The sequence below is a fragment of the Colletotrichum destructivum genome, chromosome 6 (genome assembly GCF_034447905.1).
Source record: "Colletotrichum destructivum chromosome 6, complete sequence".
NCBI classification, from domain to species: Eukaryota; Fungi; Ascomycota; class Sordariomycetes; order Glomerellales; family Glomerellaceae; genus Colletotrichum; species Colletotrichum destructivum.
The window spans coordinates 3,140,572-3,360,184 of NC_085901.1; the positions used below are offsets into that span (position 1 = coordinate 3,140,572).

General features: G+C 50.7%; 62 protein-coding genes across 62 annotated transcripts; 29 read left to right on the plus strand and 33 right to left on the minus strand.

Moving 5' to 3' along the window:
- Positions 1-22,114: 22,114 nt before the first annotated feature.
- On the plus strand, positions 22,115-23,349 carry CDEST_10140 (Putative complex 1 LYR protein). Its single transcript, XM_062926298.1, has 5 exons — positions 22,115-22,296; positions 22,366-22,498; positions 22,581-22,659; positions 22,728-22,769; positions 22,823-23,349. The coding sequence occupies exons 1-5, from the start codon at positions 22,274-22,276 to the stop codon at positions 22,843-22,845; spliced, it is 300 nt and encodes a 99-aa protein (XP_062782349.1). The 5' UTR covers positions 22,115-22,273; the 3' UTR covers positions 22,846-23,349.
- A 1-nt stretch (position 23,350) lies between these two features.
- On the minus strand, positions 23,351-24,229 carry CDEST_10141 (Putative histone H2A, histone-fold). The gene is made up of 3 exons (XM_062926299.1): positions 24,041-24,229; positions 23,631-23,923; positions 23,351-23,577 (listed from the first exon to the last, which is right to left on the minus strand). The coding sequence occupies exons 1-3, from the start codon at positions 24,094-24,096 to the stop codon at positions 23,525-23,527; spliced, it is 402 nt and encodes a 133-aa protein (XP_062782350.1). The 5' UTR covers positions 24,097-24,229; the 3' UTR covers positions 23,351-23,524.
- A 2,052-nt stretch (positions 24,230-26,281) lies between these two features.
- On the plus strand, positions 26,282-27,308 carry CDEST_10142 (Putative histone H2B, histone H2A/H2B/H3, histone-fold). Its single transcript, XM_062926300.1, has 4 exons — positions 26,282-26,583; positions 26,713-26,784; positions 26,838-26,925; positions 26,977-27,308. The coding sequence occupies exons 1-4, from the start codon at positions 26,421-26,423 to the stop codon at positions 27,065-27,067; spliced, it is 414 nt and encodes a 137-aa protein (XP_062782351.1). The 5' UTR covers positions 26,282-26,420; the 3' UTR covers positions 27,068-27,308.
- Position 27,309: 1 nt separating this feature from the next.
- CDEST_10143 (Putative G-patch domain, R3H domain, R3H domain superfamily protein) lies at positions 27,310-29,750 on the minus strand. The gene is made up of 3 exons (XM_062926301.1): positions 29,471-29,750; positions 27,957-29,400; positions 27,310-27,899 (listed from the first exon to the last, which is right to left on the minus strand). Exons 1-3 carry the CDS (start codon positions 29,586-29,588, stop codon positions 27,446-27,448), a joined length of 2,016 nt encoding a protein of 671 aa, XP_062782352.1. The 5' UTR covers positions 29,589-29,750; the 3' UTR covers positions 27,310-27,445.
- Positions 29,751-30,004: 254 nt separating this feature from the next.
- CDEST_10144 (Putative peptidase C54, papain-like cysteine peptidase superfamily, peptidase C54, catalytic) lies at positions 30,005-35,292 on the plus strand. The gene is made up of 6 exons (XM_062926302.1): positions 30,005-31,312; positions 31,375-31,567; positions 31,595-31,822; positions 31,873-32,708; positions 32,768-34,465; positions 34,548-35,292. The coding sequence occupies exons 1-4, from the start codon at positions 30,733-30,735 to the stop codon at positions 32,258-32,260; spliced, it is 1,389 nt and encodes a 462-aa protein (XP_062782353.1). The 5' UTR covers positions 30,005-30,732; the 3' UTR covers positions 32,261-32,708; positions 32,768-34,465; positions 34,548-35,292.
- On the minus strand, positions 32,470-35,257 carry CDEST_10145 (Putative DnaJ domain, Zinc finger C2H2-type, Zinc finger C2H2 superfamily). Its single transcript, XM_062926303.1, has 4 exons — positions 34,545-35,257; positions 34,239-34,462; positions 32,768-34,169; positions 32,470-32,708 (listed from the first exon to the last, which is right to left on the minus strand). Exons 2-4 carry the CDS (start codon positions 34,346-34,348, stop codon positions 32,583-32,585), a joined length of 1,638 nt encoding a protein of 545 aa, XP_062782354.1. The 5' UTR covers positions 34,349-34,462; positions 34,545-35,257; the 3' UTR covers positions 32,470-32,582.
- A 697-nt stretch (positions 35,293-35,989) lies between the features above and the next one.
- CDEST_10146 (Putative Zinc finger, RING-type, SPX domain, Zinc finger, RING/FYVE/PHD-type) lies at positions 35,990-38,216 on the plus strand. The gene is made up of 5 exons (XM_062926304.1): positions 35,990-36,212; positions 36,428-36,595; positions 36,672-37,412; positions 37,483-37,782; positions 37,861-38,216. Exons 1-5 carry the CDS (start codon positions 36,170-36,172, stop codon positions 38,001-38,003), a joined length of 1,395 nt encoding a protein of 464 aa, XP_062782355.1. The 5' UTR covers positions 35,990-36,169; the 3' UTR covers positions 38,004-38,216.
- Positions 38,217-38,235: 19 nt separating this feature from the next.
- CDEST_10147 (Putative cys/Met metabolism, pyridoxal phosphate-dependent enzyme) lies at positions 38,236-40,532 on the minus strand. The gene is made up of 5 exons (XM_062926305.1): positions 40,392-40,532; positions 40,290-40,316; positions 40,143-40,236; positions 39,975-40,069; positions 38,236-39,893 (listed from the first exon to the last, which is right to left on the minus strand). Exons 3-5 carry the CDS (start codon positions 40,188-40,190, stop codon positions 38,237-38,239), a joined length of 1,800 nt encoding a protein of 599 aa, XP_062782356.1. The 5' UTR covers positions 40,191-40,236; positions 40,290-40,316; positions 40,392-40,532; the 3' UTR covers position 38,236.
- A 454-nt stretch (positions 40,533-40,986) lies between these two features.
- Positions 40,987-44,069, minus strand: CDEST_10148 (Putative glyoxalase/Bleomycin resistance protein/Dihydroxybiphenyl dioxygenase). The gene has a single exon (XM_062926306.1). The coding sequence runs from the start codon at positions 43,241-43,243 to the stop codon at positions 41,408-41,410; it is 1,836 nt and encodes a 611-aa protein (XP_062782357.1). The 5' UTR covers positions 43,244-44,069; the 3' UTR covers positions 40,987-41,407.
- Positions 44,070-45,430: 1,361 nt separating this feature from the next.
- On the minus strand, positions 45,431-47,781 carry CDEST_10149 (Putative ribosomal biogenesis, methyltransferase, EMG1/NEP1, tRNA (guanine-N1-)-methyltransferase). The gene is made up of 3 exons (XM_062926307.1): positions 47,431-47,781; positions 46,846-47,114; positions 45,431-46,728 (listed from the first exon to the last, which is right to left on the minus strand). The coding sequence occupies exons 1-3, from the start codon at positions 47,468-47,470 to the stop codon at positions 46,252-46,254; spliced, it is 786 nt and encodes a 261-aa protein (XP_062782358.1). The 5' UTR covers positions 47,471-47,781; the 3' UTR covers positions 45,431-46,251.
- A 1,811-nt stretch (positions 47,782-49,592) lies between these two features.
- Positions 49,593-51,181, plus strand: CDEST_10150 (Putative small ribosomal subunit protein uS17). The gene is made up of 2 exons (XM_062926308.1): positions 49,593-50,391; positions 50,475-51,181. Exons 1-2 carry the CDS (start codon positions 50,257-50,259, stop codon positions 50,757-50,759), a joined length of 420 nt encoding a protein of 139 aa, XP_062782359.1. The 5' UTR covers positions 49,593-50,256; the 3' UTR covers positions 50,760-51,181.
- A 1-nt stretch (position 51,182) lies between these two features.
- Positions 51,183-54,093, minus strand: CDEST_10151 (Putative AAA+ ATPase domain, ATPase, AAA-type, core, spastin/Vps4, AAA ATPase, AAA+ lid; the record flags this gene model as incomplete). Its single annotated transcript, XM_062926309.1, has 4 exons — positions 51,183-51,407; positions 51,482-53,609; positions 53,678-54,005; positions 54,047-54,093. The coding sequence occupies 4 exons, from the start codon at positions 54,091-54,093 to the stop codon at positions 51,187-51,189; spliced, it is 2,724 nt and encodes a 907-aa protein (XP_062782360.1). The 3' UTR covers positions 51,183-51,186.
- Positions 54,094-54,267: 174 nt separating this feature from the next.
- Positions 54,268-56,701, minus strand: CDEST_10152 (Putative oligomeric Golgi complex subunit 6 protein). Its single transcript, XM_062926310.1, has 2 exons — positions 56,281-56,701; positions 54,268-56,219 (listed from the first exon to the last, which is right to left on the minus strand). Exons 1-2 carry the CDS (start codon positions 56,590-56,592, stop codon positions 54,405-54,407), a joined length of 2,127 nt encoding a protein of 708 aa, XP_062782361.1. The 5' UTR covers positions 56,593-56,701; the 3' UTR covers positions 54,268-54,404.
- Positions 56,702-57,051: 350 nt separating this feature from the next.
- CDEST_10153 (uncharacterized protein) lies at positions 57,052-61,231 on the plus strand. The gene is made up of 4 exons (XM_062926311.1): positions 57,052-57,341; positions 57,524-58,368; positions 58,429-59,149; positions 59,211-61,231. Exons 2-4 carry the CDS (start codon positions 57,677-57,679, stop codon positions 60,537-60,539), a joined length of 2,742 nt encoding a protein of 913 aa, XP_062782362.1. The 5' UTR covers positions 57,052-57,341; positions 57,524-57,676; the 3' UTR covers positions 60,540-61,231.
- Positions 61,232-62,801: 1,570 nt separating this feature from the next.
- Positions 62,802-65,060, plus strand: CDEST_10154 (Putative mitochondrial carrier protein). The gene is made up of 7 exons (XM_062926312.1): positions 62,802-63,244; positions 63,360-63,429; positions 63,525-63,560; positions 63,640-63,772; positions 63,844-63,993; positions 64,068-64,539; positions 64,607-65,060. Exons 1-7 carry the CDS (start codon positions 63,207-63,209, stop codon positions 64,644-64,646), a joined length of 939 nt encoding a protein of 312 aa, XP_062782363.1. The 5' UTR covers positions 62,802-63,206; the 3' UTR covers positions 64,647-65,060.
- Positions 65,061-65,836: 776 nt separating this feature from the next.
- CDEST_10155 (Putative DnaJ domain, tetratricopeptide-like helical domain superfamily) lies at positions 65,837-67,456 on the minus strand (the record flags this gene model as incomplete). Its single annotated transcript, XM_062926313.1, has 2 exons — positions 65,837-66,412; positions 66,473-67,456. The coding sequence occupies 2 exons, from the start codon at positions 67,454-67,456 to the stop codon at positions 65,837-65,839; spliced, it is 1,560 nt and encodes a 519-aa protein (XP_062782364.1).
- Positions 67,457-68,064: 608 nt separating this feature from the next.
- On the minus strand, positions 68,065-73,024 carry CDEST_10156 (Putative vacuole morphology and inheritance protein). Its single transcript, XM_062926314.1, has 9 exons — positions 72,558-73,024; positions 72,277-72,439; positions 72,006-72,173; positions 71,287-71,941; positions 70,308-71,203; positions 70,135-70,253; positions 69,999-70,078; positions 69,785-69,944; positions 68,065-69,677 (listed from the first exon to the last, which is right to left on the minus strand). Exons 1-9 carry the CDS (start codon positions 72,623-72,625, stop codon positions 69,314-69,316), a joined length of 2,673 nt encoding a protein of 890 aa, XP_062782365.1. The 5' UTR covers positions 72,626-73,024; the 3' UTR covers positions 68,065-69,313.
- On the plus strand, positions 68,260-69,195 carry CDEST_10157 (Putative HAUS augmin-like complex subunit 1). The gene has a single exon (XM_062926315.1). The coding sequence runs from the start codon at positions 68,274-68,276 to the stop codon at positions 69,192-69,194; it is 921 nt and encodes a 306-aa protein (XP_062782366.1). The 5' UTR covers positions 68,260-68,273; the 3' UTR covers position 69,195.
- A 3,493-nt stretch (positions 73,025-76,517) lies between the features above and the next one.
- CDEST_10158 (Putative cytochrome b5-like heme/steroid binding domain, fatty acid desaturase) lies at positions 76,518-79,122 on the minus strand. The gene is made up of 2 exons (XM_062926316.1): positions 78,505-79,122; positions 76,518-78,421 (listed from the first exon to the last, which is right to left on the minus strand). Exons 1-2 carry the CDS (start codon positions 78,747-78,749, stop codon positions 76,897-76,899), a joined length of 1,770 nt encoding a protein of 589 aa, XP_062782367.1. The 5' UTR covers positions 78,750-79,122; the 3' UTR covers positions 76,518-76,896.
- Positions 79,123-80,238: 1,116 nt separating this feature from the next.
- CDEST_10159 (Putative glycoside hydrolase superfamily) lies at positions 80,239-82,510 on the minus strand. Its single transcript, XM_062926317.1, has 3 exons — positions 82,343-82,510; positions 81,582-81,798; positions 80,239-81,515 (listed from the first exon to the last, which is right to left on the minus strand). Exons 2-3 carry the CDS (start codon positions 81,649-81,651, stop codon positions 80,356-80,358), a joined length of 1,230 nt encoding a protein of 409 aa, XP_062782368.1. The 5' UTR covers positions 81,652-81,798; positions 82,343-82,510; the 3' UTR covers positions 80,239-80,355.
- Positions 82,511-83,141: 631 nt separating this feature from the next.
- CDEST_10160 (Putative aminotransferase, class I/classII, pyridoxal phosphate-dependent transferase, major) lies at positions 83,142-85,972 on the minus strand. The gene is made up of 5 exons (XM_062926318.1): positions 85,453-85,972; positions 85,281-85,381; positions 84,711-85,221; positions 84,146-84,637; positions 83,142-84,089 (listed from the first exon to the last, which is right to left on the minus strand). Exons 1-5 carry the CDS (start codon positions 85,681-85,683, stop codon positions 83,877-83,879), a joined length of 1,548 nt encoding a protein of 515 aa, XP_062782369.1. The 5' UTR covers positions 85,684-85,972; the 3' UTR covers positions 83,142-83,876.
- A 398-nt stretch (positions 85,973-86,370) lies between these two features.
- On the minus strand, positions 86,371-93,515 carry CDEST_10161 (Putative glycosyl transferase, family 48, 1,3-beta-glucan synthase component FKS1-like, domain-1). Its single transcript, XM_062926319.1, has 4 exons — positions 92,786-93,515; positions 92,444-92,662; positions 87,090-92,369; positions 86,371-87,022 (listed from the first exon to the last, which is right to left on the minus strand). Exons 2-4 carry the CDS (start codon positions 92,644-92,646, stop codon positions 86,683-86,685), a joined length of 5,823 nt encoding a protein of 1,940 aa, XP_062782370.1. The 5' UTR covers positions 92,647-92,662; positions 92,786-93,515; the 3' UTR covers positions 86,371-86,682.
- Positions 93,516-94,444: 929 nt separating this feature from the next.
- Positions 94,445-94,896, plus strand: CDEST_10162 (uncharacterized protein; the record flags this gene model as incomplete). The annotated part of the gene is made up of 2 exons (XM_062926320.1): positions 94,445-94,642; positions 94,752-94,896. The coding sequence occupies exons 1-2, from the start codon at positions 94,530-94,532 to the stop codon at positions 94,894-94,896; spliced, it is 258 nt and encodes an 85-aa protein (XP_062782371.1). The 5' UTR covers positions 94,445-94,529.
- Positions 94,897-98,938: 4,042 nt separating this feature from the next.
- Positions 98,939-100,996, plus strand: CDEST_10163 (Putative sprT-like, zinc ribbon domain, High mobility group box domain superfamily). The gene is made up of 2 exons (XM_062926321.1): positions 98,939-99,810; positions 99,864-100,996. The coding sequence occupies exons 1-2, from the start codon at positions 98,996-98,998 to the stop codon at positions 100,969-100,971; spliced, it is 1,923 nt and encodes a 640-aa protein (XP_062782372.1). The 5' UTR covers positions 98,939-98,995; the 3' UTR covers positions 100,972-100,996.
- Position 100,997: 1 nt separating this feature from the next.
- CDEST_10164 (Putative ran-interacting Mog1 protein) lies at positions 100,998-102,358 on the minus strand. Its single transcript, XM_062926322.1, has 3 exons — positions 102,039-102,358; positions 101,731-101,946; positions 100,998-101,605 (listed from the first exon to the last, which is right to left on the minus strand). The coding sequence occupies exons 1-3, from the start codon at positions 102,113-102,115 to the stop codon at positions 101,302-101,304; spliced, it is 597 nt and encodes a 198-aa protein (XP_062782373.1). The 5' UTR covers positions 102,116-102,358; the 3' UTR covers positions 100,998-101,301.
- Positions 102,359-102,901: 543 nt separating this feature from the next.
- Positions 102,902-103,821, plus strand: CDEST_10165 (Putative histidine triad (HIT) protein). Its single transcript, XM_062926323.1, has 6 exons — positions 102,902-103,067; positions 103,140-103,222; positions 103,306-103,374; positions 103,433-103,525; positions 103,577-103,591; positions 103,642-103,821. The coding sequence occupies exons 1-6, from the start codon at positions 103,022-103,024 to the stop codon at positions 103,747-103,749; spliced, it is 414 nt and encodes a 137-aa protein (XP_062782374.1). The 5' UTR covers positions 102,902-103,021; the 3' UTR covers positions 103,750-103,821.
- A 1-nt stretch (position 103,822) lies between these two features.
- CDEST_10166 (Putative CRAL-TRIO lipid binding domain, CRAL/TRIO domain, CRAL/TRIO domain superfamily) lies at positions 103,823-106,614 on the minus strand. Its single transcript, XM_062926324.1, has 5 exons — positions 106,014-106,614; positions 104,719-105,939; positions 104,627-104,668; positions 104,448-104,547; positions 103,823-104,396 (listed from the first exon to the last, which is right to left on the minus strand). Exons 2-5 carry the CDS (start codon positions 105,880-105,882, stop codon positions 103,894-103,896), a joined length of 1,809 nt encoding a protein of 602 aa, XP_062782375.1. The 5' UTR covers positions 105,883-105,939; positions 106,014-106,614; the 3' UTR covers positions 103,823-103,893.
- Positions 106,615-107,173: 559 nt separating this feature from the next.
- Positions 107,174-109,289, plus strand: CDEST_10167 (Putative DASH complex subunit Dam1 protein). The gene is made up of 5 exons (XM_062926325.1): positions 107,174-107,734; positions 107,794-107,860; positions 107,924-107,981; positions 108,045-108,854; positions 108,924-109,289. The coding sequence occupies exons 1-4, from the start codon at positions 107,384-107,386 to the stop codon at positions 108,253-108,255; spliced, it is 687 nt and encodes a 228-aa protein (XP_062782376.1). The 5' UTR covers positions 107,174-107,383; the 3' UTR covers positions 108,256-108,854; positions 108,924-109,289.
- Positions 108,475-108,981, minus strand: CDEST_10168 (Putative Zinc finger C2H2-type; the record flags this gene model as incomplete). Its single annotated transcript, XM_062926326.1, has 3 exons — positions 108,475-108,610; positions 108,685-108,864; positions 108,932-108,981. The coding sequence occupies 3 exons, from the start codon at positions 108,979-108,981 to the stop codon at positions 108,475-108,477; spliced, it is 366 nt and encodes a 121-aa protein (XP_062782377.1).
- Positions 109,290-110,624: 1,335 nt separating the features above from the next.
- CDEST_10169 (uncharacterized protein) lies at positions 110,625-111,318 on the plus strand. The gene has a single exon (XM_062926327.1). The coding sequence runs from the start codon at positions 110,641-110,643 to the stop codon at positions 110,992-110,994; it is 354 nt and encodes a 117-aa protein (XP_062782378.1). The 5' UTR covers positions 110,625-110,640; the 3' UTR covers positions 110,995-111,318.
- Positions 111,319-112,150: 832 nt separating this feature from the next.
- CDEST_10170 (Putative aconitase A/isopropylmalate dehydratase small subunit, swivel domain, Aconitase, domain 2) lies at positions 112,151-115,112 on the plus strand. The gene is made up of 3 exons (XM_062926328.1): positions 112,151-112,451; positions 112,589-113,231; positions 113,288-115,112. The coding sequence occupies exons 1-3, from the start codon at positions 112,338-112,340 to the stop codon at positions 114,895-114,897; spliced, it is 2,367 nt and encodes a 788-aa protein (XP_062782379.1). The 5' UTR covers positions 112,151-112,337; the 3' UTR covers positions 114,898-115,112.
- A 268-nt stretch (positions 115,113-115,380) lies between these two features.
- Positions 115,381-117,152, plus strand: CDEST_10171 (Putative peptidase S54, rhomboid domain, Rhomboid-like superfamily). Its single transcript, XM_062926329.1, has 5 exons — positions 115,381-115,780; positions 115,842-115,979; positions 116,032-116,113; positions 116,174-116,361; positions 116,415-117,152. The coding sequence occupies exons 1-5, from the start codon at positions 115,600-115,602 to the stop codon at positions 116,624-116,626; spliced, it is 801 nt and encodes a 266-aa protein (XP_062782380.1). The 5' UTR covers positions 115,381-115,599; the 3' UTR covers positions 116,627-117,152.
- A 35-nt stretch (positions 117,153-117,187) lies between these two features.
- Positions 117,188-119,621, plus strand: CDEST_10172 (Putative GPI transamidase component Gaa1; the record flags this gene model as incomplete). Its single annotated transcript, XM_062926330.1, has 4 exons — positions 117,188-117,332; positions 117,395-117,644; positions 117,698-118,814; positions 118,869-119,621. The coding sequence occupies 4 exons, from the start codon at positions 117,188-117,190 to the stop codon at positions 119,349-119,351; spliced, it is 1,995 nt and encodes a 664-aa protein (XP_062782381.1). The 3' UTR covers positions 119,352-119,621.
- Position 119,622: 1 nt separating this feature from the next.
- Positions 119,623-121,175, minus strand: CDEST_10173 (Putative proteasome component (PCI) domain, 26S Proteasome non-ATPase regulatory subunit 13). Its single transcript, XM_062926331.1, has 3 exons — positions 120,629-121,175; positions 120,331-120,566; positions 119,623-120,265 (listed from the first exon to the last, which is right to left on the minus strand). Exons 1-3 carry the CDS (start codon positions 120,894-120,896, stop codon positions 119,624-119,626), a joined length of 1,146 nt encoding a protein of 381 aa, XP_062782382.1. The 5' UTR covers positions 120,897-121,175; the 3' UTR covers position 119,623.
- Positions 121,176-121,344: 169 nt separating this feature from the next.
- On the plus strand, positions 121,345-123,137 carry CDEST_10174 (Putative NmrA-like domain, NAD(P)-binding domain superfamily). The gene is made up of 9 exons (XM_062926332.1): positions 121,345-121,582; positions 121,643-121,656; positions 121,713-121,775; positions 121,829-121,923; positions 121,986-122,077; positions 122,136-122,277; positions 122,334-122,492; positions 122,544-122,879; positions 122,937-123,137. Exons 1-9 carry the CDS (start codon positions 121,455-121,457, stop codon positions 123,033-123,035), a joined length of 1,128 nt encoding a protein of 375 aa, XP_062782383.1. The 5' UTR covers positions 121,345-121,454; the 3' UTR covers positions 123,036-123,137.
- Positions 123,138-123,191: 54 nt separating this feature from the next.
- Positions 123,192-124,669, plus strand: CDEST_10175 (Putative DNA methylase, N-6 adenine-specific, methyltransferase EEF1AKMT1/ZCCHC4). Its single transcript, XM_062926333.1, has 7 exons — positions 123,192-123,386; positions 123,439-123,480; positions 123,570-123,738; positions 123,829-123,945; positions 124,012-124,129; positions 124,247-124,318; positions 124,385-124,669. The coding sequence occupies exons 2-7, from the start codon at positions 123,449-123,451 to the stop codon at positions 124,615-124,617; spliced, it is 741 nt and encodes a 246-aa protein (XP_062782384.1). The 5' UTR covers positions 123,192-123,386; positions 123,439-123,448; the 3' UTR covers positions 124,618-124,669.
- A 1-nt stretch (position 124,670) lies between these two features.
- On the minus strand, positions 124,671-127,627 carry CDEST_10176 (Putative Zinc finger, UBP-type, Zinc finger, RING/FYVE/PHD-type, ubiquitin specific protease). Its single transcript, XM_062926334.1, has 6 exons — positions 126,850-127,627; positions 126,537-126,773; positions 126,377-126,487; positions 125,484-126,271; positions 125,227-125,425; positions 124,671-125,173 (listed from the first exon to the last, which is right to left on the minus strand). The coding sequence occupies exons 1-6, from the start codon at positions 126,932-126,934 to the stop codon at positions 125,037-125,039; spliced, it is 1,557 nt and encodes a 518-aa protein (XP_062782385.1). The 5' UTR covers positions 126,935-127,627; the 3' UTR covers positions 124,671-125,036.
- A 288-nt stretch (positions 127,628-127,915) lies between these two features.
- Positions 127,916-129,398, plus strand: CDEST_10177 (Putative metallo-beta-lactamase, winged helix-like DNA-binding domain superfamily). Its single transcript, XM_062926335.1, has one exon. The coding sequence runs from the start codon at positions 128,218-128,220 to the stop codon at positions 129,070-129,072; it is 855 nt and encodes a 284-aa protein (XP_062782386.1). The 5' UTR covers positions 127,916-128,217; the 3' UTR covers positions 129,073-129,398.
- Positions 129,399-132,050: 2,652 nt separating this feature from the next.
- On the plus strand, positions 132,051-134,977 carry CDEST_10178 (Putative protein YTP1). The gene is made up of 6 exons (XM_062926336.1): positions 132,051-132,413; positions 132,467-133,146; positions 133,201-133,314; positions 133,404-133,595; positions 133,655-134,047; positions 134,104-134,977. Exons 1-6 carry the CDS (start codon positions 132,158-132,160, stop codon positions 134,272-134,274), a joined length of 1,806 nt encoding a protein of 601 aa, XP_062782387.1. The 5' UTR covers positions 132,051-132,157; the 3' UTR covers positions 134,275-134,977.
- A 1-nt stretch (position 134,978) lies between these two features.
- Positions 134,979-135,566, minus strand: CDEST_10179 (Putative ribosome-assembly protein). The gene has a single exon (XM_062926337.1). It carries the CDS (start codon positions 135,415-135,417, stop codon positions 135,055-135,057), a length of 363 nt encoding a protein of 120 aa, XP_062782388.1. The 5' UTR covers positions 135,418-135,566; the 3' UTR covers positions 134,979-135,054.
- A 951-nt stretch (positions 135,567-136,517) lies between these two features.
- CDEST_10180 (Putative CBS domain-containing protein) lies at positions 136,518-139,489 on the minus strand. The gene is made up of 3 exons (XM_062926338.1): positions 138,358-139,489; positions 137,835-138,301; positions 136,518-137,778 (listed from the first exon to the last, which is right to left on the minus strand). The coding sequence occupies exons 1-3, from the start codon at positions 138,715-138,717 to the stop codon at positions 137,133-137,135; spliced, it is 1,473 nt and encodes a 490-aa protein (XP_062782389.1). The 5' UTR covers positions 138,718-139,489; the 3' UTR covers positions 136,518-137,132.
- A 1,601-nt stretch (positions 139,490-141,090) lies between these two features.
- On the plus strand, positions 141,091-145,601 carry CDEST_10181 (Putative importin-beta domain, armadillo-like helical, TOG domain, importin beta family). Its single transcript, XM_062926339.1, has 6 exons — positions 141,091-141,752; positions 141,835-142,054; positions 142,128-142,303; positions 142,360-142,791; positions 142,847-144,918; positions 144,976-145,601. The coding sequence occupies exons 1-6, from the start codon at positions 141,570-141,572 to the stop codon at positions 145,181-145,183; spliced, it is 3,291 nt and encodes a 1,096-aa protein (XP_062782390.1). The 5' UTR covers positions 141,091-141,569; the 3' UTR covers positions 145,184-145,601.
- A 3,669-nt stretch (positions 145,602-149,270) lies between these two features.
- CDEST_10182 (Putative PAS domain, Zinc finger, GATA-type, Zinc finger, NHR/GATA-type, PAS domain superfamily) lies at positions 149,271-153,784 on the plus strand. The gene is made up of 2 exons (XM_062926340.1): positions 149,271-153,293; positions 153,357-153,784. Exons 1-2 carry the CDS (start codon positions 150,408-150,410, stop codon positions 153,633-153,635), a joined length of 3,165 nt encoding a protein of 1,054 aa, XP_062782391.1. The 5' UTR covers positions 149,271-150,407; the 3' UTR covers positions 153,636-153,784.
- Positions 153,785-153,916: 132 nt separating this feature from the next.
- Positions 153,917-154,408, plus strand: CDEST_10183 (uncharacterized protein; the record flags this gene model as incomplete). Its single annotated transcript, XM_062926341.1, has 2 exons — positions 153,917-154,192; positions 154,241-154,408. The coding sequence occupies 2 exons, from the start codon at positions 153,917-153,919 to the stop codon at positions 154,406-154,408; spliced, it is 444 nt and encodes a 147-aa protein (XP_062782392.1).
- Positions 154,409-154,968: 560 nt separating this feature from the next.
- On the minus strand, positions 154,969-157,333 carry CDEST_10184 (uncharacterized protein). The gene has a single exon (XM_062926342.1). It carries the CDS (start codon positions 156,613-156,615, stop codon positions 155,323-155,325), a length of 1,293 nt encoding a protein of 430 aa, XP_062782393.1. The 5' UTR covers positions 156,616-157,333; the 3' UTR covers positions 154,969-155,322.
- Positions 157,334-157,665: 332 nt separating this feature from the next.
- On the minus strand, positions 157,666-162,551 carry CDEST_10185 (Putative BAH domain, bromodomain, Bromodomain-like superfamily protein). The gene is made up of 5 exons (XM_062926343.1): positions 161,942-162,551; positions 161,780-161,882; positions 160,869-161,721; positions 160,236-160,795; positions 157,666-159,681 (listed from the first exon to the last, which is right to left on the minus strand). The coding sequence occupies exons 1-5, from the start codon at positions 162,325-162,327 to the stop codon at positions 158,317-158,319; spliced, it is 3,267 nt and encodes a 1,088-aa protein (XP_062782394.1). The 5' UTR covers positions 162,328-162,551; the 3' UTR covers positions 157,666-158,316.
- Positions 162,552-163,245: 694 nt separating this feature from the next.
- On the plus strand, positions 163,246-165,192 carry CDEST_10186 (Putative OTU domain, papain-like cysteine peptidase superfamily). The gene is made up of 2 exons (XM_062926344.1): positions 163,246-164,212; positions 164,265-165,192. Exons 1-2 carry the CDS (start codon positions 163,834-163,836, stop codon positions 165,047-165,049), a joined length of 1,164 nt encoding a protein of 387 aa, XP_062782395.1. The 5' UTR covers positions 163,246-163,833; the 3' UTR covers positions 165,050-165,192.
- A 1-nt stretch (position 165,193) lies between these two features.
- CDEST_10187 (Putative acetamidase/Formamidase) lies at positions 165,194-167,399 on the minus strand. The gene is made up of 8 exons (XM_062926345.1): positions 167,260-167,399; positions 167,182-167,200; positions 167,063-167,120; positions 166,770-167,000; positions 166,353-166,655; positions 166,190-166,278; positions 165,882-166,124; positions 165,194-165,689 (listed from the first exon to the last, which is right to left on the minus strand). Exons 1-8 carry the CDS (start codon positions 167,332-167,334, stop codon positions 165,388-165,390), a joined length of 1,320 nt encoding a protein of 439 aa, XP_062782396.1. The 5' UTR covers positions 167,335-167,399; the 3' UTR covers positions 165,194-165,387.
- A 266-nt stretch (positions 167,400-167,665) lies between these two features.
- CDEST_10188 (uncharacterized protein) lies at positions 167,666-169,780 on the minus strand. Its single transcript, XM_062926346.1, has 4 exons — positions 169,469-169,780; positions 169,291-169,397; positions 169,039-169,211; positions 167,666-168,985 (listed from the first exon to the last, which is right to left on the minus strand). Exons 1-4 carry the CDS (start codon positions 169,632-169,634, stop codon positions 168,244-168,246), a joined length of 1,188 nt encoding a protein of 395 aa, XP_062782397.1. The 5' UTR covers positions 169,635-169,780; the 3' UTR covers positions 167,666-168,243.
- A 1,568-nt stretch (positions 169,781-171,348) lies between these two features.
- CDEST_10189 (Putative inheritance of peroxisomes protein) lies at positions 171,349-175,288 on the plus strand. Its single transcript, XM_062926347.1, has 2 exons — positions 171,349-172,513; positions 172,570-175,288. The coding sequence occupies exons 1-2, from the start codon at positions 172,267-172,269 to the stop codon at positions 174,906-174,908; spliced, it is 2,586 nt and encodes an 861-aa protein (XP_062782398.1). The 5' UTR covers positions 171,349-172,266; the 3' UTR covers positions 174,909-175,288.
- Positions 175,289-176,165: 877 nt separating this feature from the next.
- On the plus strand, positions 176,166-177,406 carry CDEST_10190 (Putative RTA-like protein; the record flags this gene model as incomplete). Its single annotated transcript, XM_062926348.1, has 4 exons — positions 176,166-176,184; positions 176,236-176,335; positions 176,414-176,560; positions 176,638-177,406. 4 exons carry the CDS (start codon positions 176,166-176,168, stop codon positions 177,404-177,406), a joined length of 1,035 nt encoding a protein of 344 aa, XP_062782399.1.
- Positions 177,407-182,151: 4,745 nt separating this feature from the next.
- Positions 182,152-182,898, plus strand: CDEST_10191 (uncharacterized protein; the record flags this gene model as incomplete). Its single annotated transcript, XM_062926349.1, has 1 exon — positions 182,152-182,898. The coding sequence occupies one exon, from the start codon at positions 182,152-182,154 to the stop codon at positions 182,896-182,898; it is 747 nt and encodes a 248-aa protein (XP_062782400.1).
- A 1,753-nt stretch (positions 182,899-184,651) lies between these two features.
- On the minus strand, positions 184,652-185,701 carry CDEST_10192 (Putative FAD/NAD(P)-binding domain, FAD/NAD(P)-binding domain superfamily; the record flags this gene model as incomplete). The annotated part of the gene is made up of 1 exon (XM_062926350.1): positions 184,652-185,701. The coding sequence occupies one exon, from the start codon at positions 185,699-185,701 to the stop codon at positions 184,652-184,654; it is 1,050 nt and encodes a 349-aa protein (XP_062782401.1).
- Positions 185,702-186,490: 789 nt separating this feature from the next.
- CDEST_10193 (Putative Methyltransferase domain-containing protein) lies at positions 186,491-187,414 on the minus strand (the record flags this gene model as incomplete). The annotated part of the gene is made up of 3 exons (XM_062926351.1): positions 186,491-187,036; positions 187,119-187,284; positions 187,356-187,414. 3 exons carry the CDS (start codon positions 187,412-187,414, stop codon positions 186,491-186,493), a joined length of 771 nt encoding a protein of 256 aa, XP_062782402.1.
- Positions 187,415-187,693: 279 nt separating this feature from the next.
- Positions 187,694-188,760, minus strand: CDEST_10194 (Putative mitochondrial carrier domain superfamily). Its single transcript, XM_062926352.1, has one exon. It carries the CDS (start codon positions 188,694-188,696, stop codon positions 187,722-187,724), a length of 975 nt encoding a protein of 324 aa, XP_062782403.1. The 5' UTR covers positions 188,697-188,760; the 3' UTR covers positions 187,694-187,721.
- Position 188,761: 1 nt separating this feature from the next.
- On the minus strand, positions 188,762-189,290 carry CDEST_10195 (uncharacterized protein). Its single transcript, XM_062926353.1, has one exon. The coding sequence runs from the start codon at positions 189,085-189,087 to the stop codon at positions 188,779-188,781; it is 309 nt and encodes a 102-aa protein (XP_062782404.1). The 5' UTR covers positions 189,088-189,290; the 3' UTR covers positions 188,762-188,778.
- A 383-nt stretch (positions 189,291-189,673) lies between these two features.
- CDEST_10196 (Putative heterokaryon incompatibility) lies at positions 189,674-191,310 on the minus strand (the record flags this gene model as incomplete). The annotated part of the gene is made up of 2 exons (XM_062926354.1): positions 189,674-190,348; positions 190,417-191,310. 2 exons carry the CDS (start codon positions 191,308-191,310, stop codon positions 189,674-189,676), a joined length of 1,569 nt encoding a protein of 522 aa, XP_062782405.1.
- Positions 191,311-192,139: 829 nt separating this feature from the next.
- On the plus strand, positions 192,140-194,997 carry CDEST_10197 (Putative helicase, P-loop containing nucleoside triphosphate hydrolase, SNF2-like domain superfamily). Its single transcript, XM_062926355.1, has 2 exons — positions 192,140-192,182; positions 192,234-194,997. Exons 1-2 carry the CDS (start codon positions 192,169-192,171, stop codon positions 194,638-194,640), a joined length of 2,421 nt encoding a protein of 806 aa, XP_062782406.1. The 5' UTR covers positions 192,140-192,168; the 3' UTR covers positions 194,641-194,997.
- A 1-nt stretch (position 194,998) lies between these two features.
- On the minus strand, positions 194,999-199,971 carry CDEST_10198 (Putative UDP-glucose:Glycoprotein Glucosyltransferase). The gene is made up of 3 exons (XM_062926356.1): positions 199,473-199,971; positions 198,226-199,399; positions 194,999-198,173 (listed from the first exon to the last, which is right to left on the minus strand). Exons 1-3 carry the CDS (start codon positions 199,604-199,606, stop codon positions 195,009-195,011), a joined length of 4,473 nt encoding a protein of 1,490 aa, XP_062782407.1. The 5' UTR covers positions 199,607-199,971; the 3' UTR covers positions 194,999-195,008.
- A 329-nt stretch (positions 199,972-200,300) lies between these two features.
- CDEST_10199 (Putative quinoprotein amine dehydrogenase, beta chain) lies at positions 200,301-204,722 on the plus strand. The gene is made up of 6 exons (XM_062926357.1): positions 200,301-200,576; positions 200,651-200,700; positions 200,778-201,097; positions 201,160-203,058; positions 203,126-204,228; positions 204,284-204,722. Exons 1-6 carry the CDS (start codon positions 200,547-200,549, stop codon positions 204,524-204,526), a joined length of 3,645 nt encoding a protein of 1,214 aa, XP_062782408.1. The 5' UTR covers positions 200,301-200,546; the 3' UTR covers positions 204,527-204,722.
- Positions 204,723-206,136, minus strand: CDEST_10200 (Putative proteasome component (PCI) domain, 26S proteasome non-ATPase regulatory subunit Rpn12). The gene is made up of 2 exons (XM_062926358.1): positions 205,349-206,136; positions 204,723-205,285 (listed from the first exon to the last, which is right to left on the minus strand). The coding sequence occupies exons 1-2, from the start codon at positions 205,910-205,912 to the stop codon at positions 205,004-205,006; spliced, it is 846 nt and encodes a 281-aa protein (XP_062782409.1). The 5' UTR covers positions 205,913-206,136; the 3' UTR covers positions 204,723-205,003.
- Positions 206,137-206,786: 650 nt separating this feature from the next.
- On the minus strand, positions 206,787-208,399 carry CDEST_10201 (Putative glutathionylspermidine synthase, pre-ATP-grasp-like domain-containing protein; the record flags this gene model as incomplete). Its single annotated transcript, XM_062926359.1, has 1 exon — positions 206,787-208,399. Exon 1 carries the CDS (start codon positions 208,203-208,205, stop codon positions 206,787-206,789), a length of 1,419 nt encoding a protein of 472 aa, XP_062782410.1. The 5' UTR covers positions 208,206-208,399.
- Between the last annotated feature and the right edge of the window lie 11,214 nt (positions 208,400-219,613).

Below are 219,613 nucleotides of genomic sequence, written 5' to 3' on the forward strand. Positions count from 1 at the left end.
ACTAAATTAAATAAGCTATAGCCTATAAGCAATTTAAAACGTTAGCTATAGTCTATAAAGCCTAAAGGAAAGTATAAAATAGACCTATAAATTGCTATTAGAAAAATAGTAATATAAAGGCTAATTCTTATTTCTATTAGGAGATAGTAGTAAAGTTAATACTATTTATAGGATTAATTTTAAAGTAATCTTATAAAGGTAAGGTTAGTTAGTATCTTTTACTATTATTATAAAGTAGTTTTTAAGGCTTAATTAAGGATTCTTAGGCCTAAAAGTTTATTGTAGTAATATAAAGAAGAAGAAGTTAAGAATAATTACCTTATAGAAATAAGCACCCTTTTTATGCTTATATTTAGTAAAGCAATTATTTACCTTCTAGTAAAGCAACTGCTTTACTTAGCCTTTAGATAAAAGGATTTTATAATTTATTAATAGTAATAATAAATAAAGGAAAGGACTATAGGGCTAGCAACTAACTTTCTACTTAGTTATATAAAAACTACTACTTCTACTTTAGTTAACTTAAATAAATACTTCTACCTATTAATAATAACTTAAATACTTAATATACTTTTACTTTTGCTACTAGCTTTCTTTTTATAAATAAAACTACTCTTATAACTCTTTTTTCCTCTACATTCTTTAAAAAAAAGACCCTCTTTGCATACAGCATTTACTATAAACAGATATCTTAAGTTATATAACTTCTTAGCAATATACTTAATAACTTTACTACCTTTTTATTACTTTTTTTCTTCTTTTATACTTAATTAAATCTAAAAACCCTCTTCTTTATACTCTTACTTTATTCTTTCTGCTTTAATAATAGATACTAACAACCTAAACTACTAAGATAACCTCTACTGCTAGGCTATTACTTTTAATAGAGTTTAGGATAAAGAATTCTCTATTCTAAATTCTAACCTTATTAATAGCGCCTAGTAGCAATAGGCTTTATAAGCTTACTCTGCTTTTACTTTTATTAAGGAAGCTAAGCGCTATACTAACTTAAAATAATAGCCTTTTTATTATAGATACTATCCTTAATAAATTGCTTATAATTCTAACTATAGCAATATTAACTAAAAAGTCCCTTATAAAGCAATCCTTATATATAATATACTTAAGAGATTTAATTAGCTAGAATATAAGTAGCTTACACCTAATAAACTTAAGACTAATAACCTTCTTAAATTCCTAGGCTAGAGGCTTAATAGCTTAGTCTAATAGCCTAACCTTACTAATAAGGAATATAAACGCACTACCTTAATTAGGATTTTAAACCTTTAAGCTTTATTAGTAGCTAAATGCTTTTTAATGCCTCTTAACTGCTTCTTAGCTCTATAGTTGCTTACTTAAGACTATATACCCTTTCCTTATATTTACTACACCTTTAATAATAACTTTACCTTATTGTAAGAAAGTTCTATAAACGCTTAGAAGTCTAGATAGGTTTTATACATTAGAGGCTTCTAGCAGAAGCAGCAGACTATTTGCGTAAATCTAATAATTAATTAAACTACTACCTACTTTTACTACTTTTACTTATACTAGAATAATAAGCATATAGAAGACTATATTAACGCTATAGTTAAGTAAGCCTATAAGGTATATAAATTAAAAGGTGCTAAATAGTATATAAGAAGTTGTATTTATACTATTAGTAGTTACTAAGTCTTTACTATAGATAGATAGTCTACTTTTCTTACTCTTTTTAAATAAGTTAAGAACGTTTTATATATAGGCTGCATTAGTAAGCTTTAATTGCATAATTTTAAGTAAGTTAGATAGCAGTAGATTATAGGTATTACTTATAAGTTTGTAGATATACTACTTCTTAAGAAAAGGTAACTTCTGCTTCTTTAAAGGATTATACCTATTAACTTCTATAAGCACTTTAAAGAGGGATGCTATAAGAAGAGAATAATAGCTTCTACTCCTTAACCTCTTTAGGCTTTTTAACCTTTACTGCTGCTACTAGTACCTGCTTCTTAGATTTAAGATGTTATAAACTCCTTAAATTTCTAAAACAAAAGATATAAAGATACTATTATTATAGACCTTTAGGCTAAAGGTATCTAGAAGGCCTAAAACCTAACTACAGACGTTATACCTTTAACTTCTATAGCTCCCTTACCTTTTCTAATCTAAATATTACTTAGAACTTTAGTAGTCCTATATCTTAGTATTACTTCTAGCCTTAACTTATACTACCTTTTAAATAACTTAAAACTTTAGGAGGCTAATAATGCTAAACTTCTCTAATAGATACCTTTTAACTTTAAGACCTTTACCTATTTATGTTTGCATTATAAAAGAGGCTTTACTTTTAATAACTTTATTAATAACTTCTATTAGAATGTAGTACCTCTTACTACTATAGGGGTAATACTTACTAACTTATATAATACTAAAGGCTTTATAGCCTAGAAAGAGTAGCTTAGCTTAAAAGAGATTTAAAGTATAGAGGTCCTATTATTATAAGACTTTCTATAGATAATATACTTCCCTATTATAGGTTACCTTTAGGATTATTATTTCTTTATTATTATTAGTAAAGTTAATAAAGACTTTATTAATATTAAGAAGATTTAAACCTATAAGATCTTTATCCTCCTTATTAATCTAAATAGCAAACACTAGATAAGTCTAATAATTAACTAACTATATAGTGCTATCTACTACTTTAATTCTAGCTTTAGGGATAATAGTAATGCTTATTTTATTACTTATATAACTAACCTTATTAACCTCTATAAAAACTATAGTACTTTAAATAATCTTTTTAATATTCTTAGGTCTAATTTATAGATTATATACGCTTAGCAGCAGGAAGATACTTAGTCTTACAGCCTTTATATAGATAAGTTTATAAGGGCCTACATCTATAAGGGACTTATTACCTTAATATTCTTATTGCTAACCTTAGCTAATAAATTTTACACCTAGAAGGAGAAGGTTACTTACCTTAAGGCACTATAAAGTTGCTAGGTAAGTTAGATTACTAGCAAATTCTATAACCTTTAATCTGCATATAAGAATCCTCTCCTCTATAATATTAATATGCCTTTTAACAATTTTTTTAGCTAGGTTTATATAAGTAAGATCCCTACTATTAGACTTCTACTTAAGCCTACAAACCTTAAGATAACTATACTACTTATATGCCTAGCTTTAATAATTAATACTAATACCTCCCCTCTTATAACCTTAGACTTAAATAGCCTACTTAGTAACCTTCTATATATACTAACCTAGCCTTTAGAAAATAGTAGCACTAAGAGCAGTAAAGACCTTAGTACTTCTTTAATCCTTTCTGCTAGTACCTTTTGCAATAGATAGATCTTTAGCTACCCTAACTACCTAGACTGCATACCTATCCTAAATATATAGACTTACATAAATAAAGGAGGAGTATATTAATTAATAAGTTAACCTTTAAGCCTAAATAAAAAGTAATACATAAAGGAATAGTACCTTTTATCTATTCTTAAAGCCTGCTAACTAAGAAGGCTAAAGTTGCTTTAACTATAATCTTAAGTAAAAAGCTTATTATAAGTAAGCGCTAGTATCTTATGCTTTAAACAAGAGATACAGCCTCTACTAAGCTTTACAGTAGTAGTAAGTTGCGCTTTATACATCTAAAGTGCTTAACTTTTCCTTATTATCTTTTAGGTGTATGCTTCTATTAAGGATAACTTTAGAAGGCATGTAGAGGATAATTAGAATAGAGTAGTATAGCTTATAAGGGCTATAAGGAGGAAAAGATTATAGGATCTACTTAGCTCTTAGATTTTTAGATTTAATTATATATAATAAATAGGATTAGCCTAGCTAGATAGTAGGACTTATTACTACTATTGCAGATATTAGTATTAATTTTACACCTTTACCTACACTTTCTAGAGGACTTTACTTAATTAATTGTAATCTATTTTGCTTACTTTAAGTAAATTAGATTTAAGAATTAAAGCCTCTATCTATTACCTTACAAATTTTAATAATTTAGGTGCATAAGAGTAGGACTTACTTTTGCTTCTAGCCCTACTAATAGCCTAGTAGCGCTGCACGCTGCTAGACTGTTTTAGTAGGGTAGGTTGTTTTAGTAGGTGCTGCTTTTGCGCATGTAGCTTATTTTAATATATTCTAGCTTATTGTAGTTATAGCACTTAAAGTCTTATATTTTATTATCTTTTTAGGCTATACTAAGGTCTATAGGGCTACTATAGTATCTATAGGTAGTACTATTATAATTCTAGTTGTTTTACTAATAGTTTTCTTTAAGATGCTTTATTTGTTTATTACGCTAAGAGTAGTTCTATTAAAACTATTATTAAGGTTGCTATTAGTACTTTTTAGCTAAGTTAGCTAGTGCTTACTTCTTACCTCTTTTTTTGCATTATTTATAAAGATAGTTATTCATCTTAATAGTAAGTTTAGTATACTAAAGAAAGTCTTTAGGATAATTAAGCTTAATAATTTTATCCTTAACTTTATTCTTTAAGTTGCTATAAAACATAAAGATCTGAGTATCTTTAGTAAGCTTAAGCTAAGCATAAAGTCTTTTAAATTCTATAGTATAGGTAGTAGTAGACTTAATCTAGCGTAAGTAAGCTAAGTCTTTTTCTACTTATTATAACTTATTAAAATCCTAAAATAGAGATTTTAAGGCGTCTTTAAATCCTTAAAAGTTAGTAAATATATCTCTAACTTTACTAGAATAATAGTTGAAAGTCTTATTATTAAGGTATTCTTTAAAAAAGGGTTTAAACTATAAAAAAGCTTATCTTTATAAGAAGGTTGCAGCATAAATAACTCTTTTAGTTTTACTACAAAAGTTTCTTAAGTAAAGATTTTAATAGTTTTTAACTTAAATAAAAAATCCTTTAAGTATTCCTAAAGTTCTATTATAAGTAATAAATAAGTTAAGCTTAAGTTTTTTACATCTATCTACTAAGGTCTAAATAATGTTAGCTATAGCTTAAAAAGTCTAAACCTTCTGCTAAAGGGTTGTAGCTTAGTCTACTTTATTTTATAGAATCTTAGTTTATTTTATAAGTTTGTTAATAAGCTTCTAAGTAGTAGCTAGGTTATTATTATTTTATTCTAGCTTAGTGCAAATCTAGTTTTAGACTTTGCTAGTAAAAAAGACTTCTTTATTAGTGTTTAGTTAAAGTTTAGGTAGATAGAAGTCCTCTATAGTTTAGTTTTTAGCTAACTTTTAGGTAAGGTTTCTTACCTATTGCTAGCCTTAAAAGCTAAAGCTTAAAGAGGTAGAAGTATAATAAGTAGCTATCTTATTAATACTATTTATTAGCTTTATAAGGTTAACTTACTAAATAGAAGTAATTAAAGTATTATAGTTAGCTTTCTATAGTAGTATCTATTAGTAGAAGCTAAAGCAATAATTCTATTAAATAGTGCTATAAGTTATACTAAAAGGATTAAGTCTTTAGAAAATATAGTAATTAGTTATATACTTAATAAGGGGTTTATAACATTAGTTACTAGTAAAGGGTGCTAAAAGTATTTAAGGGGATAATTATAAAGTTAATTGCTAAAGAGCTATAAAAAGTAATCTATTTATATAGAATAAATGTCTTTATATCCTTAAGTATTGTTGCTAAGACTAACATCTTAAAGTTAGTCTTTATCTTAAGACTAATAATTTAAATGTTAGTCTCTAGCGTAAACTGCTTATTGTCTGTTAGTCCTTCTTATCTGCATGTAACCTTCCCTAGTTCTTCTGTTCTAAGGAGTCACCTGTATAATCCTATTTCTTATCTATACAAATGCTGTGCTGCCTGCACCCTGCCTAGCCTAGTAGGGCTGCGTTACCTATAACTTATTAGGTTGTAATATTATACTAATTATTTATAAAGCCTTTAAAGGAAAATTATATTACTTATAGTAGTAATCTTAATAAAAACTTATTTAGTAGGTATAGTAGAAGTAGGTTTTCTTTTTATACTTACTTATTTTCTAATAAGTTTACTTCTTTCTTAATAAACACTTAAATTACTTAAACTTTAGCTTAAGGATAGCTATATTATAGTCTTATTAGTATACTATTAGTATTAAACTTCTTTAGGTTTTATAACTAGAAGCACTTAGCTTTAGTATAGCTTATCTTTTTACAATGTAAGTACTTTATAAAGTTAATTAATTTTAATGCTTAGTAAAAAGAAAAAGTAAATTCCTAGTAAAGCTGTAGTAACATTTAAAAACTTTTATAGCTAACATACCTACATAGTAAATTAGCTAATATAGTAACTTAGCTACCTTCCTCTACCTTTTACCCTTTTATATAAGTTAATTTAACTATAACATATAAAATTAATTAAAACTACTTATTATCCTCTTCCTTATTACTATCCTAAACTACCTTATAGGTTTATATATTATATCTAGACTTTTTATAATTGCTATAGGATTGCGTGTATAGTTTAGCACCTTCTATACAACCCTCCTTCTAAAGGTTATTCTCTTTTCTAGCATTAACTACATCCTTTTCTTTCTATAGTACTTCTACTTTAGCAGTATTAAGTAACCCTTTAAGATGTAGTTAGGTCTTTTTTACTTTCTAATGCTTACTTAATACCTTATTTACTATATAAAGCCTATAGTTTTTAGCTTTAATAAAAGCTAGTTAGTAGGCTAACTTACTAATACCTTTTGCTTATAAGTTAACTACCTTATATAAAGGTATTAATAAGCTACCTTAATATACCTAGATCTTCCTTTTAAGGGAGAAAGCACTTTATATACCCTTTAGTGCTATAGTTAGTGTTTTTGCATCCTAGAAGCCTTAGCTGCTTAGCTATAAGTTTAATAGTATTAGCGTCTTTAGCTTAAAATCTAAGTAAGGAAAAACTACTTTAGAGTTAAAAAGTATAAGGCTTACCTATTTAAAATTAGCTTATATATTATCTTTACTTATTAAGGTAAAGAATGCTGCTTTAAAGGTAAAAAGAAAAGTTATTTTTAGTAACATATAAGATTTATATTTATAGTATCTTTTTAATTTTTTTACTATATAAATACTTTAATAAGCTAAAGCACTTAATATTAAGAGGCTAAAGCTTATATAATAAATAGGGAGGTATATAGAAAGTAGTAATACTTTATTTTTTATAGTATTTATTAAAGTTAGTTATTTTATAGCTATTATAACTATTATAAATCAAAAGGTAGTAAAAGCTTTTTATATAAGTCTTTATATACTAATTAAAGTGCTATAGCTAATTTAAGCTAATATAATTTATTATTTATTTATTTTTACTTAAATAGATGCATTATATAGCTAGAAATTAGCTATTAGTATACTAAAAGAGGAAGTAATATTTACTTTTTATAATAATATATAGAGGTATTACTTAGCTATCTATATATATACCTTAAATAATAGAAAACTATTTCTAATTGCTAAGCTGCTTTATATAAAGCCTTCCCTTATAGTTAGATATTATAATAACTTTTGCATATAACAGTATTCCTATTAGAAACCTAGTCTTATTAAAATTATAAATATTATTATTAAGTATTTTATACTTTATAATTATATTTTATATAAGTATAAACTAGCCTTATATAATTAAAGGATCTTTAGCTAAAGCCCTCTAATAGTTAATTTAATATTAAAATTGCATTTTTAATTAAGGGATATATTATATAAAGTTCTCTACCTATTAGGGTTGTATATGCATCCTATTGCATGCATTTAGAAGTTAGTTAGCTATTTCTTATACATCTTCTTATTGCAAAAAGAATCTTTAATTAATTAAGTTAATAACTTATTTAAGAATTACTTCCTCTTTAGTTATAGTTATCTTTATTAAATTTAGTTATCTTTTAGGTTGTATAATGCATCTAGTGCATTAGTCTTAGAGTATTATTTAAGGGACCTTAAAGGTTTTAGCTGCTTTTTATATAAACATTTTTAGGTCTTTTTTAATAGCCTAAAGAGTAAGGATAATGCAACTTTTAATTAAGGTAGTTTGCATAGTTGTATATAGAGGAAAGTTAGTATAAAGGTTAAAGAGGTAGAAAGTAGGAAAAGTAGCTAACTTACTATGTTAGCTAACTTACTATGTAGGTATGTTATTATATAATAAAACCTTTAGAATAAAAGGAGCTTTAAAGCTAGTTTTATTATAGTTACTTCTTTTTTTTAGCTATCCTTTTGTAATACTTTAAGGCTTCTTTTATTGTAAACTAATTATAGGCATTATACTTCTTAAGCTATATATTTAACCTTTTTAACTAAAACCTTCTCATATATTATTTTATCCTAAAGGTAGCTAGAAAGTCTAAAAAAGATGTTATAAGCTTTAAACTTTAATTTATATAGGTTTTTAATACTTAGGTTTTAGTAGATTGCTAACTATTTAAAGATGAACTAGCTAGGCATTTATTTATCTTATTAATGCTTATGTTGCAGCTCTCTTTAATAGTCTTTTTCTTAAGTATCTTATTTAAGGTATTATTATTAAATAAATATTAAAAATAACTTTTATATAAAAGACTTCTTAAAGCTTCTTTTATAATGTCTTTACTGCATTTATAGTAATAAGGATAATTTAATAAAAGCTTATTTTATATACTACTTTACTATACTACCTATATAAAGGTAATTTCCTACCTTAATAGTAATAATCTAGTTTTGTAAGACTAATATAAAGGAGGTAAAAAGAGGTAAATAGGTTAAAAGGTGGCTTTATTGTTGTTATATAGTAATAGTGATAAGGATGATAATTCTAAGTCCCTTAGGTAGGGAAAAAAGGTCTCTATATATAATAAAAGTCCTTCTAAGTCGCAATAATGCCCTATTTAGGATTATTATTATACTTTAACTAGAAACTGCCCTTAAACCGGCATTTATTAGATCCGCAGTATATTTAACGTTATACTTTACGGATTTCTAGTAATCCAGCCTTTTAAGGGTTATAATTAAGGTTAGCGTTAAAGGGATTCCTTAGATCCGGTTTTATCTTATTTAAAGTTAAGGGATTCCTTAGATCCGGTTTTATCTTATTTAAAGTTAAGGGATTCCTTAGATCCGGTTTTATCTTAACCTTAATAGACTAAGGAGGTTATTTTAACGTTAACGCTTAGACTAAAGGCTTATTTTAGCCTATTAACCTTAGTTACTAGTATTTTAACCTTATTAACCTATTGCTATTATTACCTTATTAGGTAATAGTAGCAAATGTCTACTAAGTTAATTAGATTTTAGTATTAGGTACCTTATAGAAATAAGTACCCTATAATACTATTTATAAGTACCCTATAGTACTTATAATAAAATAAGTACCCTAGAGTAGTTTTGTTCTTTTTTAGGGCTTATAGACCCTAATAGGTAGAGAACTTTATATAATGTTAACTACAACTAAAGATGCATTTTTAATGTAGAATTAACTATTAGAGGGTATTAGCTAAAGATCCTACAATTATGCAAGCTTAGTTTGCCTTTATATAAAATATAATCAAAAAGTATAAAATCTATAAGAATAATATCTACAATTTTATTAAAATAGGCTTCTTAATAAGAATACTGTTGCATGCAAAAGTTATTATAACCTCTAATTGCTATAAAAGGCCTTATATAAAGCAGCCTAGTAATTGCAAATAGGTTTCTATTATTTAAAGTATATATATAGATAGCTAAGTGCTACTTCTATATGTTATTATTAAAGGTAAATATTACCTCCTCTTATAGTATACTAATAGCTAATTCCTACCCTAATAGCATATCTACCTTAGTAAAAATAGATAGACTATAAATAAGATTAGCTTAGATTAACTACAGCATTTTAAAAAATGCATAAAGTCTTATATAAAGGGTGTTAAGCAGCTCTTAATTCTTAATAGCTATAATAGCTATAAGTCTACTAAGTTTAATAATTACTATAAGAAACATAGTATTATTGCTTTTTATATACCTCCCTATTTATTATATAAGCTTTAGCCTCTTAATATTAGCTATTTTAGTCTACTAAAGGCGTTATATAGTAAGGAAATTAAGAAAATAATATAGATGCAGATTATGCATATTACTAAAGATAACTTCTTTTCTACCTTTAAAGCAGCCTTTTTTACTTTAATAAGTAAAGAAATAATATAAGCTAGTTCTAAATAAACTAACTTTATTCTATTTAACTTAAAAGTAGTTATTTTCTACTTAGATTTTAAGCTAAAGATGCTAATACTATTTAACTTATACTTAAGCAGCTACCCTTTAGGGTACTATTATGTAAAAATTAATGTATATTTAACGACTGTAGCAATAATAACTTGTTAATTACTGCAATAGGTACTAAAATTAAGTTTTATGCAAAACATTGCTAATTACCTCCCTTACAGCTAAAAACCACCCTTTACACTTATTATAATCCTTTAGTAACATCTCTAAGGCCTCTTTTTCTAGCGTTCTATACTTCCCCTTTAAGATCCTACTTAACCTTCTTATTAACTTATTAATAATACCTCTTAGCTTATTATTCCTTTTGCTATATTGTAAGCGCAGCGTTTTAGCGCTAATAATTGTAATAGCAAACTACTATAACTTTATTTATATTATAGTTTTCTTTAGGTCTATGTTTTTAGCGCTATATTATTTAATTTTATTCTTTTATAGCTAAAGATCTAGCATTATGATTCTAGTTAGATTATATGCTTTATTATAGTTAGCAATAATACCTTATAGATTAAAAGCCTTTAATTTAGTGCATCTAAGCATATTAACTTAGTTTGTGTAGGTAGGATATAGGAGCGCTGCTAGCAGAAATTATATTTAAGTAGCAGCGTAGTTTAGTTTTAAGCTTAATAATAGTATAATAAGACAATAGGTGTATTCTTAGTTTAAGCTTTAAGCATTGCAAAGGATTTAATAAGAAGGAAAGAAGCTGCTAGTATAGCCCTATATTTAACGTTAATAACAAAGTTATCTCTATTAAGGTTGTAAAGCTAACTAACTACCTTTGCAACCTTTTTAAAGCTATCTCTACAACCCTTACAAGCCCTTTGCAAAAGTAACTTACAGGCATACCTAATAGGTACCTTACTGCTAAAAAAGGCTTATAGGTAGTTATAGCTATTATTAACTGTAGTTGTTAGGAAGTTAAAAAGTTAATATCTGCTATAGCTGTATTAATAGCGTATTTTAAAATAGAGATAATAGTTTATAAAATTAAGTATAGGATATACGCTTTTACTATATGTTTATGCTGTATGCCTTTTTAGGCGTTATACTTTATCCTTACTACCTACTTAGAAGGATAAGGAGCTTACTCTATCTAAATATACTTAAGCAGCTAAAGCTCTTAAGACCTAAAGATACTAACTATAGTATATAATACTATATAAAGCTTTATACTACTTAAGAAAAAGATTATTAGTTACTACTATAGCTTATTAACTTATTTATATAAAGTAGTTAACTTATAAGCTAAAAGTATTAGTAAGTTAGTATATAAACTAGCTTTTATTAAAGCTAAATACTATAAGCTTTATATAGCAAATAAGATACTAAGTAAGCATTTAAAGGCTAAAAAAACCTAATTACATCTTAAAGAGTTTCTTAATATAGCTAAAGTAGAAGTAATCTAGGTAGAAAAGGAAGTTATTAATACTAGAGGCAAAAATATATATTAGGAGGAGGCTTATATAAAATAAAGTAATATGCACAGGTAATAATGTAGTAATTATAGAAAGACTAAATACAATGTGTAAATATGTTAGGTAGTTTAAAAGACTTCTAAAGAAGAGGATAATATGTAGTTTTAATTAATTTTATATAATGCTGCTTAATTAACTTATATAAATAGCTAGAGGGTAGAAGAATATACGTTGCTTACTATAATGTATTGCTTACTATATATATATGCTAGTCTTTTTTAAAGAAGAGTATACTTTATTTATTAAGGGTATAACTTTTACTACTTTTAGCTATACTTAAAACTCTTACTACTTAAGTCTAGTAGAGCTTATCTTTAGCCTATAGTCTGCAAACTATACTCTTTAAAGCGCTAAGTAGTTAGTTACTAAATGCTATTTTACTAGTTATAAGTTGCTTTATTACTAGGTGTAAGATGTATTACTTTAAAATAATAACTCCAGCTTTATCTAACTTTTTAGCATCCTTAGACTGCTATTAATAAGCATCTATCATAGTTTCTCTTACTTTCTAGCCTTAAGTTATAATAGCTGCAATTATTATATATTTATTAACACACCCTATAGTATACTAACAATATAAAAGTAAAAAACCTCTATCTACTAACTTAGTCTTTTTACTACTATTAAGGATTTAAAGAGATATTAATATAGTATTAATATATATATATATATGCATATATATATAACTTTATTACTACTCTCTATCTATGCAATCTATTATTATAACTTATATAGAAGCTTATTAATAAGATTTTACTTTTAAGCTAAGGTTAAAAGAATATCTACATAACGTATATCCCTCTTTATATAGTCTAGCCTTCTAAATAGACTATCTGCTAGGTTAGTTTTTCTTAATTAGTGCTATAAGTTAAAGTTAAATGCTAAAAGCTTATATACTTATTAGGTAAGTTTTTCTTAGAGATCTCTTACTAGGGTGCTACTAACCTCTTTTAGCACCTAGTAATCTATAAGAATAAGAAACTTATTTAATAGTATTTATAAGTAATATACCTAATGCTTAAGTCCTTTAATAATACTAAGTAATTCCTTTTACTTTATATACTGTTACTATTCTATATTTAATAGCTTATATAACTAGTAGATAATAAGCTGCTATTACCTTTTTATTAACTATAATAAGATAGTGCTAACTACCTTTGTTAATATATCTATTTTAATCTCTATTAGTTAAAAGCTGTTTTAATATATTAATATAGTTATAAAGTAGAAAGCTTACTTTAAGTAGTTAAAAGCCTTTTTTGCTAACTTAGCTTAAGTAAAGGTAGACTTTTAATTAGTACTTTTTAATTGTTTTATTATTAAAGCTATAATTACTAAGTACTTAGTAATAAATCTCTAATAGAAGTTATAAAACCTAAAGAAGACTTAAAGGTCTTTAATAGATGTAGGTATTAACTATTTAGTAATAGCCTAAATATAATACTGCTTTATCTTTACCTTATCTTAAGTAATTATATATCTTAGGAATTTAATCTCTTTTTTATAAAGTTTATACTTTAAAAGCTTAGTATATAGCTTAAATTAATTAAACCTTCTAAAGACTTTATAAAAGTCCTTTATGTACTACTTATATATCTATAAATAAATTATAATATTATTTAAGTAGGTAATATAGTATAAACTAAGTATCTTAGTAAGTGCTTAATAAATATATATTTAAAATGTAGCTAGCATATTAGTAAGCTTAAATAGCATTATTATATACTTAAAGTAGCTATATCTTATTTTAAAAGCTGGTTTCTACCTATCTTCCTTCTTAATTTAAATTTAGTACTATATCTCCTTTAAGTTAATTTTAATATAAACTTAGCTTTATAAAGTTTATTTAATAGTTTGCTAATTTGTAAGAGAAGGTAATAGTTTTTAATAGTTACTTTATTAAGGCTATAGTAACTTATATAGAGCTATAGTAACCTATCCTTTTTTAGTATAAATAGTACTAAAGCCCCTACTTTACTTACTAATAGTTAAATTTACTTTTATAATTTTATTTCTTTAAAGTATATATAAAGCTCTTTTAGCTGCTTTTCCTCTAGTAGGTATAAAAAGCTAAAAGAGGGCTTTATTTCTAGTAATAAGTTAATAGCTTATTTAGCACTATTAAGCTTATTCAGAGTCTTTACTACCTCTTTATTAAATACATTAGCTATATCTAATATTTCTAATTGTAGTACTACCTTATTAACCTTAGGTAATAGTATAGTATTAACTATTACCCTTCTATCCACTAAGATGTAAAGTATATAGGCCTTTTAAATATTTTAATTACCTTTTATGTAAATGCTGTAGGTTTAGTAATAAAGAAGCATTTATAACTTTATATATTAGATGCTATATTAATAGTAATACCCTCTTAGCTTATGAAGTATTACGCTAGTAATATATCTACTGCCTTCTTTAGCCTTAAAGCTTTAGCAAATAGTTGCTAAATGTAAGACTAATAAAGAGAGGGTAAAAAGAGGGTAAAGGAGGTAATAGGTTAAAAGGTGGCTTTATTGTTGTGTGTAGTAAAAGTAATAATCTTCTTTCTAATAGAGGGAAGATTGAAGGTTATATATACTTTTAGATACCTAATAGTACGTATGAAGGTATTTCTACTTTTTTAAGCCCTTTTTAGCTTAGTTAGATAACGCTTAGATAATAATATCTAAGCTTTGCAGCAGTTAACTAACGCTTTGTTAACGCTTAGTTAACGCTTAGATATTGCTAGGATAATTATATCTAAGCTTTGCAGTAGTTAACTAACCTTATTAACCTTTTTATTAATAATAGTATTATTACTACTTTTAGTAATAAAGTTAATTAGATTCTAGTATTAAGTACTCTAGAATACTAAAAATAAGTACTCTAGAGTATTTTAAGGCTTATAGTTTATAGCGCTTAAGAGGTAAAAATTAAAAGTCTCTTAAATGTCTAATGTAAGCACTATACTATAATATATATGCAGAAAGTTATTTTAAAGACCCCCTTAGAGGACTAAGAAATAAGACTATACTATTAAATCTTTTAAATCTATTTAACTTTTTAGCTTTATTTAAAGGCTATTTCTAGCTGCTTATTATGAAAGATAAATACTTTGGAAGATTATTTAGCTTCCTACTAAAGAATAAGTTAATAGAGAAAGTCTTTAAGGTTATTTGTACCTTTAAGATTTAGGTATAATGTTAATAAGGCTTAGTAATCTATAAGATGTAAGTAAATAGTTAAAAAGTAGTTATTAGCATTAAGAGTAAAACTGCCTTTATATAGTAGGTAATAAATACTAGTATTAACCTTAAGCTTCTATTAGTATATACTAAAAAGCTTATAAAAAGTAAAAAGCATATAAGACTTAAGATTATACTATATAGCATTAAGATAAGAAATATAGTAAAACTACTAAAAGGCCTATAAGATAATATACTTATATAGTAAGTAGGCTAATATAGTAAGTAAGCTACCTTCCTTTACCCTTCTACCTTTTATATAAGTTAATTAAACTACAATATATAAAATTAATTAAAACTACTCCTTATCCTCTTCCTTATTACTATCTTAAACTACTTTATAGGTTTATGCGTTATATCTAGGCTTTCTATAATTACTATATTATTGCATGCATAGTTTAGCACCTTTTATATAACCCTCCTTCTAAAGGTTATTCTATTCTCTAGCATTAATACTACCCTTTTCTACTTATAGTACCTCTACTTTAGTAGTATTAAGTAACCCTCTAAAATATAGTTTAGTCTTTTTTACCTTTTAGCGCTTACTTAGTACTTTTATCCTTATATAAAGCTTATAGTTTTTAGCCTTAATAATAGTAAGCTTATAAGCTAATTTACTAATGCCTCTAGCCTAAAAGTTAATTACGTTATATATTAGTATTAGTAAGCTACCTTAATGTATTTAAATCTTCTTTTTAAAGAAGGAAGCACTTTATATACCCTTTAGTGCTATAGTTAATATCTTTATATCCTAAAAGCTTTAGCTGCTTAGCTATAAGGTTAAGGGTATTAGCATCTTTAGCTTAAAATCTAAGTAAAAAAGAACTACTTTAGGGTTAAAAGGTATAAAGCCTACCTATTTAAAACTAGCTTATATATTATTTTTACCTATTAAGGTAAAAAATGCTGCTTTAAAGGTAAAAAAGAAGTTATCTTTAGTAATATATAAAATTTATATTTATATTATTTTCTTAATTTCTTTACTATATAAGTTCTTTAATAGGCTAAAGCACCTAATATTAAGAGGCTAAAGCTTATATAATAAATAGAGAGGTATATATAAAGTAATAATATTTAATTTCTTATAGTATTTATTAAAGTTAGTTAATTATAGCTATTATAACTATTAAGGATTAAAAGGTAATAATAACCTTTTATATAAGTCTTTATATACTAATTAAAGTGCTTTAGCTAATTTAGGCTAATATTATTTATTATTTATTTATTTTTGCTTAAATAAATATGCTATATAGCTAGGAATTAGCTATTAGTATACTAAAAAAGGAGGTAATATTTACTTTTTTTAATAATATATAAAGGTATTACCTAGCTATTTATATATATACCTTAAATAATAGAAACTTATTTTTAATTACTAAGCTGCTTTATATAAAGCTTTTTCTTATAGTTAGATATTATAATAACCTTTATATATAATAGCATTCCTATTAGAAACTTAGTCTTATTAAAATTATAGATATTATTATTAAGTATTTTATACTTTATAATTATATTTTATATAAGTATAAACTAGCCTTATATAATTATAAGATTTTTAGCTAAAGCCTTTTAATAGTTAATTTAATGTTAAAATCGCATTTTTAATTTAAGGATGCATTATATAAAGTTCTCTACCTACTAAAGTCCTATATGCATCTTATTGCATACATTTAGAAGTTAGTTTGCTATTTCTTATATATCTTTTTGTTATAAAAGGAACCTTTAATTAATTAAGTTAATAACCTATTTAAAAATTACCTTCTCTTTTATTATAGTTATCTTTATTAAATTTAGTTATCTTTTAGGTTTTATAATGCATCTAGTGTATTAGTTTTAGATTAACGTTTAAGGGACCTTAAAGGTTTAAGCTACTTTTTATATAAACATCTTTAGGTCTTATTTAATAGCCTAGATAGTAAGGATAATACAACTTTTAATTAAGGAGGATAGTATGTTTGTATGTAGAGGAAAGTTAGTATAAAGGTTAAAGAGGTAGAAAGTTAGAAAAGTAGCCTACTTACTATGTTAGCTTACTTGCTATGTAAGTATGTTAAGTATATACTTATAAGTATCTTTTAGCTTAGTTATCTTTACTAATTTTATAAGCTCTAAAAAGAATAAAACTACTTTAGGGTACTTATCTTATTATAAGTACTATAGGGTACTTAATACTAAAATCTAATTAACTTAGTAGAAATTCGCTACTATTACCTTATTAGGTAATAATAGCAGTAGGTTAATAAGATTAAAGGACTATTAACTAAAGTTAATAGGCTAAAATAAGCCTTTAAGTCTAAGCATTAACATTAAAATAACATCCTTAGTCTATTAAGGTTAAGATATTAAAAATGCGTGTTTAGTTGTAGTTAGTATTATATAAAGTTCTCTACTTATTAAATTTTAATATGCATTATATTATATTTATTAAAAGGCAATTAACGTATATGCATAGTAAGCAAGCCAACATAGTAAGCAGGCCACATTTCCTACCCTCTAACAATTTTTATAAGTCAATTAAGCAGCATTATACAAAATCAATTAAAACTACTTATTATCCTCTTCTTTAGAGGTCTCCTAAACTACCTAACATGTTTGTATGTTATGTCTAGTCTTTCTGCAATTGCTACATTGTTGCCTGCGCATTCTACCCCCCTCTATACAAGCCCCCTCCTAATGCATATTTTTGCTTCTAGCATTAATAACCCCCTTCTCTACCTTTATTACCTTAGCTTTAGCTGCATTAAGTAACCCTCTAAAATGTAGTTAGGTTTTTTTAGCCCTCTAGCGCTTGCTTAGTATCTTATTTGCTATATAAAGCCTACAGCACTTAGCTTTAATAAGAGCTAGTTTGTATGCTAATTTACTAATACCTTTAGCCTATAAGTTAACTACTTTATATAAGTATATTAGTAAACTATATTAATAACTATAAATCCTTTTCTTAAGTAATATAAAGCTTTATATAGCATTATATGCTGTAGTTAGTATTTTTAGGTCCTAAGAGCCCTAGCTGCTTAAGCGTAAGTTAGATAGTATTAGCATCTTTAGCTTAAAATCTAAGCAGGAAATAACTACTTTTAGGTTAAAAAGTATAAGGCTAACCTATCTAAAACCAGCTTATACGTTTTCTTTACCTCTTAAAGTAAAAAAGGCTGCCTTAAAAGTAAAAAAGAAGTTATCCTTAGTAATATACATAATCTGCATCTATATTATTTTCTTAATTTCCTTACTATATAACGCCTTTAGCAGACTAAAATAGCTAATATTAAGAGGCTAAAGCTTATGTAATAAATAAGAAGGCATATAAAGAGCAATAATACTGTATTTCTTATAGTAATTATTAAACTTAGTAGACTTATAGCTATTGTAGCTATTAAGGATTAAAAGCTGCTTAACACCCTTTATATAAGACTTTATGCACTTTTTAAAATGCTGTAGCTAATCTAAGCTAATCTTATTTATAGTCTATCTATTTTTACTAGGGTAGATGCGCTATTAAAGTAAAAATTAGCTATTAGTATACTAAAAGAGGAGGTAATATTTACCCTTTATAATAATATATAAAAGTAACGCCTAGCTATCTATATATACACCCTAAATAATAGAAACCTATTTACAATTACTAGGCTGCTTTATATAAAGCCTTTTATAGCAATTAGAGGTTGTAATAACCTTTATCTGCAACAGCATTTCTATTAAGAAGCCTATCTTATTAAAATTATAGATATTATTATTATAGATTTTATACTTTATAATTATGTTTTATATAAAAGCAAACTAAGCCTATATAATTGTAAGATCCTTAGCTAATGCCCTCTAATAGTTAACTCTACATTAAAAATGCATCTTTAGTTGTAGTTAGCGTTATATAAAGTTCTCTACCTATTAAGGTCTAATATGCATTACATTACGTTTATTAAGAAGGTAATTAGCTATATCTTATACGTTATTAAGTTGCAGTAGAAATCCTTAATTAATTAGGTTAATAACTTATTTAAGAATTACTGTTTCTTCTAGCTTAGTTATCTTTATTAATTTTAATTGCGTTTCTTATTGTAGTAGTTATCTAACGCATTAGTATTAAAGTATTGTTTGTAGGATATTGTAGATTAAGGCTGCTTTTTATACAGAAAGCTTTAGGTCTTTTTTTATAGCTTAAAGTGCAAGAATTATGCAGTTTTCATTTAAAGAAGAACTTATTGTTGTATGTAAAGGAAAGTTAGTGTAAAGGTAAAGAGGGTAGAAAAGAGGAAATGTAGCCTGCTTACTATGTTAGCCTGCTTACTATGTATGTACGTTAGCTATGTTAGCCTGCTTACTATGTATGTACATTAGCTATGTCTTATATATAATTAGTTGTAGTAAAAATCCTTAGTTAATTAAGTTAAGAACTTATTTAAGAATTACTCTTTCTTTTAGCTAAGTTATCTTTAATAATTTTGTTTATATTTCTTATTATTATAGTTATTTAGCATATTAGCAGTAATATACCTATATAGTAAGCAAGCTAATATAGCAAGCATGCTACTTTTTCTATCTTCCTACCTTTTATATAAGTTAATTAAACTACAATATATAAAATTAATTGAAACTACTTATTATTCTCTTCCTTATTACTATCTTAAACTACTTTATAGGTTTATATATTATATTTAGCTCTTCTATAAATACTATATTATTATATATATATAGTTTAATACCTTTCATATAACTTTTCTCTTAAGGCTTACTTTCTCTTTTAGCATTAATACTACTTTTTTCTACTTATAGTACTTCTACTTTAGTAGTATTAAGTAATCCTTTAAGTTATAAGTAGGTTTTTTTTACTCTTTAGTATTTACTTAATATTTTTTTTTTATATAAAGCTTATAGTTTTTAACCTTAATAATAGTAAATCTATAAGCTAACTTACTAATAATTTTAGCTTTAAAGTTAATTACTTTATATATTAGTATTAGTAAGCTACCTTAATATACTTAAGTTTTATTTAAAAAAAAGCACTTTATATACTTTTTAGTACTATAGTTAGTATTTTTATATTTTAAAAGCTTTAGCTGCTTAGCTATAAAGTTAAAAGTCTTAATATCTTTAGCCTAGAATCTAAGTAAAAAAGAATTACTTTAGAGTTAAAAAGTATAAAGCCTACTTATTAAAAACTAGCTTATATATTGTTTTTACTTATTAAAGTAAAAAATACTACTTTAAAGGTAGAAAAAAAGTTATTCTTAGTAATATATAAAATCTACATTTATATTTTCTTCTTAATTTCTTTACTATATAAGTACTTTAATAAGCTAAAGTCTTTAATATTAAGAGGCTAAAGCTAATATAATAGATAGGGAAGTATATATAAAGTAATAATACTTAATAAATACTATAAGAAATAAAAGTTAGTTAATTTATAGCTATTATAACTATTAAGAATTAAGAGGTAATACAAACTTTTTATATAAGTCTTTATATACTAATTTAGGTACTTTAGCTAATTTAAGCTAATATTATTTATTATTTACTTATTTTTACTTAAATTAATATACTCTATAGCTTAAAATTAACTATTAGTATACTAAAAAAAAAGGTAACATTTATTCTTTATAATAATATATAAAGGTATTATTTAACTATTTATATATACCTTAAATAATAAAAACCTATTCTTAATTACTAAGCTGCTTTATGTAAAGCTTTCTTTTCTAGTTAGAAGTTATAATAACCTTTATATATAATAGCATTTTTATTAAAAACTTAATCTTATTAAAATTATAAATATTATTATTAAGTATTTTATACTTTATAATTATATTTTATATAAGTATAAACTAGCCTTATATAATTATAAGATCTTTAGCTAAAGCCTTCTAATAATTAATTTACTATTAAAATTGCATTTTTAATTAAGAGATATATTATATAAAGTTCTTTACCTAGTAAAGTTTTATATGCATTTTATTATATATATTTAAAAGTAAATTTACTATTTTTTTATATATCTTCTTATTATAAAAAGAACTTTTAACTAGTTTGGTTAATAACTTATTTTAGAATTACTTTCTTTTAGTTATAGTTATCTTTATTTAATTTAGTTATCTTTTAGGTTATATAATATACTTAATATATTAATATTAAATTATTATTTAAGAGACTTTATAGGTTAAAGCAGTCTTTTATATAGATATTTTTAGATCTTTTTTAATAGCTTAAAAGGTAAAAGTAATATAACGTACACGCATAGCAAGTCGGCCAACATAGCAAGCCGGCTACTCCTTATCGCTAGAGAAAGCCACTTTTCTAACTATTTATTAAAAAGTAGATTCTTAACTAAAAAAGACCTAGCTTTAAGTTTTAGATACTAATAAGAGTAAGACTCTAAGAAATAATAGTGTAGAAAATATTATCTCCTACTAACCTATCTATACTAAGCTTATCTCTTATTAATAAGAGGATAACTAAGAACCTAAGGTTAGGAAGAGGTTATATTTTTAATAATATTCTTTCCTAAAATCTAACTCTTATTGGTATCTAAAACTTAAGACTAGGTCTTTTTTAGTTAAGAATCTACTTAGTTTGATTAGTGGCTTTTTCTAGCGATAAGGAGTAGCTAGCTTGCTATGTTAGCTAACTTGCTATGCGTGTACGTTAGTATTTAATTAAGAAGGATTATATACTTATATATAATATATATATATATAGTAAGCAATATAATAGTACTCTAAAGGGTATAAAAAGATATATTAAGAATTATAATAACTATATAACACTTAAGCTAGCTTTAAGTAGTAGTTTATACTATTTAGTAGGTATAGTATAATTAATATTATAATAGTTTAAAGCTTAAAAATAAAGATATTATTAAAGGAATTAGTTAGAAACTTAATATAATTAATTATTATATTTATTATACTATACTACATATTAGAGAAATAAAAATACGTTTATATAATATGTAGCTTAAAAGGGTAGTAAGTTCTTAATAAGGAGAACTTTTAGTAGATATAAATTAGAACTATATAGATTAAAATTTAATAGCTTAATTACTTCTTTACAAACATTTAATAAGTTTACTATCACTAACTACTCTATGTAGCTAGGCTCTATAATAAGCTATCTATCTTCTAATATTTGTGCAGCGTAGCTGCAATCCTGATGCCCCAGGCATCAAGCGCTGCTTACCTCAATCTGTATCCATCACTTCCTTCTCTCTAGTCGCGTTTCTTAACCTCAAACTTGGGGCCAAGATATCGCAAGCTGTCGACGCGCATTTTAGCAGCAGCCATTTTCCAGCAACCAGCTTGTATGCCCTGAGGACATACTTATTTTACTAGATTCTGAATCATAACTCAACGCGACCTCGTCGATACTACGTTCTCACCATGTCGACCCGTCAAGCGGCACTGTGAGCACCCACAGTCAACAACGACGACTGATTCCGAGAGAGCTATCGAGCTGACCATTGCCCTGACAGTTCGCTGTATCGCCGGTCGCTGAAGCTGGCCCTCGATTGGGCTGTCCACCGCCATCTCTGGAGAGGCCAGGCGTTATACATCCGGTCACTGTTCGAGGCGAACCGCAATGTGACGGATTCCCGACAAAAGAGGGTAAGGAATGCTCTCGACTGGCAGCACAGGCTGTGTCAGGTGATGTGGCCGGCATGAGAGTTGCTGACATTGCACTACACAGGAGCTTTTGGCCCAGACAGAGAAGTTACTGGCAAAGTGGAAGCACCCCGAACCCTACGTGCACCCGACTGCACCCGGTGGTCCGTAATACCCAAATCGAATGCTATCCAAACAGAACAACGCCGAAGAGCTGACGAATTACTCATAGGATCCAAGTACGAGCGCAACCTACGTGCACCTATTCTCGACCGTGAGTTCTGCTGCCCAACGTCTCGGTGACAACCGCGCTAACGCGATAGTCAGCGCCACCCCCATTGAAGTTCTGAGTGAAGACGGGCGGATTGACTGGCCGAGACTGCGCACAAGGCTGGTTGTGTGCATAGACAAGAGTATACCGCGACAAACCCACATCCGTTCTACCGGGCAGGGTTGCACGATCTGTAGCACCGCATGGGACAGTAAGATGGAATGGAAGCACGTTATCAGCGTCCAGCTTACATGAGTCGACATTCATGCTCATCCTTGTCCAATCTCGCCTTTTCAAGCCGGGCGGCAGCTCCTACTCTGCAAAATGGCCCATGATGCGACTTCGCTAGGAGAACCCGCAAGATCACGTTGAAAACCGTCAAATGCCATGCACGCCTGAGCCGCTCACAAACGCGATCACCGAGATATTGTATTGATTTCAAGGCTAGCCTTTAGCTGTTAGAAAAATGTTCCCAAACTCAGATTACTATAGAAAGATAGGACACGTTTCGTGCTCTATGAGCAGAAAACACGAGCATAGCCTCGACGGAAGCCAAAATTGGAACATAGATATTGAACTTGTAACGCAGAAAGATGATCTTCAAAGGTATTCTCATTCGTAACCACAGCTTCCTGCCATGGTATTATTGTACAACCCAAACGTGAAAATCAACCGTGAACCCTGAACCGTGACCCCGATGTCATGACAACCCAAAGCAGCCGACCAGCACGAAAAAAACCCAAACCCGAGACAACCGTTTACAGCTCTTGGCTCAGGTTCTTGCCCTTACCGGTCTTCTTGGGCAACAGGTCTGTAATCATGTTAGAAAAGATATTTCTGATTCATACTTCAGAGACGACTTACTCTGGTGAATGTTGGGCAGAACACCACCCTGGGCAATGGTAACATGACCCAAGAGCTTGTTCAACTCCTCATCGTTCCGGATGGCGAGCTGGAGATGACGGGGGATGATACGGGTCTTCTTGTTGTCGCGGGCGGCGTTGCCAGCCAACTCGAGAATCTCGGCAGCGAGGTACTCGAGAACGGCAGCGAGGTAGACGGGAGCACCGGCACCAACACGCTGAGCGTAGTTACCCTTGCGGAGGAGACGGTGGACACGGCCGACGGGGAAAGCGAGACCGGCCTTAGAGGAACGACTTTTAAATGGACGAGTTAGCAAACACCACTAGACCGGGAAATTGAGGGGATCGACGCGTCAAGGCGAAGCCAAAGCTTTGTAGTTGACTTGTCGGTCAAGTAGGCGGGACACTTACGATTGCGCGTTCTTAGAACCGCTGGCCTTGCCGCCGGACTTGCCGCCTCCAGTCATTGTGAATGTGGGTTTTGGGTTGGGAGAAATGGGGAGAATTGGGTATTGAGTGAGACGCGAAATTGTCGAGTGTGCTGAATGCTGGCTGTCGGTTGTGGATGGAAAAGTAAGATGAAGATGGGAGAGAGCGAAGATGGTGGGGAGTCGAGAAGTTAAGTAGTTTTCGCGTTGGAGGAGCTCAATCACGGATCACCAGCGCGCCATTGTACGCTAAGCCCAAACCAGAAAATCTATGTTTGTGAGTGCATCATTTTCCTGGGCCCACGGTGAGATACGTACCCCTCCCTTATCGTTCCCGCGTGGAGGAAGGAGCAAGCACGGGCACTACTCCCAGGCACAGGTCCAGGGAGATAAAAACCCTGGGAGGCCCGCCATGGTTCCTTACCCGGCATCCAGAGCGTCGCTGCCTCTTTTTCCTCCTTCTCTCATTTTCTAATTAATCTGACTGGCTAGGAAAAGCAGGCGCCCACCCCGCTGATGGTTCTGATCGACCAACTTTCCCCCCATTTTCTCCTTTTCCCACCATCTCTATCCTTCTCCATTCCTGACGCACTAAGGCTTTTCGCGCGATTCACTTCCATTTCCTCACTGAATCGCACGTGAACGGCACAGACGTGCGAAAACCAACGAGACTTGGTTAGTCTTGATATTCGTTGTGCAACGACCTCCGATTGGAAGTCAATCTATGGCGTTCAAGTATGGCACTTGGTATTTATGTGTCGGAACACCACTCCCTATCTCAGTTTGGCACGCTTTCGTCCTTGCTGGTAATGAAACCATATTTGGTTCGTGCTGAAGCAAACCCGCCTGTCTTTTAATAATCCAAGACGGCACACCGCTGGACATGTCTTCTGTGGGCTTTGGTAGCATCCGGCATGTGTCATCCACACAAGCATTTATGCCGTTTTGTGTGGCGCACATGGGGATTGTCTGGTTCATCCGAAATCCACTGCAAATGTACCATGCAGTGCTATTCAACCCAACCCAGACACAGATACATGAAAATGCAAGTTCGTTCATGGCGCATTTACAGGCCCGGCTGTTTAGGTCTTGTGGCCCATCATTCTGCTCCATCCCGTGCTGGGTTCGGAGAAATCAGACACGATTTGGTCCCAAATCGGATAGAGCCTCAATCAGTGACCCCTGTACATCATTCGTGATGTGTCAGATGGAATCAGATTCAGCCTTGCAGCGGTAATTGAGGGGCTGAACGTCAGAGGAATCCACCGAATTGCCTTCTCCCGAGGAAGACGCGTCGCGATCTAGATTTGCACTCTTATCCGTTGCTGGGTAGTCTATCCATCGATGCTCCACGTTTGATGCCGTGGCTTGCCTTGGCCTCCATTTGTTACTAGGGATCGTTCGCAGAGACCTAGCCACCCCAGGACATCTGAAGTCGCAAAGCAAGTCCAAGTGCCCAAGGAGGAAACAGGCGAGGCGAGCGGCCGGCCAGCTGTGTGGGCCCAAGACGACCAATTCCGGACAGCCAGCAATTGTCGCGTTCCTAGCACAAGGACGCGTCGAGAAGAGCCAGGCAACGTTGTCAACATCATATCGCTGACCATCGTAACGCACGGGTTTGAAGACCCGTCCAACCGTTTACCGTAATGTCATGCATGACCAGAATGGAAAATCAATTATTTTATACAAGCCTAACCGTACTCAAAGCACCATGAGCGTGCGTGAAGAGTCAAATGATTCTGGGAAGTGAATGAGGTGACGCGCTGTACTTATCGCGTTATCAACGTGCAGGAACCTTGTACGTCCACAATCCAGTTAGAAATGTGAAGGTAAGCTGTAGACAGGAAGCTATCATTGGCTCTAGGACACTTGCATCGATTGTCCGACACGTGCAAAACAATGAGCAAGGACGGATTAAAAAATAAAAGGATGGCCAAACATGGTCTGCACGTATTTCCTTAGCGCAGACGCGTCTCACTGCACCCCGGTTGACGGGCGGCAGCTGCTCTCGTGGTCCTAGAGGACATCCACTCCACGAGCTCCAGCCAACCAAGATTGCTCTTTCCCAAACCGTACCCCCGTCTGCAGGGCAAGGCCACCACTAGCGCACCCCCCCCGGACCACTGCCTCACTGACCCTCCACCCCTCCTCAAAATCACTCTGTCCTTGCATCAAATCAGTAACGCCGCTAGAGCCCGTCGCGTCCAGCTACAAAAGCCCAACCCACCCCCCCAAACTTCTTCCTCCAACAACAACTCTTCACTTCCCATCATCCCGCCTTACCAACGATCGCCAGTCGTATTCCACTCCAACCCAAACCACCAATCCTTCACCTTCACCACCTCCTCATCCAATTCGCAAAAATGCCCCCCAAGGCCGCCGACAAGAAGCCCGCCTCCAAGGCCCCCGCCACCGCCTCCAAGGCTCCCGAGAAGAAGGATGCTGGCAAGAAGACCGCTGCCTCTGGCGACAAGAAGAAGCGCACCAAGTCCCGCAAGGAGACCTACTCTTCCTACATCTACAAGGGTGAGTCATTTTTCGTGGCTATCCAGATGGTTTCGTTGGCTCGTCTCGTCGCGTCGCGTAACAGCGCCCCCCGAGTACCACCCGGCCAATGCCACGCGACAAGCAACATTTGCTGACTTGATCACACAGTCCTGAAGCAGGTCCACCCCGACACTGGTATCTCCAACCGCGCCATGTCCATTCTCAACTCTTTCGTCAATGGTAAGCTGCATTCAAACCTAGTTGTGTAGGCTTGTCAATCTAACACAGCACAGACATCTTCGAGCGTGTCGCTTCCGAGGCCTCCAAGCTTGCTGCCTACAACAAGAAGTCCACCATCTCCTCTCGCGAGATCCAGACATCGTATGTCCGCCGATTCTCATGAAAGCACATTGTACTGACATACCATGACAGTGTCCGCCTCATCCTGCCCGGTGAGCTGGCCAAGCACGCTGTTTCGGAAGGCACCAAGGCCGTCACCAAGTACTCTTCTTCCACGAAATAAGGGATGCTTGTGCTGCTTTTCTTTTCGGGCATTGGATTTTACTTGGCATTTGGGTGTCATGATGAGACCTGCCAAGGTTACCAATATCCTTGGAGTCTCTTAATGCGTTACGGATGGTTTGCTTTTTTGGGGGCAATGTCTTCACGGTCAAACGGGGTTCGCGGGCTGTACAATACACCTTGAGAATAGGGTTTTTTCGGACGAATGAATTCGTACACATGAACACAACTACCTGATCTCTTGTCTCCACGCCCACCGATCATTTGATCTGCAGCAACCGAGTGATTGGGCGACTAGATACACGCAGCTTGCTAATGCGGCGCATCCATTATTCGGACGGGCGGCTACCTAAACTCCAATGCGGATAACACAGCCCCGTTATCCAAGTCCGGCCTTGCTACGTTTAACGACATGGGCGACGGGCTGCAGAATGCCTTTGTTGTTGAGCGCACCGAGCGCAGTTCCACTGCTCCAACCCATTTTTTCGAGCATCGCGCGGCCTTTGTTCTCTTGGCCCAATTCCGGCGCAGATCCGCCGACAACCTCTCCGTCTCGGTAAAGGACACCTGCATGCCCACCGCCCCCACGACGAGCTGACTGCCGCTGAACGGCAGCCCGCACCGCGATGTCATTGCGAGGGAAGTACTTACGCCCAACCCTAGTGATGGCCATGTCAAACGTCTCGTCGGCGAACTTGGCGGTTCTGAAAGTGCGATGAAGCATAGGTCGACGTTGATCACCCGATCCAGTTGATTTAGATTTGATATTGAACTTGCTGGCGAGCTCATGTATGACTTTGCGGGCATGGTTGTCCATAGGTGGCAGCGTCAGACTGAAAAAAATGCATCAGCTTGCGTGCTAGAGTAGTTTAGACGCGGGAAAGACTTACCTAGGCTGTGTGCCCAAGAGGAACGTCCTCAGCTCGTCGGCAATCTGATCCAGTCCCATGCCGTGTGGGTATTTGGTCCGCAAGTCTTCCGGGTTTGCGTGTTTACCCAAGAGACCTTGAGCGCGCAAAGCTTGGCGTTCTTTCTTTCTCTCTGCTTTCTTCAAGCGGTCGTTCTTCCACGCCGCCTGCATCTTACCCTCAAGCTCCGAATCGGAAATATCGAATACGGGAACCTTGCCTTTAGCCCCTTTGCCTTTCTTTCGCTTCAACGCTGGACGATTCCAATCCATGAAGTCAAAGTCGTCAACCTCATTCGCGAATCTGTCTGCCGCTGAAGCAAACAAGCCATCCCCAATGTCCTGGTCGCTTGGCTCCGATTGCGGGGATAAGAGCCCATCATCAACTTGTGTTGAGCTGCACATATCGGTATGCTTCCGGGTCTTCTGAGTAATCTCCGCGTCGCTCGGCTGGGTCGTGGTATCTACTTCCGCTACCGTGTTATCAGGTTCGCTGACGTCACTTGATACCATATTAGCCTGGTCGAGACCGGTGATGGTCTGAAACGACTCTTCGATGCTTTCAGACTCGCTGAGGGAACCTCCGATGTCCCGGCGGGAATAGGCCTGTGCAGGTATTAACCCATCAACATCGCCATGTTCACGCATATTGGCGATGTAGTCGGCAATCAAGTCGTCCTCTTGGTTTCTGGAGGCCCTCACGCCTTGATGCAACTGCCGCGTCGAGTTCAGCTTGTCTTCCTCCGAACCTCTGACATTGTCATTTTCCTTGGACCTAACCGTGTTTTCCACTGCTTGGATTTCTGTCCGAATCCCACCCAGGTTGAAAGGTCTCTGCTTGAGCTTCTGCTTCTGTTTTCGCTGTTTCTGTCTCCTTTTGTCTCTTGGGGCCTTGTTACGACCTCTGAAAAGGATGATCTCCTCACTCGAGTCAGACGGAACAGGTGACGGCGAACGTTCGGCGGTTTGAGTCGGAACTTTCTCGAGCAATCGCTTGTCTCCTGTGGTATCGAGAAAGAATGGCAGTGGCGTCGGCACCTCTGCCTCGACACTATTGGTGTTGTCTTCTTCATTGATACTCTTGAAATTGGCGTTCAAACACCAATCTTGACCAGGCAATATCGCCAAGTCACCGGCAACGTCGACTAGCGTCTCATCGGGTATGCAGATTTCATCAGACGCAGAAGCGAGCTTGTCGAGCTTGTCGAGGAATGTGTCATGGCTCTCCGAAAGAATGGGGGCAACATCGGACGTCCCTCCAGATTGGACAGCAGCATCCTCCTTCTGCAAAATGTCCTCTAATTGCTTAAGCGGTTCTGAACTCCCAGTGTTTACAAAGGTAATGGGCCGATGTCGCAGTCTCGAATCACTGCTCCACGGTGAGGAGCGATGGGCGGTGCTGCGAGCCTCATCTTGCAGGGTGAACCCTACGCAAATGTATGTCAGCATGATCAGGCAGGATGTTGATTAAGTTGCTTTGCTTTATTGTTCCCTTACCAGCAGAACCTATTCCAGGTACGGAATCTGGGGCAGATCGGTCGTTGCCACGACTTCGAGGGGCATTGCGTGGTGGCGCTCGCGCGCCACCACCGCCTCGCTTCCCACCGCGCGGCATGCCCTGTCCGCGCAATGAAAAAAGGACAATGGTGTTGCGCTTTAATACAGTATCCGGTATGTAAGTTGTACTGAGTCAAATCGAAGATTGTATACCTGACGGCCTTTTGGTGAGGCAAAGTAAGTAGGTAGGTTGTCGGTTCTGTGATGCAAAAGACCAAGCGAAAAATTCCCCTCTGGACCGGGAAGGATTCCCATATGACATGACCTCTGAACTGCCCACAGACCCATACTAAGGTGTCTAGCTTGCGTGCGGGTCCCTTTATCGATAAGACTAGCTAAGATGAGCATGTGGGTTGGTTGAATACGAGCCAACCTGGAAGTATCCGGCTAAGTACGGATACCTCGCCGATCAAAAGAGGATCCCAGACTCAAGTATTCCTTATCAGAGATGCTGGCTATCTGCAGCCTCCAACGTTAAGAGAAACCTTCTCCAACCACTTCGTGTCTCGGACCTCGTTATGGTTCTCCCTTTCTCATGGAAGGGAACGTCAGGTTCACAGTTTACTGCTTAGTGCCTAGAGCGACAACCCCCACCACTCTTGACCGGTGCGTCACAAGGACGGACTGTTCGCAGGCTGGGCTTTATCGGCTACCTAGGAGTGAGCGTAGGCCGTCCTCCATCTCTCACTCAACCTTCCGCCCTCCCAAGTTGTTTTACTGCACTTATCCTTAAGGACTAATCCTTCTCGTCCATTAGCTTACAGAGCTGCCTAACGTACCTAGTTAGGGCGGTGCCTGCCCCATTCGTCGCTATCTACCCCGGGTCTTCCCCGCCAAGCACTTACCTACCTACCTTAATCCACCGCGGTTGTCGCCCACGTTGCCCTTGCAGCTGATCACCTTCCACGCAACCACCTATCTGCCAGCCTGACCGTCTGCATCCTCCGCGCGTCTTACGATTCGACCAGTTCCAGCATCATATCTCCTCTCCCACCGGCTTGCCTATTCCCTGGTTGTGCTGCCCGCGGCCGACTCTCCAATCTACTTCTGAACAGTAGGAGAGTCCATACATCCCAGCTTCAACTGAATCAGGCCGGCTCCGTCTTACCATCGCTTCGCTCCCGGGATTGAGTGTTCTCGATAGATAGACCTGCCGCTCTTGCAGGACGTCACAACTCGTTCAAGGTTGAAGGGAATCTACTATGGCTACGGTAGACCTTGGTCGATACCGTCGCATCGTTCAGATGTTCTGGGATCCCGAACCCACTAACGAGAACGACATTCCAGTCTGGTGCTTGGGACGCTCCTATGTCCTAAACACCAAGACGGCGAAAGACACTCGCAGTGACCAAGGCCAGACTCCACCTCGGATCGATAACACTGAAAGAACAGCAGAACAAGACCTTGCCCAAGCCACAGCCTCGGCCTCGGTGCCGGCACCAACTTACCCCAAAGGTCCTGATACCCCTCCAGAATCTGTTTCTAGCAGCTTTTCGTCGTCACTCGCCTACGATGAGGACTACTTTGCTCAGGATGGAGGATGGCCACCTGCCTTTCTGGACGATTTCGAATCCAAATTCTGGATGACATATCGTTCCGAATTCCAGGCTATCGCAAAATCCTCTGACCCCCGAGCTTCCTCGACTCTGTCCTTCTCGATGCGCATTAAGAGCCAGCTGGTCGACCAAAATGGGTTCACGTCCGACAGCGGCTGGGGATGCATGATACGATCGGGTCAAAGCCTCTTAGCGAATGCGATGGCAGCTATTAATCTAGGACGCGGTATGTCGCATCCCCGTGTGGGTGTGTTGGGATTTCAAGGCTTCTGGCTAAAACTGCAGCAGACTGGCGAAGGGGTCAAAACCCAGAGGACGAGCGCAAGCTTCTTTCTTGGTTTGCGGACGACCCGAGGGCGCCGTACTCCATCCATCAATTCGTCCAACATGGTGCGGTTGCATGCGGGAAATATCCCGGAGAGTGGTTCGGCCCGTCTGCTACTGCTCGATGCATTCAGGAAGTTGAATTGCTCCTAGGCCTGTAGACGTTGCTAATACGGCATTCCAGGGCTTTGGCCAACGCGCAAGAACAACAACCTCTACGAGTATATTCTACTGGGGACGGTCCTGACGTTTACGAAGACAAGTTTATGGAAATTGCCAAGCCCGACGGCTCACGGTTCCATCCGACCCTCGTTTTAGTTGGTACCAGACTAGGCATCGACAAAATCACCCCGGTCTACTGGGAGGCTCTGATAGCTGCCCTTCAAATGCCACAGTCTGTGGGTATCGCAGGGTAAGTACCTCATCGCTCGGCGATAGGCTTCATACTTACTTTCTGTGTAGTGGCCGACCTGCGTCTTCCCATTATTTCATCGGCGCGCAAGGCTCCTACTTGTTTTATCTCGATCCACATCATACCAGACCCGCGCTTCCTTTTCACACAGACCCTTCTCACTACAGCGAAGCGGATGTTGACACAGTGCATACTCGACGCCTGCGGCGACTTCATGTGCGGGAACTTGACCCTAGCATGCTTGTTGGCTTTCTAATTCGGGATGAGGACGACTGGGCTGAGTGGAGGCGGAATGTGAAGCATGTTCAGGGCAAAGCCGTGATCCATGTTGCCGACCGTGATCCCGTGCCGAGAGGAGGCGAGGGCGAAAGAGATGGCGCTATTGACGAAGTGGAGATACTCAGCGATGATGACGGCGATACCGTCTTGAATGCCTAAGGCGGATAGCTGTGTAAGAGCAAACTACCGACAAGTGTTCTGGATGGTTTTATTTTAGGCGTTGGCAACTGCATTGAGGTATATCAGTCGATATATGATTCCATCCCCTGTTGTCGTAGTTTGGCGAGGCATGGGCACATCCTAGGACTGGAAAGTACACCATCACAGGCGAACAGGAGGTCCAAGCCACTGAATAAGGTTGGGCAACAACGGATTGGGTGCATTTAGTATTTCTGATTCTGAATCTTAACCTGTCCCTCCCGTTCTTGGACAGTCATCATGGGTGTTGACGGCAGATGTTTACAAGTAGATGGCAGCTAACCTAGCGCTTCTTTCTCTTGTCGTCTGCTGTGGGTTTTGCAACAGGTGCGGCGTGATCGAGATCCCGGATGTGCGCAAAGAGTTTTGTCTTGGAGGTGAAGGAATCCTCGCAAACACCACATGTATGCTAATAGACTGGCGTTAACTACGAAGTTATATCCCATAGCAGTTGTTCTAAAAACTCACTGTGCCAGCCTGGGTCGCTTCGGCCATCTGACGGGCCGCTCGTTTTTCACGTTTCGCCTTGGCTTTGCCAACCTTTTTGGGTGGTATCCGGCTATCATCCCGCTGTTCGCCGTCATCGTCGCCTAGCGACAGGCTTTCTAGGCTGGCTGATACCTCTGCGGGGTTGGATTTTGATGCGTTGTATCGTTCTGTCCCAGTTAGGGGGTTTTGGTCGGCAAATAGTCTCTTCTCGACGTCAGCTCGCGAGGCATACTCGTCGCCTCCCAGAGGTTCGGATGTGGTGTCAGAGAATTCGACTTCTTCGGTGCACAGTTCTGACTCAACCGGGTCTTCATCGTTGCCCTTTACAGGCTTGATATTTGGTTGCTCGCCAGCGCCTTCCTGTGCGTCCTCCACTGAAATGCCCCTGTCAGTTGCAGCAGGCGTCTCATGGAGGCTCAAGTCTAAATCCTCCTCCCTCATCTGGCGCCTCAACTGCTGCACAGCCTTGACATGTTTCTTACTTCTTTCATGCGCCTCAAACGACTTCTCACTTTTGAACGTTTTGCTACACACGACACACTCGATTTCTTCCACTTCTGAATCTTCCTCCTCGCTTTCGGGGAAATGGGCACTAGCGTCCGCTTCGTCCCGTGTCTGAGCCCAGTCGGGAACGAATGCTGCGGAAAGCCTCTCCTTGTTTGCGGCACGGGATCGGGCAGCTTGAGCAGCGGCGGCATTGCGCAAAGACTCCTGACGCTCCGCGGCTGTTTGTGTGTTTGGGAGGTAGCGGGGGTCACGCTTACGTACAAATGTGACAAGGAACCTGACGGCATCATTGAAGTCCCGGATGGCCTCATCGCGAATCTTTTTGTTTTCTTTTTCCATCAGGCGCCGGACACGACGATCTGGAGCATCCGAAAGTCGATATTTGTCCTTCCACGCAAAAGGTTTGTGGGTAGAAAAGCTCGCCCAGGCGCCGTAGAAGGGCTTAGCGACAGCCTCATAGCTATCGGTGGAAACCCCAAATGAAGGATAGTCTGGAGCATCTCCAGGCGTGTACTCGCCGGCTGCAACTTCTTCGTCGGCCAAGTGATCGAAGGTCGCCTTGACTATACCAAAGAAGCCAGCGGGCTCATCTGTGAAGGGCACAGTGGAATTGAAGCGGCGGATGAGGGAGAAAATGTCGTCGGTGGACGTGAGCTTGACGTCGTTGTACTCAGGATTGCGGTCGTCCGAGTCGGGGTCGGCACCACGCAGAATGGCTTCGCGATGGGAGTCATACCACGACCTTTCCTGCGGGTCTGACAAGACTTCGTATGCGGCCTGGATCTCGGCAAAGCGACGGGTTGCATTCTGGACATCGTTGAGGTTCCGATCGGGGTGAAGCTCCAGTGCGCGTCTTCTGTAGGATTTCTTGATTCTACACACATGGAAAATGGTCAGAAACAATGCATGGGTCAGCGCTAGCTAGCAAAAGGAGAGAATGTACTCATCGTCGGTGGCATCGCGCTGGACGCCGAGAAGCTCGTAGTAGCATGTTTTGACGGGTTGGGAGGGGTCCTCGCCCTGGCCCCGTCCAGAGGATTGCTGGGCGCCCATGGATGGCAAGTCGGCGGTAATGCGGAGCTCGTATACAAAGTGAAGCGTTTGCTATCAGTTTTTGCAGGACGAAGAGGGTTGGATAGTGGTAACAGTTGAAAGACCTCGTCAATGCTGGTGTGAAAAAGCCATAGATAGGTACGTGAGTAGAAGGACCCTGTGGAAAACAAGGTATCGTGTCAGGCTGGTGACTCACAAGGCTTGGTCGAATGCGGTCGGCTGATCTCTTTACAGAAAAGACAATCAATCACTGTTCAAGTCGATGTTCCTGGTGTCACAATGCCCTCGTCCCTTGCCGTTTTCAATTTTTTCCCTCATCTACAATCCCCCAGAACGAAAACACAATGCCCCTCTATTTCCCAGAGTGCGACAACACTGAGCTCGACCCCGCGACCCCTCATCTTGCCCTCCAACTCCAAACTGATAAGATAAGAGGTGACGGACGAATCTCTAGGTTACAAGCTCCAGGCTCAGCACTCCTTGGATACTCGAAGTGTGTGCTCTGTATGGATACGTTTGTCCATTCGTATGAATCAGCTACGTGCGTTCGCAGCCTTAGGTAATCGCAAGCGGCGCTCGGCCTGACCGACTCGACATACAAAATTGATGCAACATGCAGCAAAATCGGCAGCTTGCAGCGACGGCGCAGCCACAGGACCGACGCCATTGGGCAAACATTGCGTGCGTGATGGCTGAGCCGAGAAGAGTTTGGGTCCGCCTGACGGATAGTCTTATCCACCAGGCGGGTGACAAAAAAAGCTGGACTCTTTAAAAAGAATTTATATGATCAAGTCAGGTGTTTTGAGGCCAAAGATGATAAGCGGTACTTTACCCTCTCCAACTATCTGACTTAACAAAGGTATTTTTTATCACATCCCATTGATAGGAGTCCGGCTTTTTTTTTTGTCACCCGCTTGCCTAACCAGGGATTGGTTGGGATTGGTTTGCCACTGGGTTATGCAACGAGACGCGTCACTGTCTGTGTATACCTTTTGTCCTTACCCGATTAACCATGTATGTTCGTTCAGACCCGATATTATTGTATTTTCTACCTTGTCCTTGACTCTTGTCAATGCATTTGGCAGCCCAAGTAGGCACCGGCGGAATGATTCTACGTCGTTGGACAGAAACTCCGAGACCGGAGTTCAAACGCGCGCGCGTGTAGGCCGGTAGCCGCCGCTCTAACCGTTCCCTTCCGCCTCTCCACCACTACGCCAGGTGCCTGTCTCGGTACTTATGTTCCATCTACCTAGGTAGATGCCAGCTGCAAAGATGCGGCCCCGATGTTGGCACTATCACCTTCTTTCAAGACAGTTGAACATGTGTGGAAGAAGCCAAAAGGTACAGGCTTCAACCTCCACCCAGTGGCCACTGGCCCCTGGTTTGGTCTCTGTTGCGGTTGCATCCACAATCAATGATTTGCCTACAGGTAGGCAAGGGAGCTCCCCCTTCCTTGTCCCTTGTCGTCGACACTACAAGTCCAGCCTGGTCCAAAGCCCAGGCCGGCCGGGCCAGTGAAAGGAACCAAAAAAACAACGGTTACGTACTTTTACGGTAAAGTGGTCGCCGAAGCTGCACTTGGTAAGTACCGTACGAACCTGTAGCCAAGTTGAAATTTTTATATAGTGCATCCGGCCACTTACCCTCCCTTGCCTGTGCCACTTCGCTGTTCTCCTTCAACAAGCACCAAATCCCCTTTCCGGACCATCAACTGTGCCGTTGCGCCTTGCCCATCCCAGTAAACAGACCATGTCATGATTGTGATATACGTCGCCAAGACACTGTCATCCGGATATCGTTACATCACCGATCGGATGAGCCATGAAGTTCGCCCATGACTTTAAAGAGACGCTCAGGCGTGAAGGTGAGCGAGCATTTTTCCTCCCCTGTCATTCCCTAACCCCCACCTCCTGCTATCTTTGTTCTGTCCTTTCTCGCACCCGTCCGATCGGCGCTTCCCTCAACTCATCTCATACCTGACTGTCGTTCCGGCTCATTCAAAGTGTCGTGAGGTACATCGCCAACACTTATGAGGGACATGCCATTTTAGTCTACTATCTGTTGACACTGGCTTCTCAGACTTTCCATCTCACTGGATCGACCTCGCCATTCCATACGGCCAGTTGAAGAAGGTTCTCAAACGCGTCGCCCGCGAACTCAATGATCTGGGGCTTGATCCTGAGACTTTGCGCCAACTGCTCGACCCGGCCGATGATTCGCCACTGGCCGCGAAATACCGCCTCAATGGTAAACCTTCCTTCATCCCTCCAACGAGGTTCCTGAATAACGGTCAACTGACACCAACGTCTTTGTCGCAATCTAGCCGCCGGTAACTCCAAATTACTGAGGCCCAAGCTGACCGTTTTGGTCCACATGCGCGATGGAAACGCCGTTGATGCCTCGTTGGCGCCGGCGTCTCGTAATCTTATCGAACGCATCGCCGCTTTGCAGTCCCATGACCCTGACGAAGGTTTCTTGGCGCCATTGAAAGAGCCCGGTTCGACCTCGGTGCTCATCTCATCCGCCGAGTCTCTTGCCAATGCTGAGATCGAGCTATCAGACACCCAGAGCGGTGATGAGGATCACGGCCACGCGGCCCCTGTAGAGCATTTTGAGCGCATCGAGGTTCCGCTCGTATTTGATAGCGAGTTCTTTGGTATCCTGCAAAGCGACGTCAATAACCTTGATGCCCTTCAAGCTAAGGAGGAAAAGGCCATGGTGACTGAAATCGTCGCCCTGCGCCAGGAAGTTTCCCATCTGACGAAACCCAGCCGCCTCTCCAAGAGCGATCTTGCAAGGTGGAGGGCTATTTTCGAACTCTATCTCGATGCACAGGTCTTCTTTTCTACCAACGAGCAAGATCACGGATCGCGTAGCAGCCAGACGGCCGCTAAACAGCTGCAATGGTTCCAGGAAGAAATAACCAAACGCAACCTGGTCAAATCCTTCAAGATCGCCGAGAGCCGCGAGGCCCTGGTTCGTTTTCTTCGCCTGAACGCTGTTCTTCTCAAAAATTTGCAATTCCAGGAGATCAACCAGGTCGCCATATACAAAATTCTAAAGAGTGAGCCCCGCTTGTCTCCTCATTGCCTTTCACAAGATAGCTGTGTATTGGATAGAACTGACAATCCCAGAATTCGATAAGCGCACATGCTTGGGGGTCTCGAAGTCCTTCCCGGTGCAGGTGCACTCGGACAAGTTGCTGGCCGGCTCCGTGGCAAAGGACATCTGCGCTCAAATGTCCACTGACCTAGTTTCCGTCGTGCCTCAGATCAGCGATTACCTGTGCCCCATTTGTTTTGCCATCGCGTATCGGCCCGTCCGCTTGGCCTGCCGGCATGTATTCTGCATCCGATGCATCGTCAAGATTCAACGCCGAAATGAGAAGCACTGCCCCTTGTGCAGGGCTGATACCGTCATGAAAGCCTCTGCAGGTGAGAAAAACGATCCTTTCCATCAGGAGCATATCTGGATCGCACACACGTGATGGGTTTCCTAACATTTGGTTTCAGACAATTTGGATATCCAACTCGAAAGATACATGCGAAAGTACTTCCCTAAGGAGGCCAAGGAGAAGCAGCGGGCCAACGAAATCGAACGAGGTATCGAGGATTACGGCCCCGAGTACGTGCATTCTGAGTGCTCAGTGATGTAGTTGGGAGTATGATGGAGGATGGAGCGCTATTTGTTTTGGTTTGGTCTTGTCTATAGACTTCTCAGAGATACCCTTGGCAGCTGCAACACGGACTTAAGGCGGTAGCTCAGAGAGACTCCACCTAGTCTCTGCCATCATCACTGGCAAGCGTGACTTTTCTGCTTCCCGACACTTCTGTCCACCTAGTTTGCATGCTTGTGTTCCCACCCCCCCAGCCGGACATTCTGCATCTGTCAAACACTCGTCTGCTTCTCCGCCGCCTCCAGGGCCTGTGTGAAGATTTCCCGTAACTCGTCCGTCTCCTCGAGACCAACACTCACACGGATCAGGTCCGGGTCAACGCCTAGGCTGGCAGCCCAGTCAAGCTCTTGGTAGTGAGCCAAGAGAACGTAGGGCGAAGTCAGAGTAAAGTTGGTGCCAAGGCTCGGGCCCTTGGCCGTCTCGATGGCATCGAAAAAGGCGATGGCCTGGGCCTTTTTATGGAATGTAACGGAGAGAAGGCCGCCGTACCCACCGCCGGGCAGCTTGCAGAGTTCGTAGTTGGGCCGCGTAGGGTTAACCTTGGGGTAGAAGACACGCTTGACCAACGGGTGTGCCGAGAGAATGTCACAGATGTTCTCGGAATTCGTGTTGATGCGCTCGATACGCGACGCAAAGTCCCGACTGTTGCGCTCCATGAAGACGATATCCTCAGGCCAGTACGTGTCTTCGAGGTCCTCGGCCCACGCGCTCTTGAGTGACTGATAATATCTGCCGCTGGGATTGAGGATGGCACTGCCGCCCATGACATTGCAGTCTCCCGAGAATATTTTGGTCAGACTGCTGACGACAATGTCGGCGTACTGCAGCACGTCGATGTTGATGAAGCTGCCGATCGTCTCGTCGATGACGACGCCAAACCCGTATTTGTCCGCCAGGCTGCGGATGCGCGCCAGGTTCGGGCAAGTCAGGAGAGGGTTGCCGGGAAACTCGCAGAGGAGCGCCAAGAAGCGCTCACCAGCCTCCAAACGCTTTTCGAGGTCGTCTAGATCCGCCTCCGACGCGTGGCCATAAAACATACAGCCGGGCCCGAACTTCTGCAGAATCTTGAGCGTGTCGACATAGGGGAAGCCAAAGCTGACCGACTTCATGTCACCCCTAGCGCGCAACATGGCTCTATGCGCGTTGTAGATGGCATTCATACCACAGGGAAATAGGTAGACATCGCTCTCCTGCAAGTCCTTCTGATTTCTTGAGTTGTCGCCCATGGGGGGCAGTGAGCTGATGCTCGATTCCATGTCGACGGCCATCGCACCTGCGATCCTTCGCTTGATGGCTGACCTAGCACGCTCGACAAGAGAGAGATCCAAGTTTCTGCCGAAGCGTTCCTCGAGGAAGCGTAGACTCTCCTGGGTCTCGGATGCACTCTGGGAGGTTGCCTTGGTCGCAAGGTGGTGGCTGGCCGCCTTGGTGTCATCGATAGAAGATGGACGATGATATCGCTTGGGACCCCTGCACGCCTTTCCCACAGGAGACTGGGGCGGCTCGGCAGGGACGAGTAGGCCCTCCTTTAACAACCCGTGACAGAACTCAGCGCGTCGACTCGACACTCCGTCTCCGGTGTGCTGCCAGTACTGCTTGGCAACAGGGAACACCTCTGGGGCATACACGATGGCGGAAACAGTCGGTGCCAGCGAGCGCAGCAGCAGCGAGACATCTTTGGACGTGTCAAGCCCAAAGTCAAGCACACATACGTCAGCGGTAATCGAGGCTTCTGCGTGCTTCTTCACGAATGCCAAACATCGTCTCGCGGAGCGAGGAGTGGGGAAGAGCATGGCTTGCTGGCCAGGACGAGCGTATTGGGACACTAAGTCATCGGCCAGGGCAACGATACTCCTATGGATAAAGAACCTGGGCTGAGTGTGAGATTGAGTAGTGACAACGGCAACTGAGCATGTTCTTCCCGCCCTCAAATCCGGAGGGACGACTCACCTGGGATAACCAGTCGTCATCTTATTGACAACCCATGGCTCGCCTTCTTCGTAGCCAACGTTGGCTCTCCATGTTGGAAGATGAACGCTCACTGCCTATTGTGGTCATCAGTCACGACTCCACACGAGTTGGACAGCGCTGGTTCATGGGAGAAAGCTGGGTTCATACATGGGCGGTGTCTGGGGGAATCGACTGTCCTAATTCCAGAGCGGGCATTTTTGCAACGTCCTGTCCTGTCCTCCTAGATAGATAGACCGGTGTGCTAGGGACGCGGTCAGTAATCCGGTACGGGTTTTGGGCTGAACAGCAACTCACCGAGATGAGCGGATGATTTTAACCTTACTGGTTCGAATTATTAGCCACAGCCAATGGTTAGCAATGTGACGCTGTGAGATGAGTCAAATGTTGGGGTGAAACGGGTCAAGTCAGAAAACGATGACAATGATGGGAGAGCCGCAACTGATACAGTTAACGGGGAAAAAGGGTCTTGGTCAAATCGAGGACGGGGCACGGTGGGGCAGAGATCAGTGCTACGAAGCGTGAACGGTGGTGCGTTACCAACACTAAGGAAAAGTTCTGTCAATTGCGAATCTCGTCCGCCCACCAGTTGGAGTCACCAGTTGGATCGGCACTTGACTCAAGATGGGCGAGTAATAGGCCGCGAAAGAGCGGCTTTGGTGGAGCGCTGGCAACCGTTGCGTGCTTGATTTGGTGACAGTACCTGTATTAGGTACTTAGTCCGCGACTTGCGGGGCGCCGAGGATCGGAGGCGTTGAACCTCCGAGCCCCCAGGCACTTCGTCGACGGCCTCACACGCTCCCCTCACCCTGCCAATTCCTGTATTGACCGAGTTTCTCGCTCACGATGTTGACTCATTCAAATATGCGGAGTTGCCGTGACTCAACTCCCGCCTGCTATTACATAGCGGCTGGAGCGATGAATCAAATGAAGCAATCAAAACGATACACCTCTGCCTCTTCTTATGCGTGTCCTCTGCTACCTTTCTAGTTAAGGAAATATCCTGGTGCGGGGACTCGAACGGAAGCACCCGGGCAATGTGCGGTGTTGCATAGGGAGATTGTATCATTGAGAAGTATTGCTAATGTCTAGCTCAGGCGAGTAACGCAAAAAAAGACCATATATCTCTTCCTCTCTACATACCCCTGGCTCATCCTCTCCGCTAAGGATAAGCGTGCCGCATAATGCATCAAACACCATCTCCAGAGCTTCCGTGGCCCCCTAGACACGAACTTGAAGGTACGGAGTGAAGTAAAGAGAGAACTCGTCCTGTGCGACCGAGTCGTTCGTTGATTGGCTGCATCATTATGTGCGCGCTTGTGCAAGCGCCTATTGGTCGTGCAAAAGAAAGCGCCCTGTCGTGCCGGCGCTCCGAAGTCATGCTGTTGAGAGCCTCGCCACACATTTCAGGCCGCTCAATGATACTGACGTCTGCTGGTCTTGCTGCCGATGCAGCTTATGCTGTCGCTCGGTGCCACGCTCACGGCGTCGTCTTCCCAAGTAGCGTGGCTGTTGCCAGATCCACTTCTCGGCGGAGGGAGATTACGCGCGGACACATATGTCGGGGCTCGCGTGGCAGGCGGGTATGCGAACACAGGTTGCGAGGGTCGAACTGCCGTCGGGGCTCTGCTCGGAGCCCTGGCGGGAGCCTTGCTGGGCGCTTCACTGGGGACGACGGTAGGTCCTTGCGTGGGAGCTCTGCTTGGGGCTTGACTGGGAGCCACTATTGTGGGAGCCTTGCTCCGGACAACAGTCGGAGGTCGGCTGGGCGCCTTCGTTGGCGTACGGCTCGGAGCCATGCTCGGTGCTTGGGTTGGCGCACGGCTTGGTGCTCTGCTCCCACCGCCAAGTATCGTCTCGACAGTGGGAGGAGGCGGGCGAACGGTCGATTGCGACGTCCCGCTCCTGGATGAGACGTAAGTCCTAGCATCGTCGACAGTGGAGCGATGGGCAACAGATCTACTGGCCACACTATGTCTTGAGCCTGTACTGCTCCGGTGCTCATAGTCAGTGAGCATGAGAGGAGCGGTCCTTGGGACGGCGGCTTGGCTACTGGAACGAACGCTGCTACCCCTTTCGAGCTGGTAGCGTGAAGAATGATGGCTGCGGGTGTCTTCGTACATATCGTCGACCGCACGGCTGCGTGCGCCGACTTGGCTGTATTTGGCCATGTATTGAGGTGGTGCACGATCGTCAGGGAGCGTCGGGTAGGCTTCTGGGTACCGGATCTTCTCGACGGTCCTCTCGACCTCGACATAGCGTCCTGGCCCGGCCTGCGGTTCCGCATACTGATCGGGGAAGGTGGCCCGGCGCTGGAACGGCGGAGTGGAGCCGTCAAACTCCTGGAGCGGGGCTCGTGCACGTTCCTTTCGCATCATCCCGTACGTGATGGCGGCGCCGGCGGCAGCACCGACAGCTGCACCCAGAAGACTTCCAACGACAGTGCTTGTCGGAACACCGTTCGAGGCCGGTGCCGAGGCATGGGCTGGGGCGTGATCCTCTCTTCTGACTGGCGACTCGATGACCGATGTGGTGACGCTGCGACGGAGAAGTGTGTACGGCTCGTCACCGGGAAACTGACCAGAACGGGCAGTCATGGCGAGGATAGAAGTCGAGGGTCCGGCGGCGGCGGCGGCGGAACCTGACATGGAGGGCGAAGGTACAGAGGCAACAACGTCGTAGTTCCAGTTGAGAATGCGACCGACCTCCTCAGTGGTTGACTGTGTCTTTCGAACGGTCGACCCAGCGTAAAAGGGAGGGTAGTTGGGAGGGGGTTGATATACAACCTCCATCGTGTTACCGTCCAGGTCTGTCACAGTAGCCCGGTGGATATCGCCACTCTGTGTGATTGTGGCGGGTCGAGAACGCGAAAGCTGGCCGAAGGGCACGACGGACAGTAGCTTCGGATTGGCCCGTACAGCACAGGAGTGGAAGTCGGTGACCGCGGTGGGGGACGGAGCAGAGAAGACAACGTGAGAAAGCTTCAGGGGCTCGCTGGAATTGCGGGCCTCCCGGATCTGAAGGACGGGGGTATGCGGGGACGAGGTACCGTAGGTGACGTTAGTAAGGGGTCTGCTAGGGTCAGAAAGGGTGACGGTGGTTCCGGACTCGGTGTCGACGGCCTTGGTGTTGACGTCGGGGGAAGCGGTCTGCGCGTCCGCGGATATATAGTGGATGCAGAGGGGTTGGAGGATGGCCGAGTAAAAGGAGGCTGACGAGGGCAGGTGAGAGACGTCGATATAGGGAACCATCCTGGGGGATTGGCGAATGGACGAATGCCGAGCAAGGCAGTTTGAGACAGGGCAAGACGATAAGTTAAGAGAATCAGCGATAAGGCAGGCTAACAGCAAGCTGGGTTGTGTGACACAGTCGCCGTTTGGGTGAGAAGTGAAGCGAGGGCTAGGTGGGCAGGCAGGCAGGCAGATAGACAAGGCGGTGGGTGGGATGGGTGTTCAAAAGGCGTTGTAAAACTAAGCCTTGACCCAAGGCCGGGCGGGATATGATATCTGAGGATGGCCTGGGGAACTGAGGCAGGCAAAAAGGGGCGCAGACAGACAGACGCGTACGATGGGAGCATGTGGTGTGGAAGAGGTTAGGGATTCTTTTCGAGGACGAAAGGGCAACTTAAGGTGGGCAGCAATGCGGGCTCTCTCAGCACCTTGCGTTGTGCCCAAATAATGTGCGATTATGGAAACGTAGTTTCAGGCTGCGTTGAGCTGAGGTCAGTCAGGTTCACGCTGGACGCGTTCTGCCAACGACTCGAGCGGTCTTTCTCCAGGGAGGGTGTAGACGATGGCTGGTACCGCAGTGACGGAGGTAGGATTGTTGGTGATGGTTAGTCGGGAATGAATGGTGCTATGCTGGCAGCGGGGTGGTGTCGATAAGGCAAGATGTAGCGTGGCACCGGCGGTAAAAGGCTCATAAGTACCTACCTACCCGCCTACCTAGCCAGGCAGGACGCAACAAGGCTTTAGGTAAGGCATGAAAAGGATGCCAGGCGTCCCGACTGCTTGCTGTTCCTGGGCACGTTAAGAAGAGATGCGCGAGACGCATAATACCAACCAAGTTACATGTGTGCTGGTATGTCTCGAGTGCCTTGCATCGTTCAACCACTTGCAGGCCGTGGACGCTGACGGGTCGACTCCGCAGGAAACAGCTTCGGGCAGTAGCTGAGTCCTGCAGGTTGCGGGTGATCCAAGGCAAACAACACGGAAAACTCTGGATAAACTGGGCCGTCGGCCAGGCTCGATTCACTTGAATCGACAAATGGCTGCGCTCCATTGCCCCCGCGCTGTATGCTTCTCGTGTCAGAGGGCAAGGGTTAGTAGCAACCACTTACCGCATCTTACAGTCCGCATCGCGCACAGGTTCCATCGCGTCGTGTCACATTGTGTCTGGCTGTCACCCGGCTCCTCTGGTCCCGCCAGGCCCCCGCCGCCGTCTCGTGAGAGCTGTTGTCTTCCGGGTGCTATGTTGCAGACTCCTTTTCCATGCGTTAGGTTGCCCAAAGACAAGGAGCACCGAGAAATGCCGCACCACAGAATCAAGGCCAGTTGCCCTAGAGCAGCTGTCACAAATCACAACGACTGAATCATCAGTGATGGCGGCCATCACTGAATCTGAATGTGTGTGTGAGCAAATGCCCGGCAGGACGGATACCCGCCTACCTAGCTTGGTGCGTCTGCCTGCTGTCGTGAACTTCGAGTGCCTACCTCCCGTTGCCGCCGTCCCCATTGGCTGCCGAGTCAACGGACATCAATTAGGTAGTAAACCTACGCCAGCGACGGGCCCGGGCTCATCTTTGCTTTCCCGTCTTTGACCTGCGCCGTAAGCGACGGTAAGGTGTTTTACAATTCACCGCGACAACCGATCTCCGAACCACCTCGCAGGGTTCCACTCCCGAATAATCTCCTCTCTTTGGCTCTCTCTGTATTTGCTCCGTAATAATTCCAGCCTCGCGGACTCTAGCACTAATGCAACCGCACGTCCACGTCGTCGGGCACCCAACCTCCAAATAAACTCGTCCCCAGAACTGAACCATGGCAATCAAGCGTACCTTGCCTCTCCCATCCAGTCGGGACTGATAGTCCTTGTCGCCTAGGCCCACCGTCCATATCGACACTCGACCGACTCCATTGTCTTGTTATGTTGTGCGAACGGTCCCAAAAGGCAGTATGCAGGCCAATCAAATGCCCCTTTATCTGCACCATACGCCGACCGCCTGCGGTGGGGGAGGCTTTTCAAGGATACAGGTCAGGCGAACGAGCCGTGCCGCTGTTCATTGCGTCGGAATCGTTCCAGAAGAGTGAGGCGGCCAGACATCACCCGCTGTCCTTGCCTCATCTTTAGCTATTGGTATTGGTATTTCCTCCGCTTGGGCATCAATGGCATGATTCACAGCCAACACCGTCACATCATAGGCACAGCGCAATGCTCTACATTCCGCAACCAGCCACCTGTCGATTGATTCATCAACCAAGCAACGCCATAGTCGACCGCAACTTACCCCCTTCTCAGACTTTTCCCCTTGGCCCGAGGCTCACCCGTCACGTAAGTCTGCTCCCAGACACATGTAGGAAATGTCACATTGCGTGAAGCGTTCATTCTCGTTCGCAGATGTTTGATTTCACAAGTCTGGTTAGCACTTACTACAGGCCGTGATAGTAACTAACAATATAGTAAAACACGATAGCATGGCAAAATCCCGCCATTCACCGCCACTGTTTCCGACCTTGGACGTTTCCCCTTCCAACCTACGCAAGCCCGTATTATCTGCACGTTTAATCGTTTTATGCAGAAAGTTATCGCATGAGGCTTCCCTGCTACGCACGACACTCGCCGAATGCAACAAGGCACACCGAGACTGCTACCAGTACTTATGGCCAACAGTAGCCAGAATCCAAATGTGGCGGGGGTAAACAAGAGAACAATGGACCAGGTTCAAATCGTTGCCGCCTAGACGACAAAAGCGTCTTGGACCCTTGGTTGGACGCTCCAGTTTTGGTTGCAAAAACAGCGACAACGCAAAGTACAGGTGACCCAGGTTTACAAGGATGCGTGCGAGTGGGCGCTACAATGCTGCATCGTAATGCCCACAAGCTACCTAGCCTCCCCAGGCTTTCGGTTTGATCGTGGATGGACGCAAGGTAGCTCCATGCTCCTCGAGACCACCACTTGCGTGCTATTTGACGTCTTTTCCTCTGCCGCTTACCCTCGTTGCCCGGGTAGATCAACGGTAACAAAAACGTACTTGACACGGCTACTGAATGTCCCAGGAGTCCTCGGCAGCATGACAGAATTTACTACAAGCAACGCTGGCGGATAAGCTGTAGTTGCTAATCGAAATCTTCTCGTCCACCAAGCCGTCGGCAAAGGTGTCGGCGCCTTTAGCCATGGCACCCACAAAGACGCAGACGCTTTCCTTGGGGCCGAGTGTGTCGATGTAATCCCTGACATGGACCAGAGGCGCCTCGAAACTGAGGGTGACCTTGCGACAGTTGGGCGGCAAGTGGTCAGTGATGGGGTTTTGTATAACGCGCAGAAGCTTCTCCTGCGAGTTGGTCGAGCGAATAGACAGGCGGTGCAACAGCTGGACCATAAGACCGGCAAAACGCTTGAAGGTACGCGGGATACGGACCGAGGGCGAGACCTCAATCAAGACACCCTTGGCGGTGTGGATGTAGATCTGGAGCTTGCCGGCCTTGTTGATGGGTGAGTCGAGTAGGGTAAGGAGGCACTAGTCAGTATGGTCAGCATGTTGGATGCAGACACGAGGGGGAATAGGGCGCGTTGAGGCGCATCATTGAAGGGCAAAGCAAGGTGAAATAGAGGCAGTTCGCTGGTAGTATCCAACCTGGTGAGTAATATCCGGGCGCGCGTCACTTATGTCGCGGTTCATCTTGCGCATGACTCCAATGTGCTCGTCACTGTTGAGCAGCGAGTACTTCTCCTCGCGCTGGACGCCATTGCGACCAGTGCCGCCGTGGGAGGCCTTGTAAGTCTCCAGGCTGGCGTTTGACAGGACGACGATGAGGCGCTGAGAGTCCTTGTCGGTCGGAGGGATGGGCGTGTGCTGCTCAGCTACCAGCTGAGGGAGGGCCGGGGGCGGAAGCGACTGGGTGCCTGTCATCAATTCGTCCGAATTAGCAACCAAAAAACGGTAATAGAAAACTGCATAGGCTTGCCCTTGCTCGAGCTGCCGGCCATGTCTGTCATGATTCGTCGTGCTTGCGATGCGGGGGGAAGGCGCCTTGCTTGTAGATTGGGCAGTGCCTTGGGAGAGAGCGTCACGGGGTGGCTTGGGTTATAAGACTGTTTCGCGGCTGGGCGACTGGCAGGCGATGGCGAGCGAAATACAAAGCCGGAGGCAGCTGACAAGGGACAAGGACGAGACGCAAGGGCAATGTGAGTCGCGGAGAGAGACACATTGGGAACTTACGGGGTCGCTTGACACCAGCACGGGCCTCTGGGGAAGACATTTCGGGAAGGATCGATGGGTTGGAGCGAGTAAAAAATTCGGTGCAAGTTTTCCCCTCTCTTCGCGTGTAGGTAGGAAGGTAGGTTGGTGGTGGCAAGTTACACAAAATGCGGGCGGGCGCGTCGTCGCACAAGTGAAGAAACGAAGAAAGTCTGTGAGGTAAGATGACTGGTTGTGATAGAGGCGGGAGGGAAGTGAGGGCTGTTAAGAGTGTTTGAAAATTTCCTTTGAAGAGTGGGAAGGTTTGGGGAGGGTGAACCAGGTCGGGTTCAGCAGGAGGTGGAATAATAGGCGAGAGGGATAGAAATTTGGAAGGGATGGAGTCGTGAGGTGAAGGACAGAGGCGCGCGCCCCCCCCACTCGAGGGCGGACGAACCAAGTTCAGCCACCGATCCCACCAATGCAGGGCGCCTACTCATCTCTGGCACCCACTCCTCAAGGCACTGCCCAGACGTGACTCCCTCTCCCTTCACACAGCAGTCGTGTAATCGCGCTCCTGTTTTTTGACTTTGCTGCTGCAACGAATGTTATGCCGTCCAGTGCAATGCATTGCAACGTCTTGCTGCAACATACCACCCTCGCTGCGCTAGAGAATCCGCGAGACTTTCTCTTCTTAGACAAGTCATTGCTGCATGGAAGAAGACAATGAAAGAGGCTCTCGCCCGGCAGATGGGTTGCAAACGTCTTCTCTCCCTCTTGTGCTCCGGATCCGTGGCCGTCATTTCGCCGCATCGATGGCGTTTTCCAACGTCTCCACATCCGGTTTGTTGCCCTGCGCCATTGTCGTCGTGGCTCCGTGCGCCGTCTGATCTGCAAGGCTGTTACAAGAGTCAGTTGTTACATACCTGTACTCTGTCGGTTATTTTTGCTTCGCCGACAGGGCACTCCATTTTCAAAGGGACATAGGGTTTCTATAAACTGTGTTACGTTGTTTGACTTCCTCGCCACCATCACCATCCTTGCCCGCCAATCTCTGCACCCACTAGTCACCCACCCTCCCTTTCCCTATCCCTACCTCTGCCCCATACCCATCAGTGATTCCCCCTATATTGCGTACTTGTGCGACCTCAAGAAGGAACACCTTGGTCACATACCTTAAGTCGACAAGGCATGTGGTATCGTCGCTTGAGATACATGCCGACGCAAACGTCCCCCGCCGGAAACTGCCTTTTCCTGCCAATTTGCAATCTTAGCATCGAGTGTCCTCTTACCTGCATGACTGCGAGCTTCCGCAAGTCGGCCGGACGCCCTCGATGTTTGGACTCCTCTGGTTCGATGTATACCTGTTTTTCATTAACGTGCTTCGCCGTAGCACGTTTGTTTAAGCTCCCACCGCCGAACTTAACAAGGACACTTTCGCTGTACATGGAATAAATACGCTCACACTGCGGCCAAACCGGCGGTCTCGTCCAATTGTCCGAGTGTTCTTGTTTATTTGTTTGTTTCTAAGTTCAACCTCTCTTGGTTGGTCGGCTTTTCCCGCCACCCGTGATAAGCCAACGGGCAGTAATAGTGCTGACCCCGAATGCGATTTGTGGAAGCTTGTAAGGAGTGTCACATTTCAGTACTGCTCTGTGTTGTTGTTTATATTCGGTCGAGGCTTAGCACTTGTGGAGTCGGCAGGGTCACAGTGCCCAGGTCGAGCCGACTTTGATACAGAAAAATTACTTTAGTACATGGCAAAGTTAATTCTCCTCGTAGCTTCACAGCCGAGAGACCGCCACTGCTCGGAATCGGTTCGTTGGGTGGTGCTGTTCCGAGTCATGCCCCAATCCGTTGCGGCCGAAGTGCTGTCTCCGGGTCAGAGCCCCTTCCATTACTTTTATCTTTGCAACTATTGACTCCCAGTGATGAATGATTCGGCAACCCACGCAGTACAACGAGGAGCCGGACTGCAACGGAACTGCCAGTTTGGGTGGCCTCTCACCCAGAGAGTGGCGATTCCAACACTGCACATTGTCTGCAGTCCAAGTCGTTGTCGAGGGGTTCATTCTTAAATTTCTGCTCGTTCATTTTCAACCCCCCCGGAAAAGGAAAAAAAAAAAGAGCGCAGCAAGTCGACGTTTCAAGACTTTGATATTCAAGACCACATTTATGGCTTCATTCCTATAATAGCCAGCCAGTCTCATACGCTCGGCCGTCAAACCACGCTTGTTCATCCGCTGACGTAAATGTTGGTCAAGCAGATGAACCAGAACCAGGAAAGCCTCAAGAATCGCCTGTCTAAAAACTTATATACTTTGTCTCCCCAAATTTCGCTTGAGCCATAACACAGACGGACGGCAAAATCGAGGGAAATTTTGGCAGCCAGCAAGAGAGAATGTGAAAGTATGGGTGATAGACAGGTTGTCAAAACGGATGGTTGGCGGGAGCATGGCAGGTTTGCTTTCCCACTCAGTTCGTGACTAATGGGAGGGGTGCAATCTAAGGTTATCTTAGCGTTTAAGCCCTCCCGTGCTTTCGAATTCGGTGTGGTAGGGGTTTGAATAGAGATCTAAGCCGGATAACGTATCCATAGTTTATCCGACTGACCAATTGTCGCTGGCAAAAACAGCTCCGACTTTTTATTTTCTAAGCAACGGCACAGATAGATAGTGAACGAGGCACAAGGTAGCAGGTTGACAATCAATGCGCAACCAGTCCAACGACGGCTAGCAAAACCACTCCGCCAGTACTTCAGACCTCCAGCCGAGAAATCACCATCGACTTCGAAGCATCAAAACAGGCGGAAGCCTTCCGAGCATAACCCCACCGTACACCAACCAGCTCCATCTGTCGTCGCCCATCATGTCAAACCAGGTCATAGCAGCAGCGCGCCAAGTTGTCCGTGAGCTACACGGCGTCGTGGTGAGCGCCGGCCTCATGCAAAAGACTGTCAAAGTGCGCGTGGGCGGTCAGCAATGGAAGCAGGCGGTTCAAAAGGTACGTGTCGATCCAAATATCGTTTTCAAAGCAGCTTCCACAAATAAAAGGCAAGAGGCTGACTGACGCATTGCTCTCTCTAGATGTTCACAAAGCCCAAGGACTACCTTGTCCATGACCCAAACTCCTCCCTCCGCACAGGCGACGTCGTTTCAATTGTTCCCGGATGGAGGACATCTCCCTTGAAGCGCCACGTCGTCAAGAGCATCATTGCACCCCATGGCATACCCATCTCAGAGCGGCCACCGATCCCGTCAGAGGAAGAGAGAATCTCAGCCAAGATACAGAAGAGAGAGGCAAAGGTTGCCAGACGAACTACAAGGAAAAAGGAGGGCTCCTCCCTAACAGAGGTCCCCGTTCAAGCTTGAACTCGGCTGCCGAGAGACTGGCCAAATGGGCGCCGGAAACAAATTAAACACCATGCGTACATCAAAAGGGAATGCCACGCTGTATAACAGGAGGAAAAACAGTGTTCTTTGGCTTGTGAGCAGTGTCTTCTCAAAGAATAGTGCCTGCATCCAAACATTTAGCTTCAGACGCAAGTGCTGAAATTTTCAAGGTTGCCAATGTTTTGTTCATTGTATTAATATCATACCAGCTTGACAATATCATGCTTCTGATCAAAGCAAAATAGACTTTCCCTTTCCTCTACTAGACAGCGGGAGAACCTTGAAAAGCCCCTTTCTCGTTCCAATGTCAATTATGCGCTTCTGGAGGGTATCAAGCTAACCTACGCTCTCTATGCGGACCCCTTGCTGTGGTACACGAGCCATCCGAAACCTCCCCAGCTTTACATCATCCTCCCCGCTCACCAAACTCTTTTGCCCAGTCTTCGTACTCCTTAAGCCCTGCTTTACTGACGCTGGGTCGGATGGTACCCAGACTTGCTTCAAAGTCTGCCAACGAGATTGGTCGGATCTCATCCATGGTCATGTGCAATAGAGCCTCACCCAGAGAGCGAAGAGGGCCCATGGCAGCATCCTTGGCTAATGCTGTAATGTCCGAACCAGAAAACCCTATTGTCTGGTCAGCATCGGATGTGGAGTTCAGTCGTTGGGCTCTGGCCAACCACACCACACAGGAAACCCACCGTCAGTAAGTAGAACAAGCTGGTCAATGTCTGAATCAGACAAACTGTGCTTTTGTTGACCCAAGAGCGTCCGAAGTTGTGTTGCGCGAGTCTTGGGCTCGGGGAGCGGTATGTACTGACGCCTCACGAACCTTCGGCGAGCAGCTTCATCGATTGCCCATGGGAGATTGGTTGCCGCCAAAACGAGCACTCGGTTCGGATCTCCCTTGTTTCTGTCCTTTTCATCAGTTGCCCTGCCGGCCGCAGCTCGTTGTAGGTCACTCCATTGTATGAGGAACTCGGTCTTGATCCTTCTTGTCGCTTCGTGCTCTCCGGATCCAGATCTTTGCGAGAGTAACGAATCAATTTCGTCCACAAAGATGATACTCGGAGCAAGGGTCTTTGCTAGGGCAAACAGCGCTCTGACAAGTTTCTCTGATTCGCCGAGATACTTGCTCGTCAAACTGCTTGCTGATATCGAGAAAAAGGTTGAATGTGACTCCGTGGCTACGGCACGAGCTAGCATAGTCTTGCCGGTACCTGGTGGACCGAAGAGCAGCATACCCCTCGCGGGCTCGCGAAGTCCCATGAACAGGTCGGGACGCAGAAAGGGGTAAACGACGTTTTCTCGTAGTGCGTTCTTTGCGATCTCCAGGCCAGCAACATCACTCCAACGAACTTCGTCACCTTGAACAACGATTTCGTTGAGGATTTGCTTCGCGGCAGTCTCATCCACGCCGGATGGCAAGTTCTTCATAATCTTTTTCTTCTTTGCTTTCCAGGCCATCTTCACCTTGGCCGAAGAACCCTCGTCGTCACACTCGGCAGATTCTTCGGAAGAGGTTGCATCAGCATCCGCCACTACAGCGTCTTCCTTCTGCTTGCCCTTGCTTCCCTTATTCGATGCTTTGAGGGTCGCTTTTGTACGGTCCGAGCAGCTAGACGACGAAGGTCTCCTAGGCCGCTGGGCGCCACGTCGTGATTGAGCCACTTTCTCCGGTTCTGAGCCGCTCGTCAAGTTGCCATTGAGTCGAACAGAAGCATCCGCGACAGGCCTCCTCCGGATTTTGGTTCCATCAGGCGTGCTTTTGCGTCGTGTTCCAAAGTCATCAATATCAGAAGAAGGAGTGCGCTCATGTGGCGATATCCTGGCTCGTGAGAGTGACGGTGGTTGATCCCGTGGGCGCCATAGTCGTTCATGCTTCAGCGTGCCGTGCTCGATAGGAGATATATCTTGAACAGACACAGCATTTAAAGCGCTTGATGCGGCACTCACGGACAAAGCTGATGGCCGGTTGTGTGCAAACTCGTCGGATGTTCTTGAGCTACCTACAACGTCAGAAAGGGGCGAGGCAATGTTTCGAGGTGTGACAAGCCTCCTGGTGTGAGCGTCCCACTGCGTGCCAGAGGAAGGGGCCGATTTGCGGAACTGCTCAGAAGGTGTAGCAGAAGTAGACAATGAAGGTTCAGGCATCATGGGAGATGCCCGAGCTAGCCGTTCTCTGGAACCTAGAGCACTCCAAGCTAGTGTGGCGGCCTTGCTCGCCCCGGGGCCGTCGGTCTTTGACAGCTTGCGTGTGGTCTTTGCCGCCTTCTCTCCGGATTTCCCACTCCGCAGCGTTGTCCGCATGGTGTACTTTTCAGGACTAGGAGATCTCATAGTTGAATCCTTATTTGTGGCTATGCGGGGCGAGCCTGATGAGCTGACAAAGGGAGAGACATTCGCAGGGCTCTGATCGCGGCCGACAACTGCCTGCTCGGACGATGTTCTGTAGGGCAGCGACGGGCGTTTGGGTAGAGCAGGTCGAGACAGTTCGGGGTATCGTATGGCTGGAATCGTGCCCTGGCCAATCCAGCCTCGCTCTGGAGTGGTCATGTTGGATAGATCAGGTTCAGTGCAGGTGGAGGAGGGGATCGGTGCAGGCAAATTCGAGTCTTGAAGAGTCAAGGCGTCCTGGCGGGATATCCGTAACGCTTCAAGCAGGTCAATGCGCTCCTTGCATTGCAGTTCCAGCTTGCGCAGGGAGTCTATCAGAGCCTCCTCGGTTTCGGTGCCGGCTACGTAGTTGGGCAAAACTTTGGTGATGCGTTGGTCGTTGAGCTGATCGAGAGCATTTTTCCAGCATCGCATCGCCTCGCTTTCGTCACCCTAGAAGATTGGCACGAACGAGTCAGCGCACAATGGAGCTAGAAACGAGGCAAAGGTACGGTGAGTACCTGGCTTTCGTAGTATACAGCAGTGGAGCATTTCAAGTAGCTGTCGTCATACGTCTTTTGGAGGATGGCGAGGCCCCGGGAGCGTGACATGGTACTGGTAGCCAGACCATAGTACCGTGGTGCAAGTGCCGACGCAGAGGTACTTTTCACGATGTGGTAGACAGCGGAAGTGCTTATGGCATAGGCCGTCGATGTGTGCAGCAACCAGGGTGGAAGGAGGAGTAGGTGAGACGGATGGGTTCCGTAGTTGAGGCAAGAAACGGACAGGGGCAGGATAGGATAGGATGCCTTTGTTTTCTTGAAGTGGGAAATGCGGGCGAACGACTGGCTGATTGCATGGCGGGGGCGAGAGAGACACCAGTGCAAGACAGGAGGGCCACAGTGACGTCGCTGCAGTGGCTGAGTGGGGGAGGCATGTAGCAAAGGGGCCACTCTTTCACCTGCCGCACCGACCTGCTAGATGTCCCGCCCAATGCTGGTGTAAGCAGCCTGACGCCTCGCAAGCAAGAGACATTCAGCAGCTGACATGGGACCTCTAAATGACCCGTATATGCTCTGCCAGCGGTACCTTAAACAGACACCAGACCAGTGTCGGGTGTTTATTTTGATTCTTCTACTCTGTTTTACCAACTCTCCAGCAGCTTGTTTGTGACAAACACACATTTTAATGACAAAGCAGGTCATAGCATTCAGAGATTGTTTTACGCGTACCACGCTACAGCTGTTCTCAGGCTAAGAGAACCCGAATCTCTCCTGTCGTCCTAGGAAACAAGGCACGGAGCGATTGGGGTTCATCAACAACGGCGTCCGTGTCTCCATCACCGGAAGCCAATTCGTCCGCCAGCAGTAACATTTCCTCGATGTGCCCAAACTCGTCACAGAATTTCCCAGCGGCCTTTTCCGTGAGTTGCCGTGCCAAAGTTGAGTCTTGTAGGTGCTTGACATTCTCCATGGCGTCCATGAGCGCCGAGGGTAGGAAATCGTCGAGCGTTTGGCTCGCTCGACTCAGCGCTTCGGGCTGCAGCTCTGCGAGCAATGCTACCTTCTCCACGTCACTTTGCTCTGTTGTGAGCTTGCCCAGCGATTCAAGCATCTGTCCGAGTCCAGAACCCTGACGGAAGAACCGGTATTGCTCTTCTGCGAGCTTTTCGCACTCTTCTGCCACCCTATCCTGCAACGCCTGTCTTCGCCTTTTCGTAAAATCAAAGGGCTCGAGCGTATGTTTCGCCGCTAGTAAACAGTTTGTCATGAAAATGGCGTCTGCCGGACTTCTCACGCCTTTTGCCATGTTCTCGCAACCCGCCAAAAAGGGCTCGAACGCCTCGGCAAGGATAGGCTGGAAGTCACTCTCGCGATCCGAAGATGTTGCCAGCGAGATTTCGTACGTCTTCATGACCGCAGTCAACTGCTTGAGCGCTTCGAGCAAAAAGTCTGGAGGGACAAGGTCCGAGGGCGTTTGCTGGAACTCGCCCTGCAGCGTAGCGATGTGGTCTCTCATAAGCGACCGGAACTGCCTCAACGCATTTGTGTCCAGCCCCGACATGAGATCCAAGAGCCCGCACTCGCTGCCCAACAGCTTAGCAAATGTGAACCGATAGAAACTGAGGATGTTTGCAAGCTTGTAGGCGAGAATGGTCTCCTCATTTGACTGAATAACCTGCTCGACTCTTTGCCGTAAAATTCTCGTGGCTCCAGACACGTCTCTGTCCACCAGGTCGTTGAGCGCCTTGAGGGCATCGAAGACCGGCGCCGTCTCGCCGTCCCCTTCATCGAGAAGCTGCCAGAGTTCGTTAGCTCGGCCCGACTGGAGGCCTTTGGCAATCTCGTTCCCTTCTGATACGAAGAGGGCTTCGAGAGCCTCCCTCTCGCTCACGGTCGCCGAGTGTATCCAGGCAAGCATGTCACCCACATACCGGAGTGGGTCGTGAGCCGCCATTTCGATGGGCTTGACAGATTGGTCTTCCACGCCCGATGTCGTGGTGCCAGTCAATGCGAGGTGGAAGGCATCGGATAGAATACGTTCTCTGGCCTCAGCAAAGAAGTCGAGGCAATTTTGGAAGAGGGAAGGCCGCTCGGCTAGGACTCTGATGGCACGACGAATGGACGAGCTCATCTGAGGATTTTCGAGGTTCAGCGTCTTGAACTCGCGCTGCACCCATTTGTACAGCTTTTGAAAAGCTAGGTTAAGATTTTTGGATGTTTGCTCCATAATCTCGAGCCCCAGGGTCTGCTTCTCAAACCCGAGTAAGATCTCGCAATCCTTGCTCACTCGCTTTGCCTTGTACAACGCAGCAAAAAAGCCGTCGTCGACAGGCTCGGCAGTTGAGGTCAGCGAGGAAACTTCGTCGTCGGAGAGAATGAAGTGGTTGCGCAGCGTCTTGAGAAGGTGCTGTTTGGTTTCAACCTCGGCTCGTTGCTTCATCAGCGACGACGCCTCTTCTAGAATTGGTCCCGTCTCTTGATGTGCCGCAGTGATGCGGCTCCTTACATCTTGATAGTTGTTGTTCAGTTTGTCCAGGGTTGACCCTATGCGACGCAGTTGCTGAGATAGATAGTCAGCACAAAAGTCCAAGCTGTTGCGGATTCATGACAACAGGACTTACATCGGCCACTCGGCCAAACTGAAAGACGATTTCCCCGTTGCTATCAATGACTTCTTTCTGCAAGTCCAGTCGTAATTGGCGGCGTGTTTCGGCCGTGTTCTTGAGACCTCGGCAATCGAGAAGCTGCAATGCATCTCTGAACTCGGAATCGGCATACGATGTTGACAGGACGGTTGTGACTTTGGAAGACAACGGATTTAGGATTCTAGTTGAAGTTGGTGTGGAGGGCGATGGCGGTGCGCCATTGCTCGAACTGGACACATCTCTACTCGGCAAAGTCCTCAGGGAGGACGGAAGTTGAGTTGAGACCATGATGAGGAGAAACGATAGAGCAGGTTAAGCTCGCCAATACTCTCCTAGTATCGACAAGACAATGGGGATCGAGAGCTCAGTTGCAGCTGCGTACGAGGGATACAGCGCGATGGTCCAGGATGGTATTGAACATGGAGATCCTCAAAAGGCGTCAGCCCCCTTGCTCCAACAAGCGGGCAAGATACCCGCCTACCTGCCAACGTTTGCATGTACCTACTGGGTACTAAGTCGCTCACCTGTCAAGTACCAGAAACCTACTCAAGTAGCCTGTATTCGTAAGTGTTGACTTATCTGATAAGTGGAGATGACTACCCAAGATAAGGGGTCTCGAAAAGGCCAGGACTAGCCAACCGGGCGCCTACCGCCTGCCACTGTGGAGGCCCACGTCATAGGTACAGTGAGGGACAGGTATCCAAGCGTAATTCCCCAGTGCTTTGATGGAAGCTAAATCGTTTATCACTGCTTGACGGATGCTGTCTTCCCCAGCTACCGTACTGCCTCCCTAGCTTCATTCATACTGCAAAAGGTACGTCAAGAGGGACAGATTGAATTGCGTCTCTTGCCTGCCGTTGGAGCAGACACCCCAGGCCTCTCACGCCGAACTGAACGAGCGGATATCGCCAAGCCTTCTTCGCCCCCAACACTGGCTATCCACAGATGTTGTGATTGCTGTCACTCATTCATTGTTTCATTCTGCGAAGAGTTACCCCCCTCAAACCACCTGGGCACCAGCGACTCCGCATGAGCTTGTGAGTCTCACTCTCCCCCAATACTGAACAACTTTGTCACCTGCGACCACTGGAGCTGGCCACATGACCCCCAGTCCATGAATCAAGTGACGGCCAACCCGCTCAGTTTCAACCACCGTCATCTACTGCCATTATCCTTTTTCTCAGGCTGACCTATTGTGTCCCGGGCATGCGATAGCTAGCCGATTACTTCTTCGAGAAACGAGACCTTCACCTTGCGCGAGCCGCATCTATTCTCCCCTCAAACATGCGCCGAACGCCATGAACGACGAAGACGCACCTTGACGCACCTTGACGACCGGCCCTCGCACTATACTGATCGCCTTGCTCTGACCATGGCTTCCAATATCTTCTCCCGGCTTGCTCCGCAGTCCCGAGGCTCGAGGTCGTTCTACGAAGAATTGAGGGGCGAACGGGACGGAGATATGGACATTGAAGAGCAGGCTGGCCTCGATATTGACGAAGAGAACCTGAAAGAGGGATTTCAAGACTATGACGTCGACCACGTACAAGATCTTGCAATCGAAGACAGTAGAGCGACTCTGGAGAGCAATGTCAACCTCAGAAACCCACCTGGCACAACTGGCAGCGGAACACAGGACAGGGCAAACAGACGTGCGCCTAACTCTAAGTGGCTCAGCCAGGAAGATGACGGTGATAATGACGTTCCGGCATCATTGCTATTCGAGCCACACGAGGCCGAGGTCGAGGCAAACGGAGCCGCGCGAAAGACGGCATCCATGCCAGGGCGGCAGAATGCAATCCCTGGGCCTTCTAACCGACGAACACATGCCCAATGGGAGACGACGCAAGCACAACAGAGGCTTCATCCTTCAAATAGTATCAAACCGACCAGGTCTCAACCTAAGCGACTTGCAAGGGGCCTTGCATCTGGAAGCGAGAAGGAGAAGGCCCTCTGGAGATGGGTGAATGTTTCCAATCTTGACTTCTTCGTGCAGGACGTCTACTACTACTACCGAGGCAGCGGCTTTTGGTGTATTGTGTGTGCTCGCGCTCTTCACCTAGTGTAGGTTGTCCTTTTTCGAGCCGTGACCGGCGAAAAGAGATGGCACTGACGTGACTCCAGGGAATCTGCTTTCTTCGCTGTCTTCCTCACCTTTCTAACTCAGTGCGTCGAATACACCAAGATACCCAACAGCAGGTCGCTAAAGGATGTGACGATTCCCCAGTGCACCAGGAAAATGTCGTTCATGTGGAACGTTGGTCTTTGGTTGTACGTCTTTTATTTCGTATGGAAGACAGTTCAGTTCACCATGGACCTCCGGCGTCTTAGCAACATGCGCAACTTCTACATCCACCTACTTGAGATACCGGAGGAAGACATGCAGACCGTTTCCTGGCAAGATATTGTTGCCCGTGTCATGGCGCTGCGGGATGCCAACCCCAAGACAGCCATCAATGTCACTCCGTCGGCGCGACAGTGGATGCGCAATCAATCCAAGGAGAGGCTAGACGCCGCAGACATCGCCAACCGCCTCATGCGACGGGAAAACTACCTGATAGCCATGATGAACAAGGACATCCTTGACCTTACACTCCCGATACCCTTTGTAAGGAAACATCAGTTCTTCTCGAGGAGTCTGGAATGGAACCTACATTTTGCCATTTTGACCTACGTCTTCGACGGGAACAATCAGGTACATCAGGAGTTTCTCAAAGCCGATCGCCGCGGCTTGCTGAGCGCGAAGCTGAAATCGCGGCTCGTGTTCGCTGGCATCATCAACTTGCTGATCGGCCCTTTCGTGGTTGCATATCTCATCGTAGTCCACGCCTTCACATATTACAACGTACGCTCGACCCCGTAGCTTTGATTCCAATTGGTCACAGACGCTGACATATCGCTTGCAGGAGTATCAGAAAGACCCGTCCACCTTTAGTCATAGGCGATACACACCTCTTGCTGAATGGAAGTTCCGAGAGTTCAACGAGGTCCCGCACCTCTTTCAGGAGCGCATCAATATGTCATACCCGTTCGCCAGCCGTTACATCGACCAGTTCCCGAAGAAAATGACGGAGCAGTTCGCCAGGACTGTCACCTTTGTCGCGGGAGCCATCACCTCGGTCCTTGCTGTTGCGTCGTTTCTAGACCCTCAGCTTTTTCTCGGATTTGAGATCACTACCGAACGATCAGCTCTATTTTACATTGGCTTGTTTGCTGCGATCTGGGCGGCTGCCAGAGGTATGATTTCAGAGGAAACGACAGTGTTCGACCCAGACTATGCTCTCCGCAATGTCATCGAATACACTCGTTACATGCCAGACAACTGGAAAGACCGTCTCCACACAGCCGATGTCAAGCGGGAATTTTCAGAACTATACAAGCTGAAGATGCTGATTCTCGTTGAGGAGATCCTCGGCATTCTCACCGCTTCCTTAGTGTTGATTTATTCAGCACCCAAGTGCAGCGACCAAATCATCGATTTTTTCCGCGAATTCACCATTCATGTGGATGGCGTTGGATATATATGCTCGTTTGCTGAGTTCGATTTCAAGAAAGGTGCGGGCAAGACCAAACAGGCAACAGGCGCAGGCGATGTTCGCGAAGATTACTATTCCACGAAACACAACAAGATGGCAGCGTCTTACTACGGCTTCTTAGACAACTATGTAATTAACCCGAAAACTGGTATACCAGGCCACCTACCTCCAGGAAGTCGACAGCCCTTCCATCCTCCGCCGGCGTTCCCGGGACTGAGCTCTCCAACACTGGCGGCCGAAATGCAGGGCTCCAGAATGGGCCGACAAGACCTTGCGAGAAGCCGAGCACCTGGTGGAGGACCTGGACCGCAAACCCGAACGCCGAGGTTCGGACCATCAATGACGGCCCCATCGCCGATGGCATCAATGCTTCTCGACCCACACCACCACCCTGCTGGGACAGGGTTCGGCGCCCGAAGTACGCATCGGAGCCGAGCGGCGCGGGGCGGATATCAGGGTGAAGGCATCATTGAAGAATCAGTGGAAGACGGGCGAGGCTTGGACAGCCGCTTGCAATCGCACGGAGCACACGACGACGATGCGTTTGGCGGCTCAGGTCCATTAGAAGAGTCGGTCTGGGAAACGTCGCCTCCAAAGGGTCTCAGCCGTGAGAACAGTATGGCGGGCACGAGCGAACCAGACGCCGGGGTGCTAGGGCTGATATATCAGTTCCAGCAGGCCCACCGCAACAACCCGTAAGGCGGAGGATCACATTGATGATCGAGATGACGCAGGTAGGCAATCCATCGGGACCTCAAGATTGTTTGCGAGGAAAGAAGGATGTTATGGCGTTTTCTTCTTCTTTTTTTCATGCTTGGGAGGTTGGGACAGGGGTATCATATCATGGGCGGTCTTTCTGGGGCCAGGCTGAAGTAGTGTATACCCGACCGATGTGACGCAGGTAGGGTTTGATTCAACAGAGACGCCAACAACAAGTCAGCAATTTTAGGTACAATTGTCTCATGGTATAAGCATTGCAAGAGAAAGCGACGCAGAAAGTCAAAGTCATGTTGCCTACGGCCGCCGAGATAGATGTCGTATTTCCGAGGAGGACCGATATTTGGAGTTGCGCGTCTCCGGATGTGTCGATCTGCAGAGGACAACGCAGGAAAGCAACATGTAGGTTATTGGGGAAAAAAGGGGAGGGAAGATGGATCTTTGTCCGAGGAATGAGCCAAGATAAAGCGCGCTCGATGAAGGAAACTGCAGCCACGTGGCAGTTGCTGAATGACTACCGTGAACAGTAATCACTTGCACAAGGTGCATCCGGAGATGCGAAGCATTGCAAGTACAGATAAGTGCTTGACTATTCGTATTGGCTGTCCGGTGAGCCGGATGGCGACTGATTGATTAGATGAGATAAAAATGGCGGTTGAGGGTTCCAAGCCGTAAGGGGGTCGTGTCATCGTTCACAGCCGAAATTGCAGTATTGGCCACCTGCAAGCCCGGTTTTTTTTTTCTTCTTTCTTTCTTCTGCCTGACTTTGTTAGGCGATAGGACAAATGCCTGTTATGCATTCTAAACATACTACCAAATCCTAGAACTGGGGTATGAGTTGTTGGAGCGAGGGCAAGAAATTCTCGGTCTCGAGGCCGGAAAACAAGCGAGGTCTAGACATGCTGAAGAGAAAGGCGGTAATCAATGTTAAAGATCAATCGGCAGAGTTCAGGGGCCAATTGCTTCCAGAAGAGCAACAGAGTCTGGTTTTGCGACACATAATCTTCTACATGTCCACATCCGTACATAGTATGGCGTATCGCTTGCGGAGGATAGAGGAGAAATGGAAATGCACGAGGTAGTCAACGATGCCACATGCACAAGAAATGCAGGTGAGCTCCCGCTGCCGGCTGCAACTCCAGCGGTCAGTGGTCACTGGTTCACTGGTCACTGAGGGCATGTTTGTCTGTCGCTTTGAAGACTTGAGTGGACTCTGGGAAGTGAGTGGCCGGAGTTGGGTCTCGGTATACATGGAGAGCATGGTTGCACCCACAAACCAATTTGAGATTTCAGATTCAAGGTGGGGACATTGAGAGTCGCGGGTTTCTGACGGCCAGTTTGTTACTCCGAGGGTTTTTCCCTTCGCTGAAGCGCGTTTGCTCCTGGGAGGGGGACCGGAAAGTCCACCGAACCACCAGAAGGTCGTGGGGCCTTCGTCCGCCAGCTAGACCAAAAAGAAAAAGAAAAAAAAAAGGGGGGGGGGGGGTCATGGCAGCTTCAGCTTCAGCTTCTTGTAGAAAGCAGCGCAGTTGCGGGTGCCTCGGAAGTTGGGCTTGGTTCTCCAATGTTGGAGACGAGCAAGCAGGGGCGAAGGAGAGTGTGGTGTGATGGATGTGTGAGAAGTCTTTCTGTGACAACTTGATGAGGATCTGGGGGTGTAAGACCCAACCAAAGTCAAGAGACATAAGATAAGATGATTAAACATGATTGATAAAGACTATTCGACCTGTAGAGATTATGTAAATAACCCCTACCAGACGGGTAAAACACAGCACTCTACGAATCCTTGCCGACGACGAGAACTGTCTTCTTGGGTTGGCCGTCTCCGAGGCCGCAACTGACCTCCGAGGCTCACTGGGTTGGTCGGGTCTGGGCTAGGTATCGATTTGGATAGAAACACCAGACGAAGCAGAATGCGTCTAGACTCTCTTGCCCTTTTCGCCCTTTCTTTCAACAAGATGGATACTTGATTCGAATGCTTCCTCTAGCAGTGCGCAACCCGCTTCATCTATTTTAATGGCAGTATCTAGGGACTCATCAAACACTATCTATTATCTTGTTCAGTAGCAGCACACTCAGGTAGCTCGAGACAACACGACCTTCCCCGCTTGTACCTCTCCAAGACTGCCGTGCTAGCATCACACCCAGCTAGGAGCACCCACTCTGGACCTCCACTGCCTGTACTTTGCCTGACTCTACTAGCTCCAACTGTGCTTTTTTTTTTTTTCCGCTCTCGCACTTGGTCCGGCTCTCTCACTGCGCTGCTCTCTAATCTCCCAGCCTTCTGCATCGTCAATTCCCCAGCCTACAGCGCTGTGAACGCAGGTCGCTTGCTTCAACATAGCTCCATTAGCTGCCAATCGTGTCAGCCTTTCAGCGATCGACTGATCCCTTCTTTTCCGGTTTACCCAATCTTCTCAGGTTCATTCGTTATTTCGAGCGCATACTCTAGGAAGACGAGGAAAGAAAAGAAGGAAACAAGAAGCCACCGAGGCAAACGAGCGACGCGACCTATCCGCGCTCAGTTGGACGAGAGCTCCTGCCGCCACACCCGTGGACGACATCGCCGACCCTCTCGAACCTTTCCCAGCTGTCAATCTGGCGGCTCTTCAGCCCAAGCCCTACGGCGAAGCATCCGCTGCGGCCGCAATGGCCCAGCCCAATGCAGAGCCCGTCGAGGAATATGAGTGCGCAATGCCCCTATCTACATTTCGATACATCGAGAAAACCCTTGCCAGGTTGATCTTGGTCTCGGTCTCGCTCGACTTTTTAATAGAACACTTGCTGACAGCATTATTGTAGCTATGAATCGCTACCTCCCAACTTCTCCCTCGTGCAGAACATGGCTGCCGGGGCGTTCGCGGGTATAGCGGTATGCAAATTCTATCTACTTTCAATTTCAGACTGCATAAGGGTCTCTCTAGTTTAACCTGTTGAGCATTTGAAAGCTGATGACCGCCTGCGCAGGAGCATACTGTTATGTATCCTATTGACGCCATCAAGGTACGTTAAGGGCTCCTACCACAGTCCCGGTCCCCGACCTGCACTCTTGTATCACCATATGCTAACTCCGAGCTTCTAGACCCGAATGCAGGTCCTCAACCCTAGTCCCTCGGCTGTATATGACGGCGTCATCCAAGGCACCTACCGCATAGCCAGTCGCGAAGGTTTCCTAAGCTTGTGGAGAGGCATGTCTAGTGTTGTTGCTGGCGCCGGTAAGTCGCCCCGGATCGTTCAAGCACGCAGTGTGCTCTCTAGGGAAGTTTTGCTTTGCTGACAAGGCCAGGTCCTGCTCACGCTGTTTACTTTGCTACCTATGAGGCTGTCAAGCACGTCATGGGTGGCAACCAGGCCGGTGTTCACCATCCCCTGGCTGCCGCGACCAGTGGTGCTTGCGCTACGATTGCCAGCGATGCGTTGATGAACCCCTTTGATGGTACGTGGCTCGACAATCACTCTCGCCCAGCCCAGTCCAGCCTCGCCCACTTGCTGACAACCGCTCGATTTTAGTGATCAAGCAGCGCATGCAGATCCAAGGCTCGGCCAAGATGTACCGCTCCATGACCGATTGCGCCAAGTACGTCTACAAGACGGAAGGACTGGCGGCATTTTATGTGTCCTATCCGACCACCCTCTCCATGACGGTGCCCTTCACGGCCCTCCAATTCCTCGCGTACGAATCCATATCGACGGTCATGAACCCGGACAAGGGATACGACCCCACAACACATTGCTTAGCCGGTGGTGTTGCCGGTGGTTTTGCCGCCGCCCTGACTACGCCCATGGACGTTATCAAAACCATGCTTCAGACTCGAGGAACGGCCACTGATCCGGCACTGAGAAACGTGAACGGGTTCATGGCCGGTTGTCGGTTATTGTATGAGCGTGAAGGGTTTCGTGGCTTTTTCAAGGGTGTACGCCCTCGTGTCGTCACCACCATGCCTAGCACGGCCATTTGCTGGTCCGCATACGAGGCTTGCAAGTCAGTCGCCCCCCTCCCCCCTTCCCTCTCCTGCACGAGAAGCAACACTAACAAACTGGTTTCGCAGGGCCTACTTCATCGCAAGAAACGACAACACGAGCCCTTGAAGCAGCTCATCGCTGCGCATATAGAAAGGAACTTTGACGATTTTGATCACCGATTAGAGCGGTCGTGTAAAATTTAGAAGGCAGAACAGAGTCCGCGGGGTAGCTGACCCCTTCGGCACCGCGCTTTTCAATAACGGGTGGCAGAAGAGGACGAAACAATTCCTCGCGAGGGTTCCCACGCTTACTCTGCTGGATTGCAATGCGAGGACTGATCCCGGAGGTCTCGCGAGCTGGCTGTATTTGGTACCGGAGAACCGGTGGTTTGGCACAGTGCACTGTTTGAAAGGATATTCAACATGTTGGAGTCGGAAAATGACAGACTTGTCTGGAGTCGGTATGCCCATGGATGGATTTACAGATGCGATAATCTGGAATGCCGTCTCATTATCCATCCAATTTCCGATTTTTCTATTTGATTTACTTGAGTGCCCATTCATGCAACATGATTCAAGGTAAATGGATCAGCGGACAAAGCTGTTGGCGAGTAAACTTAGCAACGGTCAATACAGGGTGAGGTTCGAGTCAGGAACAGCCTCGGCAACTAGGTTTGCAATCAATAGCAGCCGGTTATTGAGAGTGCAACAAGGTGAGATGCTACTGCAATGTGGTTATACTGGGTTGTCCTCAACCCCGACATCAGATGCACCGGAGCCAGCTCGGGGCACGGGCACGCGGGTGCCAGAAAGAAAAGAAACTGGTTCGGCCGGGCGCTGGTGTGCCGGGACGGGACCCGCATGGCGCCGCATTGGTACGGCCTTGCCCTGCATCTTTCCGGCGACAAAGCCACCTGAACAGGGCCCCCCGTTCCATGGTACAGGCAGAGGCCTCACCGTCTGGTAAGCGGAGACGAATACAACAACACCTTATTCCTGTACCCAAGGGACAAAGCACATCGCAAATCACCCAGCACATGGTTCGTTGGTCCTGTGTCAGTTGTGGTGGTTCTTGTATGTTGAAATGGCAAACCTAAGTCAACCAACTGCGAAACTGAAAGCACCACCGACTGCCTCGGTGTCTCTGACCCAGGGCCGTTTCTCCAGTCCGAATCATGAATGACGATTAAAAAGATATCGGCCGTTGGGTGTGGGCCGCCGCAAACTCCAGGCTTTGACTTATAAAACTTATAGAACTCCATAATCCACACTGTGCTTTCCTTCCAACAAACAACATTCTTTGGGCATCGCCTTCCCTTAGAAAGGAAAGCCGCCGCCTCCTCCACCGAACTTGAAGTGGAACTGTTGACTCCCCCCCTGTTGGTACATGAAAGGGTGACCGCCGCCAAAGGGGTTGTTGCCTTGAAAGGGGTTGCCCTGCTCCTGGTTGTTCGGATCGTCGCCTCTGTCAAACCGTTCGCGAAGCTCGGGGTTGCTAAGTACCTCGTACGCCTCGTTAATAGCCGCCATCTTCTTCTCGGCCTCCTCCTTGCTCAGACCCTGCTTGGCGGCCTTGTCAGGATGGTGGATCTTGGAGAGCTTGCGGTAGGCCTGCTTGATCTGTCGCTCGTCGGCGTCATGTGCTACGCCGAGCACCTTGTAGTAGTCTTTGGTCTTGCTTCTCTTAAGGGCAATCTGGGCCTTCTGCATGAGGGGCTGGACCACATCGTTCTTGTCTGGCCGGACTCCGCTGGCCTCCTCGAGTGATTTAATAGCCGCGTCGAACTCTTCCTTTTCCATCAAGGCCCTGGCCCTGTGAAGAAGACCGTAAAATGACTGAGGGTTCAGGACGAGAGCGTCCTCGCAATACTGCTTTGCTTTCTTGCCGTTCATCTACAATAGCTGTGAGCATCGGCTGATCAAACATATACTTCACGAGGCGGGTTGACTTACTTCGTAGTAGCCCTGGCACGCCATTTCTGCCACCTGTATGTACAGGGCTGACTGGGCAGTAGCGGGAATGTCACCGTCGGCCTTGAGGTCCTCAACCTGTTTTTTGATATCGGTGATCAAACCAGTTTCGTCGGCGGAGTCAATCAGTAGCTTGACACCAGTCATCGGCTGGTTCTTGTTGAAAGCCTTGCTAACCCTGGACAGAGTCTTCTCTAAGGCCTTTTGTTGCTTCAGGAGCTTCCTACAGGGCTTGGAGTCGGGGTCGGAGTGCAGGCATTTTCTCGTCTGGGCCATGCCATTTTGGAGATCACCGAGCCCGTAAAAAGTGATGGCGGCGATCTTGATATGCGGCGACGTGTCGCCGGGTCTCATCTGCAGTACGTGGTGCAGGTCGCTCATGCCCTCCTCGACCTCGCCGCGCTGAAAACGACAGCGAGATCTCATCTCGCGCAGGGAAATGGCTCGGTTGGCGGTCATGATGGCCTCGCCCGCATGCCCCACGCAAGCCTCCCAATCGCCGCTCTTCTCTGCCATCTCAGCAAGACGAGCAGCACCCTGGGCCTCATCGAGGGCGACGAGCTCGGGCGAAGTGGTATCCTTCTTGGCGAGTATGAACTGCTCTCTCGCACCGTCCCAGTCCGCAGCCTTAGACTTGATCTTGGCCAGCTGCACATGAGCCCCCTCGAAGCCAGGCTTGAGCGAGAGAACCTTGTGAAAGTCGTCGGTTGCCAGGTTGGTGCGGCCGAGGGAAAGGTAGGTCGTCGCGCGCTTGAACAGCGTTAGATAGTTGGAGGGGTCGCGGGCAACGGCAGCATCGTAGTATACGAGAGCATCCGAGGTCTGGCCCTTGGACAGGTGGGCTTGCGCGGTGGTCAGGAGAGACGACACAGGGGTGTCAGAGGGGATATCGTCGGCGGTGATGGCGAGAACTGGCGACGAGAGCAGGCTGGCTGCGAAAGCCAGAGCGCAGAGGCGGACGTACATAGTGGCTAGCGCCAGTTGAGGAAACAAGGCGTATAGGGTCAAACAAAAATGTTCTATGGGTTGAAAGATTGTATAGGAAGTAGAAGTCGAGTCGAGGTAGAAAAGAGAAAAGAACCAAGGCAATGGAAGAGAAATTGGTGGGATAAAGGGAGCAATTGGAAAAGCTGTCCTTAGAGTAAGCCAAGTAGTGATGCGATGGAAGATACAACTGGACAGGTTGACCGTGTGTGTGTGGAGCAAGTAGTCTTTAACAGCCTTTCAGTGGCACAGCCCGTCTTTATTGCACTCGGCCTCGGGATGCCAGTCGCACAGGCAGTCACTCCATTAACCTGATGTGACCTCTGTTTCCAGTACGTACCAGAGCCGGAAATGGCTAACAAAGCTTCACTTTCCATTTAGTTAGCTGCCTCCAGGTTGGGGAGGGGGAAAGGGTCTGCGTCTCATTCCATTAATGAATGCGACGGGCGCTGAAGTGTCCAGAACAAACCCAGGATAATGCACCCAAATAAAGATCAGACCCACTTCGCATCTCTGCAGGGGGGTTGCATCTCCTGCTGAATGTCAACTCAACTGTAAGGGTAAAAGGTACGAACCCCAGGTCCCGCCTTGCCCAACCCAACATCCAAGAGCCAAAGCACCTATTGTGTGCGCCGCGCTTCCTTGATAACATCAATAGTAGTAGCAGCAGCAACTGGAAACTCGCCTTCTCTTTAGGTGGCTTGCAGTCAATAACAAACACCAGAACCCAAAAACACCGAAGCCCGTGGGCTTTAATCACCTCATTTTTCTGCTTGGAAGACGCGCCTCCCTACCCACCATGGCTCACCTCCCACCCCCAACCGCTATCTTCTCGCCATCAATAGCTCGCATCGCCGCCTCCACCGCCAAAGACTGGAGTTATGTCGACAGCTGGCTTGTCTTGAAATACCAGGGTCGCCCGGTTCCTGCATTTGAGCGCAACCCCGAGACGCTAAAAGCCCTCCTCGCTCTTGCCAACTCAAACGAGACAGCCGACGAGGAGCGCGAGCTAGTCGCCCGAGCCGAAGCTACCGTCGTTCAGGAAGTTTCTGCGGTGCAACGTCAGTCCGATTCCTACTCAGAATTACCGACTCCTACCGACGTCCGGGAGAGGATACTCGGCGCCCTCCAGGATCACCTTACCCGAGAAGGACGCACCGCCCTCAACTCCATGGCTACGTTGTCATGTCAGCTCTCCGTCGCCTATCCAGATGCCGAGACCCTCGGCCGCTCCATGATCGCCCTGCACGCCGAAACATCGGAACTGGAACAGATGAGGGGTCGCGTGCACGTCCTTGAAGCGTACATTGAACAGGAGTCAGCCTCGGCCAACGACTTGCTACAAATCTTACGAAGTGACGACTACAAGCCTGCCAACGACTTAGCCCGCCAGAATCTGGACATGCAAAGAAGGATCAAATCCATGGCCGCACGCATCCCTGAGCACAAGGATCGCGTATATAGCCTTAATAAGTGCCACAATGCTTCTTATAACACGATAGAGAAAATCGTTCAGGACGAGGCCGACTATCTCAACCTCCTTGCCCAAAAGAAAGGTTTGGACGCAGAAGTCGATCAATTCTCCGGCCTCCCCGACGATTTGAAAACGGCCAGGGCCGAGCTTGAGCATCTTCGAGCAGAGGTACGCGCCATCACACAGCACCGCGACGCCATCTTCGAGGGGCTTGTTGAGCGTGAAAGTCCTCGCAAGGGCCGTTGATGGCAATGCTCCTTTGGTTACTGTCTACAATACAGACACAAGCCGGGTTCCACCTACTTGTGTCGAGGGGTATTAGAACAACTATGCGCTAAAGACAATGAGCCTTCTGCGGCAGAACATCAACCGGGCCGCTTCCCTCTGACTGCGCCTCCCAGGTTCCTAATCTGTCTCATACCGAGACCCGACCTCTTGGCTGCCGGTGGCGCAGCAGGAGGAGGGTCCTTGACAGGGACGGGAGGACCGCTTGGGTTACGTGCCTCCTTAAGGCCTTTTGTGTCAAGACCTTCCCCCAGGCGCATATCCGCAAGTCCAAGACTACTGCGGCCGTCGTCGACGTCACCCGAGTGTCTCTGAGCTCGCCGAGCTCTTTCTTGAACCGTGCGGAACTTTTCCAGCAATTCGTTCCATCGAATGATGCTGTCTTCCCGACTCTTCAGTCTGTTCGGTCTGTCGTAAGTCGAGCTTGCGGCGGATGGGGGGCTACTGCGAATATAGCGTCAGTTGATGTCACAGATTATACAGACTCGAAGGCACATCGAGGCCACAACCTGCGCTCGGGGTCAAGGAGGGGTATAATGAACCGCACTTACACTTTGGGGGCAATGTGAAGGTAGCCAATGGAGCTGACAGCGTTCAGACGGTTCTTGAGGGCAGCGAATGCTGAGGATTGCGGAAGGAGCATCAACAGGCCGTACAAACATTTGTACAAATGAGGAAACTTCTCGGGCTCCAGCAACTGCAGTCGGAGGTCTTTGTTGCATTAGCTAATGTATCAAAATTTGACAGAGACGTTGATGAACCCACATGTGAACACAGGAGATTCTATCAACTGAACCAACTTGTCAATTTGGATGAGGATATTCACCGTCATCTCCAGCTCAGCACTGTTGACATCTGATTAGCCCGACACAAAATGAATGGAGGCGGCCCAAGGACTCACAAGATCTGCAAGAGGTTGTAGGCCTGCTCGTAAGCCTGCGCTAGCAGGCAAAGGGAGAATGTGGCGACAGCATTGTGGCACCACGAGCGGAATAGGGCAACGAAGAACGTTTGGCCATCCTAGACAAAGTTTGTGAGCAACTAGCCTGCCGGCGAAGAAAGCACACCGTTTACCTTTGACTCCAGGTTACGAAGCCTCTTGCGCAGTTCAGACAGCTCTGGGGCTGTAATAAGGTTGTTGTTCAGATTCTGCACCATAATGCTGGCAAACTCAACATCTTCCTCCTTTTCTATGCAATCTGCGAGCGTGCGATAGATTCGCTCTGCACTTAGACTCACGCAAAGTTGGCGGATGATGAGGTTCCCTCGCGTCTCGAGTAGTTTTCTGTCAGTAGCAAACAGCTGCAACAAATTCACCATGAAGTTGGAGAAGTAGTCGTCTTCGCTGTTGCGGGAGATTTGCGAGAGAAGTTGCAGATCTTTGGTAACAACAGCCTCAGCTGGATCAGACAGCGTCTTGAGCAGGGCAGGGAAAGTCCCATCATTGAAAGCGAGCACTTTTCTGGGGGCCTTTCTGTGAAGCATAATCAGCCATGTCAAAGCAGCAACCCGAGTCGCCTCATGATCGTTGAGAAACAGGAGGGTCAAGGCGTTTACTGCTGCAGCATAGTCCAGATCCACCTGGGGATGGTTGCTTGTGTAGGGCGGATTGGGGGTTGAGAGGGAACGGCTGTGGCCCTGAGCTGGGGTTGGGCTCCTCAGCTCGAGGTCTCGAGAACTAGACAGAGAAGCCCGCGCACTAGAGGGGCCATCTTGTCTTTCGCCAGAAACTGGAATGCGTGACGCGGATTGAGACGGTCCGCCGATTTCGGGTTCATCCGAGAGGGAGACCACATAGTCCATCAAGCCGGCGTTGACACGAGCAGCAGCTTGTCGGATAGATTCGACGCCGCTGGCCATAGCGGGCAGCATATGAGCCAGAACCTTTGGAGTGAACGGCAGTACTTCCTCCGGGCAGATATCTAAGAACTCCACAATCCATCGTAGAGACTCCAAGAGAGAATCCTCTTCTATAATGTTAGTCAGCTGCGTCCATTCACGAACAGGATTAAGCTCTCGAGATAGACAAAATTTGGGGGGGGGGGATTCTTACCAAGAGGAGAGTCAAGAGTGGCGGTCAATATCTCAAGTATCTTTCGGTAGTTAATCTGAACATCCTGGCCGGGTATCCAATCTTCCTCGCCGCTGCTCTCGCTGTCATCGGTTTGGGAGTGCACCTCATCACCTTCTTCAGGACCAATCTGGACACTACCCGAATCGACTGACTCTTCACGCTTCCGCTTGCCCCCCTCGCGCGACTTTTTGCTCTCGGCGATGCCTTTCTTGATCCTAGATATTCTCTTGATCTCATTGAGGAACTTGTCGAGGCAGGCTCTCGTTGCAACGTGTACGTCTCTATTTGGGTCACTCAAAAATCTGAGCAAGCCTCCCAGAAAGTCGGGAAGAAAAGTGACAAGTTCGAGATCGGGAATAGAGTCCAGCAGGGTAATCCAGCCCACCAAGAATTGGCGAGTAAAGGGATTGATGACCCAAATACGTTCCTGGAGCAAAGGGATGAAGCGGCGCAAGGAGAATGCAGTGGGAGGAGGAGAACGGTCTTGAAGCTCGTCCTTGTCGGTGATTTCCTGGCCCAGCTCCCCCTCAAGGACCGAGACGTATGAAGCAGCTGATTCAGAGACAATGTCCTTAATGAGGCGATCGAGTAGCTCAGCACCGTTTTTAACGGATAGCTCGGAATCTGCTCCCAGCTGAGATATCGAGATCAGCCACGGGTACAAAGGGATCACTGGTGCGTGAGTGAGAGCGGCCTACCTTGCAGAGAGCGTCAAATATATCGTTAAAGTATATCAAGATCTCCCCCTTGGCAACCTTGGCAATATTGTACATGGCTTCGCATGCGTAATATCTGACTCTGGCATCTTGGTCGGTGAAGCATGCGAGCACTGGTGGCACGATCTTCTCGAGGTAGCGGGGTAACTCCTGGGAGACGCATCAGCCAAATGAATGCACGCGAACAATAGAAAGACGAGGTAGGATGCGCCGTTCGAGCCGCTTAAGATAGTGGAAAGGAGGGCAGACATACATGACCAAGGGCGATGGCAGCTGCAGCCAAACCTATTAAACCTCCATTTCTGGCATGGGGTTGGTGGACGGCGTAAGCAAACTCATTGCAGAGCTGTTCGAGGATGGCCTGGACTCTGGGGTAATCTCTAGCTACAACAAGTTCACGGATAACGCGTTCAAGCCTATGGGGGTTGGAGAAGTCAGCATAGAGCCAAGCCGGGCAAGGGTTTGATGACGGTTGTATGAGTTGTAATGGTGGTAGTAAGAGGAGGATGCGAGGAGTGGTAGTGAAACACGTACTCGAGTGCGCCGACCTTGCGTTTGTCGTACAGCTTGTCGTTCAGAGCTCTCTGTATGCTGACGTCCATGATTTATGCCTGGGTCGAGACAGCAACAAAGAGACCATCTCCCGTGATGTCGTGGCACGGAACTGAAGTTTGATCGGCTACCCAGCCTGAGTTGGGCCGAAAGGGTGGAGGATGAGCCCAGTTCCACAGTTGAGCGGTGATGAGCTGGGTTCACTCCGGGGACCCAGTAGCGAACGGTACACGATCTCTATGTGCACGTGTGGGTGTAGTGGAAAACGGGGAAACTTCAGGCGAGGGGACGGATGGAGAAAGGATTGGTAGGAGGAACAAGGACCTCCAAGGTTCCAGAGTTGAGGTCGGAGGAGGAGTTGATGATGGGCTGCGCGTCAGCGCGTGATGAGGCTGCAGGCGGGCACGGATAGCGAAGAGCAGGCACAGAGGCGCCGACAGAGCATAACCGACAGCAAAAGCAGGTTGGAAAAGAGGCGGGTGCACACCAGTTACAGAACAGAGTGTGTGGCGTCACAGCTGGATGTCCCCTAGGAACTAGGGAGCTGATAGGACAGAGAGCACAGAGCACGCAGGAGGATAGTGGAGACGAATTGTGACACCTTGAGGTACCTGCCCACCTATCAAGTAGGTACTATGTAGGTAGGTGTAGGTCGGTCAGTGCCGATAGGCACATCTACGGATACACTCATACATGATGTGCAGAATGCACAGATAATACGATACTACACATACAATCCGACCCATTCCCGAGGAGCAGCTACCATCTACGCCAGCAGCACTAATCATCATCCGCTCCACACAATAAGGACTTCTCAACGACGACGACTACACGCCTAGCCCCTCGTCGCAGCTTTCGAGTCTACCACATGGCGGCTATGATGCATCTGGCCAACATGATCAAATCGGGTATCTGCCGTTGTTCTAAGTACATTGGCTGGTCCTCTCCTCTTTACCATCATCTGCCCCATCAACTCAACCACGGCTTTGGAGCTGGACCGCATTCCGTCCCTGTCGTCGCTGACAGCAAACATCTGCCTGTGTTGTCTGTCTCATTGCGCTGCGCAACATGCGCTCGTCACTGAGGGCTTGAATGGTACGCTGCATGGCTGAGCCTTGTCTCCGAGGTCCAACATCACCCCTACCAACAACCAACATCGATCTGTTCCTGCCGTCCCTGTCGCTTCAGGCGATGCAATCATCCCCCGGCATCGTCTTGACTTGGAACTACTAGTTGGAGAGTTAAGGAGGAGCCTTCTTGATTGGCTGACCAACAACTTTAACACGACTAGTTAATAAGGTAGGTAATTATATTTCTTCCTCTTCCTCCAACCAGAACAACAGCCGCCCCTTCTTTATTCTCTGGCGACTTCACATCGCCATGATAAGAAGGAAGGAAACTATTGTAGCTGGCCTCTGATTCCCTTCTATGAGAAGAGATGGATGGCAGTTGGGCCGAGATTACTACAGTGCTGACCCTAGCCACCCATGTTGAACTGTGACCAGCCCCATCCTCAATATTCCGGTGGTCTGGGTCAGACGGGGTCTGGGCAGCTTTCTTCCATTTCTGGTCTTGATACAGTGTGTTTCTGTTACTTTGATTTGTCGCGTTTCTGCTCCTCGTCCAAACCCCTTTTCACCACCCAGAGTGACCAGGCAAAGCAGTTCGCACATGAGCCCATAGTCTTCAGCCCTCTCGTGAATTGGTAAAATGTCGGATCAGTTTGACGGCTAGACCCATTTGACATCAGATATACCAGTTTCTCTGCACTGCTTCCTCCTTCCCCTTCCCGTACTCGTCTGCCATTAAACACACATAGTTGAGGAGGGATGGTCTTTATTTTCTTGAACCCCCTCATTCTTCCTTGACTCTCGTGATTCCATTTCTGCAGTCCACATCTTCTGAAAAGTCCGGGGCGCGCAATCGAGCTATCTCTATCGTGATACTTCAATCTGTATCCATGTTTCTACGCTCTGGAACTCTCCGTCTTCTGTATCGGAGACCATGCAACCCTTATTTCTGCCCCCCACCCTCATGTTTGCTTCCACCACTTAGCTGGCCCCCTTTTTGCTCCCTCCCTGACGATTCCTTGTGTCTGTTCGCATGGGCGGCCATGGCGGCCCGTTTGGCGAACTCGTCCTGGTCATACCTTGGTTATCATTCTCTCGTGAACTCAAGATTGGCATACTGGTCGTCCTAAGCACTTACTTTATCGCCTCGGGCCTTGCGGATCCGAGCCGCTGCAGCCTCGTCCATCTTACTCTTGCCCATGGCCAATAGCCCTGAAATCGAAAGCCTTATGTTATGTCTGAAGAAGAGGAAAAGGGTGAAGATGGCGCCCGCGAGTAGGTTGCTCCCGTTGTCGACTCACAGAACCGGACAAGATTATCGGCAAGTTTTCTTCACAGCACCGAGTTCCACTCGATGGAATACTTCTCTAGCTCGAGTCGAAAAGGGGGGACAGTCCAGGCACTACTGGACTCGTATTTCAAATGGTTCGTGCGATGTTGAGCTTCAAAACGAAAGCTTGATCGAACAACAAATGTGGAAGAGCAATGGTTTAAACAATTTCAGAACATGACCCTTGTGTTCTATGAATGCATGAAATCACCGCAGCACTACTCCCAAGAGCTCCGACCAGTACGTATACCCGCCACCATCCCTCCTTGCTCAGAAGCAAGCCTCCGGCACCGACGGCAAGTGCCATGCTCTTGCCCGGGCTCTAGCTTGATTGGGGGTGTGATACAGACAGGGAAAGGTATCTCTTAATTCAGTACCGTCTAGCTTTGAACATCAAAAAAAGGCTGACAGGCGTCGGTGTTTACGCGGGGGTTGAGCCGATGCTAGAAAGACCCCAAACCGTGAAACCCGGGCCACGATAGCCAAAGCGCAACCCCTAAATACCGGTTAAGGGCAACGGGGCACGTGGTCGCTGAAAGACCGATCTGAGACACCGTCTCGCTCCCGCGATCTGTTGACGGTCTCTCCGGTGAGCCGGGCAGCTGTCCGTTGACATCACGACTGACCATTCTTCCATGTCCCTCACAAGGCTTGCCTACACATCGTTACCTGTGTAACTGGCAAGGCAACCCTCTTGCTCTTGACAGAGGCATTCCCTCGATATTCCTGCAAAGGCTCCTGAAAACTGGACATGGGGATGCTGCTATGCATCTGTTGTTCTCCTTTCAACGATTTCCATCCCGTTGCCACGGGCTCTTGGCTACGGAGGCTGACTGAAATGGAGGAGCAGGGGAACCGAGTTTGACTGGGAATATCGCGAATTCGAAGCTCTTGTATCAAGGAGTCATCTCCTTAAAGGTATCAGATGCCGCGGTGCTGGATATCTGCACGAAAAGAGGACGCCTCCCGCGAATTTATTTGTGGTGTTTGCCCGGCGTTCACTCTTCCTCGCGATGTTTCCTCCTTCTTTACTACAGGCCCCCTCTCCTTGGACCCCTGCCAATGCGGCATGATTAGTAGTTGTGTCTCGTGCGGATACGGCTCCGGTCAGCAGCCTCATCATACAAATGTACGGCAGGTAGGATGAGCCCGCCATCTCGCATCGGATCGTGTGTACAGATCGAGGGGGCCGTAGAGTCGCGTCAAGATGCGTATCGTGTCAAGGATCCATGGACAGAAGGTGGACAGGAGGGGAATCGGGAAGGGGGGGGGGGGGGGGGGGGCGGTTAATGCACACGCCACATCTGTACACAGGATATTTGATCCCGCAGGCCTGTGAAATGAAAAGCCCAGACTTCAGATTCCCAGATTCCTATGGTGATGAGAAGGCGGAATGCTACCAATTGCTGCGCCGTCTACATACATAATTACGAGCCCACCTTATTGGCCCATTACGAAGTCGGAGAGGCTTGTGCGGCTCATCATCATACCGGTTGAGGTTCGCATGTAGGCTCCCTCTTCTCGTGACTATCAAGAAAAGGTACTGAGATGAGCGCGGGGGGGTGTCCGGTTGAAGATTTTACGATTGTGACTTTGGAGGACATTACATATAGACGAGTTGCTCAGATCGGACAATTCGATTCGTTTCAACCTGTATACTCGCCACACACATGCACACGCATATTCCAGCATATCATCTTAGACTGATATATTCCTGGCCATTACAGTCCGTCTTCACTCGAGCACCACAGGCTTCCGGTATAATGTGTATATGCATACATCTTGTGTGCCTCTTTCTTTTCCTACGCCGGTCGTGACAGAGCGCCCTTCTACATCACCCGAGTTGTTCACGGCCAAAAGATAAAGGGAAGCGAGATGAGTGGTAAGGAGAAAATAACCTGGCAAGCTGAATTGTATGCGTTCAGTGACGGTGGCCGCCCTGGATATGATGGGCGGCAACCTTTTGGCATTTCGCTAAGATGGCCGCCTGTCGAGACACCTCCGCAAGCCGACCAATGACATCCTTGTTGCCGTCGACGAAGCCATACAGGGCGTAAGGAATGCCCACATCATTGCAGAAGTCCTGCACAAGCCTCTGCGTCTTGCGCAGGTTGTGGCGCGGAATGCGAGGGTACATGTGGTGGACGACCTGGAATTGCAACCCTCCGTGGAAGAAATCGAGCCACGTCGGGCAGTCGACGTCCATGGTCGTGCGCAGCATCTTTTGCGGGAACGACTCTTGAGGGCCCAGGTCGGCCGTGCTCATGGCGAAGTGAGATAGCGTGATTTGGACATGTAGCGGAGCTTGGAACATGTGGCTGATGATCACGAAAACAAAGCGGTCCCAATTATTAGGAATAGACCTGTACACAATGCCGTAGCCGAACCAGACCCAAAAGAAGACCTGGCCGGCTACCTCGAGCCAGCGATGCCACCAGGCAATGCCTTTCTTGGGACCACGGCCCATAATGAGGTGGTCCCACGAGAGCCTATAGAGGTTGAAGCGGCCAAATAGCATGATGGGATAGTATAAGTATGACTGCAGCGACAAGAAGAACCTGGCTGCAAGGTCATATTCCATCACGCGCTCGTAGTAGGACGACGTCAGATTGCCGAGGAAGCGGTGGGACACAGCGAAGAAGGGCAAATGCTCGATGTCAGGATCGTGCTCGGGGGAATTGGTGACGATATGGTGTACGTTGTGGTTCCGCTTCCACCAGCCAATAGACAGCCCGCCCATGAAGTCGGCGATAAAGATGCCAATGCACGTATCGACGTGGAAGTTGTGGGTGATGCCCATGTGCCCGGCATCATGAGCGGAGAAGACCAGCTGGTGCCAAAAGCAGCCGAGGCAGGCGGCACTGAGAAAATACCACCCCCAGCGCAGGAAGGTCAGCATAGCGGCGAAGAGAATTGTATACCGCATCACCTCAATGGCGTAGGCACGGTAGTCGCAATTGTACAACCCCTCAGCCTTGATGCGCTCGTTGAGAAGCCTGTACTTGCGCACAATGTCCGACTGCGTCCCGTCGTCCAAGGCAGGGTATTTATGAAGGTCGAGGCGGATCTGCTTGCGCGTCTCCGAGTCAAGAAAGGCGGTTCCATCCATGTCCTTGTCGTCATGGCCGTCGTCAGTGGTGGAAGTCGCTGAAGAGACGGAGGCCGGGCTCGAGCTCTGCGCGGCGCCGTGTCTGCGGCGGACGTGAATGTCTGCCGTGTCGAAGACGGGGGAGGCTTCGCGAGAACCGACATCGCTAGGGGAGGGGGCACCAAAGAAACGCATGGTATCGTCGTCGTTGTCATCTATGTCCTCGAACCCGGAGCCGCCCTCTTCGAGTGCCCTGAACTTGCCTCCCTGGATAGGCGGCACGAAGTTTCTCCAGTGACCCTCGACTCTTCCGATTCGATACCTCGTCATCTGCGATCTGGCCTCAGGAGAGTGCAGTCTATAAAATCGCGAACAGGTTAGCCATTGATGTTTTGAAGGGGAATACAGAGGTTGCGAATCGCCATCATCACGTATACGTACACCGAAACTTCATCAGTAGCATCCCGCCCGACCATGTGCAGGATGGCCTTGTCGCCGCCCGGGTGGTATGCTAGCCACCCATCCAGCTTGACGACGAACTGATCAATTATGATGACAACTCTGCCCTGAGCAATCAAGCCCTCGACCTGGCGGCGTGACATGAGCGGGTATACCCTCGTCTTTGTCGGCTTTCCACGTGGTGCCGATGCCGCGGCGGAGATGGGGGCGTTGGTGGGGGTTGCCATTGTGGTCCGAGTTGTGACTGGAGTGGCAGAGGTGGTCTGGAAGGAGGGGATGGAGGACAGCGGGCCGCTCGAGCGGATTGCCGGAACCCAATTGAACGAGCGTGGGTTGCTGGAGAGGCAGCTGCCGGCGGTGAACAGGCAGTGAGAAATGATGTTGGTGAAGAGAAAGGAAATGTAAAAAAAGAAAAAGGATGCTATGCTGGTGCCGTGTTGTAGCTCACCGCATGTTGTTGATCCGGATGTCTAAGGTAAGCAGGTAGGCAGGGTCCCCCCTCCACCCAAGCACTCACTGTACCCTCAACTCCAAGCTGCATGTGCGATTGCTTGCCTTGATATCCGTACACACATCAAGGTATCGCTGCCCGAGTCTGGATGTGGGCCATAGGTAAGTACAGTTTTGGTGTGTGTAAGTGCACAGGGTACCAGGGCTCTGCGGCCAAAACCCACCTACAAATCCCCCATTCACATCCTCGGTCTCTAGCTCAGGTGCAGGTGCTTGGTAACTACCTACGGAAGCCCGAGACCTCCGGTGGCATGTTCCAGGTCGCCCACCATTGTTGCTCTGCCTATACGAACACGTAATCATTCGATAAACAGTGCCGGCCTGGCCCATCACGGCGTGGTTTTCTGTCTCTTGTCCCATCTACACGCACCTACATGCAATGATATCCACGAATTGAGTTGGTTGGCTACGTAGCAACATACACAAGAACAATATAAAGAGTTTGCAGGGATGCGACTGACGCCAAGAGTCGGGACGGTCCAAGGATCATAATGTGGTAGTTTCGATAGTAACCTTTGCTACGGTAATGTCCCTTGCAGATTCCGACCATTATCCGCACGGTTACTTGCCACGGACTTCGTTATCACGTGATGAAATACGTGTAACATTTCAACCTCTTCCTCCCCGACTACCTGAGCAACTCCCTTACTCTCGTTTCCGCGCATGAGTAATCTTCACATCAGAATTGAAACCGCTCATGTCTGCGTTATGTCGTGTACTACTCAGGATTAGACGGCGAGTGCCATTTTCTGTCGGAGACATAAAGTCTCGATGAAAGCAGACTGTAATTTGAAAACGTTGGAACGCTGGAGGAGCTGATGTATCCGGGGAATATTCAATGCGAAGCACCTAGGCAGCGTACTACTTGCTCTACCCAAGTGGAACTGCTCCCTGGAACCCCGATGGTTGCTCCGCTTTTTATCCTTGGCTTTGCACTCTTCGATGGCACTTGGAGGCTTCTGGTAGGCTCTGACAGGCTCGATCTTCTGGGCTCCTGAAGCGTGGCAACTTCGACTCACTGCTCAGGCTTACTTTTTGACGGGCCGGATGCGTGTATCTAACGAAAGATCTCTCCCGACTGCACCCATCGTTCCGCCATGAAAGTGGGAAACGGGAGACTTTGCGAGATTTGTGAAAACCTGTTGAGGACTACCGAAATGCTCGGCCATGGTTTCGAGACACAAAATTGATGTATAGTATGAGGTACAAAAAAAATGTGGGATTACCATCATCCCATTCATGAGCCATGTGCATCTGCCTCGTCCCTCGGTCTGCCCGCAGCCCGATGCATATAACTGGCCCGCTCTATTGCTTGACTTCGACTCATTTACCAGAATCCGAGTACAGAGCTCCAATGCCCCAGTACTGCTCTGCATTGAACGTTGCTGCCTCGGCATGCTTCCAAAGATCGTTAAAAGCAGAAAAAAGAATGACGTCGCTCGGATGGCTTGCATACGCCTTCTTGATCGAGTCGACAGCCAACTTCTGCTGCTCAAGACCGGGCACGGCAGCTCCGTTGGCGTTGCCCTTCCACGGCCAACCAGTCTCTGTGCAAACGACGCGCTTGCTTCGGTTCGACAGCTTGGCCTGGACCTCGCCCACCATCCGAGTGATGAAAGCACCTGCATCCTTTGCCGCCGTGCTACTGTCGAAAAAGGGATGGATGTTCATCGCGCAGTAGTCCGACACGTCGCAGAGCGAAGGATTCGCAAGGACGGCCACGAATGTATCGACAGTGACAATGGGACCTGTGTAACCAGCAGTGCGGAGAAGCTGTCGCGTCTGGCCCACAGCGGTCACCATCTGCTGCGCCGTCGCCTTGCCATTGTTGACCAACTCGTTACCGACACTGACAGTGTCAATCAGAGACCAGTCACTTCCGACGGCTGAGACAATCGTTGCGACCTGGGTTGGGATCGAGCTGATGTCGAAGATGCCCAAGAAGAGCTTCACGCCAGCATTTTTCGCCGCAGACAGAGCATTGGCGACCTGATTGCAATCGGTGCCGTAGGTGCGGACCACCGAGTATTTTCCTTTCAGTTCGGTAAAGTCGGCATCAATCTGCTCAGCTGTTTTGCACTGTCCCGCTGCGGTGTAGGGAGCATAGGCTATGCCATGAAGGGTGGTGTTTTGAGTGGAATAGGAAGAAGGAATAGGCGAAGGCGATGACGATGAAGAAGAGGAAGATGGAGCGCTTGATAATGCTGATGAGGATGCATCCAGGGTGTTGGTGAAGGATTGTGAAGATGCGGCTCGAGAGCTAACATCTCTTGAGCGGGTTTCCAGCCCCATAGGCATGGGAAAGCGACTGATCGACCGAGATGCGGGCACAGAGCGAACTGTCTCGGTGGTTGTTTCCAAAGGCCTGCCCTCCTCGTCGACGTAAACAACGACCTGGGGGGCTTCGGTGGGATCGGCTACGGAGGAGTCGGCGACGATGATCTTCTGAGGCCGAACTGCCGCTTCCCTTGCATCTCTACTGCCTAAGTAGACCTGTCAGGACCATATGCTCCAATCGGGGGCAATAAATCAAATCGGTACTCTCTTACCCTGTGGATGAGCGGCCGAGAGCCCAATTAGGGCGAGGGCAATCGCTGAAGGGAGACCGGCTGACTTCATTGTTCCAAGACTCCGACGGCTTCCAGATGGTTATTCGAAGCTAAAAGCGAGAAAGATGATGACACCTGGGACAACTATAGAGGCTCTAGTTCGAGACCCTGTCGAAGGGTTTTGATTCGTTGTGAGAGGATTGTTCAAAGTTGGGATCTGTAAGGACAGCGGGCGTGTGAGTTAATGAAACTGAAGGACAGTGAAGAATGGTAGATTCAAGTGAGCGACTGTAACGAAAGAACAACAACAGAAAAGAGCGGATCGCTGTCGAGACAGCTTCTGGGCTACACGAGGCCAAAAACAACGGAAGACAAGACACAATGAGGAGGAGAAGATTGAAAGATGGAGGACGAGACTGATGAGATGGTAGGCGGCATGGCGTAGTCAAGTAGTGTGTGCCATTGCTTTTTCCAAGATGTCGGACCGTCGCCAGGCCCGATTGACCAACCAAAAAAGACAAGCAGAAGGAGCCAGAATACCAAGAGCGACAGGAACGAGGTAAGATGAAGCGCGTGGGGAGTCGTGGGTGGATGACGGGCCAAGAAGGGAGGAATGGAGGGAGTGAGACGAAGGAGGGGGGAAAGGGGGATGCAGGAATCTGTTGGTCTTAACGTGTAACCAACAAGTGCACGTACGAGGGAGAGGCCTCTCAAAATCGAAAACTTGGAAGGCAGCGACTAACACACGCCTCAAAACTCACCTCCAAAAGTGGACCTCCCTGGCTGAGAGTTATTGTTGCTGATTTGTCGAGTTTTGACACGGGCTTGTCCAAGTGTTGTCGAACGGGCAGCCCACCAGGAGTTTGTATTTCTTGGGGTTTGTGGTGACCTTCGAAAGACTCCTTGAGTAGGTGAGTGTTTGGTCCGCGATGCCGCTGTCGAGGTCGACGAGGGTCAAGGTGAAAAGTGCTTCGAGTGAGTGGATCAGAAACGTGAATACTGGCAAATCCTGTCTGTTAACACCGGTAAGCATTTTGCAGCGGAACATGTTGCTTCCCCTTGTTCGTGAGATTCCGAGTCTGAGACAGGAGGTTTGTTCATCGACTTACAGGGAGGCAAAGCAGATACACGTAAATGGGGTATGCCGTCTTCTACCCGAGTGTCTTTGTGAATGAGTGGTGGACTGTTTCGAGAAGTTAAGGAGAGTGGTGATCAATCTGATCTTCTCAAATGATCGAATGAGTGCGTGTTGTGATTGAGCAGTCTATATAGTAAGGACGAGGTCGAGGCATCTTATATAACAAACGAAGTAGGGCATTTTGGTTTCCAGGCTTGAGATCACATCTCCCCCCCGGCTTCCAGCGCGACGCAAGAAGCAACGACACAGCCCACGACAGATGCATCTCTCTTTCAAGCCACCGCTGAAGCCCGACGACCCCAAACGGCGCTAACGAATTCTCATGCTTTCATCGGATTGCAAATGCAGATGGCCAACACCCGATCCAAACGAGCCGGACCGTCCGACACCAACCTACCCGACCCGAGTTTTGGGTTTGGTAAAGGCACGACTTGACACATGAACACAAGGCGAGGGACCCACCGCACAAGTTATTAACGGTGTCGGAAGAGGGCAGGGGACATGGGGGAGGACGTGCCTCGACGAGGGCTAGTGATGATGGCGTAGAACGCCAATGGAGCCCGGAGCCGTGGAAAAGTTCGATTAGTCTGCCTGTTCCGGTTGAAGGTGGGAAAATAGAGCAGAAACTCGACAGAATCTAGATTCTCGAACAGTATTGGTGGCTTGCGACATCCGACCGGACGACTGGACCCGCATCCTCATTGCCGGATCCGGCGCCGACCTGTCGACGGGAAGTGGGCGGATGGGCTTTGTCTCCTCTTCCGCTGTTTAATGGTTCGGTCCAGCCTTTGTCTACGCTCCTGATCCCTTAGCCGCACAGGTGAGCATGATGTGTGGTTTGATACCATGCTACAGACATCAACCGAAGCTGTCATATTGGCTGCCGGGTCCTATTCTATCAATTATTAGTACGTGTGTATATATACGTGTTTCTGTCATTGCATGCACAGCTGCAGAATAACCAAGCAACCGACCGTCTCAATGCACCTGAATGCATCCTCACTCAAAGTGCAAGACCAAAAAAAGTACACCAGTAGCCTTCCAGCGTCCTCCATGTAGAACAGCTAGTCCAAACCCATCTGGTAGACATGCCCGAGGACATTCTCGACCTCCTGAGTCATACATGCAACGCAGTGCGGGTCCTAATATGGTCGACGCTATGACGGTTTGGAGCTTGACTTCCTGGTCATAACCTTGGTGATTGCGTGTCGAATAGCGACGCCTGCCTTCTCAATATCCTTCTTCGGCAAGCCTGTGGTAATGCAGACCTTGAGTGCTGGTTGAATTTGCCAGCTATTGTCTTTAGGGTCGAGGTTGTTGGCAATGGGCATGCTCTTCAGACGCGTGATAAGAACTCCGTTGACGAGCGCCTTAAGAGTAGATCAGTCAGTTTTAGTTGTTAAGGTATTACGATGTCCCGACTTGCCTCATCGACACAATCCTGCAGCAGCCGTTCCTGGTCTTCCCTCGTCAGCTTGCGCGCCGCAACGACCTCCGCCTTGAGAACCAGCAGCATGATAGGGTTCTCAGGCGAGCTCGTGCAGACGACCCAATCACTGCGAGGGTCCAGTTGCGCTCTCATAGCCTTGGTGTTTTCCCTACATTGCGTGAGGATATCCGGGTTGGACTGCAACACACTGAGGGTCTCACTGGCCGTAACGGCAAGCATGGCAGGCAGGGCGGCGGAGAAGGTGTAAGATGCCGCTGTAAGGCGCTGGTGCTCCACAACGTCCTTAGCACCGGCGCAGAAACCGCCGCCAGCGCACAGAGGACCAGCAAGCGAGCCTGCAATCATGTCCACCTGAGAGGGATCGACGTTTTGTGCCTCAGTAAGGCCGCGACCAGTTCGGCCGAGAACGCCAAAGGACCATGTCTCGTCGAGAATGATGCGGAATCTGTACTTCTCCTTCAACTCGACCTGCATGTCTTGTCAGTCACTTGCTTGTCTCGACGGCCAGCGCCGGTAGCATCCGCATGAGCGAGTTGCTTACAAGTCGGGGCAAGTCAGCACTGTCTCCGGTGGTCTCGAACAGACCCTCGGAGACAATGAACCTTCGCGTCAGTTTTTTGCCCTTTTGGTCCTTGACCACTTTTTGGATAACGCGTTCCAGATCGTCCATGTCGCCATGAGCGTACCACTTGATGGTGCTCCTGGAGGCCTCCATACCCTTGCGAATGGAGTAGTTGACGGCGCGGTCGGCAACAATTATGTCTCCACGCTTACAAAAGGCAGGAATGACGCTGGAGATTGTGGAGAAGGCTTGAGCGTAGACAATGCAAGCCTCAGTGCCAAGATAAGCGGCGATGTCTGCCTCGGTCTTCATGTGCACGTCCTGGGTGCCGTAGAACTGGGGAGGGCCGCATGGGCCGACGCCGTAAGTACGCAGCGTCTGAATGGCCTTGTCCTTGATTTGTTCGTTCGCGTTGAAGTTGTAGAAGTTGTACGAGGCAAGGTTCGTGACGGTGCGTCCGCTTGCGAGTCGGGTCTTTGGCCCGGTAGGTCTGGACGTAGACTTAGTTACATCGTTGTAAAGGTAGAGCAGGAAAGGGGACGCCCGTACCCAATAATGACAGGCAACCTCTCGGCCTCAATTTCCTCGAGAGCAGTCTGGGGGGAGACGAGGGGTTCGGGGGTCCAGTCTTCGACCAGCTCATCGATTTCCTAGCAGAGAACGTCAGCAATCGTCCGCGTGTAAAGGCAAGAAGGGCGCGCAAAGAGGCGTCAATGCATACATCGTCACGGAGTTTGATGAAGTTTTGCTTCTGGGTGGAGTAGGATGGCGACAAAAGGTAGCGGACGAAGAAGATAAAAAGGACCAGCTCGATGCCGGACCGGATAGGGTCGTTCTGGTAGCTCGACTGGATGTATCGAATGAGGACGGCGGAGCCGGGGACTTTTTGGAACGCCTCGGATGCCTCGTGCAGCCAGGCGATGACCTTTGTCTGGGCTTCGCCGGCGTCCATGGTAACTGTGACGGTGAACGGCGCAACGTGAGGTGAAGGACTGGCGAGTAGGTAAGCGGATGGACAGCGACCTTGAGTCCGGCGCCGAGGAATTCAGGAAGCAGTTTGGTATTGTTGTGGACGGTCCGTTTGCTAGCTCACGGAAGGGAAGTCAATCAAAGGATCTCTGAGCCCAAGTCCTGGCTCCGAGGGAGATAAGGAAGAGTGTGATCGTAGGTAAAAAAGAGTACCTACTTGGAGTGTGTGACGCCGTTAACTAGAATCAACACTGGGGGCTACTCACATTGGGATGCGAAAGTGCGCTCAGGACAACAACTTCTGACGCGGGTTCCCTCCGAGCGCGGCCCCTGTCCAGATGCGCTGATTGGCTAGGATCAGAGAAGCACATGCGAATACAGCCTGGGTGCGCTATTGCATCGTTAGGTAATCAGCACAGTGTATCAAACCGCCCGTCTGTCAATAGGGGCAAACAAACGAAACCATGTAAAATCTATATTCCATCTGCCTGTCTCGCCGAATTACAATTGCCACTCCGACTCGTCTTATTTCTTTCCAGCTGCCTGCCAAATAACCTTGCGCCTGAATAAAACAAACGGGAGAAAGATACGATTTACACAACCACCTTTGTTTCCGCCAAAGTCACACGACAATTTTCACATGTGCCAGATTCGCAATTCATCTCAAAGCGTTACTCTTGATTGTACGCCCGTCCAGTCTTATTCTGGGCTATTGACGATGTACTAGTCTGCAGGTCTAAACAGCCGTGATACCATGCCAGCCATGCTTCCCTGCCTGAACGGGAGAGAAAGGAAAGGAAAGGAAAGAAATGGATAGCTAACAGTCAAAAACACATTAGGCGCGCCTGACAATGACATTATAAATCTGCCACTGTGGCCCAGGCTGTTGCTGTCGTCAAGAACTGACCAACAGCCCAAGATAGCTTGGTCCACAACGTCGCGCTTTGCTCCCTCTCTATCTGCGTTCATGATACAAGACCATTTAAAACAAGCGCACTCTCTCCGAATTGCCCGTCGCCGATGAGGACGAACTTGGTGTCATAGTGAGGTAGGCTCCGGAGTAACCATCCCTTCCGGTGCCGGTCTTGGATGATTGCTGAGTGTTGTCGTTGTTGTATTTCGTAGGTTGAATCAGCGCGATGCTGGTCGTGTCCAGCTGTTTGAAAATGTCCATGGGGATCAGGTCGCCTACGACAGCAGGTCCAATCATAAGGGCCATAAAAAGGATGAACATGGTGAAGTAGAGAATGGCGTAACGGAACACACGCTTGCGCCTGAGCTTAGATTGCTTCATCGAGTAGATGGGCGGACGGATTTGACGACTGTGAAAAAGTTAGCAGCTGCTAAAGATACGCAAAAGTGGGATGACGAGATATAATTAAAACGTACCCAGGGCGCAGCCAGAAGAGCATCATCGAGTGCAGCATATCGACCTTGGGAATAAGAATGACCGGCAGCATGATGAAGAGCAAAAAGTGGCCAAGGACGAAGTCAGCCGCAAACATGCTCAGCTCCGTGATCTTGCAAAGGAACTCGCGGGCGGGTTGCGAAACCGAGTGCCATCCCATAGAGTACCACTTGCCCGTCCAGAATGCAATGTTGGCTGCGTCTGTCTTGATCTCACGGGTTAAGGTCAGTGAGATGATCAGCTTGAAGACGAAACGCTGGATGGCAACGACGGCAATCATGCCGAGCAATGTTCGCGCAAACTCGAACGATTCAAGTAGGAACATAACCTCGAAGAAGACGAGCAGCATGACCACTGCGAGACCGTGCGCAATCGCCGCAAGTACGCTGCCAAACTTCTTGCAGCACATGCTGAGGAGAGGTCCCATGAAGCAGGCCATGAAGAACATCATCAACAATACGCCAGCGTTGATTGCGATAGGGGCGAGCGCTACAAGTCCAACTCTGATCAAAGAATTGGTTCGCTTGGGCGGATCTCCTGAGACGTTGCTATTGTTCGCCCCTTCGACACCAGTCTGAGCGTTGATGAAGAGGTACGGGATGACGGTAACGGCAACCAGAAGCAGAGGAGTGAGGATCTCGCCCAAAAACATGTTGGTGATGGCCGCGCGCGGTACATCAGACGACATCTTGGCTGATGGATCGCCGAGAGCCTTGCGCTTGTAACCTGTGATACGGGTTCGGGACAGACGGCAAAAGGCGATCCAAGAGGAAGCGTGAGAGCGCGAGTTGCCGCGAGAGAGCCACCGGAGGAAATCGCGATAGTCAATGAAGAAATCGCTCCAAGCAAACTGGTGCGGGTTGTACAGGAAGGGCGAGATGACCAGGGCCAGAAGCGAGATCCAGAAGTAGACAAGCAAGCCTTGCCAAATAGTGACGGTAGCGAAGAGGAGCATCATCAGAAGGCGTGACCCGAAGTAAATCGAAGGGCCAGCGAACCGGGAGTACAATACACCGAAGGGAATACGGGCAGTCGCAAAGCCACGTCCAGTACCGATATACCGGGCACCGCCAAACGAAAGATCCTGTTGCACCGAATTGGCGTAAATCTGGCAAACAAAGACCTCGAAAAACGGCGAGAGCGACCCAAACTGCTTAGCAAGACGCTTAGCAGCGCGCCAGACACCCCTCTCGGTCACCTCCTGAACCACGAGCGGCACGAAGGCCAACAACAACACAAAGATAATGGACAAGATGCAACGGTACACCCAGTCCATGAGCGCGTCCGTGTTCTGGCAGCCAGTTGGGTAGAGGGGGTCGGTGATAGGTACATCTCGGTTGTAGTTGCATGATTTGGTCTCATGTCGAAGGGCACCCAAGCTGAGGAGGCAAATCATGAACATCTGGACCGACAGCATGATGAACATGTTGTTAAGATGGAAGCCGGGATGGGCGTAGTAGAAGGATAGGAATCGATCCAGAGGCAGCTGAGTTCCGAGGTAGTAGTACTCTCGGGAAAGCATCTGCTCACCCATACCAGTACCAATCTTGGTGGTGAAGTTGAGAATGGAGCCAAATCCCAAGTCACGGCCCTTGCCGCACTGGTAATATTCACAATGCTTGATCCTGCCACCACGGAGGAGAGCGTTCATGCCGGCGTAAATGTCCTCATTGAGATGCAGGCCCTTCTGAGCCTTTGAGACGCCGCCGCGGGTCGTCATGAAGATACCGTTGAGAAAATCGGGATGTCCATAATGCAGTTTGCCACCAATTTGGGACAGGGTACGGGCGAAGAGAGTACCAAATGTTTGCTCCTTTCCGGCGGCAACATCGCCGAGAATTCCAATGTTCTCTGAGAAGATGTACTCGCGAGCACCGAGGATAGCGACTGGGTTGATCATCTTGTTCTTGACACCAGGGGTGTAGGGGCTAACATTTTCAGTCTTCATCTCCTCGAACTCAGCCAGAACTGATCGAATCTTCAGACACTCCTCCAGATAGTTGTCCTGATTGGCGTCGATGAGCTGGATGTATTCACCGCGGTAGAAGATGAGCGAGTGGTTTTGGTTGTCGGATTTGCCGTCTCCCAGAATGGGGTTGCCGGAGAGCTGAATGCGGAACTTGGGCTTACGCATGCCGTTCTCCATAATCTCAGAGTGCCCGTCGATGAGGGCGGAGTACAAGCGGGGCTCTTCACCTTCAGCCAGCGGGGGCTCTTCGTCCAGGTAGGCAATCTGGAGATCGGGGTATGCGCGAAGCAAGAACTCGGCGTTCTCCATCTCTTCCTTCTTGAACTTGGCATAACGTTGCATAGACACACAAAGCTTGAATTTGCGGCGGGCCATGCGCTCAAGCTCACGCTCCAGCTTGTCGGAGTTGCCACCAAACATCTGAACAACCTCTGGATTCTCCACACGATACAGAAGCTTGATGGCTCTGCTATAGTTCATGAAGCCGGAAATCGTGCGATAGAGGGTCTGGAAACGAAGTGAGGCCCAAATACGTGTCCGCAGAGTGTACTCAGGCGCGGAAGATTTGAAACCGATGCAGTAAAAGGGCAAATCGTCAATCTTGCTTTTGGCGGTGTCCTTTTCGTTTTTCTCGTTGTCTCCGTTGAATTGAGATGTCTCATCTGCCAGGATCTTCGTGTCCTTGACAAAGCAGTCCCACTCGTGGGGGTGAAGTTGCTTGAGGTATTCCAGCAACGTGACACGGGAGTAAGGCTCATCCTCACGGATAATCTCACGCAGAGAGAGGAGAATCTTCTCGCTGTAGTGAGGAATGAGAACGGTGAAGGTTGGCATGTTGTCAACTGGTACGGGCTCCGGGATGGGGGTTGAAAGTGACTGAGCAAAGAAGGACAGACGTCGCTCGGCCTCGCTGTTTGTTGGGAAAAACTCGGTCTTGAAAGAGTGGTCCTCCTGAGATACGAAAAAGGTGGGTGCCCGCAAAGTTCTCTTGCCCTCTTGCTCTGAAGGAACCTGGTGGTACAGTAGCTTCTGGACGTGGTCAATGGCCAGCAGATGCTCCCTGTACATGGAGATGACGATAGCATTCCAGACCTGTGAGATCAACACCTTAGGCTTGTACTTGATCTCCATATCGCCGGTAGCGAGGATCTTGGAGTAGATACGCTTCGGAAGGCGAGAAAAGACGTTCCTCCAGGGGGTCAAGATCGAGGAACCGATGTAGAAGGATCTGGCAATGGAGAAGAGGGCGTTGACCAGGACGTACCACAGGTACGTGTCGAGGAAGAAGAAGATCAAGTCGGTGAATGTCATCAAGGCCAGCAGAACATAATGCTGGTTCTTGCAAAGGATGTTGCCAAAGAGGGCATCGCCCATACAGTCGAGCTTCATGATTGAAAGATACCTGATAGGGTCCCTAAAAGATAGGGTCAGGTAGACATAAGACTCTCCGAACTTGGCGCCGAAAACAAGAAGCCAGAGACCGTACGACATGGCCATGTCGTTGCCCTTCAGCCGAGGGTAGCTGGCAGTGAACGTCTGGCTGGCAACGTACTTGCGCGAGTTCTTGGTCAAGTAACTTCCAAAGAGGCCACCAAGCGGCATGACCGAGTAGAAGATGAAGGTGAGGAGGGCAATGACGAATTCGACTATGGCCAGGATTTCGGCAATCTTCTCGTTGGGGTTGGGAAGGACGAAAACGTAGACGAATGGCGCAACGTTGATGACCAGGATGAGAAGCAAGAACAGCAGACGCTTGGTCAAATGTTGTGCACCCGCCCATTTGCGAGGAACGTAGGCCCACTCCGCCAAAGTTGCCAAGACCTGAATGAGCGCGGCTATGGTACCACCAAACCCCATGATGGAGAACAGTTGAGCTTTCGACGGCTGGTTGTTGGCCTCCTGTTCGTACTTGTTGCCGAGAATGATGCTGGGAGCGTTGGCTGAGGTGTAGAACCAGAACATGGTCAGATGGATGATCCAGATACGGTTGAAGTTAACAAGTAGGTGGAACCACGATCGAGTCTCCTTGTATGTCTTGAAGAAACATTTTTTCCAGTTGATGTCTTTGAACTTGAGATAGCGTTCGGCAGGCGGAACATCAACAAGCTTTGACTTGTCCTCGAGAACAATCTTCTCGATACCCTCGGGGTACCAGAAGAGCTGGTTGCAGTCATCATATCCGATGACCTTGTCGTGGTCGCGTTCTCGGCGAACGTAGACTCCGTCAGAGATTTCGTAACCCTGATCTCTGCAGAACTGGTAGAGGGGAGTGATGACATTGTTCAGGAAAGTGAACTCCTCAACAGGTTCAACCATGTTCTGGCAGGCGGGGGAGTTCAGGAAGTCGTCGGCGCACTTGAAGATGAAGCACAGACACTCAGGCATAAAGCGAACCTGATTGGCTTCGCCCCAACAGAGAAGGTACAGGGCAAGCTGGCGCACACGGTCGTGCTGGGACATGCGGTTCATGCGCGTCTTCCAGCGGTACTCGGCAGCCTCGAGACTGTTGTCGCCTTCGAGGTCTTCGAGCGCTTCAGCATCGTTCTCGGCTTCGCCCTTCTTCTTCTTGTTCTTGGCCTTGCGTCGCAAACCCTTGCCCTTCATATTGGCAAATCCGACGGCGTCGTCCAAGTCCAGATGGGCGGCGAAATACCACTTGCGGTAGTTGGCATTGTCACCACCAATATAGTCGGCGTGGAGAGACAGCAGGGCCTGGTTAGGAGTCATGCGCGAAGCTCTCGAGTCCAGCAAGATCATGAAGTGATCGTACATGTTGCGCATGCTATCCCGCTGGAACCCAAACTTAGCGCAAAGATCAAGGAAGATATCTTCAATCTCCTCTTTGGACAGAGGAATCTGGGCGTCGGAGGTCCACGCAGGGTAGGGTTCCCGCGAGGCAGCTGACATCATGTTGGCGTAGTCCATACCGTAGTTCGGGGTCGAAGCACCAGAAGAACGGTTTCCCCCGTACGAGATCTGGGAAGATGGCGGCCTGAAACCACGAGCGCCGCCCTGGTCGTAGCTATTGTAACGTTCGTCGCCACGGCCGTAGTAGTCCATGTCAGTGGCCCTGGCCATGTCGGATCGCATAGTAAAGTCGCTGAAGGTCTCGGAATCCTCCTCGGACCCCTGTCGGCGAGGTCCGCCAGCATAGCCCTGGTTGTAGTCCTGATCGTAATAGCCATTGCCGTTGCCATTGTTGTTGTAGTATTCATCCTGGTACTGCTCATTGTTGTCGTAGTATCCGCCGTCCTGATGGTAGGCATTGTTGGGATCGGCATTGTAGTAGCCCCTAAACACGAACGTGGTCAGCGATGCCATACTGGTGTTGAGTCTACGTTGACTGATGACATGGAATCTACTTACGACTCGTCGTAGTAGCCTTCGGCGCCTTGCTGGGGATGGCCGTGTGCGTCGTAGCCATTCTGATCGTAGTACTGTTGATCATCCTGATAGTAGGAATCGGTCTGTTGGGTACCATTTCCATGACCGCGGCCCTGCTGACCGTAACCATCGTCGTAGTCCTGATGGCCACCGCCACCAGCACTACCAGCTGGGTGTCCCGACATTGTGGCAGTCGATTATCTAAGAAGTCTTGTCAGTATGGAGGCGCGCGGATCGATGATGGGCCGGCGTTTCCGGCGGAAGGAGCGGGAAGAAAGGGCAAGGAATTGTGTTTGTCGTGCCTCAAGAGGTTGGTAAACTAACCGTCCAAAAGTCATCAGGTAGGACACGGTGGATGAGGGTGAAGGGATCAGTGAGAGGGCCTGTGTAGGGGAGCCCAAACTGATGTGTCCGGCACAACGAGAGTAGATAGCGACAGTTGTTTAAATCGCAAAGTCGAAGACCGTCGTAGTGGCTCGGTGGCGTGGAAGTCTCGACTCTTTCTAGCGAGGAAGAGGGCGCGGCTGCGGCAGCAAAATGCTTGCGTAGTTGGCTTGGTGATTGTTGAGTCGAAATACTGAACCAAACCAAAGAGGTGGAGGAATACAGCGCCGACTCCTAAGGTGAAGTGCGCGGCAAGGCGTTGCTCGACGAAGCAAAGCACTCACACTGCTTTTGCAGCAATCCGACTCTCAAGAGAAGAAGACGAAGCGATTGACTCGAGTTGGTGTGATGTTTTCTTCCTTCTCCTTTTCTCTTGCCCGTTCTGGTCTCGCGACTGCCTGCGTAGACCGTCTCGCAAACGAGTGTGGTGAATTAAGATACAGGTGTAGCAGAAAGAGGAAGAAAAAAAAAAGGGGTGACGGAACGCGGTTTGTGGAAGGTGCGAACCGGTTACGATGTGTGGAAGGAAGTAAAAAGGAGAAAAAGGTGAGATGGAGAGGTGGGTGGTAGACACTGGTGGTAGCGGGTGCTACGGGGGAGGGAGAGGTGAGCTAAGGCCTGCCTGTCTGTAGGTATCTTCACGCCTACGCCACAAAAAGGGGGAAGGATCGAAGGCGGTTAAGGGATAAGCAGGATAGGTGCGAGGCGGAAGGGGGACGAATAAGGAGACCAGAATTGTTCGCTTTTCACCAACGACGGGGAGAGGAGGCGGAGGCTGGCAATGCGGGAAGAGCGGGCGGAGAGATTCCAAGAGCCAAAGCCTGTCTGTCTCCTTTTTTGTTTCCCTACCACAGCAAATGGCCTGCCGATGTGCTTCTGAGTCTGGTTGTTCTTCCCTAAAACCAGGACAGAAAGCAACGGGGGGGAGAGACATGAGCACACCTGCAGCAAGCAGGATATTCAGGACAGGGATTGGTACACTAGCCAGCCTGGCCTGGTGGTTGTGGTAGTGGTGGTGGTGGTGGCGGCGGCGGCAGCAGCAGGTGCACAGCGGGAGGGAGTTGGATGCACTACCACCATATCGTCCAGGGCCGATCTCACATTGTCCAAGGAAGTGCCCGGCTGCGAATGGAACGCGTCTGGAAATGCGGTTTCCCCCCCTTCCACACGCACAATGTACACATACACACGCGCTCTCTCTCTCTCTCTCTCTGTCTCTCTCCGGGACATAACTCCAAAAGGAGTGGCTGTGCGAAATGCACTTCTGCATGTTGACTGGTCAGACGAAGAACATTCAGGCCCATTTGGGCAAGGAGCCGGGGTCAACGTTTGGTACGTCGTGTCTGTGGATACCAGCTAGGTGGATAGACACACAAGCAAGTGGGAAGATAAGTTTACACACTGTATACGTACTTGGTGCGTTGTGCAGTTTACCGGGCGACCTCCCTGGAAAACTAAAATGGAGAGGGGCATTTTGAGACAGTCGACAAGGAGTTTGTAACGGCAGGCCACCGACCTGCTGGCAAGAGCTGTGAGTCTCTTGCTCATTTGGGGTTGACTGACATTGGCAGTGCCAAGTGGACAACAACTACCCTCTTATTGGACGTAAGGTTCGGTTACTCCTTTTTCTTGTTTCTTCCTTTCCTGCTCCATAGCGTGGCTTCATTGGATAGGTGGTTATGGGATGCCAACCTTTCCAGGCCGCAGAAGAAATAATTTACCACGACAGTTCAACATCCATTGGGCAAATGGGTGCCGTCCAACCACTGGCACCGTCAGACACCGACTCGCATTTCGGTAGGTAGTCTTGATTTAACTCGATCAGCTTCTCGCATTTATGCTTTGCCGTCATTGTCGATTGTCTGATTCCCCTCCCATCCCTTCAGCAACTGACTCGGTCGCCCAGCAAAGTGCCTTCTGCGGCTTGGATTCATCTGGCTGCTGGTCCAATGACCAGTGCCCAATCTCACACCTTTTCAGGGGCTCCTCTCAGAGCTCCTCGTTTCCGAGCTGCAGCAGAGATGAGTCTGCGAAGGAAGTGTATGCAGTAACTGGCTGGCGGGCTGCCTCGCACTTTGGCACTCCACACCCCTGCGAACGCCGGTGTTTCTTGCTGCCTGGCATTACACACTTAACACGTCTGTCTTCAGGTGTTTTTCGTTATCTCCGGTCGCCATAGGTCTGTAGCAGGGTGATCCATCAGCGTCTCCACCATCTCCCGTTTGTTCCCTGCCCTGTTCATTGGCTGGCAGCTATTTCAGTGATTCGTAAAGGAGGTCCTGAGCTCTCAGAGCAGGCCGGGCGTTCCGGTACTTGCGGAACACGATCGGGGCCTGGGGGTACCGAGAGTGGCGAAGTGCTGGTGGGTTCGTCTCGTCGCGGAAAACCTGGTGTTTGGCCATTGGTCAGGTCCTTTTTTCTCACTATCGCCCGCCATGCCTGTCGCAGCTGCACCGCCTTTAGATGCCCTAGTCATTCTTGCTTTACCTCAACTCGTAACTTCCATCCTTATGACTGCTGTGCTGTTTCCCCTATCATCGCTATCCGTACCCTTAATACCCGCTGTGTGGCGCTGTGATGCAGTCGTTGTCGTTTAACCTCTCGCCCTAGACACTGGAGACACTGGAAAGCAGAGGGAAAAGCCTGAAGAAGCAATACAAACATTTGCATAGGTCGTGGGTCGGCTAGCCAGCGTGCCAGCCTTTGTCTTGACTTGACAAGACGCTGCGCTGCGCTGCGCTGCGCTACGCTGCACTACGCATGCCATGCACTGCAGCTGCATACCGGCGGACTCGCTCTGCCTCCATGGCCGAGATCAGCCCAACGGATACCAGGGTTTCTTCGTCTCTGTGGAATTGAGTTGGCCGTTGGACGTTTTGACCCTCGAGCTGTCAGTTACACGTGTATAGTCTGCAGGCAGAAGCAGCGGCAGAACTAATTCGGCACGCCTTTAGTGGGAGGGGAGATCGGATCGGTCTGTTGCGGAGCCACAGGGTGCCTAATGGGAGCGGGCAGTACGTTTCGTGACACTCGGTCTCACCAACCTCGCCCCCAGCCACCAACTCACAATTGACAAGGGAGGGAACTACGGCACGATACGACCGGCAGCAATAACGACCGCTGTTTGGTGCGAGTTTATGAAATGGAGCTTCGGCACAATTCGTGTCGACGGGCTGCCAAGTTCTCAGACACGCTGTCACCACTAAAAGTGTGCACCGGGTTTGCCACTCTCAACTCTCAGCACACCTTGCAGTATCCGTATCTAACTCACACAAACGGCGCGGCGTGCTGGTGGCCGGCAAAGCAAGCGCACAGGGCAGGATCAGCAACACTAGGACATGATCAACAATAGCACAAAGGCCTTGAATCAGACAACACCATGTTAGTCCCGACGCGATGATGGATTGTCGAATTCGCGGGCAGGCAGTTTGTGGCCTGCGTCTCATAGCCTTAGTCTGCTTCAGGTGCCACGTCATTAATCACTCGACACTTCAGCGCGTCGTAGCACGGGACACTTTCACGGACTTCCCACCTTGCCTCTATTTGAACTCAGAACAGGTTCAAAAGGCGGCGGGATCGTTGATCGATATGTTTCCATCATCACGCTTGACCTTGATGGGCCCCACCTAACGGTTTCCATCATCACAATGTGCAAAACCCAACTTGTGTACGAGGTATCTTGAGCGGGATCCATTGCTTGGCACCCCAAGGACCCGCATGTTATTTTCGGAACGCTCCAATTTCGGGAAAGGGGAAAAGAAGAGGGGAAGGGGAAAAAAAGAATCATCTGTACTCATAGTAGAAGTTGTGTTGGTGACCAGATGCAGCAGTAATGGCAAGCAGTTCCCACTGTTACTACTCCTTGTTGTACATCATAGGTTGTTGAGGGAGCGATGCTTTGGACTGCTTTGGCAACTGCCAGCCAATCCGCCCGATTTGCATCACCTTCCTACCAAGGTTACCTACCCACCTAAGGTACCTTAGGTAGCGACCAAAGGCCAAGGAGGGAGGGCCCGGAGATTTCGAGGAGCTCCAGTCTGTTTGGGGCATACAGGTAGAGGAGGAAGGAAAGGGGACAAGAGTGGGGGAGAGATTATGAAGCTAATAAAAGACACTACAAGCAAGGAAGGGCTTAGGGTGTCTGTCTGCATCCCATCTTTTTTCGTGAATAAAAATGCCATTAGACAGAATGCTACGCTAATAATCAGCACTGTGAACATGAACTCGATGTGGATACGTTATTTTATGCAGGTACCGGCTTAGAACAAGTAAATCAGGATTTAGAGGCCGCCGTCCCCGCCCCTCTGTTATTTCTTTCCTGATTATCCGTACTATGTACGGATACTCCGTTCGCTATCGAGTACGTGTACTACCCGAACTTTGGCTGGTGATTGATGCCGTCATACACACGTCGACGCTCTTCTGCCTCCCACTTTGTCAGCGGAGAGGACATCGCTCCACCCACCGCCTTGGCTGAACAATCTCGATCTGTCTGCAGTTTTCTACGCTACTTGCATCCGTCCAGGACAGAGACCCGATGTGGACCGAGTTCCCCTGAGAGTCGTTTTCTGGGTGTCGCATCCCTCTTACTTGGTCGAGGACGGATGGCCAAAGCCAGCCCGTTCGTAGTACTTTATGGTCAAGCGGACATGTTTTTATCTATTTAGTCCATCGCACTCCACCATTGATGGTTGGCGGGCAAATGGCCTGGAATTATGGCTTGTTGTTACCGCGAGGCATAACACTACGACCCGCTCCGTTGTTGGCACTGCCTATTTGGCCTGTGTATCAACATTTCAAGATTTCATTTTAGTCTGCAATCACACCATTACGCCTGAGCCAGACCAAACAAACAGCGAAACCAATAATCGAAGCCGTGGGTTTCAATAGCATATGGGAGTCGGAATGGCTTGTTGTCTGTTCGAAGTTGACTAGTGGCTTTGGTGGCGCCTCGGATAACGGCTCGATGGGTTCCTCTCGGCTGGTTTGAACATCTCGTTTTGTCATCGACGTCCAGGAGCACGTACCCTTTCTTTTTCCTTTGTCCAGCCGGCGTCAAACAAAAACAGAACCAGCATGCCCTTCCTTTCTTTGTTGGGGACACATTGCGTTGTGTCAGTGTAGGTCTTGTAAGTAGTTTCTCGGACCGCGCGTCTACGCTATCGAATGAACACCAAAAGGGGTCTCTACACTGATGACGGGGAGCATCGTCTCAGACCCTACTAGCCTTCCCGTCTCACAAGCAACTTGTCATTCCGAGGTAGGCCGGCGACATCCTCACTTGCTGCCGCAGTACGGGATTCTATACAGCCTTTACAAAGCCAGCATCGACTTCACAGAGTACTGCACAGTGTACATCGTAATGCTCCTTTGGGACCAGAAGAATACAATCTGTGCGTGCCGATCATCTGAAAGACCCAGCGTCCGGCGTTTTTTGGGTCACTCTTCCCCGAATCACATCCCACGTCCCTTCAACTGTCACCTTCTCCCGCCGATAGTTAACCCAAACGCCTGCCCCCCTTTACGATGTACCGTCCGTTCGAAACTCTAGAGCAGCAGAAGTTCTTTCTGGCCGTGGGGCGTTAGATCACCTCATGACAAGGGCTCTGCAGTTTCTTATGTATCAAGCTTTAGCTTCTTAACATTCTTCACAAGGGGTCCCAGTGCCTGTCAGTCAATGACTCCTGACTGCGGCCGTTCTTGGTCCGAGCCGTTGTTTGAAAGCGTCGCCGGACAGTTAGTTGGCACCTACGCGCTGCACCGACGAGCCGACAGAAGTAATCCAATCTGTCAATACAGTGCTGTGACTTGTGAGATTTTAAGGTTTGCGAAGGGGGGTTTTGTGAGATTTTTGAAGTAAGCTGGTTGAGCCGAATGCGTGCCTTGGGTTGACTCAAGGTCATGTGATGCGGAACCGGGCCTATCCAATCTTTTTTCTTTTGTCAAACATACTAACCCAATTGGTAACTCACCCGGAAAACGGGATGTTGGTTGACGGTTGCCCCTCGCAACACAAGCAATCACAATGCTGAGGTGATCTACCTACCGTAACGGCCCTACACTGTTCTCTTGCGCATCTTAGCCGCTTACGAGCTTGAAGTAGGCTCATGCCGATACTTATAACAGCATTTGCGCCGAGACAGCCTCGCCATGGCCGGATACGTCGATTTTGCCTCATCAAGCGAAGAGGAGTTTCCCGATCTGGATGTTGTCCTCCTGAGAAGTAAACAAATTCGCCGGGCCACCAAAGCACCATCACAAGATACGACAAGCAGAAACGATGACGATGTCTCCCCGTCGAGACAGCTCGAAGAGGAGGCTGTTCGCTGGAACGTGTCGACGCGGAAGTCTTGCGGGCCTAAACAACCGGGGGGTTCCGGCACTGCGCCATCGACCGTAATACGGCGCCGCAAGCTCGGTGCAAAGACTGATAACGCCTTACTGAAACCGCTTGGGGCCTCTGGGAGTAACGAAGGACGGAACCTATTCGATTTACCGGCCAAGACCAGGAAATCTCCGGAGATGAGCCTTCGCGAGTTGCGCGTGAGGAGTCGAGGTGCGACACCTACGGACCTCTCGTCGCGGGAGGTGGATGACGAATCCGGGGACAACACCGACGAGCAGACGGAGATTACTGAGGCTGATATCTCTGAGTTCTTTGGGGATTCACAGTCGGAATTTGACGAGGACGAGAACCCAACTCTCCCAGGGCGTGAGAAGCCGACGTCGCAAAACCGTCCTCAATTGGAAGCAGCACCGACGCTGAAAGCCCCCTCGAGGTTCCTAAACCCATCCCTAGGCACTGACCTGCCGAAACATGATCCGTTGAAAGATGTAAAGGCCCGGCAACAAGATTCTGCGAAAACGCGAGCCGCCGAACTGTGTCTTGGCTCGGATTTCGGAGGGCCAAAATATGTCGTTGATTTGACCGACGGTGTGACCGACGCTCTTAGTCGGCTAGACATGTGAGAAACACCAACTTACCATCATTTGGGACTTACTGACAGTCTCACCACAGCGCGAACACAGAATCCAGGAAACACAGCACAGAGTCCAAAGACGATGTGTCACCAATCGAGCCGCCGTCGACACCGCCCAGGCAATCTACCAGGCCGTCGTTGTCTCCCAAGAAGTTCCCCGGCATCCCAAAGACACCGCACAGGCCGAGTATGGATTTGTTTTGGAGCCAAGAGTTTGTGAACGAATGGAATGAGGAACACTCCCCGAAGAAGTTGATCTTGCCCTCGGCGCAGAAAAGCCCTGCAAAAAGCCCGGCTAAAGCTAGAGCAGGCCGAACAGAAAGTGCTAAACAAAGGGAAAACAAGAAGGCGTTCGAGCAGAGAAAACATGAACTGGCCCGGGACTTCCTACGAGAACTTGATGACACCATCACACAGGGCAGGCTTCATGCTTTGGCCGAGTCTACAGGAGGCATCACAATCAACTGGTCGGCCAAGCTCAACACCACGGCGGGCAGGGCCAATTGGAGACGTGAGAAAGTACGCAGCAAACTGCCCGACGGAACCGAAAAGTACGTCACAGACCGGCATCATGCCTCCATAGAGCTCGCAGAAAAGGTTATCGATGACGAGCACCGCCTACTCAACGTCGTTGCTCATGAGTTCTGCCACCTGGCCAACTTCATGATCAACGGCATCACGGGTAATCCGCACGGCAAGGAGTTCAAGGCCTGGGCGGTCAAGTGCTCGCAGCGGTTTGGCGACCGCGGCATCGACGTGACGACCAAACATACTTATCAGATCGACTATAAGTACGTCTGGGAGTGCACCGAGTGCGGGCTCGAGTACAAGCGCCACTCCAAGAGCATCAACCCAGAGCGCCATCGCTGCGGCTCCTGCAAGGCTCTGCTGAAGCAGACGAAGCCTATACCCAGGGCGACAGGCAAGCCGTCCGAGTACCAGCAGTTTTTCAAGGAACAGATGAAGCTTGTCAAGCAGGAACACCCAAAGAGCCAGCAGAAAGAGGTGATGAAAATTATTGGAGAGAGATGGGCGAAGCGGGGTGGGAGCAACCGAGCAACCCCTGATTCAGAAAACCAGTTGGCACCAACTTCGGAAACGAGTATAACCAAGCTTGACTCTTGTCTTGTCGATTTAACGTTGTAATTGGTGACTTCTCCGGGGCTCGCTTCACTGGAGTTGGGAGCGCAGAATCGGACGTTGCTTCACAAATCCTAATTCATCGTCGAAACATGAACAGTCCCGGGCGGGATCAAGTAGATTGTGACCTGACCTCGCTCTCATTTATCATACCCAAGTCCAATCGTCCACTTCGCGTGCAAAAAAGTCCCAGCCGCCCCGAACGCCTGTACAAGTGGAACGGACAGTAACCATCAACCCAGTCGTCTGTTCGCAGCATCTCGCGCGGTGTCATCATTTCAACACTTTGCAGAGCTTTCAGGTAGGCCAAGCGAATACCCTTGCCCATTGCCGCCCTTAAACCTCTTGGAACAGCGTCCAGTCCTTGACCTTGAAGGTCTCCCAAATGCGAGCAGCGTACTCAACGGCATCACCAATGAGTTTGCCCTGCTTGCCAAGCTCGAGGTCGACGTCGGCCTCATCGTACTCGCCCTTGATATGCGGCACGTTGATGGTAACGAGGATGTCGGTTGACTCCTTCTCGAGGCGGAGCAATGTCAGGATGATGGCCGTGAAGTCGGGGGCCGACGAACCGGACTTGGAGCCGGACTGGGCATGGGGGGTCTGGGTCGCGATAAGGGTGTAAGCGGGAACGTCGGGGCTGCCGGTTGTCTTCGGTTAGCTTCTCATGTCTCACTCGGGCGTCTCGGATATGTGTCCTGACAAGTGTCGGACGAAGTTCGCGACGGGAACCAAAAAGAAACGATGCTATAGGATTTCACGCACCTGAGCCTTGAGAACGATGTCTCGGTCGTGTTCCACACCTTGACGGTGTCGATATCTTCGCCGACGAGCTCCTCGAGATGGGTCGTCATGGCGCGTCCGTCAATCTCGGGGCTGCTCCCTGCTGGGCCGACGCGCTCCGTGATGTCAAAGATGATGCTCGTGAAGCCGTCCGAGTCGATCCAAACCTCCTGGTTGTCGGGGACCTCACGAAGTTTGCTATCCGACGGGAAGCCTGTCTGTCAGCCGAGTGTTTAACTGCGTGGCTGGGCTGGGAGTTTAAAGAGACAGGGAATAGTATGAGAACGAACCTGACGTCTGCGAACTTTTCAGGCAGGTCAGAGACCAGAGCGCCACCGTAGAGGGGAGTGCTCTTGTATCGGGTCATGATCGCGGTTTAGGAACCCGTGGGATCAGAGTGTGATGCGGTTGGGAGGCTATCCTTGTCGCGAGGAGCTGAAGGAAGGGATGTCGTGATCAGGTTTTGGGGACTGAATATGGCCCTTTGAGTCTTGTCTAAGAGCCCGAATGAGAGGATCGGACCAGGCGCGTATTGGGTATCACAAAGGTTGCGGCAAAGGACGAAACGTCACACGAGAAAGAGAGAAGTCGGCACGACGGGTAGCTTGGGAGAGCCTCGCCTGGGGTTTACTACAAGTCTCATTCCAAGGTGGGGGTGGCTGGAAAAAGGGATCTGGGGCCCGGAACGGATAGAGGGGTATGACGACAGTGGTGCTAGGAGTCAGGGCCCACAACTCACAGATGCGCCGCGGCCATGACAGCAAACACTGCGAAACCACATGTTGAGGACGTACACTATTGACACTCTTGCAATGCGATGTTGGCGATGCGCACCCTAAAACCCGTGCAGAAGCAAAAACCCAACTCGTCTCAGTCGAATGCGGATCTAAAAATTTGGAATCAAAAAGTTTCGAACCTGGAAGCTCCAGATGAGAGTGTGCCAAAGATTGATGGAATGGAGTCTGTTGGGCCATCCAACGGTCACATCTGGTAAAAGGCAAGAGGTGAGTTCGATAGGAGGTCCCACTCCAAAATCTTACCACTGTTTTGCTACTTAAGTACCTGCAAATTCTTTGCCTTCAAACGGTTGGCTGCAGCGCCCCACACAAGCTCCTTCAGCTTCCCTATCCCCCCCCGCTGCGTGTGCCCTCCGCATTTCGCAACAATACCTACACAATTGATTGAATCATTTCATCCTCTCTATCTACCAATTGCGCGTCACTCTGGCCTGTATTGTTTTCCATTCGAAGCCTCGTAACCACACATCGAGACCATGACTTCCAGTTTGGCTTCGTGCATCTTTTGCAAGATCATCAAGGGTTCGTCATATTCTGCCCCCCCCCCGTCATTCTAACATCTCCGAACTCCCCAAGAACTGACCGCTGTAACAGGTGATATTCCTTGCTTCAAGCTCTTTGAGAGCGATAAGACACTGGCTTTTCTCGATATCAACCCCCTCAGCCGTGGTCATGCTGTAAGTCGCTCCCGTCAGGCCTTACGCCTTGTTCAAGGACGCCCGCGCGGCTGTTCCATCATTGACCAAGACCATCCCCGCAGCTGGTCATCCCCAAGCACCACGGCGCCAAGCTATCTGATATTCCCGACGAGCACCTCGGCGAAATTCTCGTAGGTCCCTGCAAGGATATCTATCTCAGCCTCCTCCTTTCTTCTAACACGCCTTTAGCCTGTTGTGAAGAAGCTCGTTGCCGCGACTGGCGCTACGGATTACAACATCCTCCAGAACAATGGCCGCATCGCTCACCAAGTCGTTGACCACGTAAGCCTTCGCCCTCTTCACTCGCCCCCTTCACTGACTGACTCCTCACAGGTTCACTTTCACATGGTAGCTTTCCTCTGCGGCAGCTCACGCTCTCGTGCTAACGCCTCTCTCAGATCCCAAAGCCCAATGAGACAGAGGGTCTGGGCGTCGGCTGGCCCCAGCAGCAGACTGACATGGATAAGCTTAAGGCCCTTTTTGAGGATATCAAGTCCAAGATGTAAAAAGAACCAATCGTGGCATATTCGACACCCCACTTCAATCCGGTAGCGGGGACGCCAAATCCCATTATATAACGGATCATGGCTTTTGTAAACCCAGTTCTTTCTCATGACCTGTGTTTATGTCTATGACTGTTGCGGCTGTTTCTAGTCTACATCATCAGCCGAGGTATCGACCTTGGGCGCGCCGTTGGCAGACTGAAGCGTGGGGGCTCCCTTAGAATACATATCGATCTTCCCACCCTCCTGGATGACGCCAGTCCGGTCCAGGAAGCACTTGGCGCGGATGTACGGGTCCAGCTTCCAGTAGTCATCTCTCAGCTTGCGGGCAAGCTCCTCGCGCTGGGTCTTAATGGCAGGCTCCTTGTCCGTCCCGGCCCCCTTGATCCATTGCAGGGTCGTCTCTTCATACTGATGGATGAGCTCTTCTCGGCCAGACACCAGTGCATCTCGTGTTGCAGTGTCCCTCATCTTGTCGTTCTCTCCGGCGACCGGCTCCACATACTTGTAGTCCCAATCCTCCTGGCCGTCGAGCTCCTTGAGAATGTGCCCCGGATCAATGAACTCCGACATCTCCTTAACGTTATTGGTGAAGTGAACCTTGGCTGCAACGACCGGGTCGAGCCAGCCCTTGATGATCTTCCAGATTCCTGTCCAGTGTTAGCTGTGATCTCGCCTGCCCCATCGAAGAAGATGCAAACCTTGAAAGACCCAAGGAGCACGGTGAACGAGGACAGCTCCAAGAGATTCAGGGTAGTTGGCCTCGAAGCACTTGATCATGAACTTGACGGGGGTGTAGTCCTGAGCGGATGGTTAGTGTTGTTTTACCAAGCAAGTTGTACCACACATGGTACCTCCGAAACACATCCGAATTACTTACCATGTTTGCCATGGAGAAGCCGGTCATATCAAAGACAATCGTCTGTAACTTATTAGCATGCGTTAGATCAGGGGCGCGCAGGGACTTCCTACAGCAGTGTCCACGGGAGAAGCCAACACCATCCGCGCTGTCTCAATCAAGAAGACAGTGTACTTCTCGAGGCTCTCCTCGCATTGTTCTCCTTGCCTGTGCATTCGTACTCTGACCTGGCAGATTGGCCGTCCTGCCTTGTCGAGGCCGTGAATGAAGGTCTTGCCTGACCGGGCTTGGGCCATGAAATCCTCACCGAGTTTCTTTACGTTGGCATCCGAGCTCCTCGAAGCTTCCAAAGCACCAGCCTCGCCAGTCCTCATGATTTCCTCGTCAACCTTCATCTCTGTTAATCTCCAGTTCATGGTGGAGATCATCATGACAAAGGCCTTCTCAACATCCCACTTGCGCGCTCTCAGAAAGCGCAGCGCAAGGGCATCCGGGTGGTCATGCTTGACCATGGCCCAAATTGTGGCGCGCAGAGCCTCGGGACTTTGGTTGGCCAAGGCCTCCTGAAACTGCTTAGTCTGGCCATACTTGTCATCGCCATCTTCCTTGATGGTAGTCTGGACAGAAGCCGAAGAGTTTGCTGATCCAGCTTCTTTCTTGTCCTTGCGACTGAAAAGTGAGACGCGCTTCTTCTTAGGCTTCTCGCCCTTTTCGACAGCCGAGGTCTCGCTCGGGGCTATGCTGGCAGATGCGCTATCTGCGGTAGTGGTGTTTGGATCTTCTCCCAAAGACAGAATCAGGCTCCATAGCTGGCGCAGCTTCTCCTCCTGTTCCGGGGTGAGGTTTCCCGGTCTTCCAGGGGGTGCTTCCGTTGCCATGGTGGCTGATGAGTGAATCGTCGATTGAGTCTCGGTACCGGCAATGGCAGCGACGTTGGAGTCAGCGGGCTGTTGATACAACACACCACAGAGACACACGAAGGCGACAGCGAAGGAGTAGATAACAAAGTCGATTCGAGATTGAAGCAAGACACGTGGGGCCCTGGGGTTGGAGGAGTCCGGCAACTGTCGTGAAGCAGGTGAGTGGAATCGTCTGAAGTTTGACGTGGAGGGGCAGCTGAATCTCCGGACGCTCGGTCTGACCAAGGATTGCCGTACGGTCTGTGAAGTCAAGGGTAGTTGGGCAAGACGGCTCCTCAAGATGGAACGGGTTGACCTTTGTGGGAGAGTGAAAAGTCGAGGCAAAGCCGAAGTTTGCGATTTCAAACTGACCGGCATCAGTCGACTACGTCAGTTAATGCCTGGGAATTGATTTGGTGGTGCCAGTATGGAGTCCTGGGCAGGTCAGCAGGGTCATCCCAAATTGTAAGACGTTGAAAAAACAGCTGGCAGCGTGTGAAAGGACATACGAGGTGGGCGCAAAGTGACAAGCAGGGGTTTAAAGGCCGGGGGAAACTCGCGGATGGATGCACAAGTCTGTAGTCTGGCAAGATGGCTGGTGGTGGCTAAGGAGTGCCAACTTAGAGACGCAAAAGCACAGTTCGAGGTTGGGGAGGAGGACTTGGCTTGAGGGCAACGGGATCGTCGGTTGACACAAAGCACAGTGTGGTGTGTGAGTGACTGGCCTTTCCTCAAGGATGACGAATAGAGCGAGTGGGCGGGCAACGCAGCGGAGACAGCTTGGGCTTCGGATTATTGGGGAGGACAGCCACAGGGGGTGTGGAATGACAGGCTGCGCTGCAACGAGAGGAGGGAGGCTTGGACGACCAACGACACTGACGACAACCGCACCTTCGCAAGGACCGAGGGCTGTCACAAGTGCCCCGTGGATTTCGCTGCAATACAAATCTCCGAGCGATCCGGGAGCGCACCGCGGAATCGAGGAATGAAATCGCGGGCTTGTCGCAGTCCTAGGGTACCGGGTAGGGTCCGTGAACAGATAGCCGTAGGAGCTACAAGTTCCTAACAGGGAATGGGGGAAAGCAGCTATGTGAATCTGGTCTTGTTGTGGCTTCGAAAGTGGGATGTCGCGAGGGTGGGAGTCAATTTGGGGGGGGGGGGGATGAGCGGAAGGGATAATGGGTGAGGGAGGAGGGGTAGGGCGTAGCTTTGCTGTGAAAAGCGACTTGCTGTCTTTTCGCCAATGAAAAGACCAAAAGGGAAAGGACTGGGAAACGAGTGCGATACGTCGTATTCGAGTCCCTAACTTGCGAACCGGCAACCACTGGGGACTGAGCCAGGAGTTCTGAACCGCATCACTCGCAGCTTAAAATAGCAGGTGCAGTATCCACGCGACATACTAGTGAACGCAAGAAATCGATAAGGGAGACAGGGACCGATCACCACCTGGGGAACCTGGTTTTGTGTCATCTTATTGACCGAACCTCCTACCTCACCAGGGGGGGTCTTTAGTGATTACAGGCGTTATTTACACTGTCCAATCCCCTGTTAGCACGTGCTGAGTGGCAGTGACACATGGGAACTTTGTGTGTAGTGTGTGATGAACAACAGCTGAAGGTAGACGCGTAGTTTGAACCTGAATGCGGGGGCGTCCAGACCCCCTAAAAAAAAAAAAAAAGGACCGACAGGCGTGCGCTCGCTGGGTTTGTTGATATTGATGCACTGCCATTTGATGCTCCAGGCCAGACTACGACTTTCACGGCAACCTCATACTAGATATCTAACTACACAAAGGGCTTCCGAAATTTCTTCGTTGTCCGAGTATTAACGGCACAGGCTTGCTTCGCCCCCTTCATGAGCACCCCTTTGCGGCGTCACAATGGCCGACCACAACTACAAGTACGATCTCGACTCCAGCAACAAGCGATCGACCTCACGTACGCGCAACTCACGTCCCACAACACCGATGCGCCCGACGACGCCACTGCGCCCATCGTCGCGATCCTCTTTTCGCGAATCTGCCCGTGACAGCGTCCATGGCGGCGGCGAGTCTTTCCCTCTAAACACCTTCGAGCCGGCCTTCGCCGAGCTTTCGGACGCCGTCGCCGACCTCGAGGCCAACATGATGCATTTTCAGCTGATGCATGAGAGCTTGGCCCGTTTCAGCGAGTCGTTTGCAAGCTTTCTGTATGGTCTGAACATGAACGCCTTTTGCGTCGACTTTCAGGAGGTATGTACGGTTTCCCGTCACCCCGACATCAAGCTCATGCTGACTGCCCCCCTCTTCAGGGTCCTGTTGCAGAGTCTTTCCGGCGCGCAAAGCAGCATGAAGAGTCGAACGTAAACACAGGCATAGGTACGGAAACCGGGCATTGAATGGTATAATGGAAGCTGAGAAAGCTAACGTGGACTTTACCAGGAATTCCTCGTGCACAAGAGAAGACCGCCCCCGAGAATGACGGCGAAACGACTTTTATGTATCTATGACCATCCCATCTTTAAATCGGAGGCTCCGGCAGCATCCTTCTAACCGACAATAGGACTACGGATGTTTCTTTCGTCGAAAACCCACCTGCCTCCTCCAAGTCGACCCCGAGATATAAGACCCCTACTACAAAAGGGTCACGCGTGCCTGCGCCGGCCACCCGCGGTGGGACAACGCGGGGCCGCGCAGGAGGCCGTGGAGGTACCGAGACACAAAGAGGCCGGGGTAGCGGACTGGTCAGACCTCGCGGCCGTGGACTTCGGTGAAATCCTTTTTACAAGATCCGGCTGCCACATGTTCTCCAAAGGCAGGCCTTTACCTTCCTTGCCCTCTGGTATTCGGAGGTGCCAGTCCCGTCCACCCTCCCCTCCTGAGCTGACGAGCAGGGGGATGATATCAAGACCAGTTCATTATGTCGTTGTGAAAGGGTATCATCTAGTGTCTACTCTCGAGCCACGGTAGACCTGTGGGCCAAAGAACAGGACTCAAGTCTCCATCTCAATTTCCTGGTCGAGGGCCTTCTCGGGGCCGTCGTTATTGGCGCCCTTGTTGTCCGTTCGGAGACCAATAGCAGCCTCGGCGTCCTTTTGGGTGTAAGGTTCCTCCTTCAGCTGCTTAACTCTAGGCGGAGGTCAGTCGTTGCCCGACAGATTCACGAAGCCGGGTGCCCCAGGCATTGTATTTAGTCGACGAACCTGCGCTTGTGAGGCTTGCCTCTGCGGTGGCCGACGAGGCTGACCTCAGTCTCAAACCACTTAGCACATTCGATGCAGTAATGCTGTCCCAACCCGGGAAGATCTTCCTTTGCCTTGGTGTTCTTGAATATCTGCAGGTGCCTCGCTGATCGCATGTCGGACTTTATTTGATCAACATCCCTATCCGCGATGTGTTAGTCTGACGGGCGTGAGGTTCGTCAATCTGCTTTTTCTGCCGGATGCTTACCTTGTCTTCCTCCGCGTCTTGGTCAGGGTCTTCTTGTTGGTGACGCCCATCTTGCCTATCGATCTCAATATTTGTACGTGTGCTATGTGGTTGATTCGCTGAGTGTAGGTTGCTTCAATACCGCCGATGGACGCAATTAGTGGCAGAATCCCAAATTGCGCCTTGAGATGGCGATGGCGGGGCAGAATTTTGGTGGTGAGCCGTAAAAAAGTTGCTTCACCGCCCAGTTGGAACCCTGGAAATCCGGACCCGCAGGAAAGTTTGAGAGCGATTCTAGGCACAGTCCGACTAACAGTGCAAATTTACGGTGCGATCAAAACGAACACGGTGTTTACGGTGACATGGAGATGGGAATCACAAGGGGGGGGGGAGCGCGTGAAGAGTTGCTTGGAAGCCTGAGGAGAACGTCAGACTGTGACAAAGCTCTTGCTCGGCTAGGAGGTTCCGGATCGCGGTGGAGAATGCTGCGCTGTTGATGGTGGAAATCGCGAATAGTATTACAGTATCCGTACCTACCCGAGTGAGCCTATGGTCAACTGGAATTTTGCGAGCCGTTGATTACCACGGGTGACCGTGATTGAGGCACAACAAGGGACTATGAACAATAGTCGACGCCGTACCGGAAGATGACCGCGGACGCAACGGCTCGGCGCCGAGTCCAGGCCGGCTGGGGGCCTCTTTTTGTAACAGAGCAATCAGCATCGTGAAGATGATAAGCAAACAAGCTCGGCCATCGGCTCGGAGGAACAGTGATATCTCCTATCACAGGTCCTCGCGTGACCGAGGGCAAAGCCGGAATTGCGAGCCTACGAGCTTGCGACCGAAGGCCATCCGAGGCAATCAGAGCTCCACAACCACCGGGCGGAAGGCTAAAAGCACCAGAACGAACATGGGTGTGTGGTCCGCAGAGGGGGCGGGATGCTCCCATTGCAGACCAGAGAGAGTGGCCTCCACCCCCCTCACCCCCCGGTCATGCGCCGCAGGCTTTGCCAAAACGACGTCTCCAGACCAGAAAATTTTGGTTGATTGTAATTGCCCCAGGTGATTGGACGTTGCCATGCATGGAGCTGCAAGGTAGCAAACGTTAGTGCAAAACCGACCTCTGCATAATCTCCCGCAACTGTTTCCGACGCCATCCCCTCGACGCTTGAAATGGATTGTTGAGCGAATCATTTTCCTGCCCGGGTGCGGGACTTTTCTCGTCCTTGACTCCTTGTCGAAAGGACAGCTGCAGGCTAGAGACTGGATCGTGGGGTTGGCAAAGCAATTGGAAAAAGCGCAGTGCTAAGTTGCCGTGGCAGGCCATTCCTCAGCCTGACTTGGTGAGGCTGTTCTTCATCGGGTACCTGTACATAGTGCCGATGTACAGGGGTGTATATGTATCTTTGTAGCATACCGAATGACTGCCAGCTGCCTTAACGAAGTCAGTGAATGGCGCGAGGGCAAACGGGAGCAGTCACGGGAGTAAACGTCGATTGGAAAGCAATGTCATGCCACTCTCTTACACCCCATACCGTCATTCTGAGCTCGTTGCGGCACGGAACCCAGTTTTTGGGCTTGCTGGAATAAGGCAGCACTTCATCGATTCACACGTCGCTCAAATCCAGTTGACAGCCAGCATGAGAAGACACATGCCTCACACGAAGCCAGATCCACAGAAAGAGGGCCCTAGATCAACCCACCCCATCCTAAGTGTGAATATTTGTACTATGTCTGGGCCTCCGACCAGGCCGGCCACCGCCTGTTCGGCGTTTTCTTTCTGCGGTAACCAGGATCAGGAACCTCAATTCCTTCCCACCCACGCTACACTACTGTATGCAGCTTCCTCTCCTCCCCATGCAGCCGGACAACTACTTCTGTCCGAGCGACAGTCGTTCAGAGGATTAGTTGTTCACACTGCAGCCTCACGCGGAATTCAGGGTTTCGAGACAGCGTGTATTCTGGTCGCAAGGGCCTCGTATCATGATGCCTCAAGGCCGTTTTGGCTACTGATACCAGAGTCATGTCATGGAAGCCATGGTCGCGGGAAGGCTCGCGGGCTGGTATCCCTGGGGCACATCTGAAGCTCTCGCCCACTCGCTCGATTCCTGTCAGATGCCACCGCGGAAAGGAGAAAAGATCCCCAGGAATTGATTGTAAAAGCAGTGCTATTTCGACAATACTTCACTAGAGAAAACTCTGCGAGTCTTTACGAGGACTGTGTTAGCGCTCTTTGCGATGTGCCTTATGAGCCAGAAGTCTAAGAGATGATACGACCGACCATAAACACATTCCTAGGTCACAGATAGTCTGGGTAGAAACGCAGGACCGCAGCTGGCTGGCTCCATGGATAGTTCCGAAGCCACAGTAGACCTCTGGGAGATGTTGTTGACGCGAGGCGACTGCTGTACAGAGTATATGCTATACACTCACTCACTACCTGGCTAGGCAGCTGACATTCTGACCATTCCGTGTGCGTTACACCAACCTCCGACCAGCCTGGCCTTACGTACCTTCGTTGTATGGGTTACCTGACTTGGTGCCAGCCACCAGGACTCGATACAGTACCCAGGCAAGGTTGCCTGGGGGAAACGAGCCAGTGGATAAAGATTGGGGCATGCATGCACGAAGCCTTTGTCCAGCCCATACACCTATATTACCACAAAGAAATGTGTACTCAATAAGGGCAGGAAACCGAGGAGCGGACTCGCCAGAGGAACACACTGATTGCAGCGACAAAACAGAGTTACGAGCAAGGCATTGACCACAAGATCGACAATTCAATGAAAGCAAACCCAACAGCGGGTCGGAAATAGAACAAGTAGAGGGAGTTTTGTCAGTGCAGAGGATTTCCGTACCCAGAAAGGTACGGATAATGCTTCAGGATATAGACAGGTACAAGGCTTCATGTACTTGCAAGTTGCACAAAGATGAAGAAGGTGTGCTCCACTCGAGTCTCCCCGGTGCTGAGTGAAAATAATCCAATCTCGCTGATTCGTCCGTTGGCCCGTTGTCGCCTTCGTCATAGCCGAGGAGCCCACTTCGGCCGACCCTGTCTTCTCTCCACAGTCCACAGCATTTGAGCCGAGCACACACCCGTGGGACGGAGTAAGGTGGGCCCCTCCCCAAGGTCGTCGTAGATGGCGTTTGGTGTGAGGAAAAGTGAGGGCGACGGGGGAAGGTGCGAGCTTTTACTGCCACCCCCATTCGGGTTCGACTACTTCTCGTCTTCGCCGAAAATCCTCTCCACCTTCTTGTTTTCTTCCTCTTAATATTCTTTTCTTTCCCCTTCATCCTCAGAAAACGAAGTCCCTTCCGAAGGCCAGGGCACTTGAAAGATCTGTCTCGAGCTTCATCACAGTTCCGGCAGCTCTCCACTTCATCCAATCGCACAGTGTAACTGTTCCTCGCCTTGTCGACACCAACCATGTTGGCCTCACGACAGCTCCTGGGCTCTGTGGCCCGGAGCCGCACTGCTGCCAGTGCCAGTCTGGGACTGCGCAGGATGGCAACAGTCTCCGACTCTCCTCTTGACCGCAAGGTATGATATTCATTCCCATGCCCCTGAAATAGTAACCGCCGAGATCGCTATCCCTTGGGCGTGGCGGCGGCGCCTTGTCGCCATCGTCTACGTGTCCCATTTTCAAGACCGAAAGGGTCACTGACTCGCCGGAACAGGTCAAGCAGAATATCCATGAGGAGGGCAACTTCATCAACTACAAGAAGATGTCCGAGAACCTGGCCGTCGTGCGGTCGCGTCTCAACCGCCCCCTCGCCTACGCCGAGAAGATTCTTTACTCCCATCTCGACAACCCCCACGAGCAGGAGATTGAGCGTGGTGTGTCGTACCTGAAGCTTCGCCCTGACCGCGTTGCTTGCCAGGATGCCACTGCTCAGATGGCGATTCTTCAGTTTATGTCTGCCGGCATGCCTTCCGTTGCGAACCCCACCACTGTCCACTGTGACCACTTGATTGAGGCTCAGATTGGCGGTGCTAAGGACTTGGAGCGTGCTGTTGGTATCAACAAGGAGGTTTATGACTTCCTCGCCTCTGCTTGCGCTAAATACAACATCGGCTTCTGGAAGCCCGGCTCTGGTATTATCCACCAGATCGTCCTTGAGAACTACGCTTTCCCTGGTGGTCTTCTTATCGGCACGGATTCCCACACCCCCAATGCCGGTGGTCTTGGCATGTGCGCCATCGGTGTCGGTGGTGCTGATGCTGTCGACGTCATGGCCAACCTCCCGTGGGAGCTCAAGGCCCCGAAGGTTATCGGTGTCAAGCTCACTGGCCAGATGTCCGGTTGGGTTACTCCTAAGGGTATGTGAACATCTGCGACGCTTGGTCCTGTGAAACATCTTACTGACACTCGCTAGACATTATCCTCAAGGTCGCCGGTATCCTGACTGTCAAGGGTGGTACCGGTGCCATCGTCGAATACCACGGCCCTGGTGTTGAGGGTATCTCTGCCACCGGTATGGGTACTATCTGCAACATGGGTGCTGAGATCGGCGCCACCACCTCCTTGTTTCCCTTCAACGACCGCATGCACCAGTACCTCTCCGCCACCAAGCGCAAGGATATTGGAGACTTCGCCCGCACCTACGCCAAGGAGCTCCGCGAAGACGAGGGCGTCGAGTACGATCAGCTCATCGAGATCAACCTGTCGGAGCTCGAGCCCCACATCAACGGTCCTTTCACTCCTGATCTGGCTACCCCCATCTCTAAGTTCAGCGAGGCCGTCAAGGCCAACAACTGGCCCGAGGAGCTCAAGGTCGGTCTCATCGGTTCCTGCACCAACTCCTCTTACGAGGACATGAACCGCTCCGCCTCCATCGCTCGTGACGCTCTTGACCACGGCCTCAAGTCCAAGGCCATCTTCACCATCACTCCCGGTTCCGAGCAAATTCGTGCCACCATCGAGCGTGACGGTCAGCTCCAGACTTTCGAGGAGTACGGTGGAACCGTCCTCGCCAACGCCTGTGGTCCCTGCATCGGTCAGTGGGATCGCCAGGACGTCAAGAAGGGCACCCCCAACTCCATCATCTCTTCCTACAACCGCAACTTCACCGGCCGTAACGATGGCAACCCGGCCACTCACTCGTTCGTCGCCTCGCCCGATCTGGTCGTCGCTATGACGGTTGCCGGCAGCCTGCACTTCAACCCTCTCAAGGACACCCTGAAGGACAAGGACGGCAAGGAATTCATGCTCAAGCCCCCTAGTGGTGAGGGTCTCCCCAGTCGCGGATACGACCCGGGCCAGAACACCTACCAGGCTCCTCCCGCCGACCGCAGCACTGTCAACGTGCAGGTCTCTCCTTCTTCCGACCGTCTTCAGATTCTGTCTCCCTTCGAGGCTTGGGACGGCAAGGACGTTAAGGATATCCCCATCCTCATCAAGGCCAAGGGCAAGACTACCACTGACCACATCTCTATGGCCGGCCCCTGGTTGAAGTACCGTGGCCACTTGGACAACATCTCCAACAACATGCTCATCGGTGCCATTAACGAGGCCAACGGTGAGGCGAACAAGGTCAAGAACTTCACCACTGGTGAGTGGGACGCTGTCCCCGCCGTTGCCCGTGACTACAAGGCCAAGGGCATCAAGTGGGTCGTTATTGGTGACTGGAACTACGGCGAGGGCTCTTCCCGTGAGCACGCCGCTCTCGAGCCTCGTCACTTGGGTGGTCTTGCCATTATCACCCGCTCGTTCGCCCGCATCCACGAGACCAACCTCAAGAAGCAGGGCATGCTTCCTCTTACCTTCTCCGACCCCGCCGACTACGACAAGATCAAGCCCGAAGACAAGGTTGATATCCTTGCCACCGAGCTTGAGGTCGGTAAGCCCCTGACCATGGTCGTCCACCCCAAGGATGGCGAGGCCTTCGAGGTTAAGCTTTCGCACACCTTCAACGCCCCCCAGATCGAGTGGTTCAAGAACGGCAGCGCTCTCAACACTATGGCTAAGTCCGCTGGCAAGTCATAAACAGGCAAGGGTGTGTTAGCGATACGACTCGGGTTGATACGTGGATGGATGGTGTAGGCGTACTTATCTTTACTAGCATGTTCTGGGGTGTTGGTCGGTTAAACTTCAAGTATACGGCCGTATCATGCCCTTTGTTTTGGTCGGGCAAATACCTCTGGGACCTTGTTTTTTATGTCATGTAGGCCATGATTTCCTAGTCTGTACAAATTTGAAACGTTCAAAAGCAAGACTTATAGCGAGACTCCTGCACTGTACTCCTCTGATGAATACCCGGACACTGCTCGAGCATTGTAAATACTAGAAATACAACGTTAGACAACATGCTCAAATTGACCATTCCAAGTGAAGATAAGACGAGTGTTTCGATTGCTTTCAGAGTTGGGTGGGCTTCCTGGTAACCAAGGTCACGTGGAGATAAACTGGCTCTGACTGACTCTTATCGTCATTTTTGGGGGGAGAACCTAGAAGGTCCGAGTGGACCGTCGGCATGCAACAAGCTGGCTACAATTTCCAATTCGCAGAACATGTACAGCAACTTATTTGCTGCTAACCCAAGCATTCATAACTACCCGACGCCAACGACAGGACCGATCGATACAAATCCTCCTCACTCCGCGCCGGAGCAGGACAAATAGCAGACTACCCGCGACGAACTCCACGCGCAGCCTCCGACCTCCGTGAGACCCGGAGACGGTGGGCGTGATGGCTCCCAATGTGACATCCTTCAACGCCCTTCGGGCTCGCACCTATCTCTTCCGGCTGCCATTGTTTACGAGAATCGTGAATCTAGTCATCATTGCCGCATGGATCGCGGGCATCCAGTCGGCTTGGGACATCAGGCAATGGGGCGCCTTGATTCCTGATCAGCTGTCATTCACAGCTTGTTCGTCTCCTTCTTGCTCTTCCTCGTCTTGAAGCCGCGCATGCTGACCCTTTGGTTACAGCGTACCGAATGAACACATTTCCCTTTATCCATAAAAATTTTATCCACGCGATCATGAATCTCTTGGCCTTGACACCGCTGATGGAACGCTTCGAGGCGGAATTTGGTACCCTGACCTCAATAGCGCTCTTTATCGGTCGTATGCCCCCCCTGCTCGCTGAAAGTTTGGCCTGATTACTGATGTTCTGCAGCTCTTTCCACGATTCCGGCCGTTCTATATGTTTTGATTGAACGATTTCTCTTCAAGGGCAACGTTGGAGTTATGGGAGCCAGGTGAGAGCTACCGTCGTGCTTGCACAAGACACGCATGACTAATGGGCCGCTTTTGCATAGTGTTTGGGTCTTCTTGCTCCTCGGCATGGAAGCAATTCGAACCTCCAAGACAAACCCCCAACTGACGATTGCGACGTACTCGATTCCTATGTGGACAACGCCTCTGATCCTCATTTTGGTGGTTACGGCGCTCGTCCCTGGCACAAGCTTACTAGGCCACCTTTGCGGCGTCTTGGTTGGGTATTTATGTAAGAAATATTGGATTGTCTTGCTGGTGAGTATGCTAATATTGATTCTCCAGTTGGTCTCGGCTACTTAAAGTTCCTAAGCCCACCTGAGAAGGCCCTGAGATGGGTCGAGTCCAAGCTGAACCTGTTGGGCCGTCTGCCTCACTATGTAAGCGTGGACCAGAAGACCTATGGCCGGTTTGGTGTTTTGCCTTCAAGCAACCATGCCGGCAGCGGCAGCGCTCCCATTGCACTTGTTGGTACCACTCAAAGACTTGGACCATGAAGAATTCGCCCCTGAACTTGTATCATCACATTGCATACTGCCTGGCGAGGCTGGATTGCATCTAAGTCGGAGTTTGGAGTTTGGTCGCGGCCGAATGTGGCCCATACACAGGATGGGTAAAACTTTATGACTTACAATTCCCTTTGTTCCTGGGTCGTCTGAAAGCGGCCCTAAGTGGTCACGTACTGCATTCCCGATTATCTAGATCGCTGCATTTAAACGTGAAGAAGGATTATAGGGGAGTAAACGAAAACTCGCCAGGCAGCAGATTGACTACCTTGGACACGGCTGTGGAATAGCCAATCCAGGCAACTACCAACAAAAAAAGAAGAAAAGAAGCCTTTACATGGTGAATTCGGCTTGTAAGCAGCATCAGTCGTAGTATCAAGAATATTGTACCTTTTAGATGCGGTGATTTACCTACCATCCGCCGAAGCTGGCTGGTGTGTAGAGGATCTCCAAAACAGGGGTAGGTTGGGTAAGCTAGCGAACGCGGGTTCGCGCTGGCTAAATGAATATTTGGGGCCGAGTCCCGCTACTTACCTACCTAGGTATGTATGTATGGCACCTCTCTGGGCCGCTATACAAACCACCACTCGTGGAGGAGCTTGTCCTTTCAGACCGACATTGCCCAAAGAAGACAACCCGGTTTTTGCAATAGCGCAGAGCTGCCGCAGAACAGCTTGCGCCATGTCGCGACTAATATGTGAGTTTCAAACCCTCGTGAAGACCATGTGGCCGAGCTATACTGACCAGGCCCCTGCATAGCTTCGGCTCTATCGTTGCGACGTGATCCACGCATCCTCAAGCTGCCACCCTACCTCTCGTTAGCATGCATTCTCGGCGGCATTGCATGGCTGTTTCTGCTTCCTCTCAACGACTACTCCCGACGAACATATATATCTGAGAACGCGCTGCTCCCTGGGCAAGTGCACACATACTTTGGGGGTAGCGACCAGAATGTCTTGCGGGCGTACAGGCAAGAGGTCACCTCTGTCAGGGACAAGCCCAATTACGAGTATGCTCGCCAATCTCTCCCATGGTCTGAAACTTACAATGGGCACACCGTAGGATTAACGACAAACTCGAGGGCATTCTCAAAAACGTGGGACTGAAGGTTGGACGTCAGAATTACACATACGAATCAGCCGGCGACATCTACACGGGCGAGAACATTTACGCCATTCTCCAGGCTCCGCGCGGCGACGCCACAGAAGCAATCGTGCTGGTAGCTGCCTGGAAGACGGTCGACGACAGGTTCAATGTCAACGGCGTGCCGTTGGCTCTGACTCTCGCGCGATACTTCAAGCGGTGGTCCCTCTGGTCCAAGGACATCATACTCCTTTTCCCCCCGGACAGCAGGACAGGGACCCAGGCTTGGGTTGACGCCTACCACGACTCACACGACTCGTCCCGCGTGAGCTCTCTGCCCCTCAAGTCCGGCGCGCTGCAGGGCGCTATCGCCATCGACTTCTCACAGGAATACCGCTTCGAGTCTATCCACATCATCTACGACGGCATCAACGGCCAACTGCCGAATCTCGATCTCATCAATTCCGTCGTGAATATCGCAGGCGGGCAGATGGGTATGGGCACTGCGATCCAGGAGATGTGGTCGCACTCGGACAAGTACCAGGACCGACTCCGGACCATGCTTCGTGGCATGCTTAACCAAGGTCTTGGCCACGCCTCGGGCCCGCATAGCAGTTTTATCCCGTACCATGTTGACGCTGTCACTCTGCAGCCTTTTGGTGAAGGTTGGCACGACGAGATGGGTATGGGCCGCTTGGTCGAGGGTACGTTCCGCAGCCTGAACAACCTCCTTGAACACCTCCACCAGAGCTTCTTTTTTTACCTTCTCATGCATAAAGAGAGATTCGTCAGCATTGGCACGTACCTGCCCAGTGCCATGATTCTCGCCGCGAGCTTCACCATTACTGCCATCTCTTTGTGGGTGAAGAGTGGCCAGCAGGAAGAGGGTTCAGGCGTGACGAGCACAACAACCACATCCAAGACCCTGATTATGCCTTCACAAGAGTCTGCCGAAGGTGCTATAACTGTGTCAGACTCACCAACACCATCTGCACCAGCTGTCGAACGTGACTTGTTCCTTCCTTTGGGTCTAGTGGCCATCTGCCAGTTCCTGGGCGTTGTGCCGCTGTACATCTTCAACCACATGCCCGCAAGCGTAAGCTTCCAGCACCCCGTCTATTGAAACCATATGCTAACGCCCGTCTCGCAGATGCTTTCGGGGGCCTACACGACCTTCGCGCTCGTCAACTGCGCCCTCCCTTTCCTTGTCTCCTCGCTGCTTTCCTCAACCTACAACCCAACCGTCCAGCAGTACCAGCTTATCAAGTCTTTTTCCTTGCTGCTGCTCGGCATGTTTCTCTCCGCCCTGGCAACCCTCAATTTTTCCTTGGCCTTCCTCGTTGGCGTCATGGCTAGTCCGCTCTCCTTCATGCGACCCTGGCCGAGCCACCCACCCGTTCGCTGGGTCTGCGCTGCCTCCCTTCAACTCGCCTCTCCGACGGCGGCACTTTATTCCGTCTCATCATATTTCAACATTAGCATCGGCGAGGTTCTCAAGGAGGCTGCGTTCGGGTGGGACGTTTGGGGCATGTACACTCCCGTCATCATCTGGGGTGTATGGTGGCCCGCCTGGCTCATGGGGTCCGTTATTGTTCTTGGACAGCCAGCGGCCAAGGTGAAAAAATCTGTATAGCTAGGGTCAACCTCTGGCTGGTACCGCTGGTCTCTCTGCACGCACCACTCCGCGGAGTTTAGTGTTGGGAGGAATGGTTACAAAATAGTTGTGCAACAGATTGGCTCATCACGGAATAGGAACAGCAGTTTTGTCATCAAAATCATCGCAGCCCAAGATGGAGGCCGGTATCCATCTCTCTCTCTAAGTCTAGTGGTGTACACTGGTCCGTCCTCGTCGCAGACCAATATTATAGACGTCATTCATATCCGCCCATAACCTCGCCTCCTACTTCAGGCCGCCCACACATCACCGCCGGCATTCTCGATCCAGTTGCCGAGCTGGTTGACCTGCGAGTCCCAGTCGAGCAGCCGCTGGCGCATGTTACCAATCTGCTTCATGTCGAGCACCTTGGGCTGAACCCAGGTGATGTGCGCAACCTCGTCCACCTGGTCAATGTTTCCGCGCAGGAGCCCTAAGCTCAGAGCCTTCATGATCAGGTGCTCGATCTCGTTGGGGCGCACCTTGGTCTCCTGGGCGATGTCGGCGAAGGACATGGCACGGTCGTGGGGCGGCCGGCGGAAGACGGCTTCGGTGAGCGCCGCGAGGTAGATCTTCTGACGCAGATGCCCAGCGTTCTCGTTGAGTAGGGGCTTGGACCGCATGCGGGCCGAAAGGGCTTCGAAACCCTGGAGATCGCCGCGGTTGAAGGCGAAAAGCAGATCGCGGAACCACTCATCCTGGGTGCCCTTGAGGGCGTCGAGGACGGGGTGCAGAAGCAACTCGCCAAAGTTGTAAATGGTGTCCGAGACCAAGGCGGCGATACTAAGGTGCAGAGCTCGCCTGTGGCGTTCCTGGGCTGTGAGAGAGTTGATGTCGATGCAGGCAAGGTAGAGTAGGGCGTTGCGGTAGTAGGCAGCGAAGTCCATCTTGCGCTAGGATCAGGTTCCGTGTCAGCAGGATTCCTGCGAGAAGTATTAGGAAGGGCCAGGGAGCCTACCTGGTAGTAGTTCGCGTTCGCATCGTAAAATGCTGCGTGGACAATTGTCTCAACCGAGTCGAAGCTATCCAGTATTCTCTCGGCTGTGTCGAGCTCCTTGCGAGCCCCGTCCATATCCTCCAGATCCAGCTTTACTCTGGCTACCGCGACAGAAGCATACACAAGTGCATCTTGTGAGTTCTCGTTGTCGACCTTCTTCGCAACACCCTGGAGGAACGCCAGACGCTCTTCGTCATCTGTGAGGTCATATTAGCGCCCATGTTGCTTTATGTACGTCTAGATAATGGTGCCATTATACCCTTGCACTCCGTGGCGGCCTTCAGGGCCAGGTCGACAAGCTTGAGCTGGTTGATCTTGTCCGCGAACTTCAAAACGAAGACCTTGTAGAAAGACAGTCGCTGGGGCTTGCTGCCCGGGTGGCTGAAGAACTGGCTAAGCGCATCGGTAAGCTGGTGCCAAAGTTTCCGCTCCCAGTAGTTCTCGAAGTCCAGAACGAGATGCTGCAGCTCCTCGGGGGCCTCGTCGCGCTGCTCCGCCAGGAAGTCGGGGATTGCGTCAACGTTCATCTTGGTGGAGGATTGAGGTTAAGGGTCGAAATTGTATGTGGGGGGGAGCTTCGAGATGCCCAGGTGGACGATGGATTCGTGGGCGTGCAGATTAATTCAGAGTTCGAATATGTTGAGGCAGCCACACATACAGCAGTCGAAATAAGCCGAATCTTTCTACTGTGTCTCTTTGTCGTGGTCAACGCCGGGTGGCCTGTCTTGAGATAAGATAGCTAGGTATGTGAGTGTGTTGATGAAGACAAGCAGTAGCTCTCTGGAGGGGCGACGCACGTAACGCGGCTAGCTAGCAGCCTGGTGAGGTAGGTAAGGTACGGATGTAGCACACAGCACCTGGCAGTTGCTCTGGGACCCGCTTCGGATGCGTCGACCAATAGCTGTTTTTCCGATACTGTGACCAAAATATGGACCGTGCTTTCAATTTCCACGTGACCCGCTCATCTTCCGTCCGGGATTCTGGATCAAGCTCGCGACTTTGGAGCTTTCGGCCAGTATTGAAGCAATCAATTGCCAGTCAATTGGGGCTACCGCACTTACTTGCTGCCGCCTCGATAACTCACAATGGCCTCCTTTCCGACTACGGTGCGGTCAACCCGGAATGTTGCGCAAAATGTCCTGAGAAGGCAGCCCCTCCATGACATTGCCATCACCCGTACTGGCAAGCCCATTCTGCGAACCCAGGGCGGAAGGTAGGCATACCAACCGATTGTGTTGTGTGAGCCCGTTTCTGACCTTACTTTGCAACATAGATCTTCTCTTGGTGGTATGCACAAACGAGTCCCAATCGATCACGAAGCTTTGTCTAAGAACGATACACAGGACACACTGCGACGGTTTTTGGCGCAACGGGCCAGGTTGGACGATACATCGTGAACAGACTCGGTACGAACGGACAACCCACGAGCTTGCCGACCTGTTTCTGACCCGTTCGATAGCTCGTCAAGGATGCACCGTTGTTATCCCTTTCCGGGAGGAGATGGCCAAGCGCCACCTGAAGGTCGCTGGTGACCTTGGTCGTGTTGTCTTCATTGTACGGGCCTCCCTTCCGATCCCGATAATCACAACAGGCATGGGCTGACTACGGCGCTGTAGGAGTACGACCTTCGAAACACCCAGTCTATCGAGGAGAGCGTCAGACACTCGGACGTTGTTTACAACCTTGTTGGCCGCAACTACCCCACTAAGTAGGTTTCTGCGGCGAAGGACGATTTAACGAGGAGAAGACTAAGAACGCGTGTCCAGAAACTTCTCTCTGGAAGATGTTCATGTTGAGGGGACTGAGCGGATAGCTGAGGCTGTTGCCAAGTACGACGTGGACCGCTTCATTCACATGTCCAGTTACAACGCCAACCTGGAGTCTGCTTCCGAGTTCTATCGCACCAAGGTCCGCCCTCGAACGATGGTTTGCACAGTTTGCCTTCAAAACTAATCACTCTACAGGCCCGCGGCGAGCAGGTCGCTCGTAGCATCTATCCCGAGACCACCATTGTGAGACCGGCACCAGTCTTCGGTTTCGAGGACAACCTCCTTCTGAAGCTTGCCAGCGTTATGAACCTATTCACGGCCAACAACATGCAGGAAAGATTCAGACCCGTCCATGTAAGCCGCTCGTATCGATACATGCTCCATTCAATCGCTGACACAGTGTAGTCCATCGACGTCGGCCAGGCTCTTGAGCTGATGCTCTATGACGATAGCACTGCCGGCCAAACGTACGAGCTTTACGGTCCCCAGGAATACTCCATGGCGGAGATTGCTCAGTTCGCCGACCGTGAAATCTTCAAGAAACGTCGCCACATCAATGTTCCAAAGTCCATCCTGAAGCCTGTTGCTGGTCTCCTGAACAAGTATCTCTGGTGGCCTACCATGTCTGCCGATGAGGTTGAGCGCGAGTTCATCGACCAGGAGATTGACGAGACGGCCAAGACCTTCAAGGATCTCGGTATTGAGCCCGGCGACATTAGCAAGTTCACCTACCACTACCTGGTAAGAATACGCGCGACTCGTGAATGCTGCGACGGCCCAATGCTAACTACCATACAGCAAGGTTACCGCAGTGCCAACTTCTACGACCTGCCCCCTGCGACGGAGAAGGAGAAGAGGGAGGAGCGCAAGTATCTGCACGTTCTTGACGACCAGTAAAGTAAGCCTGGGTTCCATATGTATGGGGGGATTGATTCTGGGCAAGCAAAGTCGTTTAGAGTGTATATAAGTAGTCAACTAGACACAGTTGCAAAAGTCGAAGAATCCATGTATAGTTTTTTGCTTCACAACTTCGGCGAGTGATGTGTTGTTCAGTGAAGACGGACTGTGTTGTGTTCTTGTTAGTCAGTGCTTTACTATGCCGTAGCTGATTCGTTGGCAACCGTTTGAATTTTGACGCCGCCTCAAACTGGGTCCTCTACAAGGACTCGAGTGCTTTCCATCATCTAGACTCTTACTTAATTTAACAACCCAACCCTCTTCTGCACACTCGCCATTCGGTCACGAAAGGTTTGTCAAATTCAAGCCCACTCCATTCAAGAGGCCTGGGGCCGACTGACAGCTTCCCCAAGATGTCGAACTCGGACAGCGACGACGAGCCCATGTAAGTCAACCCTCTGTTAAGCTCGCTTTCGATGCTTCAAAATTTTCGCCCTTCCGCCGAATGCGGCAAAACTGATACATTTCGCACAGCACGCTCTCTTCCCACGCCCTCGCGGCGCTGGCCGAGTTCAACGCTGAGAAGGACGCCCGCCAGGCGAAATTTGAGAGGCTCAAGGCACAGTGCGACGCCAACGCCGCCGGTGGATTGCCGCTGTCCATGGAGGCGTTCACCGAGGACTGGAACGAGTCTCAGTTTTGGGTACGAGTAACTTCTAAACCAGGAAGCCCGCGATTTATTGAGCACCAGGAGGAGACTGACTGGTGTCTGGGTTTTCTTTCGGGTTTTTAGTACTCCGATGACACGGCGAGGTTACTGGCTGGGTACCTCCTTGAGGGCGCTGATGAATCCACCACCATCGGCATCGTGTCTGCGCCGAGCGCATTCATTGCTCTGCGCAACCTCATGGTAAGACTTGGTTTCCCCATTCGACTGTTTGAAGCGATCATGGGGCGCTGCTGATCCGATGAGCAGAATGAACGAGACCCGAGTCTGGGACGGCCCAAGGTCGTCCTGCTGGAGCACGACACGCGCTTCAACGTCTTTCCCGAGTTCGTCTATTACGATTTCAAGACGCCATTCAAACTCCCAGGTAAGGCAACCATGCAACTACTCAGAGAAAGAGAAAGAGAGAGAAAGAGATAGAGGGAGAAAGAAAGAGAGAGACTTCGTTCTGGATGTCCAAGTTGTTAACATAAATGACATCAAGCCGAGCTCAAGGGTACCGTCGACCGTGTTATATGCGACCCGCCGTTTCTCAGCGAGGACTGCCAGACCAAAAGTAAGCAGACACCACGACATCATGAGTTGAAGTTTTATCGTTTCTGACAGCAGACGACGCACACAGCCGCCATGACGGTCCGATGGTTGGGCAAGCCTGACGCCACCAACTCCAATAACCGTGTCATAGTCGTCACTGGCGAGAGGATGGCAACCCTCGTGAACAAGGTGTACAGGCCCCTTGGTGTCCGCACCGTCGGCTGGGCGCCGACATTCGCACGTGGTCTGAGCAACGAGTTCTACTGCTACGCCAACTTCGAGTGCAAGGATTGGACCTGGCGGGAGGCGGCCACAAACTAACCGAATGATATTCCCACGCAATAGTAGACCAGATAATCGGAGGTGGTTCGTTTTACAGTACTCGACATAACCCGACATAAAAACGTGCATACGCTATTTCCTCGCTGCTCTATACAATGTATTTCTTTAGTCTTCGCCGCCGATGGAAATGATAATGTCCCTCCTGCGATGCGTGCCTACCGCCATCCAACACGGCGTTTTTGTTTTTTTGCTTGCCCAAATCTCCCACCCGAGAGTGGGTGTAAGACCAGCGATTCTTTCCAACGCCGACAAGATGCTAGACCTGACACTCCTTGCTCCCAAACACCTGTTCTGTCCCCTGGACATACTTTTGGCGCTTACCAACGCCCTTCCCAAATGGTATTAATCGTTACATGCTCGGCGTAAGAGGCGTGTCTATCCTTTGTGACGCTGGTTTACTACGAAAGGGAGCGGATAATGTAGAAGAGTAGGTATGGCTGGGCACTCAGTACGTCCGACTTGGGCGCCATCTCGACTTTGTGGTCATTGAATTTGAACCACTGATCACCCACTCGGCAGTACGAGACGTAGTGACCTAGTAGCCTCATTAGTCTTGTCCTCTCTTTCTCAGGCTATCTCATCACTTACCCGTATCGATCTCGCCAACGTGAACCACAACACTAAGTAGGTCGTAGGTGCATGATCTTCCGAGCTCGAACGCGTCCTTGGGGTCCGCGCCTCTGCCCCTGGTTGTATATGGCAGCATATTGAGCTGCAGAGGAAAGTTGACAACTGTGTCGATCTTTGAGGGCGCGCGGTCATGTCGACCCTGCTTGTACTCGAAGCGCTAGAGCCGCTGTTAGCAAGACCCGGGCGTTTTGCAATTGACCTTGGACGGAGCTTACCTTCAGTTGGATGGCGAGCACGTTCGGCAGCCTTTTAATACTGGTGGCCCGCTTCGCCTGCTGCATCGAGCTGCAGTTGTGGCATCGGTACTCGCACTTGTCCGACTTGACATACTCCTCGTCTAGGCACTCCTGGAGAGTCAAACTGGGCACCTTGGGACCACCCTTCTTCCTCTTGTGAGACAGGTTCTCCAGTCCAAGACTGAGATCCAGAAACGACTGCACCGCGTTGGTGACACCTCCGCAGTTCTGACAGGTGGTAGAACTCTGTAACTTGCCGTAGAACGTCTGGTGGATGATGCAATTGCACGTATGTTCGCTGCCAGTCTCGGGCCGCTTGCCGTCCCCGTTGCGCTCATGGAGCTCCTCGGCGAGGAACTGAAAGAATTCATGGGCATCCTGTTCCTTGGTGGTAACGAGGTTCTCGAACGCCTTCTTTTCAGATATCCAGAATCCAGAGAGAATACTCGCGGCTGTGAATCCATTAGTATTCTCAACGGCGTAAAAGTCCTGGAACATGTCGTCCATGGCGCAGCTGAGGCAGTTAGTCAATGAGCAGTCGGTACTCTGGTGACCATCGCTGAGGTAGAAGTTGCGGAGCAAAGGATTGTGGAGGAAGCTCTGTAGGACCACGTTCTGGTAGCATGTTGCTCCAGCATTGTAGATACCACGCAGACCGTTTGCTTTGCAAGAGGCCGTGGTGGTATTGTTGGAGATGAAGCCCGGGTTGCTTGCAGTACTGTCCTTGACACCATCAGAAAACATCTCATCATGTTTCCTCTTGCGACCTGCAAGGAGTATCAGCACTCGATTAGGCGATAGAAACACCCGAAAAACATAGTGCAGGAAGCAGCCAGGGGTTGAAACCAGCGCTTCATGGTAAAATGACTTACTCGAAAAGGTTCCCGTTCCCATCTTGCGGACACGAAGCTCTTCCAATGTGGGGTCCCAGACCAGGTCATCGCAGATCTGGCAATAAAGAGCACCGCTGCGTGAATCGACATCTTAGGCTGTCAACAAATGCACACTGATTTTTCCTAGGGGGCGACATACAGAACCGATGCTGCTTCTTCGTGCCATGTTTTAGACGATCCTCCTCGTTGACAATTGTAGAGCATTGCAGGCAGAGGTAGTTGGATGTGAGGGAGGTCATGACCTGACCGTCAGAGTTCTTAGACGTCTGTGGTACAATGGGTGTCTGTTCAAAGATGTTCTTCAGGATCATCTTGTAGTGGTGGACAGACTGAGTTGTGACCTCCTGAGACTGTGTGAAGAGCCGTTGGATGTGCTCTGTTCTGCTGTCAGCCCTGCACCTCGTATTGCTAGCCAGCTTGCCTCCTTAAATGTTGCGTTGGACTCTACTGACCGCATCCAAAGACCGGTATTCCAGGAACTGGCGACTTGACCTTGGCGGTCTTTGGGGACATTGGTGTTGTCGGCCGAGCAGTCATCTTGAATTGGGTCCGATGGCGGTGTTCGATCGGATGTGCTCTTCACCCTTTCCCCTGCCTTCCCTCTGTCTTGGATATCTCGAATTACAAATCGGCCACTTTTACGTTGATCGTCAGGGAATGAATAGGTGGAAGTTGGAGATGGAAAAGGGTAATTTTGCAGCTTCTGAAGATAGGCAAAGGAAGACGTCGATGATCGGCAACGGCTGCAGTCGGGAGAGCACAGCACGGCAGGGAACTGCGGTTCCAACAAAGGTCGGTTGTCAGCCACTTGGTTTCGCGAGCAGCGAATTGATCAATTCGCAAAAACAGGACGAACCCGATCAACAAACAGCAGTTGCTGGTCGCAGAACTTGTACCGAGGGCGGTAGGTCGAAGCGTGCCGGGTCCGGGGGAGCAGGAGCAATTTCGCGTTGGCGATGTTGAAGCTCATCCAGGTAAGTGGGCTTCAAATGGAGCCAGTCGAGTGTCGAGAAGATGCGGACGTGTTGCCGCTTCAGACGCGCGAGGTTGAAGAACCCCGAGCTGGTGATGGAGACTGGAGAGGGAGAGGAGAGAGAATGGAGAGCGGCCTCGCGCTGCAGCAAATAGCAAACCAGCCGGCACTTCACGATCGATAGGCAGGTAGTAGGTAGGTACAATCTAGGAATCCAAGCATCTACGGACGATCCCTGGAAGATGCAAATGTTGGAGCTGGCGCCCCGTGCACAGACAGGTTCAGTCGTGCCAGCGGCCAACAGGCAATAATTCCATGCTTATCGGCACCTGATCGGGGTGAGCTGCTTATCGATAAGAAGGGGGAAAGAAGGCTTCATCTTCCTGCCGATAGCCCCCGACGCCCCTGAAATCCATATGTGTTCTAGTGGCCCAAATACTTTCTCAGTGGAGTTGCGCCGGGATCACCCATCCCTGACCCAGAGAGCCAGACAGCGTGAGGTCACCTTCATCCCGATCCAATAGTCCTTGTTACCAGTCAACTCACTTTGCACTCACCGAGCTTTATCAGATTGCTGAGGTAAGCTCGTTTCTGAGCCTCGGCATCTTGGCCTCCTCATCCCCTCGATTGCGTCTTCATCCAACCCCAACCTGCCCAAATCCATAAATCTAGATCCTGCCTGCGCATCACCGCCATTCACAATCGCACGAGGATGATGCGGTTTTTTCCTCCAGGCGTTCTTCTCAAGTGCAATTCCAATACTGGTTTGTGACTAAGAAACTTACGTTGCTCAACCACTCGCGGAACCAGATATACCACCAGTTCAAATCCCATCAGCGATAACAAAATGGCCTCTACACTGGTGACGCTGCCCGAAGTGGAGCGCCTGAGTCCGGTCTGTATTCGCATTCTGGGGGGCAACCCGGGAAAGTTCACGCTGCAAGGCACCAACACATACTTGCTAGGGCGAGGCAGCCGCCGCATCCTGATCGACACCGGCGAGGGCATGCCGTCATGGATTGCGGCTGTCAAATCCACCCTGGAACAGGAGAAGGCAAGCGTCGAGACAGTCCTGATCACCCACTGGCACCGGGATCATCAGGGTGGCATTCGGCAGCTGCTGGAGTTGTCCCCGGACTCCAGGGTCTTCAAGAACCAACCCGAAGAGGGCCAATTAGACATCTCGGACGGTCAAAAGTTTACCGTTGACGGGGTCAGCCTTACGGCTGTCTTCACCCCGGGGCACACTGTGGATCACATGACCTTCGTTCTGGAGGAGGAGGACGCCATGTTCACGGCGGACAACGTCTTGGGCCAGGGGACGGCTGTGTTTGAGGATATGGCGACCTACCTCGACAGTCTTGAGAAGATGCGACACCTGTTCAAGGGGAGGGCGTACCCAGGCCACGGACCGGTTATCGAACATGGCCCATCCAAGATTCTCGAGTACATCAGACACCGGAAGGCTCGCGAAGAGCAGGTCATCCGCACATTACAGATGGAGAGGCAAGACGAAGGGATCCAAGGTGCGACCAACGCCTGGACGCCCATGGAGCTCGTCAAGGTTATATACCATGACGTTCCGGAGGAGCTGCATATCCCGGCAAGCGGTGGAGTCATGCAGATTCTGGCCAAGCTCGCGAAGGAAGAAAGAGTAGTCGAGAGCAATGATAGATGGACGCTGAAAGCTCGATTGGCATAGGAGTGTGTATGAATAGATGGATTGGGGCAACAAGAAGAGCGGACCTTGACCAGGCCCTCGGGAGCATTGCGTCGTGGTATGGCCTAGAATAAGAGCGTTCACGATACGTGGGCTGTCGGAGGTTGAAGCAGCGCGACGGGGAAATCACACGCTCAGAAAGACTGTCGTAACATTGGACCCTGTCCTGCCCACAATGGGACGGAACACTTAAGAACGTGTAGCAGTAGAGGAGCTCCTCGTATGCCAATATTAGTAAGTCATTGGGCGAGATCGTGCGAAAACGGGCCGAGTTTACACATGCATAATACCCAGTGCGCTGTTGGCCTGGTATGGCCGGGCTTGTCGTCTGTCACCAGGGCAAATTCGCAACTGCGCCGCTCATTTTCAGTACGCACGATGTAGTGGCGGTAGAGAACCTCGAGGTTCAACCATCCATCTCCGATGCAGGCTTCTACGCTAAAAGATGATGGATGGCGGGGTCTGCAGCTATGGACCGAAAGCGGATGGGTCAGTGGCGCGCGGCCTGCTTCCGCTGTTGGACGGATTAGACGTAGGGTGTGCTGTGTCCAACGTAATCGATCCATTCCAAATATCCGGGAATCCCGTTGGGCCTTCGTGAAGTTAGTCACGGGTCCACGACACAGAAGTCCATTGAGGCTCGCCATCGCAGTCATTGGGATTCCTACCGCAACAAAGTGGGAATGAGTTTGGCGCAGGTAAAGGGGTTGTAATCTATACTGCGTAGTGACTGGCTTTTCTTTTGCAGGGAAATCTTTCGGTGTTTTTTTCTTTTGCAAAGCAAAAAGTTGAACCGTGAACGGCGTTGCGCGTTCCCCTTGACCCGACGGTGGATCGGACTCCGACTTGACTCCGGGGCACCTCGACGGCAGGCCGCGGGAAAAGAGGGGCTACCTGCACGGTCATGTCCTGCACGGGAGGCAGTGTCCTTCAAAATACGTATTATAAAGTGGATCCTTACATAGGGAGGGATCGCGATTTTGATGGGAGGATCGGATGCGAGGATTGGTGTGGGCTTTGTTAGCACGCATGTGGCCTAATCAGTGGAGTCTTAGTATTTGTGAGGCCTAGTGTTTTTGTTTGGCTGCAAGTTGATGTTTTGTTTCGTTTTCCATGAGATCTAGTGTGCCAACGGCTTCGTGTACCATTACTAGTAACTGCTGGTTGAGTTTGTGGATAAAAGGGTGTTTTTTCGCCGATGACTCAGGCCGTTAGTTGGGGCCCATAAAGGTCAAATGTACGGATCCGTACCATTACTAGAGTTCTGATACGGACGTAGAACGGGCCGCGTTGTCTAGTACCTGGTGCAAAAGATGATGGGTGATGTATTTGGGTACCTAGATAGTAACGTAGGAATCACTGTACGGACACATTGTAGCCAAGAAGTTACAAACGGCATGGACTTCTGGTGTGAGTGGGCAGCGCGGCTGGTTAGTTGCGAGCTTTATCTGTACTGGGGATTCCCTTAGAAGTCCTTTCCTCTTTTCCCGCTCTTCGTTCACTGCGACTTGCGCCCCCCTGGCGGTGTGCTGGCTCGCATTACACCATCGCTTACGAGCCTCAACTTACAAGACACCTCGTGATCGCCCAACGGCCTCTTCGCATTAGGCTCAGCCAGATCATGTAGGCCAGACGACCATCAAGGGGTTGGGCTAAAGTCGGAAGCTGATGAAGCAGAAAGCTGTATGTCGTCAGAAGAGCGGCTAACGGGGTAAGCAGCCCTTCCCATAGCAGCCGGCACCGGGTTCTTAATTACTAACGGCATTCCGCCTTCCGAGGCTTTCCTTACAGAATCCTTGCACCTTCCTTAACTCGCGCCCTCCTATGACTACATGGGGAGGTAGACGGTGGAGGTTGTAGGCTGGAGGAAGCGCTAGAAGCACATGGACGGAATGAAGAACCGTCCCAAGTAAGTATTGTGGTGAGATTTCCACATGGACAGGGCAACGTTGATTTGGGTATCTACAAATGCGACGAAGTTTCCCTCTTTGTGCTGGTCTATCATGTGCTCTCTCTCCATCAGGCAGCCGTCAGGGCTGTCAAAGTAATTCGACTCCGGTGGCTAGATCGTTCTCTTACTTATGCATGATCCAGCGCACATTTGCCGGTGTAAAACAGTTGCAGTGTTTTGAGGGTGGGTGAGAAAGAGAGGTGAAAAAGAGTGATGCCGAGACGGGGGTGCTGGTTACAGTACCAATTCTAATTGCGCCGCACTGGTCTTTCGAATATCCCCCCTCTTCCATTTAAAATGTCACAGGGTCCGATGGCGTCACAGCCGCTGCCACAGCTGCAGCCTTAGATTAAGGTATACATAGCTGCACCTAGGTAGGAAGTTAGAGAGATGATGTACTTATGCAGTACATGTACACCACACAGTGTGTCCATCGGGATCTGCGATGCATGCTCCATAACAGGTAGGGAAAGAACATAATCGATTGAGGAATCTTGAGGAATGAAGCTCTCGTCTGCTTGCTGCGCCTTTTGACTCACTCCCTTGGCGGACCTTTCCTTTCTTTGCATATCACGCGTGGATGACTGACTCCCTTTCGGAACTCTCGGGTTCAGCATCTTGCGCCATTATGGTTGGCTCTCCCATCTCCACGCGACCCTACTACACCTACTTTCTTGCCCTCACCTTGATTCGCAGTGACATGTGCACTCTTTTTTTTTTCTCTTTTTTGTTTTGTTTTTTTGGGTCAGGAACCTCCGGGTACACGCCGGGGCCTCGCCTCCACGGAGCTGTCCTTGACGTACCCTCTCGTCGTGGCCTTGTACCACTCCAAGCATCTCGGTTGCAAAGGACATCTCTCGGCCTCCGCGCTCATGGCTGACGCCAGCGCAGCTTCCAATCTTTTCTGTTGGAGCCCTCCACTCGCCGATGACCATATGTATCCAGCACTCGCTGGGTGCCGGGACATCATGAACTTCACCCTCCCTCCTTTTCTTTTTCTGCCTGTAGAGTTGCAGAAAAGTCATTTCTCTTCGAATTGGTCGCTAGTCAACGTTCACCGTGCACCACAACAGCAACATCCTTATTTGGCAATTCTCGGTCTCGAAAAGGCCCCAGATGAACCTAGTAATCAAGCAGTTTTTCGCTGTTGTGGCATTGGGCGTCGTGCCACTGGCTCTTGCCCATAGTGCTCAAGAAAATGGTGCAAACGTCATGAATATGGATATGGATACATCCCACGGCGCAGACGAGCCCAACAAGCCCGATACCGACAGTTACCCGCCCACATACTTTGCCCTCGCCGACCATGCGGGACTCATGTACGCGCATATTGGCACAATGGTGCTCGCCTGGGTCTTTGTGCTTCCAGTTGGTAAGCTTGCCAAGATGCCGAGATTGCCGCAACGACTTACACGCCACTCGCAGCTGTTATGCTCTCAATCGCACGGTCGAGGTATACGCTTGCACTTCAGTTTGTCTTCCTCGCCGTGAATGCTCTCGGCGTGCTTTTGGGGGCGGTTTACAACGCCGCCACCCCCGATCTATATCCCAACAACGCGCATCACAAGCTGGGCTGGCTGGTGACCTGGATCGTTTCGGTGCAGGTCCTGATTGGCCTACTGGGAATGGCTGCCGGCGCCTTGAAGGGCGAATCCCGTGGAGCGTACGATCATAACGAGTGCCAGTCCTTCATCCCCATTTCCACCGCCGCCATGGCCGAGCACCACCGTATCCACGGGTCACCGTTCGCCAGCGAGTACCGCCTCTCCAATGACAGCGGCCAGGGCACCGAGCCTTGTACAGAGTCGTTGCGAAGCCACTCCCGCTCCTTGTCGTCCAACGAAGCATCCCCGCGCATTTCGGGCGATCATCAGAAAGAGTTTATTGAGGATGATCAAGATCATGAGGACGGCCCTTCCATGCCCATGCCGAGCAGCAGTGGCAACCAGAAGAAGGCGAACACGATCCTTGCCAAGGTCGCAGCCAAGATTTCGTTGCGTGTGTGGAAGGGTCTGTTGTATATCTACAACCTTGTTGACAGGATCGTTCTGCCTTTAGGCTCCATCACGTTGTGTCTGGGCATCGTAGCGTACGGGCGTTTCTTCGTAAGTGACAAGAACCTGAAAACACTGGTGGAACCCAAGGCTGACTTGCGCCAGGAGGGCAACGGCATCTTCAGCGGTCTGGCGCATTGGGTCAAGGGCGGCATTTTCTTCTGGCTTGGTCTATTGACTTTGGGCCGCTGGACTGGCAGCTTCGGCGAAATAGGATGGGTGAGTTTGCGCCTTGTTTGCGGTCTACTCAGTTGTCGTCGGCCATGGCTGTGGGCGGACCCGGTTTACTGACTGCTGTCTCTCGGCAGGCGTGGAACGTTCGGCCGAAGCGTAACGACAGTAAGCGGCGGCCTTCGGCCGAGTTTGTCGAGAGCGCCCTCATCTTTGTTTACGGCTCGACAAACATCTTTCTCGAGCACCTCGGCAACTGGGGAGGGGAATACAGCGCGCAGGATCTGGAGCACATCTCTATCACCGTGCTGTTCATTGGTGGTGGATTGGTACGCTTCTGACTTGGCCAAGTTGCGTTTCGGGAAACTGGGCTAATCCGGGCAAACAGGTCGGCATGCTCATTGAGTCGAGTCGCGTTCGAGATTTCCTGAATACCTCGGTCATCGACGCCACTGTGGTCGCCCCTGAGCAAAGCTACGACGACGAGGAGCGGAACATGCTCCAGCCGCCGAGACAATACAGCTTCTCTATCAACCCTATCCCGGCGTTAGTGATTCTTCTCCTGGGCTTCATGATGAGCTCGCATACGCAACACTCGATGACTTCGAGCATGGTTCACAAGCAATGGGGCAACCTGCTCACCGGTGCTTCTTTCGCCCGTGGCTTCACCTATGTCATCATGTATCTGAAGCCACCCACTTCGGTCTTGCCATCCCGGCCCCCTACCGAACTTCTCGCTGCTTTTGGCCTGATATCCGGAGGTATCATCTTCATGGCCAGTGTGAGTTTCACCCCCGCTACATGTGACATCTCGATCAACGTCTCATTACTAGGTAGGCCAGCGACACCGTCCAGGGCATGGAACACTATAACCTGGATGCAATGTTCATGTACACGGTGACTATGGGTCTCGTTGGGCTCTTAATGGCCTGGGAGATAATCGTTCTGGCCATCAAGGGCTGGGCGGTCCGCAACGAGGCCGGGCGGTTGATGTACCGGCATGTCTGAACGAGAGTCGTAAGGAGAGCGATTCCCAGCTTGTTGGGTATCTCCGATAATGCGACGAGGTAGTACGTAGGTTCGTGTGTAGAGAACGTTATGGGAACGGCGCAGTCATGAAGGCACGAGAAACGAAGGCGATACGCGGCATTGCCGGCACCAAACGGGGGCGCGGTTTCTTTCGCGAGTCCCTAACATTAATTACCGATGGAGATTAATACCCTTATAACTCCATCTAACGACTGTTGGAAGGCCGTTTTAATGACGAATTTTTTTTTTTCCAAAGTACTTAGCCGCATGGAACAGAGTGGATATAGATTTGGCGATAAGAGCGTTTTTATTACTTTGTTTCTTTACGCCCATGACCATGGTTTCTCGTTGCCTCGCCAAAAACCTGTCGATCGTCTCTTTGCCCTCGCCTTTGGCTCTGGTTGTGATCGACGAAATGTGACTGGGACCTGCGCTTGAAGAGCACCCAACCCTCGGGACCTCTCATAGCCTTGCGCAGCCGCTTGTTTCAATGATAGGTAGCTCCTTTCGTCGTCGGATCTCTTCGGCTCTTCATTGTTTCGAAAGTCGCGACGATAAGCTTATGGCTGTAGCTCCCCCAGGAATCTACCACGTCGTCTCTCGACCCCCGTCCACTAAACCGAGGTCATCTTATGACCAGAGTGCAGTTTTCTGAAGCTCTCCGATCCGGACTCATTCTCGCCAAAGAATGCACTGAGAAGCTCCCGGTGCGGAGCCTGTCCTCGATTCGCGGACTCAAATGATGAGACCCGGTGGAACTCAACCGGATGTCCTCTTCCTGTTTTTGGTCTTGTCCTTCTTCTCCTTCTTGCCGCCCGTGGGCTCCTTCTCCCCCTTCTCAATTCTCCCAGTCGCTGTCTCCGTCATTTCCACATCCTCATCCTCCGCGGCCACGGCTGTGGTAGAAGCAGGGGTAACAGCGGCAGGTCTAGCAACGCGCTCCTGGTCACGGGCCGAGTAAAGCGCGGTTCCCTGCTGCAGGGCGTGAACGAGGAAGGGCACCGAGTCAGCTTTGAAGTCGTCGGCCTCGCGGACCTTGTCGAGGTCTTCGGCGAATTCCTGGGTCGTTCGCTGAAGGTAAAAGGCGTTAAATTCCTGGGATGCGGCGGCGGCGGCGGCCATTGTGGATGTGTGGTCTCCTTCCCCTTCCCCTTGTTTTTGGTTGTGGACTCGAACAAACAAAAGTGCTTGGAGGCGAGTTTTGAGTGCGGATAAAAGGGGATTTCTTTAATCAAGGTTGGGCTGAGGTGAGCTTAAGCGACAAGGTAGGATTTAGCAAGTGAGATGACCTCTAAATAAGATCCCGACAGGTGAAAGTTTTAATAACAGTGCCGAAAGACAGTGTGGGACTGATTTCGCACGAACATGATTTCCACGCACCGTTCTTGATATTATTTTGGTTGAGCTGCAGTAGCCTCCCCTTCAGCCAAAAGTGTCATCAAAACAGACAACGGAACTTAGTAAGTGGGTGAGCGACTGAGATCTCCATGACTAGGTCGATAGATGCTAGCTCTAGCAAGCGTATGTCACCAATGTCCCAACAACCCAATAAGGTGTTTGTACTACCCAGCAAACGTATCTTTCTAAGGGAAACAGAAGAAAAAAGAAGAAAGAAAGGGCTGGGCTTGATTAGTGTCAGGAATTCTTGCTGTTTTCTGGGTAGGAGATTATGTCAAGATCTTGGAAGGATAAGGGGTAAAAGTAAGCTGGCAGAGAGTGCGTAGGGCTAGAAGTTGATAAAAAGTCGTCAATGTTTCCAGATGTCTTGATTACCCCCTTCGATTACAAGACGCTAGCTCACAGATCCATACAAAGACACAACATACATCACAGCCCATCAACCGGCAATATTTTGCTCACTAACTGACATGCAACTCAAGATACACGCCTTTTCTCTCTTCGCCAGCCTCGTCGTTGCCCAGGGCCTCTCCCCTCTCTCCGACTACGCGGTATGGTGATGCCCAGGTGTTTCGTTTAATAATGACTTCATAAATTGAGCCGTTTCGTGGACGGAGAACTCAACACCACGCTTGTCGTCACTTGTGCGTTTGAACACAACTGAAACACCATCGTGGCCATGGACCATCTGGAACTCAATAATGTGTGCTTCAATTGCCATTACCCTGGGAAAAGGTCGACGAGGAAATCAAGCAACGCCAGGGGAGTAACGCTGCCTTCACGCCTTCACCTCGCGCACAGTCTCGTCGCGCCAGGGAACGATGACGGCAAGTGAGAGGGTAAGCACATTCAAGAAGACAACGTGTCTGCGTCCACTTGATCGTCTAAACTAGGACCGTGTGGAACAAAGAGGCAGAGAATGCATGGAAACATGGCTTCGGGTTAGTTTAGATTTGAGGCATGCTTTTGGGTTGCCTTCCCACCCCTCTCTATTCGTCGTATGAGCAACGAAGCGAAGTGACTTGCTACTAGCCACTGAAAAGAGAACTGTGCCGCATAGACGACCGCAAAACAACAATTGCATACATGCCCAATTAGGATCATTCCTGCCCCCCCCCCCCTACAAACAACCCGTTCAAGAAAAGTGGTTCAAGCAGTTGCTCCCAAGAGTACAACCGTCATGCTACAAAGTTTCATCCCATGTGTCACGAGTGAACGGTATGATGGTACCACTATGGATCACATGTATTGAGGGGGTGCCATTGATTGATGGCCTGCCTCCCTGATCCGGACTTTGATCTAAAGTTCCAGCCATCTGTCTAATAAGGAAAAAGCATATACTTTGGCAAAACCATGCTTCTGTCAACGTAAACACCCATGCGACGAACCTACGAGCAACGCCAGTCATCATGAAGCTCCTTAGACTAGTCAATACTTGTTTACCGACGCAGATCAAGGCTTGCTCTGGACGAATCAAGACTGGGGCGCATGGAGCTGCTCGAGCTTCTGCGACGGCGCGCACGCTGTTCACCCGGATCCGAAGGTCGTAGTCCCGACGACTTTGCAAACATGTTGAGGATATCCGTCAACGAAATCACAGCGGTCAAACGACCGGAGAGATGAGCGCCAGGCATGGCTGCAGCAGGCACGGCGGTGTGTGTCTGTGTAGGAAGAGGCGACTGCGGCGCCGAGCCAGATCCTGGCACCAGCACCGTTGACGGTGTCGGGGCGAGCAAAGGAGTCGCAGGTGCGGACGGGGACGGGGATGCCGATTCGACAACCCACATACGGTGAGACTGGGTGGCCACCAGCTTCGCAACGGTGTGCGCCAACGTTGAGTATGGGTTCACGTAGAAAACAGGGAACGAGTCGCGGCCGTGTTCGACGCCGCGCTCGCTGAGGATGACGGAGATGAAGTGCATGCAGGACGATTGTAGCAGAGGTGCGTCGGCGGCGTTGGTCAGGTGCTTGACGTCTACAGTGGAGATGTTTCCTACGACATTATTGCCGTTGTCGATGACAGCAACGCTCGTCAGACCCTCGGCGTTCATCAATGCCAGCGCGTCTCCCAAGGAGCTGTCCGAGCTGCAAAATGTTAGCCATGGCCCCGCAAAGCCAGCCTTTTCTTCTTGTTTTCTTACTTGACAGCAACAATCTGCTGTGTTCCAATGCCGAGGTCTCTCAAGGTCACGGGGTACAGTCTATCAATGGCAGGAAAGTTGATGCCTTCGTTCCAGAAGAATTCGATGACCTTCAGCTGACTGAGAATACCGATCACGTCGCCCGTTGGGCTGGTGACTAGCACGCGATGGATACCACTGCCGAACACTTCAATGGCCCGTTCCAATGTCTCGTCGAAGGGCAGAGTAATAAGCGACTCTTTGCGGCAAAGGGGCTGAATATCACGCAGGGCAATGCGGGCGCCATCGCGAGCCTTGTTCACGATCTCGTCGTAGAGCGGGACCTGCTCCTCTTCTGGCTTTGCTAGCCCGACAACGATCAGCAGATAGGTGTTGAGGTCATTATAGTCGAAGGTCGAGACGGCGATCTTGGCTGTGTCGTTTTCTCGGATGAGGACGACGTTCGACGGGCTATGCTTGACCAGGGTCTGGCGAAGTGTCAGAAAGAGTCCACAAAGAACTGCACAGACGTTGAGCCACATACCATGGATGCTTCTTCGACGCTAGTGTCGAGGGTGGCCCATTTGAAGTCATCCTGGGCGACGAGTTCGTTGACAGAAACATCACGCCAGTCGCGGCCGGCGAAGCGCGGGTTTGCATGCTTACTAGCAGCAGGTGGATGGTTAAGGAGCTCCTGGACAGCAGATTGGGTGAAGGAAGGGTGACGCTGGGCGCGAGGGGAGCCAGGCGCGTTCCTCAGGTTCTCGGCGAAGCTCTGGCGGTGTGCATGGACATGGGTTGTCTTGTGCAGGCTCGTCTGGGAAGGAGTTCGCTGAGGGACTACAGGAGGCGAAGTGGCGATGGCTTCGTCGTTGTGCGATCCGGTCGCTGCTGTTGCTTCCATTGTTCTATTCGGTGGTGTTCCTTCAGCCTAGACCCGTGTTGGCTTCGTCGGAGCAGTCTGATAAAGACAGGATGAGGCGTGGCCGTTCCTTGCTTGTGCGTCTGTAGTCTTCTTGCTACAACTCCTTGCAAAAGCGGCCAGTTCTGTTTCGTCCTTCAATCGGCCCTTGCTTCGTTGGGTCACTTGTCCGTGCTGGAATATGGTGGTGGCTGAGTGGATAGATAGATGTTGGCGAGGTGCCAAGCATGGAAGAGGTCGACGGTCGGCTGATTGCGCCCGAGAGGCACGGCTGCCCAGAACAGAGCAGAGGGCACTGCAGCTGAACCGCCTTACGTAGACGGAATGCTATGGATCGCAATTGAGGGGCTCCGGTGACGGCGGCAGGGGATGCGAATATGGTGGCATGGGCTTCTGAACAACCTCGGTGTGCCGCGGGCAATGCTGTCATTGGCCGGTAGTTGCCTCGACTCGTGCAGAGGAAAGCTAATAGAGCGGCCAGAGGTCTCGATGCCTGGATGATGGAACAAAAAGGACGGAACAGGGGGCTGAATCAGTTATCAAGGGTCGAAAGTGAACTCTTAAACGATATCAACCCAAACCGCAACGACAGACCTGGGGCAGAAAGGGGGACGGTGGGTGGGTACCGAGGGCGCTGAGAGGTACCCCGTGGTTGCAAAGGAGCAGCATCAAGAGGAGGGCCAAACTCGTGGTATTGGTCATACCAGAGCGTTGATATGTCGCCGATGCCACCAACATAGCCTGCCTGTATTGGAGCTAAGAGGTGAAGGGAGGGGAGGAGGAGGGGTGCCGGGAATGACGGACAGGCTGCTCAATACCTAGGTCCGTAAGGATACCTTACCCCTCATTTGACAGCTCAAGGCCCTGATTGGTTCTTTCTCCCCGCTGTCTCCGCTCTCTTTTTCTTCCCCGACCAGATGGTGCACCCTCCTTCCCACTGACTGCAAGTATCCCGTATTGCTGCATAGACTGTCTATGTAGTTACTTAGCTCGATAGGTCGACGAAGGATTTGTCCTGATCGACGCCTCGCCGTTGACCGGCAGCAAGCACCGGCACTCATTTGATTAGCCCATTTTCGAACCTTAAATGAGCGAGTGGTGTCGTTTCATTGCGAACATTGTACTCTGTATGTATGCCCGAATTTTGCAGGATCCTATAGCTAAATGACTTCGTTTTCCCTTACCTGGAGCTATATCAAAAGCAGATATTGCACCTCGTATCTAGCCGGGCAGAGCCCAGGGGTTTGCAGCCTCGCCGGCTATTTCTGCCCGTTGAGTTTGCTGTGTCTGCTGTGTGTGTGTCCCTTGATTGAAAAACGCGTCTCAAGGTCAGGGAGGACGGAAGATCGAGCAGGGGAAACAACAAAATGCTTTGTCTGGGATTTGGCTTCAGGCCGGTGCCCAGGGTATGGAGCTTCAGCAAGACTGCAAGGGATCTTTGATGGGGAGCTCCTTGCCCGGCGAGGCTCTTGTCTTCATGCATTGTAACATTTGCATAGTGGAGCTTGTCATTGAGATTTTCCTTTTTCTCACACTGTTTTCTTTTTCGTTCTTTACGAGTTTCCTCATTTATCCCTTCCATCCCTTTTCTGGGTTAATGGGCCATTGAAACTCCGACGGAATGATCTAATTTGACCACTGGAGATTTGATGGTTGATTCGGCTTTTTTTTTTTTTTTTTTTTTTTTTCTTTTTTTTTAGCGCGGTTGATGGCAGATGGGCTTTTGGTGGTTGGCATCTGTGCGTGGTACGCCTCTGGCGTGTCGTGGCAAGCAACCTGACGATAAGAAAGACGCCGCATGCGAGACATAACCTCAGGAACCGGGAACATATCCGCAGGAGAGTCAGATACGTCTCGACTTCTCTTGATTGGTGATGCCTGATGAAAACCGCCGGAAGACGGGAGGCGAGGCGGCTGATGTGCTCGCCTTGCATCCAAAGAGGTAGATGTTAGGATCACGGTGTATCATCTAGCAGTAGAGCAGCTTGGGTCAAATAGTACGTAGTAGATACCTAGCCAGCCAAATATCAAACTATCCGTGGTGGAGATCAACATTCACATGCCACAACGGCCAGTCAAAAGCCCCAGACACTAACAATTCCAGACAAACCGCCAAGGAGCAGCGGCACACGCACCGCCTATGGAACCCCTCCACGGACCACGGACCACGACGGACGGGGGCAGACCAGCCAGTGCAACGGCCAGGAACAGCATTAGCAGCAGCAGCAGCAGCACCAACAGCACCAGCGCAGAAGGCGAACGGCAGACAGACAGAGGACGCGGGAACCCACCTCCAGCAACAGCCCCGCCAAAAACCTACCAAAAATTATTGTCATTTTTTTGCTTTCCCCTCCACGACAAGACCCCAGTCCCTCACCATCGTGGGCTTGCTGCCTCACTTTTTGACTCCTGCAAGTTCCTTTGTTTTTCTTCCCTCTTCCTCCTCCCTCTGCAACATCCCTCCCCCCACCATCGCCCTCTCCCGAAGCATATCATGCTCACTGCGACCAGTCGCTGCTCCCAGTAGACAGACTGCATTTACCTGTGTTCCTCCCTATCGTCCGATACGCGTTCGCTTACTTTGGCGCACCGAGCAAGATCAATAACGAAAGACAATTGGGCTAGGTACCGAAAAGGGTAATAAAAAAGTACCCCTCAGAACAAAACACGCCGACCCTTATCCGCCTCTCCCCGCGTCACCCTACCTAAACTCAGCCTTCTTTCGTGTTCTCGACGACCTCCCACCGCCCCGACTGTATTGGGGTTGGTAATTACAACAAAAACCGCAAAACCCCCGACTCGACCACGACCGACACACCGTCTCAGTCGCGACCATGTCTGTCCTTCCACCAGACGTCCACGCCGAGCTGTCCCAGCTGCTGCAAGCTCTGCAGTCCCCGGACAACTCCGTCCGAACCCAAGCCGAAGACCACCTCCAGAACAACTGGACCGCCAACAGACCCGAGGTTTTGTTGATGGGCCTGGCAGAGCAAATTCAAGTTGCCTCCGATGCTTCGGTACGCTTCTCTCCTCGACTTCCGCCCCCCTTCGTCTTTCTTATCGCAACCTGGCGCTAACCACCGTTTTACCGCCTTTCAGATACGATCCTTTGCCGCCGTCATTTTCCGAAGAATCGCCTCCAAGAGCCGCAAGAATGAGCGCGGCGAGCTCGTCGACATGTTCTTGTCCTTGTCCCAGGACCAGGCTGCCGCCATTCGACAGAAGCTTCTCGAGAGCCTCGGAGGCGATTTTCAGCGTGCCGTGCGCAATAAAATCAGTGACGCCGTCGCCGAGGTCGCGAGACAATACACTGAGAACAGTACGTCTTCCCCGATGCCCACATTCCATCTCTCATACCCTCCTCCGAAACCTTGAATCTGACGCCATGGCAGACGATTCTTGGCCCGAGCTGCTAGGCGGCCTTTTCCAGCTCAGCATTGCTCCCGACGCCGAGAAGCGCGAAACTGCTTTCCGCGTCTTCGCCACGACCCCGGGGATCATCGAGAAGCAGCATGAAGACACCGTTATTCAGGCATTCCAGAAGGGCTTTAAAGATGATTCCGTGCAGGTAGGTCGAACCAGAAAGAGGACCTATTGGCTACAAACCGGCTGACTTGCAACAAGGTGCGCCTGGCCGCCATGGAGGCCTTCGCAGCCTTCTTCAGGAGCTTGGGAAAGAAGGTCCAGCCCAAGTACTATCCTCTGATTCCAGATGTCCTCAATATTCTGCCGCCTATCAAGGACAGCCACGACTCCGAGGACCTTAGCAGTGCCCTTGTCGCCCTCATCGACATGGCCGAGACGGCGCCCAAGATGTTCAAGCCCCTTTTCCACAACCTTGTCCAATTCAGCGTGTCTGTAATCCAGGACAAGGAACTCGACAACCTCTGTCGCCAGAACGCGCTCGAGTTGATGGCCACGTTCGCCGACTACGCGCCCTCCGTTTGCCGGAAGGATGCCACTTACACCAACGACATGATCACCCAATGTCTTAGTCTCATGACTGATCTTGGCGAGGACGACGACGATGCCGCCGAATGGCTGGCGTCTGACGATGTGAGTGGCCTTCCTGCGCTTGGTGATCTTGGTGTGGATACTGACATGCATCCAGCTTGATCAGGAGGAAAGTGATCAGAATCACGTTGCCGGCGAGCAGTGCATGGACAGACTTGCCAACAAACTCGGAGGTCAGACCATTCTGGCGCCGACCTTCAACTGGCTTCCCCGCATGATGACCTCGATGGCATGGAGGGACAGACACGCTGCCCTCATGGCCATCTCTGCTATATCTGAAGGCTGCCGGGAGCTCATGATCGGTGAACTCAGCCAGGTCCTTGATCTTGTTGTTCCTGCGTTGAAGGACCCGCACCCTCGTGTGCGTTGGGCTGGTTGTAACGCACTAGGCCAGATGAGCACGGACTTTGCGCCCAAGATGCAGACCGACTACTACGACCGCGTGCTCACGGCTATCATTCCTGTTCTCGAGTCTCCCGAGGCTCGTGTCAAGTCGCACGCTGCCGCCGCCCTAGTCAACTTCTGCGAGGAGGCTGAGAAGTCAATCTTGGAACCCTACCTTGACGAGCTCCTTTCTCACCTCTTCCAGTTGCTGCAGAACGAGAAGCGATATGTCCAAGAGCAGGCCTTGTCGACCATTGCAACCATTGCTGACGCTGCCGAGGCTGCATTTTCCAAGTACTACGACACTTTGATGCCTCTATTGGTCAGCGTTCTTCAGAGGGAGAACGACAAGGAGTTCCGCCTCCTCCGCGCCAAGGCCATGGAGTGTGCTACTCTGATTGCCTTGGCGGTTGGCAAGGAAAGACTTGGGCAAGATGCCATGACTCTTGTTCAGCTGCTTGCCTCCATCCAGCAGAACATCACGGACCCCGATGACCCGCAGGCTCAGTACCTGATGCACTGCTGGGGTCGCATGTGTAGAGTGCTCGGCCAGGAGTTTCTTCCATTCCTACCTAATGTCATGCCGCCTCTTCTCGAGCTCGCCAGCGCAAAGGCCGATATCCAGCTTCTCGACGACGATGAACAGGTCGAACAAATCCAGCAGGAAGATGGCTGGGAGCTCGTCCCACTCAAGGGCAAGATGATCGGTATCCGAACCAGCACCATGGAAGACAAGAACATGGCCATCGAGCTCCTGGTTGTTTACGCTCAGGTTCTTGAGGGAAGCTTTGCCCCTTACGTGGCTGAGATTATGGAGAAGATTGCTCTCCCTGGTCTGGCCTTCTTTTTCCACGACCCCGTCAGATTCATCTCGGCCAAGCTGGTACCGCAGCTCCTCAGCTCATACAAGAAGACCTACGGAAGTCCTTCGAACGAGCTCAACGGACTGTGGGCGGCGACTGTAGACAAACTTCTCGAGGTGTTGACGGCGGAGCCTGCCATCGACACCCTTGCCGAGATGTACCAGTGCTTCTACGAGTCTGTCGAAGTCGTTGGAAAGGAGTGTCTCTCAACCGAGCACCTCTCCCGCTTCATCGATTCGGTTCACTCTGCCATCGAGGACTACAAAGACCGTGTTGCCCAACGTCTCGAAGATAAGGAGGGTGTTGCGGCCGAGGACGTGGAAGACGAGGCCGAGGACGTCCTGCTGGCTATCGAAGATGACCAGACTCTCCTGTCCGACATGAACAAGGCGTTCCACGCCATCTTCAAGAATCACGGCGCCGCTTTTCTTCCGTCTTGGGAGCGCCTGCTTCCCACATACGAGGGTTTCCTCAAGTCGGACGATCCCACACAGCGTCAGTGGGGTCTGTGCATCATGGACGACGTCCTCGAGTACTGCGGCCTGGAGAGCCAAAAGTATGCCAACCTCATCACCCAGCCTTTGGTCGACGGCTGCAGAGATTCGTCGCCCGCCATCCGACAAGCCGCTGCCTACGGCATTGGTGTGGCCGCACACCGTGGCGGACTTCCCTGGGCACAGTTCCTTGGCGGCGCCATGCCTTTCCTCTTCCAAGTCACGCAAGTGCCCGACGCGCGGAGCGAGGATAACGTGTACGCGACCGAGAACGCCTGTGCTGCCATTGCCAAGATCCTTCACTACAACGCCGGTTCAGTGCAGGACCCCAATAACATTGTCGCGCAGTGGATCGAGACACTGCCGGTGACCAACGACGAGGAGGCGGCGCCTTACGCCTATGCCTACCTGGCAGAGCTGATTGACAAGTGAGTGAACCGACCACGGCGCAAAACAAGAATCGTAGCTGACGTTTGAATGTCTAGGCAACATCCCGCTGTTGTCAACCAGGCCGGCAAGGTTTTCGTACTCACTGCCCAGGCTCTAGAGGCAGACACCCTCCAAGGACAGACGGCAAGCCGCGTGGTAGGCGCCATCAAGGCCCTCCTGTCCCAGGCGGGTGTAGACCCCACACCTCTTCTGCAGCAGTTCTCGCCCGAGTCTCAACGAACAATTACTTCGTACTTCTCTTGAGTGTCGAGCAATGAGTAGAAAGCTTCAAAAGGAAAACGGGCGCCAATCCGGGATGACCTGGCAAGAGTGTCGTATTCAAGGTGGGGGTAGGGTGGAGAGACAGTTGATGATACCACAGGCACCGGAAAGAGACAAAAGCTGGCCCCCATGACATACCAGAACATCACTGGACTTGGATAGCTGCTGCCTTACCAGGGCCATGTCCCGATATAGGCGAAGCTGGGCGGCAAGGGTTATGGGGAAGACGACTCGAGAGGTAACGGTGATGACAGAAAGGCGGCTTTGGTCACCCCCTTTGTTGTGCTATCACCGGTTCCCTGCTCGCTGGCGCCAAAGCAATGATGCCGATTGATGATATAAAGGAGTGGTTTTGCTTTTGCAGATAGAAATCTATGCATATGAGATATGATCTATCTCTGGGGAGATGACCCATGCTTGCGAAATTGTGCGATACCATTGGGGCCGGACGGGTACCCGTCGCTGATCGAAACCATGCCTGCAAGCTGCCGGACTTGCCTTGCTTCCTTTAGGCGAGGGAATGTTGGATGAAAGTGAAAGTTGATGGTAAAGGATAAATTCTGATCTCTGAAGTTGCCGATGCGGCAGTTCAGTGAGTGGGCGCGTACTTTGATGCTGGACAGCAGAGGGCATACAGGAGACTGATGTAACTCTCAGTCCGGCAACAAGTTTCTCGAACCACATGCAACGTGAACTAGGCGGGTGGCGATGTCCGACACGAACATGTTGTATTTATGCCCATTAGCGGCCCATTGGCAGCACTCAGTATCTGGACAGAGCCTCCGTTTATAATTAAGGTAGGTAAACAACCATCATCGAGGGCTTCGACGGAGCCGTGGCTGTTCGGATCCGAAAGGCCGCATTCTTGCAGAAGTGAATGACGTAGTGATAAAAAAACATTGGGACGCGTGAGAAGGCGGCGGCGTAGGTTTTGGGGAATATAATATCACATCGCTTCCGCAGCGAACTTTCTTCCAGAGTACATTTCATGGGCTCGGTTGAAATCTAGGGGATTAGTTGAAACGGAAGAGCTGGTGGTAGGTAGGGCTAGGTTGATTGTTGCGTCACTGATTGGTTGGGCGGCAAAGGGAGGAGAGATATCGCGGTACCCAAGGGGGACAGAGACGAAAAGTAGGTACCTAGGTAGGTATCCGTAAGGACATGGGCAAGTGAAATTGCCATGTCGCCTATCGATGCACATTTGGGGCATTCTTATTATCACCCACCGACATTCTGTTCATTCCTTCTCCTTGCCCAGCTGTACCAGCTGCCCGGTCTGACAGGTCTACCTACTCCTACTCTCGACTGCCTCAGCGCTACGAGCCCGCCCTGACTGGGCCAGTGAAGTCCGAGACAGAGTCTCTGCGCCCCCCCCCCCCCCCCCCCCCCCCCCCCGGCCGTTGTTGTCTTCACTGTCCACGTTTTAGAGAACCGGCTTGCGTGCTGGAAAGCTCGTACCGGTTACAGGAATGCGATACTGAATGTGTTGCGGGTGTCGCGTAAGTTATCATCCCTCGACAGAAACCGTTTGTCGCACAGAAAGGCACCCTTGACTCTCTGCCCATTACATCGCGATGCCTCTGGGAGGGCAGGGAGGCTCGGGGGCTCGACGCGGCTGTTACGCGAGTTGGTGCACCCTCTAAGCTTCAGGGCACAGTTTCCCTCGCTCTGTTCTAACAACCTGCCATAGACGGCCTGTGGGAAGCCAGGACAGCCAGGCCTGACGGAGTCGCTGCCGTCTCATGTTACTGGTGCAAATGCGTGCATGTGCCGAGCAGCAGCAATTGCCAAGTTCTTTGATGGCCAGAAACGGTATAGAACGGTAGGGGACGGTCTGACGGACTACAGACTTGGGGGCAACGAGCTGCCGATCTTTGCCTCATGCGGGGTCCTCGTTGGCTCGTCACATGGCATTGAAGGGCTGCTGGCCTTGTTGGCGCACGGGAAAGCGAGGGACTACACGCCTCGGAGGCACCTTTCTTTGTGCAAGAGGGTGTGATACGTGTTTGGTCAAGCAAGGCATTGAGTTCATGGGTCTGATAGGCTGTTGGTTGCTGTTGGCTTCGTCGAGGCGGAAATACTGAAGGCGCAGAGCGTCAGAGCTTGACGCAAGATGGGGTATACCATCGTACCGCCGTGCTGGTAGGAGCTCTGAGAAGGCTAAACGGCCAAGAAGAAAGGCTGCCGATAATACCGCGAGTCAGATGATCAGATGAGTACCGATCAGTCCAACGGGACGACGACGGGCAGATCGCGAGGAACACAGGCACGGCGACTGCGAATGTGCGCACTTTGTGCGGAATGGAAAACAGGTGTTAGTCGAAGGCGTTTGCTGTGTAGGAAGACTGCGGTGACAGCTGCCATAGGAGCACTGCGGCGGATGCGGAAAACCTCAGTCACTCAGGAGTGCGGATCGGGTTGAGGGATTGCGCTCGTCTGGCGAATCTGGACTCTCTCGCGAAAATGTTAGTGAAGTACACGGCCACCGGCGGTTCGTCCTGCTGAGCTTGGACGCATGATGAAATGGGCTGTGATTGGGAGAGACGAGACATATGACGACATTGATTTCTTTAGGCGAAAGCTAGCTTTGTCTGCCCGCAGCCCCACGCTCCCTGTACGATTACCCATCGAGTGGGCTTCATGACCGCAAGGGAAGAAATCAACCACTTAATCTCCAGTCCCCTGTCGAACGTCGGGAAGTTTATCGAGGCGCACAACGACAGCAACGGACTCGAATTAGAATGCGTCTCTGGCTTTGGTCGGGCAGATTCTAAGCACAGGAAACTGTTCGGACTGCTACAGAGGAGTTTGGCTGCGAAGCTTTTCGAAGACCATACTTCCGGTACTTCTCAGCACCTACTTTCCGGTGCTCCAAGCCCTCTCTGTCCGTACTACCTATGTATGCACAAAGCCTCGCGAGGTACTGCCGGACAGTCAGTGCCGTATATTTTTCTTTAGGATATCAGTGGGGGTACGAGTAAATGTGCCTCCTCCGCTCGCACTCACGCATCAGTCATCATCGTCAATTGCTAGTCTGCCAGTCGCTCATGACACCATTAACCCACAGCAGTCGCATGTCGTGCTGCTCGGATTCCTCAGACCCAACTTGTGCATCCCGCGTCTCGCAGCTCGGCATACACCAAGCTGCAGTAGTGCACTGCTCCCGTTTCCAGCTGCTGTGATGGTAAGCGTTTCAACACTCAGCTCGCCCACCTTGCACAAGGGTACAGAGTACACACCACTCAATTCAGAGGTGTCCACTCCTTGGCTTATGGACAGGCCGAGAAACCTCTGAAGTGTTGAAGTCCCGCTTCATCTCAGCTCTACAGAGGGCAGACGCATAAAGCGCCTCCAGAGTACATGGTCCATGGCTACAGGTAGGTGCCTAGCTGAACTTCCTTCTCGGCCTATCTTAGGTGAGGTGCCTTAGTTCACTTGAATCCACCATTGCGCATCCCTTCCGCAGCCTCTAGCTGCAATCTACCGCTCACTCGAAACGTACGGATACTGCGCGGACAGTCCCGAGTGCATCATTCCAGCTATTTGGGACCGTCTGCGCCCTGAGCCTTGGGTCTTGGGCACTCGTTCGGGTCCAGCAGATATGGGCGCGATGGGACAACTAGGGTAGAGAAGCATGCAGCTACCCGTTCGCTGGGCCCCTCTGCAAGAATGCCACCGTCTTAAGGGGTGTGCTTCTGTGACGCCATATAATTCATAGAATACCATTAAATGGAACGTCGACATGGGACACACAGGCGGCCGGGCTCCGACGAAGGCAGCTGTGTTTCGCCCAGCGCGGTTGTTCTTGCTCAAAGATACTTATCACCAGTGATGTTTGGCCTGCAGAGGAAAAAAGAGAGAACTGGGCTTCGATCCGATTCCGGTCTTCAGCATGTGGTTATCCGGTGCGACGAGACAGTAGACCTCTTCATACAATGCATAAGCTGAATACATCCAGATGTTCGATGATGTTTATACCGCTATTGAGTATCACTTGTCCCAGTAAACCACTCACAGTGCCTGGTCCAATGCACACCCACCTCGATTGAAACAGCCTGAAAACAGGGGGTTGAAAGTAAGAACGGAGAAAAGAAGAAAAAAGACGGACGGGCGAAATTCAAAGAATGCCCATGATAATTTTTAACCACTTGCGGGGTGTTGGGTGCCGGAGAAGCCACACCGGGCATGCCTTGCCTGTCCTTCCTTCCTTGTCCCTGCAACACTCCCACTCACACTGCGTGACTGTTCTTGAATGTTACAGCCCAAGCTCCTCTTTCGGGCCTCTTCTCGTCCCCCCAGTCTCCGTCTCTCTCGCGCGTGCGCGTGCCCCCTCTTGCTCGCTCTGCTCCCATCCGCTCTTCTTGTGTGTTTCTTCCCATTCCTCGGAGGTCAGTACCGAAGCCCAACATGAAAGTCCGCTGCAACGCCAGGAACTTATCTCTATACCTGTTCACTAACACACAAGTTGCCTCTCGGTAGAAGGTACACCAAGCCAAGGCCCACCGCGCACATTATATATGCGCTGCGTTACGACGAGCGGCCCTAAGCCCCTTCCTAGGACATTCGCGCCGCCGCCGCCCCCAATTTTCCCCCTCCCCTCCTTTTCTACTACCCAGTACTAAGGTCTGTATGCCTACGCCTGATACAATCACCGAATCTCCAGCAACTCCATCAATCTACTCCTCCCCGCAAGAAACCCAATCTGCGTCCTACCACGGCTTTCCACCACTCCCGTTTGCCGACACGCCCATCGCCTACTCCTCGAGACGATCCCACAAAATCGCCTGCCGAAGCCATCGTGTTTTCCCACTCGCCGCCCCGGCTCGACTCGACGACTGCACCGTTCCATGCCGCCCTGAATTGAACCGCAAATCCATACGATACTGGGCAGTATTCATTCGCTACAGCCTCCTTTCGCCACAGCAGACCAACTTTTGCATTCTCGAACCAACCTCTTCATCCGTCTTGCTCGATACTTCACCTGCCTCGAACCAGGCAAAACCGAGGGCCGCGACGCGATACCTTCCCTGAACGGATCCACTGCTCGCACCGTCCAGGACGACGCCTTGGAAGACCTCAAACTGCAAATTGCACAGCTGAACCGTCAGACGTACTAGAAGACTTCTAAACCCCACCAGAGACAACCGACCAACCGACCTGGGCCTTGGTTTGACGAGAAAGCCTCTCCGAGACAAATGCGCTCACCATGGAGGCCTTTTATTCCCAGCTCACTCCCCAGGAGCTACAGCGACAGTTGTCGCAACAGTCCCAGCAGCAGCGCCAGCAGCGCCAACAACAGGGTACAGGACATCCAGGCGGCCAGGCTTACCAGCAGATGAACCAAGCTCACGGAATGTCCATGATGGGTACCACCGGCGACTCTCGTGGCACCGGCGATTCCCTCGACGACATTATTCGAGACAACCATCACGAACTTCAACGCCGTCGTAGCATAAATCAGCCATACATGCCCTCGGGCCAGAACGCCCAGAACGCCGGCCCCGCCAGGAGACTGTCCATGATGGAATTTGGCGCCGACGACAACCAGATGCTCCACTACCCTTTCCAAAATCCGGCAATGAACGGTGAGTTCACCAATATGGCTGGCCGGATGGACAACGGCATGAACGGGGGCGTGGACAACACCATGTCGAACAGCATGGGCGCCATGGGCAACGGCGGGCCTGGGAATATATCGATACCGGCCACCATGGATGCATACTCCGCTCACGACGGCCTGCAAATGTCGCCGACCAACGCCTTCACCACTTTTTCACCTGACATGATGAGCTCCATGATGCCGCCAAACTACCCCAACATGTCGGTTCATTCGATGCCTACGACAACGAGCATGAATATGTATGGCCAAACCTCAATGACCAACGCATTCCCGAGTCCTCTGAATACAAACTCCAACGACTTGACTATGGACTTGGGCGCCGATGAAACAACATCTGCAACAGTATCACAAAGCGCCCTCGACACTCCCCCACTGGACATGAACAATGGGGACAGCGACTCTGTGAACATGGGCCAACATTATCAACCATCGGGAGACCCTTCGTCCCGGGCCAACAGCCAGTCGGTCAGCTTTCGCCCGAACCCCAGCGGACCTTCTCAGGCAACGCCGTCTTCACTGTCACGTGAGATGTCGAGTAACTCGGGCCAGGCTTCATCACAATCCTCCAACAATCGGTCTTCGTCCATGCCCACAAGCCAGGTCGCCGCCGCCCCCCTGACCGACGACACCTCGCCGGCTGCGGGACCAGAGACTCCCCGCGCCGAGTCCAAGGAGAAGAACGTCTACTCCAAGAGTGGCTTTGACATGCTTCGGGCGCTATGGTACGTGGCGACGAGGAAAGATCCCGAAATCCATCTGGGTGCCGTGGACATGTCCTGCGCCTTCGTCGTTTGCGACGTCTCATTGAACGACTGTCCCATCATTTATGTCTCCGACAACTTCCAGAATTTGACGGGATACAGCCGTCATGAGATTGTCGGGCAAAACTGTCGCTTCCTTCAGGCCCCCGATGGCAAGGTGGAGGCCGGCTCCAAGCGCGAATTTGTCGACGACGCGTCCGTCTACAACCTGAAGAAGAAAATTGCCGAGGGTCGCGAGGTCCAGCAGAGCTTGATCAACTACCGCAAGGGCGGAAAACCTTTTCTCAACCTTTTGACTATGATTCCCATTCCCTGGGACGACCCAAACGAAGTTCGTTTCTTCGTTGGATTCCAGATCGATCTTGTGGAGTGCCCGGACGCTATCGCTCAAGGTCAGGAGGCTGGCGGCGTCAAAGTCAACTACAAGCACAGCGATATTGGCCAGTATATCTGGACGCCTCCGACGGTGAACGCAGTCGAGCCCGAGAATGGGCAAACCCTCGGCGTCGACGATGTGTCCACACTGCTGCAACAGTTCAACCCAAAGGGCGTGGTGTCTGATTGGCACAAACAGTCGTGGGACAAGATGCTGCTCGAGAACACTGATGACGTGGTGCACGTCCTGTCACTCAAAGGGCTCTTTTTGTATCTTTCCCCGTCTTGCAAGAGGGTCCTGGAATACGACGCCACCGAGTTGGTCGGCAACTCCCTCTCAACCGTTTGCCATCCCTCTGACATTGTTCCCGTTACTCGAGAGCTCAAGGACGCCACCGCTGGCAATTCCGTCAACATTGTTTTCCGCATCAGACGCAAACAGAGTGGTTACACGTGGTTCGAAAGCCATGGCTCGTTGTTCTTTGAACACGGCAAGGGCCGGAAGTGCATTATTCTGGTGGGAAGAAAAAGGCCTGTCTTTGCACTGAGCCGGCGAGACTTGGAAGCACACGGAGGCATCGGCGACAGCGAGTTGTGGACAAAGATCTCGGTCTCGGGAATGTTCCTGTTCGTCTCGTCCAATATTCGATCTCTGCTCGATCTGCAGCCAGATACCCTCATCGGCACCAGCATGCAGGAGCTGATGCGCAGAGAGAGTCGTGCCGAGTTTGGCCGAGCGATCGAGAAGGCTAGGCGGGGTAAAATGGTTACCTGCAAGCACGAGGTTCACAACAGAAGAGGACAAGTCCTTCAAGCACAAACAATACTGTATCCCGGAGACGCCGCAGACGGCCAGAAACCGACGTTTTTGCTCGCACAGACCAAGCTCCTCAAGGCTTCATCGAGGGCCATCGCACCAGCAGCTACACCGCCTGGCAGCGTTAAATCCACCTCTCAAGCCATCCCAAACACCCAGCCCACCCAGAACACTGACTTGACCAAGACGGGCCCGATGTCAGTACCAGGCGGCAAGGGGATACCGGGCTCGCAGGAGGCAGCCCTGGCCTCAGACGATAACATCTTTGACGAGCTTCGGACGACCAAGTGCTCCAGTTGGCAGTTCGAACTGCGTCAGATGGAAAAGGTTAACAGGATTCTGGCCGAAGAACTGGGTGGTTTACTATCAAACAAGAAAAAGAGAAAGCGGAGAAAGGGAGTTGGCAACGTTGTCCGTGACTGTGCCAACTGCCATACGCGCAACACACCCGAATGGCGCAGAGGGCCGAGCGGTCAAAGAGACCTGTGCAACAGCTGCGGCCTACGCTGGGCGAAGCAGGTGAGAAGCACTGAGCCCTCTGTAGTAGATCGACTGGAGGACCACGATGTTAATGAGGTATAGGTTGGTCGGGTTTCGCCGCGTAATTCATCCCGAGGGGGTGGAAACACCAACATCGACGGACAAAGCAAAAAATCGAACTCACCAGTACACTCGTCTCAGCTTCAGAACGAAGTTAAGGCGAGCAGTAGTACGCCGGCTCGACCCAGCGACGGGTCGTCTGGCAACGCAACGCCCGCAACTTCGGTTTCCGTCTCCAAAAGCCACACTAACATGCCCCCTCCCAGCCAGCCTCTCCTCGAAGGTGGCAGCGGCGGTGGCATGACGTCCATACGAGAATAACCAGAGACTGACCGACTGTTTGTCGACTGAAGCAAGTGTTCTCCATCACACCAAGACTCGCCTTTCACATACTCACTTCGATCGCATTTATCCCTCGAGATACCACTTATACCTTTGCTTCTTTCGCTTCTTTTCGCGCCAATGGCGATGGTTGGTGGAATTGCCACTGCCTCGGGCCGACTTCAGTAAGGGAGCGTATTGGTCTGGCGAATTTCTTTACTGATTTACCATCTAAAAAAACATACGAGGCGTTCTCGGATGGATAGGGAGCACCAAGAACCATGTTGCAGGCGGCTTGCGGCTATTCATTTACGGCCGGAACTGACCAGCTTTCGCTACCATGTCGACATCATTTTGTATGGATGGGCATCTTCTGGGCTCCTCTTCACAGGGTGGGGAAAAGCAGTCCTTTACTGCTGCGGAATGATTCACATCACGGATATGTGGATACGGTTTACAACCTGCCTTGGAAACTGGCAAATGGTTGGCTTTACAATGCGGGCTGGGTCGAGAAAAAGAAGCAATGGAGTACTATGAGATGCTGTTGGGAGCGGCTGGTTTATACTTATTTTTAACTTCTACACCTCTCTTTTATTTTTTCAAAGACCCCACCTCCCCAAACCATCCATCTCTCATCCTACTTCTCTCAGGGTCGTCGGGAACCGGGAGGGTTGATTTCAAGAGGACTCTGTCTTAGAAGCTTGGGATGTGGAGGAGAAGGCGCCGGGATGCGGGGGGTCCACCAGCTAAGATCTGTGGCAATTTACACGTAACGAGATGTAGCTGAACAAAATATATCCCATGGATTGTATTTTGTCCTATTTAGACTGCTGCGCTGCTGTGTGATAAATGCGGCACCATGATCACGCGCCGAGCAAATCAAGCTGTCGAGGAGTGAATTGATGGCATTTGTTATACAGTTCGGGGGTGTTCAGTTCCGTGTCGAGGGTTCGGTTTCTACCTGTTCAGCCACATCCCAGTCAGTGATCATCACAAGGCCACTGACAAGCTTTCGTCTCTAGGAGAGGGGTAGACGGCAGTTCACCTTGGATAAACCATCCTACCGCGGGATGAGGAAAGTTCAGCCACCAGACGGTGACGGAGTAGGCATTTAGGCATCCGAGCGAAGAAAGTCCATGGGTGGTTGGCTATATGGCTATCTGCGAGGGACGACAACACGCTGGACGAGGCTACCCCCAAGCGTACCCATCATCCCTCCAGGACAGGGTCGTGGAGTATGTGCTCGATGTTCGGGTGTTATGGACGTGGGCGGGTATCAATCGACGAGGCTTCACAGGAGTAAAGCATGATGTAGACCGAGTTGTCATTTGGGTGGAGAGGCTAAAAATTGTATGCCCCGAGTGTCATTGATATGTCCTTTTGTCTATAATAGAATCTCATGCTGCAGTCGTCGCTCCTGTTCCGAAGCCATATTCTGAACCCTGCCTGCCTGCGCCCTCCTGGATCCAAAACGCCACCATATATAGATCGAGGCTCGTTTGTGCGTGTGTAAGAAGAGAGATGGGCGATGAACCAGCCAAAACAGAAGTAGAGACAGAGAGAGACGGGTATCTAAAACCGAAGAACAGGAAAAACCCACCAACGCCCTCGTGACTGTCATGATTCCGACTTTTCCAGAAAAAAGACATTTTATGCACATTATTCCTTTACCGTTCCCATTGAAAAATCAGGCGCGACCCCTGGCCGCACCGATGAGGTAGGGGATGAAGCTGTCCAGAGTGTGGAAGCTCATGCGACCTCTCCAGCGCTTATCGCTGATAAACTCAGGGTCGCTCCAGATAGGATGGGCACTCTCGGAGAATGAGTAAACCTCGACAACCCAGCCCGCGAGCAAAGCCTTCTCAACATAGTCGGGGAATCCGCCCGTGGTGTATTGGCCAGGATTGCCATCTCCAGTGGCGAGGATCATGATGCCCGGAGCCCTAAGATTGTCTAAGATGGTCTCCGACATGGCGAGATGGACGAGCTCATCGACGCCTTGCTCGCACATCTGTATTCCCCGCAAGTCACCCGCGGACTCAAAAGAGGTCTCGGGGAACTTGGGCACCCGAGAGACGACATTGGTCTCGAAATTGGCCCGTTGAGCTTCAAGAAGGTAGCGCGGCAATGCGCCCTGCACGTTTCTCGATCCAGCGATGAAGCGCCGCTTGACCACCCGATGGCGTTCCAGCACATGTTGGAACTGGAGGAGGTCGAAGAAGGCGGGCAGCTTATCATTCTTGCCAAGGCCGCGCAGCCTTTTCACGGCGTTGTAAAAGCTGACGGTGATGTTGGAGCCGTCATAAAACTGATAGACGCCGTTGCCGTGCTGCATTTGAAACTGAGACTTGACCCAAAAGTCGTGGGCTCCGAATTGTTGAAAAAGACGATCTTCCAAGGGCTCGCTGACAATCGCCAGAGATCTTTCCAAGAGTTGTTTCTTCAGGAGACGTTCACCGGCAAGATCCAAGCCATTAGATGAAGCGGGAGATTGAGTGGCCAGCCGAATAGGAGAAGTGATGCCATCCTCCGAATGGGCAGAAAGAGGCGGGGAAGGCGGGAGGCCGGCAGCAACGGCCATGGAATAAGAACAAGGCATGATGGTGGTGGGAGCCTTGCCCGCCTGAACAGCTTTCAGCTTTCTTGTCGTGGATGTCTGTGAGGATAGCGTTTCTCTGATGACGTGGTCCGGAATGAAGAAGAGGACACGCGGGCTTGGAGAGGGGCTCGGATCCAAGAGATGTTGTTGAAACGAGGAGAAGAGCGGCTGACGAGTGTCGTCCTCAGCAGAGGTAGGTGTGGTGAAGGCGGCCTTATCAGAATGAAGAGAAGCAAAGATCTTTGAGAAATCTCCAAGCGTTGAGGGTGTAGGTGTGGTTTGTATGGCAGGGGGATTCTCGGTGGTGGAAGAATTGATGATGAGTCCTGAAGATCGATGTCTGTGACGAGGCTTTCTTCGAGAGAAGAGAGAGGACGCCATCTTGTCGAGACCGGGTGCTCTTTATAGCACAATAGACGGTCGGAGAGGTGACGGGTTATCGCTGGCGGAATACAGTTCCATGGACTCAGGGTACGTAGGAAGTTGGTCGAGGGCGTGTACACTCCGGGATGACTGGGGGAGGCAAACCGTCCGTTCGAGGTGAGATTGGCGAAAGCGTATAGAGTTGAGCATTCGGCCGTTGACGGACGTTGCAACCGTTGGCAACGTTAAAGTATAATGAGACTGACGTGTTGAAGGCTATTGGTATGGTTGATGACTCCTCTTGAGAACCGGAGGGATGGGCAACTTTGTCGTCAACTCTCAGCGCTGAGCCCCCTCGAAAGATGCTGCCCCTCAAGGCGGAACCGTACCTGGCTCAGAGCAACACAAGTCCTTGCTTGTATCCAGCCAGTTCCAAAACAAGGGACCCAGAGGGGGAATAAGCCCGGACGAAAGCAAAAGGACTCGGAAGGAAAGAGGACCTTGAGAGTATCGCGACCCAAACGCAGGCAGACAGCGTCTGAACCGATGCGGCACTAAAGAAAAAGAGGCGGCGGCGGTGCGATGAATGTGAGCCCGGAAGGAAGTAATGAATGAAGACAGTGAGCGATTCAATAAAACGGAAACCGGGACAAATATCGTTTTCTTCGGGAGGGGAGGGAAAAGGCGGAATTATGAGACTCAAGAGTGAGTGGTGAGGTGGTGAGGAGGCGAGAAGGTCGAGGTCGGGCAAGTCGAGAACGTCAGCAAATCGGGCAGTTAGCCGCGCTGAGGCTCATTTAGCGTGTTGCAGTCGGTATCCCGTACCTCCCAGCCTATATGGGGTGGAGGTGACTTGGGTAGGTAGATTAGGTAGTTTGCCCCCGAAGCCACACGCTCGCTCTCTGGGGCCTCTTGGTACCCGTCTCGGTGGCCCTGACGCAGATAGGTGGGCCAGGGGGTCCCGAGGCCCGTCCTCCCACACCTACCTACGTTGAGCTCACTCGTCCCTCTCCTTTTGGGATTCTTCTCACTCATTCCATGTCGGCCACTCATGGACACCAAGATACATGGGTGTTTTGCTTTTGTCGGCCAACCGTCCTACTTTGGCAGGAGAGATAGAACCCACTAACTCACTACCTGGGATGGATGAATTCAACGATGCACGAGCTAGCTAGCTACTATACAACCAAGTCGCCACCACCCCGATGAAACTCAATTGCCCTTTTTCTTGTTCCAAGTAGACAAAGGAGCTTACTGTGTCAAAGGACCAACCAACGTCGACAGCCACTCACCCGGTCAGCCACCATACTTGACAAGATGACCAGGGAGAAGAAGAGAGACATACGCAACCCGTGGTGCTAAGTTACCCGCTTTCACGACATGACAAGCACAGCAGACTGCAAAGAAAGTTCCAAGTCCCAACACTGTCTTATCTTGTCTGCCTCTTCAGCTTCAGGCCAATTATTTGAGGTACGGTGAACCATGAAACCCCTTGAACGTATGGCGACCGGTACAGTGAGCCATTCGTTCCCGTAAACTCCCAAGAAAAAGAAAAAAAGCAGAAAAAAGGTATCACAACACATACGATCCGCCAAAACTCCTCTTCAGTCCACCCAGCAAGATGCCCTGATATTGGCCATGCCGCCTACGTCGATGGCTGGTTGCGAGGGCGGTGCCAAAATGGCCACGGCTGTGGGCATCTACGCCTTCGGAACCGAGTCACGCAGCACGCGGCTTGGACGACCGCAGACTCGAGTGGGCATGGTAAATGTCGTCAAGGTAGTTGGCCTTCTTGGTCGCTTCGGCCCTCTCTGTCTCCTCATCGCGCGCCCTTCTGGACTTGACTCGGCTGCGGCGCTGCTCGGCCATTAGTCGCTCGTGCTCGCCCAGGTCGCCCTCCTCGCGCATGCGGCTGGTCTCCTGCGCATGGCTCTTCCAGTACAGAGCCCAGGAATCGCTGGCCCACTCGTGCAACTCCTCAAGAGTCTTGCCCTGGGTGATGTCGTCGATGGCCATCTTGGTCTTGAGCTCCTTCTGCTTGGCGACAGAAAAGGCTTTGGCGCGGGTGGTGCGGTCCGACAGCCATTCCGGGTTGCTCTTTGCGAGGTATGCGAGGCTGTGGCCCGAGTTGGCGTTCTCTGGCGCGAGGCCGTGTTTCGGGCGGGCGACGGGCGGTGTGGTGAAGAAAAAGATTCTGCCGTGCTCGTCCCTGTTGTAGCGGCTGCGCACCTCCTCGGGGATCTGGTCGTTGATGGCGTCGGGCAGCGTAAACACCTCAGGAGGCCGCGGCAGGTTGTAGGCATTGTGCGGCTGCACGGCGTTGGGTGTCGAAGCCATGGGTGTGCGCGCTGCAGGCGCGTGAGGCTGCATTGAATGGTGATTGTAGGTCGGGCCCAAAGGGTTTGCTGGCATCATTTGTGGATGCATCTGGTGGTGTGGTTGGTGGTGTTGGTGCTGTGGGACGGGCGCTTGGGCCTGATGGTGGTGTTGGTGCTGGGACTGGGACTGGTGTTGGTGGTGCTGGTGTTGGTGGTGCTGTAGCTGCTGGTGGTGCTGCTGATACTGGGGCGGGGGCGGCGTCGGCAGAGGGGGCGACTGGTGGTGGTGGTGCTGCTGCTGCTGTTGATGCTGAACGTGGTGCAAGTGCTGCTGCTGCTGCTGCTGCGGGTGGGGGTGGTGCTGTGGGTGCTGTGGATGCTGTGGATGCTGCGGGTGCGGGTGTTGTTGGAACGGGCTAGGCGCGAATCCCTGCTGCTGCTGGTGCTGCTGGAACATGGGACGGATGGGCTGCGGAGAATGAGACACTTGGTGAGGAGGAAGTTGGGGTAGAGGCACCGGCGTCTGGTGAGGCACCACGACCGGTGATGCCGACGCATGCTGGGGTGTGTACTGCTGCTGCGCGTACATGGCGGGCGACGGAGATGGCGCGGCTCCCATTCCGTGCCCGTACGGCGTGAGAGGAGGATTTCCCATCGATATGTCGCTGGGCGTCTGGCGCATCGCCTGGAGGACCGAAGGACGTCGTGCCGCTTCCTGGGCCAGAGGCGGCGGTGGCGACGGTGTTGGTTCGGGAGGGGGCGATTCCTGTACCACCAACCGTGGGTTGTCAGTAATGCATACGTACAGTTGAGCGTGGTGTCGTGGGAGCAGAGCCACGTGTCATCAGCAGAGGTGGATAGAGGACAAAAAGAGGAAGGAACATCAAAGCGAAATGAGAACAAGACCGTAAAGAAAGGGAAAATTGAGCGAGGGTGGGTGAGAAGGCAAAAGTTGCTCGAGGCCGTTCGACGCGGGCTGAGCCTGGGACGGATGGGCTGCTGCAGGGTGCTGTTCTCCCCCTGCGCGCCGCTCCCTTTATCTGCCTCATTTGGATAACCGTGAAGAAAAAACAAACGTGCCGGGGAAATTGAGCGGCGTGTGTGTGGCACAGTTGGTGATTGAGCGAATGTCCCATCCGCCACTACTGCTATACGCCGGCCGACATGCAATGGCAAGGCTGTTTGCCCATCATGTGGAATGAGGTGAAGGAGTGATTTGATGGGCACCTGACGACGGATGATGGCGATATCTCTCAAGGAGGACAGGCAGAAAACGAGCAGTAAACAAAACCGAAAACACAGAATCTCATCATGACTTACGTTTGCTTCCCGAGGCCGCCGATGCACGGCACCGATGATAGGTGGTGCGTTTGCGGCGCCCCAGGTCGGCTTAGGCAGCTCGTCCGTCTCCTTCGCGTCTGCCTGCAGCAGATGCTTGATCGGGCTGGGCACCTTCTTGAGCCGTCGCGGCTGCTCAAACAGCTCCATCTCGTAATCTCTCTCGCGTACCTCGTCCGGCACGCAGCTGGTCCACGTCTTGATCTTGTTGAACCGGCACGTCGCTTCGTTGTACCGAGACTCGCACACGTACACCTCCTTGTCCGCCGGGAGCCCGCGCGGCCGGCCCTTGTTGAACCGCGTCACGAACATGACGAAGCATCGATCAAGCACCTCCTCGATCTGGTGGTCGCGGTACTGTCCCGTCTTGGCCACCTCGTTCTCGAAGAAGTGCTTCTCGTATCTGTGGACGGTCTGCTCTGGACGATAGTACCAGCAGGCGTTGATCCACCGCTGGCCACCACGGTCCTGCCAGGTACGGAAGATCTGCGCCACGATGGGTTTGGCCATGTCGTTGACGTTGCGGATATGCACCCAGTCGCCTGTCCAGAACTTGTCAGCCATTTACCCTCTCGGCCGTTTGTCTCCATGCTTGAATCGGGCCCCGGGACTCACCCACTCGCCATGTCTGGCCGTTATGCTGCATCTCCGACAAGGGCAGCTTCCCATCCTCATCACGGAACTCGTCGTCAGCTCTTGCCTTCTCCTGGCTCGCCAGCTCATGCGCTTGCTTTTGTAATTCGACGGCAGCCTCGTAAATGTCACTGCCTTCTTCGTTATACTCTTTGGCGTTGTTGAACATGAGGTCCATGTCCTTGACGAGATCGTCCACAGTCGCATACTTCTTCCTCTTGGCCTTCCTCTTGATGTTGTCGAGCGCAATCGGGTTGGTGATGACTTGGTAGTAGTCCGGATTCACCGTCTTGTCGGGCAACTTCTCAAAGGGACCAATGAGCAGGCCACCGTCGTCCGACTGGACCTTACGCAAGCCTTTGATGACGTTGTGAATACGAGCTTCGAGGGGGGTCAAGACCTTTGGGGGACGACCTCGCTTCTTATGCTCGTCCTCCTCCTTGGCTTCTTCAAGCTGGCGCTTGGTGAGCGAGGTCCGACCACCCCTCTTGCTGCGACGTCGCTTTCCATCATCTTCAGAGTCGTCATCTTCTTCCTCTTCCTCCTCCTCCTCCTCTTCTTCTTCCTCCTCTTCTTCCTCTTCAGACTCGGCTTCTGGGGATGAGTCTTCCGCGGGTGGGAGCTCGCCTAGATCCGGAAGCTCGGCCTCCTCCGGTTTGATGATGCCCTTCCTGATAAGTTTCTGAAGCTCTTGCTTGAGCAGATCTCGGATGATGGTGGCGCTTTTGAAGATGGCGGAAGAAGGGCGGTTGTACACCTGCGCGTTGTGGCAGATCTGGGCAACGTCGCGAACGAACTCGGAGAACTGTGTGTATTGCTTCTTCTGAACCTTGTGCTGCAAGGCATTAGCCAACTGAATATGTCTCAATGCTCGCGGGACGTTTATAGCATACGCGAATTGTGCTGAAGGCGACGGGGTTCTCGATGATCTCGAAGTAGTCCGGCAACTGGCGCTTGTTCGGGATGCGCTGGAAACTAGCCGCCCACCATTCTCCGCTACAGAAAACCGGTATCAGTGACATAATGCACAATGCGTGTGTCTGGACAGTACATACTCTTCGTCCTTGTAGTTGCTCAGGGTGGTGTTGAGGATATGGATGACATCCAGTAGGTCACCAGGCTCGGATTCTGCAGGTGATGCAGCGTCGTCATCGGGTTCTCCATCAGCATCGGCATCTGCATCGGCATCGGCATCGGCGTCGGCGTCGGCATCAGCATCCGCCTCAGCGTCTGCGTCTGCATCCGCTTCACCGTCGGCATCAGCATCGGCGTCAACATCGACGTCCATTCTCTCTGGATCGCCTGTCTTCGCGGTGACCGTGGCCTCGGTTTGGTTCACGTCGGCGGCGTTGGCATCCGGGGCGTCAACCATCTCGACATCGTTGCTGACTTTGGCCTCGATGGACTCGCGCACTTCGTGCGCGTCGCTGCGCGTCGCCATGATTTGTTTCTTCCACCTCTTCGAGTCGCAACACAGTTGGCGAGTGGGTTCTAATTCTCGAGGGGCAATTGGTGGCGCAAGGGGTCTAGGGAATCACTGCACCCGTTATTAGAGCAAGTCCAAGTGAAAAACGAGGTTGAGGGCATGTGTCGCAAAGATCAAATTTTCGACAGCGGCGTTCTTTGGAGCTGAGGAATTGAAGGTGCGAGAGCAGTGAGTCGGAGCTGGCCCGGGGGGGGGGTTCAACGGGTACAAGCGGCGGCGCACCGAGGGGTGTTAGCAAGGACTTGACTGTATGTTGGCTGTGCTTCTTCCCGGGTCCACCTCGGCTAACTGATGCTATGGAGGCGGCCGATTGGCCAGGATGTGTCAAGGACGTAAGTAAGTGAGGAGGTACCTATCTACCTACTTACCTACCTAGGTCCCTACCTAGGTAGGTAGGGGATCAAGGTACACCCAAGAGCGACGTGGTTGATGCATGCTCAAAATATTAACATATTTGATTCATACTCTTAAAATAGCTTAATTAGATCCAGCTACTGACTTACTTCCTTTCTTGAAGGCCCTCAACGAAATCCCCAAAATAGGAATCCCTGCGTCGCATTATCCCGAATCATGTCGAGTTCCCGATCGCCTTGTTTTGCGGGGGTAGTAAAGCTCCAATGCGAGGAGCATGACATCTCCCGAGTGTACGCAGCTCTCCCGTTTGCGGGTTTTCGACATACAAGGTAAGGGACCCGGCAACAAAGTGGGCGCCAACGATACCTATACTACCAATGGACATGGAACAATGAAGTCATTGCCATGGAGCTCCAGGGGACTGGGTTATACGTAGCCACTCAAGCAAGCAGCGTATTTTTGGAGCACCTAGATCCCCACCCGACAATGAATGAGGGACCATGCAACACCGATCCCACCCAGCACGCCGCATGCGGCGTTATTCTTCCATTCTCACGTTAGACGGGAGGACACATGAGTTTGACCTGACTCCGAAGCTCAAAGCATCGGACTGCTAGCGCCCAGACAAATCTCCGGTTCTATCGTCTCAGGTACACCATCACACGTGCAGCTGCACCGGCTCCCGCTTTCTCGAGCTACTACTTAATAAGCGGAGAAGCTTCTAGTGCGTCTCAAACTCTCAGCGACACTCGAATCACCGCGCTTCCACCATCGCTGCGTATCACATTGCCTTGAGGGTCAAACCGGCTCTCTAACAGCGCTTTGACCTTATCGAATGCTCTCGTTCGTTTGAACCAGGATTGTCTTGAGATCTCAACGCGCTGCTCTTAGTTCATTCCCAGCTGCAACTACGGCTACTTATTTCCATACGGACTCTCGGTGCACCCGGCCAGCCTCCCGGATCCGTCTCCGGCCGAGTTCATCTCAACCGACACCGGATTCTCTGGCGTTCCCGCCTTCGGTCGTTCAATCCCTGGGCCCTCATCCACGCCTTTCGCACGTTTCGGATCCCACCTCGGTCTTCTCAAACCACTATACAACAACAGCATGAGGGCTAGATACAAGGGTCCGGGAGGCACCGGCGTCGTCTCCCTTGAGGATACCGCCACCGTTGGTGATCTTTTCAACGAAATCAAAGACAAGACGGGAATCGCAGACTTTAACCTCAAATACGGATGGCCTCTCCAAACCCTGACCCTCGGGCAGAAGGACGTCAATGCCAAGGACTTAGGTTTAAATGGACAGTCTTTCAGCATTGAGCCCGCCCAGCCCCGAGCCATCACCCCTCCGCCCGCCACTCTTCCCGTCGCCTCGCGAGGTGTGGAAGCTGGCGGTCCAGCAGTTAAGAAGGCCCGCCTCGACTCAGATGCCGATGCGACCCCATCCGACATCAGCATCCCCTGGCCGGAGCGCGAGTCGACTTTGCGTACGTATGCCTCTTCCCCCATAACTTCTAGAACCCTCTTAACATGTTATAGTCCTTCGGGTCATGCCGGACGATAACAGCTGTCTCTTCACCGCCTTCGGCGGCGCCATACCTGGCAAGCAGCTAGAAGCCAAAGAGCTCCGCAAGATGGTCGCAGACTACATCCGCCAGCACCCAGACGACTACCCCGAGGCCGTCCTCGACATGCCAGTGGAGAAGTACATCCGCACGATCCAGGACCCCGAGCGCTGGGGCGGCGCCATCGAGCTGGGCATCTTCTCGGACCTTTTCGACCTCGAGATAGTCGCTTTTGACGTCAAGTCTCAGAGCCCGCTCCGCTTCGGCGAGAACAAAGATTCGCGCTGCATACTCGTCTATTCGGGTATCCATTACGACCGCATCGCCTGTAGCCCGTCGGAGCCGCCTTACACTCACTCCGACCTGCCCCCTGAGCTCGACCGCACCAACTGGAGCACCTCAGACGACGAGATCCTCGATAAGACGCGCGCCCTCATCCGCAAGCTGCACGAGATGCACTATTTCACCGACACCACCGAGTTTCTGCTGCGTTGCACCGTCCCGGGCTGCGATTGGCTTGGCAGCGGTCAGAATGAGGCCAACAAGCACGCCAAAGCGAGTGGTCACTCTGGTTTCAGTGAGATCAAAGATGAGCCTTCTGGTCATGGTGCTGCCGGTGCCGCGGCCGGCTTCGGCGACAGCGCTCTTCGCAAGTGCAACGCTCCTGGTTGCGAGTGGTTAGGTACTGGTCTCACCGAGGCCAGCATTCACACTGGCGAGACGGGACACACTTCGATGGCTGAGATTCCCGACTTTTGATTCAATAGAGATCTTGGGAGAATTACGACGCATTTTGGGGTGGAGTTGGGTCCCAGGATGCTTTGGTAGAGGACTTCAGGACCTAGTTATGATCATGATTTCAAACAGGAGCAGGCGATATCACCGGCCGTCACAGCCTATCTCATTAGCACCACTCGTATACAGAAAGACAAATGACCCGACACGGTTCAATCCCATTGCTATACTGATGATTTCAACGTCCTTCAACCCTTGGACCAAAGTCTCATTCAACCTTACACGTAAGAAGAACTCCAACTCAAGGAGCCGCCCAAGTGAAGAAGAACAAGAAGATGATGATGCAGAAGAAACATTGCTCTCTACGAGCTGTTTCTATACGTCAGCCCGCCACCGAAGCTATGCTCGCTGTTCTCCCCGCCTTTCTCGATCTTGCCCTCGGTGACGCCCGTCACGAAAGCACATCTGCCCATGTCGCGCTTCTCGACCTTGCCAAGCGCGGGCGAGATGTCGAAGTCGAAAATGTCCATTGGGAGGCCGATGGTTGTACACGCGTTGGGTATGTCGACGATGCCGGCGATGTGCCCCTGGATCGGCGCACACGACATGAGGAGGTAGGTCTGGTAATCGCTGTAGCCGAAGCGGCGAAGGTATTCGATGACGCCTGTTTTGCGTTGTTTAGCATAAATCACCAACGCTCGTGTGTCTCTTGAGTTGTCTTCGCATCTCATGGTCGGCCTTGCTGTGGAGAGAGCAAAAAGAAGAAGAAAAAGAAAAAGAAAGAAAAAAGGCAACGAGGAGTCTACGCGCAAGAGACTGGGGCCAACAACAACGACAACGACCACGTCAGACTTACGAAGACACGTCTGCCTGTAGGCGACAGTGACGTCAAGGTAGTGCTGCTTCCCGTGCTCGTCAACAGAGAATCCTTCGAAGTAGATGTGCCGCCCGGGGCCGAACTGCGGCTCGACGGGGCCGGGGATGTAGATGGGTGATTTGAGACCCAGGTCGGCGACGCCGTTCTTAATGACCTTGAAGTTGATGGTGATGACGCCCGCCATCTCGATGGCGCCGCAGAAGGAGATTTCTCCGTCGCCCTCTGTTCTCGGTCGGTTTCACTCAGCACAAACTACCCAATGGTAACGAGCGGGACGGGTGGCTTACGGGAGAAGTGTAGGTCGCCAACGCTGAACTTGGCGCCGGCAACATGGACAGGTAGGTAGACCTTACTGCCCCTGCTCAAGTTCTTGATACTACATGTTAAGGTTAGCTCATCCCGTCTCAGCATGACGCGGCATGGGAGGGGTGTTTATTTGTCTTCACTCACTCGCAGTTCCCGCCGTGCTCAGGCCGTCCGGGAATCGTCCGGGCACCGTGTTTGCCGACCCTCTCAGTGAGTGCTTCGTCGGCGCCGCCGGCGTGGACGTTGACGGGCTCGGGGGGCTTCGCGACATCACGCTCGAGCTTGTTGGCGGCGATGAGCTCCCCCTCACGCGTGTTCCACGTGTCGAGCACCTCGGCTGAGGGTGCGCAGCCTAGAATGCCCGGGTGGATGAGCCCCGCGAACTTGACGTGGGGGATGTGTCGCGAGGTGCAGTAGATGCCCTCAAAATCCCAGATGGCCTTGGCACTGTACGTGTGAGCCGGTTAGGCGTCAGGTTAGTCGAGCTGAGCTGTGCGATGCCATCGCCCAGGAGCCCAGGAGCCCTTGGGCAGGGATTTGAGATAGAAGGAGACTACGAACGGGGTAGGATAGATCTCATCCAAGAAGCCGCCACCGTTGTTCTTGTCAAACACGCCCGTGAACCCCCACGGCTGGTCCTCGAACGGCTGGACATCCATGATCTCGACGAGCAGCAGGTCACCCGGCTGGGCGTCCTCGACCTCGAAAGGCCCGCTGAGGTAGTGAATCTTGGTCAGGTCGACGTTGAGCACGTCGTCTGCCGAGTCATTGTTGCCGATTTGGCCGCCGGTCCTAGTGTGATAAGAGTGAGAATGGATACATTCGATGAGAGACGAGGAAAGGCTTGGGTATACCAATCTACGCATTCGATCTTGACCGTCTCGCCATTTTTGATGGTGCCGGCGAAGGGGACTTGGGGGAGTCAGTATAATTTCATAACTTGCATGTACCTTGTTCAAGCATTTCTTCTTACTATCGGGATGCCATCTGTTCTGGAACAATTGTCTGTGAGTACTTTGTCCCATCCATCTGATGGAACAGGCGTACTTACATGCAGGCCAGGCTGCTCAGAAGCCGGCTTGTCCAAGCTGACCTTGTTCGCGGCACGGATACCAGTTTTTCCCATCTTGTATCGATATGCAGACGGAATTGGATTGAAGAGGTAGTTGGATTGAAGATACGAGAATGGAACACTTCACTTGCGACTAGAAAAATGCCCCTTCCAGCCAGCCTCAACGGCCCGCCCTCTTAGATATACACCTGCATCCAAAGTATTTCATCCAAATTACCCCGCCCTGGCCTCCTCGGAGCTGGCTTTCCCGGCAAATGAGACGCTTCACCCGCATAGGTACCTAAATTGACTATCAATTGGAGCACGAGACGATAGCAAGAGCTGCTGGCAATGCTGTACCGCTGTCGGCAGCAAAGTGCGGAGCTTGATAAGAACGAGCTGCCCCAATGCCGTAAGAGGCGTGTTCTTGACAATCCCCGCATTGGCTCCGCCGCCGGCCGACTCCAACCCAATCGATAAGAAGGCACGGTGATCTCATGCCGCATGACCTCCTATCATAAAACGTAATTGATATAGAGGCCCGTGGCTGGTTATCTCGGCATCTAAGTTGTTGTCTTCGGCGCGGAATGAAAGGCAAATAGGCGGACGCTTTGTCGCCCGACCTTCATGTCCGCTATCCCCTGTCGTTGCCGTTCTCGTGTTGTTCCTGTAATTGGATCAGAGAGCAGAGTCGACATGACAGACCATAAAACCCAGTATGAGCGACAAGAGTCAGAGAGATGAGGGGCAAATGGGCAGCATGAGATATGGTCAATGTGCATGATCCTGGAGAACCTTCTGCCTTTCGTTCACCCGCGTAGCCGAGGGTTTGCTAATCTGATCTATTGATGCCACGCATACACCCGTGTAATCCCAGTCTCGGACGAAGGTAGGCCTCTTGTCATTAGGCGACACTATTAGTGGCGCAGCACGTACAGGCGAGGGGTCTCTATCCATGGGCATGCCCGACGTCTGTCAAAGTTCTTACTCGTGTTTTTGAGCGTCCTCTGTTGAATTCGGGGGGCGAGATTTGAGATGAATAGCATCCATCTCGCTCAGCGACAGGTTGAGGAACTCGTGCTTGTTGGTCCACTCTTGTTGGCTTTCGGCAAAAGCAACCCTCTCAGTGGCAGGCGGGGGGGGATCCGTGATCTTGGTAATCAGGTACGCTGTCGATGCCTCGGCAATACCGTAGATCAGGACCCCGACAAGGGGGATCTTGATCAGGGTGTAAAAGCCAATGGCAAAGCCAAACAAGATACCCTCACGGTTGCGGAACCAGTTCTTCTTCTGCTCCTTGGTGAAATGGACGCGGGAGAAGTAAGGCTCCAGTAGCTCCCTCATCAGACTTCTCGAGGCAAAGTAGCTCTGCAGGAAGATGACAATGTAACGCTTGGGCAAGAAAATGCCCGTTCCAAAGATGAGAGAAGCTGGCCCCAGACCAACCGCCTTGTTGAATGTGTAGAAACTGGCTGCAGGCAACACGAATCGGCCCACGAAGGGAAGATAGGACAGAGCGAAAACAGCGAGGGAGATGGCGCCTTTCCTAGCAAAGCGGTACAAAAACATGCTGATGGCCTCGGCGGTGCTCGTCGTGTGAGTGCTGCCGTCGCTGACCTTGTACGTTCTCAGGTTGGGATAGTACATGTCTCGTAGCTTATCGGGGTCCTCGTTCTTGTGCTTGTGGACATATGTCTTGTCGACCCAGTTCAGAGAGTCCATGAACCTAGCTAGTGGTCAGAGGGAGGCACGTATATGGAAACCAGCATGGGCACTTACATGTTGTCGAGAGTTGGCGTGACGTAGCGCATCAGGGCCATCAGGAAGAAAGGGACCTGCAGCACGTATTCCTCAATGAAGTTGAGACCCCCAACGATCTGATCGTCCCAGGTGACATGGTCCAGGCTCACGAACAGCGAGAGAGTCCAAAGAAGAACCCTTACGCCAATGATCTGGTAATAATGTCAAGACTGTGTGCAGCAAAAGGAGCAGGTCGAACACTGCGTGGGCTCGAGTCGGGACTGTGCTCACGGGAATAGAAATGACAAGACGGATGGCGAGGCCGCTCAAGACGGCGATGCCGGCCTGTCGGTAATGGTCCGAGGTGAACAAAGCAGGATTCTGTAGCGCCCGGTGAGCTTTGGCGGCAGTCGGCATTAGCACTTGTCTCGTAGAGGAGTCGAGGCTGAGGTTCTCTTCTCAAACTGACCTCCTACCAGCGTCAACTGGATGCCGCGCAGGATTTGGTTCAAATCGAAGTGGGACAAGTCAAATTCCTGCTTCAACCTCTCCTTGTCGAAGGGAAGCTTGTCAAGCTGTTCATCGAGCTGCTTGTCGAGCTTGCCGAGCGGCTCGCGCTTCTCAGCGGTCGCCATGTTGATTTCAGAATTGCTTGGCCGAATACGGGGTATGCCGATTACGGCGAGAGGTTGCTTTGGATTTGAAGATAGAAAAATATCGAGGGGATATGGAGGGGCACGCAAGCTCAGGCTGGGGCAGGCTGAGCTGAGCTGAGCTGAAATTGTCTGCTGCAGGAGCTCTAGCGGACTCAACCGTGGCGGGCAAAGACGATGACGACACCCTTCCGGGAACAGCGGCGGTACGTATCCATTGCTTTACGCGGCTTGTCGGGACTGTCGGAAGCGCGACGTGGCTGGTGCGTGATTGGCAGCTGACAGATGCGGCTGGTGCTATCTTATCTTATCGCACATCGCTAGTGTGACATGGTTGGCAGGCTGGCAGGGTACTTATTTAGTGGCAGAGTGCTGAGTGGATAGAATTATTTAGACTTGTGGGCCGTGGCATCGGTTCATGTTGAGTGCGGTGGCGGCTGCACCGCGCACGCGTCGAACTTGCATCCCAGAATGCGTTAACTGGCGGCCCAGAGCCAGGAGCTGCAACCCCTGCATGCATTGCTCGAAGCTCATGGGAGCTCGGAGCTCAGCCTGGAGCACGTTCCTGAATAGGATTTTTCTATTCTCAATCTCTTTTTTAAAACCCACGGCCAAGAGAATGTTGCTCGGTACGAAACGAGCGGCCCAAAAAAGGCGGCGGTTGTCATGGGGGGCGACCCTGAGCTCTAGAAGCCGTGCACCTCGGAACCTACTTGGTTTCTTCCGGAGAATGCGGTGAGAGACTGAATGATGAGGCAACACGAGCTTGACTGGAGCCGATTGAGGCGGAGCTGAAATCAAAGAAACGACATTTGTCTGCGCCCAGTTGCCAATGGAATTGTGTTGAGGGCACCCCATCTCATATTTGGCGCCCTTGCTTCCCCCATATCCCTCCCCATGTTCCTACACTACACTAACACGACGGATATAACACACTACTCTTTATACTCATCACAGCCCACAAGTAACGGTTGCATGCGGTTGAGCTGGGATGCGTCGGCTGCCCCCGCCGTTGCGACGCCCATGTACCCCGGCGGCATTGCGAGCGAGCCGGCTGGCTAACTGACTGACTCCCTTGCGTAATCTGTAATCTCCATTTCCAGCTCTAGACAGGGCCGGGCACACCACGAGGGCGCAATTCGCGGGATCTTAGTCTTGCTAGCTTCTCCTCCCACATCTATCTTGGTAACCCTCCGTGCATTGGGAGAGGGGTAGACGAGAGACCATAGCGGAGTAATAATAACAACAGCGATGGGCTGCGGCGATGAGGAGAAATAGGGACAGTCAGACAGTCTCAACCTTCAGATACGACGACGAAAGAGCATGTGAAAAGCCTGCACACAAGGTGCGGTGCGTATGTATCAAGTTCCCGCAATGGTGGAATGGTGTGACTCTCCTATGATTGCCCAGTGGCGAGCACTAAGCACAAGGACAAGTGGAAACCAATGCCATCTCATTTCGAGTCTGCCAGTGGTGAGTGAGAGAAGCAACCAGTGAGTACCTACAGTAGGTATCTGTAGGTATGTTAACGCGTATGAGTGAAACAATCGACTTGAGTACCTGAGAGAGAAAAAGGCAGCGGCGTGGCGCGGGGGTCCTCCGTCCATCAATCGCTATCAATTTACATACTTAAGGTACCTAGGTAAAGTACGGATGCAGAGTACTGTATAAGAGTCAAACGGCGAGGCGAAGAACACCAACCCGGTAGTGGCAGAAACCCCAAGAAACGACCCGCTCCCCCCTCGTCGGCGCGTGTTTCCTCGAACGAGTCCCCGACAAGCCGTGACATTGCTGACCCCTTGGTCGAACCATGAGCAAATCAGTCCAAGTTTCCTTTTTTCCTGTCTGTCGTGACCTTGCTTTCTCTCTTTTTCTTCTTTTTTTTCCATACTTCCTCAACAGCCCGGTCTCCCTCCCTCCCTCTCTCTCCGTCTCTCTCTCTCTCTCTCTCTCTTGGTCTCTTTCACTCTCTTATCCAAATTCGATTATCAACATCCTTCCCCTCCAAACTTCTCGTTCGCTTCTTTGGCAACACCTCTTTTTCTCTCTTTCTCCTACTTAATTAGTTTGTGCTGTCTTGGGTGGGTGGCACAAACTGTCTCTTCTTCATCTAACCGGTACTGAGACCGAGGAGCAAGACACTGACTGACTGTCCTTGTCCGATACTCGCTCGGCTCAAAAAGGGGCCTACGCCCATAACCCATCCATCCACACCCGCATCCACATCCACACCATACATCCACGTCCGCGCCGCTGGACCCGTTTCTCCATCGGATTCCTTCCGTCCAAAATCCCACCCTCCCTTGCAACCTGATCCCTTACGCTTCTACATTATCTCTCTTGTCTTGGCTCTGCCTCCTGCGGTCTGCATTGCTCCGTGGACGAAGGCGGGCGCGCCAACCAACGCAACGGAAACCGAGAGAGCATCGTATCCTGACACACGTCGACAACCTCTCCGCCTCCTCGTTGACCCTGCAATGTCCTCGACCTCGGCTTCGATATGACCCAAGTCGCACTCTTAATTCTCGACCATCAGCTGACAGCTCCCGCCCTTACGTGACGACATTGCCCCCGCGACCGACTTGCCTCCGCTTCCCTCACCAGGGACACCACGATGGAGTCTCTTCGCCCTACCTATCCGCTTCCTCGCCGCGTCGCGACTGCTCCTGTACCGACGCAGATGTCCCGCCCTTCCTCCTCGGCCGGCGGTCTCATCGAGACACTCTACAACCATCCCAATGTCAAAATCGTCGCCTTCACTGCCGTCTCCAGAGGCCGCCCCCGAAGCCCGGGTCGCGGCCTTACCGACGAGCCTGGCCATTTATCAGCCTACTCGCAGCTGGAAAGAACCATTGCAATCGGTAGGTCGTACGGCGTCCCTTTGCAAGCCGCTGCTAACAGAAGAACGCGTTCGTAGGCCCGTTTCGCATCTACCGCACCGGTTCTGTGGCCTTTCTTAATTGCGGTTCCGCCCTCCAGCCAATGTTGCCGAAAAGCCAATGCTGGGCCCTTGCCGAAGACTCGAGCAAATTTGTCCTACAGATTCGTCGACCCAATTACTGGAGGATAGAGATCCCCGTCACCAATCCTGATGAACAGGAGCTCGCCGTCGCACTAAAGGGGGTTTGGGACCAGATTCTCCAGTTCGAGAAGACAGAATGCCCCTTCAAACGATCATTTACCATCGCCCTCCCCGACAAGCCAAAGACGCCCGTTAAGAAGCGGCCGTGGACCCCTCCCGTGAAGGGAGCCCTACCAGTTCTATCCACACCGGCTCACGAGGTTGAGGCTTCGCCGACCCCGAGGGCTCTGACCCCCAATACCGGCAGAAGAGCCTCGACAACCTCACTTCGCGGCCGTCGTCTTTCAGTCATCAGCAATGACGTACGGTCGAGTTCCCGGTCGCGAGAGCCTAGCACAGAGATACCAGCATTCGCCGAGTCAAAGGAGGACGAGCAGTATTCTACAACCGAGGCGACTGAGACAACCGCTCCTGCAACAGAGTCGCACATGAAAACCGAAGAGGCAGTGGAGGATATTCCCCGCCTGGTTGTCGAGACGGCATCCCAAATGGTGGCTGGGAAGAAAAAACAGGCTATCGATGTAGCAGACAGAGAAGCATCCGCGGTTTACGAAGTCCACAATCTTACCGCAGCTGAGGACTCGATCGCCGAGGAAGCGGATTTCGAGGATGATGAGCCCAATGCAGAGTTGAGCAGTTTAGTTGTGGCCCAATCGACAAAGCCTCGGCCTGCTGGGGAAGTACAGTGTGACGCGAGAGATTTGGACAGCGCCAAAGCGGCCACAGTTACAGCTGCTCTGGTTTCGAAGCCTGAGACCGGTTCGCCATCAACCTCTGCATCAGCGCTCCCGACAGAAATGTTTGGTCGCCTAAAGGACAATGAAACCCTTCAAATGCCTTCAGGGGCTCTAGCGGTGTCCACATTGGCAAGCGCTCCTAGGGACGCTAGAACAGATGTTTGCACAGATACTGCCGTATGCTGCGAGCAACTAGCAGAACCTGGTTCTCCCCTGAACGAAATTAAGGAGCAGCTTATCACTGTGGAGGTGCCCCCCAAGACACCACTGCTGGCTGGAACTAGCACACCGACGCCCACAAATATTTACGACGTTATTCGCAACTACGAGTACAAGATGGCCGCTGCTGCACTCGAGCCTGCACCGGCTGTAGATGAGCCCGCAATTGTTCCCGAGGCCGAGGCGGACAATGCCCACGAGAATGCATCGGGTATCGAGTCACACTCAGGGTCCGAAGAAGAGGCAGTACTTGAAGGCAGCGGAGTCGTGGGCGGCAGACGCAAGAAACTCCGCGGCTTCAGGGCCGGCCGAGCCCTTGTGCCTCCTCAGCTGACGGTTGTGACTTCGCCTCCATCCAAGTCGGCCATGAGATCGACCCCGATCCTGGATGATGCGGCGTCACCCACAGGATCGGCAGATTCGTTCCATAGCTCCCGGTCTTGGCACTCGCCGGTCACACCAGTTCCTCGGTCCCCTGCTTCGGATGCCTCTCCCACAAGGTTCCCTTACCCTCACGATAACATTCTGATTCCGAAGAAGCCTTGGCACTATCGCGACATCTCGGATTTGACTGTCACCCCAGAGACTCGACGCACGTGGGATGCTACTTCGTCTCTTACGGATGACAGCTCGCAGGAAAGCGCGGCTACTGCACCGGATATTGCCTCCGAGGTAGTGGAACAACCTGACAAGGTAGCCCTCTCGGAAGATGAAGCTACCACGTCAGCGGTTGCACGTCGCCCGTACATTCGTCATCGGTCAACAACTAGCGGTATTTCGGTCGGCCACAGGGCTCTGTCGCCTCTTCCTACTGCGGCCAACTTGTTTGCTCCTTCAAACACCCAAGCCAGGCACCACCCCCTGCGCAGTCGACTGGAACTTGTCCGCAGGATTCCCATGGCTATCGTGTCCAAAACTTGCGAGGTTCTGTTGGGTCCGCCGAGCCATCTTATTGCCCTGATGCTCCAGGTGGCTGCTAAGATCGCTGCTGGGCAATGGCGTGGCATGATGTTCGGTTTCGGCGAGGGCGGAGAGACCATCCCCGTGCAGTGGGACTACTCTGACGACGAGTATGATAGCTGGGGCGAGAACGATGACTTTTACCTTAGCCAGGTCGAGTCTTCACGCGCGAGCAGCGTCATCGGCGGCGATGATGCCGATAGTGACGCGGCCACCGACAATGCAAACGGGACGGGCCGGGGTTGGGAGGTCGACTGAAGCCCACACAGGGCGACGGTCTGTAATGAGTTCATGTATGACAATTGTACGTTTTCCCGCTAGGGACTGCATCTGGGTAGGAGAGTTTTGGGCGTTTTCTTTTTCAAGGGCAAAGTGAGGCTCCGCGCCGTCGTCTTTGGATATCAAAGGGAGACTGGCTTTGGACTTCATGGTCGACAAATTCGTGCCCAACGCAACCAGTATAGCCATTGGCTGACCTTGATTTTCCTTTGCTTCCTCATTTTTATTCTGATGTACAAATATGGGAATGGTAGTATGGGCCTCCCGTCACTTTTCTACCCTCGACAATACGAGACATTTATTCGATACTCTGTGGTTCCATCAGTTACCGACCAGAGAAGAATCTACTTCATTGTCTTGAGGATGTCCCTTATCTTTTTTACATCCATGACCTGGATACCGGAGTATGTAAGCAGCCACATATGTCTCGAAGGATCCCGCATTGAGGCCACGCTTATCACTACGGATCATCCTCATGAGCATGCCGTCCATTCGCCGAACTCTAGCAGGATTGCCGACCAAGGGGGAGTACCATGACCGGGTACAGGTACCGTATCGCGCAGAGCCTTGTCGTGATTCGGTTGTGAGAGAGTTCGGGCCCGATGCGAGATACGACGAAAGCCACACAACGGCGTAGGGTTGTCTCGCGGGCGGGCTCATTTCCATTCCGAACATGAGGTAAATGATATTCACGGTCTGTCATCAAGTGTGTGCCGTTGCTCGATGGGACGAATCAGGGCGGAGTGTCTCGAGCTAAAATTAAACGGATTCTGATCGCCCTGCGTCACTCGGGTCATCTCTAGTAAGCCATCGTATTCAAGCGAGGGATGCGATTGGTCGATTGGAGGGGGGTTCAACCGGCGAGGCTGGTGTTGCGTATTGGTCGGGTATGAAAACAGTTTCTACGGTTCCTCAAAGACGAGGTGACGTGTTTCTGTGAGAAAATCCCTTCATAATAAAGCCGCAAAAGATGAAGAGGAACTGGTCTTGTGGTATATATAACGGGCGACGACGCATCGCGTCCTTGGCCATGGTCCTGGGAACAAACAGACTCATCAGTACTTTTACCGCGAGGTTCCGCATAGTCATCCGTCTTGACAATTCAGAGTGGCTGTATATTTAAAGAACTTAAGGGCTCAGAAGAGGAGAAGAAGATATAGAAGGAAAGAGAAACAGAATTCGAGAAGGAAAGAAATCAGATAACCGGTGGAAGAGCCCATTCGACCGGCGAACAATATGACGGATGGCAGTTACGGTAAGCCCTTGGGACTATACTTATCAAATGCACTCCTCTAACAAGACGCAGTTGATGGGAGCTACTTTTTCTACGCACCCAACAAGGGCGCGCCCTTCTTCTTCGCGATAGCGTTTGCCGTTTCTGGTATACTGCACTTTTGGCAGTGCTAGTAAGTGTTCCCTTCGAAACAACCCGTTGAGGCTTGTCGAATGCCCAAGGCCCTTGTTGACAGCTATTGCCCGGATAGCCACTACAGGTTCTTCAAAATCACGGGCCTGTTTTCGTTCTGCTGCCTACTCTTTACCGTGGGCTTCGCCTTCAGAATTTATGGCGCGTGGAACTATGACAACCTCGACACCTTCATCGTGACGGTTTGCTTGGTGTACGCAGCGCCGTGAGTAGACCGGCCCCGCCATCAAACACGCCCCTAGAAGAGAGATCATCAACTCACGTGTGAGCACTGCTTAACAGACCCCTTCTCGAGCTGACCAACTACCACATCCTCGGCCGCGTCCTCTACTACGTCCCCTACTGCTCCCCACTTCACCCAGGCCGCGTGCTGAGCACGTTTGCCTTCTTCTCCGGCATCGTCGAGGCGCTCAACGGGTGGGGCGCCAGCTACAGCGCGAACCAGTCCCTCTCGCCACGGGAGATGTCAACGGGCCACGCCCTCATCAAGGCGAGCCTGCTGCTGCAGGTTTTTGTGATTGCGTGCTTCGTCGTCCTAGCCGTCACGTTCCAGCGGCGCTGCGTGCACGCCGGCGTGGCGGGCCGGCGCGGGGTTCGGGAGCCGCTGGTCACGCTCTACGTCAGCATCGTGCTGATCCTCGCGCGGACGATGTTCCGGATTGTCGAGTACTTTGGCGTCGCGGAGATGCGCTGGGGCCCGGACGTGGACGTCGCCGAGGTCCCGGCGGTGATCCAACACGAGTGGTTCTTCTACGTGTTCGAGGCGAGCCTGATGCTGGCCAACGTCGTCATGTTCAATGTGCGACACCCGCGCAGGTACCTGCCGGAGAAGTACACGGTGTACCTCGCCAAAGACGGGGTCACCGAGGTGGATGGGCCCGGGTGGAAGGACCCGCGGCCGTTTTGGGTGACAGTGGTGGACCCGTTCGATCTGGTCGGTATGGCGCAAGGCCGGCATCGCAGACTGGACCGATTCTGGGAAGGGGAGCACGTCAGTGAGACGGGAGGCTCGAAGACGCGGACGGGAAACAAGGGGACTGATGCTGTGTAAGTGTTTGGGCGTTGTCTGCGTGGGCTGCTTCAGAGTATTTGCTGCAATTTTCATTCGATCGCAATGCTTCGTAGTTTTATTGTACAAGCCCACCTTGCGCTTAGCCCTGAGTACACTGAAATGTCTTCAGCGTTCGACAGGAGAGTAATTGGTTGTCAAGGAGAGTTCCCCATGATGTTGTGGCGAGATCTCTAGCGACACGAGCATTTGCTTTTGACCTGACACCGACGATGCCGGTAGCGTTCGTCCCGGAGCAGGGCTGAGGTGGCTTAGCAACAAACAAACCGTCTGGTCAGACCGTCAGAGCTGGGATGCCGATGTTTCTGGACGCTGTCAAGACCCGTCCGAACTCCTCCCGCGCCCCAAACGAGGCGGAGGAGGCGTAGCTGCAGGATGACGCTGAGACGACGGAGGAAAACTGCTCGAGGTTAGCTAGCAGTCCGTGCGATACGGGAAACCGAAGGGGAATGAATGTATGGTTTGGGAAGGTCTTGAACGACATAGAGTTGTCTATGTGTGGCCGTGCTTGATGGTAAATGCAGCTCGGATCCTATCCAAGTGCGATGGTCGTGACGATGGCGGTCGGTGTCAAGACTTAGTGGACAGCGCTTGGCACGATGAATGACGGGCTGCGCAATGCCAGTTGAGACACGGTCAAGGTCGGCGACGGGAGATTCCTAAGTGGGATTCGAAATGGGAAAGCTGCCTCAAATTAGAGAAGCAAAGAGGCGAAGTTCATAAGGCTCCTTCATATTTTAGGGGATAAGGGTTCCTGAAGCGGCGGCAGCGTGTTCGGGCTAACGCTTGCGGCGTCTGTGTAACGGGGGGATAGCGCTTATGCCAGGCGCCTAAGGGCGATCTGGGGGTGGGAATCGCCAATGTGACCCAAATTATCCAGGCTTCCATGAGTTGAGGCTCAAAAAATCGAAAGAGGAAGGAAAAAAACTCCCCGAAGGCACTATACCCCGAACCGGATGTGAGTGTTGGTATTGAGGATCGGAGGACGGAGGACGGAGGCGGATGCGGATGAGGATGTGGGGTTCTCGGTGGAGACTTGGGGGCCGAGCCGGCTTCCTGGAGGAGAGTGTGCCGGATTGGGAAGGGACCAAAAATAGAGAGGCTTAAGCCACCTTTGCCTGGGTGTAGAACATCGCCAATGCTGTCCTGTGTGGCTGTGGTACAGACAGACACATTTCGGGCATATACCTTACGTAAGGAGAGAGGATTGAAGTATCAAAGTGTCACGCGACGAGGGGGTGTGCCTTGCTGATTGCTGTTCGGACAAATTGTAAAGACTGACAGCCGCCGGCATTCGACCAGAAGCCAAACAAAGTTTTCTGGGGGGGGGCTCATTCCATTGTCGCCATTCCTTTCCAACTCCTTGTTTTGGGGGTAGCGAGGGACTGTATATGTCATCGTCAGGGGACGGAACTTTGAATGCCGTGCAGCGGTATGTTCCAACTTACATGGACGGCCAGGTCGTTTGGGTGCTGACCGGCCCACCCTTGGAAGTCGGCTTGGAAGATTCCACCGTTTGTTTGCCTCTTGTCCAAACCCTGACCGTGCTGTGCCTGTGCTGGCCCGGACGGGATCGTTAGCCTGTCAAGACTGTGCGACCCGAGGATCGTTGGACCCAAGGGGCCTCAGCACGAGTGCAGCGTGCCGCGGTGAGCATCTTGGCGGCGGCGGCGGCGGCGGCGGCCCCGATGGTAGGTGGAGTCATTTCCCCAAGGATTGATATCCTACTTCCACAAGCGGGTAACGCGAAGGCGGGCATGCACCGGATTTTAATATGGCTGCCTGATTATCGAACCGAGGACGGTCTACGAGACGCGGTTCCACGCAGCCACAGATGGGGTTTTCGTTTTACACTAGCTAGTCTCCGAGGACGATTACCACGAGCCCCTCCAATCATGTCCCGTTGATTGGTAGTGGCCGGGATTGATCGGCGGACTCGAAAAAGAAATCCCCCGGTACCGAGTAGAGTAGTGTATCATGGCTAACAGGAGGGACTCTGGAGGCGGAGGGGGCAAACATCGCCGTCGGCCAGTGAGAACTTCGACTTCTGCTTCCCTCGTTCATCGTCTTTCAGTGTGGGGCACATCTCTTGTCCAAAACACGGGTTCATGATGGCAGGCCTGCAGCTGTGTCCTGAGCATGGTGACTATTGATGCCGGGCCCGAGCAGCGGGCCGAGGAAACTGATGCTGATCACCAAATAATACTAGTTTGGGATTTGTGTGGAAATGGGAAAGGAGACATTGTCGTCGAAAGTCTTTGGAAGGCTTGCGTCCCAATGACCAGTTAGAGATGGGTCTGGGGATTCAGGATGGACCCAGGCGCGTCTTATGGGCCCTCCTAATTCCGTACTTACCCTGGCTTCCCAACACCCTGGCACCCTGGTCTCGACTCTTCCGCAGCGCAGGGGAGGGCAAACCCCTCTCCAGCATACCACACCAGTGCAAACCTGCACTGGTGGCACTCTGGCGGCGTCATCCTCAGTCAGCCGCTGCCAGTGCCGCAACGGAAGTCCACTGGTCTAGCATGAGCCGGGGTGAACTGCTTTTCCTTGGAATTGCAGGTTGGTTGATGTGGCTTTCTACTGTGTTTGGGAAATTGTGCCTGGAAACAACGCTCAGTGCTGGGTGCTTAACGTGACGAAGTAGACGTCTAAACAGATACTCCGTACACAAGAAGAGTAAGGTACGGTATGTACATCGCAAGTACGCCATGGTACGTACAAATATGTGGAACCGTGGAAGGCGAAGAAGAAGAAGAAAAGCTACGTACCCCGGAGAGTCTCTCGACTTACAAAGTAGACTACAGGTCGTCGGCCCTCCAGGGTTTCTCATCCTTCCAACATCTCCAAGTCGGACCAAGCCCCCGCGCCATTCCGCCCTTTTTCTTTCCATGTTGCTGTGCAGCTGCACTCTGCTGCAGTCTTTGCTGGCTACTGCCCGCTCATTTCACCAAATTTCATCTTCTATCTGGAAGGGAATTCCGCGCGGGGCTCAATCCCGCCACATCTCACCTTGTCCACCCTTCTGCCTTGACCAACGCTAACAAAGCCGTCAGTAACGGCAACAGACGCGGCACAGACGCGGACAGACCGCTGTCATGATCTCTCTCCCTCCCCCCATCACCCCCAGGCCGCTCCATTCTTCGTCTTCGCCCTTGATCTTGGCATGCTCCTCTGGCCGTATTCGGGCCCCATCCCGTCTTGAACTGCCCATCTCGCCTGCTCCCACTTTTGAACTAATGGGAGAGACAGGTAAGGGGTGGGTTAGATTAGACCAGCTCTGCCGGGTCTCTTCTTCCCTGGCTTCGGCTTCTGCTTCGCCCAGAACATTTCATGCGAAGCTGGTACGGTGTACCTATTGCGCCAGACGAACGAGGCGTCGAGGGGCTGTACTTTCGACCAGGTCCGAAAGCCAGGTACTTACTTGACGGACAGGTTCCGGCATTCGGGACGTGCTGTGCATCAGACCAACTACATTGCCTAGGTACCTACAAAACCTGCCTTCCTGATCTCACCTTGCCGCTTGTCACCCGCCATTACCCACAGATACGGGTCGCTCACACGGTGGGTTTTTTCTTGAAGGGGGGTTGTTTATTCTGCTGCCTCAGCCGCCCTCCATCGTCTCAACCTCGCCTCCCCTCCTCCTTTTCCTCCTCCTCCCACCGCCAACTCCCACCTCGCCCATCGCGGCACCATCGCCTTACATCAGGTCCTGGTGCCACAAATCCCTGCCCCCGCCGGCCCCTCCTGGCGTCCTCGTCCCCCGGCCTCTCGGACACCCTGCGCCGGCTTTGCTTGCTGGAGACTCTTCTCTTGTGGTCTTGGGTGTTGGTACGACCAGATCCTGTGTGCTGGGCGGTGTCTTGCTGCTTCCGCCACAAACCCCCTCATCCTTCGAGTTCCTCTTGGGCCTTGGTGCCGCCGCTCGCCCCTCCTGGTCTCGACATTTCGGACGTACTCATATCATGTCATGCTCGTTCCAGTCTCCGTCGCCTTCTCTCTTGACTTATTCCAGCAGCTTGACAAAACAACCGCTTACATCCTTCAGACGCTGAATCGGAGCCCCGTCTGATCTCCCATTTCCTCAGCAGGCACAGCCAGCGGCAGCCAGTCAGTCTATACTTCACTTCAGAGTCTCATTAAGCTACCTCACTGGAATACTGGTTGTCCGTCGTATGTAGCTTGGTGCAACATATCACACATACCATTTACACTAGCGCCCAAGCCCAAGCTCGGCCCCGTGTACATACGTACGGGCACTGGCACTACCTTACTTTACTTGGTATTCACTCGACTGCAGCTCCGCTTTGTCCCTATTTCACGCTAGCTCAGACCGCCGTCGGCTCCAGGGCGCCCGCTCTTCGTTCTCCTCCCCGTCCTTCATATCAACCAGAGACGCCCTCCCTCCCCCCCCCTTCGTCATGAGTGTTCTCTGGAGAACAGAACCTTTTCCGTCACAGATGCATCACGGTATGGCCTCAGATTCGAGCCGTCGACCCCAAATCTTCGTTCACTTCGAGTTTGGGGTCTCGTTTTCGCCCAAACATGCTCCAAACCAACACTCCGTCACTTATGCCTCTAGGGGCTTTCGCGATCGAGCTCAGCACTTTCCCAGACAAGTACCACCTCCAAATACAAACTATTTGACAGAACCTGCCTTTCAAGCGAACCAAACGACATGGTCGTCGCTACCTGTACAGGAATACCATCAGCCTCCGACCCAGCCGATGCCGCCGCAGCACGCACCTAGCAGACTGTCTCGACAGGAGAGTCGGTCGAGCTCATCACACGAGAGGGGCAGTTCTGCTCCTCCACCATGGAATGACAGTCCCTGGGATGCCGAACCCGACGCTCTTGGTAGCTCAGCGCTACCGCGTCAAAGACCTCGCGCCCAGCACGCGCCTGATTATTGGAAGGCATTACCTGAAGTTCCTTCACGCTTTCGACTCGGCGAGGACGAGCTGCCTTGGTCAGCCTCATCGTGGCCAGGCGAGTTCGGCATGCCGGACGATTATGAAGTCGACGACTATTCTTCCGAGGTGTCCTTGAAATTCCGCGATGTTTCCACGACGAAGATCACGCCGGGTTCCAAGGATAGGGACGACCCGGGGCGGAGGCAAGAGCTCGAGGCGCTCTCTGCAGCCATGATGACGGTCGACAACGGTTTTGAAAATCAATGGTGGTACCAGGGAGAGCGGCAACAGACAATTCCGCTGGCAGGAGATCTGCTCACATCCACGGCCCATGGTACCACCACAGCGACTGCGCAGGCCATACCTCAAACACCTATGCCACCACCCTGCCACGACAGCAGAGAGTCTATGGGATGGGCCACCGATCAGGGCGGCTCTCGTGACACCATGATGAGCGGCACCTTGTGCAACCCGAGTGTTCTGGTCTCGCCCATGTCCGAGTACGCAAGCCCGCGTATCCACCGCTCTATGACCACGAGGTCCGAGGAGCTGTTCCTGTAAAACTAAGGGAGGTTTCAGAAGGTTTTGGTCATAAAAAAAGGAAGCACGGCGTAAGGTTTTTTTGATTTTCTTTCTTTGAAGGAATGGACCATGGCGGTTCTGGTGAAGCCCATCGAATTCATCATGCCCGAGTCTGGACAGGCAGACTTGGTCGCCCGACTGTGGACATGGAGAACTTTGGACCATATCATGGAGGAGGATATATCCCATACAGCAAAAGCAAAACCTTGGTACCAAACTGAGCCTGGCGTGCTACGGATGACTCGCCGCAGCCGCCCAAATAATATTTATAATATTCAAACCTCTCGCTTTGCTTCCCCATGACACCTTGTTCATCATATGAAGTATTTATTGGACATAACTTCGGATCCACTGTGCGAGAGAATGACGTTCGGACCATTTCATTACCGTCGATATCAACACCATCAACCATCGCGCCTCCTGGGTCTATGCTTGAGAACCACCCGACAACCCAGGCTCTGCCGTCATGTTTGTACTCGGACGTCGTAACCAGCATCTATTTCTTATCACACAAACTACACACAATTTATCGACAAGCACTTCCAACGCTGTTAGGATTTGGTGCCGGGGCTGCGGCGTTTCTTCAATTTCCTCTCCTTTTCTCGACAACCCCACCCCCCCTTTTCTGCGAGCCAAGGTCACAATATGCGAACAGCGGTTCCTCTCGTCACATTGAAGCGGGGAGATTCATCTCGTTTTGCGTTCTGATTTAGTCACCATGCGATCGATGTGGTGTCGTTGTCGGCTCACGTAGCCGCTGGCGTGGGCCCCGGGCTGTCCACTCGCGGGTCTCGCTCAAGTTCTATGCGGTCAGTCATGTCGCGATCTGAGCATATTATCCCGCTGAGCCTTTAAATCTGCCGTATAATCCTGGAGGTTCCAGAGAGAGTCCTCAAAAGTTTTGACATCCAAGCCGTTTCTTTTTAATGTAGGTGGTCGCGGTACATTGCAAAGATGGTGATGTCCTTCCGCCCGCGACGGTTGGTTGAGTATCAACGGATGGATCATTTAGTTGGCTCAGCCCTTGCATTTCATTGCAGCCTTCAGCTGATGTTAGCTGAAGATCTCAAGAAGTGGTGATCTGACGGACAGCATGTTCTCTGCAACAACAAAATAGAGAGGTGTGGCCCGGCACGGAGGAAGAGAGGAGCTGCAGTTTAATTCTGCTGCCTAAAGGTGAGCATGTGCACTGACGGGGCCATCTTAGCACTAATGTACACCTGTGGAAAAGAAGTCGGGCCTAATGGAGACATTTTTTCATGCTCGATTACTCGCCCCTTGTTAGAGGAGGAATGACTTGGCCGTTGTGCGATGCGACTAAGCTCATTGTGTGGCCCGTTGCCAATTATGTGTGGGCATGGTTGTTGATCCTGCTCCCACACGGGAGGGAGCGTTTGATGAAGTCGGCGCCGAGATTGTAGGCCCGTAAGGGATGCTGAGCGGACCCAAATCAGGAAAAGAAATCGAAAGCAAACCGGCATCTCGAGTCGGATGCTGCTGTGCTCTGCCAACTCTTCAAGTCGAAGACGGGAAGCGAGGCAATACGGACCAGCCAGCCCCCTCAAAAACAGTGACATATGTATATCTCGTCTATCGATGAGGTCCAAAATCTGTAGGAGACTGTACATGTACTTAAAAGTCCTATATAGGAAGGTACTCTTAGTGCTCACCGACCCAAGGGGGCAGACGACATCACCTGTCATCACCGAGGTGCCTTTTCCGTCGCCTCAGCCTACAAGCCAACCCTCGGTTCCGACTGCAACGGCACAACCATCCCGCCCGCACACAGCGCGCCGCTCGTCATTGCCGGTGCAACGGCTTTGACCATATTCCCGCAGTCCCCGACCGCGTACACGCCTGGCACACTCGTCTCGCCAAACGGGGGCGTCGTCTTCACGTCGCCGTTCTCCGCCATCTCCAGCCCCAGTTGTTCTGCCAAGGGACCGTTGACCTTTGTGAAAGGCCCATGGGCAAGAAACCTTTCCGTGATCTCCTCGCCATCGTCCAGGGTGAGCGTGACGCCGGCGGAGTGCCCGCCTCCGTCTCCGCCGCCACCGCCACCGCCGGCCATGCGCATCTTTGCAATCCTGCGCGTGTCGAGCTTGAAGGGGTTGCCATCCATGTTGGAGATCTCCGACGCAAGAGAGGAGTTCCCGTGTGTGTAGATCGTAACATTTTCCCCGAGGGGACGGGCCATGTGTCCAATGTGCGTCGCCATCTTGAGGTTCCCCGTCATGCCGAACGCCAGGACGCCGACCCTCTCGGCCCCGCGCTCCTCGAAGCCGTGGCAGAAGAGACAGTGAAAGATCCCGTGGCCCCAGCAATCCCCGTATCCCGGGATGTCGGGCATGATGTCAGCGACGCCGGTCGCCAGCACCAGCCTCCTGCCGAGCCACGTCTTCCCCTCGGCGTCCTCAGCGCTGAAGAGCCCTTCCTTGACCTTGGACGTCTTCAAGACCTCGACGTCGGCAAAGGTCACGCTCTCGGCGTACCGCGCCTTGATGTCCTCTCTGGCCTTGGCGCGGAAGACGGCCGGCGGGACGTGGTCGAACCCCAAGACGTTGTGCATGGTCGTCGCGCGGGCGTTGCGGTACAGGCCCGAGTCGAAGAGGACCGAGGTGTATAGCTGGCGGGAGAGGGCGGTCGCCGTGGCGAGGCCGGCGGGCCCGGCGCCGATAATTAGGACGTCGTGCAGCATTGGGTTCGAGGCTTGGGTTGTCGTCTGGGGGAGGAATTGAGAATGAAAGGCCGTGAGAAGTGTCTGGTGTTGGAGGAATTTCATGTAAGTGCGAAATGTGTAGTGTTACTTCTTCGTTTGCTTGTATTCTAACGAAAAAGCAGAGCGGTACCAATCAAGAAGCGCGACTTCGACATTTATACTTATGGGATTGCGATCGAGTGCGCCGACCTGGTTGACGGGCGGAGGCGCGGGATGTCTCCGAAGATGTAGAAAGTTGCCGAGATAATCGGATCCGATGTGGGGCTGTCCCGCCCCGGCGAGCAAAAGTCTCCGAGGAAAGGTGCCGACGTGGGGGGAGCACCAGAAAACGGAATACGAACGCACCCGAATTCCTGTCATCTGATCTCACAGGTGATTGGAAATCACACAAAGCTTCACTTCATCTGATATGGAGCCTTGGACCTGCCCTTCTTCCTCCCGTGACTGCCACGGCCCAACTAGGGGGGCGGGACGGGCTATGCGTTTAATTTGGTTTGATAACTCCCGCCAGCATGCTGTGCTACAACAGGGCGCTGTTTTACCCATTGGATCGAACAGGCTACTGGCAATGCTAGTGAGGTCTTTACCGTCAAAAACAGGGCCACATCCGAAGATGAGTCGGTATGTCGGATCATGTTACGCTTTTCTCCGTGTACAAGGTCAAAAGCATGTGGCTGTTTTCATTGCGCCGCGATAGTTGCTCACATGTGCTTCCAAGTCAAACGGTGGAAACACAGAGTAACTATGCAAACGTGATCAAGAGTAACTAGCTATGGGAAATCTCGACCCTCGAGAAGGGTCAGGTAAGACGGTAACACTGAATTCCAGCTACGCCCAGACTGCGAGCCCAGACTAACCGCTCTTCACCGAAGCGGCAATAACCATCCTCCTATTCAACCCCCCAGGCTTCCCGACAATGTTCTCCGGGATGTGACTGACTTCCACGTTCTCGATATACAGGAACTTCTCTGTGTCACACCCGACCTCCTCAAACCAGCCGGAGAACAATCCTTCACTATAAACGACGTGCCGATTGGTGGTCTTGAGAACCTCATGCTCGAACTTCCCATGGATATCGCCGTCCAGGTTTCCGGCCTCCGACTGTGTCTCCATGGCACTCACACCCTCCACAGCAATCAGCACGCCCCCGGGCCTCACCCGCCGTGCAAGCAGCTCCATCATCCGCTTTGGATCTTCGAGATGATGCAGCGCCATGGATATTATAACCACATCGAACCCCGCCTCGGCGGCCAGCGACCCGTCAGCCGTCAGGTCCCCTGCGACGGCGTGGGCCTGGGCGGGCGAGTACCCCAGCCTCGCCGCGCAGTCGTTGAAGCGGCCCACGATGGCGGGGGCGACGTCAATGCCGAGGATCTCGTCGACGAAGGGCGCGAGGGCCTGGGTGGTGCAGAGAAAAGGCCACAAGTTCAACTGGGATGCCCGTGGATGGCAACGTTTGGACAGGGAGGACGGAACTTACCCAGGAGGCACCGCCATAGGCGCAGGCATAGTCTAGGAGCCGGACGGGGTTGGCCGGGTCCCGTGGCCGAAGGCCTAGGTTCGGCGCCTGCGTGCGGAGGAAGCGGGTGAGCTGATCGACGAAGGTCTTGAGCCAGTCTTGTTGCCAGAAGGTGTCGACGTTGGCACTGATATCTCTGTCAGCTACGTGACCGAGAGGGGGGGGGGGAGGGGGGGTTGCAAATAGCGGTTAACAGACTCCCAGAAGACACGGTTCAGTTCCGCGAGGGATGTGGGCTGGGGCCGGGCTGAGGCCATGGTTGGTGGCTGTGGGTTGGTTTCGTAGGGTTTGATTGTAATGGCTCTTATAATTTTCTTACTCTTTTGCTGTTGATGTAATGCCTTTGGAAACACAATCCTTATTCTTGCGAATTTCACTCTTTTATACGCTTCCACACGATCTATCCTCCTCTTTTGCAACATCAGTGTATGCAGTGGAACGTCGGAGAGTATCCGGCAACATTCCTTCCCGCCTTTCTAGCGCGGCTACAATGCGGAGACATATCACTACCCTCAAGGTAGACACAGACGGGCACCAAGGCCCCGCCTTATCAATTCAAGGCGGTCACAACGTTTGTCCGACAGGCTCGATGGCAGCAGGCCGCCTCCGACCCTCGCCCATCTCATACATGACCCACTCATACACGGCCCACTGCACCGCGTTGACGACGAAGGCCCGCACGCTGCAGATAGTAAGGCCCCGGAAGAAGACTCTAACGCCGCCTTCACGGTATGCCTCCCTGGCAACCTGGATTGCGCCCGTACGCTTGCGCATCTCCTGCTGTGAGCCGCGCGCCCCAAGCAAAGGCGAAGCTTCGGCGGATGAAGAGGCCTCGAAAGCCTGAGTCTGCACGCGGGTCTTTATGACGTCGAGCGGGAAGATGCTCGCCCACGTCACGATGCCGGCGAGCCCTCCACAAAGAAGCACCTTGGCGGCCTCGTCGCGCATGTTGGTCTCGTTGACACCATCGCCACCGACGCCCATCCAGCGCGTGGTGAGCTCGTAGGACCAGAAATAGAAGCCGTAGCCGATGCTGTCGCGCAGGGCCGTCACGACGCCACCGAAATACAGGCCCCGTACGCCCTCGGCGCGGCAGACGTCCTTGGTGATGGCCCAGCTCGAGGCGGGTGGCGAGGACAGCTGGGCGCGGCACTTGATCAGCTCGGTCGGGGTGCTTACGACCCAGGTGGCCAGACCGCCGACGGCACCGGCAAGCCAGGTGGTCCAGAGGCTGGAGCGGACGTCGAGAGCGCGGTTCAAGGCGGCCTCGGTGCGGTTGTAGGATACAAAGAGGAGGGCGTTGAGGGCACCGTAGCCGAGAATCGGGGCGGCGGAGCCGGTGACGAGAGAGGCGGGGGACTCGAAGTGGCGGAGGTACGAGGTCGCGGCGAGGGATGCCGGGGTCGGAAGCGGAGAGGCGGGGGTTGCGGCGGCGGGGGTCGGTCGTGCCTGGAGGCGAACCTTGAGGAGGTCGAGGGGGTTGCCGATAATGATGCCGACGGCACCGCTGATGTAGCCGGCCCAGAAGTCGGCGGACATGGCGGGACGATAGGAAGTTGGTGTTGGGGGGTTGTGGTTGTTTGAGGGGAGGGGGTGTCGACGGCAAAGAGGTATGCCGAGATCAGCGGTCGTCGGCGTAGAGGAAACTGGACTCGGGGTCGCGGTAGTGGTTAACCTTTGCCTGAGCGACGGCGATTCCGGTGATGATGCCGAGGTAGGAGAGCATCCATCCGCCACCGGCTACAGCCCAAAAGCGGGCATTCTTGAGGGGGTTCGGGTTCGGGGTGCGGACGCGGGTGAGGTACTGGTAGTGCGCGAGGTGGACGAGGACGGTGCCGCCTAAGATCGAGGTCCAATTGTCGGCAATCCAGAGCGTGCGCGTAGAGGGTGGGCGGAGGAGCGGGGTGGACGAGGAGGAGGAGGAGGACATGGTGGTGTTGATGCGTTCAGGCCGAGGGAAGGTGGGAGGGAGCGGCCCGAGGGGGGGCGGGGGGACGTTTGCCGGGGGCCGGTTCCGAGTCCGAAACCCGCTATTTTTCGAGATAATGATGCGCCTACGGACCGGTACCAGTTGTCATGTTTCTACTGCCAGCTGGCGAGATGTCAGGTTTGAGCATGTGAAGATGGGGTGGATTCTCGCTGCTGCTGATCTTTTAGAAATTGTTGGTGAGACTGATACATTATATATTCTAGCAATTGAATCGCCACCACCCCATGCCCACCCCCACCACCACCAATGGGGTAACCTTGCACGACCGGGATCCAACCGCTTTATCGCGAAGCACACAAACTTGGCTTGGTAACACTCAAGACCCTGAGAGGGAAAGAGGGAGAGAGAGAGAGAGTCAACAGCGTTGCCAAGCGCCCATCTATCGTATCATTGAACGGCACCATGACGTTGCATCACACAAAAGAGCTAAATATACATACATACAAGTACAGAAGCAACAAACTCAACGACAACGCCTTCGCCAACGCTCACATCGCAGTTCACCTCGGTGACCCCTCGGTGACCCTCACTGAATACAGATATCCTCCCACCGCGCACCTTCATCGACGGCTTCCCCGTGCATGATGCCATGCACGTACGCCTCTCCAACCAGCTGGTAGCAGAACGGCCCAGAAACCGACGACACCGGCATCTCGCGAAGCACGAGGGGTGACGGGCAGCCAGACACGACCCATACCCCATCGCCGTCCTCCATCGACTGCCCGCCAAGCCCGAGATGCCCGCTGTCCATCAGGAACGGCCGTCTATCCCATAGCGTCTCGAACGCAAGGTTGACGTAGGCCTGACACCGATGCTTGAAGCCATCTAACACGCTCTTCACCTCCCTCTCCTTGTTGCACTTCTTGAGCCGGTCGAGGCAGCCCATGATCTTGCCAAGCGATGGCACCGTCTTGCTGACGTCCGATGTGGCGAGCTTCTGGATGCTCTCCAACCGTGCGAGACACTCGGTCTCGTTGGCCCCCTTCTTCACGGCGCAGTAGATCTCCCATGCTACGTGGTCCGTGATCCAGTGGTGGAACGCCTTTTGTAGACTCCCGGGCGCTGGGTGTTGGAACCCGTCTCGGTCGGCGATCAACGTCCGCCAGAACGCCTCTACGCGGCACTGCCCCGTCGCTTCGTACACGGCGTCGCATTGCAATAGGAAGTCGGCCCATTGCTCGAAGCTCCCGTTCGTGGTGGCCTCCGAGTAGACCGTGCCCCTGCCGCCTTGGTGATGCTCGCCTCGCCACCGTTGCCCGATGCGCCAACCATATGATCAAGCGTCACGCTGTCCCAGCCGTCGAGCTTGCCGTGACGACATTTCTGGATCGCGACGATGCCTGCGGAGCTGCTGCCGACATGGACGTCCTTGATTGCGAAACTTCTGTTGTCATAGAGAACCTCGGAAAGCTGTTCGTAGAGGCGGCTGTCGCGCAGAAAATCGGAGCAGAGAGCCACCGTCTCCCAGGGGATCGTGTCGTCGCCCCAGATCACACATGCGTCCTTTGAGAGTGCGACTTCCTGGACGACCCAGACACGGTCGAACCACTTGCGGTCGAAGAAGGAGACAAACGCGTGCCAGACGGTGTCCGATATGTCCTGCAAGCCATATCGCCGTAGCGCATCGTGGTCGAAGACGGGGGTGTCTGGGTCGTACCCAAGCTTCTTCCGGGCGTTGTCGGCCATGATCCGAATCATCCTAGAGACCTCAACCGGGTGATGTTCCTCAGTCACAGAACCGAGCCAAATGTCGACTCGGGCGGCCCCCTTATAGATGTGGTCCATTATGCTGACCTGTACGGTACGCTCCGTGTCGTCGGCCTGGTTGATGCTGATGGCGTCGATCCAGTATAAGTCGCATGACCCACGGGCTCTGATCCAAAGCAGCGCATCATGTAAATTGGGGAAGACGTCAAAATCATGGTCGTCGAGGAGGACTGTTGCCAATCTCGGCTTTAGAGTCTTGTCGTTGTTGGGTATGGGCGGACCCCAGGTATAAGACAGAGCTCGGTAGGCTGGAAGGTCGGCGATGGCGTGTTCCTCAAGTGCAAGTCGTAACGGGTCATTTCGAGTGTCTCGGCGGGTCAGAATTCGTATAAGGCGAATGGTCTCCTTGCCGATGGAGCGCTCGTATTGGAACCTCGTCCGGTCACGAGACGCCATTTTCTCGGACAGAAGAGAGGAATCTCACGGGAATGGATGTCGAACTATGAGGGCAGAGGGTCCCTTATGGTTTGAAAGTATCTAATTTGAAGTACCTATGAGGACCTGTTGATCGGTCAAGACAGTATCGCAACTAAGTGGGCCACGCATGACCACCGGGACATCATCAGCTGCATCTTTTTAGGACGGAGGCTAAAACGACACCAACTCTGGCTCTCACACACTCTTAAATCGCGTTTGTTTGACTTATCAATTCTTCCTACTCTCTTGCCACACACGTGGTGCTATTTTAACCACCTTGATCATCGCAATATGACAACAGATTGCTCGACACGTATGGTCTAATCTTGTCTCACGGTATAAATATCGTACATGCTATCCATAATCCTGTAGATTGGCAAGATATGTTTGTAAATCGATCACTGATGTAATCGTGTTGTCTGTAGTGGGCGGGTAGATAATTGCAGGGTAACTACTCTTTCCCGCTTCCAGGGTACCTTCGGTTTTCTTTCGGGTACTATTTTCTTTCCAGGGTAACATCGGGCTATCGAAGCGTTGGGAGGCGACATGAGTGAGACAGTAGGCGGAGCACGGGCAAGCAGACCCATTCTTTCCTCTCACTACATTGGGCGCTGTTGCCTGACACACGTGCTCTAACACGTGATGACGTGTTTGAGTGGCGACGCGGGTCGAGTCGCGCTTTCCCATGTCCCCAAATCAACAACCTTGGAGCAGGAAACATCCCTCTCTCTCCATCTTCAAACGCCGCTCACTCCTCTGTTCACTGAGACGGATACACCCAACTTCTGCGCTTAATCTGCACTCGCAGGCTTGCAGAAGCTTCCATTGTGGCCCATCATGTATGCAGCAGTGTTTATCTTATCTTTCTTTCAGTTTACAAGATCTCACTGACCCCTCCATAGGACCGTCGACGTCAGCGCCACCCCGATCGCCAACAAGGAGAACATCCCGACCAAGCGATACTCTACCCCTCAATCTGTCGACAAGCTCCACAGGCCCTTTAAATGCCCCGGATCAGCGGCGAGGACTGTATCAGCCGACAGACCGGTCCGGAAGAAGAGACGGGTTGACTATAAAGGCGCCGATGGATCGACCGACGCCGACAAGCCCTACACCAATGCCGATCGACTTGCCCTTGCCAACCGCGACGCGAACAAATTCCCCGTCTTTCAGGCCAAGGATAAGTCGGCAGTTTTTCGCAAGGCCTTCTCGGTACCCCTGATCAACAAGAACTCAGGGACCTACAATCCCAATCGACCCCCTCCCACCCTTGGCCTTCGTACCGGTGCTACTTTCATCGCGAAGCCATTGCATGACCCCAGTGGCGAATTTTCGATTGTGCTGTACGACCCTACCGTAGACGACAAGCCTAAGGAGCCCGAAAAGAAGCAAGACAAGAAGGATGTCGAGGGCGAAACTAAGATCGACGCCCCTCTCGTCCACAAGAGTTTGGCCGAGATCCTAGGAATAAAGAAGAAGGTTGAAGGGGAACATCCCCGAGTTCCCGTCGTCATCGACCCGAGACTAGCCAAAGTTCTGAGGCCGCATCAAGTCGAGGGTGTCAAGTTCATGTACAGATGTGTTACTGGCATGATTGAGGAAAAGGCCAATGGCTGCATCATGGCCGACGAGATGGGTCTAGGAAAGACGCTTCAATGCATTACCCTGCTTTGGACCCTTCTCAAGCAATCACCAGAAGCTGGAAAGGGCACTATCCAAAAAGCTATTGTCGCGTGTCCTTCCAGTTTGGTCCGCAACTGGGCCAACGAATTGGTGAAATGGCTGGGCGCCGATGCCATTACGCCCTTTGCTATTGACGGAAAGGCATCGAAGGAGGAACTGACTCGTCAGCTGCGCCAATGGGCCATTGCTAGTGGCAGATCAGTAACCCGGCCAGTCATCATCGTGTCTTACGAAACCCTTCGTCTCAACGTCGAGGAGTTGAAGCACACAAAGATAGGTCTCATGTTGTGCGACGAGGGTCACCGTCTAAAGAACGGAGACAGCCAGACATTCAGTGCCCTCAACAATCTCAACGTCACACGGCGAGTCATTCTGTCCGGAACACCCATCCAGAATGACCTGTCCGAGTACTTCTCCCTCATCAGCTTCGCAAACCCGGACCTGCTCGGCACTCGTCTAGACTTCCGTAAGCGGTTCGAGCTCCCTATTCTGCGTGGTCGCGACGCCGATGCCGCCGAGGCCGAGAGGAAGAAGGGAGACGAGTGCCTTTCCGAGCTGTTAGGCATTGTGAACAAGTTCATCATTCGCCGCACCAACGACATCCTGTCCAAGTATCTGCCCGTCAAGTATGAGCACGTCGTCTTCTGCAACCTCGCCCCGTTCCAGCTCGATCTATACAACTATTTCATCACCAGCCCGGAAATCCAGGCGCTTCTCCGTGGCAAGGGCAGTCAGCCCCTCAAGGCTATCAATATCCTCAAGAAGCTGTGCAACCACCCGGATCTCCTCAACATTGCAGATGACTTGCCCGGTTCAGAGGATTGTTACCCCGATGACTACGTCCCCAAAGAAGCGCGCGGCCGAGACAGAGACGTCAAGCCTTGGTACTCGGGCAAGATGCAAGTCCTCGACCGCATGCTCGCACGCATCCGCCAGGACACCAACGACAAGATTGTCCTCATCAGCAACTACACACAGACTCTGGACCTGTTTGAGAAACTGTGTCGTTCTCGCTCCTACGGTTGCTTACGCCTGGATGGCACCATGAACGTCAACAAGCGCCAGAAGTTGGTCGACAAGTTCAACAACCCCGACGGAGAGGAGTTTGTCTTCCTCCTCAGCTCCAAGGCTGGTGGTTGTGGCCTCAATCTTATCGGCGCCAACCGACTAGTCCTTTTCGATCCCGACTGGAACCCCGCCGCAGACCAGCAGGCCCTTGCCCGTGTGTGGCGTGATGGCCAGAAGAAGGACTGCTTCGTTTACCGCTTCATCGCCACCGGAACGATCGAGGAGAAGATCTTCCAGCGCCAGTCCCACAAGCAGTCGCTGTCCAGTTGCGTCGTCGACTCCGCCGAAGATGTCGAGCGCCACTTCTCGCTCGACAGTCTTCGCGAGCTGTTCCAGTACCGCCCCGGTACAAACTCGGACACGCACGACACGTTCAAGTGTAAGCGGTGCAAGCCCGATGGCCGGCAGTATATCAAATCACCCGCCATGCTGTACGGCGACACAAGCACATGGAATCATTTCGTCAACGAGGCTTTGAAGCCGATCCAGGATCTGTTGCTGAGGCAAGAGTGCGGTGAGCCTGAGGTGTCGGCAGTGTTTCAGTACATTTCGCATTAGACGAAGAGCGTTTGTTTGCAGGCATGCATCATGGCCAATGGCGAAGTTTTGTTCCTCTTGATCTTGTTTCTACGGAGGGCTGGGAGATCGCGTCTGGTCGTGTTTCGGCGTTGATGTATTCGGATGACGATGGCGTTGCGGCGCAAAAACGCCCACTTTGCTTTACAAACCGGACTTCATCAGAGGTCCGCACAAATAGATGATTTAGCTACAAATGCCACACTTCGTACAGTTGACACATGGAGAGTGTTTCGCGTCCTCTAGAATAAAAAAACAGACATCTATGAAACTGATTTCCCTTTCCTGTCTCTAAAAATGTACAACTACACAAGAAGCCATGTCCCCTTTCCCCGCCACTGTCTAGACTTCTAAAGCTCGTCTATCACATGTGTCTTCTCCGCAGGTGGCTCCTCCCAGTTGCGGCTCTTAGTGTTCTTCTCCTCCTCAGCGCCGTCGGGCTCCTGCTGCTCGCCCTCGTCCCCGCCGCCGACCTTGTTCTCCCCCTTCTTGGTCGCCTCGACTGGCAGGCCCTTGCGCTTGCGGTCGAGGGCCGCGATCTCGTTGTCGTACACGTTCCACTCTGGCACCTGACGACGGGCGCGGTCGAGCTTGGGCTCCTTGGTTTGCGGGTTGTTGCAGAGATCGATAGTCTTTGCGTCTTTCTGGCTCTCGTCGGAACACCACGTCTCGCACCACAGCCACTCCTGCGGCAGGCTATGGATGGGGATCTGGAACTGCATGTGATTGGGCAGGTCCTGGTCGAGGTTGGCCAGACTGTTGGGGTCGGCACTGAGGGAGTGGTAGGTCTGGCGGAGGCGGTCGCCAGCAGCGAGTTCACGGAAGCGCCGGAGATCAACGACGTACAGCGCCGAGATGTGGTAGGGGTTGCCACGGAGGTAGTTAGCCCAGTAGCCCTGCTTCCAGAAGCGGAAGCCCTCCATCTCGGTGCGGGAGTCGCACATAGGTGTGAAGCCATAGGGCTTGCCTTCGAGGTCGTGGTTGACGAGACTAATCATGTCGGTGCGGACGATCTGGTCGGCATCGACAAAGATGACCTTGTCCAAGGATAGCGGAAAGAGCACGTCGAGGAAAAGGATCTTGTAACCCCAGATCTCGCGCTGTTTCTCCTTTTGCTGACGAAGCCAATGAGGCCACTTGAAGGTGACCATCTCGTACTTGAAACCATGTTCTTTGGCCATGTGAGGGATAAAGTCCTTGAACGATGGAGAGAGGAACTGCTCAATGAACCAGAACTTGACCGTGTGCTTGGTGTTCTTCATAACGCTGACCATCATGATGTTTAACATACGCTCGTAGAGGTGGCCGCTGGCGACGGAGAAGATGTTGATCTCAGCGTGCTCCTCGTCAGATGCAGATTTTTTCTTGCCCAGAATGCCTTCAGCGAACTTGAGACCGCGACCAACGATGCTCTTGTCTTCAGGCTCGGCCAGAACGTCGGCTTCTTCCTGGCCCGGCTTGCGCGACAAACGAGGATAAAGCGTCGTACCCTGGAAGTCCATCAGAACCACCTCCGTACCTTCATCGCCTGGTACGGGAGTCCACCCCCTCGCGCCAATACTATCGATCGTGTAGATATCAGAGCTTCTTCCCTGCTTGAGCTGGATGTTGTAGAAACCCGGGTTGGCCTTGAACTGGAAGTACCCGAGGTTGGCCATGATGATGGTATCCGCGAAGTGAGGCTCCTTCTCGGTGCCCAAGACAAGCTGTGCACCGCGGGGGGGCTGTGACTGCCCGCCCTCGCGGGAGTGTCCTTCTATGAGGATGCTTTCAAGCTCATACGATGCGTGGACATTCGACTTGATGGAGCTCAACTTGATATTGTCCGGGTCGTGCAGCGAGACTTTGGGCGCTACCAACCATGACGGAGGTACATCCATACCGGCATTGAGAAGAGCCTCGGAGGGGAGGCCTTTGAAAGATGCTTCGAGTGCCCGCACCTTACCGGTCTCATCGAAGCTCGGCTCAGACTCCAGAACATATCGGAAGAATCTCTTAACGGGCAACTCGTCAATCTTATCCTTTGGGTTGAGGAAAAGCTTCAAATACACGCCGTCCAGTTCGGAGACAACCTTCAAAATGGGTGCCCATCGCTGGGCCTGCTCACTGGCAGGGTTCAGAACACCTACTATGTGAATGCTTGAGGTCTCCGGGTTTCCGATTTCGATAGCTGTATAACTTGAGCTCCAGGTATCATGGGCGCTGACGCGAAGAGACGGCGCAGACTCAAAGATGCCGGCAGGCAGATCAGAGATAGTCGAGATTGCAGTCACCGACGTAACCTTGGCAGCGGCCAGAGGTCCAGAGATTTTTTCAGTCAGACCAAGCTCATCCACCGCTGCATAAACGGGGAGAATGCGGGCCTTCTGTTCGAACTCCAGGAGGTACTGGAAGTCGTCGGCTTGAAAGGACTCAGCCTCGGTGAAGGGTCCAACCACCCGTCCGTTAAGGATGAGAACGTTGGAACCGGGTTTGATGGCAGCGAAAGACAGGAACTCGTTGAGGGCTGCTGTGAAGATTCCGTCCGGCTCACCGGCAGCATTGTCAAGTATGCTCCTTATTTCGGAAAGAGACTCGGCCTCTGTAAACTTATCGCCGCCATTCTTCAGTGCCGCATTTACAGCGGAAGCCGAAGCTGGTGTCAAGGGATTGTAGACAACATCCAAGCGAACGCCAGGGTTGTTTCGGCGGAACGCCAAAGCTGAGACAAGAAGATTGGCTCCCTCATCAGATGTAAAGTCACCCACGACAGTCAAGACCGCCCAGTTCTCCTTGGTAGATTCAGAAAACGCCTCAATGACTGGGACCTTTCCAAAGAGGCTGTCATGCTCGGTGTAAATCTTGTTGACGTCCAAAATCTTGAGAGACTTGTCATCTTCCGGGTAAATGTAGGTATTGCGGCGCTTGACGGCCTTTTCAAGAAAGAAGTCGGGAACCCATCCTTCCTCATCAATCATGCCAAGATAGACAGCTCGCTGGATTGACTGCAAGTCATTCGTAGCTTTCATACTCATGGCCTGCAGCCAATTATTCTCACGTGGGACTGGAATGCCGTTGATAAAGACGGGCGGGATAGGGGTGTTTGCGTTCAATCTCTTTGCCCATTTTTGAGCAAGCTCCACCACGTTGTCGAGCTCCTCAGACCGCAGCACATCGTCAAAGGGGAGCAGCTTGGAGTCCGGAAGTGCTTCGCGATCCCTAGTTGCCTTCTCGAAGACGCTCTGGTCCGGTTTCTCGGTCTTGGAGTCCTGCATGGCAGCATCCAGATAATCGATGAACGCCTCCAAGCCGTAGTTGTCGAGGAGGTAGTAAAGAACCTTGCTGATTCCAACAGCATCCTCAGTCGGCGTCAAAGGGACGAGACCGAACCGGATCGGCAATTTTCGCTGGATGAAAGAGTTGAGCTGAGCCACCACATTGAGATCCTCGATTTTGGAGAAGTCGACAGGGACGATGAGGTTGAAGATATCCCGCTTAATGGGAGGTAGCTGACCGGGGTAGACACGCTGGAGAAGCTGGGATGGATTAGCAAACTGGCAATCAGTAGAAGAGTAAGTCAACACTTACCGACATCAACTGGTCAGGGAAATCCTTGTACCGCTCATCTTTTTCAAGGTCGTTGAGAAACATGATAACCTTTTCCTCCTCTAAATCGTCTGTCCAGTCAAAGCGTGGAGGCTCCTCGTCGGCCTTCGACTCAGCGACCTTGGGATGGCCAAGAAGAGATACTGCCTGGCCTGCAGTGAAACCAAGATCACGCACGCCGTCGATAAGCTTGCGTTCGCGTCGAAGCAGGTCAATGATTGTAAAGGCCTCGATCTGCCGCTCAATAAGCTGCACTCCATTCATCCACAGAACGTTCATGCCGCTGGGAACAAGTTGCTGTCGGTTCAGTTGGTGTTCGGCAAGGAAATCGGAAGAGACGTTGTGAGCAGCAATTGACGTCGAGAACTTGGGGAAGTCCTGCGTCAGTCGAAGCAGAGCTTCAAAGGGGTTCTGGCTCTGCATAACAAAAGATGCGGCCTTGAGACCAAGCTCCTGGAGTTCGGACTTTGCCAAAGGCTTCAGGTCAGCCACTTCACCAGCGGCATCGAGAACCTCTTCGGCATTGACGACTTTTTGCGATTCGTCGTGATGTGCCTCTCGGTCATCTATGACAATATAATCAGTTCGCTTTAAGGCCAGCTCAACTCCATATCCGCTGACAGGCAGAGCTTCTTCGTAGCTGCCGGCGCGCTTCGTGTAGCGAAGACGGTATTCGATCTCACCGCTGCGAGCCTTCTGTACCAAGATGCTGTGGAAAGGGCCAAAAGCAGACGAAGTTGGGTCGGCGTATAATATAGTCTCACTGCCCGATCCCAAGACCCGATCAAAGGGCAGGACCTTTGCCCCGTCCAAAGACGACGCCTTCGGGGTGTCTAACGCCGGGGTGCAGTATTGCTTTCCTCCCAGCTCCGCCCAGACTTCGCAGCCATCCGGAGCATCGGATCCGAGCTTGGGCTCAACAGCAGTTCGGTAGTATTGGTAGTGAGCTTCGATCCGGGGTGCAGCGGTCCTCAAGGACAGAGCCAGCTTGAAAGTGGAGAGCGCCTCAGGAGCAGTAATGTGGCCATCATCATTGAGAATGTGGAGGAATCTGTCGTAGACTTCCTTGTCGGTCTTAGCTTCATTGAAGTATCCGCCAGCGATGCGATCGAGAAGGGGGAAGTATGCGGTTGCATTTTCGCCCGCGGCAGTCTCGCTAAGGGACAAAGGTTAGCCGAACTGGACAGACAAAATCGAAGGTGTTCCGAGTCCAAGACAATGCGGCTTACAGCAACTCGAGGAGGTAAGGCCCAGACGGGAAGGCAGCCTTCATGTCCACCGTCACCGACGGAACGGCAATGACATTAACGGCTGTCCACAGAGTCAGGGCGAAGCCCATTGGCAACCGGGACATGCGCATCATTGCGAAGGAGGATTTGCAACGGCCGGCGCAAGGCTGTCCTCCGAAATCGTGGTTGCTTTCAGTCGATGTGTGTGAGAGGACAAGAAAGTCGTGTTTTGGGTAGTAGGGATGGTAAGTTTCGAGAAGCGCAGGAAGCTAAGCTACTTCTTGAAGTTCCTCGAGGTCAGGAAAGAGACAGCGGCGCCTATGTGTCTGTGGTGTTTTATCGCCTCTGTCGCATGGTTGTTGCCAACTTACTGGCAGAATGCTTGGAGGGGTCCCAGAATTCGGGTAGACTACTCAGGTTCCTTGCTGTAGGTAGGTAAGTACCTCTTCTTCGCAGGTGTAAGTGCACGTTTGCCGCCTTCTGAACACATTGACAAAAGAGCTGTATCAAAGAGGACTAGCGCCGCCCGCCCCAGGGGATCTTAGGTCCACGGGGAAGCAGTCAAGGACGGCAGAAAACGGACCTGCTGGAGGGGCAGCTGCTTATGTCATCCTAGGCAGTTCCACACGTCTCTTGGGGTCCTGAACTGGAGCAGTCAGGCAGGGAGGTTTTGCAAGGGAGGACGAGGTTTGAAGGGGGTGGACGACGGGCGGTGAAGACACGGAGGCCGGCAGAACTCTGATGCGGGAGCTCCTGTCAATCGGCACCATTGGGACCCACAAGGTAACCCACACTTTACAGATGGCCACGAAGCGGAATTGTTACTAGGGGCTCTGAGACGAGGAAGTGGCCTTTACGTATCTCTACCTTGCCGCCTCGGATACTTCTACGCATCCAACCCCTTCACCGCGCCCTCTCTTCGTGACCCGTGAATGTCACTATCCTCCTCGACTCCAGCTGCAACCTTTCGTGGTCGGTAAGCTGGCCTGCACTCGAATCCCATTCCCTCCAGAGGTGCCGCCCGTTTCCTCTTTTGCTGGTTGCTAGCAGCTCCGGCTTCACCTCCCCGCCAAAATGCAGGCCTCCTCGGGCATGTTGACCAAGGTATGCCTCCGTCCCCTCGGCGCATTGGGTCGAGTATCTTATTGCATGCACTCGATTGCTCACGTAGGATACAGTTCGAGTCCAAGTCCTCGCGCGCCAAGGGCATCGCCTTCCATCCCAAGAGGTGAGCGACCTTGCAGCCCACAGCTTCCCATCTTATCTCCAAGTGTTCCTGCCCCCTTGCTGACGCACATCTTCTAGACCATGGATCCTCGTCGCGCTTCACTCCTCCACCATCCAGCTCTGGGACTACCGCATGGGAACATTGATCGATCGATTCGAGGAACACGATGGCCCTGTTCGAGGAATTGATTTCCACAAGACGCAGCCCCTCTTCGTGTCGGGAGGCGACGACTACAAGATCAAGGTCTGGTCTTACCAGACCCGCCGATGCCTCTTCACATTGAACGGACATCTCGACTACGTCCGCACCGTTTTCTTCCATCACGAGCTGCCATGGATCCTGTCCGCCTCTGATGACCAGACCATCAGGATATGGAACTGGCAAAATCGCTCCTTGAGTGCGCCCATTCCCCATGAGCCCGTTAACGCGCTTGAGGACTGACTGACCTTGCTCTTGCAGTCTGCACAATGACAGGACACAACCACTACGCCATGTGCGCTCAGTTCCATCCCAAGGAGGACCTCATCGTCTCCGCCTCTCTCGACCAGTCCGTCCGCGTCTGGGACATTTCCGGCTTGCGCAAGAAGCACTCGGCACCCACATCGATGACTTTCGAAGACCAGGTCGCCCGCTCGAACCAGAACCAGGCCGATATGTTTGGTAACACCGACGCCGTTGTCAAGTTCGTGTTGGAAGGCCATGACCGTGGTGTGAACTGGGTTGCGTTCCATCCCACCATGCCCCTCATTGTCTCTGCTGGCGACGACAGGCTTGTCAAGCTTTGGCGCATGAGCGAGACCAAGGCTTGGGAGGTCGATACTTGCAGGGGGCATTTCCAGAACGCATCTGGCTGCTTATTCCACCCCCACCAAGACCTGATCCTCTCCGTCGGCGAAGACAAGACCATCCGCGTTTGGGACCTCAACAAGCGCACCGCTGTTCAATCATTCAAGCGCGAGAACGACCGATTCTGGGTCATAGCTGCCCACCCCGAGATCAACTTGTTCGCCGCTGGCCACGACAATGGCGTTATGGTCTTCAAGCTCGAGAGAGAGAGACCGGCATCTTCGGTGTACCAGAACAACCTCTTCTACATCACTAAGGAGAAGCACGTCAAATCGTACGACTTCCAGAAGAGCATTGAGAGCCCGACTCTCCTGTCACTCAAGAAGCTTGGCAGCCCCTGGACCCCGCCGCGAACTCTTTCCTACAACCCTGCTGAGCGCTCCGTGCTTGTTACATCTCCCTCAGACAGCGGGTCTTACGAGTTGATTAACCTCCCTCGCGATGGATCCGGTGCGATCGAGCCTACGGAGTCGAAGCGTGGCCAGGGCAACTCGGCCATCTTCGTCGCCCGCAACCGTTTTGCCGTTTTGAACACCTCCAGCCAGACAATCGACATCAAGGACTTGTCCAACAACACGACTCGGTCCTTCAAGCCTCCTGTCGGAACGAGCGATATCTACTTCGGTGGTACTGGCAACCTCCTCATCATCACCCCGACAGCTGTTCATCTCTACGACATCCAGCAAAAGAAGAGCGTTGCCGAGCTGGCAGTCAACGGTGTCAAGTACGTGGTCTGGTCGAATGATGGTCTCTACGCCGCTCTCCTGAGCAAGCACAACGTTACCATTGTCACAAAGGCACTTGAGCAGGTTAGCACTCTGCATGAGACTATCCGCATCAAGAGCGCAACTTGGGATGACGCTGGTGTTCTGCTGTACTCGACTCTCAACCATATCAAGTATACGCTCCTCAACGGCGACAACGGCATCGTCCGCACTCTCGACCAGACTGTTTACCTGGTCCGTGTCAAGGGCCGCAATGTGTACTGCCTGGACAGAGCGGCAAAACCTAAGGTTCTTCACGTTGACCCGACCGAGTACCGATTCAAGCTTGCGCTAGTTAAGCGAAACTACGAGGAGATGCTTCACATCATTCAGAACTCCAGTCTCGTCGGTCAATCCATCATCTCCTACCTCCAGAAGAAGGGCTACCCCGAAATTGCTCTCCAGTTTGTGCAAGACCCCACGACCCGCTTCGAGCTCGCCATCGAGTGCGGAAACCTTGATGTTGCCGTTGAGATGGCCAAGGAGCTGGACCGCCCTAAGCTGTGGCAAAGACTGAGCGCGGAAGCTTTGGCCCATGGCAACCATCAAGTCGTCGAGATGGCCTACCAAAAGCTGAAGCAGTTCGACAAGCTCTCCTTTTTGTACCTGTCTACTGGTGACCACTCCAAACTTGCTCGCATGGCCAAGATCGCCGAGCACCGCGGTGACTTCACTGCAAGGTTCCAGAACGCCCTGTTCCTCGGCGAGGTTGAAGACCGAATCCAGATGTTTAAGGAAATTGATCTTTGTAAGCTGAAGCCGCACACAGTTTTTCTCTTGTTTTATTTATTTTCTACAAAGCTAACAAACTCTAGACCCGTTGGCGTATATGACCGCTAAATCTCATGGCCTTGAGGAGGAGTGCCAAGCCATTCTTGAGGCAACTGGTCTCACGGAGGAGCAGCTTGAAACCCCGACGATCGGAGAGGCGCTGACGCCACCGAAGCCTGTGGTACCCACATTCAAAGCCAACTGGCCCACAAAGGCGACCTCGCAATCGGTATTTGAGAAGGCTCTGTTGGGCCAAGTTGAGGGCCTGTCTTTGGATGACGCGCCTGCCGCTGCCAATGGCTTCGACGATGCCGCCGAAGACGACGGCGCTGTCAAGAAGAACGGCAACCTTATCGATGTCGACGATGAAGAGGATGCCGCAGGCTGGGATCTGGGCGATGATGTCGTTCCCGAGATCGAGGGCGACTTCGTGAATGTTGACAGCGCAGAGGCAGGGGGTGCTGGCAGCAGCGAGGCCGATCTTTGGGCTCGCAACTCCCCTCTTGCCGTAGATCATGTTGCGGGTGGCTCGTTCGAGTCGGCAATGCAACTGCTCAACAGACAAGTGGGAGCCGTCAACTTTGCACCCTTGAAGCCTCGCTTCCTTGAAGTTTACCAGGCATCAAAAACATATCTGCCGGCCTCTGCTAATCTTCCTCCGTTGGTCAACTACGTGCGGCGCACGATTGACGAGACGGACCCTAGAAAGGTGCTGCCGATTGTACCTCGCGACCTCGAGTTCCTCGCTACCAACGACCTTCAGCAGGGGTACAACTCTATGAAGACGAACAAACTCGAGGATGGTCTCAAAGTCTTCAAGGGCATCCTTCACGCCATCCTCATCAACGCCGTGTCCAGCGAAAGCGAGGTGGCCGAGGCCAAGAAACTCATCACATCCGCCAGCGAGTATGCTGTGGCTATGGAGATTGAGCTCAGCCGTCGCCAGCTTGGCACCACGGGCGAGCAACTCAAGCGCGGTCTTGAGCTCTCTGCCTATTTCACCATCCCCAAGATCGAGGTTCCCCACCGACAGCTTGCCCTGCACAACGCGATGCAGCTCGCGATAAGGAACAAGAACTACGGATCAGCCCTCAGCTTCGCCAACCGCATCATTGCCAACGGCGGCTCGAGCAAGCTGACGGAGAACGTGAGTGCAGAATCATTCCCTAGTTCAATGCGTCAACCGCTGACTTTCGATACAGGCCAAGAAGGCAAAGGCGCAATGCGAGCGTAACCCCTCGGATGCCATTGAGATTGAATTTGACCAGTTTGCCGAGTTTGACGTCTGCGCGGCAAGCCACACACCCATCTACAGCGGTACTGCATACGAGGAGTGCGCCTTCGACGGTTCCAAATACCACAGCAAGTACAAAGGCAGCGTCTGCAAGGTTTGCGAGGTCTGCGAGATTGGTAAGCACGGCAGTGGCCTGAAGCTCTTCGCGTAAAGAGCCAGAATAATGGTTTCTCACCCATGTGGGATGGGAAAGCTGCAGAAAGTTGCAGTGCGCTCGGTCAGACGGGGCTGTTGGTCTTGGGAAAAGTTTACAGTAGACAGGCTGGAGTGCCTGATGAAAATCCCAGGCTTTTGATTGTTAGCAATAGTTTGTGGGAGACGAATATATGGCATCACTTGATCAAGCAATGCGTGCGCGTTTGAAAGCAGCGATCGACCTATTTTGTGCGTACATTTATCTGTTCGCTGTCTGATCTGCGCAGCCCAGAAACAAGTTTACAGTTTGGTCAACTGGCTACAAAAGAGGTTTCGATCAATGACATGGTTCCCGATGCAGGTGGACATTACTCATGGGGGGGTCGTAAATGCCAAGCTTGGATTCCAGTTTCCGTGGCCCTTGTTCATGGTCTATCGCATGATATTAATACAGTTAACAACGCCGCCTTCGCCACCCCGTTGTCTTCTCTATCTACACGATGGTCTCGAGTTCCCTCGCGTAGCCGAGGGTGTTCTCTATCACCATCTGGCTCATTTCTTTATCGGTAGTACCGTCCTCGGCGGCGACACCCTCCGCGGTATCGGGGAAGAAGATCTGACCGTCCTTCAGAATCCAACCGCGTTGTTGGGCGAATGAAATGACGTCGCCCTCGGAGTCGAGAAAGAGCAGCGACTTTGCGGAGCTGATGGGCAGACTCGGATAGGCGCGCTCGCTGCTCGAGGCGATTTCGGAGCGGATTTGGAACGTGAGAATCTGGCGGTACAATTGTTAGCACCACACAACGCTTTCTAAGTAGACGACGGGAAGTTGATATACCTCTGAAAAGACCCCGTACTCCTCGCTCGGCACCTCACGGCTCTTGAGAGCGTTCCATACGCGGTCGTAGCTCCCCTCCATCAACCACCTCTCGAGACGGATGGGGTAGCCGAGGTACTTGTCACCCTCCACGGCGCTGCTGTCGCCACCACCCTCGCGGTTAGCGAGGCTCTCGAGCTCCGAATGAAACTCTGCGTAGCGACCCTGGGTGAGGAGCAGGAGCAGGTAGAGGCCGGTAACCTTGTTGCGGTCGGCCAAGTTGGGCGGAAGGAGGTTGGAGGGGAGCTCGTAGAAGGGCTGGAGCTGCTGAACGTAGCGGGTGAAGGCGTCCGGGTTCTTTGCGCGGATGGAGGCGAGGGCGCCGTGCTCGTACGTCTCGCGGGCGAGGGCGAGGAGCTGGGGCGACGTCTGTTGCTGTGCGGGGCCGGATGACGGGGTGAGTGCGTTGAGCTGGAGGAGGTGAAGCTTGGCCTTGGAGAGGAGGGCAGAGGATTCAGCGTAGGGCAGGGAGGAGCCCTTGCCGCGGAGCTGGGTGAGAACTTGTTGGAGGTTGCGTTCGGCCATGTTGGGCTTGCTGCTGGGGATGCCGGCTGCGGGGTGTGTATGTGTTTGGAAGCTCTGGCGACGGCGGCAATGGACGTCGGAAACTATCAGAGAGAGTGTTGATCTGTCAACCAAAGTTGATATTTCCCGAGAAAAACACGCTGTGATGGTTGATGTCGAGTGATATCGTGAAGTTAACGGGTGTGATGTTGATCGTGATTGTTGGTGGTGGTGCTTGGCTTCGCAGGCTGAGAGGCTGACGAAAGGCACCGTCAAGCTAGAAAGGTCCGTGCCGGGGTCGTCCTCCCACTGATGCGCTAGGCTGTTGAGAGCCTAGCCCGCCTTGAGCTGCTGGTCACCATGGTTGAAAGCATCTGCTGAGTAAGGAAGGTGGTGAGTGAATGTCACGTGTCGCGGAACTCGGACACTCCGACGTGCTCGGAGTCTCCAGGCCAACATTCGCGGTGCGACGAAGCTACCCATAATTGTTTCAAACTTGAACTTGTTTCCTTCTGACAATTGATGAGGGAAAGCCGACAAGCTGCTGAAATACCGTGCCGTCAGCTTATTCTTCTATCGGCCTCCGTCTGACCTCTGCAGCGGTTGACTTCTTCGGTTGACAGCCGTTGACTATCATTTCAGCCCCCCTACGCCTATGAAATGCGAAGGCCTATATGTCATATCGACAACAGATGCATGCATAGAGAAAGCCTCACATTGTAGGCGGCCTCACTTGGAAACTGTTCCGTCAACCGCCGTCGCGCTTTGTCGCCCATAGCTTAGGAGGGAGGGCTTCCGGAATATAGTTTTCGACGCAAGATGTAAGGTAAGATGAAAGCGGTGTGGTTCTTGACTTGGGGGTCAATTCCGCGCTTCAGTGAACTAGAAAGCCTCGCTAGATTACAACTCTCTTGATATAACTGATCAAATCGTTCTCCCCACCCTCATCGAACTGATCATGGAGCGCATCGACTCTAAGCGCCAGTTCGATTCCGTCTTCATCAGGAACTGTCTGCCGCTGGTAGTTGACGGGCCCATCCTCAATGGAATGTGGAATAAATACCGAGGCGTTGGTGGTCACCGGCGACTCGTCCTCGCGGATTCCCATCCCCGCTATTTCGCCGTCGATCATCCAGAGACCAAGCACGGGATAATGCGACTTGTCCTGTGCATCCTTGAACTCGGGCGGTAACGCAAGCTCCTGCACGACATATCCCTCTGCTCCGTACACTCCCGCAGACTCATCCTGTATCACCTTGCCGTTGTCCTTCAGCACGATATCGACACCTTCACGTGCGAAGATGGGCTTGCGTGCAAAGCTGGTCAGCGAAGCAGGTGCCTCGCCGTCGAAGTACGCCGGGAGCAACCACTTGGACCGCGGATCATCCTTGAACAGGTCCCAGAGGATCGCCAGGAGCGACTTGTTGCTCCACAGCATCCTATACGGCGACTCGATCCAGACAGTCCCGCCGATGTAATTTCCCTCATCGTCGCGCTTGCCGATGTTGTCCATGTCTTTGAAGCACGCTTCTGCGAACTGCTGTTCGACCATATACTCCCACGGGTAGAGCTTGAAGATGACGTCAATGTGGTTGCCCTGCATGTCGTAGAAGCGTTCGTCCTTAGTAGACAGGGAGATCTCCTCCATAGACATGGCTTTAGTGGACCAGCCCGCCTGTTCGCATGTGTCCATTAGGAGCATCGTGTTCATAGCATCCTCGCCTGTGGGGTCGCCTTCGCCAACAGCAAAGTAGACGGTTGGCTTATGGCCAAGCTCTTTTTCAATAAGCGTAAGGTTGCGCTTCCATCCTTCAATCAATGCCTCAGTTAGGTTGTTAAACTGGTCGTTGCCGTGGCCGGTCTGCTCGAGCCACAGCCACTGGATGGAAGCCGCCTCGACGAGGGTCGTGGGCGTGTCCGCGTTGAACTCGTAAAACCTCGGCACACGCAGTCTCGGGTCTGGGTGGTTGAGGCCCCCGAAGCAGACATCGAAGCGCCCGTAGATGCTGCCCCAGGCGGGCTCGCGGTCCCACGATTCCTTGATCTGCTTGAGCGCAAAAGCGGGGACCGCCATCTTGCTGGTGATAACGTCCGGGTGCCCGACGAGGTATTCGGCCGCCTCGCAACACATGTCAAAAACGTCCTTGGCGGCGTGCTCGAGGAGTGTAATTTCCTCGAGCGTGAAGGAGTAGTATCGGTCGTCCGGCCAGTAGGGCTCCGAGGCGTCGGACGGGACGAGGTCGGCGAAGACCAAGCCTTGGCTCTGCACGAGACGCGTGGAGTTGCTCCTCTTCTCCACGGGGACACGACGCATTTTGCCTTGGATTGGTTTTCTTTCTCTTTGGGTTTCCTTGTTGAGTGCTGATGTGGGCGTGTTCAGTAGGGGCCTTGGCGGGGGTGATGAGTATTTTGGAAGAACACAAGAAACTTAAATGGGAAGAACAGGACCAGTAAATTATGTCCTTGGCGAATTGCTTGCCGAGTCGGAGTTATCCTGTTCACTTCAGGCCTCCAAGGCCATTCGCCATTCACCAGGCGGAAATCTAAGTTCGGACGATCTGGGGACTATCTTAATGCGAATATTGCCGGTCACCTATGGTCTGTTACTCGATCCCTGAACCCTGAGAGACACGTTATCAAGACGACACACACGGTGCATAAAATCAGTTGACAGCACGTTGTTCTTGAGCCGACAGCCTCATCGAGTTTTCAAATTCCGCTACAAAGAGGCCTAAATTCAGCCTTGCGTCATACTCGACTTGAACGTAGACGGGCAGCAGTAAAGCAGGTTAATCTGGCTTGAGATGCCACAATCCTCTTATTGCAAGCCATCCAGGACCATGTCATCGATGAACATGATAAAGGTGATTCCTTGGAATTCACGGAGGTTATACTTCACCTCTGTGACCAAATGGATGTCGTGAGGGTTGGTTCAACTCATAAAGATGGGCGCTTTTGTTTGCCGTCTTGGGGTAGAAGAACCTAACCCTGCGCCGCGAGTCGTGGCGACCGGAATATTTCGAGATGCTCCCAGTTTTGCTTGTATGATTCAACACTTGGCAGGTCGACGAGCTAGAACTTTATTGTAAGTGCCAGCACTGTATGGCGACAAACCGAGCAATCTTGGACTGCTGACCCCATGACAGAAACTGAATCTGACTACCAGCCTGTCCGCTCGTGTGTCGGTCATCGTACAGCAAGTTTGAAGTGTATTTCAGCAGACAGTAATTGCTGGTTAAGCTTTGTGAAGCAAAGAATGACTTCTTCGCCAATTAGTTAGCCCGATAGTTGGGGCCCGTAAAAGGTCAAGCCGAGAGCATAGTTAGTTGCTGCCGATCCGATGTGTACGATCAGTGTAATCGGCTAACGGAGTTACAGCTGGATGGCTGAATGTGTACACAACTGATAATTTAATGATGTCGTTGCAAGGTTGACCTTAGGCGTCACCCACCAACTTCACAAGAGCCACTAAAGGCATCAGATTTCCGAGCAGTTGTCATGGCCGCCGATTGGGGGGTTTCGAAACTTGAAACTGGCCGTTCTCCCCCTTCTCAACACTTCCAAATGTTTCCGTCTTCCTCACAGTTGGGTACTTCTCTGGCCCCGCCCCCATTTCACTCTGAAGCTTATTCTACTTGCGGAACAGAATGCCGTCGGCGTTGGGCAGTGTTATCTTCAGAGCCTGCAACTCGGCCGGCCCGAACAGCTACCTAATCCTGGTTCTCAGTTTCTTCTTTCAATTCGTATCAGAACCTCCGAAATTGGTCCATTGTCTCTGACTGTTCATGCCACTTTTAACTAGCTAGATAATGCCGCATGATTGATCCTGGCAACCTTGATATGTGGAAAGCCATGCTATTCGGACGGTGCCTTTAGCTTTCCAGCAGTGTTCCAACCTTGGAGCTGATAGCACTTCGCAACCGACAGTTTACTTTCATGTTTACACGATATGCTTGCCTATGCAATTCTATCTACAAGTAATACTCGACTTTGGAAACTGCAATTGTTGAATGGACTTTGTACGTGCACGCAGGTACTGAAAATGTAGGGTGAACCAAAGATTGGATATCTGTGACTGTCCTTTCTAACTACAGGATTGGGGTCGTACGAGACAGATATACTGTCTCGTCCGGCCTTGAGTCATTCGGGCCAAGCCAAGTGATGATTCCCCTGTGTATAAGTGAGTGCTGCACAATCCAGTCTGTGCACTTTGTTCCTAAGTCGTAAGTATCGTACGGTCATATAATCATGTTATTCCAACACTCACAGCTTTTGTTTTGTGACCTGACCGTACAATCCCTCTAACGTAGCCAATCAGGTTACACTAATTATTCCATCAATAACCTCATGTACGGATTCAGTAGGTTTAGCCACTGATTGTTGTACGATGGATCCAAACAATAAGAATTGTCAATAACGCCAGCAGTCTTTCCTTCCCTTCTCATACGGTCGTTCCTTCTTGTCTAGTTAAGCAGACAGATCACGTGGATTTGTTGTATTCACCTTCTGACTTTACCTTACCAGCCTGCCCTACCTAGTGAGGCGGCCTGTTGCCCTTTTCTTCCTCCTTTTTCTTCCTTCTGTTTTTCTTCTTCTCTTTTCTCCTTCACAACCTGCACCAAAATCTCTTCACCATACGAAACAAAATTCAAACAAACAAGGCGTACAAAGCTTCTAAACCTCTTCGTCAACAAAGACTTCACTAAGTTAAAACTTTCTAACAAGGAAAAGACTTAAGAAACCAAGAACCTCAAGATCTCATACATCCAGTTAACTCCCTTCCTTTCATCTGCTGACTTTTAGTCTACTTAGGTCTCTAAACATCGTCAACTAAACCATCTCAAACAATCAACCACTCATACAAATCATCACTATGTCTGTTGTTCCTGCCAGCAGTCAGATGACCCCTATAGGCACCATCACCATTCGCGCTGATGCTGGTAGTACCCGCTAGGTCACCCTTCCTACTTCAACTGCTCACAATTGCACCTTCTTTATTACTCTCTCTATTAACGTATAATACATTCTCTTTCCTTTTGCTTGCTGATTCGTACAAGGCTGACTTTGACATAGGAGGAGGAGCGTCAGGTGGCTCAAATGCCTTCGCGCGATATCGAGATTTGTCTTCCGGCTGGAGAGGATGTCTCCTTCTTGCTTGCTAAGATCATTCGCCGTGAGGGCTATTTTCGTGCAGTGCTTGTCCAGAGTCGTGGACAGGTTGTTGAGGCATGCCCTCAGAAGTGCGCTTGTGGTGGCACTCTTTGCTTTCGTGCCTGCACTCGCATCGCCACGTACTAGAATGGTGCTTGTGCTGAGTGCGTTTGGCAGTTGCACAGAGCTTGTTGCTATTATTACAGCAAGGGCTTGTACGATAATGATGATAAGGATGATGACTCTAATGAGGCTCCTCGTCGTACTCGTTCTCGTTCTTGCCGTGAGAAGAAGCAGAAGGCTTGTGCGATCATGAGTGGTCGCGAGCTTGGTGGATCTGCTGCTCCTCTTGTGATTGAGTAAGGGGTCTTCTGGGTTTCTGGGTTATCTGGGTTATCGTGCGACAAAGGGAATGGTGAAAAACTGGTGATGGTCGTACGAATAACAGGATTAAGTAAGGAAACAAGCAGGATATGCAGTAATAAGTGCAGTTAGTTTGGGAGAGAAATAGTCCTGGTTGTGCAACAGGAAGCAAATACACCAAACGTCTTCTCTACTCCTGTTCTTTCTAATCATCATGCAAACCTCTTTTCTCCAGTCTATCCACATACGCTTCAACCCAGATTCATAAAGTATTGCTTGTAATTAACTGCTGCAGTGCTGAGTTTGGCGTTTTCTTAGTGAGGGCATCTGCAGGGTTGTCTTTGCTGTTGATCCATCTTACCTCTGAGATCTCTTTCTTTTTGTACGACTCACATAGGCTCATAATGTTAATCATAAGTCTCTTTTCATCTGTAGTGCCTAGTTGTACAAGGCACTCGTACAGAGATTGTGAGTCTGAACAAACTACAACTGGAATCTGTAGGGCCTGGAGCGTACAAAGGATCTTATTTAACGTCGTGCTAAGGGAAATACTACTATTAAAGCTAGTAGTTATCCTATACAATTTGCTTGCAAGGACGCTTCTGGTGACCCTTTTGCATTTAGTTGAGCTCTAGTGTACAATGTTCCCTTAGATTTTAAAGTTGGTGGTTGTACAAGCAGTTTCCTCTGCAAGTACAATCACAAATCCTAGTTGTAAAGATAGGTTAGCATTGTTTGCAAATGATCCATCTGTGAAGATATACATTTTTGTATGTGACAGATCAAGTGGAATGAAAGTGAGACCTCAGTCTGGGTTGTCGATTTGCCACTTGAGTCGTACGTTCAAGGCTTTAATGTCTTTTGCTTCAGGTTGTTTCACCTGGGCAGCAACGGACAGGTTGTATAAGGCTTCTGGTTGGCAAATAGAGGCAAGATATGCTCCTCTTGCTCTCTGTAAGATGTATTGCTGCTAAGCATTATGCGCATTAGCGTCAACAAGTTAGAGTTGGCTGACTTGTCCCTTCTAGGTGAAGGTAATGGAGTTGTTGTATAATCGAATTTATCCTCTATTAAAGTCAACTCCTTTACCTTGCTAAAGTATGGTCTTTGGTTTCGCACAAAGCCCCTTGTTCAACAATTCTTGCTCCTCCTTCTGGGAGAACTAAGGAGTTGCAAAACTTAAAGTGTCATCTGTTTGCATTGCTGTAATCCTAAAGGTGTTTAGTCCCTTAGTAGTGTAGAAAAGGTAAGGGTCGTACGTAGACTCCTTTATGCCCAGATCTACCTTGTGGTGTTTTAAGTATGTCTTGTACTAGTAAAGCCTAGACTCTGCAAGTCTGTACAATAGCTTTATAACCTGGAGAAGTGTCCCTTTAGGATATCTGCCTTCTAGTTCCTTTGGCAGTCTTGCAATAATTGTATGGGTTAACTCGTCAATTGCCTGAGTGTAGGCCTGGATAATGTCCTATATTTCTCCATGACATCCAAAGTATCGTACGAGAGTCATTGCAATAGCAAGAAGCAGCTGCTGGCTTATCCTCTAGATTGTAGGTGCCTAGGTTAGGAGTTCCTCCTTCTCCTAGTCCCTGTATCCCTGAATCACAAGTCTTAACTTCTTGTACGGCTTAGCAGACATATTCTTTATCTCTTATACTATACGTGTGCTGTAGATACGGATGTTGCCATGCTTGTCTGGATCATACAGGATGAAGATGAATACTCCCTAATTGATTAGGGAATTAATCTTAATCCCATTAGACTCTTTGTACGGTGCTCCTAGGGCTGTAATGACGTTGTCAAGTTGGAGTTTGACAGCAAGATTATAATGGTCTTTTTCCTTCTAAGACAGGTATACTATATGCACCTATGTTGACTTTCGTACAGCGTGTCTCTAGCCTTTCTTTGGTCTTCCTCTCTTCCTTAGTTGTTGTTAAGGAGTTAGTTGTATAACGTCTAGGTCAGCCTCTCCTTGTGAGGGTTCCTCACAATAGTAGGGCTTGACATATGTTGCACGAAACTGGGTAGGGCTATTGACCATCTTGACTGTTACTGTGTATCCGTCCATGCCTTGGATTTCGTACGGTCCAGTCCAGCCCTTGTTCTCTCTCCATACTAGGACTTTACTTTGGATTAGAAGTGAAAGGACTTTCTGGAGGTTAGGACTGTTCCTGGTGTTGATCGCACGATTGATCTCGACTTCTGCACGGATGCCTTAAAGCATCTTCATTACCTTCTGGATGGCTTCTGCTCTTTATACAACGTCTGGTGAGGGTGGTGAATCCTTGTTGATCCTTAGGTATGTACTAAACACAAGAAGCGTTGGTATAATGCCGTTTGGGCCAGCAGTGTCGTTTAGAGCCTTAACAGCTATCTAGAGGATTGTTTCCTTATCTGTGTTGTGGCTGATCTCCTGATGGAGGATGTTATATGTACGTCTAAGGGGTGCATAAGCCCTCTTAATCTTACTAACTGCCTAATAGGCTTCCACTGGCATTTCATTGCATGTAATCCCTATAATCTTAGCCTGACTTTGAAACTCTGTAGAGGCAAAATTTGTGCTTGGGTTATGTATGATGTAGTCTGGTGGGCTAACGTATGTACTAATCCAGCATTTGCAAAAAGCGTTCTAAGTATCTTGTGCAGATAGAGATTTTAAGAATGTAGCACCTTGGAACCTAGTCTCTGTATTAATAACATGTAGGGCATTCTTCTCCCCTAGTCGTACAACGTCTACAACTATCTTGTAATTAAAGTAGCTTTCGTCTTTTAGGGAGAACTTGAATCGTCTTAGTGCAGGATCGTGCGACTAGCAGTGATGACAGAACCTCTGGATCTTTTCTAGAATGGCAGAGTCTACATCATCATGCCCTGCATTCTTCAGGAGTTGGTGCAGACGGTCCGTACAAGGGTGTCCAAATCGTCTGTAAAGGCGTCAGAGCTGTTCTTCAGTAAAGAACATACTGGCCTCTATACAACTAACGTTGAAGAATAGATGACCCTATTTCTAAATAACTAGAATAGGTAGTCTGTTCTTTTGTACAATAACATTATCTACGTTGTTAAAGTAGGCTCTAAGTCTATTAGCGTTGTACAAGGAAAATAGGAAAGGTGTAGGTGCATCTAGGATATAGTATGTAACACTCCTAAGGGGGTTCTCTATGTTCATAGTCCTAATAGATGCAACTAAGGTACTAGCGCCAAATTGTATGTGAGCTGATCCTAGCTCCTAGGATATCTTTGTATGAGGGTATTCCCTTAAGTATGCTAATACTTAAGGTTTTCCAACTGTTGAGAATTTGGCAGCACCTGTGTCCTATAGTTCTCCTTAGTATACTGCACTGTAAGGGTCGTGCAGTAGGAATTAGCTTGCTTCTAATGTCTTTAGAGCTAAAAAGATGTCTTCTCTTGTTGTATAATAAAAGAATGCTGAGGACATAAGGAAGGCAGATACCTTATTATCCCCTGAATTAATGTCTTGGTCCTTATTGTATAAGTCCTTAGCAGGGTTCTCTCCTTTAATATCTAAGAGGTAGGCAGCAAAGTCGTCATATAGCTCCTAATGAAGGATAGTATATGCCTAAAGGTATTAGTCTTTTGTACGCTTGCGTTTGTTATTTGTGTAATTAGTAGACTAACAGCCTTCCTTCTTGCAGACAAAACATCTCTTGTTGCCTGTACAAATAGGTCTTTGTTTTACAAAACGTTAGTTCTTTCCCCTGTTGAATAGTTGTCTAGGAGGACCTCTGTTGTACAGCTGCTTAAAACGTCCCTTGTAGTTGGAGGTGTACCTCCTATCTACAAAGTAGATGTTGTGTGAAGGTGTCTTTTGATCTAGGGCAACCTAGAGGGATGCCCTAAGGTTAGAGAAGAATTCTTTGCATGTGTGGTCTGCCTTAAGATTGCTAAGAGCAGTCTTAAGTTCAGGCACTCCTTAGCATGCTTAAGTAACTTGCGTACGAAGCATAACCTCACCCTGGAATCCTAATCCAAGGGCTTGTTGGATAAGAGGTATCTTGTTAAGAAGAGTTTCAAGCACCTCCATAAGGGTCTTATCAGGATTCTCCTATCTAACTTATGCAAAGGACATAGTAGTCTAGTTAGCCTAATAGAGGCTGTAATTAATGTTGGTGTTAAAATGCTTATCTAGCATGTTATACATCTCATCCCATCTCCTAGTTAGGCTAATATAATGCAAGTAGAATTCTTCTGCACAATCTTCAAGGATATCTAGAAATACAGCATGGTATTAATCCTCTGTGATGTGAAGTCGTTAACAGAAGCTAATGAAAACCTTGGCTTTGTCGTACAAGATGTCGTACGGTTTGCTAGTGTAGTTTCTGTCTTTCCGCTATCCCTTTTAGAATATAGATACTGTACTTAGCTTGCATGGTCTGTTCTGGACTATACGTTTTAGTAGAAGGTTATAGATACTGTCTCCTTGATAGAGAGGTGTTGTACGACCCTGGAATTGCAGAAAACTATTGACCTCCTAGGTGAATTATGCTCCTAGTAGCAGGTTTCATACAGCTAGTTGGTTGTCTTGTATAACTAATTCCTGACTTATCTGTACGTTGTATAAGTGTTCAATTAAGTCTATTGCTAGTTTAGCTGCAGTCTGTGGAACAATTAGTTTAGGGTTTCAAACAGGTGTATCTGTAGTTGTAGTAATCTGTCCTAGAGTTGATGTCGTACGAGGAGTAAGTTGCTCATCCTGGGCATCAAACTCCTGTCCAATTCCTTTCACAAGCTCAACTAACTGCTCTAAGAGTCGTTGTGCTGAGAGCAGCACAAAGCCCTTCTGTTTAAGTAGTCAGATCAACTTATTCCTATACGTACGATAGATAAGATCCTATTAATAGGTTGTCCATTAGTGAAAGTCTTTGTATAGGGAGGTCTTTAGTTGCTCTTTTAGTAGACTAATGTGGATAATCTCTATTATTACGTACCTAACGTATGTAGTTAATTCCTCTTCTAAAGGGGCTGCATTAATGTTGATTTAATTGCCCTAGAACCTTAGGTCTGTTGATTTCTTCTATACGCTAAGTAGTATTTTGCTCCTCTCACTTATTTCTTTGTACATAGGTTGGTAAGGTTCTTTTTCTTGGACTTGACCTTGTTGGCTAGTCTCTGGCTCTTTAGTAGCAGCTATTGTGGTAACTGTGTTGTATTGTACGGTATCAAATTGTTGTTATTATGTTTAGTGCTTTAGCGCACACTACATACTTCAAATATTATACAATAGGAGTCTCTGTCTAGTTCTTACTGGAAGGCAACAACAGAGATTCTTCTTGTATGATACTGTAGCAGTAGTCATCTTATTCCTAATACCTAGTTCTTGCTAAAAGGCGACAGTAGGTAGGAATAAGGAATTAGCACAAGATGTCTTACACCTATCTACCCAGTTCTTGCTAGAAGGCAACAATAGGTAGGAATAAGACTTATTAACGTATGACGTCTAGTATATTAATTCTTGTCTCTTTACTCTTGCTAATCTGTGATCGCACGAAGCAATCCTATGTGATTGCCTAAGCAATCACTAATCAGTGTTGAATAGACTTTATACGTGCACGCAGGTACTAAAAATGTAGGGTAAACCAAAGATTAGATATCTGTGACTATCCTTTCTAACTACAGGATTAGGGTCGTACGAGACAGATATACTGTCTCATCCGGCCTTAAGTCATTCAGGCCAAGCCAAGTGATGATTCCCCTGTGTATGAGTGAGTGCTGCACAATCCAGTCTGTGCACTTTGTTCCTGAGTCGTAGGTGTCGTACGGTCATGTGATCATGTTATTCCAACAGCAATGGAATTTCTGCTACTAGTTGAGGGGGCGCTATCGCTCTTGCTGTTGTTGTTACTCTCACCTTGACTGCCATTGACAGAACTATTGCTAACGATACAAGCTGCTAATCTAGTTGTGAAGATCGAGAAGGGAGGGGGGTTCCGTATCAAGCGGGAGGTTATACCTCAAATATATATCTTCGTCTTCTTAGTGTTCAAGATTTGTACTGACAGATGCCTGAATTGGGAACTTAAAGCACCCCTGTCAGCGATGTACTAGAAGCTCCCCGACCCAAAAAAAGAAAAACAAAAGAAGAAGAAGACGATGAGATTTCCTAAACATAAAGTTTGGACATGAAACTGAGTGTCAAAGACCCGTCGGAACTTGGTACTCGGAACGGTACCCTATTATGACGATTTCCGACGGCAACTATATGGTGTGAAGTTAGAATGGAGCATAGTCTAAAGATGGAAGAGAAGGCAACTCGCCGTTCAAGATTTCCTTCGCCTCGTTTCGAGCCGATTCAGTTCTGCACCAGACGCAGACATCGTGGGATACCGAAGCCTCCTGAAGCATGTTTCCACCGTCGGCGTGCGTTTCTTGCGTATCGAGAAAGAGGCAGTGCAACCCGGCCTTGGGGCACTGCCGTGTGAGCAGCGTTGGCAACAACCGTAGCGGAAGGCACCGTGCTGTCGGGGGAGGCCATGGAGGCCGTAGCAATGGTATTTAAAGCTTTGCGAGATTCATAAGGAGTCGCCTGCCCTCGGAATGTATACTTTGCACAATAAACTCGGTTTCATTTTTTTCTCCAAACAGCTTCCACAACAGGCTGGATGTGCCCGAGAACAGGCAGGAGCATCGTGACGACGGAACAGGAGCCAAAGCGTGAGAAAGGCGTTGATACACAGATGGAAATACACCACTAGCTCAAGCATCCCCCATAAGATAGACTCGCTGCCTCTCACTGGTCTCTCCTTGTGTATCATCCTCCTTATTGAGACTGTATCCTTTGGGCACACTGAAAGTTTCACCGGTGAGCCGTTCCGGCCTCAAAGTATAGGATAGAAGACCTCTCCAACACTCACTACCTCGCAACAGCATAGGGAAATATGCATTTAAGCCTGGCAGGTTTGCTGCTTACATTGTTTGCTGTGACTGATCGTGCCAATAGGAGTACAGGCTCTTAAAAGCATACTTCGTTTCGGGGAACACGTTGATTGTAGGCAGTTGTTGTGACCTCTGAACCGGTCTTATCTGAACCGGTAGTTCAGCTGACGAAACAAGCAACTTTAGGTTTGTTTAACTGTTAATTTGCCTTACAATCCGAAGTGAGTCTGTCACTGGAGACAATGGACCAACCAGCTCTGCCGATAGATACTAAGGTTTGTTGACCCGTGGTCGAGAACTTTGCTTGTGTTGAGAAATCGGATGATGAATGAAACTGGAAGGGGGGTGAGCCTCCCTTCGTGAAGGCGTGTGAAGCCCTCGGATGTCAGATCCAGAACTGCTGGTTCTCATGCTCGGTAACTTGTGGCCATGTGCGGAGCACCAACGTACGGGGAAAGTGGAAAGTCTTCGTCAAGACGTGTGCAGCACGTAGACAGACATCAACGAGTGTGGAATGCCGGCCTGGCAGTCACAAGCTTGCGCGCGACTCGAAGAAGGGCAGGATTGTTTAGCGCGCTGTCGCGGTAACACCAAAAGTCAGGTTCATCCCATGCCCACAACAAGGTTCAGAGGTCGCGGGGGTTTGCGGGTTTGGAACTACAGACGTGTCGGCACAGCCCGGTAGAGTGAGTGAGTGAGGTTCCCTTCAGCTGGACAAGTTGGGACGGTGCCCATGCGAGCGTGTTGGGATCCTAGGGTGTTTGAGCCGAGAGTCATGGAACATGCATGAGGTTGTCATGCGGCTTGGAGTCTACGTAGGGCGCTCCACCTCGAGCGAGCGGCGTCCGGGTTTGCCGGGTTGCTTCATCCAGAGACATCATTCGCAAAGAAGTTGAGTAGCGCGGGTGTGAGAAGAAGCTAGACAAAGCACGTCGGATGGCTCAAAAGAGGCCTGAATGTGCAGGTACGCGAGTGATGATGGGGGCTCTCGCGGTTCGCACCCTGGAATGAATGGAGTCCTCTGTCGACGCCCTCCCTTGTCGAGGTCTGCGGAACGGGTGGAGAAATAGGGTACTTATCTAGGGTAGGTAGCGTAGGCAGGCATCTGTATCTCTAGCGAGAAAAGGAAAAGGGAGCGATTCCGATTGCGATCGGTCAGCCCCCAAGGGGCGGGACGGGCAGCTGCTGCGAAGGGGGGGGGGGGGGGGGGGGCGTTGTTGCATGTCACTCGCTGGTCGCTGTTGATGTTTCTATGTTTGGAAACATGAGAATGATTGACATTGTGGCTGAGCAGGCGAGCAGCAGCGAGCTAGGGCA

Bases quoted from the DNA above. Each gene is read 5' to 3' on its own strand.
- CDEST_10140 (XM_062926298.1), top strand. From the start codon at position 22,274: ATGTCGACCCGTCAAGCGGCACT. The intron at 22,297-22,365 runs GTGAGCACCCAC...TTGCCCTGACAG, and splicing joins TCGACCCGTCAAGCGGCACT to TTCGCTGTATCGCCGGTCGC. The intron at 22,660-22,727 runs GTCCGTAATACC...AATTACTCATAG, and splicing joins GCACCCGACTGCACCCGGTG to GATCCAAGTACGAGCGCAAC.
- CDEST_10141 (XM_062926299.1), bottom strand. From the start codon at position 24,096: ATGACTGGAGGCGGCAAGTCCGGCGGCAAGGCCAGCGGTTCTAAGAAC. The intron at 23,924-24,040 runs GTAAGTGTCCCG...TCCATTTAAAAG, and splicing joins GGTTCTAAGAACGCGCAATC to TCGTTCCTCTAAGGCCGGTC. The intron at 23,578-23,630 runs GTAAGTCGTCTC...ACATGATTACAG, and splicing joins TCTGCCCAACATTCACCAGA to ACCTGTTGCCCAAGAAGACC.
- CDEST_10142 (XM_062926300.1), top strand. From the start codon at position 26,421: ATGCCCCCCAAGGCCGCCGACAAGAAGCCCGCCTCCAAGGCCCCCGCC. The intron at 26,785-26,837 runs GTAAGCTGCATT...AACACAGCACAG, and splicing joins TCTCAACTCTTTCGTCAATG to ACATCTTCGAGCGTGTCGCT. The intron at 26,926-26,976 runs GTATGTCCGCCG...ATACCATGACAG, and splicing joins TCTCGCGAGATCCAGACATC to TGTCCGCCTCATCCTGCCCG.
- CDEST_10143 (XM_062926301.1), bottom strand. From the start codon at position 29,588: ATGCCGCGCGGTGGGAAGCGAGGCGGTGGTGGCGCGCGAGCGCCACCA. The intron at 29,401-29,470 runs GTAAGGGAACAA...ACATTTGCGTAG, and splicing joins ACCTGGAATAGGTTCTGCTG to GGTTCACCCTGCAAGATGAG. The intron at 27,900-27,956 runs GTAAGTCTTTCC...CATTTTTTTCAG, and splicing joins CTCTTGGGCACACAGCCTAG to TCTGACGCTGCCACCTATGG.
- CDEST_10144 (XM_062926302.1), top strand. From the start codon at position 30,733: ATGGCTACGGTAGACCTTGGTCGATACCGTCGCATCGTTCAGATGTTC. The intron at 31,313-31,374 runs GTATGTCGCATC...AAACTGCAGCAG, and splicing joins AGCTATTAATCTAGGACGCG to ACTGGCGAAGGGGTCAAAAC. The intron at 31,568-31,594 runs GTAGACGTTGCT...ACGGCATTCCAG, and splicing joins GTTGAATTGCTCCTAGGCCT to GGCTTTGGCCAACGCGCAAG.
- CDEST_10145 (XM_062926303.1), bottom strand. From the start codon at position 34,348: ATGGGCGCCCAGCAATCCTCTGGACGGGGCCAGGGCGAGGACCCCTCC. The intron at 34,170-34,238 runs GTACATTCTCTC...CCATGTGTGTAG, and splicing joins CGCGATGCCACCGACGATGA to AATCAAGAAATCCTACAGAA. The intron at 32,709-32,767 runs GTGAGTTTTTAG...CCAGTCTATTAG, and splicing joins AAGCGACCCAGGCTGGCACA to CATACATGTGGTGTTTGCGA.
- CDEST_10146 (XM_062926304.1), top strand. From the start codon at position 36,170: ATGAAGTTCGCCCATGACTTTAAAGAGACGCTCAGGCGTGAAG. The intron at 36,213-36,427 runs GTGAGCGAGCAT...CTGGCTTCTCAG, and splicing joins AGAGACGCTCAGGCGTGAAG to ACTTTCCATCTCACTGGATC. The intron at 37,783-37,860 runs GTGAGAAAAACG...ATTTGGTTTCAG, and splicing joins CGTCATGAAAGCCTCTGCAG to ACAATTTGGATATCCAACTC.
- CDEST_10147 (XM_062926305.1), bottom strand. From the start codon at position 40,190: ATGCCCGCTCTGGAATTAGGACAGTCGATTCCCCCAGACACCGCCCAT. The intron at 40,070-40,142 runs GTATGAACCCAG...TGACCACAATAG, and splicing joins TTCCCCCAGACACCGCCCAT to GCAGTGAGCGTTCATCTTCC. The intron at 39,894-39,974 runs GTGAGTCGTCCC...CACTCAGCCCAG, and splicing joins ATGACGACTGGTTATCCCAG to GTTCTTTATCCATAGGAGTA.
- CDEST_10148 (XM_062926306.1), bottom strand. From the start codon at position 43,243: ATGGTTCCCTATATCGACGTCTCTCACCTGCCCTCGTCAGCCTCCTTT.
- CDEST_10149 (XM_062926307.1), bottom strand. From the start codon at position 47,470: ATGTCTTCCCCAGAGGCCCGTGCTGGTGTCAAGCGACCCC. The intron at 47,115-47,430 runs GTAAGTTCCCAA...AATTGATGACAG, and splicing joins TGCTGGTGTCAAGCGACCCC to GCACCCAGTCGCTTCCGCCC. The intron at 46,729-46,845 runs GTTGGATACTAC...CATACTGACTAG, and splicing joins GCCCGGATATTACTCACCAG to TGCCTCCTTACCCTACTCGA.
- CDEST_10150 (XM_062926308.1), top strand. From the start codon at position 50,257: ATGTCAAACCAGGTCATAGCAGCAGCGCGCCAAGTTGTCCGTGAGCTA. The intron at 50,392-50,474 runs GTACGTGTCGAT...TGCTCTCTCTAG, and splicing joins GGAAGCAGGCGGTTCAAAAG to ATGTTCACAAAGCCCAAGGA.
- CDEST_10152 (XM_062926310.1), bottom strand. From the start codon at position 56,592: ATGGTCTCAACTCAACTTCCGTCCTCCCTGAGGACTTTGCCGAGTAGA. The intron at 56,220-56,280 runs GTAAGTCCTGTT...TATCTATCTCAG, and splicing joins AGTTTGGCCGAGTGGCCGAT to CAACTGCGTCGCATAGGGTC.
- CDEST_10153 (XM_062926311.1), top strand. From the start codon at position 57,677: ATGGCTTCCAATATCTTCTCCCGGCTTGCTCCGCAGTCCCGAGGCTCG. The intron at 58,369-58,428 runs GTAGGTTGTCCT...ACGTGACTCCAG, and splicing joins GCTCGCGCTCTTCACCTAGT to GGAATCTGCTTTCTTCGCTG. The intron at 59,150-59,210 runs GTACGCTCGACC...TATCGCTTGCAG, and splicing joins ACGCCTTCACATATTACAAC to GAGTATCAGAAAGACCCGTC.
- CDEST_10154 (XM_062926312.1), top strand. From the start codon at position 63,207: ATGGCCCAGCCCAATGCAGAGCCCGTCGAGGAATATGA. The intron at 63,994-64,067 runs GTACGTGGCTCG...GCTCGATTTTAG, and splicing joins GTTGATGAACCCCTTTGATG to TGATCAAGCAGCGCATGCAG. The intron at 64,540-64,606 runs GTCAGTCGCCCC...CTGGTTTCGCAG, and splicing joins TCCGCATACGAGGCTTGCAA to GGCCTACTTCATCGCAAGAA.
- CDEST_10157 (XM_062926315.1), top strand. From the start codon at position 68,274: ATGGCTCACCTCCCACCCCCAACCGCTATCTTCTCGCCATCAATAGCT.
- CDEST_10156 (XM_062926314.1), bottom strand. From the start codon at position 72,625: ATGGACGTCAGCATACAGAGAGCTCTGAACGACAAGCTGTACGACAAA. The intron at 71,204-71,286 runs GTAAGAATCCCC...CTAACATTATAG, and splicing joins CACTCTTGACTCTCCTCTTG to AAGAGGATTCTCTCTTGGAG. The intron at 70,254-70,307 runs GTAAACGGTGTG...AACTTTGTCTAG, and splicing joins TTCGTAACCTGGAGTCAAAG to GATGGCCAAACGTTCTTCGT.
- CDEST_10158 (XM_062926316.1), bottom strand. From the start codon at position 78,749: ATGGCAACCCCCACCAACGCCCCCATCTCCGCCGCGGCATCGGCACCA. The intron at 78,422-78,504 runs GTACGTATACGT...GCGATTTTATAG, and splicing joins GCTACTGATGAAGTTTCGGT to ACTGCACTCTCCTGAGGCCA.
- CDEST_10159 (XM_062926317.1), bottom strand. From the start codon at position 81,651: ATGAAGTCAGCCGGTCTCCCTTCAGCGATTGCCCTCGCCCTAATTGGG. The intron at 81,516-81,581 runs GTAAGAGAGTAC...AGGTCTACTTAG, and splicing joins CTCGGCCGCTCATCCACAGG to GCAGTAGAGATGCAAGGGAA.
- CDEST_10160 (XM_062926318.1), bottom strand. From the start codon at position 85,683: ATGGACGCCGGCGAAGCCCAGACAAAGGTCATCGCCTGGCTGCACGAG. The intron at 84,638-84,710 runs GTAAGCAACTCG...CAAGACATGCAG, and splicing joins GTGCTGACTTGCCCCGACTT to GTCGAGTTGAAGGAGAAGTA. The intron at 84,090-84,145 runs GCAAGTCGGGAC...TCTACTCTTAAG, and splicing joins TGCAGGATTGTGTCGATGAG to GCGCTCGTCAACGGAGTTCT.
- CDEST_10161 (XM_062926319.1), bottom strand. From the start codon at position 92,646: ATGTCGGGACACCCAGCTGGTAGTGCTGGTGGCGGTGGCCATCAGGAC. The intron at 92,370-92,443 runs GTAAGTAGATTC...GTTCGTGTTTAG, and splicing joins GAAGGCTACTACGACGAGTC to GGGCTACTACAATGCCGATC. The intron at 87,023-87,089 runs GTACGTTTTAAT...ACTTTTTCACAG, and splicing joins CTCTTCTGGCTGCGCCCTGG to TCGTCAAATCCGTCCGCCCA.
- CDEST_10163 (XM_062926321.1), top strand. From the start codon at position 98,996: ATGGCCGGATACGTCGATTTTGCCTCATCAAGCGAAGAGGAGTTTCCC. The intron at 99,811-99,863 runs GTGAGAAACACC...GTCTCACCACAG, and splicing joins GCTCTTAGTCGGCTAGACAT to CGCGAACACAGAATCCAGGA.
- CDEST_10164 (XM_062926322.1), bottom strand. From the start codon at position 102,115: ATGACCCGATACAAGAGCACTCCCCTCTACGGTGGCGCTCTGGTCTCT. The intron at 101,947-102,038 runs GTTCGTTCTCAT...CCCGTCGGATAG, and splicing joins GAAAAGTTCGCAGACGTCAG to CAAACTTCGTGAGGTCCCCG. The intron at 101,606-101,730 runs GTGCGTGAAATC...GACAACCGGCAG, and splicing joins ACATCGTTCTCAAGGCTCAG to CCCCGACGTTCCCGCTTACA.
- CDEST_10165 (XM_062926323.1), top strand. From the start codon at position 103,022: ATGACTTCCAGTTTGGCTTCGTGCATCTTTTGCAAGATCATCAAGG. The intron at 103,223-103,305 runs GTAAGTCGCTCC...CCATCCCCGCAG, and splicing joins CCCTCAGCCGTGGTCATGCT to CTGGTCATCCCCAAGCACCA. The intron at 103,375-103,432 runs GTAGGTCCCTGC...ACACGCCTTTAG, and splicing joins AGCACCTCGGCGAAATTCTC to CCTGTTGTGAAGAAGCTCGT.
- CDEST_10166 (XM_062926324.1), bottom strand. From the start codon at position 105,882: ATGCCGGTCAGTTTGAAATCGCAAACTTCGGCTTTGCCTCGACTTTTC. The intron at 104,548-104,626 runs GTAAGTAATTCG...CCATCCGCTCAG, and splicing joins GCTTCTCCATGGCAAACATG to GACTACACCCCCGTCAAGTT. The intron at 104,397-104,447 runs GTTTGCATCTTC...AACACTGGACAG, and splicing joins TGCTCCTTGGGTCTTTCAAG to GAATCTGGAAGATCATCAAG.
- CDEST_10167 (XM_062926325.1), top strand. From the start codon at position 107,384: ATGGCCGACCACAACTACAAGTACGATCTCGACTCCAGCAACAAGCGA. The intron at 107,735-107,793 runs GTATGTACGGTT...CCCCCTCTTCAG, and splicing joins TTTGCGTCGACTTTCAGGAG to GGTCCTGTTGCAGAGTCTTT. The intron at 107,982-108,044 runs GTATCTATGACC...AACCGACAATAG, and splicing joins GACGGCGAAACGACTTTTAT to GACTACGGATGTTTCTTTCG.
- CDEST_10169 (XM_062926327.1), top strand. From the start codon at position 110,641: ATGTCTGGGCCTCCGACCAGGCCGGCCACCGCCTGTTCGGCGTTTTCT.
- CDEST_10170 (XM_062926328.1), top strand. From the start codon at position 112,338: ATGTTGGCCTCACGACAGCTCCTGGGCTCTGTGGCCCGGAGCCGCACT. The intron at 112,452-112,588 runs GTATGATATTCA...TCGCCGGAACAG, and splicing joins ACTCTCCTCTTGACCGCAAG to GTCAAGCAGAATATCCATGA. The intron at 113,232-113,287 runs GTATGTGAACAT...GACACTCGCTAG, and splicing joins CGGTTGGGTTACTCCTAAGG to ACATTATCCTCAAGGTCGCC.
- CDEST_10171 (XM_062926329.1), top strand. From the start codon at position 115,600: ATGGCTCCCAATGTGACATCCTTCAACGCCCTTCGGGCTCGCACCTAT. The intron at 115,980-116,031 runs GTATGCCCCCCC...GATGTTCTGCAG, and splicing joins AATAGCGCTCTTTATCGGTC to CTCTTTCCACGATTCCGGCC. The intron at 116,362-116,414 runs GTAAGAAATATT...TTGATTCTCCAG, and splicing joins CGTCTTGGTTGGGTATTTAT to TTGGTCTCGGCTACTTAAAG.
- CDEST_10173 (XM_062926331.1), bottom strand. From the start codon at position 120,896: ATGAACGTTGACGCAATCCCCGACTTCCTGGCGGAGCAGCGCGACGAG. The intron at 120,567-120,628 runs GTATAATGGCAC...ATGACCTCACAG, and splicing joins GGCCGCCACGGAGTGCAAGG to ATGACGAAGAGCGTCTGGCG. The intron at 120,266-120,330 runs GTAGGCTCCCTG...ACCTGATCCTAG, and splicing joins CGAACGCGAACTACTACCAG to CGCAAGATGGACTTCGCTGC.
- CDEST_10174 (XM_062926332.1), top strand. From the start codon at position 121,455: ATGGCCTCCTTTCCGACTACGGTGCGGTCAACCCGGAATGTTGCGCAA. The intron at 121,924-121,985 runs GTACGGGCCTCC...ACGGCGCTGTAG, and splicing joins TTGGTCGTGTTGTCTTCATT to GAGTACGACCTTCGAAACAC. The intron at 122,078-122,135 runs GTAGGTTTCTGC...ACGCGTGTCCAG, and splicing joins GGCCGCAACTACCCCACTAA to AAACTTCTCTCTGGAAGATG.
- CDEST_10175 (XM_062926333.1), top strand. From the start codon at position 123,449: ATGTCGAACTCGGACAGCGACGACGAGCCCAT. The intron at 123,481-123,569 runs GTAAGTCAACCC...CATTTCGCACAG, and splicing joins GACAGCGACGACGAGCCCAT to CACGCTCTCTTCCCACGCCC. The intron at 124,319-124,384 runs GTAAGCAGACAC...CGACGCACACAG, and splicing joins CGAGGACTGCCAGACCAAAA to CCGCCATGACGGTCCGATGG.
- CDEST_10176 (XM_062926334.1), bottom strand. From the start codon at position 126,934: ATGACTGCTCGGCCGACAACACCAATGTCCCCAAAGACCGCCAAGGTC. The intron at 126,774-126,849 runs GTCAGTAGAGTC...ACAGCAGAACAG, and splicing joins AATACCGGTCTTTGGATGCG to AGCACATCCAACGGCTCTTC. The intron at 126,488-126,536 runs GTATGTCGCCCC...TGACAGCCTAAG, and splicing joins GAAGAAGCAGCATCGGTTCT to ATGTCGATTCACGCAGCGGT.
- CDEST_10177 (XM_062926335.1), top strand. From the start codon at position 128,218: ATGGCCTCTACACTGGTGACGCTGCCCGAAGTGGAGCGCCTGAGTCCG.
- CDEST_10178 (XM_062926336.1), top strand. From the start codon at position 132,158: ATGAACCTAGTAATCAAGCAGTTTTTCGCTGTTGTGGCATTGGGCGTC. The intron at 133,315-133,403 runs GTGAGTTTGCGC...GTCTCTCGGCAG, and splicing joins GCTTCGGCGAAATAGGATGG to GCGTGGAACGTTCGGCCGAA. The intron at 133,596-133,654 runs GTACGCTTCTGA...CCGGGCAAACAG, and splicing joins TGTTCATTGGTGGTGGATTG to GTCGGCATGCTCATTGAGTC.
- CDEST_10179 (XM_062926337.1), bottom strand. From the start codon at position 135,417: ATGGCCGCCGCCGCCGCCGCATCCCAGGAATTTAACGCCTTTTACCTT.
- CDEST_10180 (XM_062926338.1), bottom strand. From the start codon at position 138,717: ATGGAAGCAACAGCAGCGACCGGATCGCACAACGACGAAGCCATCGCC. The intron at 138,302-138,357 runs GTATGTGGCTCA...ACACTTCGCCAG, and splicing joins GCGTCGAAGAAGCATCCATG to ACCCTGGTCAAGCATAGCCC. The intron at 137,779-137,834 runs GTAAGAAAACAA...AACATTTTGCAG, and splicing joins CAGCAGATTGTTGCTGTCAA to CTCGGACAGCTCCTTGGGAG.
- CDEST_10181 (XM_062926339.1), top strand. From the start codon at position 141,570: ATGTCTGTCCTTCCACCAGACGTCCACGCCGAGCTGTCCCAGCTGCTG. The intron at 142,055-142,127 runs GTACGTCTTCCC...ACGCCATGGCAG, and splicing joins GAGACAATACACTGAGAACA to ACGATTCTTGGCCCGAGCTG. The intron at 144,919-144,975 runs GTGAGTGAACCG...TTGAATGTCTAG, and splicing joins CTGGCAGAGCTGATTGACAA to GCAACATCCCGCTGTTGTCA.
- CDEST_10182 (XM_062926340.1), top strand. From the start codon at position 150,408: ATGGAGGCCTTTTATTCCCAGCTCACTCCCCAGGAGCTACAGCGACAG. The intron at 153,294-153,356 runs GTGAGAAGCACT...AATGAGGTATAG, and splicing joins GCCTACGCTGGGCGAAGCAG to GTTGGTCGGGTTTCGCCGCG.
- CDEST_10184 (XM_062926342.1), bottom strand. From the start codon at position 156,615: ATGGCGTCCTCTCTCTTCTCTCGAAGAAAGCCTCGTCACAGACATCGA.
- CDEST_10185 (XM_062926343.1), bottom strand. From the start codon at position 162,327: ATGGCGACGCGCAGCGACGCGCACGAAGTGCGCGAGTCCATCGAGGCC. The intron at 161,883-161,941 runs GTATGTACTGTC...GGTTTTCTGTAG, and splicing joins AGCAACTACAAGGACGAAGA to CGGAGAATGGTGGGCGGCTA. The intron at 161,722-161,779 runs GTATGCTATAAA...AATGCCTTGCAG, and splicing joins TCGCCTTCAGCACAATTCGC to CACAAGGTTCAGAAGAAGCA.
- CDEST_10186 (XM_062926344.1), top strand. From the start codon at position 163,834: ATGAGGGCTAGATACAAGGGTCCGGGAGGCACCGGCGTCGTCTCCCTT. The intron at 164,213-164,264 runs GTACGTATGCCT...AACATGTTATAG, and splicing joins GGAGCGCGAGTCGACTTTGC to TCCTTCGGGTCATGCCGGAC.
- CDEST_10187 (XM_062926345.1), bottom strand. From the start codon at position 167,334: ATGGGAAAAACTGGTATCCGTGCCGCGAACAAGGTCAGCTTGGACAAG. The intron at 166,279-166,352 runs GTGAGTGAAGAC...CTTAACATGTAG, and splicing joins GAGCACGGCGGGAACTGCGA to TATCAAGAACTTGAGCAGGG. The intron at 166,125-166,189 runs GTAAGCCACCCG...GACCGAGAACAG, and splicing joins TGGCGACCTACACTTCTCCC to AGGGCGACGGAGAAATCTCC.
- CDEST_10188 (XM_062926346.1), bottom strand. From the start codon at position 169,634: ATGGCGACCGCTGAGAAGCGCGAGCCGCTCGGCAAGCTCGACAAGCAG. The intron at 169,398-169,468 runs GTCAGTTTGAGA...CTGCCGCCAAAG, and splicing joins CCAGTTGACGCTGGTAGGAG to CTCACCGGGCGCTACAGAAT. The intron at 169,212-169,290 runs GTGAGCACAGTC...CATTATTACCAG, and splicing joins GTCTTGTCATTTCTATTCCC to ATCATTGGCGTAAGGGTTCT.
- CDEST_10189 (XM_062926347.1), top strand. From the start codon at position 172,267: ATGGAGTCTCTTCGCCCTACCTATCCGCTTCCTCGCCGCGTCGCGACT. The intron at 172,514-172,569 runs GTAGGTCGTACG...ACGCGTTCGTAG, and splicing joins GGAAAGAACCATTGCAATCG to GCCCGTTTCGCATCTACCGC.
- CDEST_10194 (XM_062926352.1), bottom strand. From the start codon at position 188,696: ATGTCCGCCGACTTCTGGGCCGGCTACATCAGCGGTGCCGTCGGCATC.
- CDEST_10195 (XM_062926353.1), bottom strand. From the start codon at position 189,087: ATGTCCTCCTCCTCCTCCTCGTCCACCCCGCTCCTCCGCCCACCCTCT.
- CDEST_10198 (XM_062926356.1), bottom strand. From the start codon at position 199,606: ATGATGCGCATGTCCCGGTTGCCAATGGGCTTCGCCCTGACTCTGTGG. The intron at 199,400-199,472 runs GTAAGCCGCATT...TTTGTCCCTTAG, and splicing joins CCTTACCTCCTCGAGTTGCT to CGAGACTGCCGCGGGCGAAA. The intron at 198,174-198,225 runs GTAAGTGTTGAC...AATCCATCCCAG, and splicing joins TCCCTGACCAGTTGATGTCG to CTTCTCCAGCGTGTCTACCC.
- CDEST_10199 (XM_062926357.1), top strand. From the start codon at position 200,547: ATGCAGGCCTCCTCGGGCATGTTGACCAAG. The intron at 200,577-200,650 runs GTATGCCTCCGT...CGTAGGATACAG, and splicing joins CCTCGGGCATGTTGACCAAG to TTCGAGTCCAAGTCCTCGCG. The intron at 201,098-201,159 runs GTGCGCCCATTC...TTGCTCTTGCAG, and splicing joins CTGGCAAAATCGCTCCTTGA to TCTGCACAATGACAGGACAC.
- CDEST_10200 (XM_062926358.1), bottom strand. From the start codon at position 205,912: ATGGCCGAACGCAACCTCCAACAAGTTCTCACCCAGCTCCGCGGCAAG. The intron at 205,286-205,348 runs GTATATCAACTT...TTGTACCGCCAG, and splicing joins AGTACGGGGTCTTTTCAGAG to ATTCTCACGTTCCAAATCCG.